This window comes from Vanellus vanellus, assembly GCF_965231255.1.
Source record: "Vanellus vanellus genome assembly, chromosome: Z".
Taxonomy (NCBI): Eukaryota; Metazoa; Chordata; class Aves; order Charadriiformes; family Charadriidae; genus Vanellus; species Vanellus vanellus.
This window is the reverse complement of record NC_138908.1, coordinates 44,209,018-44,419,661: the sequence shown is the minus strand read 5'-3', so window position 1 is coordinate 44,419,661 and position 210,644 is coordinate 44,209,018. Positions and strand designations below refer to the sequence as shown.

General features: G+C 40.4%; 7 protein-coding genes across 16 annotated transcripts; 2 read left to right on the top strand and 5 right to left on the bottom strand.

Annotated features, from left to right (window-relative positions):
• Positions 1-13,623: 13,623 nt before the first annotated feature.
• IDNK (IDNK gluconokinase) lies at positions 13,624-18,961 on the top strand. The gene is made up of 5 exons (XM_082498124.1): positions 13,624-13,794; positions 13,892-13,922; positions 14,438-14,524; positions 16,070-16,113; positions 17,951-18,961. Exons 1-5 carry the CDS (start codon positions 13,754-13,756, stop codon positions 18,309-18,311), a joined length of 564 nt encoding a protein of 187 aa, XP_082354250.1. The 5' UTR covers positions 13,624-13,753; the 3' UTR covers positions 18,312-18,961.
• On the bottom strand, positions 18,325-53,841 carry UBQLN1 (ubiquilin 1). Of its 3 annotated transcripts, none has more exons than XM_082498123.1 (11): positions 53,556-53,841; positions 39,280-39,431; positions 34,999-35,114; positions 33,686-33,948; positions 32,725-32,883; positions 31,887-32,130; positions 31,259-31,401; positions 30,151-30,234; positions 27,520-27,635; positions 27,025-27,193; positions 18,325-18,866 (listed from the first exon to the last, which is right to left on the bottom strand). In XM_082498123.1, the coding sequence occupies exons 1-11, from the start codon at positions 53,709-53,711 to the stop codon at positions 18,843-18,845; spliced, it is 1,626 nt and encodes a 541-aa protein (XP_082354249.1). In that variant the 5' UTR covers positions 53,712-53,841; the 3' UTR covers positions 18,325-18,842. The 3 variants fall into 3 exon arrangements, with proteins under 3 accessions (XP_082354249.1, XP_082354247.1, XP_082354248.1); XM_082498121.1 differs by lacking the exon at positions 18,325-18,866 and adding an exon at positions 24,081-25,259; XM_082498122.1 differs by lacking the exon at positions 18,325-18,866 and adding an exon at positions 24,081-25,256.
• A 7,255-nt stretch (positions 53,842-61,096) lies between these two features.
• GKAP1 (G kinase anchoring protein 1) lies at positions 61,097-87,369 on the bottom strand. Its single transcript, XM_082497037.1, has 12 exons — positions 87,278-87,369; positions 79,895-80,158; positions 77,667-77,810; positions 72,073-72,150; positions 70,353-70,482; positions 69,267-69,289; positions 68,425-68,577; positions 67,926-68,027; positions 65,860-65,923; positions 64,241-64,311; positions 63,255-63,332; positions 61,097-61,406 (listed from the first exon to the last, which is right to left on the bottom strand). The coding sequence occupies exons 2-12, from the start codon at positions 80,105-80,107 to the stop codon at positions 61,359-61,361; spliced, it is 1,104 nt and encodes a 367-aa protein (XP_082353163.1). The 5' UTR covers positions 80,108-80,158; positions 87,278-87,369; the 3' UTR covers positions 61,097-61,358.
• A 2,765-nt stretch (positions 87,370-90,134) lies between these two features.
• Positions 90,135-125,360, bottom strand: KIF27 (kinesin family member 27). Its single transcript, XM_082497726.1, has 19 exons — positions 125,119-125,360; positions 124,333-124,601; positions 123,207-123,601; positions 121,463-121,663; positions 120,231-121,189; positions 105,687-105,830; positions 103,112-103,318; positions 102,407-102,582; positions 101,900-102,033; positions 101,205-101,360; positions 99,936-100,141; positions 98,868-99,065; positions 98,406-98,519; positions 97,198-97,374; positions 96,356-96,571; positions 95,161-95,367; positions 94,141-94,339; positions 93,510-93,674; positions 90,135-91,850 (listed from the first exon to the last, which is right to left on the bottom strand). The coding sequence occupies exons 3-19, from the start codon at positions 123,514-123,516 to the stop codon at positions 91,387-91,389; spliced, it is 4,233 nt and encodes a 1,410-aa protein (XP_082353852.1). The 5' UTR covers positions 123,517-123,601; positions 124,333-124,601; positions 125,119-125,360; the 3' UTR covers positions 90,135-91,386.
• Positions 125,361-125,600: 240 nt separating this feature from the next.
• QNG1 (Q-nucleotide N-glycosylase 1) lies at positions 125,601-133,708 on the bottom strand. Its single transcript, XM_082497170.1, has 5 exons — positions 133,611-133,708; positions 133,142-133,492; positions 131,885-132,144; positions 127,405-127,600; positions 125,601-126,154 (listed from the first exon to the last, which is right to left on the bottom strand). Exons 2-5 carry the CDS (start codon positions 133,476-133,478, stop codon positions 125,922-125,924), a joined length of 1,026 nt encoding a protein of 341 aa, XP_082353296.1. The 5' UTR covers positions 133,479-133,492; positions 133,611-133,708; the 3' UTR covers positions 125,601-125,921.
• A 277-nt stretch (positions 133,709-133,985) lies between these two features.
• HNRNPK (heterogeneous nuclear ribonucleoprotein K) lies at positions 133,986-154,708 on the bottom strand. Of its 8 annotated transcripts, none has more exons than XM_082498078.1 (16): positions 154,624-154,708; positions 151,733-151,811; positions 151,549-151,627; positions 150,574-150,684; positions 149,122-149,178; positions 147,588-147,631; positions 146,615-146,687; positions 145,925-146,038; positions 144,784-144,912; positions 143,977-144,284; positions 143,575-143,629; positions 139,544-139,594; positions 136,752-136,773; positions 136,592-136,674; positions 135,950-136,119; positions 133,986-135,154 (listed from the first exon to the last, which is right to left on the bottom strand). In XM_082498078.1, exons 3-16 carry the CDS (start codon positions 151,594-151,596, stop codon positions 135,121-135,123), a joined length of 1,299 nt encoding a protein of 432 aa, XP_082354204.1. In that variant the 5' UTR covers positions 151,597-151,627; positions 151,733-151,811; positions 154,624-154,708; the 3' UTR covers positions 133,986-135,120. The 8 variants fall into 8 exon arrangements, with proteins under 8 accessions (XP_082354204.1, XP_082354208.1, XP_082354210.1 ...); XM_082498082.1 differs by lacking the exon at positions 154,624-154,708 and adding an exon at positions 154,324-154,448 and having other exon boundaries at positions 150,574-150,671; positions 151,548-151,627; XM_082498084.1 differs by lacking the exon at positions 154,624-154,708 and adding an exon at positions 154,324-154,448 and having other exon boundaries at positions 133,986-135,093; positions 150,574-150,671; positions 151,548-151,627.
• Positions 154,709-157,198: 2,490 nt separating this feature from the next.
• On the top strand, positions 157,199-160,212 carry RMI1 (RecQ mediated genome instability 1). The gene has a single exon (XM_082497787.1). The coding sequence runs from the start codon at positions 157,440-157,442 to the stop codon at positions 159,321-159,323; it is 1,884 nt and encodes a 627-aa protein (XP_082353913.1). The 5' UTR covers positions 157,199-157,439; the 3' UTR covers positions 159,324-160,212.
• Positions 160,213-210,644: the final 50,432 nt, after the last annotated feature.

Here is a 210,644-nt window from a genome sequence, read left to right as displayed (position 1 = left end):
CCGCCCACGGCACGGAGCGGCACGGCACGGCACGGCCCGCGGGGGCAGCTCCCCGCCCTCACCGCCCCCCCCTTCTCCGCCACACCGAGCCCAGCTGGGCTCCCTGCGGGGCTCCGCTCCGTCGGGCTGGGGGGGGGACGGGGGGGGGAAGGCGACACCCCCCCCCCCATTGCTTTTCCCCGCCGCGGGCGTGCCTTGCCTGCTTTTGAGTGCCCCTGGGCGACTGGTGCCCGCGTGGGAGTGCTGGGTGCCCCGCAAAAGGGGGTGGGGGGACGGGGACGGGGACAGGGACATCGGCATCCCCTCAGCTACCGGCTGGGAGTGAAGTCCCCACGCTTCCTGTCCCCCCATAGCGTGGATCTCTGGGGTATCCCAACACCGCCCAGCGCAGGGGAACATTCTGGGAAATAAATAAATAAATAAACATTCTGGTTTTTATATATAACAAAAATTACCAAAGAGGATGGGTTGCAGCGTCAAGAAGCAGAAGAAAACTTAATGCAACTTCATGTAAAAGTGCAAGTCTCAGAAACTTGTTTCCGCAGGGAAAAAAACAAACGGTCCACGAGGGAGGAATAGTATCATCCTGTTCATTGTGCAAGTGGGAAAAAATTTTCTGTCCGCAAACAGGACAGAAAATATAGAAAAAAGTGGCTTCACTATTATGTTCTCCACCACAGGCGGCTATACGCATTTGTGCAAAACCTTGTAGGAGGCGAGCACTAAAGTTGACCAGCCTTGAAACTGGGATCACCACTGTGTTGAAAAAGGAGTGTTTTCTTTTTCAGTGTGAGATGAAGAACAGCCAGTGCGAAATGGGGTGTGATGAAAGTCTACAAAGAGATAAAAAGTACTGGCAGCTGCACACAACGTGTATTTCAATCATTTTGCCTAGTTGTCCTTGATCACCTGTAAACATCCATATTTTGAAAATAGTTCAGTGTGAATATAGTGTTCCTTTGAAAAGCCACTGGAAAAGCCAAAGCGCCGCTACTCCTGGAAACCCCTCCTTTGGTTTTCTGCTGGACTGCTAACAGCAGGAAATACAGACAACCACAAACAAATGAGAAGTATATAATGCTCACTACCGTCAGCTAATAAATATGCAAAACCCTTTAATGTGGAACATAAAAGAAAAACTATAAGTATATGCTTCTCATAAATGATAAATGCTTCCAGTTGCATAGTGAATAGTGAAGCAAACCAGTGAGTACTTAAAACAGATTATTCACCTCAGTAGCCACAGCCAGCCCACAAACTATGGAAGAAGGTCCTTATCAGCCAAGACACCAGTTGCGGACACACGCTCATTGATAGTAGAATAACACTTTTTGTCCTGCAGTCCTGCAGCATGGGAGCTCAGCAGAGGCAGGATTTCAGCCCACATGTCGATTGACTCTCAGGAGACACAGTTTTTCCTGCCTACAGTAGAAAAGGAATCCTTTCTTTCTAAACTGGATATTTTACCTTTCCCTTCAGTCTCTGCAGCATGCCTTTCTCCATCCAAGAGAGGAACTAGAAGAAGGAGATGACCTAATGATGAAGCTTTAGGAAGCAGCTCAAAGTCTGATCAAACACTGTCAGAGGGTTTTCTGCTTCACTTTCAGGACCACATGGAGAGCGATGAGCTTCCCAGGAGTTCTCAGAGTTACAGATACAGTGATGACTGCAGCGTGAAATTCGAATCGCCAAACTATTACACAGCAAGTGTGAGCTGGTGTGTACCAACAGCAGCACACCAGCGGGAGCACAGACCTCACCAGAATTTTACTTGACTGCTTTAAAGGCAGGTCACTCATGTCTTTTTGGCACTATCTGCTTCTGTGATACCCTGTACCATGTAGACCTGAGGTGTCTGGGAACTGTGTGAGACAAGTAACAGATTTCTATGCTCCAGTTGTCACAGAAATACAGTCACTGCTACCACAGAATACAGCAGCTGCCTACCAGGAAGTCACCAAATAAATGAAATGATCAAAAACAAATACTCCACCCCAAAGGAAAAAAACAGGCAATGAAAGCAAACACTCTGTCCAGTCAGAACTGCAGGATGTAAATCCATCAGATGGGTTTTGCATCAGGTATTAGGACTGCCATCCCTTCCTTATTCAAAAACCATTATACGCCTTTTTTTTTTTCTCCTACAAATAGGAGCCTCTTAAAAGCCTCATACAATTACAAATTGTACAGAAAAAAAAACCCACAAATGTATTTCAAAAGCCATGCTTGTCTGAGTGCACCCCGTTTTGCCACATCTTGGAGGCCAAACAGTCCTTGTTCACCTAGCATTTGGAAAGACCACCTGAAAAGTCAGGTACTTCAAGAACTGGCATTAAATAGCATGGCCAATATTAGAAAACAGAAATCAGCACATAGATACATTCAATTCAGTTACCAGTAAATGCTGAGCTGAGGGAGTATAAAGAAAAATAAAATACAGTGCTTGTACACCTATCCACTTCTGACTCAGTGGAAGGTTATTGGCTACTGCTATTGCTGCCACGACCATGGCATGTTGTAGAGGTGTCTGTCCAAGCACTCGCTTGGCCTCACACTGCAGAGCTTGGGAGATCTGGTGGGAGATCTCAATAACAGGTAATTATGGCTGCAAGAAAAAATGCTGGTGGGTAGGCACATGCTTTAAATGTGTTTGAGGTTCATCAGTCTCAGGACTGTCAGCACTCAATGCAATAGCCACATCCTCGTTCTCTGTTCATCTCACTGGTCACTGAATGGATTTGCTTTGGGCTGAGTACATCTGGATGGAGTAAGGGACAACAGCCTATACTTCCTGTTTACCCAGGGGTTGCTGCCAGATACGAAGTTGCATTCAGGGGTAGCAGGGAGCACTAATGAGCTTGAGTAGTACTTTGATTTCTGGACGATTCTGCACGGAGCCAAATTACAGAATATAATAGCTAAGGGGTTTCCCTTCAGTGACTGGTCATCACAGCAACTTCAGTTCTTTAAGTTAATGTTTAGAGTTTAAACAAATATACACACACACATATATCTATTTCCAAATACTCCAAGGTTAATCTGTAAACACAAGTGCTGCAGCTGTAAACACAATGTGGGAAAGTAACAGAAGACTGGTGAGGAGGATTGTAAACACGCTCAAGTGACTCGCACCTGGGGTGCTGGACAACACATTTATCACACTAATTGATGTTCAGCCTCGTGTGCTCGCAAGTAGAACACCCACCCTTAGGTAACGTAAGCCTGGGATGGACTCGGGGACACCTTATCTAGCATACATGAGATCACCGCCTTGTTGTTGAAGAAGATCAAAGCAGAATGGAAACCTACACCTGCTTGAACCCTTGAAAAGCAGGCGAGAACAGCAAGTCAGGGCTTACACACTCCTGCTAACAAGGACTTTCTCCCGCTCTGTGGTACCTGCATGCCTTGCTCACGTCCCTCTGCTCAGGCGTTGCTGTGGCGACTCCCCAGTTCGCGAGGTATTGAGATTCTTTGTCTTTCATCTGTGGTCTTGTGGTCGTTCCTGAGTCCTGCCCGAGTCAGCTCACACATACGCCTGCCTTGGGCCAGACCTTGGGTTCCAGCACAGGCAGAACAGATACACAATTCACTGTCCCTACAGGTGTGCCCCACACAATGCACTAACAGCCTTCACCCCTGTCCACACCCACCCATCTCCCTGGGCTCGGGCTCCTCACAAGGTTCTCGCTCACAGCCAGGCCATTAGCTGTGGCTAGCACTCTGAGAGGTCATGGTGCCATAAGCAAACAACAGCAACTTCATTAAAAGGAATGAAGTCTAGGATGGTTTAGATTTGAATCAGTTCCCTTCCACAATAGGATTAGGATCTTCAACTCTAAAACGTTTCCGCTGAAGACAGATGATCTGGACATTAGGCTTCTTCAGAACATATCCTAAGGGGTGGAGGGTGGGGGTTGAGCTAGCAGTGAACCAATATTTTAGGGAGAAGTTTACTATAGTCAGGGAAGTATGAGTTTTGCTTTCAAAGTCATGAAGTCCACAGGAAAGCTAGCTTCCTAGGTGTCCTAGAGGTCCCTTTACACAGAAGGTTTGGACAACTTCCGAAGGACAAAGTTCACCAGGCAAACAACTAGTGCATACCAAGGCCCCACATTTTGGTGCACATACTTCGTTTTCTTCAATGGAATCACCTTTGAGACACACTCTCTATTTGTGTAAAATGTATCCAGAAGCCAAGCTGAAATTAGCAATGAGCTAATTGAATAGAGCTGCAGCACTCAAAATATTAAAACAAGCAGGCTCATAAAATATTATGTATATGGAGAGATCCCACCCCTAGGGGATGCTTTTGTTTCAATCTTAAGCTTCGGGAAGGGAAAAAATCAATTTCACTTTATAGGAGAAAGCAACTGTAAAGAAAATGGAGGGGGTTGCATCTTGAAATAAAAGGCCTCTCACATCTGAGCATTACACCAGTAATTTGAAAACTGTGTATAAAATATTAATGCATATTTCTATAATGCTTATTACTGTACTAATAAACCCTAAGAGTATTTAAAAATACACAAATTACAAAGAAAAAATATTTAAATAGCAAAAGTTCTGCTGATTGCAATGAGGGCGGGGTTGAGCCAGAAGCCGAAACTTTAATTCACTTAGGGTTTCTACTTTCTTTTACATTACAAAAACATCACACATTCGTTGCACAAATTAGAAGGCAACACTGTAAAATATGTATCTGTAAAATATGACATTATTTGACAGCAGTACCAAAGTACTCAGGATTTTCATGTTTGTACTTCAAAGGGAATTTCTATTGTGAGCCAAGCATGCTTCCACCCCAAATCCACTAAAAAATGCAGAGCTATCAGTGATATACATGGCCACAACTACCCCAGCAAACAAAACTAAAGTCCTATTGAAATCCACAGGGATGTTTCACAGCTTGCGTGGCACTGGTGGTCCTGCTGGCCTCCAAATTCCTTGTGAGGGCAGTCCCAACCATAGCTCACAGGGGGAGCAGGGGTGAGTCAAGTGCACATTTTCTTCCACCACTGAAGTTCAGCGATCTCTGCAAAGGTTCAGAGGTAAGTATGGGAAAAACATTACAACAGTCCCTTCCAGCAGAGAATGATGCGTTGAATTTACTGTACAAAATTCTTAGCAAACTTCCTGCAGATGTTCACCTGGAAGCTCAAACATCTGTCAGCATTTGTCCAAGTTAAACTGTATTGCACAATACCACACTTGAGCAGACTTTGCACTGATTTTAGTCCATACAAGACAACTACCATGAAGGCAAACGTCAGCTCTCAGCCTTTGGTTCAGAGCATACAAAGTCAGTGAGATGATTATCGCCATTCACTGGGTCATGGGACTTGCCAACATGTTTTTGCCAGTAGGGATTGAAAAATTTCATTGGTACGCTATTCACTATTCTCTTTTCGGGGAACAGATAGGCAGTCCTGTTTTTCTAATACCGCTGTCAGGAAAACTACAGCAGGCAGTGTACTCTCTCAGAGTTTCTCATGCTGCCTTTCCAAGGAGTCTCTCTCCCCTGAGGACTGTGTTTGTTCCCAAATACTTCTTTCACTACTGGTTCTCTCTAGTTGCTTTAACACAATCCATGCAGAAAGCTGCCAGGCCGGCTGACAGCCCCTGAGAAACCCTGCAGCTCACACCGCTGAAAGACTAACAAGTTTTGCATGTGACACAACGGGTGGTTTCGAATGCCTACAGTCAATTCAGTACCTACAGGAACCTGATTGCCTCTTGCTGAATGCAGGGTGGGCACCACATCCATGAATCCCCTGGTCTATGATGAATTAAAAAAAACATTCCGGCACCAGTGACTTAGTAATACAAATAAAGGTACTCTGCATCTCCTGGTCAAACTGAAAATCAGAGCTCTGCTCTCCTGTCTGTATTTGTGCATAGACAAACAACATAGCAATGCGCAACTGCCCATCAACAACCTTCACTTTTTTAAGTAGGTACAGGTATATTTGCAGGCAGTGTCGGCAGGTGGAGAAAAGAGGTATTGCCCACCTATCACTTGAACAGATCTTCTTTTTAACAGTATTTATCTAAATGAATATTTAGTAAGGTTCCAACTCAAAATACCGTCTAATGTTAAGACAAATAGTCACATTTTTTTCAAGTTTGTCATTGCAGGGAGGATAAAAACAAGAATAAGAGTTGATCATTACTGTAACACTAACGATAGTCCTAAAATATACCAAAATTACATTAGCATAAGTTACCAGGTGGCCAGTCCAGCAAACTCTTCGGAGCCAGGCTTTGAAGAGCTCTCAGCGTCCCATCAGCCTTGCTTACTGCCTGCACGAGAGAAATAACCCCCACCACACACCTATTTGGTCTGTTCTTTTATACTGTTCTTGTTACCGGGTAGAATTTGGACGCTGATGGGCAGAACTCGCTTGCAGTAATATCCTGTTTCCATGGCTGCTGCACATGCACATTAAAACAGCTGAAAGTGCTTAGACCAGTTTTGGCTGGTTTTATAGTTCCTTTTCTTCTTTTGGGGTTATTCTGATTTTTAATACTCCCATCACACAATTTGAAATTTACATCCTTTGTCTGCTAGTTGTTTAACTACAAACGTGTTTAAAGTGCTTTCCCAACCAGTAATGACCCTCAAAGTTGGGGTCCGTATGAGGGATCAGATTTTACACCATGTCTGATTTGTATAAATCAAGGTGAAGTCCAGCAAATAAAAATTCTGCTTTGCGCATGAGGTAAGCCAGGTTCCTAGTACATTCTGTGAACAAATTAAGTAGTACAGGAAAAACTTGTATCATATACAACAGGTATTTCAAGTTTGTTAATCTTGCCAGCATCTAATCTCTATCCAGAGCCTGTTATTAAAATAATTAGCACCATGATTTTTAAATAATAATATGCAATAATATTCCATTTCTGATACAGTTCTCTTTATAGCTTCAGATTTTTGTCATTAATTCCTTTCCAAATCACTGTAAGGACTATTGCTCTTTATTGATCTGGCTCTTTTAATTATGTAAGAGCTAATAAGGACAGGATTTAAAGTTGCAATTACCTTTGTTGCTGAACTTCCTTGCAGATGAGAGGCTCTATGGCGTAAGAGCTAACTACGCTTGTAAGGGATTGCAGAATGAAGGCTTGGCAATCCGGGGAAGAGATGTGGACTAACCAAATGCAAAAAAAAAAACTTCAGAGACACTAAGAAAGCACACTTCAAAAGCATTCATTAGTAACTGCTCAGTAATAGTAATCTTATGACTTACTTGTAGGAGCAGCATTTTAAGATACAGGTATTTTCTCCGTGCCACTTCCCACAGCCAGCAGGTGGCTACATCCTACTAACGCTTTGAGTGCTTTCAAAATTAATGGTTCCACATCAGTGTGTACGGTTGCTTTTGTAAGTAATGTTGAAATAGAGAGTACGTAGCTTTTACACCCTGGGTATTAGGAAACAAATATCAGATGAGAAGATAAAATAATAAAGCTGTTGCAGAACCCGTATTTCCAATGGAGGCCAGAATCTTTCCAAGTGACAAAGTAATCCTGGGGAAGCTGCTTTTAGTCTCACTTAGACTGGAATAAAAACAGTATAGCTCTCCAGGTGTGCTCTTCAGCTATGCCTGGTTTCTTTTTTGAAGAGGCTAAAGAAAAGAAAACCATCTTCCCGTAACTCTGTGGTCTTCTCTAGGACACCACATGTCCTGTCTGGCCCTGCAATAATACTGAAATCACTCTAGATTGCACGTGACTGTGGCCCACGAGCAGTAGCTGTACACTCACCATGAGCACTACGTACGCCGGCAAGACTTCCACACACAGGCAGAAAGATCCGTGAATTTTCCTGACCCTGCTCCAAGGATCAGACTTTCACAGTCACTTTTGAATCAGACCGCTACAGCTCTAGTCATTACTCTGGACTGAAATCACTGTAATTTTCCCATTTTTTTTTCACTCTTGATGTGGCAGATAAATAAAATATTATTTTATGACCTCAGGGTTTCAGACAGATTTTGATTTATTGAGTACTTCTCAGGAGTCTTTACGTTAATGCATTGATTTTGGTTGCATTAAGTGGAGAAATTTTTATGTGGGAAAACAGACTTCAATTTCTTATACACAAATTTGATAAGATTCTTGTGCAAGCCTCGAGTTGGCATTGAAAGATTTACTCCAGATGACACTGACAAAGTATAGCGCATAAATGAACATGTTTTTAAAACCTAAGGAACAATCCTGTAAAAATACAACTGAACTTCCGCTGCTTATCTACATTAATTTTCTTGAAAGTGAGTCAGCTAGCCATTGCATAAGCATATTATAGTATTTCCTTTGTTGTTGCTAGAAAAATAAAAATGAACTAGCAATTGCTTCTGTTTTTAGCAGTATGAGTATTTAACTTTTAGATCAGCGTTTTCTTAGGCTTCTCTATACAGAGATTAGTAAGTTAGGACACGTACAGGTTATAACACGGTATGAAGTACTGCATTTTTCTTTCATCTGCAGCTAAGTTCAGTTAATTTTGTCATTCCTTCAGCATCACAAACAAGCTTAGAAGCAACAGAGGGAAGTCATTCCCATTCCCTCTTACCTGGGCTTTTTGTACCGCAAACTGGAAAAATAAGAGAAGTTATTTACAACACCATACCCTAAAGCACTGCACTTCAGTATGAAAAAATGGGATGAGGTAGCATGTACAAATACTTAATGTGATTTTTTAAACCTACAACAGCTTTAGTTTGATTTGCTGATCCCAAAGGTCTAAAAGCTTGACAGATTCATCAAACTGACCATTTTTTCCCCAGTACTGGGAAATGCTGTTGGGTGCAAAGAGCCAGTTTGTGCTAAGTTCTCCTCACCGCCCCCCAGATATCTACTGCATGATCAAAAGGAAAGGATTTCAGTGTATTGACTGACTTTGCGTTGCGTAGAACAGGTTCTGAAAATTATTGGTACAGCTTTGATTAACACAGCTGTCCTTTGAAGCTGATTTACTTCATAATGAGAACTAACTGGGACTAACAGAACACCGCAGTATAGGCTATTTCAGCGACACTGCTCACAGTGAACACGTCTTACTAACACTCTCTAACTTGTATGTACTGTCAATACATATCCAGGGCTTAATTTGAACTCCTAAAAGTCTACATAAACTTGGGCCTTGGCTGCTTGAAAGACAGTCTTTCTTCCCTTAACACTCAGGAAGTTGAGATTACCCAATGTATCCGAGCCCACACTTTTACAAGAAAGAGGTGTCCGCAGTTCTGGATGTTGCTGGCGAGCTTTAAGAGATCTGTGCGCTTTTACAGTAGTTCACCAATACACTGTGAGAAGTTTCAATTAGGAATTGGGGTGGGAATGCTTTTTTCTACTTTGAATTTGGCAATATTCTGGATACAACAGACCTTTCCTAGTCTCTTTGGGAAAGAGGCAGGTATAGTAAAGGCAAACAGAAATAACTCCAGGAAAGTGAAATCCTTTCATTAATATTTTATTTCACCCTTCTCTAAATTTAGGCAGCTAATTTAAGTAGATGATAAAGCTTTAATGAATTCCAGAAATTCAGTATCAGACAATTGGTCAAACCAGAGAGGCTCGGAAAGACACTGAAAATACTCCAAAAAGCCACAAAATAGATTAAATATAATTTTTAAAAGTATTTAAAAATATAGTATCTGGAAAATTCTTTAGGGGCTAGAAGCAGATGATGAGCTTTCTGGCAGGTATTCTTGAGGATTTTTGCCTTTTAATTCTTGACTGTTCATCCTTCACCATTATATTTTAATGTCACCTGTTATTAAATATAACAAATAAAACATCAGAAGACGTGTACATTCCATTGTCTCCTATTTCAGCTATGTGACTGTATTCTGGAATTCATGAAACCAGGCAGATTTTTTATATAACTACATCAGAGCTTCAGAATCAAGTTGTATATTCTGACAACATTAGAAATAACAAGAAACATAAATGCTAAGTAGGGCAAATGGTCTTCAACGGATGAACAGCATCAGAAAAAAATTCCTAAGATATGCATATATCATTAAATGACAAAAGAATAATATGAAGCTCCTACATGCTATTAAAGAAATAATAAGTGGAAAAAATATTTTTGTCTGTCACTAGGAGAGACTGGAAGGGAAATCCTCATTCAACTCAAACCAAAAGGATACACATATCCTATTGGATCTACAACATAATTAAACACATCTTAAGTGGATACTGAAGTGTACACAACGCGATCCTGTTAAGTCAACCGTCTGGCTGAGTTTTACCCAGTCATCCCGCCAGTTGACTCCTAACATGAATTATATCTGCACAAATCAAAAGAACCACACCAGCAGGAAGCCCAATTATAATTGCCTTCTTCGCATTGCCTATAGGCTCCTGTGCTCGTACAATTTGATTAGTTTTCTCCCTCTCCTTCTCCCCTCCCCGCAGCATCTCCAGAGCGCGTTGCTGCCTGCACAGCTCTGTCAGTGTGTGCTCATGGTTAGTTAGCCTGGCCTTGAGTAAAAGAGAACTCCTTGGCAAGACTTGCTGCAAATACATTGATATAAAATAGCTGTTAGGTTGACATCACAGCAGCCTGGCATGGAGCTTTTTATAAAATGCAAAGTTACGCATTATGAAAAAAAGCTGTCCAATAGAGGAACAGATGTTTCTTCCGCTTTGTCGTAATCAAGCTGGATAAATTTGTGATAATCTGGTTACACAAGAGGTTGGGTGCGCACTGTAGGTGGGGTAGTCAGTTGCTCTTGACGTTAACAAAATCTCAAGGACTCTTGTGACAGAGCACTTAAGGTCTGAGAATGGAAATAGCAATTGTGATAATGCTTCCAGGGTCAAAGCGACCACAGGTATTTGGGGGTTTGTTCACTTGAATCTCCCAAGGACTCTCATACGAATTAAAACATTTTCCCCTGCCTCACAATTAATCAGCCAAGAAATTGAAAACATGCAGGCAAATTCAATTACTTTAGCAAAATCATACTGTTATTACAGCATAATTTGTATTCAGTCACTGGGCACCTTAAAGGAATCGTTGTGGTCTGTTAGTAATTTGAGGACTGGACTGTTTGGGTAGTAGTCTAATAATTTGGAAGGTTCTGGTCTTTGTTAAGAAACTCTTAAAAGGCATGCCAAATAGAGGCAGTACCAACCTTAATTAAATGGTCAGAGACAGATAACAGTAAGAAAAATCCAAGGCATCCATCATTCATAATGTTATTTGAAGCGCCCTGCAAAGGAAATAAAATTTCATGAAGACTAGCAAACTTAATGTACTTTCTGAGAATTTCTTCCGAGGCTTGATTCATATAAGGTCACATTACCCCTTTTAGCTTCAGAAACTAGGATTGACTCAATCTTTTTCATTTTGGAGAAGGACTTCTATTTGAGAAACTAGTGATATGATCTACTTAACTGATACACATTCAATAGGTTTACTCCTTCAAAGCAGGATCTAACTTAAAATACTAGCAAAGGAGAAACAAATTTAATTTATTTCATTAAGAATCATCAACACTATCAGATCTCTTGTCTAAATACAGTTTGGAGTTTGGATGTTTGTTTTTTTTTTTTTCTGTCCAGTGTAATGAACTTATTAGTCTTGCAACCACCTAGGTAGTCTTTCCTTATGGGGAAAAAAAAAAAAAAAACAAACAAAACAATAAAGAGAAAATCCAATGTAAATCATGAAAACAGGGAGATATTTTCCCACAAAAACAAATCTTCAAATTTCAATACATGTTTTTTGCTATGGCAGTGCCCCATTAAACTTCTTTTTTTTTTTTTTAATTAAAGAAAAATAAAACCACTTCTATCCCTATGCTAGCAAAGAAACCAGGAGATGAATTGTGGAAGGAAAGAGTTAAAACTAACAGGATGGATCAGTATCATTAATAATGTGTTCATTTAAGACTTCTTTTAGTATTTCAAACCACAATTTCTCACACAGAAGCATGAAACCATGGATAAATAAGCAAGGTACACCATCTCAAAATCCATATGACAGCGTATTTGAGAAGATACTATAAAAACACCATGATTTTTAAAATCCAGTTTTTTTAAAACATGGATAAATCTATCATATGATGTCAAATAATCATGACTGTACAAGATACATTACAACAATATATTTAGAATGAGCACTATTGCCTACTCCGGAACAACTCATTACCTGTAAGAACATAATTACTGTGCACTGACTACTCTGTGTTGGTAACTGCAGCCTCTAAGGCATTAGCAGCCGACTCCCACAGCTACAGTGGAACACTCAGTAGGATACAGTCATCCTTGGTGTCCAAACAGCATTGCTGTTTTTTCATGGATACTTCTTCCCTTCCCAAAGCCCTGCCACCAGGCCATCTATTCTATATCTATTCTATTCCACTCGCCCTTCCCTCTGGTAGGATTACGAGATGTCTGAGCTCAATTGACCATTACCTCTTTTTCTGCCTGCGTATTGAGTGTAAGGAGAATATATAGACCATATAGACCTTGGACTGGAATTCCCAGACATTTGGTTGTATAGTCGCAGACATTTGGTTGTATAGTCGAAGTGCCAGTTCAGACCAATCTGCCGAGGTCCATAAATCCCTGCCATCCCCACTGTGCATGGGCAAAGCAACTTTGCCACTCGCGTGTGGCACACATGGTCCGGGCAAGAGGAACAAACACAGTGTCTACAGCACATAACTCGCTGTGTACGCACAGGCTGTCAGTCAGGAGCTCGAGCTGCAGGTCTGGGACATCTCACACCCATCAGGCATGCCTATTCCCCTGCGTCTCTCCACTGCCTCTCTCTCCAGATGTATCGTTCCCTCCACCTGAGACACAGACCTACTATGCCGCTTGCAGAAAGGAAAAAAGAAAAGAAGAAAAAACCCACATTGTTCCACTTGCACATGTTTGTCTTCCATATTCTCTGTTTAGACTGCAACATTTCCCATGAAGAGGCTGTCACCGGAGTCTTTTGTATGCAGCCACCGCTGTGTGGGATCTCTAAGGAGGAGAGTGTGGCCCGGTCAGGGATGCATACATGCTAATAGCAAAGATAACTTGCTGTCTGACAGCATTTCCACAATTTAAAAATATGAGCTGATAAATCAGAAAACAAAATAAAACAAAACAAAATAAAACAAACAAACCCCAAAACACTAAAAAAACAGCCACGGCACCACTAAGGGGTTAGTTAAAGGCAGACCTTTAGGAGCAAAGGGTAAAACAGTGTCCAACAGGCATTAACGCACGCTGTAACACGCGTGGCAGAAATTACTACCTCTGTTAATTCGCGCGTGTTCCCGACAGGGCGAGCAGGGGATGCCGCGCTGGGGATGCCCGGGAAGGGAGCGCAGAAGAGCCACAGGCGAAAAAGGCTCAGGGAGACGGTCGGGTAACCTCAGCGCAAGGACCAACTGCGGGAAAAGCGAGCGGGGGGACCCGACACGCGTGTCCCGGGCTGCGGGAGAAGGGCAGCGGGACGAGCCTGCCGGGCAGCCGGGCTGGGCAGCGGCGCCGGCGCAGCGGGAGGCGCTTCCCCGGCCACGGCCGCCCCGGGACCGGTCCTCCCCGCCGCCACCCCGCGCCCGGAGCGGGCGGGCCGGCCCCGCACACGCCTCCCGCGGCCGAGGGCGGGCCGGGGCGGCCGCGGGGTGCCGTCCCGCCTCGCCGGGCAGAGCAGAGGGCCGGGCCGGGCCGGGCAGGCGGGAGAGGAGAGAAGAGGAGCGGAGCGGGGCCGCGGCGGGCAGAGCGGAGCGGTCTCGCCATGGTGCTGCTGGTGGTGATGGGCGTGAGCGGCTCGGGGAAGTAGGTAGCGGGCGGGCGGCGGCCCCGGGCAGGGGGGTCTCGGCCCCTTGCCCGAGGGCCGGGGGGGTTGTAACCGAGTCGTTGTGCTTCCCCGCAGGACCACGGTAGGGTCGCGGCTGGCGGCGAAGGTACGGCTGGGTCGCACGGCGCGGGCGCCGCCTCTCTCGGCGCTGCTCGGCGGGAACCCTCCCACCATCCCTCCCTTCTTCCCTCCCTCCCGCCCTGCCTCCCTTATTGCTTCCCTCCCGCCCTGCCTCCTTTATTCCTTTTATCCCTTCATCCCTCCCTCCATTCTTCCCTCCCTCCATTCTTCCCTCCCTCCCTGCTTCCCTTCTTCCCTGCTTCCCTCCCTCCCTTTAGTGGTCGGTGCTGGTCCCAGTGCATCCTGCCCCCCCCCCAGCTGGGTTGGGGTGGCTGTCACCAGCTTGGCCGACTTTAGCTCAGCGCCCTGACACATCAGCTGCTGGTAAGCTGACTTTGTAATTTTTTGTTTTGCTAATCATCATGACATAAGCGGTGATTCACAGCCTGGTGTAAGAGGCCTGTAACTTGTTTAGGTGTCGTCTGTGTGTAACTTCTGGGGCCCTTATTAGCTTACTTGGTTTGGCTGAACGATCCGCAGTTTTACTTCTTTTTTTCTTAGCTGGGGTGGAAATTCTATGATGCAGATGATTATCATTCGCCAGAGAATAAAAAGAAGATGGCAGAAGGGATACCGCTAAATGATGAGGTACTTTTTATAAACCCTGAAAAAACAATCATGGGCACATTTATCTTTGTTATCTCCGGCACATCCCATTAAAGCAGATTGTGCTTTATGTAGACTAGGCTGTTACCATAGGCTGAATTTATAGGTCTGCAGCTGGTAAGAGAAGGAGGCCTTTTGTGTTACAAAGGATTCTGCATAAAAAAGTAGTTTATCAAAGTGTGCTTGGTAGCTCACGAGGGGTTTCATGCTAATTTGTCAGAAATCTCTCCCGCTAGATCAATGTACAGAACTGCAGCTTTAGATTACATGCTGCTTATTTGAGTTAAATACACGAAGACAGACAAATGTCTCTACTGAGGTACATTTCATCACTTTCAGTTACTGCAGTGATTACTCCACAATATTCTGTTTGATACGCTCCTACTTAAAATGTGCTTCCTTCCCTTCAGTCTGTTCTTCAGCCTAAACAGATAAAAATGATCAAGTTTAGTTTTACAATAATTATGAATTTAGACGCTTGAGTAAATTGGAAAAGTCACAAGATGATACTTGTTGAACTTTTTCTGGGAAATCTCTAGAAACATAAAGCTGAACCAGGGAGTTCTTCAGAGCACTTTCTGTGGACTGAAAAAAATATTCTAGGTCGTTGTTAAAAATTTTAATCTTTCGCTAGTGGTTGGAAGTTCGTATAAGCCAGTATGTCATCTGAATCAGCGTTGCACAATTGAATGACTGAACCATTAGTGTATTGTGCCCAGCAAGAGGGAAGCATCTCTTCTGAAACACCAGAGATGCAAAATTGTGAGGGCGTTCTTGAATGCCAGTGGGAAGTTACTCTAATGACAACAACAAAAAAAATGTTGCATTTGTCCATGTCATCATTTGTTGTGGTCACCCAGCAGTAACAGCATTGAAGGATGAAATGGGAGCAATGGTTTAGTGCCTAATCGGCATGACAAAAGTTTGTGGGAGCTTAAAAGTTAAAATAAGATTACAATGGGAAGCTGATCAATCACTCACACTGTGTTTGCCTAACTACAGAGCAAAGGTTTTGCAAAATTATGGCTGTAATTACATTTATTTGTGATTGCTGCTGACATAAAAATTACATAAATAAGTTATTGCAGGTAACTAAATTTAGATCTGTCTGTTCCTGAAAACCTCAACTTTGATCCAAAGAATTGTGTGTGTATGCCAAGATATAAGGAAAAAGAAGTAATTCAGGGTGTACCTTTGAGTTGTATAATAGAAGCAAGAGAGAAGTTGACTGTCCTTCAAAGGTTTTCAAGGTGCATGCAACACAAATACATGTTACTTTCATCACGTACTTGTAGGTATCTGTAATATAAAGAGTACTATTCCACTAAAAATATCTTTTTGATAATATGCCTAGCACTTCCCATTAGCCTTCAGGCAGTGGTAGCAAATCTACATCAGGAACAAGGAGAATCAAAACTGAAACTTGCTGTACAGTTTAATGCTAATTTTCATCTCTAGTCAAATGCTCTAGATGTTAGAAGCAATTGTTTCATAAACAGTTTTGAACTAGCTTGTTTTTTTTTCTAGGACAGGATTCCCTGGCTTTGTGCATTGCATGATATACTAAGGAGGTAAGAGAACATCTAGCTTTAACGAATTTGGGCTAAAGACAAAAAAGTACCAAAAGTATTTTCCCCATTGCATTCCAAAGCAGAAATGTATGTAGTAGTGTGCAGGTATTAAAGACATTCTTTTTCACTATATCTAAGCTGTCATAATAATTGCTGAGGGTGAGGTAATCCCTAAAGAGTAGCGTTGGGAAAATTGTTGCCGATGATAGCTGGTTTTCTCCTGTTTCTGTAAAAATAATTCCAAGGATCCAGTTCAGTAATAACCCTGACATTAGCTACTTACAAAGGATATAACCACAAAATACAGCAACAATGACGGTAGAATAAAATGTTGTAAAATATTGTTAGTTTCAATAAGATGCGGCGTCACATTTGCTTGACACCATCTCCCACAGGATCCTTATAGAGAAGCTGGTGGAAGTATGGGCTGGATGAGCAGGCAGTGGGGTGGACTGAAAACTGGCCGAACTGCCAGGCACAGAGGGTGGCGATCAGTAGCACGAAATCTTGATGGAGGCCAGTAACTAGCGGTGTACCCTGGGGGTCAATATTGGGTCCTGTCCTGTTTAACATCTTCATTAATGACCTGGATGATGGGGCAGAGTGTACCCTCAGCAAGTCTGCAGATGACACAAAACTGGGAGGAGTGGCTGATCCAGAAGGGACCTTGACAGGCTGTAGGAATGGGTTGATAGGAACCCTCATGCAGTTCAAGAAGTACAAAGTGCCGCCCCTTAGGGGGAAACAATCGCAGGCACCAGTACGGACACTGGGGGACACCCAGCTGGAAAGGTGCTTTGCAGAAAAGGACCTGGGGGGGGCTGTGGTGGGCACCCAAGTTGAACATGAGCCAGCAATGTGCTCTTCTGCCAAAGCAGGCCAGCTGTACCCTGAGCTGCATTAGACAGCGGAAGGCCACAGCCCAGAAACTTGCAAAATCAAGTATACTTTAAAAGAGCCTAATGCCAATGTTTAATTACTGGTACTTGTTAAGTAGCTGAGGCTGGCATTGGCTTACCTGGGTGATAATAGTAGTTATTATAAGTTCTTACTTCCCTGTGAACCAAAATCTGGTGAACATAGCATGATTTTTAAACAGCTTTATTCTTAATTTTAATTTGGTTACAGAATGTATTTTCTTAGACAGGCATTTCATCCACTGATCGTAGAGACAACTAGTTCTGGATTTGCAGTTTGGTGGAACACACACCCACGGTTTTAGGCCTGCTTTATTTTAAGAAACCTTGCCAGTAAAAAAATCCAATCCCTTGTTTAACTTGAAGTGGCAATATATGCAGTGCTGCCAATGAGTATGGTTACAGGAAACATAAAATTTAACATTACAGTTAAATTTGAGACGGTGAAAACAGGTGTTGGAAGCATACCTGCATATGTATTGAAGAACAGAGCTCTGCACTATTCAGCAGCGACTTGCTCCGTAGACAGATTAGTGTAGTAATTTTATAGATAACGGACTGGAGTTTGTATGGATATTCAGTTGCTGCTGTTTTCAGCAGTTAAGGAAATTATCGTCACACTTCTGTGCGCTAGAACTGAATTTAATTTAGGAAAGAATGGTGGCTAATAAGGTCCCCAAGACTGAGATTTTGCCAGGAGGCCGGCTAGCCTGACCTCACTGTCAAATCATATCTTTACCTGCGTTGGAAATTTGGTTTCAAAATCCTGTCAAAACGACGAAAAAATGCCATTACTCCCAAGGAGTCCTCTGCAAGGATCCAGGGGTTGTCTCCCTTGTTCAGCAGAACTAACAAGACATTTTGCTATACCACATGTGAATATTTGGTTGGTTGGTTGCTTATTTTTTTCTTTTTGATAGAGAAGACTCATCTGGACAAAATGCAATTCTGGCCTGTTCTGCCCTGAAGAAGATGTATAGGCACATATTAGTTAGTGGAGCATCTGCAATTGAAAGCAACCAGCCAGAGCAACCAGGAGGAAACACAGCACTGAAGATCCTCTTTGTTCATTTGGATGGGCCCATCAGCGTCATTGCTGGCCGCCTGGAGAAGAGGAGAGGACATTTTATGCCACCTGACCTTCTCAAGTCTCAGTTTGATACTCTGGAGCCTCCTAGCGCACCAGAAAACTTTATTACTGTCAGTCTAGAAAAATCTCTCCCCGAAATAGTGCTGGAGATTGAGAGTGCCATTTTTCAGGGTGAGGCTCTTCTGGACTAGCTTTCTGAATTACGGATACAGAAATTTGTGTAAGGATATCAAGGGTATGAAACAGCATTTTAATTATTGATTATTAAATCAAACTTATTTTTCCTAATAATCAAGTGATTTGTTGTATTAAGAGCTGATTTACTCCTGTTGGGATTTTTATCATGGCTCTGTAAAAGACATATAAATTTTCAAAAACTGTCAACTTTTCAAGGCCTTCAACATACAAAGTTAAAGCTCCCATTTCAGGAAGAGCCTGCTTTCGAAAATGCTGCAAAGGGTCACACGCAATAATTTAATTTCTTCATTTTAATGTTTCCTCTGCCAAACATGGGGATGGGCACATCTGCTGTTAAGTGATGAAATGATATACAGCTTTGTTAGAAACAAAGTGTTTATTTTTTTAGAAGTGCATGATGAAGTTCTGTGGCTGACACTACCACTGTCTCACTGCCAGATTTCCAAGAAGTTGTAGCTTCTGTGTTGGAGTCCTTGCTAACCTCACCAGGGCTCTGGGGGCATCTTGAGGGATACCGTGAACTCTTACTGTATGCGTTGAACACCAAGCTGAAAAATGTGAGAAAAAAGGCAGTGGTGGTGAGGCAATATACAAAATACAATTGCGTGGAAAGCTTTAGAAATAAAGTGTAAGTGGCATCATATTGGCTCTGAACTTGCATCTTTTCGTGGCCAAAGCGCACCCGTTGGTAACGTGCAGTGGAGAGCGAGTCAACCAGTGATTCAAAATACTGAATACACGATTGATAGATGTTTCCTTCTTTTACAAAAACTAACTTACTCTTTCACAGTTGGACCACCTTCTTCGCTTCCCTTTTCTGGTGTGCTTTAGTCTTCCACCTCAGCCGATGCCCAGGCCAATAATGCTTGTAGAAAGGTGTCCATACAACTGCTTTAAAGCATAAGATCAAGCTATTTCTAATACACATTTTTCGCAACCTTTTTTTTGTGATCAGAAAATTCCAAATACCCAGTCAGTTACCTAACTCACAGAATTTAAATATCCTTTTTTATTGCCAAAGTGTTTCTTAAAAAGTTCTTTATGCCTTGTTACACAAGAGGCGCTTTTTTAGCTTAAGTCGGTGAAAACTGCAGATAGTTTCTGTAGGAAAGATTCGAGTCAAATCTGCATGGACTCATCCCCATGTGCAGTTGCACATGGATTATTTCTAGCGTGTCATGCAATTATTTTTTTTTATTTCTGAGATGATGGATGAACTCCTTCGTAAGCAAAAACTCATGTTTCGAAGCATCTTTGGTGCAATTTATACCTGGGCAACTAGTTGAAAAACATTTGTCTTCTTTCTCATTTTGTGTAAATAGTAAGGGCTTTGTGGTTTACTAAGCAAACTACTGTGCATAGATCAGTGCCAGGAACGGGCATTACCTAACTGAAAGCGGGCAGATATGGGATACAGATTTGGGATTGTAGACATTAAGACACCCACCCAAGAAGTGGTCTTTTTGTGTTTGTTTGTGAGCTGGAGGGAGAATACCCGGCAGTTACCAGTTTTAGTCTGCCGCTGTACACTACAGCAGCACTAGAAAAAAAACACTTGGTCTCAATTCAGAGCCTCTTTATTCTGAGAGCCAAGGTGCAAGTGTAAGACTTGGAGCCAAAATTAAGCGCAAGAGATGGGCACATCTGGCTGATTCACTCACATTTCAAAGACTACACACCTCTTCAGAGCAAGTGACTTGTCAGAACTGTAAAAATAACGTTAGTAGCTATGAAAATCAAATAAATGGCACCCTCTTGTGGTACCTCTGCTTTTAATGAAGTTAAATTTTCCCAATTTACACCATTTTACAAACAAAGAGCTTTTCTAATACACTGATTATTAAATACAGATTTATGCTCATTTTTTTTCCCACACAATAAAACTAGATCAGGACACTGTACCATGATGGGAAAGCAGCTGCATCCTGTCACAAACAGATATGATCAGACCTTCAAATAAATGAATACTGGGCAACATTTTCAAGTGTGAGCACCGAAAAGCCTAGACTGTAATTTTCAGATCCGCTGGTCAGCATTTATAGCATGCTCACAAAGTGGCTGGCACTAACAGAAAATTATACTCAACGCTTAAAAAATGTCCTCTCTTAGGGAAATCTACGTAAACACCTTGGGTTTTGGAAGTCTTTTCTAAACCAAGTAATACATTCTTACTTACAGGCAGCTCATGCTTCTCCAAATTAGGTCGGGGTATTTCTCACTCTTCGCTCCAATGACAGGAATATTTCTTCCCTTAACCTTTTAATACATTTGCCTTTTGCTTTTACTTAAAGCAAAACAAAGTATTTCCACAGTTCAGATGATGCTGAAAGGACAGAGTGACCCTTTAAATTAACATGCCAATTTTCTTGTGAATGACAGGTGCAGGTTTCACTACTGGAGTCCAGTACTTTAGTTTGTTACGTTCTATTTAGCTGGTGCTTGAAGGTTGTAATTTCCACTTACGTCCTTCCATTAAAAGAAGACACCTCTGTACCTTCACTATTCTAGCCTCCACATTTACTAGAAATTACCAGCACCTAAAGCTAGTCATATTTTGCAGACCTAGTGTTCATGAGAACCTCCTGTTTCCAAGAAAGCACAGATGGCAGTATGGGGATGAACGCAGTAAGATGTTAAACCAATTTTTTTTTTCAGAACGCTGATCTGTTGGCAGTGCCGAGCGTCCGCATTTTTCTCTCAGAATCCCAGAAGTGCAGGGAGTTTTCCTCCACCTTTGCCCATATCAGAGGGGGACGGATAGAGCCAAAAAAATTGCAGAAGCTGCCCCTCTGAACAAACAAGTAGAAACCAAGAAGCCATTACCTTCACTGGGACGAGCAAGGGAAATCTTCAGGAACACAACCTCCTATAGATGCTTTCCCTCTAAACTCCTCCCACTGGCTTTTTACTTAGAAAACGAAGGCTGCAAGACTCCTGGGAAGCTTTTCATTAGCTCCATCTGATGTTTATTTTCCCCAACACAGAACCAGGCTTATGCACTTAGCTGGATGGAACTGTTGTAATTTACTGTTTCTTAAACTTTTGCCACAGTGCCACATTGCTGAACTTCACAATGCTAAATCCACAGGGTCTTGCAGGTTGGCTTTTTCCCCTCTACAGGGAAAGCCTGCTTGGTTTCCGCTGGCCTGTTCACACACAGCTGCAATAATGCACAAATTGCTTATAAAGAATACTGAATTTGCATTTCACAGGGCTGCTTGTGGACCCCAGCTCCACAATTTGAGACAATTCCACATGCCGTCTTCTTGTTGCCAACCAGTTGACTGTTACCTACCTGCTATTCCGAAAGACAACAAAGCATTATTTTGTTCACTGAAGTGAACATTCTGTGCATCACAAATTAGAAGATTAAGATGTCAGTCATCCAAATGCTAACCACATACAACCACTCTCCAATTTTAATGATACTGTGCATGTAGACATTAGAAGGAAAAGATCACATAACAATCTCTGTACATAAGTTTCGTTTACCTGCCCAAACACAATCCTACAACATTTCAGTTACTTACTTTTTTAGAAAAAAAAATGAACTTAACGTTGTATTAGGGATGTTGTGTTCAGGTTAGTTGCAAGTCAGGTTAGTTGGGCAGGTTATTCATATTTGGATGGAAGTTTTATGTCCATATTTCAAAATACATTTAGCAAAGGCAGCAAAAACTAAGGACAAAACATCTGGAGTCAGAAATTGATTCTCCTACCTCTGCCATGAGCACAAGTTGTCTATGGAAGGTACATACACTATACCTCCTCAAGAATGTGTGCTAAGCAGTTTGTAACATGCTGTGTAAATACCATACCTACTACAGCATAAGCATTTTGCAATGCTATAATGAGCAAATAAAAATTAACCGTTAGATCACAATAGCAGTATCCATTCATACATTAAGCACAGAATGGGTAAAGTTGTCTTGACCTGCACAGGTTATCTTTACAGGCAAAGAACAGACCCAGCTGCCTGCCAACTCCACTCTAAATTGAGGTGGATATTTTATCATGCAGGCACCGAACCAAGAAGAGAATTAGACATCCTTTACAAAACTAGCCATCTTGATGTCACATCCCCAGTCATACTGTCACAGTATGTGGCTTGAGGGTACACATTTTAAATGGCATCTGTCAGTTCGCGCTACCATGTCTCTCAGCTTTTTTCTTTTTGCAGCAGTTTGATGATCAGGCAAGGCAGTTTTGTAGACAATCCTATTGGATCATTTGGTCCAATGTAGGGGAAAAGAAGAAAGGAGGAAAATAAAAGTCACAAGCTTCGTGCACACATGCCCTTCTTCTGATCCAAAATGCAAGCAGCTGTTTTCAAATACAAGCTACCAAAGTGCTCAGAGCTAACCATAAGGTTGCTTCTCAAAAAAGAGGTAGATGACACTTCTGAAGACAGAATTTGAAAGAAGGACAGGAAAAGGGCCGGGGGGGAGGGGCGAACAGGATCACTGTAATATGCTAGTTAACCAACAAGAGTGATCTTTCATTGTTAGTGATGCAAAAAAAAAAAAAAAGCCTACCCAACCTATAAACCTTATTCTACTTACCGTTTTCTGACAAAAATAAAATTCCTCCTATGCAAAAGATGGTTCAGTGTTTTACCACTACTTACAAGAAAGTTAGTAACTGTTGTTACTAGTTGACAACAGTTACTGCTGAATACTGGCTGTACTTCGATACAGAAACTTAGCTTGAGGGCTTATTTTAGAATTTAGGTAAAGCTTCATCTCTTGATGAACTGCAGTAAAATTTGACTTCAAATACAGCATCTGTTAGTTTGTAATGTGCAACTGAAATACTTACACAGGTGAACTGAACGTTGTCTCAAGAAACTGTTCATGCTAGTTAGATTCATTATTCTAGTGTCTTGGTAAAGCTTGGTAAAAACTGTTCCCTTCCCCACCTCACCCTCACCCTGTCTTTTTGAAAGTACACTTCTTGGATGTTACAGACTGTATTTTTAAAAGGACACACCTTCTGAACAACAAAGGGTCTTACTTTTTTTAAAGCAAGGTCCCAGTGAGGCACACTAGAAAGTCAAGTCAAATTAGTTACTTTGAAGAGCCTAATAAATAGTCATTGTGAAAATAACTGTTTAAAGGTACCAACTATGCTACAGAAACTACTTGCTACCTATCTCCTCCCTATCACAGCCTTGTACTCAGTGCAATGAAAGCCACCCACCCAACAGAAGTCACTGAAAAGGTATGATGATGGGTCTGATCTCTGGCTAGGAAATAAAAGTAAGAATAATTTTGTACCCAAACTATAGGTATTTTAAAAGGGCTTTATTATAATAAATTCATCTTACCAATAGATTCTATTTTAATTTCACATCACTTTATCATCTATTTTAACTTCAACATCATAGAATCATAGAATTGCTGAGGTTGGAAGGGACCTTGAAGATCATCAAGTCCAACCATTAACCTACCCTGACAAAAACCACTTCTAAACCATGTCCCTAAGTACCATATCTACCCTTTTTTTAAACACCTCCAGGGATGGTGAATCCACCACTTCCCTGGGCAGCCTATTCCAATGTTTAATAACCCTTTCAGTGAAAAAATGTTTCCTAATATCCAATCTAAACCTCTTCCCTCCACCTCACACTCCAGAAGTTGTTTATTAATCTTAGCCCAGAGGTGGTGAATATTGCCTGAATTTACACTCAAATGCCAACTCTTAAGCTGATCAGTCATCTTGAACGTCAGGTAATCATCAACTGCGAACACACTGAGACAAGATGCTTAAAGATTTTTTTAATTCATTTCTTACCTGTGCACAAGAGAAGTAACTACCAATAAAAGCTCAAAAGATATACAGTATTTTTTACATGGTGGTTAAAAGTAATTAGAGTATCACATGACCATGAAAGTAATGTTTCCAATTAAAAATCAGAATACATGTTAGGATCTCAATGGAACAAGCCAAAAAGCCTTAGAAGCTGTTCCAGAGCACAAGGCAGTGCCCCTTTGATTTGCACAATGACAAAGGTAATTTACAGTTAAACTTTGTGAATATTGAGACAATGTTATAATGCAAGTTTCTGTACAGTTAAATGTAAAGATATAAGCAGAACAGTAACTCCAGTACATTTTAACTGAACTTGCTTAAGCATTTCTGCTGAGAAGGTTACTGGAAGATTCTGCACCAAAACATGTCTTATGACTTCCCCCCCCCAGCTTTTTTGCATTACTTATAATCTCATTCTATTGCAATGTGTAAATCTCTAGAAATGATCTGTCTCCATTGTATATATTGTGTTTATAATTTATACAAATTAAAGCAAAAAATGGTAGATTATTCAAGTGGTATAAATCTTATAGCATTTTGCTAGCAAAAAAAATACATGCCAAAATCACAATAAGCAGTATTGGTACCCACAAATTGTAGCTTCAATTAATTTGTTTCCTTTTTAATTTGTATTCTACATAAACATTAGCCTTCAGTAGTAATTTAAGTAGTAAATAAATTGGACAGTTGTAGGTCAGACAAAACCTGTCCACTGAACTGTGAAAGCTGATATTGTTTCAAAAAAATCACAAATAATGCAGAACAAAAGAAGTGTGATGCATGCAACAGAGTGAAAATGCATTGATTCCCACTGTTTGAAGAAAACTACTGCACTCCACCTTAAAATGCATCAGACCAATTTTAGTTATAACAAGACAAATCCCAAGAGTCAGAATGAAATAAAGCAAATATTTTAAAGATTTAAGAGCTGTTATCAAAAATAAATTACATTTTTTAAAGTTAAAGAAACACTGCTATGAAGGCTGAGAGCCAAGCAGCCTTTCAATAGCTGCATTGATGTCTCCTCCTGTTGCTATTAGCGCTTGTAAGTTTGCTTCTCGGTTCAGAAAGCCCATTGCACTCAGCTGCTCCAGTTGTTGCTGAAATCGAACTTCTGGATTTTGTAACTGCTAAGAATAAAATTTCAAGCTATAAAAGCATAGCACACATTTAGCAAAGTACAGGATTTAAACATAGTTAGTTCTGCACCACTCCCTTTACTAATTTCTGACTACCTCTTTTTCAAGATGCTAAAACTATACTAGTGACATACATTCAATTCACAACTGAATTATTTTTTTAACATCTCAGAGCAGCTTCAAATTTTAAGAGTATCTACACTTACATGACATTATTGAACTACAGGAAAAGCTGCTTGTTTGATAAAAAAGGATTAAAATTAAACTGAGGAAATTTATGTCCCATGAACAGTTTCTTAAAGATATATGCGTATAGGTATTTTTTTTTTAGATAAAACAAGACTTCAACCCAGTAATGGGGAACAGCAAGCATTATGATGATGTCACTGTCAGCAATGGTGAATGTCATAGGCTTTTTTTTCTTGACATAAAAATCACCTCTTTTTTAATGTTCCAAATATTTATTAACTAAAATTACCAAAATTCTAATTATTGGAAAGCTTCAGTCTAAGGCAAACCGACAGCTATGCTCTACAGGATGATACTGCTCATGCAAACGCATGGTAAACTTCCACATGATTTCAGTGGTATGATCTTCAGTTCAGAGGCATTTTTGAATTATAACAATAATAGGAAAATAATACACTGGAGTAATACTGTGAAGTCACTTTTTGAAAGCAGTGAGTCATTTAGATATCAACACAAAACTTGTGCAGCTACTGCTAATTTTTCTTTCGTTCTACTTCAGAAGTTTCACACATTAAGAAATTACTACCAGTATTTAAAATCTGCACATGGTTCCAAACAAATACAATGTAAAGACATAACCTGAAGTTTAAGAACTGCCCTCCATCTGATTCCTCCAAGCAAAATGAAAGAGAATGTTGACTCAGTAGTGTAAGATTTGATAGTGTAAGAGAAAACATATGAGACTATGGTTTCCTGCAAGTGACACCGACCAGCACTTTCTCGTGGTTAGATGTTAGATCAGCAAGCTGAACTAACTCACCCTGTGGTAACAGAGGAGAAGTAGGACTGCCCCTTCCACTAGCAGTCTGCCATTACACTGGGTATGTACCACAGAGTAAGGGTGCTGTTTCACACAGCACTCTTGAGAGTTAACTGCATGTCTCCTTTAAAGCTAGTCTTGCTCACCACCCTACAACTACTGGCAAAGCTGCCCCCTTTGCTTGAGTTCTGGAGCTCTCTGGAAACCCTTAATCCCACACAGTATGTTAACAAAATGCACTGCAGTCTGAACCTGCAGGATGTCAACGAAGCCATACAGCAAATTCAGGCTCCAAATAACCAGACTGCAGCTATTCCAAAGTGTAGGGCAGAGGCTTAGTCACAGCTACAAAGTAACAGCCAGCAATACAGATAAAAAGCACAGAGGTAATAGTGTTCAATGTGCTTAAGCTTTTCTCTTGCCCGAGCCCACACTTCGCTTGTCAGTGAACGTTATCACCTCAACCTAATCTGCCTCAATCTTTCCAAGCATTTCATAAATTCAAGGGTATGAAGATGACCGTATAAAAATCAACTGTTCAGAGGACACTTTGACTCAAATTTGATGTTTTTCCAGCATGTACTTGCACAGCTGCAACAGCACTGTTAAGCCTCCTCTGACCAGAAGTACCCAGGAGCTCCCCTTGCAACTATCAGCCTTCTTTCTAGTGGTTTACAATGAAAAAAAAAAAAAAAAAAAAAAAAAGGAAGAATTAAAAAGAAATTAGAATATAGAGGTGTACTTCACCTGAGCATTTGCACCAGCAAGTGCCTGCAACATCTGCTGGACAAACTGCTGGTGACCAGGTTCAGCAGTTCCCGATGCGGGACTTGTATTTTCACTGGGAACAGAACTAGTTAGCGTGGATCCTGTAGGAGCTCCAGTGTTTCCCAATCCACCTAAACCAGGATTAAATCTGCGTACATGACAGAAAAAGAAACACACCACTTGAATAATAAATAAATAAATAAGAAGAGACAGGCTAGTAATCACTGAGTAAGTATCCTGTCAAAGAGAGGACGACAATTTAAGTAATGTACTAAGACAAGGACCAGAGCCATCGCTGTTCAGAAGTGCACAGGAGGCAAAAATGTAACAAATTCTAAACCAAGTTTAGTTAAACTAAAAAAGGCAGGAGCAGGAGTCTTTAATAAAAACTGTGTAAATCTCTACATATTAAAATAATGAACCACATAACACAAGAGAAAAGTTCTTGTCTAAATTTGTAAGACTGATTCTTACCCTGGTATAAGCCCTGGTGCTTCTGTTGCTAGTGTTTGCAAGCCCTGCTGAATCTGTAGCAAAGCCTGCATTGCTCTAGGGTTTGACATAGCTGATAACGTGTCAGGATTCTGCATCTGAGAAAAGGAGAGAAACTCTTAATCGTTGGCAGATGTTCAAAGTTAATCTTTATCAGTAGATATTTTATAGAGTCCAACATGATTTCAAAACTTCTTTTTCAACTTTATATTTGAATATTTACATTAAATCTTTCAAGTATTTTTTTTTTTTTGAGAAAACTTTCATAGGAGGTGATCAATAAACTCTCTACACAGGGACAAAGCCTTTCAAATGACAAGAACACAAGGAAAAGTATTTTTCATTACCTCTTCCAGCAGACTTCATCTTTCAAAGCCATAGGACTGTATTAGTCCAACATCATTCTAGAATTAGTCTGCTGTATCACACTACTGGTAAGCAACAATGCTGACCACAATGAAACTTGACCAATAGGTACCTAAGTTATTAAATCTTTATTTTTCCTAGCTAAATTCAGACCACGGCAGTTTGGGCATGACTATTTGGGCATGTTTTCATACCTGTAGGGCCCTCACAGCCTAGACAAATGCAAACAGATACACCGCAAAACATACTAGCAAGCAAATGTACAATATTCAAGGGCTCTCACTCCACTGCACCTTCAATTAAAAACTGGCTTTCACATCCACAGGTAATTTAAAAGGCAAATCCTTTCTATTTCTGAAATCAAAGTGTCCAGAAACCCGATTATTTTAGATACAAAACCAAAACTAATGGCTTATGCTCACCTCTGCTTAGAGATGCCACAGATAAGTGAAAATTAAAGTGTTTAGTCACAAGTGACAGAGTCTTGGTAGCCAGACCTACTTCAAATAGCAGACAGACTCATTAATTTTAGCAGCCTTCACTTGGCAACTAGACCATTCCTTCTGCTGCAAAAACGTTTTTGATTCACACAGATAAATGCCTAGAGTAAGGTCAAACTTCCTCTGGTGCAGAGCAGAATTGCAGCATAGGATATGAAGAACTCTGGTCTGGAATATGGAAAGACTCAAGCACAGCAAACCGTTAATATTCTCCATTGATCTCTTGGATTTTTATCTTCTGAGAGCTAATATATATAGCTGGCAAAGTTTTCAGATTTTAAAGAGGAAAACATTTCGGGTTCTCCAAAGAAAGCTGCTGCAAAAACTTCAAGAAAATATTTAAATCATGACTCACTGTCTGATATTTGGAATTGCTTTACAGAAATGGTGGCCCAACAATTCTCAGAGCACTTAGGTGACCTGGATCTTGTCTCTATTAATGTTACTAATTCCAGCTGTTAAGTAGCAGTAATTCTTGTTAAGACTTGTATAAAAGCTGCAGATGGAGAAACTGACAGATAAGTCTTCCTAGTTCTGCTGGGCCATTGCCCCTTATTCTAACAGTTGCCTTACATTATGCAGAGGAATATGACATGGTTTCTGTCCCTCAATAACATAAATGCCAGTAGATAAGCACGAAAGTATGAGCTGCAATACTGTCACAGTTCTGAGAATGCCTAGATATTTCTCCACTGTACTTTATCTGCTAATGCTGCTGATCATCTAAACTGACATAGTGAATACAACAGAGAACTAGCTGTGCAGACAAACCCACGGTGATACTGACAGAAGGAGATACCCAAAGGAAACAGAAATTATTCCTACTGCGCCTTCATTAACTACCATTTATTCACAGGTTTCAAAACATACACATGGTACCAACTTTTCAGATACTACTGAGTCATCACAAAGCAGCAGCATTATGAAACACTGCAGCCATTCATATGGTTGAAACAACTTAAAACAGTTTCTTCTGAACAATGAACTTGCTACTGTAATTAATGTATGTGTTAATTATTTCACTCAAAATTGCCTGTGTGCAGTCAGATCTTGGCAACGCAGATTTACTCTGATTTGCAAGAACTGTCCAATAATGAACCTCAGACACTGGATTAAGTTTTCAATTCCTAAAATAAAAAAAAAAATCTTACTTCCTCCTATTTAGGGAACACTATACTACTACACACTGTGGCAGCTAATACCAAGCACAATGTTGTTAAGAGGGGAAGATGGTGGTAGGGCAATCTTTACAGACAAACTTCAGAACCCACTTCTTTTGAATTAGCTGATGACTTGGGTCTTTCAAGAGATGCTCTAAGATCTCTTTACCCAAATACTTAATGCAGGTTTGAAGTGCTACAAGAACAGCATAGTGAAACTTTATTCTAGAAATGGGAAAAGTACTAATATTTTAATTCGCGAAACAAATCATGTTGCAAACAGGTGTTCTCCGGCTGGTGCACAGTAAGAACAATTATTCCTTCTAAACAAAGAAGCAAGAGCAAATCTAGGTGGCTGCACTAGCCACAGACAAAAATATCCACAAAAAGTCAGGTTTAACTTTTGAAATGGATGGATACATTAAGCAAGAATTTATCAGCAAGGGACAACATTAGCTTTAGACACCAAGTTATGACAACATATTACAGAATCTAGCTTTTAGCCAAATCAGAGAAAGACACCAATTTACTGAAAATTTTGCTCATTGACTTGCAAACATTTAGTAACAGCTAGTATCTCATCTTACTTGCTGAAGGAAAGTAGGAAGTTGTTGTCTCATTTGTTCCTGAAGTTGAGGATTTCCAGCAAATAAAGGGTTATTCAACATCATCTATGGAGAAAAAATATTTAACTTCAAAGATCAAGTAGTAAAACTCACAGTGGGTTTTAAGACAACTACTTTCACAGTAATAGTGTATGAAAATAACCTCACAGAATATTAATCATGTACTTCTCCTTTGGCCAAAACTTGTTATGAACCACCTGAATACGTTGCAGGGTTTTTGTTGGTGGTTTGTGGGTTTTTTGGTTTTGGGGGTTTTTTTGGGGGGTGTGGGGGGGGTGTGTGGGTAGTTTTTTTGTTGTTGTCATTTTGGTTTTGCTTGGTTGGGTTTTTTTAATCTTTTAAGTGAATGAATTGTGAGATACTTTACAAGACAACATCATTTATATTACAAGAAAATCCTTTCCTGCTCAGCCTCCACTACGGATCTAAGTGACAGTTTCCCAGTAAACATCACCAGAAGTCAGGGATATTTTCCAAGTGAGTGTTTAATACAGAAAAGATAACATTTTTTTAATCTCAGTTCTGGATTTGACTTTGGATATTACTGCTTTAAATAAAATTTGAAAGCACTTCTATGATACCATTCATAAAACAGCATCTGTGCTTTTACAGTGAGCACAGGTCACAAAAGAGAACGTAAAACCAAATTACTGCCTAGATATGGCACCACCTCCCCTCCCTTCAAATCTCTCCTACCAAGCTAATGGGGCTATTTATTTACTGACAGATCTAACTTAATTTACAACCAAAGCATTTGTCTAGATGGTTCTTATGCTGGGTCACAAGTTCAGGTCTGTACAAAACATACACAAACATACAAGTTATTTTAGAAGCCCAACTGGCATGACGTCCAACTACAAATTGAAGAAGATCACTGCAACAAATTGTTAAATGCAAGTAGGTAATAACTTCAGTGGGTTAGGCATTAACACTAAAAACTGGGCCATTCACTACAAACAATTGTTGGCACAAGTGAAAATTCAACTGTATCATAGCTTCAACTTTTTTTTTAATTATTTTTTTTTACTTCAGTGTGCACACAATACATTACTACACCAAATGCATTTACCTGTACCGCAAGATCAGGATTCTGGCTTAATGACTGCATCATGCTTCTCATATAGGGTGCAGACAACATATTCTGCATAAGTTGAGGGTTTTCTGTTATCTGCTGTAACAAGCTCTGCATTCCTGGTGTGTTGAACATACCAGCTTAAAAAAAGAAGTAAAAAGCCACTTTAGTAAACATCCTGACTATCATCAGGTGAATTAGACTACCTAAAATGAGGATATAACCACTTGGTTTCTAAGAGTTCTAGTTTTTGAAATAATTTGTTCTGCTTAAACAAACACATCTACCCTAGAAGTTAACATAGAGGCTGTATCCAACAAGCAGTCCCACTATGTAAGTCATTATTAGCTGTTTGCCTCCAAACAGGAAGTATATTATCATTCATCTAGAGATTCCCTACCTTTGTCATTTTAAGGCAATACACTAAGGCAATACACAAGTATTACGATCACTCTTAAGCACTTTTCGTGTTTGTTTTTCTATAGAGGACTTAGATACTAGTCAAATGTTCTATGAAAGTAAATAGCAATCAAAACTTCGAATTAAAAACTCTTTCTAATGAAAGAATCATTTCAGCAAACTCCCAAGTACGTGCAAATACATACAATTGCAATAGCAAACACACCTCCTACTCCAGGTCCTAAATTTGGTACAGTTGAGCTCTGTGCTGTACTGCCAGAGGTGCTATTTCCAGCACTACTGCTGCCACTGCTCTCACCACTGGTGCCGGTACCCGTTGTGGTAGTCTGTGAGCCAGACTGAGGAGCCCAGGGATTTGGTAGAGGATCTCTATTTTCTGTGCGAGATGGCTGACTGTCCCCTCCTGTTGAAGCATTGCTTACTAAAGAAGCAAATGGGTTACCTCCAAACTACAAAAGATGGAAAGCAAACATGTATCACCTACTAAAGCCAACCATTTTAAAGTCTGCTATAAATAGCAAGTTACCTTTCCAAAATCACACATGAAGATAAATGCTGATGGCTCTTGATCGGTTATAGTCACCATCCTACAGCAATTCATTGTAAACATTATAAAAAGATGCCAACATTGAGAGATACTAGCACCTCCAAAAAAATTAAATCACATTCCTTTTTGAAAGCAGTGTTGCCTCTGCACTGGTATTTTGATCACAGTAGGATTATAGCTTGCATACTGGTTTCCAACTTCAAAGCCTTTTTTCTTCCCATCTCAGGTTCCAAGTTTCTAAACACACCCTTAAAAAAATTTCCTGGACCTCAGAATTTTAAGGCAAATAATTAAGGGAATTAAAATTCAAGTACTACAGAAATTCATTAACTTTAAAATAGCACAGAATTTTATGATCTTTCTTCACAAGACTAAGAGGCCACACTGTGGCTTCATGAAATGTTTTGTCAAGTACACATTTGGAAATTGACATTATTTACATGCTTTCTTTAAATAAAAATATTTACTTTAAGTGGCATTTGCAATCTTTTCTCACCTGTTCCTGTGCTGCATTCAACATTGGCTCCTGAATATCTGTGTACATACGTCGCAAGGCATTGTATCCACCTGGTATACTTTCAAGGTTGCTCAAGGCTCGGTCTTGGTTTCGCATCATTTCCTGCATCATTGCAGGGTTTCTAGCAAGTTCTAGTGTCTAGGGAAGCGGAACGTTTAATCTGTATTAATAAGAAATCCATTCTAAAGTGAAAAAGTCAGCATTTGGCAATATCTCTATTACCACTGTCTAATCCAGTTTCAAACTATGATTAAAGTCAAATCAAGATGTCAGCTTGGTCGGAGTCAACTGAATTAGGTATTCAGCCAGCGTCTTACCACAACCATCAGTTGGGTCAGGAAGGACTGACTAAACAGAAGAAAAATCCTGAATGAACTATTCTTTTTGTTCTTCGTCTTTTCAACACAATATACTCCTACTATTCCTAACATCGTTTCAGCAGGCAATCTGTAATATGAACTGTAAAATAAGTATCTACATTTTCAAAAGTATCAATTTGTTTTTTCATACATTCTGCCACACAACACGTCTTACATACTACCTAATTTTAAAAGCACTCAGAAGTACCCATAGTTTGATAAAATGAAAATAATGAAAATGTGTAGTATTTTGGAGAATTACTACTTTTGTTAAACTCATTGTTGGCTAGACAACAGAAGGTTTCAAGTGCATACAGGGACATCCAACTCTAACCTCAGAAGACATGATTACACAGTTTTCAATGTCTTTCAAAACTATGTTGCAGATTTTCTGAGTTATCAGTCTATTTTGGACATTAACAACTAGAAATTGCCTACAGCAATCTTGTATGGATTTTCTAACAAGTCTAAATACTTCAAGAATGTTTAAGCCCTCAACTAAGCATATCCAATTCCTGCTCTGTTGTCCACAGTTACAGTATAATCAAAGGTCATGAACTTCGAGAGATCCTTCTACATACCTGTCTCATTATATCTGGATTATTCAGCATGTGACTGATTTCTGGATTTCTCTGTATCAGCTGCTGCATTTGAGGGTTAGCCATAATTAACTGCCTCATCAAGTCAGGATTTGAAAGCATGCTCTGAACAAATGGATTTTCCATTATCTGAACCATCATTTCTGGGTTGGACATAAGTTGCCGTTGCATCTGACTTTGCAACTCTGAGAAGTTTGATGTATTTAAGCCCAGGCTACTGAGACCTGCCAAACCTCCAAGGCCACCTTTAAGAGGATGAAAAAAATATAATAGAACTTTCAGCTTCTAAACACATCCAGGTTCTTTCTAAATACAAAATACTCAAACATATGCCACACAATAATGAAAACCCCCATCTTTGCAAGGCTGTTAAGGAGTTACCCAGTAAAAGTTTGCTTCTTTAATTAACAGGACACATAACTAGAAATACAACAAACTGCATCTGAAATACAACTTGACACAATTCTAAAAGCTTTTCTTTTTATTTTCCACATATAAAGGATGTTTTGAGTTTTGGGGCCTTTGTGCCCCCAACACTTTCCAATGCATTTGTAATAATCATTTATCTGTCTCCTCTTGGTTTCAACTATAACCAAGAGAGATATCCCAACATGACTCATATCCCCTACTCTAATTAAAAGTACAGCTTACTTTACTTTTCTTTACTCTTTACTCTTCTTACTAATGCTCCAAGAACTAATTATGCTTTGAATTCATCTCCTTTGTTGAGTCCAAACAAAAATTTTTAGAAGGTACTAGTCAGTCTGAAGAACTGTTTACGCCTAAAAAAGCAATTGCTTCCTACAGTTAGCTTTCCAACTCTACCTCTCCCCCACCACACACACAAAAAAAAAAAGAACCAAAAACTCCACTGTGATTACAGAAATAGATAGAATTTTTAATTCAATAGACTGCAGCCTCTTTATTCATGAAAGAGAAAACTGATAATGCTATCAGACTTGGAACCTGAGAAATACTGAACTGTAAGATTAAGAGCAAACTTGTTACTTCTGTTCGAGATCTTGGCTTCACATTACATCAATAACTTCATCAATACTCTCCTCACAGCAATAAAATTGCATATAAAATTAAGTAAACAACTTTCCTCTGATAACTTACTGATCAGAAACCTTCTACAACCAATACCATATGCATTTGTAATCAGTTTTTGGGGTGGTGTGTTTGTTTGTTTGTTTGTTTTTTTAAAGTTCTGTCTACATTAGAATAAAGCTTCAGGGACAATTACCTGAATCCAAGAGAAGACACCCACCATGCTACCTAACAAATATTCTTACCCAAGCCAAAAGGGTTACTATTTGTTGAAGCTGATGTTGAGGTACTACTGCTTGATGTTGATGTGGTAGCAGTACTCCCAGTGGTGTTTGCTTGTTGAGCTGGGTGGTCTTGTGATCTAAAAAATCAAGTTGAAAAGTATCATGTTTAAGATGTTAATGTAAATAATGCCATTAAATACAGGAATGGTATCATACTTGAGAATCTAAATTTACATTTTGATTCTTTCTCAAAAAATCACACTATTATCTCTAGACGGCTTCCTGTAACAAATCTTCCTCAGACATCTGTAATGTCATCAATTTTTCAGAACAGTAGTTTGAAACATTAAGAAAATGGATGGGGACCCTGCAGCCATTACCACCTTCTCACCCTATCCCCAGGATGCCTGCAAATGAATTGTTTCTTCTGTCCTTACCTCGACTTAAGGATCCTTGCCTTATTCCACTATACTCAAATACTACTGATTACATACCTGGGGCTTAAAGAAATAAAGCCTATCAAGATTTGACATCTGATTTATTTCATGACACATCTTTAATGCCTTACTGAATGTGAAATTCAGTCAACGTCTTATTTCATTAGAAGACAAATATCAGAATCTCACTCACCTTTAAGACTTCAAGAACAGGGTAAAAATGTAGTTACACAAAGTTACAGCCAGCATAATTTAGCACAGGCACTAAAGGCTGCCCAAGTCATGTACTCACCACCTTTCTACTGCAGAAGCATTAACACAGATTCTGCCATGTAGTAAAAGACATCAAGGAACTGCGCTTGTGTAAAGCTAACCTAGCCTCTATTTAAAAGAAAAGAGGCTAGTTCGATTGTTGAATGAGACTGGAGTACTGATTTGGGTTTCAAACTCATGAATGCCTGTATTTGCAGAACTACAGCATAAAATACCTTGTAGCAACTATGAAATCGGACCTCACACAAAGATTTGAGGATTTGACAGTATATTAAATTTCATACCTCAGTTCATCTCAGAGTACCGTTCAACTGTAGTAAAATTCTGTACTTGTGTCACTAAAGCAAAGACCAGAAAAAAAACCAAAACAAACCTACCAAGCAAAAAAACACCCAAACAAAACCCCACAAGCCTAAGGGATGCCTTAGATCCAGAGCCTTCCCTGAGGTTTCTGAGAGTTCTCTGACTCCAGGTGAAACATCAGCCACCAAACAAAGGAACAACACTTCGCAAGTCTTTCACCAAATCATCAACACTAGTTTATAAGTAGTCCACCGATTGGTATACCCTGCTGATTTGACCAGCATTCTTATAAATAGGTAAATAAAATGTGGCACACCAAGTCATGAGGGTATATGGTGCCATGGAACCAAATCACCTCATTCAAGTTCTCACTGATTTTCTGGGTGTGGAGGAGGAATGAATTTGAGTCCATGAGATCTCACAGTTTTACTAAAACTTAAGTCCATATTGATTCCTATGAATTCAGTTTTGTACATTTTAATTTGTATTCCTTTCATATTTATTTTCAGGTCTATCACAACACATAGAGATTCTGTTGAATAAAAACCTGTTCTAGAGGAAACCTTCCAGAGAGACGCTAACAATCCAGGAAACTGAATATGAAAACCTGGATACATTGCTCTGACATAAGCTGCACTGACGTAAGCTGCCCTGACATAAGGCATCAGGTCCAACTCTGGGCTCCTGAGAAGAACAAGCATTAATACCCTGTAACACTTACAGCAACTGTGAACTTTCAACACAAGACAACTACAGTTAGCCAGGCAGCTGTAACTTCAATGAAGATTACAGGCCATATAATTATAGATGGTGCATCTTCTGCTGAAGATATTTGGTTTCCTTTGGTCTAGAAAACACATAAATTTTCCTCTGTAAGCAAAAGGAAAATAATAAGCATAAAACCCTCTTTGGTTTTTCAACTGAGAAACTATTTTGAGAAGCAACTGTACCTCTTCACAAGAAAGGTTCTCAAAGCAGGACAGAAAAGTACACGAGACTGAAAACTTGCAGTTCATACTGCTTTTATGGAAACTGGGGGTATATACCCTTCAGATAATGGTTTGACTGTCAAGTCTGTCAGCCTCAAGTCTTTTAAGCAAGTGAAATTCCTATAAAGTGCACATCGTGTTTTATGCCCAATTCACCATTACGTTTCCTCCTGTTGCTTGTGAACAATTATAGATGTTGACTCGGAACTTTGTATTCAGAAATTCAATGCATCTGCACTGCTAATCACTCACTGCTACTCTGATGCTGTATAGGCAAGGTTACAAGATTACACTGCACGCCTGTATCGTTCTGGAAAATGTAGCACATAATAATAAAATTAGCTTTTTTCAACAAGGATCAGTTGGGATATATGAGGATTCCTATTTGAAAGTTACACATTTAATATAGTTTAGAAGGGAAAATATCATCTTCAGATCTAGTTTTGGAAAAGAACTTTTGTTTATTCAGATATAGGACTGCAACAGTTAAAAGAAAAGTAAATGGCATAGTGTAAAGTGGTTGGGAGCAATCCAATCTTGATATTCATGGCTGAAAATCAGCACTTGCCAGGCCACACCAACAGGGTCTAAGTCATGCCTTTTGGGTCAAGCATAAAATCCAGGTATTTTAGTAAGAAGAATATTGACATGGTTCACAACAATGTTATACTTTCTCAAAGGTGATTTTCATTGTCCTGGCAATTCTCTTTAGCAGGTTGTAGAAGCATACTTCTAGTTTATTTGAGCAAAGGTAGTAGGTGAAAACATTACTGCCTCTTGAAGATCGGGTACACGTATGCCAAGAGTCTGTAGTTTTTTGTTTGTACTTCCTTGTCTGCAACATGATTAAAACATTCTGAAGTTAACAGTAATACACTCTTCTAAAATTATTCAAAAAAAGTGGGAGAGAGAGGAGAAGGAGACATGGATTGCAATGCTGATAGGACTGATGCAGGGATACCAAAAATTCCCCCAAATCCCTAAGTGTGGCATTGTGAATGGGTGCTCCTTTGGCCAAAGGCAAAGTGCAAGAACATGCAAGAGACTGGCCCCTGCATTTCAGTACCTCTAGTTATTGTAGGTCCAACCTATGAATCCTCTGAAGACTGTGCAAGTCAAAAGCATCCTGCTATCACTACTTATTAAGCCTTTCTGCCACACTTAGAAATTGCAGGTGAAAAAAGCAGAGTCAATGACAGCAGCAGAATACTAGTTAGATGTATGGAGCACAAAATTGCAGTATTAGCTAATACTGTATGCAAGATTGGGATGGCTATCAGACCTAAATTTCAAGGCTAGGGAGACACAGGGCAGGGAAGGGAGACCTCTGCCAGTGCAAAGAGAAATGTTTTGACAGAGACAAGACTCCAGGACAGAGAAGATAGTCCCACCAGGATGTGAGCATGGAATTGAAGACATCAGTTGCAACAGGTGCCTAAATTTAATGCTAATGTTACTAATAGGCCTTTGTGACTTGGTGAGGCCTGGAAAGGGAAAGCATATTTCTTTTCTCTCAAGTTTCATGCTCTTTCCTTTATAATCTGACATTTTGCCACAGGAGGAGATCCTCACCACAAACAGGAAAGACTTCAGTAGAAGACGAGCAAGAACACTTTCAGTCTAGAACAACAAACACGTTATTCACTAAGCAAGCTAGATGCAATTAAGGGATACATTACCCTATTTACTGAAAGGATTTTTTTAGTTGAGCCTTTTCCTTCTGAGCACTTCACAGGAAATAATGGGCAGATGACATAGCTCAACTGATGCAACTTTCTCATGGTCATTTTAAAGTTGCCTCATCAAAACAAACAAACAAACAAAAATCTTAAAATCCAAGTCTTTATGTTCAGCCAGATAAATCAGTTGCACTAAAGCAGTTCTCTCATAAAAAATGTTCTTTCCTTGTTTTACCAAAACAGTGACTAAGGATTCACTTAAAGTTTTCATGTGTGAAAAGAAAAGCTGCACAACATATCTTTATGGATGGTAAGAGCTGATATCTAAGAACTATGGAGCAAAAGTACAGCCAGCACTCAGCACTAAACCCAAAAAAAGTTAAGTAACAAAAAAAGCAAGAGACTTGCACTTAGAAACATGAATTCAATTAAAATACAAGATAAACCAAAGAAAAGAGCACTGTAACTTCAGACTGTTATTCTACACCAACTGTGGCTAAGGAGCTGATTAAAGTGATTTACTCAAATCTAGGTTTGCCCAACAGAAAGCTGTCAAATAAAGAATTCAGAGCATTTTTACTGCTAAGAGCTAAGTAGAAGATCACTCATCAGTAAGGTTACCTGTTTTGTGTTTTGATAACCAGGTGAACAGTGAGTCCATCATGAATCCCATGCTGAGTCAAAGTATCTTGATCTTTTAAAATTTTTCCAGCAAATATCAACACAAGCTGATCAGTGTGGGACTTGAAACGCTTAGAAATTTCTTCCTTGAACTAAACAAAAAAGTTAATATTATACATTTATGTAATTGAATACTTAACTATAATTTTGAAAGTACAAGCTATTTTGTTCACATTTAATGTGTTACCCCACTTACACTGCACATTCTACTTTACACAATCTAGAAAAACTTTAATAAAGTTTTCTCAGTGTTTTTGTCCATAGGAAGATGGGAAATAGTTATTTCTTTTCTGTACAATAAAAATCAGAAGTTTCACATCTAGATCACTAGTTATATAACTAGCAATAACAAAAATCTGATTCCACTTAAAGACTACTGTGGCTTCAATCAGGCATGCATCCATGACAATACACATAGACCAGTATATATAGTACTTATATATACACGTATATACACACTGTAAAGTATGTATACAATTATATATTAGTAAGTATACACTAAATTATACACACACACACACTCTGAAGCCATCCATTGCTGAAAGCCCGCGAATGCAATGTCACAAGTGTAATAAATCTGTCTATGCTTTTGCTGGAACTAAACAGTGAAGTAGCCCCTCTTCTTAGACATATTTTTGCTATCTTCCATTTGTCAAAACTAGCACCCCTTTCCACACAGGCAAAAGTTACCTCTCAGGTAGCTCTTCTTTCTCATTCAGCACATATCATAGCTGCATGAAATGCGTTTGGCAGCCTAGGGCATGGTGAATAGCCACATTCTTCAGCTGACCAGGAAATCACACCCTCATTAAAATAACTCAACATGGAAGCCCACTGTATACCTTCTTGCCTTCCTAGCCAATAATAACCAGGCTATGCTTTGACTGAGTTCTGGTTGAGATTTATTATTCTCTAGATAAACAATCTCACAAAAAGCAAAAAATTCACAAAACTTGAAAAGGAGTATAGCCAAGAAAAACGCAAATGACTTGATTATAAGAAAGGCAGATAAATTTATTCAACGCAACTTGTCAGCAGGTTAAGTATTTTTAAAAAGATCCCAGGCAGTTAGGAAGTCCTTCAGAAGTTCACCCCATTTAACATTTTATAATTAAGTTGACCATACTACTTTAAACAACATTGCAAACATGCTAGAGATTTGTCACTCCTTATAAGAAAATAAAACACTGATCTTGCAATTAGTTATGAAGTTACATTTTATAATAGGCAGGTCTAAAAAAGTTAAATCCCACTGTATTATGCTTTGAAGGTGAGTCTCTAATTGAAAGAGTTTATAGCATAAGAAGAGGAAAAAAAAAAAAACAAACATATTAAGAAAGAAAGATTTTGAGGTAAAAAGTCTCTGTGTTTGGGTAGGAAGTTGCCCTTGGTTAGTTAAGAGTCTGCTCACACAGAGTTAGTTCCAGGGGAAACAACTTTTAAATCAGCCTTTATACTGGCAATATCTAGACTTGCAAGTATTCCAGAAGTCCATTCCTTCCCAAAGTGGGTTACTTACCCAAGTTATTCCTCACATGTTTATCTAGTCTGTTCTCTGAGGTCCCAGCGACTTTTTTCCAAGAAACCTACTCCAGTGTTTCACTATCCTTGTTCTTCGTTCTCCTGTCCACAATGGACAACACAAACAGATTGCTGCTCTCCTTAGAATAAAGGGTTGCAGTAAGGCTAATCTTTCCTTGAGGGTTGTGTTTTCTAATCCAATCATTCCCACCACTCTCTGGATTTTCAAATCCAATTACATCGTTTTGTCTGTGTCGGGCTCAAACTGGCCAAAATATTCCACACCAGTTGTTATCTATACTTAGTGGAACAACAGGATAAACTCCACATCCTGCAAGCTATATTCCCATTTATAAGAAAAAGTGAGAAATCCATGCAGGAAAATGCTCGTATAAACAGTGCTGGCGTATTTAACAGCTATAAACTCTAAACCCTTTTCTGCAAAGCAACTATTCAGGCAGTTGCTTCCTATTCTGCATTCTTCTGGTTAATTATTCTTAATACACATTCCAAAGTAACACAAAACCAGCAGAAATACTCACAATTTGGTACAAAGCTAATGCATAAGAATAAAGAACTACTATACTGTGCCAAACCAAAGAGTAATGTCATTTACCCAAACTCATTTATTATCATATTTTCCACAGTATATTCTGACAGTGAGATCCACAACAATTCTCATCAGAAGTCTGATGCTGTAGTATAAAAATATTCATAGAAACACAGAATATCTCAAGTTGGAAGGGACCCATAAGAATCATTGAGTGCAAATCCCTGCCCCTTGCAGGACTACTTAAAACTGAATCATATGACTCGGAGCATCATCTAGGTGCTCCTTGAACTCTGACAGGCTTGGTGCCGTGACTACTATCATGAGGAGCCTGTTACAGCGACTCACCACCCTCTCAGTGAAGAATCATTTCCTAAGCTCAAATCTGAACTTTCCCTGATGCAGCTTCATTCCATTTCCTTGTGTCCTATCGGTGGTCACCTGAGAGAGCAGATCAGCACCTCCCACTGCGTTGCCCCCCTTAAGGAAGCTGTCAACTGTGATGAGGTCACCCCTCAGCCTTCTCTTCTCCAAGCTGAGCAAACTAAGTGACTGTCCTGGCTTGAGGTAAAACAGAATCAATTTTGTTCAAAAACTTCGCTTCTTAGCTGGGCCTCTTCTAACTACTGAAATTAACTGCATATTGTGCGGACAGTGTTCACTCTCTCAGACTGATAAGACCGACTGTTTATAGCTGATGCCCAGGCATGGGATGCAGAGAGGCTCTTGCTTATACTTATCGCTGTAACAGCCAAGGCCAACCAACTTTGTTATTTGCCACGTTGGAGGGTCGGAAGCGGAAAAGCATAGTGGGGTCCCACCTGTGGGGAGGAGCGGACAGGACAGGTGACCCAAAACTGACCAACAGGGTATTCCATCCCGTCTGCCTCACGCTCAGTATAAAAGCTGAGGGATCAAAGGGTCATCACTCTTCCTTCAATGGCCGACGTCTGAGGAGGACTCTGTTCGTCTGCCTGTGATCCCGATCCTGAATCCAGATCCAGAATCCAGTTCCCGTCTGTCACTGAGTCCAGCCTGGGACTGCCCCAGTGCCAGCCGGTGACATGACTGTCATCTCGGGAGCTTGGTACAGTTTTATATATATTTTTTCATTATTTCTTTTCATTTTATTATTAATGTTTCATTAAAGTAGTTTAGTTCCTTCTAAACTCATAAGTCTCTTTTTCCTCCCCTCCCTCTCTCTTTGAAGAGGGGTAAAGGGGAGCATTTGTCGGTCCTGTCTGAGGTCCCTCAGGTAGTGAGTAGTGGATTTTGGCCTAAACCATGACAGTGACCTCAGCTGGTCCTTCTAAGTCTTGCCCTCAAGACATTTCAGTATCTTGGTCGCTTTCCTCTGAACACACTAATAGTTTGATGTCCTTCTTCAAATGACTTTATCTTAAAAAAAGCCCTGTCACACAACTGTAAAAGCTGCGATTTACCCCTAAGGTCAAGTAAACAAAACACCGTTTATAGAACATAACCAAACAGTATCTAATATTACTAGTATATAGGCATCAAAGACTATATAATTCCTTTTCCCTACTTACATGTAATGCTATTTAGATGATCTGCAAAAACAACACTACAGTAAGACAGGAATGTGACAACCAATGTACCAGGACCCCCAAAACAACCTCTACAGCAACATACATGCATGATCCAAATGCATAATAGATCTCTTTCCAGACACAATAATAAAACTGTCAAGAATAAAGAATACTGAGCCAATTTTGGCTGAGGCATTTTTACATAAAAAGCCTAACCAAGATGAAAAAAAAAAAAAAAAAAAAGTCTGGTGTCTTTCATCAGCTTCACTTGCTTTCAGCACAACCTTGGGACTTCTGAAATGACAAAGTATAAGGAGGACCAAGCCCTCTGTTTGACACTTGATTCACAGAAGAATACCACATAAAACGTAGGTTAGCATGTAAGATATTTAGCAAACAAATACAGGCTGGGTGGAGAATGGATTGAGAGCAGCCCTGAGGAACCAACACTTGGGGGTGTTGGTTGATAAGAAACTCAACATGAGCCGGCAATGTGCACTCGCAGACCAGAAAGCCAACCATATCCTGGGCTGCATAAAAAGTAATGCTTCACAGAATGGTTGGAGTTGTAAGGGAACTTAAAGACCATCTAGTTCCAACACCCTGCCATAGGCAAGGACACCTCCCACTAGACCAGGTTGCTCAAAGCCCCATCAAACCTGGCCTTCAACACTTCCAGGGATGGGACATCCGCAACTTCTCTGGGCAGCCTGTTCCAGTGCCTCACCACCCTCACAGTAAAGAATTTCTTCCTAATATCTAATCTAAATCTTCCCTCTTACAGTTTAAAGCCAGTCCCACTCATCCTGTCGCTACACTCCCTGATAAAGAGCCCCTCACCATCTTTCCTGTAGGCTCCTTTAGGTACTGGAAGGCTGCTGTAAGGTCTCCTTGGAGCCTTCTCTTCTCCAGGCTGAACCACCCCAACTCTCTCAGCCTGTCTTCCTACGTGAGATGCTCCTGCCCTCTGATCATCTTTGTGGCCTTCCTCCAGACTCGTTCCAGCAGGTCCATGTCCTTCTTATGTTTGGGCCTCCGAAGCTGGATGCTGTACACCAGGTGGGGTCTCACAAGAGCAGAGTAGAGGGGCAGAATCACCTCCCTTGACCTGCTGGCCACACTTCTTTTGATGCAGCTCAGGATACGGCACACTGCTGGCTCATGTTGAGCTTCTCATCAACCAAAATCCCCAGGTCCTTCTCTCAATCCATTCTCCGCCCAGCCTGTATTTGTGCATGGGATTGCCCTGGCCCATGTGCAGGCCCTTGCAGTTGTCCTTGTTGAATTTCATGAGGTTTGCACAGGCCCAATTCTCAAGCCTGTCCAGGTCCCTCTGGATGGCATCCCTTCCCTCCACCGTGTCAACCGCTCCACACAGCTTGGTGTTATCAAATTAATACATATGTAGGCAGTTGTGAGAAAATAAAGTTTGGTACTGTTTAAATCTTCAGTTTGTACAACTGAACTAAATAACACTACCAGCAAAGTACAGTTAAAGTACTTTGTCATCTGAGAAAACCAAAAGCAAGAGGAGTTCAAAGTGTCACTGGCTAGAAACGTTGGGTATTTCTGTCCAATTTTCCTACTGCATTGACTGCTCCTGTTTATTAGCATGTAACACTCCAAGCAATGGTTTCATCTGATTTGCTTTACTGTTCTAAACCACAAGTTTTACTCCACTGTAATACTAGGCATTGTGACATTACAAAGGTGTTCAGTTATATCTGCATATAGAAAAGGACCTGAAGTTGTAAAAATAGTGTTTCACCACACCTAACTTCTAGCATATTCACAAAAACTAGTTCATCATACCCCACTAGTAATCGAATGCAATAAAAATAACGTAAAATTATGTCAATTTTAGATATAATTGTTAGACAAATAAGTGGAGAGAAACACAATGGGAATCAGACTTAAACATAAGACTACTATCTAGACAGAGGCCTCGTTTCCCTAGGGAGAAACAGAGAAAGCATTCTTAACCAAAGCAAATTAATTCAAGGTCACAGCCTCCTTGACAGATGGCAACTTGTAGTTTTGAAATGAATTAGAGCAAATCTAAAGCTACAGTCTTTTTGAAGCACCTTGCCCACATTACTATTTTACCTCATTAACTTGTTTCTATCAACATTTTTTTTTTTTAAGGACAGGAACAGTGTAATTTTTCACATCGAGAACATTCACATTGCTTTAGAAGCACACCAGCATTTCTTGTTTACACTCTCAATTTCCATGCCAAATAGCCTGATATTCACACAACTTTAAAAAACTCAGCCCAATACTCCACTAACAAAACTCTGCTTTTTTGTTTCATGTTAACACAAAAAAAGGTTCCACAAAGCAAGTTATGAGTTCCATTACACCTGCTCAACTTGATTGCCTCTGAAGGTTCTTGCAAGGTACAGGTAGACACCATGGTTTTGATCCCCAGTGCTGAATAAATGCATAATGAATAAATAACTACCTGAACTAGTTAAAGTAAAGATTTTGTCACTGAACAAAGCAAATGTCTGGATGCACATGAAGCAGAACAGCTGACTAAAACAGACTGGTTTGCACTATCACTTCACAAAGTAGACCCATACTTTAAACATTAACCTATAAACACCTGACCATCTGACAAGTTGGCCTAGGAAGGGCCTGGTAAAAAGTTATTCCAGGCAAAATAAAAATCTTGACATGCAAACTGTCCTTTGATACGTTACCATCATATAATGATTCAAAAGTGTTTGCTGACTCACTCTATAACACCAAAACCAGCAACTATAACAACTATCCATTCACACGACAAAGTGCTGTGAAAAAGGAATAAAGAGAGGAAAACAAATAAAGACAAATACTTTCTCAAATCCTCTCAAGCTTGGTTTAATAAGACACATTTAAAAATTAAATTACAATAACAGTCTGAAAGAGGCCTCAGGGAATTAACACCCAATTCCCACTGAAAAGTAACAGAAAACAGGCCCCTAAAAACTGCAACTGCTTTGAAAATACTAAGCTACAACTTTATCTAGATGACAATAAAAAAGCAAAGTTGCTGACTCTTCCCACACCAAACTGTGTTCTGAACGCAGCAGTGGATGACAGGGAAGCAAAGGTTTGTATTTAGCGGGCTGAACAGTGGTTTATGTTCCCAGCAGTCCCTCAAACAGTCCTATTGCAAAGACAGACTTTCAAACCACATCACCTTGTTCAGCACTGCTGTTTCAAAACACATCCATGACCATTTAAACTTTCAACTGCCATTCCTATTAACATACTCAGTTAAGCGTACTAGCTGGACTCTAGCCTCTCTTACACCCACGCCCAGCAGCTTCAACAGAGGCTAACTTTGATGAGCTCCAGCCTTCTTTCATACAATAGAATTAATGGCTACAGGTCTTCTTGACCCAAGATGTAAGGAACCAAACACTCTCTTGGCAATACAACTGCTGATAGCTGTGGTGTCCTTTCCTGGTGAATCATACCTGGTAATCTTATGACCGTGAATTAAAGTGAGTCAGTGGAAAAAGGGTTTCATTGCACAATCCTTGGACACTATACAGGAAGAGGGACAAGAACTTGCGGTTTCAAGCAGGAAAGCACTTTTGGCCCACAGTCCATGGTTTGCAGCAGATAAAGCGTAGCTAGAAAGTGCACCCAAAATTAGGCTTCTGAATAAGCCTACTCTGTCTTTCATGACTCGAAGGAGTTACTATCTTCTTGTGTCCTTGCCAATGACCTATGCCACTCTGACAACCAAATTATTTCCTCAAAGCTGTGCAACCACACCAAACACAATAAATTCATCTCAAGAAATAAACTGAGATTCTTGATGAGCTTACAAGGCTATTTGCCCATAAAGAAAAACTGCAGCAGTGCAACCTAGTGGAAAGGGCTCAGGACTCCTGTTCTAGCCATGTCTATCCCTTCCAGGCATCCTTCAGCCAGCCACTTTACTCCTCCATGCTATGACTTAGTAGAAATGGTTAGCAGTACTTCCCTTCTCCATAAAAGCAGTTTGCAATCTACTGATGGAAAGTGTTGTACTTGTAACAGAACAAGCCTGTTCTCTAGCAAGTGACTGAGACCACATAAAGCTATAAAAGGATTACATGTAAAATGGGATTCTTGCAGTAGAGCTCCTTTTTGAGGATCTACCCTCTATTTTCTTTTTCACAAGACAGCATAAGATGTTTTATCCTTCAGCTTAACTGTGAGGAGCCTGGGCAACATCTATTTTCCTGAGGAAACACTGAGATGCGAGTTACTGCCAACGGAATTCCTTCTCATACGACGTTCCAGGTAAGCATCTTTAAATTGCTTGAGTTTAGCAAGTTTTAAATTTACAGTGATACAGAATATATAAATGAGTGGACTGCAAATATAATGGCTAACATTTGTTTCAGCGTGTCAGGGGTAGAGAACAATTAACCCCATCAACAACAAGAAGTCTAAACGAAAGCATTTTTCTTCATGTCACTATGTAATCTCCAATTCTTACAATTTTGACCTAACCTTACTCCCAGACAGTGACACTCCTTATATAGCCAAAGTTTGTAGTCACTAGACTGAGAAGTTGACAGGGCTCTAAAATACATATGTAGAATATCTTCTACCACAGCTGTTCATTCATTAGGTTTTTCTCTGCTGTTGGCAATTTTAAACCATATGCAGGACAACCTCTAAAAATTCTGTGACAACCCTGACCCATGACCGAGGGTGAGAGATGCTAGCAAAACAAACCCATGGGAAACCACAGGAGGAAGGAAGGCCCTATTTGACATGGATAACGTTTTAAAAGGATAAAAAAACCCTGAAGTATCAAAATGAACCTGTTACTCTGCAGAAAGTTCCCTGCACACAAGACACTTCACAGTATGATTTAAATAGGTATTCTTATTTTACTGTATCTGTCAGTCACTTATCAGGAAACATTTGCTAACTACCACTGTTCGATAATTGATACTTTTAAGTGACATCTAGCTAAATCAACTGTCAGGGAAGTCAACATCGCTTCTTCTAAAGGTTTTTATTCTACCAAATAGCCATCTACCACCGCTCTAAAACAATTTTATTCAGGTTGCCAAAATGAGTAAAAAAATAGCTTAAGACACATGAATAATCAGAGTGTATTGCAAGGCAGACTCCATAAAGAGTCACACAGATGTGTTTCAATGCAGACACCAGACAACAGAAAACCTAATGCTAAATTCATGTCCTCAAGTGCCTTGGGTGCCAACAGACAGATAAATTAGAATCCTGGAAAAGAACTACAAACTGGACTCCATTATACAGTTTCAGCCTCTTTTGGCTGTACCATTTAGTAATCCCTGGACTACAGAAAAACACTGACACAGAATTCAATTAAGTTAAAAGAATTGAAATGTAACTGTTCTTATGAAATAAAACATTACATGAAGTATTAAAAGCATACACAAGTCAGGAAAGATGCTCCGCTACCAAATTACCCAACGTTGTCCTTAACATTTACACCTGTGTGATCTTTATTAGCAGAGTATTACCAATTTGGGATCGTGAGAACCAGGCACAAATCTGAAATCCTGGATTTATGGATTTAAAGTTTTCAACCATAAACTGTAGTCAAGTTGTAATCAGAGAATACAACTTTATGAGATCTCCACTTGACAAAAAGCAGAATCTCAACACAATGTATACATTTACACATACAATTCAGTAGGTCAGGTTTTTTACCTATAATTTAGTGTAGTACAATATTTATTTATTCGCTTAGCTTAAAAAACATACTATAAGACATTAAATATGCTATAACTGAAAACTGTATTCCACACCGAAGAGCAACTCCACGAAAAGGCTGAAGTTAAATAAAAATGGAAAAGAAAGGCAAAAGAACCAAATCTGTTTCCTGTGGAACTAAACTTAATTTCACTAACTTTTCCAGATGGACATTACTCTGAAATTTTCCGATAATCACAGGATTGACAATATTCTCTGCAAGAACTGCAAGCTTCTGAAGTTCTTAGTGCAGATTTGCTATATGCACTCATTGTTGGCCTACCAATTAAAAATATACAGCAAAGCTTGTTACTCAGTTTCAGAGTTGCAGCAATCACAGACTGTGCAACTTGGTATAATGCAGCCTGCATACATATTGGTGGACAGTAACTCTGAACCAGTTACAATAAACTTTTGAACACTGCAGATTTCAACACTGGGCATTACCAGAAGCACACCATGAAGTCTCAGCAAGCTTTAACTCTTCTGAAATTCCCTTACTGTGTAAACAGTTTAAATGATGAAAGTAAAGCTGGTTTTGTATGTAAGTGGTTCCAACACCTCATCACTCAAACAACTGATGTAATTCACTAAGATGTTTAAGACATGAGTTGTCAACAACATGAGCTTACTTGCTCTTTGTATACAGGCTTTACCAAAACACATTGTTAAATCAAACTCTGCTAAGCAAGGAATTGCAAAGATTGTATTGCCATGAACTCAGAAAATAAATGAAAGGCGGAGGAAGACAAAAGATAAAGTGTTACTGAGCTTAAGTATCAGCACCATCAGGGGCAGCTAAAGTCAGCAGGCTCACAGATATTCATCTTTACCCACCATGTATTCATGAATTCTTTGCACAGAGCAAGATCAGTATCATACCTAGTCAATAAAGCAAATATTTGGTCCTTGTCCTAATACTGAGCCAAAATGAGCATCACACCTAGTCAAGAAAGCAAATATTTGGTCCTTGTTCTAATACTGACCCAAACTGTGTTCAGCACAACCAAACAGGTTCCACAGAAAAAAAGACAGATGGGTGGCACTTGCAATCAACTGACCTCCCAGGGTGGCTTTGCACTCGAAGGTTATTTTCCATTCCAACCTGCACACTCCCTGTTCTAGCTGCACAATGCACAATCAGGCATAACAAATCCTATGTTGCTGAAGTCTTCCAACATCGGGAAAAATCTGCCTTGACTTAGGACGATTGGAAACCTGATTTACATTAATGGAACAACATAAAATATGCTTTGTGTAGCCTTAAATTTGGCTCTGATGACCTATATTTACCTAAAAATCCAGATTTTTTTTCTGGCAGTATTCTGGAATGACTGCAAACAAATAAACAACAAGTTAACTCACTAAGTAATAATATTAGCTACAGAAGCATACAACTGAATGGGCTTTATTTTGCTGTATGAGTTTAAAGTTGTTTGGGTTTTTTTCAACCTGCAAATAAGGCAAGCAACGCTGGCCCACCTATGCCAATGGAACAAACCACTTGCAGATCCCAGATGCATTTGAACAGATGTTCAACCTTTTTTGTATTTAAGATTAACCTATTTTCAAGGTTGGCTCTAGAAACATCACATCTACCATTGATGCTTATTATTAACACCAGCTCATTTTTACTGTTTAAGAGAAACAGGCAATACTAGTGGCCTGGTTTCAGGTAAAACAGGACCAATTTTGTTCAGTAACTTCGCTTCTTAGATAGGCCTCTTCTAACTACTGAAATTAACTGCATATTGTGCGGACAGTGTTCACTCTCTCATACTAAGACCAGGCATGGTATGCAGAGAGGCTCCTGCTTATACTTATCACTGTAACAGCCAAGGGCAGATAACTTTGTTACTTGCCCCGTTGGAGGGTCAGAAGCGGAAAAGCGTAGAGGGGTCCCACCTGCAGGGAGGAGTGGACAGAACAGGTAACCCAAAACTGACCAACAGGGTATTCCATCCCATCTGCCTCATGCGCAGTATAAAAGCTGAGGGATCAAAGAGTCAGCCCTCTTTCTTCAATGGCCAGCATTCGAGGAGGACTCTGTTCATCCAGCTTTGATCCTGATCCTGAGTCTAGATCTGCAATCCAGTTTGCGTCCGCCACTGAGTCCAGTCTGGGACTTCCCCAGTGCCAGCCAGTGATGGGACTGTCATCCTGGGAGCTTGATACGGTTTTGTATATTTTTCATTAAAGTATTTTAGTTCCTTCTAAACTCATAAGTCTCTTTTCCCTCCTGTGCCTCTCTCTTTGAAGAGGCCTAGAGAGGAGCATCTGTCAGTTCCACCCAGGGTGCCCCACGTCCCCAGTAGCCAATTCGGCCTAAACCACGACAACTAGTCACACTACAGGGTCAGTACATTTTTTAGTGCTAGCTATGACATTGTCTGGGACTCCAAGAAAATGGTTGACCCACAGGGGCAATCTTACTTCAGTGCAATCAAAATATAACTGCAGATCTAATCTGTTAACAGCAGCTCCAAGACAAACAACATCAACACTTTAAAATAACTGTGGACAATAAAGACATTTTAAGCAGTGTGTTCTGTTAATTACCTAAAATTGCATGGCTGCTTTCAGTAAAAAATCATGTTCTTGCTCAGTTTTATAACTACTTCAGTTTTTTAAGATAATTGCTTATTTGAAAACCTAGCAGCCTCACTGGCATGCACATTTGAAACAATCTTGTTAAAGTCAAACAGATTGCAAAATTCACATCTGAAGTAAATCTCTTTATAATTCCTGAAGTACTCAAACTAACTGCAAACTGCTTTTCAGTACAAATGCGATCCTCAGGTTAGATCCAACACTTTCGATCTCTGTTTTAAAAACAAACCAAAACAAAACCTCCCAAACCTGCAAAGACTTTTACAAAAACTGCATTGACGCTGCTCACAAATCTATAGAGAACAGAGAAGTGAAAAGCACCCCTTTCAGACTGAGATTGCTGGGAAAGCAGTGGACAACATTAAAAAGCAAACACAGTCGTTTTATCTTTGGGAGAAACGCCTAGATTAAGCTTGCAGAGAGAGTAGCTGATAGCATACAATACTGAAGCTGCCAAAAGACCAGTGAAGACAAGAGAGTATTCTCACCCCTCTAGCAACAGGAAAGAAGACCTCAATGAAACTTAAGTCTGGAGTACTTATAAGCCAAACACTGACATAAAAAAACCCTGCTGAATCTAAAACAGACTGAATTGTAACAACTTGATAGAAGTATCAGCATTTTGTCTCTTCACAGCAACTAGGTGGAGCAAGAGTCTGATATTCTAGCCAAGGTGCTGCCACTACATTTTACACTCGGGAGCCTTTACTTCATCTTTTGTATCCTCCTCTGATAATCACACAGTGTCTTTCAGCTCATCCACAAAGAATGACTTTAAGCTCTGTCTGTAGACACCAGTGGCACTCTCACACATGTAGCCTATTTTTAGTGAAGTCTGCTGTTACTGGTCATACCAAAAAACATGAAGTCAAACTGAGCTGTCTCATTCAGAGACACTTCAGTGAGAAGTTCAGAGAAATTCTACATAAAATGAAGTAAGCTCTGAATCTCCTTCAGGAAACTTCATTTTCTGTAGTATTTTAGCATAGCAATGTCTACATCCTTCATAAGCAGGAGACTCAGGCTTTATAGAGCCTCAACCTTACACTTTGATGACACCTGTTCTCTGATTTGTAGGTTTCTAATCTATATAAATGAACTTCTAGTCAATACTTGCATGGAAAACCTCCAAGAAAAACATAAGAGTTGCAGGAAATAGCGTCAATGATTCAGTAAGTGTCACTGCATCTGTTGAGCCAAAGGCAACATGGGGCACAGACTTTCACTAGAACACAAAAACGATGCTAGTAATTCAGAGTTATCTGACGGTACCACCATGCAAAATACCATATCAATAACTAGCACATTTAAGTACAGCAGAAGGTGCATTTTATTTATACTGCAAGTTTTATAAATGCAGTCTAAGGACATCTTCATGGAAAGGCTCAGAGAATTGGGTTTGTTCAGCCTTGAGAAAAGAAGGCTTATGTGACTCCCTTCTCACAAGGAGTCACATGGAAAAGACGAGGGGTAATGGGTACAAGTTACTCCTGGGGAGATTCTGGTTGGAGAGCAGAGCAAAATTCTTTACAATGCGAACAATCAGCCACTGGAATAATCTCCCCAGGGAAGCGGTGGATTCCCCACCATCGGACACTTTTAAGATTCAGCTGGACAGGGTGCTGGGCCTTCTTGTCTAGAGTGCTTTTGCCAGGAAAGGTTGGACCAGATGATCCTTAAGGACTTGAGAGTCCCTTCCAACATAGTATTCTATAATTCTATAATTGAACAACCTACTCCCTGTTTTTAAAGACAGTTTTAGATCGAGATAACCACTGGCAATACAGCACTGCAAGGCAAACGATTTCATATGTTTTCTACAGTCACGCTAGTTAGCCAGCCAGCCTCCTACTTGCAGACTGAGTCAGCTCGACAGGAAAACGAGCTACATCCAACTGCCGGGCCGGCTCTCCCCATTGCAACAGGGAGGAGAGAAGCTGGGGAGGAGGTGGAAGAGATGAAGCGGGGGGTTTCTTCACTACCCCCACCGGCCTCAGATGGCAACAGTCCTCTCCTGGGCCGGGATCGGCCCTGGTAATCGCCCAACAGCGTCTTGAGCAGCCCGGGCGAGCAGGAGCTGCTTTGTCACCGGGAAGGGCCCTCGCCCTGCAGCGCTGGAGGCGTGAACCGCGGGCCTGGGCTCCTCTCCCGGGCTGCGCTCCAGCCGGCCCCGAACCCTAGCCCCGGCTTGGCTACACCCGCCTGGCCCCCGCTGCCCGCCCCCTCAGGCCGCCCCCGTTGCCCCTCACCTGCCGGATGCTGCTGTTTTCAGACACGGCGAACTCCTCCTTCTCTTTGGGAGTTTTCACCGTGACTTTGATGATCCGCGGCTCGGCGGCGGAACCCCGGGCGGGGGACTCCGGGGGGCTGCGACCGCCGGCGGGACCCTCCGCTCTCTCCGACATGGCAGGTGGGTGAGGGGGTGGGAAGAAGGCGAGTCCCGGCCGGCTACAGGCTCGCAGCTCCCAGCGGCTCCGCTCTGCGTGCCGCTACACCCGCTCCCGCACCGGCGGGCGGAAACAGCCCGGCTGGGCCGTGTCGTGCACTGATGACGTCCCGCATCGGGGAAGTTACTAGAACGGGGAGCTGTTTGCCCGGGCGTGGGCTCGCGCGCCGCCGCCTCGCTGCTCCAGCGCGCATGCGTCGCCCGCGCCCGCTGGCAGGCGACGCATGCGCGCTGGAGCAGCGAGGCGGCGGCGCGCGCCTTTGGTGCTGCCTGTTAGCTGCTGCGGCGGTTTTTTTCCTGTTGGAAACGGCCAAAAAAAAAAAAAAAAAAATAAAGAGCTCTCTCGGTACAGCTCTTACTGCGCTTACTGCTTTAAAAGTAGTAATGCTCGGAGGCATTCCGTAGGAGGGGCTGTCGTTTGCCTCCAGCTTGGACCAGAAAATAACTTGGGATCGTAGAGTCGTTTCGGTTGGAAGGGACCTTGGAGAGCATCGAGTCCAACCATTAACCTAACACTGCCAAAACCCGCCGCTAAACCATGTACCTCAGCACCACATCTACCGGTCTTTTAAATACCTCCAGGGATGGCACCTCAACCGCTTCCCTGGGCAGCCTGTTGCAATGTTTGACAACCCTTTCAGGGAAGAAATTTTTCCCAATATCCAATCTAAACCTGCCCTGGTGTTACTTGAGGCCATTTTCTCTTGTCCCATCACTTGTCACTTGGGAGAAGATACCAACACCACCTCACTACAACCTCCTTTCAGGTAGCTGTAAAGAGCGAGAAGGTCTCCCCTCAGCCCCCTTTTCTCCAGGCTAAACAACCCCAGGTCCCTCAGCCACTCCTCATAAGACTTGTTTTCCAGACCCCTCACCAGCTTTGTTGCTCTCCTCTGGACATGCTTCAGCATCTCTATGTCTTTCTGGTAGCGAGTGGCCCAAAACTGAACACAGTACTCGAGGTGGAGCCTCACCAGTGACGAGTACAGGGGAATGATCGCTTCCCTTACTTGTGCTGGCCACACTATTCCTGACACAAGCCAGGATGCCATTGGCCGCCTTGGTCACCTGGGCACACTACTGGCTCATATTCAGGTGGCTGTTGACCAACACCACCCAGGTCCTTCTCCACCAGGCAGCTTTCCAGCCACTTTTCCCCAGACCTGTAGTGCTGCATGGAGTTGATGTGACCAAAGTGCAGGACTTGGCACTTGACCTTGTTGAACCTCATACCATTGGCCTTGGCCCACCGATGCAGCCTGTCCAGATCCCTCTGTAGAGCCTTCCTACCCTCAAACAGATCAACACTCCCACCCAACTTGGTGGTGTCTGTAAACTTACTGAGGGTGCGCTCCATCCCCTCATCCAGGATGGTGGTAAAGATATTAAACAGAAGTGGCCTCAGTACTGAGCCCTGGGGAACACCACTTGTTAATGGAAGCCAACTTAATCACGAATTAAACATAGTATCACCAAGTTAGACATTTTCCCAGAATATGAGTGATTTTCCTGTCTCGCAGGAAATTCAAGATGCCTATTCCTGCTTTGGTATGAAATGTATGTGCGGCTTTGAATTCTAGACTCAAATGCCCTTTCTTCCTTATTCTTAAATATGAAGTGGTGTTTTCCACAGTAGCCTGACTCACCAGGTGCTGGCTTGGTCTGTTGTTAGGGTAATCTCTCAGGAACTCTATATAAAATCAGTTCAGCTGATACTAAAAACAGTGTAATACAACAGGGTAGGCTCCAACCCACTTAAAATTGTTATTAAAGGCATTTAAGACCTGCTAAACGGTTTTAAAATAGGAATACCAATCACTGGCTGAAAGTGATTCCAGGTTTTGCCTGTCCCAGAGCTTTGGTTTGTTGCAGGTAAAACTGATTTCAGGCATATTTAACCACTGAGCCTTTCCTTGGTCACACATGTTCCTTTTCCACGTTAGTCACGACCCTACAAGGGGTTGGATTCTGCTGCAGCAGAGCACTTGGACACATGCCAGTGCTACATTGTCCTGTCAACTGGCAGAGTGAGGGACACTATGAAGTAACATTTTGCACTGCAATCAAGCAGTGATTTCAATCAGATCAAAGTGCAAGGAGAGGTTCCTCATGCCAGGCTCTTCTTAGTTTATAGACGTAGCTCATGCTGACAGTATCGTTACTTGAGTAATTTGTACTCAAGTAGCACAATGGCTACCTGGTTATGATTAGCAGAGATTTACAAGTTAGAGGAATAATCATTAGTGTTATTTACTGATGTATATGTGTTAAAAGGGACAAGGATACTAAAAATTCATAGAAAATAACTTGGAAGCTATCAAAAATTCTTAATTAAGCAAAGAGGAAATTTTAGCAAAGCATGGTTGTTTCTTCATCTTAATTTTGGTAAAGATAACAGGGATATGGGAGCTTGTTTGCCAGTACTGGAAGTGTCCAGATGGAAAATACCGTAAACCAGGACAACATGCATGCGCTTTCACAGTCAGATAGTTGAGAACACAGCTTATACACAGTGCATGGAAAATGAAAATGATACAGTGAAGAATTTTGAGTTCTTAATCCTCCTTAGGCTGATGGGGTTTTTAACACTTCTTTCTTTCCTCCTGCTTTTTCTTTTCTTTCCCATTTTCTTCCACCTGTGCTTTATTTCCCTTTTCTATAACCATCTGTGCAACTTTTCTTGTTCGGTTTCTGATCTTAAATAATATAATTCAGAATGTTTATTATAGAGCAGCTTAATTTTTATGCTGCTCCATTTTCCTCACCCATGGTGACAGTATTTACTGCAGAAGTTTAGCTTAATTTCCACCTCCATCTAGACATCTTCAACTTTTTCCACAGGTAGTTGATTTAAACCAATGCAAAGTGACCTAAATTGGCTTGAAACAAACAAACAAACAAACAAAAACTGAAAATGAACTTGCAGTGACCAGAGAGTATTTTGCATCAAAATGAAAATACTGGCTCAAGTCGAGTTGAACCAAATTAAGAATACCAGTAAAAGTTTTTGAACCAGTTTGGCTAAACTCAGTTTAATGTTTTACCTGAAGTTAGTGATGCAATTTTTAATTTAGACAAGGTCTCAGGTCATCTAATGTCAGTAAAACTTACATGCAAGATCTCCAAAGTTTTGCGTTAAACTATGCCTAACATTCATCATATTCTGAATATGAACCAAAACATAACACAAACACCAGTGATTTATTCTTAACGTGTAAGGGAAAAGTATACACTTCTACTTTCACATGACCTTAAAAAGCTACCCTATATATTGTTTCCCATTCCTGATTTGCCAGAACGAAGGTTAGGACTTGTGTTTTAGACACAGTTAAAGGGGTTAAATTAAAAAAGAAGCATGCTGAAGTGTAACTGGATAGACAGCAATTACCTTCTGCTGTTTGATATGGGGCTCACTGTGTGGATACTCTGCCTTTCGTATAGCAAACCACAAGCACAACACCTTGTTAGATCTGAACCTTGCCAGCTCATCAATAATTCTAACAGATGAAATGATGTTGTCTCACTGTCAGTGGGCTTTGCTTTACTCTTTGGAAGACAATAAAGATCTTCATAAAAGTCACGTTGGACAGGAATAGAGCCCTGAGCTTCTGAACTGTGACTGCTAGTTCTTAGCTAGAATCACACGCTCAGAAATCTAGAAAAAAAAGTCATCGCTTTCACTATCCTGATCTGTCAACAGGTATTTTCCAATTATACTCTACTACCTAAGCCCTATCCCTACTTATTTTAGTTGGTTTGATTCACAAAAATCATAATTAAAGTTTTGTAGTTGTATTTAGTCATATCCATCCCAGCAATTGTTTCCTGCACTCCAGTCTGCATGTACCCTGTGCTTTGGTCTTTCCAACAGCCTCTTGCTTTTCCTAATCTTTGTTGTGTAGAGCTTTTTGTTTCTTTGGGCAAAGACACCTCAGTCCCCCTCACTTCAGAATTTTTTCCCCAAATGCATTAGCATTCCTAATTTTAGCATGGGAAACTTGTATCTGTAGTATTGCATTAACCACCTTCTTTAAAGGTAGTACAGAAGCTATGCAGTCTAAACTCTAATGTTCAGTAAATATTAGCCTTTTTCTCTCCTTTCTCTTTATTCTGGCTTTCTCACCTCACCTTTCTCTATGAGATTCTGATGATTTTTTATTTCTATTTTTTTAATTAACTTTTTTTTTTTAAAAAAAGGGTTTATTGTGTTGCTACCTACACAAATTACAGCTTATTTAAAAGCAACTAGGACAGATACAGCATACTGTTGAAGATTTGTACAGGAAATCAGAAGAATGATGAAACTGGCTCTCACCAAGTTATACACACTCACAGTCTAAAATGACTCATTGTGACAAAGTAATAGCAAGACAATTGCTAAATTTTCAGTAGAAAGCATACTGGGCGTATCACTCCTGAAACAGGCTGCAACAGCTATGAAAAAAAGCTTTGTCTTGGTGAACATTCAGTTATTACAAATGTAAAAGAAACTAGATACGAGAAAATACATTATTTTTTTTTTCCAAGACTCATACAAAAACTTATGAGTAAGAGCAGTATAATGGAAGAATTTCTGTGTAATGTATACTGGACGGGCTAATATATCAAGTGGTGAACAGGGAAAGGAGTTGTGTTGAATAGCGAGACCTGTATTCAGTGTTGCTCAAATTAGAAATGTGTGTCTATTTCTTTAGCACATAAAAGCAGAACGAGCTTTTTATGAGGACATGAATATGTGCTTAGAATACAACCTCTGATTCATTTTGATAGAATTCCTTCTGTTATTAATCAGCAAGCATTATACAAACTAATTTTCAGTTATGTCAAACTCAATAGCACAAGAAAGAGCACACGTGAGTTCTACAGTGTTTGGGGAAGGGGGGGAGCTTTTACTGAAAGTCCTGAAAGTAAAAGTCATCACATCAGCAAAACAAAACACCCCTGTATCAAATAGGGACAGATGGGCATATTAAAACGTAGAGGAAGACATATTTATACAACAGCAGGTAGCCAATCTTTTGGATTTTGGCTTCTAGACAGCTGAGGCAATAGAACTTTGAATTTTTCTCTCTAACTATAATTTAGCAATTTAATGACACCTTGAAACAGACTGCTTAGATTTTGGGAAAATATGCATGTTCTGATTTCCCAATTCAAAATTGCTGACAAGTACAAACATGTTGGAAAAGAAGTCACATCTTAAAGTTATAGGCATCACTGTTTTTTTTAGTAAAAAGTCTTAAGTCTTGTTCTGGTAAGTATTTCCTGCGGGGCAGCAGATAATGAAAAAACATCACCTCCCCAAATAAAGAGGTTTTAGTTTGAATCATACTAGTAACAAGATATTAGCAAGAGAGGTTTTACTAGCAAAGGAGGTTTAGTTTGAATCAGACTCCTAACAAGATTCCTTTGTTCCACCCAGTACTGTTTTATCTGTTAGGATAAGATGCTGCAGTTATGTGCAGTCACAGGGTTCACATTTCTGAAGAAGTCGTATTGGTCCTATCCCAAGGATGTATTTGAAATTATTTTCAAAAAGCTGCCCAGAACAAAAAAACAAAACAAACCAAAACAACAAAACTCAAAAGAAACGGTAGGACAAACAAATCAGTGAAGCTCCAATAAGACCTGCAGTATTATTATGAAATTTGAGTAATTATGGACTATTAGCTACAATGTCTAATTTCTTAGAAAAGTCTTATTCCACTGCTAGCATCATCCTGGTATTAGTTTTCAGAAGTCACTGCTAACTGTAAGAGCCACAGAGATTCATAGTACCTTTATTGATAAAGACTTTTGTCCCACTTTCCTCTCCTGCCTCCCAGTGAGTTGCTGTCTTCAAACATATTTTGCTTTGGAAATTGCTTAGTTCTACAGCTGTGCTTAAAAAAGACTCAGTTAAAAGTCGTCTACTTTTAGATCTACAGGTATTTTTGTCACCTCCTTAGTCTCTTCTCTGGTTCTTTCCTTCCAACTTCTGTGTTCTCTTCTGGTTTCCCAGGTAACTTACAGATTTTCTCAAACTTCTGTAATGTTCCACTCCAACAACTACCCCAAAACAAGTAAGATCCCAGCATTTAGTACTACATTCAGTGCTTCACAAACAATTCTGCATTTTTGTAGCCATATTGCATTCCCTGACAGTTAACATGGGACAAAAAGTGTTTGAGGTTTGTTTTTTAGCCCAAGAAGAATTGTTTATTACTAGGCAAGCTCTGAAGAATGACACAGGGCACTTTTCAATGCTAACAGGTAAAAAAGCTCTTTTTACATGGTAGTTGTACATGTCAGCTTCTACATTTTGCAGCTGAAACCCATGTACGTATGAAAAGGATACAGATGATTGAATTGTAGAATCACAGAATCATCTGGGTCACAAGGCACCTGTTAAAGATCATCTAAGCCCACCCCCCTGCCATGGGCAGGGACACCTTCCACAAGGACAGGTTGCTCAAAGCCCTGTTCACCTTGACCATGAACAATTCCAGGAATGGGGCATCCACAACTTTCCTGGGCAACCTGTTCCAATGTCTCACCACCCTCATTGTAAAAAATTTCTTCCTTGTGTCCAGTCTAGATCTTCCCTCTTTCAGGTTTAAAACCATTGCCCCTTGTCCTGTCACTATAAGCCCTGGTCAGAAGTCCCTTGTTCTTATAAGCCCCCTTTAAGTACTGAAAGGCCACAATAAGGTCTCCTCAGAACCTTCTCTTCTCCAGGCTGAACAACCCCAACTCTCTCAGTCTGTCCTCATAGGAGAGGTGCTTCAGCCCTCTGATCATTTTTGTGGCACTCCTCTGGACTCGCTCTAACAGGTCCATGTCTTTCCTGTGCTGAGGGCTCCAGAGATGGATGCAGTACTCCAGGTGGGGTCTCACCAAAGCAGAGTAGAAGGGCGGAATCCCCTCCCTCGACCTGCTGGCCATACTTCTTTTGGTGCAGCCCAGGATACAGTTGGCTTTCTGGGCTGTGAATGCACATTGCCAGTTCACATTCAGCTTTTCATCCACCAGTACCCCAAAGTCCTTGTCAGCAGGGCTGCTCCCAATCCCTTCACCCCCCCAGCCTGTATTGCCCTGACCCATGTGCAGGACCCTGCACTTGGCCTTGTTGAGCCTCATGATGTCTTGTACAGCGAGAGGAAATAATGACTGTTGACTTTTTATTTTTTAAATAGATCTGAATTCATCAACAGCAAGATGCTTTTGCACGAGCTGTCTCATTTTCAGTTTTGACTTGGTGAAACTTTGACCATTTGCATATTCATGCATTTGGATCTTGATAGTCATTAAACAAAGTCTCTTTAATTAAGAAAGTCTGCAGAAGTTAGAAATCAAACAGAAATGCAAGAGTAAACTTTATTGAATGATGAAAAACTAATGACGTTACAGTTAGTTTCAGCTCCGCTGGAATACTAGTTTTCTTGTTTTTCTGTGCAACAGAAAGTGAAACAAATCAATTATTTAGACTGTTAAACAAACTAGTAATTTTTAATTTCTCTTCAAAAACTGCATAGTTGAGCAGTTGTGCAACAAATATATAAATTTCTGGAAAACCCTGAAGAAAGATTTGATGGTTTTTTTGCTTTGAATCTGGTGGGAGAGGACATCACCTGCACTGGTCAGATTCTGAGTGCCTTTTCCCTTTTTTCCCACTCTGTAAGAAACAATTAAAATAAGTGTTTAGTTAATATGCTAGACATGACACTTTATATCTGCAGTTATTTTATACATTAAAGTAGTATAAATTAATAAGAAAAAACTCAGGAGTTAAGTTGCATACTTTTGATAAATTATACAACTATTATGGGATGCAAACTTGTCTGAACATGATAAATTGTTATAAAAATTAAAACAGTCAAGGCACTTATAGGATACATAACTGAGGAGTTAACATCTAGGGATAAAACCACACTAATTTATTGCTTTTTTTGTTGTTTTTTTTTGTTTGGTTCTTTGTTTTTAATCCACAAATTTTGGTTACTTCTTTTTTTTGAAAGGTATCCTTATGTTTCAAAGCATAAAAAAAGCGGGCCTCATGTTATCAAAGACAATGCCACAAAAATTAGTAGTATAAGAAAGGTTGTCCTGGTCAGCCTGCAAGATTCTCCTACAGGAGAGAATAATGAAAACAGAAACAACAATCCCTGCAAGGCAGATGAGACAGTTTTCCTAAAACGAAACACACAAAAAGAAAAACCCCTGTTAAAAAAAAGTAAGAACCCAAACAGCCAAACAAAAAAAAACCCAAGGCGATGAATTAAGCAAGAAATAACAGCAAGATGTGAAAAGATAAAAGCATATTAGACTGAGGGAGGAGCAGGGGAAAAACAGCAACAGAACAGGTGATTTTGCAGTAACTCCTAAGCATACCACAAAGACCATTTTTTGTCAATTTTTTACTGCTAGTCTTTTAACCCTATTTATTACAGTTAACCACAAGATAAATTTATCTTATGTGAATGACTGAATTTGGCAAGATTTACTTTAGTTTCAATTAGTGCTATGAGCACTCAGCTTGTTTGTAAGGGACTGAACAAGCATATCTATTTGTCAACTGCTGCAAGACAATTTTAAGAAGGAACTTGCTCACTTGCAGTAAAGTGTCAAGGGGAAAAGAGACAACTGAAAAAGACAAGAGACTACGTACAGAACCCATGTAATGCTTGCCAAAGAATTTGATGTAATCAGAAAAGATCTGTTGCTTCAGAAAGAGTAATTATGGCTTAATGACCCAGTTTTCACAAAATTATAGTATTTCAATACAAGCAATGTGTTGCAACTTGAAATAAGATAGTTTGCCAAAGACTACATGGCTGCCTTAGAAGTTTCCATTATAAACTACAGGCTCTCCCTGTAGTCTATGCAAAAGGTCGCAGTCAAAACAAACAAACAAAACACCCACAAAAACTAACAAGCAAAAAAAAACCCAAATGTGTCAAGTCATGCAGAAGTACAAATCCTTATTTGCAAACACTGTCACTCCTCAAAAACATAGACAGAATGTTAAACAGCATACTATTTATTAAAAAGTTAACTGACATTCACTAACATGAGTTGCATTAGCAGCTAAGATGAACAAGACAGCATATGCACAGTCAGCAAGACACTGATCTTATCACTTATATTTTGACACAACTTGTTGTCAATCTCCTACAAAGGTTTGGCTAGAGACAGAACTAAGATACAGAACCACAGAAAGAATATGGAAAAAAAAACCATGAAGTGTACAGTGTACAATTGCACACAGTTAGACTTAGTGAAACCAAGTTGTTGCTTAAAGTATGTTTATTGACTCGTATACTTTATGAAGTTTTACAGTACAAAACTTCAACTTGCCAAAACTGTGCTTTAGTTTTGCTACTTTTTTTTCCTGCAATATGAACTGCTAATTTTTTCTTAACTCGAAAAATTAGCGCTAATAGGTCAGTTCAGAGCACATTACCTCATGATGGTCTCAGCTACATCAAGAACAGGTAAACTTACAAACATAGAAAATAGCTACCTGATATTTCGTTAATTCTGCCTGCAGTAGTTTCACTTTGGATCTTTCTTGCTCTAATGCAGCATGAAGTATAGTTACCTAAAAACATACAGAATATGAATTTATAAAATACCCTAACGTCTGTGAGTTTATCAAGTCAATGTTGTTCTCCATTACTACTGTGTTGGAGAAACAGGTAATACATGCTGAGTTCAAGAGTGACTACCACTACCATTGTGTGTGAAATGAAAGTAAAAGTAAAAAATTCTTTAATAACTTTTGTTTCCCAAGAAACATTTCCTGGTTTACCTGTATAATGACATAGAAAAGCTATAAAGTTAGAAATTCTTCTGACTTTTTGACTCTGCATTAGTTTATTACATAAAACACTTAACTGATGTAGTATTATGCAACACAGATAAGCTTATTACTTCACTGTCAAAAAATATTACTGTGTGTTACATGTAAGATGTTTGGACAAGTCAAGGGTCTAGAACTAACAGTCACTGTGGACCAAAAACTAAGCATAAAAAAGTCTTGCATGCTGTCTACTGCAGTGACTTGCCAACTGAAATGTCTTAAGTAATCTGTAGCTCACTTATGTTTGTAAACTTGAGACTGGAAATAAAACAAAACAAAACACACAAAATCCAAACCCAATCAAAATCCACCCAGGAAAGAAGCTTCTTCTGAAGCACCTTTCTGAATTTCCTTGTTTGAGTTAACAGAGCATGAAATTCCTAAGGTGCTGTTCAGGACAAAATCATTTCAGGCATGCTGAGGTCTGCTGTCTTTCTAGAAAGAGTTCTATGGGACTCATACTGGACATTTACACAATATATGTCCTCTGACTCGCATAAGCACAGGACTAAGGATGAAATGTAATATTTTTTGCTTCAACCAAGTTTTTGTTTCAGCTTCCTGCCTCCCCTGCCTCTATCACTGCCTGAAATAAATAGCATCTTTGAAATACCCATGAAATTTTACATTTAGAAATCCTTGCTTACCTGTAAGGTCAATTCATTTTTGATAATTTGACATTCATCAACCTGTAGAAGTATTTCTGCTTTGTCTTTCACTACAGAGAGAAAAAGATATAGCATAAGGACCTTTCTAGATTTACAGGTCTTCATCTGCAATAGCACTGTGACATCACTTTTTTTCACTATTTTGTTACCTCTAAATAAAGCAGATTTCACTAAAAGAACAGTAGATGTTGTATATCAAAACCAACTATTAGCCACCAGTGCTATTAGCAGCAGCTTGAAAACTTCTGAGGATTAAACCCCAACCTTGTACTACTTACCCCACACTTAATCCTGTAAGCAGCATGGATTTTAGAGATACCCATTGTGAACAAAGTCCATCAGAAAACTGAATATTGGCAAGGGATCAAGATTGTGGGATCATGAGTTTCACATACCAGCTCAGTCATAGTTACTGAAACTCCTATTTACTCAAATATGGAGACATTTTAAACTATTTATCTAGTGTCTGCTAACTATCTGTGGATAAGTTAAAATTCTCCATATGAAGAAAGGAAGTTTTTTTTTCAAGGCTCAATTCTGCTGTGAACTTTCTTCTTCCCAAAATACAGAATACTCTGTCTGTGGAAAAAAAAACTTGAATTGCTCGTTTTATAGTATGTTACTATTCCACAAACAAAGAAAAAACCCTCAGAACTTCACCTCTTTCCTTTCAAGACGAAATATTTTCATCTTGGCTTGGACACTGACCTGAAGTAATAAAGTTCCAAGTTAAAATTTGCAATGATTAATCACATCATGAACACTTGAATGAGTTTAGACATATTTTTTTGTAAACATACTTTAAAGAAATATTCTAGCTCTTTTTTAGCCAAAAATTTAGCCTGGAAAAGAAACTACATTCAAGAGCTTAATTAAGAAATTGAAAAGCAAAGACAATTTTTTAACAAATTAGTATTGCTAGGATCATAGACTCAAACAACTTCATCAAGCAAGATTAGGAATATTAAAGGATAACTCTGCATACCAAATATAAAGATACTAAGATATTTACACAAATATGAATGTGTGTGTGTATATATATATAGTTTTCCCCCAAAACTTTGACAATAAACTCTGGATCATAAAAACTATGAATACTATTATAAGAAAATTGTCAAACAGTTCCATATGCAATCCTATGTTTTAGCTATCCCTATTCATTGTGTGGCAAAAGACTTGCTTAGGTGTAGAATGATGTTTACAACAGTTCAAAGCACAGCTTGCAAAGACAGAAGAACTGAACAGGTTCTTCAAGTGCGTCTAAACAGATATTATGATGACAGCTGTCAGTTCTGGACTGATCTCACTAGAAAAAAAGAAGTATAACTCAAAGAATCATTGTACCTAAAACATAACTGAACTGTTTATATTTCGAAGAACGATCTCAACATGCAACTGATTATTTCATTATATAATAAGAGAAATGCAGTACTGTGTGGTCCACCAAATTCTTCAGTTCATTGGAGTCACTGCAAGTTAATAGCTTCTTAGTTCTTTATAGCTGTCATTGAGTCAAGTTATTATTAAAAAGCTGCTTTGAAAGTTCCTTCCACATTTTAAAAAGAACGTTTAAGTTTCCTGATAAAACTCTTACTTACTTTCACCTTCATGCATCATCTTCAGAAGCTGTGCATTTCTTGCTTTTACTTCTTTATACTTTGCCTGTATTAAAGAGAATGAATTATTACATGTATACCCTAATAAAGAAAAAAGTATTCTATAAATTAAACATGACTTAAGATTTTAGAATGATGACTTCTGCAGAGAATCTAATCATAGAATCACAGAATCATTTAGGTTGGAAAAGATCTTTAAGATCATCTGTGTCTTAAACCACAGCCAAACTAAGGAATACACAACAGAAGTGGATTAATAACCAAGCATCAAGTAAAAAAGGCAAGCAGAAGGCTTAGAGCAAGTTAAAATAAGAAAATTATGTCAGTGCATTGATAGTGCGGAAACCACCATTCAGGTCTGCCTGAAGTATATAGGCCTGTTGCACCAAGGGCTGTGAGGGTTCTCCCCTGAAAAATTACATTATAATGCACTGTCTAGATACCGAGATAATATAAACAGTTTGCCATAATACTTGGCAAGCAGGACAAGACCCCACTGTTCTACAGATTATTTTATTCAGTAGTTGTTATTAATATTACAGTTTCTTACCTTTTCAACTCTTTACAGCTTACTACACAAGAAACTATTTTTGCTGGGTTTTGCAATTTATCTGATATCACCACACTTTCTTCCTAAGTCAGTCTTTTCCTTACTTGGCCACTAATGTCAGTTCTGGCCATGCATTTTATCTGTAAACTTATTTCTCCTGGCACAAATCTCTTCATAAACTTTTTTCAAGAGCCTACAAAGGCAACTGTAACTTCAGACATACTTTTTTGTTTTTGTCATAAAGAAGCTCCTGTCTCCCACTGTAGCACACCAGTTCTTGAGGACAATTAACTTAAATGTAAGTCAGAGCTTTTATAGCCACCAAAAACTGTATTAAGGTCTCTAGACAAGTTCATAAAATTATTAAGGTCTCTGGACAAGCTCATAAAATTAAACAGCTCTGTGATTGTCCATCACCTCACCAGTATCCTTATGCATCATGATTATTCTGTCCAATGTGATCAAGTGCTGACAGTGGTAAATAACAATGGTTTCATGCTTTAAAATTTCACCTTGGGATTCCAACTTTAGTACACAGTTAAAACAGCTGTTAACAAAGTTCATGTCTTTCTAAATAAAAAGTACTTATTTGAAGCATCAGAAAAATCCCAATCTGTCAACCTGCTCAATCTACTTTAAGCAATGAATAAAAATAGTAATAAAATAATTTAAAAAAATTCTAAGCTGCTTTACTATATTTTGTTACAATGCCAGCTCCTCATGGAAATTTTTCTCTTTTTGCTCTAGATACTATCCAGATGATGCTAACATGGACTGAAAACAGGGAGACAGAGACATTTTCCTTAGTTACTCCTGTATGTAGCAATACCATGTAATTATTAACAGGTGAGGTTTTTTTTCCTGGTGTGTTTTAGCATGTGGTGAATTTGATTCCTAATTTCACTTGCACATAATAGGAAAAGATACAACAAAATACAGGACTCCATTCTTGTTATACTGCAGCTTTAAAGGAACTTCTCTTAAGCATGACAAAATATTCATTGATTTCTTTAATCTTTGTATATCAGCCTGAATCTACAAAATATCCTAACAATATGTAGTGCTTAAATGCAAGAAAAGCTAAGTAGAATTTAAAAAATAAATAGGTTGGAGAAGACCTAAGAAAGTCCAAATTCCTGCTCAATCAGAGCTAACTTCCAAGGCAGATCAGATTGCTCAAAGTCTTGCTTAGTCTTAAATTACCCCTTTATTTTTTTGACCATCAAAATAGCAATACTAGAAAACGAGTAGTGAGTGATATGCCAGATATGAAGTTTATTTCTGGATGCTTTGTCTTGATTCTCGATTGTTTCTAGATGCTTAATTTACCAAGGAAGAATACTTAATGTGGTATTGAAAGAATAATTTCCTCCATAAATAGGTAATCTGCGGCTAGACTAAAGCATCTGTATGGATTGGTCACATTTTAATACTTTGTTTCAAATGTACAATAATGTTAAATTTTATCTACTGTTTGAAGGTATTATCAGCTACATACCTCCCACTGAGTTATTATACTTTTCAGTTGCTCAATTTCTGCATCTTTCTTTTCAAGCTCAAGCTTTAGTCGTTCTGTTTTTCCATCTTTCAAAACACTTTCCTATAAGCAAGAAAACATCACTTCTTAACAATTAGTCATGTGGATTCAATTCTTGGGAAAGGCAACTTACTTGTTTGTTACAGAAGAGAAATTTTGATCAAAACTGAAGAGGTATATGTGAATAGATACCAAAAGGACAAAAAAACACAGTAAAAAATATTGGCATTTTCTGTGGAGCAAAAAGTATTCCAATCACAAGTGCTAAGTGTTAAAAACTAAGTCATTTAAATACCTCTTCAGATAGATAAAAATATTACAGTGTTGTGGGTTTTTTAATTCTTTAAGATTATCATGCTTTTGATTTGTGCTTTCTTCTATTCAGTTGCTCCCTCCTGATCATTGAATAAGCTTCATTAGGCAAACTTCTTCACTTCAGAATCACTGCTGTTTTACATGCCTGGTTGTGTTCATGAGATGTGCAGTTGTCTGTTTCACTGTGATCAGTGACCTGGACTCTCCTTTTCTCTTTTTCAAGTATTCTGTGAACATCATCTTCCAGCCTGTTGAAAAATCCTCCATCACGCAACGAAGACTGGGAAGAGTTCAGTTCCTGTCAAAAATAAGTACTGTAACACATCTTCCTTTACATATAAATTAATATTGAACTAGAAATCAACATGTTCAAAAAATAGCTTAAGTCATACAAAAGCATTACATCTAGATATTGTTTGATGTTGTACATCCTGAGAATACTGTGACTTCCATCTAGGGAATACCATGCCAAGTGAAGAGCTTAGAAATTAACTAACAGTTAACATTTAGCTGATGATGAGATTACACAAAAGCATGAAGTTGGAATTTAATAATTTTGCACTATGACTACATTAATTTATGTTTTGTTTTATTTTATTGTTAAGTATTCTTCCCTCTAAGAGTTTTAATATTTGTGGACTGCAGCACAACAAAGTGGCATCACAGTACTTTATCTAATTTGCTTCTCTTTTTTGTACTACAATTTGCATTTTTTAACATGATTTTAAATGTGCAAGTTGCATCAAAGACTATCTGAAAGCTAAATAAGCAAGAGGTAGTTCTAAGAAAGCCAATACTAAGTTCCCAAGATACAGGAACTGCAGACATACATCTCTATTAAGTCTATAAAAATTTTCAAAATAGAAATCAGTCAGTTTCAGAATGTATAATTGACTGTTGCTACAGAAAGTGCCAAACTAACTACCTTCTAAACATAAGAATTTTGGATTTTTTTTTTTTTACTAAACTAGCCTGAATAAGACTTACCTCATGTTTTTTAGCAATGTTCTCTGTAAAGAATAAAGAAAAAAAAAAAATCAGTACGTTACTCAAATCTTGTACAGCTGGCTATTGAAATGACATTTTGAGAAGTGGGGGGAAAACCCCATCTATTGGAGTTCTGCAATATTAATTCTCCTCTCAAAGACACAATAAAAAGTCATTACTAATGCATTAGAAGCCAAGATTATAAACTATGTGTTACATCACTTGCTGTATTTGCATCTTCTCCCAGATCTTTCAGGCTATTTAATCAAAACCAGCATCATATATTAATTTGCTTCAGTTAATGTGGAAGGCAATGCCTTTGGTAGAGACACTAAGGAATTTGTTGGTTTGTTTCTTTTTAAGTCTATTTAGGCTTTTATACCACTTATCTCACTGTATACCTGAATGCCTTCCATGCCTTCCAGATAGCTGTGCTTTCAATCTTTTTTCTGTATTCAGATTACTTGGAAATAATGTTTTTAATAAATATTGTAGATTTAGATAAAAACATCCTTTAAAGAAAAACTTTAGAATACAAATTACTTTCTTCCTTTTCTAGGATCTAACAATTTCTTGACTAAAATTCAGAATCTCTGCTCTGTAGACACAGATGAAGGTCTTTTAAACATATAAATAATGCATATAATGAGAACATATGTAAGTTATTTCAATATTTACTTATCTTAATAAAAGCCAGTATCGTGAAGAAAGGCAAACAATGACTTGCTATTACTCAGGAAACAGAGAAACTCAGTTGCCTGAGGAGTACAAACTTAGTAAAACAAAAAGAACCACTTAGATTTTAAAGAAAAGTCACACTAAGAATGTTTGAGTCCACCTCCCACCCCAGGCACACTACACAAAGTTATGTTTTCCTTAACTTCTTTTTTTCCTGCTAATCAAACTAGCCCATTATTACATAATGAACACTTAGCTTTTAGACTCAGTAGGACACACTGACTGCAACTCATTTAGTGTTTGTTTAAACACAGTATTATTGAACAGAGATAGAAGAGCATTTTGCAGTTGGCACACACACTATGAAAATTCCAAGTAGAACAGCTCATATGGTATGATAAGGCATACCTATATTACTGTCTGACTGAAAGTCTTTCAGAGACACAGTGAGAGGTTTCTCTTTTCCTTGCTGGTTCTTTTTCTCTTTCTTATTCACAGACTTTGACTGAGGTGAAGTTTTTTCAACGTTTTCGTATTCCTAGAAGAATAAAGTCCCACTGGTATAATTTTCTTCAATACCCAAATATTTTTTCCTGACGCTTTATAAAGGAGAAAAAAAAAACATAGTGATAGTGTACTAAAGGAGATTTTAGCCTGAACAGTAATTTGCAGGCTTCAGATTGGTTTAAAGAGTGCAAGGCATATCAGCAACTAAACATCAATTCTGTTCTCTGAAGTAGAGCACTGGTCTTCACTAAGCAGCGAATCAGCCTAATATTTCCTCAATCACCTACATCAAATTTTATCCAGAAACTCATAAACTGGGAATATATGGTAGTCAAATGCAGGAAGGCAGAGTGCATTATGTATAATGCAGGTTAGTACTTTCCTTAAAAAACAGAGGTCCACTGTACCTTCTTTTTATTCTCAAAATATGCTTACTGATTCAGTAGAAGTCAGAGAGCTTTTAGTATGCAGCAATGCTCTACCAATTGACCTTACTTCTATTGAAGTCAGACAGCCTGGTACATGATAGCCATTTGAACCAGAGTCCCACCTCCCCACACATCTACATTAACATTCTTAGCAAATTATTTTTAACAAGTGGGACATTGATAGTCTTAAATACTAATCAATTAAATACTTTAATGAAGATTATTTAAGATTTAAGATTAAAAATAATCTTAAGAAAAAAACTGTTGTATAGAAAGCAAAGATGGAAATGGACTGCTTTTCTTTCCACAATATTTGTTCAGCATACTCATGTGCTGTATACTTTGAATACACAGTATATATTTTAAATTATTCAGAGGTAAATCTCAAAAAGTGCTACTATGCCTGAAGATTGTTGTCACTTTAAAACAGAATTTTTAGTATGTAAGTTAAAAATTTATCCTTGCTTTTCAAGAAATATGGTACTCTCCCTCTCAAAAACCTGAAGTATTGTACATAGATATTCGCACATAAGTGCACATGCAATTTTTATTTCTTTATGATGCATAATTATGTTTAGATTTACATATTTTCATAACATGTCATTGGGTCCTGACTTATTGCAAATAAGATGCAACCTCCCATTAGAAATAAAAACTTAATATTTTTCAGCACAGTTCTTCAGTGTCCCATAAGAACCACTCAGAAAACAACATCCTAACCAGCTAAGAAAGTGTATACAGCTTATTAAAACTAAAATATTTACACTCAAAACAGAGAAAAGATGTTAGCAAAAATGCAAATGATTCAACCATAACGAACACTTTAAGGCCTAAGGAGAAGTCAGTGCTTTGATTGTCTTACTCTTCAAGTGTGCTGAATTTTTTCTGAGGAAGGTCAGGATGTCTTGTTGTACTCTTAAAAAATTGCAGTGCGTTTACATGCCAAGAAAATTGAAAAAGCAAAACTAGTTTTCCACCTTTAAAGGCCAATTAAAAAAACCAAAACCAAACCAACATTATTATATATGGTTTCTTTCAAATCCAATATTACTGTGAACTCCTAAGCATCTGAACAGTGCAAGCAAACAATTTATATGAAGAAAACCATACTTTTAGGAGGATTTTTGCTTTCTTTTTAAAATTAAAGCCTCAAACTTGTACAGCTTTTGCAGTACAATGAATCCTGCAAATACCTTTTTGTGCTCTTCGTATTCCAGTTTGCTTAGCAGCAATGCTTTTTCAAGATCAGCTTCAAACATTTCAGATGTCAGCTGAAGAAACAACATATTTTATGTGACAAGGTTGTTAAAAAAAAAAAAAAAGGCAGAGAAAACCACTAAGACCACACTAAAATTTCAGTTTCAATACACATATCATTATAATTGCCAAAAAGGTAAGTTTCACTGATGTGACATGTGGTGTTATTGACAGCTAATTTACCTTTTTGTACCATAATATCCTGCTTCAGGAAACTTTGTGATGCATGTAAGCATACAATATGTTCTGCATATCTTTATGTAATACAGTTAACATCTCGACTTGTTTACATGAGATTTCTTTAAAACTATTTTTTAGTTTTAGTCTGAAACATGAAAACCAGAAGATGTTAAAGGATGAAAGTGATTATTGTAGACCATCAGAAGCTCAACCATTCCACAGAAAAGATTAGGTTAAGTGCACTGTATTTTTTTTCCTTATTAGGAGAGCAGAACTAAGAAAACTTGAATTATTTCAAGATATTTTCTCTTTCATTTCTAAGAAAAGGATGTATGTAAGTGTTCTTGGGAGATGCAAAGAAAACATGAGGCTTTCCAGGTACAAGCTATTTAGAAAAAGAACAGGAACGACACAACAGGAATGAAGGATGGGATATCTCTCTTTTCTTGCATTATAGGAAAATACAAAAGTGCAGGAAAGTACAGCTCCTGTTCCGCAGAATGTTTAAGGATTGAATTGAGAAAACCAGTACCAGTGACAGTTCAATGGAGCCAATGGAGTTTTTTCTAGAGGATATGGATGCTATAGTTGAGGTAGATAGTGGATAACCTAAATGTATGAACAGCTAATAAACTATGTTACTGTACAGCAAAGTTAACCAAGATTAAGTTGTTCTGAATGCAAAATTCTGTTCCATTGATCTCTACCATCTTAAGAAATCACTACAACCCCCTCTATGATGTGTTGCCAAATGGAAGCCTTATGCTTCATCATAACTCTCTCTTTTTCATGCCCTTAAGTGAAATATTAATTAGTAAAAATAATTACTTTAACCATCATTTTCTTGGTCTTTGAATTTCAAATTGAAGTCCTTATCATTCATTCCAGGATAAACTACAATAGCCATTAAAGTGAATAAACTACTTAAGTGGTCTTAACGCACTTCACTCAAACTGGGCTGTGTGACTTGCGCTTGTTTTTTTGTCTACAAGAACCATATTCTGAAAGAAACCTTGCAAGTTCTCATATGCTTTACATATGCCTAAAAGTGATTTATTATATGGTGTAAAAGCACACACATCCTTCCTAATTGCTTGTTCAACAGTCCATATGATCAGTCTTACGTAAGAAAAAAACAAAAAGAGTGGCTTCTAGTTTTTACCACAGCAAATGAACCCTTTTTGAGCAGTTATTTGAAACATAGTAAAATAGTGCTCTCAAACTGCTACAAGATTTCATGCAGCCTTTAGGGCGCTGTCATTCTTAGCTTTGCATTTGGTTTGTGTTTCAGGCTTAGCATCAACTTACTGCACTACGGCTCACTGGCAAGTTTTTTGCAGCAGGGGAGGCAGGGAAGAGCCAGGGACCCACCGCAGCAGCCAGGCTAGAGATGCCTTGGAACCCTGAAAGGCTGCAGGCACAGGTGGTGAGCAGTGGGGCAGGGACCACCTTCACCTTCAGGGACCCGTGTCTCCTGCACCACCTGCAGCAAGGGGACTGGACAACAAAGAGGGGGAAGGAGGGGTTTTGCAGTGGCCAGGGATGGTTTTTTTTTTTTCCTTAAGTGTTTGTTTTCTTTCAGTATCAGAATCAGTTATTAGAGGTTTGGTAACTGAAAATAAATTAAATTGACTGAAATTCCCCAAAAATCAATTAACTGTTTTTGCCCGTAACTGTTGAATCCAATCTGACAATTATAGTTATCTACCAAAAAATAGGCCTTGTAGTCTACCACACTCAAAATTCAACATTAACATAATGAAAAAGGAGAGAATGGGGATTAAAAAAAAAACTACTAAACAGAGAATAATTAACACACAAAAATAAGGTAAACTCACAAGAAAGGTGAACTTAGGATTTTTACCTTTATGTGTCTGAAAGTGCTAATTTAGTACACAAGCTCATAAATAATTATCAAGAATTAGTACTACCACAATGCTGTTATAACTATTAAACAGCAAAAAAAATTGCATTATGTGATCTCTGGTGCAAAAATAACCCCAGCATAATTTATTTACCTAGGGGTCATTCAATTGAACACAAGACTGAGTGTTTGAAGATGGCTATACAAAGGTCACTACTTCTAAGTAGCAGTGGATTTGAGAGCTTTAGACCTGAATATTCTCAAAGCCAGCCATCTCCCCCATAGTTTCCCAAGCACATTCAGTCCTGCATAGCCTGTCTCTGGATACATAACTATAGCCTCACTATCACTTAAATCTATCCAAAAAAATCTAGAAACCATGGGTTCCTTTGCTTAGGTACTGGGAGCGTGCAACCAATAGGCAAGCTCTGGAGTACACCTAAGTCGTAAGAACTTGAGATCCATGCACAAGTCTCTTACAATGAAGTGTCTTAAAAGCTTTGCTGAAGAAAGACCATGCTATTTACATAATAGCTTCATAGTTAAGACACATGTTGACAATGCTTTAACAGGAACTGTGCCAGGGAGTGTGATAATGTGGAGGGTAAATATGAAAAGAGGAACTCTTCATGAACTGCGACATGTTCTTCATGGAGCTGACCTCTGTGGAAGCAGGGGGACACTGCTTTTCACCTAGTGCTGAATATCACCATCCTTTGCAGTACACCATTTAAAATTTACCTCTTAATTATCAATCAACTGGACAACTGCTAAGGGAAACCATGGAAAGAAGAGGCTAGGATTTCACTCATTCTGACTCTAAAGAATTCAAACTCATGTCTCTCCTCTCAGATAAGCATGTACCAATTGCAGCTTAAACCTTTCTGCCAATCAGTTTCTCCAACTCAGAAAATATGCTTTTATTAAATCTTACGATACAATCAGCATGACTTTATGAAAAAACAACAAAGGGACAGCAGAACGGTTAAAAGCACTAATCAACATTTGATGCAACCTTGGCTAAACAAGCCATTCTGTCAAACAAACCTTTCCAAAAAGTTGTCATAGATGTGGAATAATGCCATTTTGTTTGGGAACTCTGTGTTCTTAAGTCTGCTGAGCTCTCTTTGCAGCCTGGTCCTTCTCTTGCCCTGTCTTTCCCGTAACAAAAATCGGACTTTTCATAACCTTCCAACAGTTCTCACTTTCATCTCAAAAGAATACCTTACCTCTTCTTCCTACTACAGGGACCTTCTGTAAGTTTTAACTACCATCTCTTCCTAATTTTAAGAGTCGTGCTATTGTGGACTTCAAGACAGTTTAACCAATTCTTCCTTTAACACGTATCACACCAACATAAGCATGGCTTCTCTCTCTTTTCCTTTACCTTTATTTCTCTGTATCTGCCTTTAACATAACAACTTGTTCTTAGAAAGCTATACATAGGCTCTATCAAGTTTACATCATATAAGCTGGTACATGAGCAACAGCTGATAAGTACTTTAACACCCTCCACATGAGGCATCATTCTCTTTCAGAATTCAAGATTCAATGGGCTGAGAGGAGTAGGACCTCTCTGCTAAATGGCTAAGACACTTGACTTGGGAAGCATACATACGTGTACCATGCAATGTCCCCCAATAAAAGTAAGGCAGCTTCAGTGGGATGGACTAGTGCAGAAGCAGATTGCCCTGCAGTCAGGCTTTTGGCACAGTCATAGGAAGACAAAAAGAAGAGCTTGGAGCATGAACATCCTGAATTTTATTTCAAGCCATTTAGCAATTCAACTACACAGAAGCCAGAAAAGTGCCTGCCCCACCTCCTCTTGGCTTGTTTAGAGAACACAACTGAATGCGCCATGTTTTAAACAAGCATGAGGAAAAACTACCTGCGGCCCTCAGTAATGTATCAGTTCTGATTCCCTGTGATCAGATCAACTAGACACATTACTGCTCAGCAGATTTGCCTTTTCAGACCTACTCCAAACTGCAAGTACTGAACAAAGCAAGTCTGCACCTTAAAAAGTAATTCCGAAGTTAATTAGCTCTGGAAATTTTCAAGAGGATTATTAGGTCATTACTCCACTGCTAGGACAACCAGTTAAGGACTTGGCTATACTCTGTTTAAGGAGACACCTGTAACAAAGCATTAGCAACACAAAAAATCAAGGACAGTATCCAAATGTCAGTCTTTCATCAACATGGCTATCTGTATTGTGTCTTAACTAGAAGAAGAAGCAGTTCAATACTATCTTTTTTGGTGAGACATAAGTTGAAAATTTCTCTGTAAAAGAAAATAGCATACTAATAGCTGCCAGCGTAGAAGTTCAACAGCTTCATGAAGCACTTTCCTAACTCCAGTTGCTGTCACTTATTAGCAATTTGCCTTGAAAAAGTTTGTGCAAAGTTAAATACTCTGAAGAGCATCTTCAAGCATAACAAGACAGCCCAAACTATTATCCACAGTGAATGACTGCATAGCACTTAATTATTTAAAAGGAGCCTAGAAAAAAGCGTACTAAAACATTTCTTTAAGTACCATCAAAAAAATGCACTAAAAGAAATTCTTTCTTTGTCCATCTATGCTATTTTGGCCTAAAATAGTTGAAGTACTGCAAACAATTCTTAACATTCGTACAATTTAAAACACCATACAAGAAAATCACTATATATTCTTCAGTATCAAAAAGGAGTATTTTAAATGCTGAATTCAAACCAAGAACCAAAAAGGCTAGTTTTAACTGTAAATACTCTTCCTAACTGACATTACAAGGACAGCAAACTACTGTATTTGTTCAACATGAAGATTATTTTACTGTTTTGGACTAAATGTATTTTGCTGTGTAATTTCTCTTTGCAGTAGATTTGACAAGAAGAAACAGTGAAGACATTATATTGGCCTTCATACAGGCATAGTCAGTCTTTGCTTTATCTCTATTATATTCTTCAAGTGTTAAATGAACCCTACTAACAATGTCATTACCAAAAAGATGTGCTAACATTAAAAAACAGAGGTTCTTACACTGATAGAACCACCCTGGTGTGTTAAAGAGTTCAAGTGTTCTTTGTTACCTCAAAAGGAACTAGTTATTTCATGCCTAACAGAACTTACCAAGCCCGGTTTACTATGGATCCCTACTGTATATCCATGTACTGCTCCACCAAAACATCCCCAGCTTTGCTCCCAGCACAGCATTTCACCATCCTTCCATGGCAGTACTTCTACTTGTTGTCCAAATAATATAAATTCCTCTTACCATATTACAGTATTCACAGTCCAGCTATGAGATGTGCAAATAGCAGCATGGGCTGGCTCTAAACTGTATTTGACAGAAGATGTGGCCTGAATCTCCACTGAAACCTATCCTTCTACGTGGCAGTATTTTCCTGCTTCCTCTTCAGCCATCTCTCTTTATCCATGAGACCTAACTTCATGGAGTAACATATTTCAGGAAAGCCAAACGCAGCTAAATACAGTAAGCTGTACCTGCTCATCTTTTTGTCTCCATTCCTGCCAGTTTTCTTCCTGAGAGTCCTTCTGCATTGCAGTGTGCAGTTTTTGTTCATGCTGAGACAGACAGCCTCCATGTGAGGATTTCTGAGGAATCTTTTTAAAAGCAAGTTTTCTGAGCTGAAAAACAGTTTTTAACATGAACCAAAATGTTGACAAGTATACAGAAACAGCCTTAATGGACTAACAAAGACATTCATACACATGTGCAACAGACATGCACGTGCTCTACCTTACTCTGTAGTTCGGGATGCATTTTTGTTTGATCATTTATGGTACACATCATACTGTAAAATTACAGAAAACCATGGATCACAAACACCACAGCCACATAACATAAAACAATTAAAAAGTAAATCTATTTTTCCAGCTGAAAATACTTTCAACAAATCTGAAGAAATAACTGTGTCTGACAGATTTCATGCTGGATTGGGTATTATGCTGCACTCACACCTAACCCAAAGTAAATATAATGCCAAAGAAAAGGCGTTGTACACAGATTTCGCATCTGCAAACAGAGGAACTACAGGTTCAGGTACAAAAAGAACAACGTATATAATCCTTACACATTAACAACAGTCTAAAGTTAGTAACCTTTTAAGAACCTGCAATAAGAATTATTTTTAATCACTGCACCACATAGATACAACAGTACCATCTTAAAAATACCTTACATGATTATAAAATTTGATAGTGAACAAATAACCTACAAATTTGGCAGCTCAAAGACATTCACTGTCAAGCTTAAACATTAACTGACACTCTGGTCCTCTCTTGGAGTGAAAATAAAGGCACCAACACAATCTACTATCAATTTAGAGGCAGGGATTTCCTTAACATAAAGGCTCCTGGAAGGGAGAAAGAAGCTATTATCAGATAAAGATGAAACAAAGTACAACAACAGTATTCTCCTCAACGTACGTTTATCAAGTGTCAGGACTCCTTCTTAAAATGGGAGCTCACCTTAGTTTAAAGATACTTAAAATCAGACAGTAATGCAGATACTTGAGAGCTGCTTTCTTTCCCCTCCAAACAGTCCCTTGCCATACTGCCTTTTGCTCTGCTACGGTCTCTCTTGCTGCCTGCACCACCACTACCACCCCTGCTTCCTTCTTCAGATTACAGTGCTGGTAAGAACAGTGGTGCAGACTGTTCTGATTTATAATTTCAGTGGAGTATAGCCATTGACATAGTACACACTAGGGTGAAGAAAATGAGTCAGCCCTTACTTGCCTCTCTGCAATCACAAGTATTTCCATACCAATGAATTTCTGTAGATACATGCAGTGCATTTGCGTACATAATTATTTTGATAGCATTAAAAGTTTTGATTGTGCTAAGGCAGGCATAAGAAAACACCAAGGTATGCTTATCACAAACTTAATCTTCAATATAAAAAGAACAACAACAAAGCTGAAAAAAATCACTTTACTTACCATTACTGCAAATATTAAAGTTTCAAAGATTTTAAGTTTAATAGATACTAAAAGAAAAGAGGGCAGGTTTGGGGGTTTTGTTTGTTTTACATACTAAATTTGATAAGAGATATGTATAGCTTCAGGCAGAAACTGCCTGAACAGTTCCAGAAACCGGAACGACTCTTTCAGTCTGACTTCTTAATTTCCATTTCATCTGAGGTTTAAGAATCCCAATGTCTGAAAATCACCCTGATTCACAGGGAGAAAAAGAAAAAAGGGCTCTGGACTCAATAGATTGAGGGGCTGGAGTGATGGATAAAACTAAAAATTACAACTTAGGAAACAAGATTTTAAATTTTTTCAGATAGTTAGACCTACCTACTCTATCTTCTAAAAAGAAAAAGAAACCTTAAAGCAACTTTGAACATGCTGGCTGTCCAAGCAGGCAACTAGAACTGACTACATACAGACCTCTGAAAACAAGTTGTTTTCTATCAATCACTTTTTAGAAAGGTCATGCCCTTTATCAGAAATTAATTAGTCAAGTGATACTCTCAAAAAAGTAAAACCTAGCAATTTATTATCATTTAAAATTTTCAACTTGTATAGTAGGGAGTACACTACTTTTATATAAAATAATTCTTAATAAAGCAAATTAAAAAAAGGTAGTCTCTGTGACTAAGTAGCATTTGCTTCATAAAAACACAAACCAATAACATGTTAGGGACAGCAAAAATTATTTTTCAGATAACAACCTTACACACTACTGACAATATAATCCTTTACCTCATTGGCCTCACTCTGCTGCTGTTCTTTCTTTTTTCTCCTTTTCTTTTTCTTTTTCTCATTTGTAGATGGTCTTGCCCCTGAAGCCTGAGATTTACTAGCACCTCGGCCACTTCTTCCTTTTCTAGGCTCCAAATCAGTATCACTTTCAACTTGTAGTAAAGCAAAACGAGATGCAGTGGTAGGAACTGAACTGATTACGGCAGATGCCATTGCCACATACAATATTCTACTGAGATGGCTTCTTTTTAGCTATTAGGTTTCCTAGGAAAGTAGCACAGAAATAAGAATTAAAGCAGTGTTTAACGAAACAAACAATAATTCATACCTGTTAGCTGCAGGATTAGTATTAAAAAAAAACCCTCAGTATTATTTCTTTATATTTTTACTAAGTATTGTATTCTCTAAAGTATTCAAATAATCTATAAAACAGTACTTATTTTAGGCGGATACATTTCTTCCTGAGAGATTATGTTTGATGGAAAAACAAGCAGAAAGTTCTAAAAGAAGTTGGCCTTCACGATGTGGAGGACAAAAAAAAAAACAACACAACCAAAAACCCAAACAGAAATAGTGCAGTGCCCCAAAACTATTTCAGATCCATATCTGGAGCCTGACAAACATAGTGTTTGACAAAGAAAGCAAGTCGATATTATGCATGTGTAGGATTCAGTTTTGGGTAAGCAGCCTTATTTCACAAGTAGTATCATTTTGTTCCCGAGCCACTGGAGATTCAATGAAAGTTTTTTTCTCCACAGGAAGGCGAGCCCAGCATTGTGGCTGGTACTGTTCTCAAACCTTAGGCTCATCTGTTCCTACAGCACAACACAGAGGATGTGTTGGGGGGAGGCAAAACTGGGAAATACACTTATGACTTCCGTTGCCCCCTTTAGCTGTAACCAACGAGTGAATCCCCATGTCACTATTCCAAAGTACAAATCATTTAGCTAGTGTAAAAGTTAAATTTTTGGCATAAGAATATTTGGCTAATTGCAATTTTTCCATGCAAACTTTAGTGAATTAGGAGAAGATTTAAAGTGATGTTAATTCATCAGTGATTATAATTTTCATATAAAACATCTACTATGTTGATGTACTATGATAGATAGATGTAGTGAAATAATAGGTACTTTTTGAAAATGCTGTTTGAAAGGAATCCTCACAGTCTGGCAAACGTGAACATAAGTTGAATGTCTGCTTAGATAGTCTACAAATGTGTCGCTTGTTAACTACTATTACAGTAGAACATAAGAATCTACAGAAACTTAAAGATATTGTTTATATCACTTAATTTCAGACTTCCTCAAGGACAAACCTGGACAGGTTCTAAAGATGCTCAGACATATCAACACAAAACAACGCTAAGTTACCATATTATTACCAGGTTATTGTGACCATTACCTCAAAAAATTATTAAAATTATTAAAAAGGAGTATTACATTCTATTTCTCAGAGGTGAAAGAGAATGAGCAAGTAAGCTAATACTGTCCTTATTGAAGTTTACCAAAGACAAACGTTACAGAGAACAGTATTCTTCTCATACAAAAGTTACCCTACTCTATTTCTCTTAAAAAAGCAAAACTAAGCTGATCATATGAAGCTGGTTGTATCCTAAGGATAAAATAAACTTGACATCAAATTGTGTATCCACCTGATGCTGATGTTCAGACTCTCTGATCAGACCAAAATCTAATCAGTCACATCTAAAACACCATAAGTAATTAGTACCTGTTACTATCTTTAACTGATTAAATAACAGGGTAAGTTTGGATTTTCCTGGGTTTGTGTGTGTTGTTAAATGCATTTCAGCACTCAATAGCTATAGTTACTCTGCTTAGGAGCTTAGGTAGAGCAGAGAGATGCTGTGCTCTTACTACTTAAACATGCAGTAAGTTAAAACCTGAAACTCAGAGAAAAGGTTAAAGATACATTTTCACAGAAAAACAGCACCAAAGAAAAGCGCTCAGTCACGCTTCACAATGCACTTTCAATACTGGATGGTGCTCTTGGCACTATACCAGACTACAACAGTCTTAACACTGGAAGTTTGTAAACTCTCTACTGTACTTGGCTTAAAAAATAATTAGTGCATAGGTTCTGCTTTACCTCAAACCAGGACGGTGCACTACAGGATGACTCTAGTCAGTCAAAAACTTGGCATTTCTAGTCTCTGTCCAATTACTGTGATATATTTGGGTTTTCATATAAATAGATAAGCAGCACACCACAGTCTTTTTTTAAGTTCTCAGCTGCTATTGGTGCCAAATACTTCTTTTTGCCCGTGCAATTTGAGAACATTTCATATCTTCAAGCTGCATTGATAGCAGCTAGATCCTTTGGAAACGCAATTTAAGAGAAAACTTCATCAAGATACAGTTATTAGTCACTCTACAACAGCGATAAAGAAAGATGAAAAGAGGTTGGACTCAGCCATAGAAGCTGAAGCCCTACATCACTATAAAATATGGCTGCAAACTCCTCTCTCCCTTTTCAATAAATACAACAAAAACACAACAGGTTTACTTTTGCTGTCTGACTGTAGTTGGCATGCAATTTAAGTGCCCAACTGGCAAGCATATTAAGCAAGTACTACCCATGGAAATCTGCTGTTATGATTCACTGAAACATTTCAGTAACAACATGAAATAAATTTATGGAAGTTTATTCCTGAATTACATTTGTTCCCACAGAACAGAAAAAATGGATAGTAATGAGCTTGTAGAAGAAACTGCAAATAACTGAAAAATAGTCTATAATTTCATGCAAGCCTAGCAGAGCTGTTCACATTGCTAACTCAGTAGGACATTTCAATGCAGCTATTCATATTACAGCAGGATCTAATCATCCCACCACTACAAGACTTAAAGGATGGACCCAGTGATTCACTGGGGTATACCACCATGTCATGCTTCACATTTTAATACCACACCTACAATTCTGACAGCCAAATTCTACCAAATAATATTGGGGTCAGTACTGGGACTAGCACTGTTTAACATCTCTGTTGGCAACATGGACAGCAGGATTGAGTGCACCCTCAGCAACTTTGCTGATGACACCAAGCTGTGCAGTACAGTCAACACGATGGAGCAAAGGGATACCATCCAGAAGGACCTGGACAGGCTTGAGAGGTGGGCCCATGCAAACCTCATGAAATTCAACAAGGCCAAGTGCAAGGTCCTGCACCTGGGTCAGGGCAATCCCAAGCACAAATACAGGCTGGGCAGAGAATGAATTAAGAGCAGCCCTGAGGAGAAGGACCTGGGGATGTCAGTTGATGAGAAGCTCAACATGAGCCAGCAATGTGCGATCGCAGTCCAGAAGGCCAACCATATCCTGGCCTGCATCAAAAGAAGTGTGGACAGCAGGTCAAGGGAGGTGATTCTACCCCTCTACTCCACTCTTGTGAGACCCCACCTGGAGCACTGCAACCAGCTCTGGAATCCCCAGCATAAGGACATGGACCTGCTGGAGTATGTCCAAAGGAGAGCCACGAGGATGATCCGAGGGCTGGAGCACTTCTATGAGGAGAGGCTGAAAGAGTTGGGGCTGTCCAGCCTGGAGAAGAGAAGGCTCTGGGGAGATCTTATTGCAGCCTTCCAGTACCTAAAGGGGGCCTACAGGAGAGGTGGGGAAGGACTTTTTACTAATGCATGTAGCGATAGGATGAGGGGGAATGGTTTTAAACTGGAGGGCAGGTTTAGATTAAACATTAGGAAGAAATTTTTCACTTTGAGGCTAGTAAGGCACTGGAACAGGTTGCCCAGAGAGGCTGTTGAGGCCCCATCCCTGGAGGTGTTCAAGGCCAGGCTGGACGTGGCCTTGGGCAACCTGGTCTAGTGGGAAGTGTCCCTGTCTATGGCAGGGGGGTTGGAACTCTATGATCTTCAAGGTCCTTTTCAAGTCTAAACCATTCTCTGATTCTATGATTCTGCCCCTCTACCCTGCACTGGTGATACCCCACGTGGAGTACTGTGTCCAGTTCTGGAGCCCCCAGCTTAAGATGGACATGGACCTGTTGGAACAAACCCAGAGGGCCACGAAGATGATGAGACAGCTGAACACCTCTCCTGTGAAGACAGGCTGAGATAGTTGGGGTTGTTCAGCACAGAAAAGAGAAGGCTTTGGGGGATGTTTTATCAGCCTTCCAGTACCTAAAGGGGGCCTTACAGGAAAGATGGGTAGAGACCCTTCATCAGGGAGTGTAGTGATAGGATGAGGGGGAACAGTTTTAAACTGAAAGAGAGTAGATTTAGATTAGATATTACAAAGAAATTCTTTACTTTGGGGGTGATGAGACACTAGAACAGGTTGCCCAGGGAAGCTGTGGATGCCCCATCACTGGAAGCATTCAAGGCCAGGTTGGACGGGGCTCTGAGCAAACTGGTCCAATGGAAGGTGTCCCTGCTCGTGGCAGGGGGTTGGAACTAGATGATCTTTAAGCCCCCCTCCAATTCTAGGCATTCTATTTCAGTTCTATTTCAGTTTCTAGTTCAGATCAAACTGGGTTCTGAAAAATTTCAAACTTTACAGTGGTTTCAAGAGTTTGGCAGTCTGAGAAGTGTTAGGTATTCAAAACAGTCAGTTGGCCAAAGTCTACGTAAATGCAAGACAATTCCTTTCCGTACGATATGGAGTACAGCAAAAATCTTTAAGAGTTGTAAAAGGAAGTAAAGCACGCTTGTGGCATCTACACAGCTCATTAATACCTCAAGTGAGGCCACTAGTTAAAAGAGTCCAACAACCGAACATCAGTACGTAGGAGTTGTTTCCATGTGTCACGCATTAGCACTAGTCATACACTTCTGAGAAGACTTTCTCTAATGTACCAAGAAAGTTATTAACCCTCCATTTTTAAGTTAATGAAAAGATCACTGGTAATAGATTTCAAAGTTGCAACATCACTATGGCACCAACAAATGACCCAGTTTCAAAACTTTCTGCTTTACAAGTCACTAGCAGACTGTTAGTTCAACTGTCTCTGCAATCTATTTCAAACTACAGAGTTTGTGAGAAGAGTTCCTACAATAACATATTATTCAGACTGCTGTATCAACAACATAAGGTAAGCATGATACACAATATAATTTCAAGGCAACGTGAAAAACATCTGTTATGGCTAGCAAGTAGTAATTGTTTTGGTGCTGTACTTATTGTTAGGTCATACTCTTCTATAAACCATGTCAACCTACATGAACAGATTATTTGGGAATTTGACACTAAATCAGTAGATTGTACCAAGTTGGTCCCATTTATGAAACACATAATGTATTACTCATCCAATACAATTATTTGTGAGCACAAAGTGCTTACTCTACCTTAAGTTCTTGGTAAACAAGAAAACATATTTAGAAAGTTAAATTGTGACATGACTGAAAAGAAAAGGTATCTTCTAAACTTCGGTTCCCTGAAGTGGACTAAGTATATTCAGAAACATAAGATCCATCAATGCCCTGAAGAGCTTCAGTCTTGTTTTAGACATGATGTAACAAAGATTGTAGTAATAAAAGTAACGCACTCATCTGGTGTTACCATAACTTGAAATCCCTTTTACATCCCTTACTTACATTTACCTTACTTACATTAATTGCAGGTGAAATAGTCTTTGAAATACTAAAGTTTTGAAAACTCTACTGTAAACTGCCCAATATGTATCCTAAGAAGAGTCTAGCACACATCTGCAAGATTATTTTATTTGAGCAGCAGCAGCTTCCTGGCCTGTGTTCAGCTTTGCATACGTGCATGAATTACCATTTAACTGGCAAGTGTTCAAGCACCTCTAAGAAGCGAGCAATTTAGGAACCTCTACTCTGATGCTAGTAGTACACCTTTAAGCATCTGTGAAATAACTACATAGTAAAGCCCCACATTTAAAGCTATTTCAAGGAAAACATGCTCAAGAGCCCCAAAACATAACCAATTACATATTTAACCACTTTCATCATCAAATGAACCACTAATAAAGATGCAGATTTTAGAAAACTTTGAAAATAGGGTATTGTCATGCTAAAGATTCTTCCCATATAAAATCTACAGTTCTACCACTGGAATACATATTTATGATAATCTACTGTCAATATACATTCTTAGAAAATACCTGAAGTATTGACTGATTTCAGTACTTGCTTGTAAAACTGAAATAACAGTAAAATACACATTTGTAAATGAAGGAACACGTCTGTTCCCTGTTAGCACTGATCAACCTTCGCACCTTCTGCACATTACATATTGATCTTTGCCTGTTTATACATTTACCAGAGCAAGCTCAACCTACTTGTCCTTATAGGTGCATCTACAGGAAGTTTTGCACAGGAGATCCTCCCAGGTGGTCAAGCTCTCTCCATTTAAATTGATTTTGGTTTACGCTATCTGATCGAAAGCTATAAAGTTGCATTAAACTGCTCTGGATCCTTAAAATTACTTAAAGTCATCAGTCAGTCAATGAGTTTCACAAGTAACTTTACAGCCAAAAAAAAAAAACCAAAACCAAACTAAAACTGGTTCAGAAATCTGCTTGAGTTGCTGCACTGGCATACATGGCAGCAATAAACTCAGAGCAGATGAAGGGCCTTGCATGGTTTGAAAGAGGAATACAGTGAATTTATTGCTGTGCTTTGGAAGAATTAGTATTTTTGAGAAAGAACGCTTTTTAAAACGTTTTTTTTAAAACTCAGGATTAAAATGTAAAAGCAGCCAGGCAAGTGTGCATTTAGTTTGAGCATAGGATGCTGACTGACAATGTAACCTCCCTTGCTTTTCTTCCTGTGATTTCCATCCCCCCCCACTGAAATAAAACAAAAAATTAGTCCTGCTTAAAGATACCAAGCAGGTAGACGCGGTCTTGGGGAGAGGCGCCTATACTCCCGAGGCCTCTCCCCCCCCCCCCCCCCCCATTTTGGAGCTCAGCGTGAGTTTGCCCGTGTTAGAGGCGGGGACGCGCAGCCCGACACGTTCACCGCACACGGCAGGCTGGAGAGCGCGGCAGCTCCGTGCAGACGCCTACGAGCCACGGCAGCTTTCGGGAAGCGGCGAGGAGGTGAAACCGGGACAGTTCAGCAAGCGCGGCGGTGACCTGCTCCCCCCCGCGCTTTCCTTCCCCGGCGCCCGGAGCTTCCAGGCCGGCTACACCCGCCCCACCGCAGCGGCCCCGCCGCCCGCTCCCGGCCAACCACCCTCCCCGCCCCTGCTCCGCCGGGCCCACGCGTGAGACGCCCCTAGGAGCGACGGCTCCCGGGTGGGAGCCCTCCTGCCCCGCCGCCACAGGCCCGCGGCCGCCCGCCTCCCATCACAGGAGGGACAGCAGGTGGAAGTGGGGGGGGACAGCGGCGGAGAACGGGGCGAATAGGCAGGAGGGAGGGCGGGCGCCCCCCGCGGGACACTCACTCCGATCGTGGCCACAGCAGAGAGCGAAAAGGAGAGCAGCCGCACCGCGACCGCGGGCGAGTATAGCGGCGGGCGGTTATAACGGCCGCGGGGCCGCCGGGGGCGGGGCGGGGCGTAGCGCGCGCCGCAGCCCAGCCGCCGCCGGCCGGTACGGGCTCCGGCCGGGATCAAAATAACTGCGGGGCGGCCGCGGGGCTTGGGGTGGGGGGAGAGGCGCGCGCCCGCCTCCCCTCAGCCCCCGGTGCCTGAGGGGCCGCGGAGGTGCGACCGGAGTGATAGAAAGCGGGTACGTGCCGCGATTCCCCTCTGGTGCTGGCGAACCGCGGAACACCCGTACCTGCGCTAGCCAGGTTTTCCCTCGAGGTGGCTGGGAAGTACCGCCCCTGGCGAGCCTTACCGGCCGGGCGGGCAGCTGGCCTGAGGGGAGAACGCTCCAGAAGGCCCGATCTGTCTGTTGTGTGCGTTCCCGGGAGGGCGGGAGGTCCCGGCCAGCACTTTGCATCCGTGGGGTCCAGTCAGTCCAACGAAAAAAAAAAACAAACCCCCTTGTCCTTTGTTCATTTGCGTTGTTTGTTTCAGCTGGTGAACTGTCCGCCTGCTGTGTGGTTATAGATCGTAGTGTAAACAGCCCAGGTGTCCTGGTTTGAGGTAAACCAGAATCGATTTTCTGTTCAGTAATTGTACTTTTCAGTTAAGCGTCTTCTAACAAACTGCACTCTCTGAAGTTACTGGCGTATTTTTCAGGCAGTGTCTGCTTCTAGCAGTGGTAAGGCCTGATGTTCGCAATTCATACCAAGGCACGGTATGCAGAGAGGCTCCTGCTTATACTTACTGCTATAACAGCCAAGGGCAGCCAACTTTGTTACTTGCCCCGTTGGAGGGTCAGAAGCAGAAAAGCATAGAGGGGTCCCACCTGTGGGGAGGAGCGGACAGGACAGGTGACCCAAAACTGACCCACAGGGTATTTCATCCCATCTGCATCATGCTCTGTATAAAAGCTGAAGGATCAAAGGGTCAGCCCTCTTTCTTCAATAGCTGGCGTCTGAGAAGGGCTCTGTTCGCCTGCCTTTGATCCTGATCTGTGCATTCCTGAATCCAGCTTGTGTCCACCACTGAGTCCAGTCAGGCTGGGACTTCCCCAGTGCCTGACAGTGATGTGATTGCCATCCTGGGAACTTGGTACAGTTTTGTATATATTTCATTATTTTCTTTTTATTATTTTATTAATATTTTCATTAAAGTATTTTAGTTTATTTTTAAACTCATAATTCTCTTTTCTGTCTCCTCCTTCTCTCCCTGAAGGGAGATACTCTCCCTTCTCTGAATGGGAAAGAAGTAAAAGACAGCATCTGTCATTCATTTAAGTGGCCAGCCCAGCCCAAACTATGACACCAGGTTAATGAGGCTACTGTTTGCAGTATAACAAAGTTTGCTGTATTGTGTTTAGTTTGCTGTTAAGTACAAATTATGTAACATTAGAAATGCATAAAATGTGCATTTGTTGAAGTGATGCCCTGCAAATAGTTTTTCTTACAAAATATTTTCAGATTCATTGGAAGTCCTACATAGAATTATGCCCTTCATCAGCATACCGATCCTGAAAATCAGAACTGACATACTATTTACTGGCCATGCAATAAAAGAGCATTCAAGTTGGAACCTTCAAATCAGTCGGATTGAAACCTGCTTTGCCCAGATAAAAGGTCCCTCACCACAACACATAGCTGAAGTTTCAATTCCTGTTAAATTTCGCCTTGAAGTTACTAAGAACGAAACTTTGTTTCAATATAGATGGGGTAAAACTTTCATTAAGTTGCCAGATTCATAATCTTGCCAGATTTGCTTCTCAAAGGTGGTGCAATTAGTATTTACACAAATCAGAGGACTTCTGCAAACTCCTTGCAAGGGCTTTGTTGTTAATGTGCAGTATGGAGCAAAGTCAGTGATGGAAAGGACAAGAGTCTATTCTGGAAATGCAGCCATCACAGTGTTCGGATAATCATAACAGAGAACTCAGATCATACGTAAAGTTCATTTATATTCACAGTAGCCAGACAACAGAACAGATGATACACATGGCTTTTTTGGTAGTTAGTTTTAGCAGGATGTAGCAGGAGAAACAGCTGTTAATAAGTGAAATAATGGCATGGTGAATCCCTGCAAATTAGCTGCATGCTGTTTTTAACCCCATATTGCACATCAACTAAATGTGGGTGAAGGCCATAAATGCCAGCTAATAACATCAAGGAAGTCAAACAGAGAGAGTAAGCCTATCAGATAAAGTCCTGGTTTTAATTAGCAGAAATAAGAGGAGTTACGTATTGTCTGAAAGAGGTAAAACCATTATATACATTAGCTCTATGCATAAATGACAACATAAATCACTGTTTACTTTTCTTTTCCCTATATGACTACCTTACTGCCTCTCTCATTGCTTTGCTTATGTTAGGTCTCTTTCATGATAAACAACTCTTTCACTTCTCCGAAGATCACAAGTGTATCTGATGTATTTATCTACCTTAGCATTAGGTGATGACATAGTCTTGAAGTGCGTATGTGTGGCATACAGAACCTAATGTTTGAACGACTAGTTAATCTGCAGTGTCACAGCTATAGAAACCTCCAGAGCACCAGCTGACATCTACTAGCGATTGAGCTGTAGTTTCCTACATTTTCCCTTACTTATTTTGCATCCAAAAAGAACTGGTTTTTTATTTGTGGAAAATTCAAAAGAAGTTTCATGTTTATTTATAGAGTAGTATCAGGTGTATGATAATGCACAGTATTATCTTGAGAAGAAATGCCTTCAACAATTCCTTCACTTAATACAGAGCTATAGTAAGTACACATTTGAAACTGTATTTACTTGTTTGTTTATTGCTTTTTGACTAGAAACATTAAGTGAATGATATATACACGAACATTAAACTTAACATTAGTTAAGGCTCAGTACTTCTGTGACAGTAAAAACAATCAAGCCCAATCCAAAAACAATCAAGACCCCAATCCTTACCTCACAATTCAGCTGAACAATAGGTAGTAAATAGGGATAAATGTGAAAGATACAATCATTTGACATGTTAAGTGGTTTGTCTATCTGATTAGAATGAAATATTTTGCAGTCTACTCACAAAATTTTAAAATGTGCCACAAGACAATAGGTCCACTTACTATGCTGTAATAGCATCTTCATCATGTGGACTGATTTGAACTGTGTTTGCAGGATGGAACAATGCAGTTCTTTTATACCTATAGCCACACGTACTGTACACAAGATCTTGCCTAGACAATAGCAGAAAGCAAAATTTCCTTTCCTAAGTACATCTGATAAGCTAAGACAACTTTTTCAAACATGACTGGCTGAAGTCCACCACTAAAATAAAACTAACGTTATTTTCAGTACTGCTACTTTTTATGCAGGAGAGAGTTACAGTTAGAAATGTTAATCTCATTTACATGCCGACATTCTGGTATCTGCCTTCAAGTTTGTGCAGCTGTTAAGAATATGCCTTCTCAGTGACCACCGTCCTCTTACAGAAAATATTTGCTTTTCATCCAGAATGCACTACCAACAACAGTGTAGCAGTAAAAGGAAGGATATATTTAGTCCTTGCTCTGAAGCAGATATGGAATCCAGAAGAATAATTTGTCTGTGAAAGAACATGACTAATTAGTACAAATAAAATAATATATTGGTCCATCTGGCTTACCTAGAGGATGCTGAATTTGGTCCTCTGTTTGTTTTTTTTTCCATTTTAGTAGTATAGAAATAAATATCACACTTTGAGTTGCCAAGTGCAATTCTTGAAATGCCCAACAAACAAAAACAGAAAGTGAAATAAGCAATTCTCTTAATTTCATAAATAGGCTGTAAAGAAGAAAAAAGAAAACTAAGTACTTTTATGTTCCTTTTCAGGAATAAATTTATCTTTAGGTACCAATTTTGGTCTCAAACATGGCTCGTATAAAATGTTTATAGATAAAAAGCATACAGTGAAGAACACTTACTCATTTATCCGTGGTTGATACTTAACAAAATTGTGAACAAAGAAATCTAATATTAGATTAGTTACAGCAGTAACAGCTATTAAAAATGCAGTGAAGAGTAACTATGTCTTAGTGACACTAGACTTTTTGTCCATTTCGATGGAATCTGGAACAATAAAACTGACACCACCTCCAAGGCTTGAGCGTCTCAAAGATAATTCAGAGGGAGGAATATGACGCAGCTCTCGGCGAGATAGTTTTACTGGAGTTACTCCTTGAAACTGCGTTACAGTTTCTTTTCTCTGGGTGACAGAAGGTAGCTGAGGATAAGATTTTGAAGACTGAGTTTCATCTGTTCCTGTTTTGTCGTCACTAGTGCTCGGCAAACATTCTTTGTTGCACCCAAATTCTGAAACAACTTCTCCAAGCTTGTATGAATTTTGCTGTGCTTTTAAAATATTTGTTCTGTCTGTTTCTTTTATTTTCCCTGGTTGACTATTGGTTTCAAGGTTAAGCGTTGGCCTGAATTCTTCAGAAGCAACTTCTGCTCCATCTTGACTGGATACCTTGTCACCAGCACTGTTATCTAAAATGAAATTTATCAGGACATAAACAGCTAAAAGTTACAACTCTTTTGAGTGCATGCCATCAAGAAATATTAATTAGTCAATATGATTTTACAGCATCAGTAACTTGTAGTATGAGCATGGTGAAAAATTATCAGCACCTCACAATTTGTCCTTTCTGTTAAAAAGTTTGTTAGCTACAAACCCATCAAAGGTATTAGCTGTCAATTTCTTGTGACAAGGTGCTTGTAATACAAGCCTCACCACTCTAACTTGCAATGTACCCAGATAGGCAGTCTCAAAATAACTGAATCACGACAGTCAAATATGAAATTATTCATATATTCAAAACCAGTCAGTAATTACACTAGGACAACACGTGAAACACATTCTGCAAGTTTGACTGCAATGTATTCAGAGGGCTTTTATTATTTTTAAAGCTCAACAAATTATGAAGTGTTTTTATTACAATGCATTACAGCATGCCTCAAAATGTATTAAAAAAATAACTAAATACAGAGTATGTCTCATAAAACTTTGGAATATACGTATTTGAAAAAGTTGGAAATTCACACAGATCTTCTCCCTTCTTTCTACAATTTGGCTAGGATGGGTGTTTCCCATCATGGATACATGCCCTGAACTACATGCTTCTTCATATACTAGACACAGAATAGTCTTTCCTACACTCATTTATAATCCAGCCTCTAGAATATTCATGCTCACAGCTGGACAGTGTACTTTACAGTAAAGAATGTGTTGGCTCATTATCCTACCTAGAGGGCAAGGGCTGACCCTTAATTAACTCTGGGAGCAGCAGGTATGTGATCGGCATCTATGTGTTAGGAAGGCATGGCACTGCTTGAGTTGAAAGAAACAGAAGCACCCGTTGGGAGGAAGAACCAGTCATGCTGAGCCTTAAGAAGAAACACAGGGCCAAGAAGGCTCTAGTGTGCATGTGAGGTATTGGTGGTGGCATTGAGAGGTGTGACACAACCAAAATAGTGACGCTAATTGAACCTGCTTTTCTCCTTGATCTGAATAGCTCTATTGTAGGTTTGGATTCTGGCAAGTAGGACATGGAATAGTTAAAAACTTAAAGTAGCAGTTCATTGTTGGTTTAGGGGGGGGGGGGGGGTGTTGTTTGTTTTTTGAGCCAAAGCACAGAATCACGTTAGAAAGCTCTTCCCCCCCCCCCCCCCCCCCAAGTGTATAAAACCTCTCTTTTAGCCTTAGTAAGTAACTAAAGTAAGTTAGTAACTGAAAGTATGGAATTCTTCACTGACAGTCTCCCAATAACTTATGAAATCAAGTGCTGGGAGCAGTCTATCTAAAAGCCTGGCACATGACAATGCTATTAGTTACAACATCACTCAGACCCTTTCAGACAGTAAAATTCCTTTTTCTTAACCACAACAGTTTGAGGTTGTAGATGCTGAAATTATGCTAGAATCCAGAGAAAACAGAACAAGAATTTAAACCACTGGTATGCCACTGCTATAGCTACAAACCAATGTTGTCTCTCCTTTGAAACTGGGGGAGAGGTGTAATATATTCCTAGAGAACAGCTAATTCAGTAAAAAAACAATTTTATGTCTATCTGATATACTTTTGTGTGTTCACTGCTCTTCAAATGGTCTATTGAAGAGTGCATAAATATTTTAAGATAATATACTTACATTTAGTGGATGACAATAATTGATGGGATGACTCTCCAAAGAGGCCCTTCAATTTCTTCTTCATCTCTCTGCTGGTTTTCTTATAGAAAAATAAGTCTTTTTCCAGTTGCTGGACTTTTACTTCATACCCTTTCAAAGTTTCTGCAATACCTTCACTATCTTGTTCTAGGACAAGTAAAACCATGTTTAAGAACCAGGTATCTCTGTGCCAAAAATCAAGATGCCCAGCTAAACAGAGTATGTGTCGGGTCTTGCTGACACTTTGCTTGTAGTGTGTACATTTTAACTAGTATGACACAAGATCAAAAAGGCCATGCCAATCCCACTTGTCAGTTTTAATAGGAATATTTCAAAGATCAAGATCAGCAGGACCAGTATCTTTCAGCTTTCCAATATCAGCAAATCCAATATGAAAATACAAAAATTCTTCTACTGCTTTAAAAACCTCACTTTTCCATCCAAACAGACACCATGTGTCTGTTCCTCAGCATCCTACACAACATCAGAATTAGTGACAGCCAAAATACATCTCTGAACCTTACTGTTTTTTTTTTTCAGTTGGAATATAGTATTTCCCAGTACTGACTGAAGGCAATACTTGCTGTACAATCCCCCCCCACGAAGCAGATACCTTTGAAATGATGCAGTATTAACTGTAGTTTTTTCTCATGTTCTTTGTGTTGTAGGGTCAGCCGCCTGTCACACTGCAACTTGACGTGTTCAAGTGCAGATTCTAATTCACGTATTAAGTTTCCCTGATCTATGACCTTCATTTCCTGTTCTTCAATCTGCAGTTGTAATTTACGTTCAGACTCCCGTAGTCCAACAATCTAAGAAAGAAATACCCTTCTTGTGGTTTATCAAACCATTTTAATAAAAGCTTTTACCCTTCTGATCAATAGATCAAAGCACACAAAAGCAGTGGTCTCTACAGACCATAAGCTTATACTGGAAGCAGATTTGCCTGCTGCTGCAAGTTCACACTTTAGAACTGAGCTCTGTACATTTTGATCACATGATATAGTGGATTTTTTTTTAATACCCTGTGCAGAATTTAAACTGAAATAAGTGTTTTCCTGATTCTGGAAAACTTCCAACTTGCATCCCACAGACAACAAAGTCATCCAAGGTTCACTCAAGGTCATGAAGACACACGGTGTCCTAATGCATTTCATTTTTGTGTTTCCAGATGTCAGTATGATTTTTCAGAATTTGGCTGTACACACTGCAGGCAGTGTATGCAAAAAGAGTTTCTACTGGATTTAGAAAAAAAATAGGAATACTAGTTTAAGCTTTATGAAGCCTGCAGTTGGGAAGAATTTCAATGCAACACCACTACTTAAATATGTTGCTGCTTCAAAAGTTAGCAACACAGAGCACTGGAAAGGATGAAGGAAATTTCCAGATTTGCAGCAAGCACCTTTTAAGCTAATGACCCCAAACCAAGATATACAAAGCTAACACACAAGTATTCTATTTAGGTTAATGTAAAAATTAAAAATATCTGAATTAATAGCAGATCTATGTAACCTGAAGATATTTTTACCAAAAGCTTGTTAAATTTATTTTTATTTCTTGACACCATTTCATTTCATTATCTAGAATAGTAACAGAAAATGGGATAATATATTATTCATTAGCCAAAACAAACCTTGTTGAAATATTTGAAGAGGATCGCTCTGAGCTCTGCAGCAGACAGGGAAACTAGTTTTCCTATTACATTATTCTCGCTCTGTGAAAGAATCTGAGAAGATGACCTAAGCAAGTGCTGGCGATTCTGAATACTTTCATTCTTGTAATCAATAGCAGCCTCCAGGGCTTCAATTCCTTCTTCCAGCTGGAAAAGGACATGTTCTTCCTACAGAGAAACACAAGTGAGATCTTTAAAAAAAAGTGTAGAGTTAATCTTTCTATACATAAGACATCTTTACCTTCATTCTCAAGAGTGAAACTAAATTTAAGAGCAAGACAAACTAGTATTAGTACAGAAAACAGAATGGGAAAAATAAGAGGTAAGAGTACAGATCTAGAACACTTGTCTTTTTCTGCAATAGTACCCATTCCATGATACAGAGCTTGATCAAATAGTTCATCACAAAAACAGAAGTCCTGTTTCCCTTTTTATCCTTCCCTCATCCTCCCCACAGTTTGACTTCTGCTATTATTTTTTTGGTTGTGCTAGTTTTCTGTAGATTAATGAACGGATCAGGTCAGTAAGGACTTTGGTGACCATAACTTGTATAGGGAAGTGGCAGAAATGCATGGCCTGAGGCATCGCAGAAGATTTTAAGTGAGGCAAGTAGGGTTCTTTCTCGGACATTATCACCTCAGCCACATGCCCATACTGCTTCTACCTGTCCATTTTATACAAATTTACTATATCTTCAACGTAATTATACTGATCAACTCAAGTGTGGACCATCCAGGTAATATGACTTATCTTTGCTGCAAAAATATGGAGGTCTTCAGGTGAAGTTTGCTTTTTCAAAAAAATCCTATGAAAAAAATCAAGGCTCACCACTATGCGAGTACATTGCCTTGTTCTGTCCTGAAATGAAAATATACTGATGAACTTCTAGTTTCCTTATTTCTGATAGGATCCTTAGGCCAGTGGAGTTTTTCAAGGCCCTAACTGAATTAAGTCCCTCTGAACATAAACTTTGTTCACTGGTACGTAACTAGTGCTATCACAGCAGTATTTTAACATCACTACATGCAGAAGACACCAATGTCAGTTCTTTGATTCTAGCTTATCTAATACTTGGAGACATTTTACATTCTGTTTGGAATGCTTAATTATACAACACTACCTAAAACCTGTATTTATCTCAGAGGTGCTTACTTACTTCGGCTGACAACACTTTACCATCTTTCAGTTTCTCATCCACACTATTTCTTCTTCTGAGCAGCTGATCCCTTTCCATCTGGAGAACCTGAATTTTTTCCAAAATGTCTGTCTTATCTTCAGTGGTGCTGCCCTGAAGCTGCATACCTTTATCACACAGTTCCTGATCCAGCATACTTAAGCGAGTAGACAATTTCATACTATCTTTGTTTAAAGCCTAAAAAAACCACAGCAACCACAGATATAAAACTGAGATACTCCTTCCAGTAAGAAAAATGTAGGTGAGACTGTCATATTCTGCAGTGAAAGACTTGCCTGCTTCTTGCAATGGGACCCCATTTATTTTGAGTAGACAGCTACCATAAAATTTACTATTTACTCAAAAGATGAAAGAAAACAAAAACACTCAATGTGCAGTTTTCTACCTACTAAAAACTAAAGGGGCTAGTCATTATAAGTGACAATGATACTTCAATTGCTATTCACTTTTGCTACTGAAAAATAAATAATGCAAAATGTTTCCCTGTCGTGTTTTCTAGTTTGCAAAAGGACTGAGTCATTTTTAGATATCATATTATTTAATGCTCTGCAATAACAGAACTCCACAGTTCAGGGTTTTTTGTTTTGTTTTGTTGTGGGAATTTTAGGGGGAAAAAGTGAAAAAATTATTATTCTGTGTTATTTACATTTTAAATGTTGATTAGCTCAAGTCACACAATAACTTAATGGCAGTGGTAGAGACGCAAGTCACATAGCTTGAGCCTCTTCTGCTGTCTATCTGCCTTCCCCCCTGCCCAGTCTTTCAGTCAGCTGTGGTAAATTTCATGTTTTTTCTTAAATCACCTGGCTAGATCTCAGTTTCTTGATTTCCAGGTGGCTTTTCTCTTGCAATAATGCTTCTTTTTTGGCTACAATGGCTTCTCTTTTCTTTAAATCTTCTTCTAGTTCTGCTAACTGCTCATGCTGTTGGAGAATTCTTTCCATTTCTTCATCCAGCCATTTCTTTTGCTCTTCCAATTTCTAAAGTTTAAATAGAGATCCAGAGAGCATTAACCAGGAGTTTCTGGATTAAAATTTTATGATTATGTTTTTCCTTTTGTAGAATAACTGACAAAACTGTAGAAGAAATTGACATTTCTAATGCTAACATTAATTCTGCGTCAGAATCTTGACAATACAGAAATTGGACTGACTTAAAAAGAGGCTCAGCAATGTTACATTGCTACATCTTGTATAAATAAATTTGTATCAGATGCCTTTAATGAGATTCATTATTTTTCTAAGGACAGTTTTATAAGTAGATGTCTTCTATATAATCAAAGCAACCAGGTTTGGAAGGTACCACAAGAATTCAGCTAGCCCACCCTCATTACATTATAGTTGTCCAAGACCAGCTATTTGTAGAAAAGTAAGTGATAAGAAATTATGATGTTGGAAGAAAGACAGTCAGTCAATGAGAGCTCTGATCCTGCTAGCACAGTCCATTGTGCTGAAGCCACAGTTTATCAGTGGATATATTCCTGGTAAAAATAAAAAATTGCCTTTATTTAACTTTTAAAATTCCTTTTCACCTTTAAAGACTTTGGGTAACCCATGAAACTCTCATTTTCCAATGTCCTCATCTATAAGAATGTAGGTGGCACTGCTGCATAAGACACCTACTTTTCTAACCCTGTTAGGAACAACCAAAACCATAGACCTCTGTCATTTATGTCAGAGGACAAAACAAACAACCAAACCAACCATGGGACATTTATAATAGAGCTTATCAGTATCACCCTCAAACCTATCAGACAACCAGACCTGTTGAATTCTCAGGCCTCTGAATCAGTGTCTTTGATAAATCATAGAAAGAAAAGACATTAGAGCCTCTCCTTTCCTTCATTCAAAAAGAGTACAAAAGCTGATAGACTATACTCCCAATTTTTGCTACAGCTACAAAGATGACAAAACTATGATGGAATACTCCTAACACTTTACAAAGATGACTGGGGATGAAGAAAGAAATTCTTTTTTTCAGGGCCCACACAGATTAGAAATAGATTAGCTACCTGTAGCTTCTGTGAAGTTCCCACTGAGTTATTTTTCCTCTTTTTAAATGCAGCAATCTCTTTATCCTTAAGTTTAAGGATCTTCTGTTGTTGCTCCATCTTTAGTTGAAGTTCCTATAAACAAACAAAAAGCCCCATTCTTCCTGCCTCAGTCTGTTTTTAAAATGCATTTAATGTCAGAGTCCACACAGGTATATAATCTGAAATACTGACCCTAAGTTTACATGTGAAATTGCAATTCAGAGCTAGACATCATGTAATAATAATAAAAAAAGCTGAAGAGCAAGGCAAACTGAAGATTTCTGTGAAAATGTTTATAGACAATTTCTTCAGCGCATCTGTCAAGAAAGTTATTACTTAAAACTATGGAAAGCCTGGCAGTATAGTTTATTGTCTTTGGGGAAGCAGAGGCAAAACTGGCTCATCTCATTCTTTGTTAGAAAGAAATAGGAAGAATCGTACTTTAATTTGTTGCTGGTCCCGCTGAATCTCTGCTTCTAGTTGCTTCTTTTTTTCGCTCTCCTCACACAGTCTCCTCTGTAGCTGAGTTTGCTGATGCTTCATCTGAGCCACATTCTGCTCAAGTTCTGTTGCTTGTCTCTCACTTTGGTTAGATAATGAAGCCAGACTGTTAGTGTCTTGCTGCTTCTTCTGTAAGGCCTGAATGTTCATGGAAAATTTCAGTTTAATAGCAGGAAAACTGAAAACTAAAATATGACTTAACTTCATTCTTTATTTCACTGAATTCTTAGAATCAACAAGACTTACTAACTTCTGCCCAAACAATTCCTCTTTATTTCTGTAGTTTCTGACCTATCTGGTAAAGTCAGCACAGGCAGAATTAATCTCAAGTAACATGAAAAGGTAGAGATACAGTTCACGCCTGGCAATACAATGAAAGTAGTAAAATCTAACAGATATCACAGCTCTGGAAAATATGCAAACACATAATGGTGCCAGAATGCTGGTCCTGAGCTCAAGTCAATAAGCCACCTACCTCTTTATGTATGGTACTTGTCTGACCCACCATTCTAGAACTGAGAGGTACAGAGCACCTAAGCTGGCCTTACACAGTTTAAACTTAGGTATAAGAGAACTTAAGAGTAGAAGGTCAGTGCCAAACAAATATGACTGTATTGGGCCTGGTCTTGCAGACCATCACAGTGATTTGCTTAGAGCTGGAATTTATTCCATATTTCCATAAAACATCCATTTTATTTATGGCAGGTAATAAACTTGTAATAGTCTGTGTAGGCTCTTGTATGATATTACATACAGTGGTGTATCAGCACCTCATATTACCTACTTCTTTCTTGGTTTCTTACCTACCAAGAAAATACTCTATGTATCTAACCACATACATGTTAAATAGCATTCTGAGTATAATAGTATTAAGTTTCTCATTAGCTACCTCAATCCAACCAGCTTTCAATGTATGAAACTGGTGAGAGTTTTACAATCAGACTGCTAAGGTTCAAAGGTGATAGTCAGACAGAGATTTGCAAATCTTAATGGTCAGATGAGAAATACCTGCACTTTCAACTTAGCTGCATCCATCTTCTTACGGAACTCTTTTTGTAACTTGGCTTTCTCAGGAACATCTCTCAGCTCCTTACTCTCCAGCTCCTGAAGTCGCTTTTGTGTTTCAGCAAGTTCCATTTTGGCCTGCTCAAATTCTTGCTGCAGTTCAGTTATCTTCAAAGAATACTGCCTGCTTACAGACTGAGCATCCTTACCTTAAAGACACCATATTCAAATAGTTTAAAAACAGTAGGATAATCAGTTGAAATGTAATACTTAATTCTGTAGTTGAATCATTACTTACTTTGTTCTGGCTAACCCAATAATTTCTGAGACGTTTTCCAACCCTAAAGGAATATACAGTTCCTCTCCCTAACTTTGAAATAGAGATAAAGGAAGGACTCTTAAATCTGAATTCTTCAGGGTACTTGATGTCACCAAGTAAAGTGCTATCTGAGTGCCAAATAAAGTGAAATCCTTCTGCCTAGTGTAGTTTTTGCTAAAATGGCTCTCCTGTATTTCATAAATTTTGCTTTTTCCAGAAGAATATGCAATTCATTTCTTGTTCAACTTTCAGCTTAATAACCAGTAAACAACTTTGGATTGTGTTTCTAGTCTCTGTCTTGCCCTGTTTGCATGATCTTTCCCAAAGTACTGTTTTTGGGGGCACAGAATCTCTCTCAGTGCCAAAAGACAACCTCAAGAGATGGTATGTAACGGAGAAGAGTGTGATTGAAGGGGCTGAGCAAAGTGATCCTTACTGTCATCATAAGGCTAGTTTCTGGCAGGCATACGTATAGCAGGACAGATGTGTAAGGGACGTAAGCTAACAGGGACACTGACCTTTTCCCTCATCCACTTCTGACTCCTGCTTCTCTACTGCAGTGCTGGGAATGCTTACATTCCCAGCACAGTGATGTATCTTCTCTCCTATCCCAGACACCATGTGAGAAATACATGTCCACGAAGAGATCAGTAGCACTGAGCATACATGAAAAGTTACACTATTGGTGGATAAAAGCAATAATCAGCAAAGCACAAAAAATATTTAACAAGTACATCTGCATATCATAGCAGAGTAGGCTGTAATCAAAATTTGCAGCCTTCAGTGCAACCATAGCAAGTAATTAATGAAAGTTATGAATCTTTAAGGTATTAAAAGTATTCTTGCATAAGATAATTACATAAAAAGTAAGACATGCAGGACTTCAGAAGTTTTGTGCCTTTTCTTTTGTCTCTGAACTTCTTCATTCAATTTTCCCTGCAGTAGCCAGTTACCTGTTCTTACTAATTCCTTAATAAGTTCCTCTTTCATTTTGATATTAAGTGCAAGTTCTCTCATTTTTTGCTTGGCCTCAGTGAGTCTCAACTCCGAATTCTTTAGCTTCTGCATGTTAAAAACATGACTTTTCTGGAGGCTGTCAATCTCTTCACCTTGAAAGAAAACAAAGCGATATGGAGATAAAAAATCTGGAATACATTCTGTATCCACAAGACAGTGCTCTGGAACGTTGGATGTGTGGAGTTCTTCCACATGAAGTAAAAGAATCACAAGGAGAGAGTGGCACAAAGACCCTTTTTCCTGCCCTGTGTCTCAACAGGAAAAGAAAAGATAGTATGCACTACTAGCATTTCAAGACCCTCAGTGGGAGGAAAAATATGCCTGAAACTCATCTCTGATAAAATTATAGCATCTATTTTCTTTCACTGAAGCAGCACTAAAGGTTTATATCTTAACAGCTTTTTGATGTGTGAAATGCTTTCTAGCTAATAAGCATTAGCTAAACATTAAGGTCACTGACATCAGTTTCAGAAAGGGGAAGAAGAATCTCGAAAGCCTACGTTGAACTAGAACAAAAAAATATCTGTACCAAATACAAATATATTGCTGGAAAAAATAATTATGTGTGATAAAGACATTCTTGTATATTCTGATCCTGTAATAAGATTTGCTTTCATGACTTCCATTTTACCTGTGGCTGTGTCAGTCTGTAACGCAGATTTGTTGAATAAACCAGACTTCTCTACTTGACACTTCACGTCACTTAGCTCAGGAAGAAAACACAGAGAAGCCTGTTTTCGTGTCCATGTTCGGTTTATGGAATGCCTAAGGAAGAATGAAAGACATGGCATTCCAAACACACAGGGATTTTTTTTTCTTTAAGCTTCATGCAAAGTACATTATCTTAACAAAGAAGAATCCCAAACTCACAGAAGCATTTGTACCTTCTTTCGCATCTACTCCCCTCCCTTCCACCCCCTGATCTTCATGGTAGATTCTGGCCCCAAAACAAGGATTACGCAACTTTTATTAAATCAAAAAACTATGTTTATTAAACTTATTTTGTAATATGCCCAGCTGGTCCCATAAGTTTACCATAAGTAACATCACAAATGGTCTCATGGCAGGATTAGGCAGTAATACTACCTTTGCTATATATTTGTCTGTATAAAAAGATTGATGAATAACAAAAAATTACTTAAATGAGGTTTTCTTTTTGCTGCCTGTATTTTCTTCCTCTTCATCACTGTGATCAGAGAGGTGGCAGCGAAGGACTTCATCCTTATCTTCTATGTTGCTCAGTATCATCTGGCTGCGAGCACGGAATTCAGCCATTACCCGAGCCAGGGAGAAGGCAGGGGGGCTGGTATACACCTGTCAAAAAGCACACACAAAAGTAATGAGGAAAACCACTTGCAACAGTTTAGCAATTCTTTACTGATATTTAAAAAATACTTCAATTTAAAAGTCTGTCATCACGTGAGCTTGTAAGTAAAATTACAGAGGTTTTCTGTAACAACTCTGAATACCTTTGTAGTAAAAGGCTTTGCAAGAGCTTAGAACACTTGTTCCAAATGTGAAAGAAGGCACTGTTAGCAACTCATTATCCAATGTATTCAATATATCAGTAAGAATAATCATATTTGAACCCTCAAAAACCCCAGGTAAACACCACAAGAAACTACAGCTTTACCACTAGTAAGTGATAATTTTAAGCCTGAACATTTTGGACGATTGTGGCATAGTATGTCGCAAGACATTAAAGAGCAATTTTGCAGAGTCTTCAATGGGAAGCTCAACAGCATCTGAGAAAGCCACCACAATCTGTCATGTCAAGTCCAATAACTGAACTATAACCATTACAAAGAAAAGGAAGAAAATGTGACATTTGGGTAGACCGTACCTTTCGAGTCTCTGTCCCTGAAGGTGGGTGAAGGGAGCGTAGCAGACTCTTTGTGAGTGGGACACTGTATGGCCTCCTTGCAGATGCCACAACAGCTGGCCTATCTCCACAAGCACTTGAGAAATCCAAAGTTTTCACATCTGTAAACTTCTCTAATTTTTCTTTTAGCTGATCAATAAGCATTTGCTGTTCCACCATTTTCTCATTCTCATGGGGAAAAAAAACAAAGCAAAACTTTTGCTGATCACGTGGTCTTTATCACATTCACCATTTCTAAATTCCTTGCAAAGGTAATGAATCTTGTAAATCACTCACTGACCCAAAATTCTTCTGCAAGTTCACAGGCAAATTCTGCAACAAACTGAAAGTTCTATGACATATCATCAGTCTAACACACACTCCCCAACTCCAATAAATTTTAGACACATTTTTGTCCAGAAAGACCTATCCCAGGTAAGTTACGTTAGCTTATCTAGGCATCTAATGAGAAGTAGATGACATATTTATCAGCCTGTGCTTGCTTTATATGTGTGTTTGTGGAGAAATAAAATGAGACTTCAACAAAAATATTCAAATGAAACTCACGGTCTGAGTCTAATTAATTAAACATGTATACAGGCTTCCTCTTCCTCTTTGAGCAATTTCACTTTAAAGATTATTTGTATTAATAAACCTAAACATGTACATGATGCCAGGATCCCTTGTAGGGGCTACTTCTTTTTCTGCTACCCAGCCACAACTTTGCTGGTAATGGTAGTTTGCAGAACTTACTTATATGCTTCTCCTACAACAGTCTCTGTACATTGTTCAAAACTACTTATCTTACCTAAACTGATTCATCCATAAGGCCAAGATAATGTACATTTTCAACTCCCTCTATTCCTTTTAATTCTTTTCAAAGTACCTTTAACATCTGGCCTAGTAACAACAGGAAAGTTGAACAACAGCTAGTGATAATCAAACAAAAGTATTTAATGAAAGATATTTTGCATCATCCTACTTTGAATAATACATTTTTATTAATTCCTTATCTCTTGTTTTCTTAGACTGCATGTTCCTTCCAAACACACATAGACAATGCCTTGCAAATTGACATTTTGTTGGAATACAATACATAATATTCCTGTATCATGGAAAATAGAATATACATATATGAATACCATATTTGTTATGATTTTGGAAATAGTAAAGGCCAACTGATTCCCCTTGAAGCTATTATTTAACCCTTTTAACTCTTTGTCCCTGACACCCTTGTGCATAATACCACCACAGTGCAACACCTGTTACATAAATACATATGTGTATAAACATTTAATATCTATCTAGTACCTCCTACTTTTAAAGTTCTTATTCTATCATGTATCACTTAATTACATATTCCTGCGACTACAACTTAAAATATTTGACACAAGCATTTGCTTATCATTATTCTACCTACTTGATATGTTTTTAAATAAAAGGAGCAGTTTAGTGCATTAAGTACCAAAATGGTGCCTGAGAGCTCTCAAGCTTCTCTCCTGTCTTTGACACTGAAACAATCACGATTACCTACACTGTGACTGCTTCTATTCATTACCTTTATGTTGTATCCTCCAGAATTTATGTATTATCTCAGTAGTAAGATGACACTGTGTTGTACAGGTTAAAAAATAAAAACAGTCAATCTGGCCAGAGGTGACAGAAAAGAAAGAAAGTGACAGAGGGAAGAAAAAGATGATGACTAGTATACCTACCTTTCATCCATTGTCTCTCCCCAAGCCATTAGCAAAGAAGAGGAAAAAGGAGAAAAAGTAGAATAAGGAGAAGAGTACTAGCTAGCCATGCTTATGCTTTTCTCTTTTAAAAAGTCAGATAATAATGTATCTATCATCCACATGACAGGCAACACCATGAGAATATTAACTATTTTATTTATGGTCTTCTGGATCTGGAAATGTTTTACACTCACTACCGATCATAATTTCATTAGCAAGCAATCTAGAGAAGGAAGGAGGCAAGCAGTGTTTCCTCAGTCTTCTCTAATAGGAAATCCTCAGAAAATTAGGAAGAAATTCTGTCTTATAAAGTCAAAAGGGAACAATACTCTAATTCTTAATAAAGCTGTAACAAAATATGTTTCTATAGAACCTTTCAATTAAAGTATTCTATAGGATCTTTATAGTCTTTTTTAGATGCTAAAGAATGTTTAAATGCCTTTCAAATTCTAATTCATTAATTGTCCTGAAACTGCTTGGCAATAATACACATCTGGGGAGAGTGGTGTGTGTTATGCTTTAGGACACATGGAGAGGGCGAATGATTCACCTCATGTTATACAGGAAGGCTGTGGCACAGGTACATTCCTATACAGACTTCAGGAATCACGTTATTGTGCTTCATCCACTAGATGAACTCCACTCATTAAGTGATACGGCTCTAATTTAAACAAAATGCCCACAAGATTGACAGGCAATTATGTGAAAAAAAAAAAAAAAAAAAAAATCCTGAGAAACCTGTCTTGAAATAATGAATGCATTCATACAGTGGAAGGATGGTTCAACACAGATATATGTAACATGTACCAGAGGAAAAATACCTGTAGTCTAAGTGTTTCTTGAGCCTCCTTTAAAGATTGCAGTTGTTCTTCATTTTCCTGTAGTAATGTCTTTATCTGATTCTGCAGTATCTGCAGTTCATTATCCTTCTGGCTAAATACTTCTTCATCCATAACTAGAGCCTGCTAGATAATAAAAGAAAAGTTCAGCTGGGAAAAAAAGGAGACATTATTATTCTTACAGTTGGAAAATGAAAACAAACAAACAAACAAACAAAACCTCATTTGTTGTTAAAAGATGTGATCAAAACTGCAAAGTTTTGAGGTATGTATGGCAAACTAAGTGGTTATCTGTGCTTTCTACCAGTTATTTCTTCACTTCTGTTTCATCCATTGATTTTCTTCTGACAAGTTTCTTTCTTCCAAAGGGAATAATGTACCCATAACCAAAGCTACTTTATTGAAGTAGATATCTAAATTCAATTATTCTCTTTAGGGTGCTATAAGATGTAGCAACAAGATCTCAGCATCAACCATAAGATTAATACACTTCTCAAACAAAAGAATAAGGACAGAAATATGTATGTACACACAAGAATAGGTCCACTATTAGCTATTAAATCTGTCTATATGCAAGCTCTGTTCTAGAAACTGTACTGTCTTGTTTATTTTAGCCTCTCCCTAACCATCTCCTCCTGGCTGCGAATGGCATACTTACTTGAGGAAATTTAAATTTAAACTCAGCTCTTATACTGTTTTGAACCTGGGAAACAGAGGTTTAAAATAAGCTACAGAAGAAAATCAAGAAGTAAGAAAAATGCTGTGTTTTCGATTGACTGAGAACAAAGAAAATACAGAATTTGTATATGCAATTGCCTGATAACAATCTACAGGCTTCTCACAGTTTGGTGTGCAAAGTCAAAAAGAATTCTTTCTCTGGTCATGTGTCAGTGCTGTGAGAGAACTTCATGCTTGAGAAAGTTGAGAGCTCCCCATAGGTCACTGTCTAGCACTAGTATCTGCTGTCTGACAAACAGCTAATCAGAGCTACCAGCACAACAGGATCCTCGTGGGATATCTGCATGCCAAGAATCCCTTATCTTGTTTTGAAATTCTCACTTCAGCTAGAAAACTGGACAGAAGTATGATGCCACCAAAAAGCAGAAAGTTGATATATAACACAAAAGCAAGTGTTAGAAAAGTGATGAGACAGAGAAATCTGTAAATAGTTTAAAAACTCAGTTAGCTAAATGCGTCATAATGAAAAGGAAATGCAGGAGTTCTTGGTGAGAACGTTGCTGAAGAAATACAAGTTAGGAAATTACTTAATGATAATATATGAGATACTTGCAATTTCACGGTATTAGATAGACTACTATACTATATACGCAGTATTAGATAATATTAGATATAAGTTGCAATATTTAGTCCGTGGGTTATTTGTAAGTACAACAGTATCTGTGAAAATAACTGCATTGTAGTTATATCTGTATGCTTCTGACAGACTAATTTATTTGCAGGATTCAAAACAATTTCTGAGTTTACAGGATAACTGAAAGTAGTTGCTGTGGATTAACCCCAGTAGGCAGCTAGGCACACACAGCTGCTTGCTCACATTTCCCTGCTCCAACCCCAGTGGGACAGAAGAGCAAAGGAAGAGTAAAAGCAAGAAAACTTGTGAGTTGAGATAGAAATCGTTCAGTAGGTAAAGGTGAAGTGGAAGAAGAGAGAAAGAAAACAAGACAAGCCATGCAAAAGCAATTGATACTGTCGTGGTTTGGCCTCAGCCAGCAACAGAGAACCACGCAGCCGCTCGCACGACTCCCACAGCCGTGGGAAAAATCAGCAGAAAAGGGCAAAACTCGTGGGTTGAAATATTATAATTTAGCAGAACAGACAAAGGGAAAAAGAAAGAAAGAAAAACAATAACACCGGTAAAGGAATACAAGAACGCGATTACAGTACCGCCGCGAAGCGCACCGACCGGACCCGCACCGCCGCGACCCGCCCCCGAGTGGCGACTGACTCCCCCGCCCCGGCTAGCTCCTTTCATAGCGGGGCATGGGTCACGTGGTATGGAATACGTGCCTCCCCTGCCGGCTCCTTGGAAATTAACTCCATCCTTGCCGGAACCAGGACATTATCCACCCCTTATTCCATACCATCTATGTCATGCCCAGATCTTTCAGTTCCCATAGTCTATGAGCCATCCCTTAAAAATGTCCATTAAGCTCACGTAGTCCATGACGGTAGGCTCCAGCAGTGAGAACAGTCTCTCAGGGCACATAAGATGATGTGTAGTGCTGAACTGGTGGGTGCTGTATTTGAAGCTCGTGACTGGGGAATGCAATACAGTCCATGCCCACGGTCCACAGGTTGAAGATGTCGATCTCAAGGAAAATTGCTAGGCGCCAGATACTGAGATCAGTTTTTATTACATCATAAAATTATTCACTGGCTATTCTCACCCAAAATCAAATCCCCATAAGGTACACATCGGACCTCCCCATCCTCTCGCATCACCCACCAAGTGCACCCGGGTCCTTGTGCAAAAGCAATCCCACGGATGGGTTTGCCTTTGCCTGAGGCAGGGCTAACCCAGACTGTCTTTCCTAACATATTCTTCATATGCACTACAGGGACTTTATCCCCTTCTACTGTACGTGGAAGTTTTGATTGGGCAGGGCCAGCTCGATTGGCAGATCCTCTGGTGTTAACTAACCAGGTGGCTTTTGCTAAATGAGTATCCCAATGTTTGAAGGTCCCACCCCCCATGGCTCTCAGGGTAGTCTTTAGCAGTCCATTATATCGTTCTATCTTACCCAAGGCTGGTGCGTGATAAGGAATGTGATATACCCACTCAATGCCATGCTCTTTGGCCCAGGTGTCTATGAGGCTGTTTCGGAAGTGAGTCCCGTTGTCCGACTCAATTCTTTCTGGGGTGCCATGTCGCCATAGGATTTGCTTTTCAAGGCCCAGGATAGTGTTACGGGCGGTGGCATGGGGCACAGGGTATGTTTCCAGCCATCCAGTGGTTGCTTCCACCATTGTGAGCACGTGGCGCTTGCCTTGGCGAGTTTGTGGGAGTGTGATATAATCAATCTGCCAGGCCTCCCCATATTTATATTTTAGCCATCGTCCTCCGTACCAAAGAGGCTTTAACCGCTTGGCTTGCTTAATGGCAGCACACGTTTCACATTCGTGGATAACCTGTGCAATAGTGTCCATGGTCAAGTCCACCCCTCGGTCACGAGCCCATCTATATGTTGCATCTCTTCCTTGATGGCCTGAGGCATCGTGGGCCCACCGAGCTATGAATAGTTCACCCTTACGTTGCCAGTCCAGATCCACCTCAGCCACTTCAATTTTAGCAGCCTGATCTACCTGCTGGTTGTTTTGATGTTCCTCAGTGGCCCGATTCTTGGGGATGTGGGCATCTACATGACGTACTTTCACAACCAGATTCTCAATCCGGGCAGCTATATCTTGCCACAGTTCAGCAGCCCAGATGGGCTTACCTCTGCGCTGCCAGTTGTTCTGCTTCCACTGCTGTAACCACCCCCACAGAGCATTTGCCACCATCCATGAATCAGTATAGAGGTAAAGTACCGGCCATTTCTCTCGCTCAGCAATGTCCAAAGCCAGCTGGATGGCTTTTACCTCTGCAAACTGACTCGACTCACCTTGTCCTTCGGTGGCTTCTGCAACTCGTCGTGTCGGACTCCACACAGCAGCCTTCCACTTTCGATGCTTTCCCACAATTCGGCAGGACCCATCAGTGAACAGGGCATGTTTCTTCTCATTTTCTGGCAGTTCATTATACGGTGGGGCCTCTTCTGCACGCATCACCTCTTCCTCTAGTGATATTCCGAAATCTTTGCCTTCTGGCCAGTCCATGATCACTTCCAGTATGCCTGGACGACTGGGGTTTCCCATTTGAGTTCGCTGGGTGATCAGTGCAATCCACTTACTCCACGTAGCATCAGTTGCATGATGTGTGGCAGGGACCCTTTCTTTGAACATCCAGCCCAGCACTGGCAGTCGAGGTGCTAAGAGGAGCTGTGCTTCAGTGCCAACCACCTCCGAAGCAGCTCGAACCCCCTCGTATGCTGCCAATATCTCCTTTTCTGTTGGGGTATAGTGGGCTTCGGATCCTCTGTATCCCCGACTCCAGAACCCCAGGGGTCGACCTCGAGTCTCCCCTGGTGCTTTTTGCCAGAGGCTCCAGGTAGGGCCATTCTCCCCGGCTGCAGTGTAGAGCACATTTTTAACGTCTTGTCCTGCCCTGACTGGCCCCAGCGCTACTGCATGAACTATTTCCTGCTTAATTTGTTCGAAAGCTTGTCGTTGCTCAGGACCCCACTTAAAATCATTCTTTTTCCGTGTCACTTGATATAGAGGGCTCATAATCAGACTGTAATTTGGAATATGCATCCTCCAAAAACCCACAACACCTAAGAAAGCTTGTGTTTCCTTTTTACTAGTCGGTGGGGACATAGCTGCTATTTTGTTGATCACATCCATTGGGATCTGACGGCGTCCATCTTGCCACTTTATTCCTAAAAATTGGATCTCCTGTGCAGGTCCCTTAACCTTACTCCGTTTTATGGCAAAGCCAGCTTTCAGAAGGATTTGAACTATTTTATTCCCTTTCTCAAAAACTTCTTCTGCTGTGTCGCCCCATACAATGATGTCATCAATGTACTGCAAATGTTCTGGAGCTTCACCCTGTTCCAGTGTGGTCTGGATTAGTCCATGACAAATGGTGGGGCTGTGTTTCCACCCCTGGGGCAGTCGATTCCAGGTGTACTGGATGCCCTTCCAAGTGAAAGCAAACTGTGGCCTGCACTCTGCTGCCAAAGGGATTGAGAAGAATGCATTGGCGATATCAATCGTTGCATACCACTTGGCTGCCTTCGATTCCAGTTCGTATTGAAGCTCTAGCATGTCTGGCACAGCAGCGCTCAGCGGTGGTGTGACTTCATTCAGGCCACGATAATCCACTGTTAGCCTCCATTCTCCATTAGATTTTCGCACTGGCCATATGGGACTATTAAAGGGTGAGCGAGTCTTGCTAATCACTCCTTGAGTCTCTAGTTGACGAATCAACTTATGGATGGGAATCACAGAGTCTCGGTTAGTACGATATTGCCGTCGATGCACCGTTGTGGTAGCAATCGGCACCTGTTGTTCTTTGACCCTCAACAACCCTACCACAGAGGGGTCCTCTGAGAGACCAGGCAAGGTGGATAACTGTTCAATTTCTTCCGTCTCCAAGGCAGCTATGCCAAAAGCCCACCGGTATCCTTTTGGGTCCTTAAAGTATCCTCTCCTGAGATAGTCTATGCCAAGGATGCATGGAGCCTCTGGGCCAGTCACAATGGGATGCTTTTGCCACTCATTTCCAGTTAGGCTTACTTCAGCTTCCAGTACAGTCAACTCTTGTGATCCCCCTGTTACTCCAGAAATACAAATGGGTTCTGCTCCTCTGTAATTTGATGGTATTAAGGTGCATTGTGCACCAGTGTCCACCAGAGCCTTATACTCCTGTGGCTCAGATGTGCCAGGCCATCGAATCCACACAGTCCAATAAACCCGGTTGTCCCTTTCCCCCACCTGGCTGGAGGCAGGGCCCCTCTAATCCTGATCATAGTATACGTTACTTACCTGTTGCAAAAATGATTTGGAAGTCCCTTCAAGAGGATCGGAGGTTAGATCAGGCCTTCCATTCTGTCTGGGGAACTGTCTGCTGGAAACAGGAGCTGCACTTTTTCTGGAGGGATCCCCTTTTGTGTTTGTTCTTCCTTGCAGCTCACGTACCCGTGTCCGTAGTGCTGAGGTAGGTTGTCCATCCCACCTCCTCATGTCCTCTCCGTGGTCACGCAGGTAAAACCACAGGGTGCCTCGTTGTGTGTACCCCCTGTACTCTTCCTCTTGAGTAGGGAAACGCCTGCTCCTAATAGCTGAGATGCTGGCCTGTACAGGTGGGGAGTAGGACATACTCTCTTCAAGTTGCTGGACCTTCTGGGACAGTTTCTCCACAGCTGAAACGAGGGGGGAAGATAGGCTTTCTTCATATTGACGGAGTCGTCCAGCCACCTCATCCACCGTTGGTCCCTCTTCACCTCTCCATTCCATCACTGCCAAGGAGTTGGCATATGATGATGGTGCGCTCTGTACAAACTTCCGCCATATGGGCCTTGTGCACTGGACTTCATCAGGATCTGTGGGTAACTGCGCATTATCTGGGTCAAAGTAAATCATCTCTCGTACGGCTAATTCCCTTAGGTACTGGATACCTTTTTCCATGGTGGTCCACTTGCTTGGACGACATACAACATCTTCACTGAAAGGATACCTTTCCCTTACACCTGCCAGGAGTCGTCTCCAGAGGCTGAGGGCTTGTGTCTTTTTCCCAATTGCCTTGTCAATGCCTGCCTCCCTAGACAAGGATCCCAGCTGCTTAGCTTCCCTGCCCTCTAATTCCAAGCTACTGGCCCCGTTATCCCAGCATCGGAGCAGCCAGGTGACAATGTGCTCACCAGGAAGTCGACTGAAATCTTTTCGCATATCTCGCAGCTCACTCAGGGATAGGGATCGGGTTATTACCTCTGGTTCTGTCTCTTCCTCCTGTTCCTTTGATGGCCCTGGTTCATCATCATCCTTTACTATGCGAACTGATTTCTTGGTGTATTTCTTCTTCTGTATAGGAGCAACTGATACTGGCACAGGTTGGTTGTCCGGTTCAGCTGCAGTGCCTGCCACTGGGGTTTGAGTGGCTGCATTGCCTGTCACCAGGGTTTGAGTAGCCACAGTGCCTGCCACTGGAGTTAGAGTAGCCTCATTGTCTGCCACCGGAGTTGGAGTAGGCATAGTGCCTGCCACTGGAGTTGGAGTAGCCTCCTTGTCTGCTGGTCTGGCTTTCCCCTGAGGGTCCTGCATAGTACTGAGCAGTGTTTGGTAGATACTGGCCAGGGCCCAACACAGTGCCATAAGTTGTGCCTCTCTGGAATAGCCACAGCATTTTCCTTTGAAATATTCTATTACTTTATCAGGGTCCTGTAGTTGTTCAAGGGTGAAGTCCCAAACCATTGGAGGTGAGAAGTTCTCTAGATATCTGCCCGTGTTCTCCCACATCCCATGCCACCCCTGACTATCTGGCCTTGGGACAGATTTCTGAGTGGTAGTCTTAAACAGCTTTTTTACCCTAAAAAAGACTTGAAAAACATTCAGGAGACATAGCAATAGGAACACGCTGGTTTGAGCATCCCAAGGATATTCAAAATTCTCAAGAGGTGTTACGCCTGGCCCAAAGGAGAAAAAGGAGGCAAAAGAGCTGGGGAAAGTATCTCCCCCTGTTTCTCCCATAGATTGGGTGTGATTATTGATAACTTCTGAGAGACGGGAACCAAGGTATGGACAGGACAGCAATACTACATAGAAACCCCAACAAAGCCACTTGAATAGTGATGTTGCCATATCATAAGCTGATATTGCACAGGACAGCAAAATTATAGTCCTGATCCCTCTCCCTGAGATAACAAACAGCATCACAGGGAGTACATACAGCATATAAGAATTTACATAACACAGCCATGTAAACAAACGAAGCAACATTGTAACCGGCTACTATTTAACTAATAGGAGAAATACATATAAGAAATCCGTTTTAACAAGCTCTGGTCAGATCTGTTGTTATTACAACCCTTCGAGCCCCACGTTGGGCGCCAAAAAGGACTGTCGTGGTTTGGCCTCAGCCAGCAACAGAGAACCACGCAGCCGCTCGCTCGACTCCCACAGCCGTGGGAAAAATCAGCAGAAAAGGGCAAAACTCGTGGGTTGAAATATTATAATTTAGAAGAACAGACAAAGGGAAAAAGAAAGAAAGAAAAACAATAACACCGGTAAAGGAATACAAGAACGCGATTACAGTACCGCCGCGAAGCGCACCGACCGGACCCACACCGCCGCGACCCGCCCCCGAGTGGCGACTGACTCCCCCGCCCCGGCTAGCTCCTTTTATAGCGGGGCATGGGTCACGTGGTATGGAATACGTGCCTCCCCTGCCGGCTCCTTGGAAATTAACCCCATCCTTGCCGGAACCAGGACAGATACAAAACCAGTCACTCACCACTTCCCACAGGTAGACTGATACCCAGCCAGCTCCTGAGCAAATGATGGCTAATGTACCTAAGTCCCCCTCCTCTCCCTTTTTATTGCTGAGCACGTCATATGGTGTGAAATACCTCTTTGGTTGTTTTGGGTCATCTGCCTGGTTGTGTCCTCCCCAATGCCAGGTGCACCCCCCAATCTATTCACTGGGGTAGCAGAGGGAGAAACAGCCTTGACAATGTGCAAACACCGCTCAGCAAGACCTAAAACTCTGGTGTGTTATCAGTGTTGTATGGCTCACAAATCTAAAACACAGCACCCTACGAGGCTGCTATGAAGAAAATTAACCCCATCCCAGCCAGACTCAGTGCAACCTCCACTCCATATTCCATACCATTTATGTCATGCTCAAGTCCCACACTATCCAATACAACCTCATTAACCACACCTCCCTTCTCGTCCTTTGATTTATACATAGATATCATTCCTTTAATCTATGGGCCATTCCTGTAAAATATCTGGAAAATGTTCCTAAAATGTCCACTGAGTTCATTTAGTCAATGACTTGGGTTCTATCTGTTATGGTCATCACTCAGGACAGGAGAGACATGTTGGGTTGAGTTACTGGACATCAAAACCAGCTCAGGGTCACTGCTGCACTTCCCTGGCTTTTTGCAAGGCTTGTTCTCTGTTGATTTAGGTGATTCCTGCTGTAGTACTTCTACATACAACACAAATCATGGGTTATTTTCCCCTAAGGTTAAATCTCTTGAGGTACACATCAGATTTCACCATCGTCTCACATTACCCACCAAGTATACCTGGGTTCTTGAGCAAAAGCAGCCCCACAAACAGGTGTGCCTTTTCCCGAGCGAGGAACAACCCACGTTGTCTTTCCCAGCCAGTTCTCTACACACACTACAGTGACCCCATCTCCTACAATACATAAGGTTTTTGTTTGGGCGGGTCCAGGTCAGTTAGCTAATCCTCTGGTATTAATTAACCAAGTGGTTTCTAAATTTGCATCCCACTGCTGACATGTCCCAGTACCCATAACTTTCAGTGTAGGCTTTAACTGTCCATTGTACCGTTCAATCTTTCTGGAGGCTGGTGCGTGATAGGGAATGCAATATACCAAATCAATGCCATATTTCTTGGTCAGGTGCTTATGAGATTATCTCAGAAATGAGTCCCATTGACTGACTCAATGATTCCTGGGCTGCCATGTCACCACAGAACTTGCTTTTCAAGGCCCAGGACAGTGTTTTGGGTAGTGGTATGGGTACCGTACAGTGTTTCAGGTGGTGGTGTGGGTACCACACTGTCCACTTTTCTTGTTCCACAATATCATGGGACAGCTGGATGGCTTTCACTTCTGCATATTGACTCAATTCACCTTACCCTTCAACAGTTTCTGCAGCTTGTCACATGGGATTCCACAGAGCAGTTTTCCACCTCCAGTGGTTCCCCACAATATGACAGGACCCATCAGTAAACAGAGTAAATTGTTTCTTATTTTCTGGTAATATATTATACAGTGGAGCCTCTTCAGCATATGTCACTTCCTCAGGCAGTGCTCCAAAGTCTCTGCTTTCTGGCCAGTCCATGATCTCTTCCAAGATTCGAGGGTGGTTGGGGTTCCCGATTCAGGCCCATGGTGTGATTAGCGTTGCCCACTTACTCAACATAGCACTGGTTGTGTGATGGATAGACAGGTAGATAGACCATCCAATGCAGTACAGACAACTAAGGTACCAAGGGAAGCTGAGCTTCAGTATGAACTACTTCTGAAGCATCTTGAACCCCTTCATATGCTGCTAATATCTGCTTTTCAGTTAGGGTGTAGTAGGCCTTGGATCCTCTATACCCAGAACTCCAAAACTCTAGGGGTCCCAGGTGCTTTCTACCAGAGGCTCCAGCTGAGGCCACGCTCCCCGGAAGCAGTATAAAGCACATTTCTCACATTTGGTCCTGTATGGACTGGCCCAAGGGTTAACGCACAAACAACTTCCTGACTGACCTGTCCAAATGCTTGTTGCTGCTTGGGGATCCAGCTGAAATAGTACTTCTTTCAGGTCACTCAATAGAGAGGACTTACAAGTTGACTATAACCTGGAATATGCATTCTGCAGAATCCCACAATGCCTAGGAACGCCTGGGTTTCCCTTTTGTTAACTACTGGGGATATGGGTGTTATCATATTGATCACATCTGCTAGGATGTGATGATGCCCATCTTGCCATTTTGGCAAAGCCGAAATTTCTCGTAAAGGCCCTCTGACCATTTACCTTCTTTTGTTTTATGGCAAAAAAAGCTTTCAGAAGAATCTGGATTTTCTTTTCCCTTTCGCAAACATGTCCTCAGCTGTGCTGCCCCACAAAGTTATGTCATCAATGCATTGCAAGCTTTCTGGGGCTTTGCCCTGTTCCAGTGCAGTCTGGATCAGTCCACAGCAAATGGTAGGGCTGTGCTTTCACCCCTCCATGGCAGTTGATTCCAGATTGGACACCATTCCACACCAAACACCCTTCCACATCAAAGCTAACTGTGGCCTGCACTGCTGAAAAGGGGATTGAGACACATGCATTGGCAATATCAGTTATGGCATATCACTTGGCTGCCTTTACCTCCAGTTCATACTGGAGTTCTAGCATGTCCGGTATGGCAGCACTTAATGGTGGCATGACTTCATTCAGGTGTAGATAGTCCACTGTAAACTTTCACCCTCTATCAGACTTTCACAATGGCAGTATGGGACTATTAAAGGGCAAGTGAGTCTTGTTAATCACTCGTTGGCTCTTCAGTTGACAAACCAGCTCCTGGATGGGAACGAGGGAGTCTCAGCTGGGATGATATTGATGCCAGTGCACCATCATGGTAGCAATTGGCACTTGCTGTTCTTTAACACACAGCAGCCCCACAACAGAAGGATTGTTCAAGAGGCCAGGCAAGGTAGACAGCTGTTTAATCTTCTCTGAACCTGCAGTGGCTACATCAAAGGCCCAGTGGTACCTCTTTGGATCCCTGAAGCATCCTCTTTTGAGAGAGTCAACCGCAGGGATATTTGGGGCCTCCAGACTGGTGACAAGAGGATGCTTCTGCCACGTATTTCCTGTTAGGCTCACCTCAGCTCCTAACACAGACAACAACTGGGATCCCCCCGTCACTCCAGAAATCCTGATGTGTTCTGCTCCCTTGCAACCTGATGGCATTAGGGTACACTGCACCAGTGTCCACCGAAACCAAAGTAAATCCAATTGTCCCTTTCTTCTGCTTGGCCGCAGGGAGGTCCCCCCCTATTCCCAATCAGAAGATTCAATACCTGACTCCTTTAATTGAAAAAGTCTTTACACCATGAAAGGAGCCCATGTCTCTCTCTGTAGCCCAGGCTATGCTACAAGGACTATTCACAGGTGTGATCCAACTACAGACCAGCATGGTCCTTCCATGGTAGAAGTTGTAGGGTTCAAACCCACATGGACATAAGTCCATTGGGTCAGTATCAGAAAGAGGAGGGGGATCCTCAGCTCATCTGCTGCATCGTGGGCATTGCAGCAACTGGAGCAGTAATCTTCCTGGAAGGACCCTTTTTAACCACTGCTTTTTCCCCACAATTCATGTACACAAACTTCCAGGACAAAGGCAGGTGCACTATCTCACTTCCTTATATCCTCCCCACAGTCATGGAGATAGAACCACAGGGTGGCACGTGGCATGCGCCCATGATTCCCTTTCATTTCAGCACAGAAAGGCTGGCTTGTGGTAGCTGAGATGCTGGTCTGCAGGGGCAAGGAGAGGGAGAGACTATCCACATTCTCTTCAAGTTGCCAGACCTTGTGGAATAGTCTTTCCACAGCTGAGATGCAGACCCATAGTGGGGAGGGGAAATATTCTCTTCAAATTGCTGGAGCTGCCAGATCAGTCTATACAAAGTTGGTGCCTCAACGTCAGCCCAGTCCATCATTGCTAGGTTGCCAGCCCATGATGTCAGTGCGCTCTGTACAGACTTCTGCCACACAGACCACGTGCACTGTACATTATTCCAATCTTTAGGGGCCTGATTATTGTCCATGTCACTGTATACCACCTTTGCGATGGCTAATTCCTTCAGACACTGGATACCTTTCTCTGTGGTAGTCCACTTGCCTCACTGGGTTACAATATTTTACTTAATACTTTGTCTTGTAGTACTTCTATTACTTGTACCTTGTCTTCCTGCTCAGTAAGAGCCACCTTTGTAGGCTGTGAGTGGCTGCCCCTCTTCCGATCCCTTTGTCAATCCCACAGTCCCTAGCAATGGATCCCAGCTGCTGTGCTTCCCTACTGTCTAGTTCCAGACTGTTATGCCCACTATCCCAGCACTGAAGCAACCAGGTAGCAATTTGCTCATCTTGCTGACGAACAAAATCTTTCCACCTATCTTGCAGCTCGGTCACGGATAGTGACCGGGTAGTTTCTGTCTCTTATGATTCCTATCTCTTTCCTCCCCTGTCCTGCTGCAGCATAGGCTGCCTCTCCTTATCTTTTGTCTCTCCCCCACTCAGGAGGAGCTGCTTCTTTTACTAACCCAGTTGACCTCTGCTTCCACTGTTTTGTCTTGACTACAGGAGCAACTATTAGAGTTGAGGGTTTGGTGTCTGGTTTAGTGTCTGTTTGTGTGCCCTTAGAACAACAGACCTCAGTGCCCGTTTACGGGCTCTTAGATCAGGACACCCTCCTGCATCTCTGTGGGCACTGGACAGTGGCTTGATAGGCATGAGCCAGATCCCAACACAGCTTTAGAAGTCACTGTGTTTCACCTCCCCTCCTTCAAATGGTGTATTAGTTTGATGGGTTTGCAAGCCTGTTCAGGTGTGAAATCCCAAGCTATCGGAGGCAGTAACAGCCCTACGCACCTGCCCACCTCCTCCTATATACCCTGCCACCCCCAGGGATCAACCAAGTTAGAGCATGCTCCCGTGTGGTACCCCTAATTAGTTGTTTAACCTTATGAATAATACTCAAAATCAGGATCACAACACACACCAGTATGAACAGTCTGACTACATAAGGATATTGAAGAAACTGAGAAGCCATTACACAAAGACTATAAAAACCTACCCTGGAGGAAAGGACGTGATAGGTGCTATTCTTTCCTCTCTCCATGAAATGTCTCTCAAAAGGACAAAAGGGGAAAGGTATAGTTGCTGGTTTTGTCCATGAGACGGTTCTTGGAAGTACTGGGACACCAGCAATGTAAGACCCAAACACCAGATTAGGTTAAAGACCAGTGGATTTATCATATCTCTCCCAAGCAAAGGAAAACAAAGTGATAAACAACACACTAAAGAGCAAAATCTGAAAACAGTCATTAACAATTCTTGGAGTCTGTTATACAGCTAGAAAGAAATCAAGCATGTGAATGTTCAAGGAAACATGTAAGTCAGCAACCAAAGTAAATATGCCAGCATCATGATCTGCAACAGCCACGCAGATAACAACTTAACTAAACAGGTATAACAGCTAAAAGTTTAATCTAGCACACTCTAATCAAATCTGTTATTATCTCAAAGACAATGAACCCCATGTTGGGCACCAAAAAGGACTGTTGTGGGTAAACCCCAGTGTGCAGCTAAGCACACACAGCCACTCGCTCACTCACTTCCCCCCTGCAACCCCAGTGGGACAGAGGAGCAAAAGAAGAGTAAAAGCAAGAAAGCTTGTGGGTTGAGACAGATTTTTTTTTTGGTAAACAAAGGTGAAATGGAAGAAGAGAAAAAGAAAGCTAAACAAAACAAATGATAAAAAGGCAATCACTTGCCACCCCCTAAGGCTTAGTTCACAGGCAGTTCCCAGGCAAAATATGGCTAACCTCCTGAAACTTCCTCCTCTCCCTTTTAATTGTTGAGCATGTTATATGGCATGAAAAATCTTTTTTGTTAGTTTGGATCATCTGCTTGGTTGTGTGTGTCCCCCCAACCTTTTGTGCACCCCCCAATCTATTCACTGGGGGGTAGAGGCAGAAAGAAAGAAGGCCTAACGCTTTGCAAACACTACCAGTGAGACCTAAAATGTTAGTGTGTTATCAGCATTGTTTTGGTCACAAATCTAAAACACAGCACCCTAGGAGCCACTATGAAGAAAATTAACTCCATCCCAGCCAGACCTAGTACACTAGCATGGCTAAAACCAAAAATCTATCAGACAAAACAGGTCAGCCTCATAGAATCATCTTGAAACTGACTAGCCAAAATATAACCTTACTTTACCTATCTCTATCACGATTAAGATCACTGCCTATTCAAACATCCATTAAAATAAAGTTCTGTCACAGGGATTAGACAAACAAACTTATACAGCATTGTGAATTAAATTTAAATTGTCAATTTAAGTACAGGGAAGTGTAACAGTTTTACATCTTCCAAAATTGAACTCAAGTTTTAGCAGACTGCTCTTTCACATAGTTATTTAAATAATCAATTTATAATTAAATACCTGGCATTTCTTTAGTTCCCTCTTTAGCTGAAGAATTGTGATGTGATGTGGCTCTTGGCTGGTCCCAGTCCCTGTGTCAGTTTCCTGCATGGTGAGAGCTTCCTTCCTTACTTCCTGTACCATAGTGATCCAGCTCTGCAACCTGTCCCGCTGACTTCTTTTTAAGCTAACATCATCGTTCAAATCAACCAGAAATGGGAAGGCCTCATCTACACAATTTCTATAACTGAAACATTGAACCCGAAGCCGGCTGAGCTGCTCCTCAAGTGAACTGATACGAGTTCTTTCTTGATTTAAGTCGTGTGAACACTGATTACTGACTTGCTGGTTCTGCAAAGCTTCTCGAAGCAATCTGATTTCAAGTTCCATTTCATCAATCCGGTCTTGATCGGGGTTGTAATTTACAACTGGTTTATTTCTAATGTTTTTGGCTCTGTTGGCATATTTGAGGGAATTTAAAGATTCATCAAAGTCTGATGAGGATGGACTTATACACGTTATCATGACAGTCTTGGCATTTCCTCCAAGGGAGTCTTTCAGAATACGAGTGATTTTAGCATCCCTGTATGGAATATGTACACTTTTTCTTTTTGGGTCTCCAAGGGCACTGATGACATTTCCCAAGGCCAACAGACCACTATTGATCTGAATTGATTCTTTGAAGCGTTCACCAGTATTTCCAGTCTTTGTCACTCTCTCTGATCCTGCCAAATCCACAAAATGAAACTTCGAAGCAATCATCTGGACTGATTTCCATGATGAATCCTGTGCAGCATCAGTATTTTTTTGAGACTCTGCAGACTGTTTCTGACAAATACTGATGGTAAAAATGGCATGAGATCGACTAGAGTGCTCATTCATTTGTGTTGTGCCTGTGTGACGAGCTGCATTGCCACTTTCCAACAGGCTTATCACTTCATCTGCACATTCTACTTGGAATTCCTTAGCACCAACAATCACTTCAAACACCAACCAGAGAAAGTAAGAATAACTCAATTAATTCTAAAATCTTCAGCAAAGTTTACAGCAATTAGGAAGAGTCAAACTGTAAACACAAACTAGAGAAACATGCAAGCCTGTATTATTATGTCATAACATATACATAGAGAAAAAGAAGACATCGATATGTCATTTTAGTATTAGTAATGAATAAGCTCTTTCAAGAGAAGGCAAGAATAATTTGGGCACACAACTGAAACCAAACACACCAAATTTTAGAGCTGAAATCTTACCTGTATTTCCCTTTTCATCTTCTCGGATATGTAGTTCTTTCACAGAGGTCTCCAATTCCAATAAATCTCGGAGTTCTTCCTTGTAAACCTCTATATAAGATACTTTCACATGGAAGTCAATGTTACGGTTTGCAGAAATATGGCGAAATAATTCCTGAATAGCCCGTGGGATTATGCCCTTTTCATTCTCCGCAACTGATGCTAAAATATAAGCAAAGATGTCACAGAAGATGCAGCCAGTCTGCTGCACAATTACAAAGACTGAAGATTGAAAAAAGTCTGTGAGATTTGCTACTCAATATACTAAGGAATCTGAAGAGCTCAGTGTTCCCAAGGATTTTTGTAAATATTTGTTTTTCTGGGGTTCAGAATATTTGTTTGGATGCATTAATAGGATTCAAAGTTAAGTTCTAAATTGCATAATATTATAGTCACAAAAGTTATGAAAAATATGGAGTCTACTTTAAATACTATTCACTATGGTTGGCAACAACATTGCAAGGATTTGAGAAACTATAAATTCCATTAAAATACAGAAAAGACCATTAGTGACTTGGTGAAACAACATTTATGACCAACATTTTCAGCAATTTCCTATTTTTTCAAAGTAGATATGGAACACTAATGCCAAACTCTATTTTATTTTCTTTAATATTCAGCATAGGACAATGCTTCCATAAAAAAAATTAGTTCTTTATTCAAGAGTATGGAAACTGTTTATCTATGACAGAATACCATGAATTTTTTTACCAAAAAAAAATAAAGGGTTGCTCACATCTAGCTATGAATTTAGTAAACATACATATAAAAGTAAAATTGCTGAGCTATGATCAGCCTTTGATTGTGGCAGCCACTACCTAAAGAGTTCACCTACCAATGGTACTTACAAGAACAGTAAATAACTAGAGGAAAGACAAGTGAAATTATAACAGTAAGCAGAAGTACGAGGTACGAGGTTCAACAAGGCCAAGTGCTGGGTCCTGCACTTGGGTCACAACAACCCCACACAGCACTACAGGCTTGGGGAAGAGTTGCTGGAAAGCTTTCCCGGTGGAAAAGGACCTGGGGGCGTTGGTCAACAGCCACCTGAATATAAGCCAGCAGCGTGCCCAGGTGGCCAAGCAGGCCAATGGCATCCCTGGAGGTATTTAAAAGATGGTTAGACGTGGTGCTTTGGGACATGGTTTAGTGGTGGATTTGGTAGTGTTAGATTAATGGTTGGACTGGATGGTCTTAAGGGTCTTTACCAACCTAAATGATTCTATGATTCTAAATAAAAGGAAGATTTTAATACCTACCAAGAGATTTAGAATAATTTATATCCATTTGGAAGACTTAAATAATAAATTTCTGTGATGTCATAGAAATGTTTCTCAAAAAAAAAAAAAGCAAAGAGTGAGCAAGCAAAAAATCGTCTAAAGCAGACAATTTCAAGGTAAGAAAAATATGACAAGACTCTCCAAAACACTGCATTTCACGAAGAAATTCTAGTTTAAGTTGCATGTTAAAATGGGGAATCAGAAAGAGCACTTTACAAATTATTTTTCTCTCAGATATTTTTGAAGAATTTGTTTTTCAGAACAGTTTCATTATCACAAACTCTGGAAGCATTTTTTTTACTGTACCATTTTTCATTAGCCCTTAAAAATTCTGCATCATCATCTGCTGTGTATTAAATATTTAACTCGCGCAAATACACTACTCAGCAGTTTAAAAAAAAAACAACAAACTTTCTACAACCTACCAATGTGGCCACCTCCGATGGTGTAAGTCTTCCCAGAACCTGTCTGTCCATATGCAAACACTGTAGCATTGTATCCCTCAGTCAAAGACACTAGGAGAGGCTGAATGCAAACACTATAAACTTCTTCTTGGGTTGATTTTTTGCCAAACACAAAGTCAAAAGTGAAGACACGGTCTTTCCCAATGATAATCTGTTGTGTATTTGGGACTAATCTCACACACACTTGATGGTTATGAAGTACTTCTTTGGAAAGCAGAGGTCTGATTCGAACTGCAACTTTAACTGGGATCTCCTCCATGCCAGATTCCATCCCTGTGCTCCCCACTCAGTATTCACACAGTCAACAAGAAATCTGTTACCACTCCTGTGTTCGCCTCATTCACAGTTGTCTGCAACTAAGAAAAAAAGTTTTCCACATTATAAATAAGAAATAATTTCCTGCTAAAGTAGGAAGTTGACATTTCCTAAACAATACATAAGCACCATTACACTCTTGAAAAGTTCCTGATATAAAAGCAGCTATATTAATGGCTGTTAAATCAATTCATAAATTATTTTTGCCTCTATTCATTTCCAATTTAGTAGACTTAACCGTAAGTCTGAAAGTTGCCTGATTTTCTATTTGAACATAACGCAGCCATATGGAACAACAATATTGTAAGAGCTTGTTAATAAACACTGTTGATAAAGCATATGCTTACAATGAATCCTCTCATTTTCCTATTCCTGCATTCATACTACATAGGCAACAAAAATCAAACAAAACCTTTTTCTCCAAAAGTTACATGTATATACACTGATGGGCTTTAAAACGCTCTTCCACTTAAGAAGTGCCAAACACTTGTAACTCGCCAAGCACAGAAAAAGCAGTTGTGCTGCCTACTAAGGTGTGATTTTAAGTGTATCCAATTACTAAACATAAGGCATTCCTCTGATTTTAATCTGCATCTTTAAGCACATATGTAACCATTTTTTATTAGTTACCTATTTTAGCAACCACGGTTCCTTATACTGCTCCCTGCATGTTCATTCTTACAACATAAGCACTGTGCAGTAGCACAACTGTAAATATCAAGGAATAGCCTTTCTTTACAGCTGTATTTCATGAACATTCAAAAATCCTCACAGGTACTGCTGGATCCCAAAGACATCTTTTTTTTTTTTTTTTTTTTCTTCTGATTCTAAAAGTCTTCGCAGCGCAAGTGAAGCTGAACTTCCTGCTTGGTGAACTCCCACACATTGGCAAAACTCATCAGCTAAGCCCCCCAAATTCAAGTTTGTTGCAAACAAACAGCTTTAAACAGTTGCGGTCTTGTGTTGCAAAGAGAAGAGCTTTTGCATTTCATTTTATTCCATTTAGTTTGAGAACCTGGCCATCCAGAGCTGAGAAATTATCTGAAGTTAAAAAAAGAAAAGCCCCATTTTATTAACTGAGTAGAAGCAAAACAAATACACAAAGCACGAGACTGAAATCAGAGTCACATCATAAAGGACGTGGCAATCAGAGACGGCTATATAAACTTACTAACTACAGATTCAAAACACATTTTGATCAATTTCTGTTTTTATTTATCCACGTGCATTATTCTTATCGCCTAGCAAGCACTGCGCTTACAAGTGCTGGCATTCCCCCCTCCCTTTTAGAATTATATTTTAAAAAATATATACAATTAAACCAAGTCACTGGGGGGGGGGAAGAAAAGACAGGGAAATCCTATTCACTATTTCATAAAGCATGTGGGAATAGTAAACAAGCGTACGCCACAGGCACAGACACACTCTGCCGCCCGTACACCGCCCGCTCTCGGCTGCCAGAACGCGGCAGCAAATATACTGGAAGGCTCTTCGCTGCCGGGGCTATTTCGGCAGCGGGCCAGCACATTTTCCACGTTCACCGTGTCTCGAAGCGCACCTTTTACTCCAAACCTGCGAGGAACCGGCAACGGGATCACGCCTGTTCCTCGGGAGCCGCCCGGAGCCGCGGAATCCAGGCTGAGGGGGGCCGCGGAAGCCCCGCTACGGCTCCCGGCCGGCCCCCGCCTCCCTTCCTCCGGGCTGCCGCACTGCACCGCCCCGCGCCGGTGGCAGCCGCCGGGCGCGGGCGGGAGGGCGGCAGGCCGCAGCGGAGCCAGCCGGGGCGGCGGCTGCCGGTCTCTCCCCGTTGTTTGCGGCGCCTCGCTAGGCAACGGCGGCAACGTTTGCTGCCGGCTTCCGTGGCAGAGCGGCGGCCCCTCGCGCCCCGCCGCCCGCAGCGCTCCCCTGGCGGCGGGAGGACCGCGGGACCGGCGGTTACCTTCCTCAGCCCCCTCTTCCCCCCCGTCTCTGTGTGCGTGCGTGCGTGCGTGCGTGCGTCCCACACTTCGCGCGGCCCAATGAAGAGGCAGACGTGCGAGGTACGTCACTGCAGTGTTTATTGAAGGGAGGCGACCGTCAGCGGCGCGCGTACGTACCCCAACACAAAGAGAGCGGTCACGGCAGGAGCGGCGACCCTCGTCCGCACACGGGCCCTCCGGCGCGGCTTCCACCGCCCGTCAAACATCCAGAGGGGGGGAAAAAGAAGGAGAAAAAAAAAAAAAAAAAGAAAAACCGGCACGCTGCTAATACATCGCAGCATTTCACTCTGCCAATTCCAAATTAGATTATGACGAAGCACCGCATGCCAAGAGAAACCGCAAAATTCGAAAAGATAACGGGCGGATACGACAGCGGTCGGACTCAGTAATATATACACCGCACTCGATGAAACGGCGTATCTTTCATCTCCTCCCTGTGGTCCCTGGCGTAGTCCCAGAGGTAGTAATCGAGCAAAACCGCATTGATCTTCTCACGCATGTCCTGACCCTTCTTCTCGTAGAGCTGCAGCAGGTGCTTGCAGATCAGCGCACAGCACCAAATGGAGCAGCCGCGGATCTCCACCTCCTCCTTATCCCCAGACTGGAAAATTGTTCCTGCGGGATGCAAGAGACAGCGATCCAGTTACGTTCAGCGGACACAAGCGCCAGGATGGCCTGATTTAGCCTTATTTTTTTCCTCCACATTTATTCTATTCTAGGGCTGCAGTTCTCGTGACATACACTACAACTGCTGACGATGCTGCTGTGCGCTTATAAATTTACCTCCCATTCAATTAAAACATCCTGTATTCTAAGAGAGCGGTTTAAGAAAAGAACAGGTGTTTGGGTTATACTGCACATTGTATGACTATTTCATTGCTTGTGGAGACAGAAAGGATAATGAAACATAAGCAGTCTATTTTCTGCCAGGACTGCTCTAAAATTTAAAAAAAAAAAAAAAATTACAAACCCAAACTAATAACAACCAAAACCTATATATATATATATATAATAAAATATAAAGGGACCCGTTTGTTTGAATGACTTGGATAAGAACGTCCTTACTAGGATTCATGAAAAATATAAATTGCCTACATGATCTATTTAATATATAGAGATATATATAGGCATGCATAATATATATATATATGGCCATTCTGTTAAGATCCATGGACGACTGCATTCATCTGTTTATCTTACTGTGTAATTTTAAAATTGGATAAAAGCAGTCCTAGCTCTAAATACAATCATTTTATGGTGGAAAAGTGATTAGTTTATGTTTTTATTCACTGAAGTTCATAATTAGTAAGTACTGGAAGATGGAACCATGATTAAAAACAAGACTGTAGTCTCATGCTATTAATTTCATTTAAAGCAATCTTTTTTTTTTTTAATGGATGCTTTTAATATTACCTTGCTTGTCACTAGCAGTTAAATGCAGATAAAGAGGAATTCCTGTACTTCTACATCATCTTTGAACTAATGAAGAAATCGTTGCTTTTTTTCCCTAAACCTCAAAAATCACGACCACACTCATGCTGAAAAGTGTTTCTGGCAACAGCAGCCCTTCAGAAACTCAAGAGATCAACTGGCTTAGTCTCTTTAATCCTTGCCTTGTCAATGTTTAATCCAAGGAACAGTTATATCTTTATAAAAATGTAACCTTAAGATCTCATTCAAGATCATTGTTAGAGACTCAGTCCCTTCCTGTTACCTCATCACCACATAAGAAGCCCTTATTCCCTGGAGAAAAAAAAACCCAAACATATAACCCTTATATGGACAAAACACTACATTTTAAAAGTAGCTTTAGTCTTCACTGTCACGAGGTAAGATTACTTGCTACCAGTAAGGGAGGAACAAACCTTCACGTAGTTTCTTCATTAGTTCTTCAGAATACTTCATTGCTTTTAAGTGAACAAGAACTTGAGGAATTCTGTAGTCAGCAAATATAGTTAGACTAGAAATGTCATAAAAAAAGCCATCTCCTTTGCCTTCTAATACACTCCATGTATCAGCCACAAGTATTTGTGCCCGTTTGTAGAAAGACACCTTCTTTTTCTGATGAAAGAAATTTACAAATTGTTTAATAATCAATAATCATCAATAAATAAAGCAAGCAACATATACAGAGATAGATGGGTAAGAGTTACATTAAACTATCATTTGGTTAAGCAAACATACTAATTAACTAAAACACAATAGAAGTGCAACACTCTTTAAACACCTTAAAATCTAAACAATACCAAACAAGTATCATGTGGAATGCTCGTAAATAAATTGAAATAAAAGAAAAACATAGTAGAAGTCACTGCAGTGGAATAAAAATTGTTTAGATTCCACTTGGATGTCAGAACACGTTAATGTTGGTTTACTTCGACTTGGCAAACACTGTAGTTGGAGTCCAGCAAACATTAATTCTTTTGGAAACCCTATAGTTCATCAAACCCTTTATTTCAAGACATGTAAAAGGCATGTATTGGATTAGACAATTAAAACTTTTCGTTAATCTATTTATCCATAATGTTAAGGAAATAAAATTGTAGTGAAAACTTTAATGAATGCTCCTCTGTGTTATGTAGTGTAAATTGCTAGTTAAAGAGGAGAGAGGAGAAATAATTCCAGTGGAAGGTGTATTCACAAATATGTGATTTTCTTAGATACTATGCATGCTTCTATTTTTGTCATAAACTTTTTTCTGGTGCCAATCCTGCTTTTGTGACCACTCACATGGGGAAAAACTAAAGATATGCTCCAATCTGTATACTATTGAGGTTCTCAATCTATGATGAACACAATGTGAATGTAAATCCACATCTTTAAGTAACAAAGGTGTTAATGGGTTATAGTTTTTTCTTCCCTTTAAAGCTAGAAGAGATTTGCGACTTTTGACAATATATGCTAAACAACAATATGTAACTCAAACGGCTAATGTGAAATACAAGTAGGAAGGAATTCAACTTATTTCCAGTTTTATTTTGCCACTCTTCACATCACCACAACTTACAAATGGTATTTTTTAAGCTAATTTAATTTTACTTTATTGCCAAGATGCTACAACTATTCCTGAGAGGAAAGCATATTTTTTGTCATTAAATACTATTCTCAAAAAAACCACTGAGAACAAGACATCCAACTGCATTTCACAGAAAAACTTCTGCAAACACCCTGAAAACTCCTCTTTTCCCTGTGTTTCATTCTATACTTGACACAGATGCACAAACTCATTTCTAGAAAACAGGCACAATTTTGCATGTTAAATAATAAAACACCACTTGAAACACCACAACAGGAAGCAAATAATTAATATATCAAATCCCCTTATAGCTCCTCCTATCCCAAAGCTAATGGAAACAAAGGACACTGCTGTTTTATAGCATTACGATTTTTCCAATATAGTAAAGAGCAGATTGTCTCCAGCACCACACCATTTTGCAAGAGCAAAGGAAGGGAGAATTGAAATGCAACTTTTCATCTCATGCTGCAATGTAATTTGGAAGAAAAAGTCTGGGACTTGTGATCAAGCAGATGAATTTATAATTTCATTGTTTCAACTACTGTTAATTTTTATGCTGCACAGAGCTTCTGAAGTTTATGTAAAATTCTCAATATGAAAAAGTCTATTAAGCACTTTTTGTAAGCTTTCCCACCACTCTTTTCAACAGAAAGCAAGGAAAGCATTAGGTAGATGATACTATGTCTCAAAGATAGCATCGTTTGTCCAAAATTGGAATGTCTTACCAGATGGCAATACAACTACACTTTTTTTTTTGTCCTGCAACACCCTCACTTTCCAGGAAAAGCTACCACATATAAGGACACTTGTGTCTCCTCTCCACTACAATGAGCCAGTATCAAGAGACATAACTAATTATGACCGACTGATATTAAAAGAAAGGAGTATTGTGTTGGCAAAGAGCAAAATGTGATAGCAGCTAGTAAAAAAAGCAAAGAATAGGAGGATAACGAGACTTTTACAACCCCAGTCCCAGGTGATGGAAAATAAAAGATAAATACAACCAACGTCCATAACTGGAAGCTCAGAAAGGACCGTGCCGTGCGTGTGTCAGAACGTGAAAACGCCGATCTGCAAGTATAACACGGTCTAATACTTGAACTTCTGTCAGGATTCAAATTCAGCACAGCATCTAAAAATGAACTATCCACCCGAGGACAAAAAGGTTTGGGGGGATTTTGGTTCTGGTTTGCAATTCACTGTTCAGAAGCAAGAGAACATTGGCAATTTTATAATTGCATTCAGTAATATGTAATTATGAAATATATTTAGTGTATGTATTTGGAAAAAAACATATAGCCAAATAATTATGTTAATTTTAGAAGATCCCCTAGGAGGTCAGAGCATAGGAGAGTTGTACTAGTCTGTGATAGTATGATTATACTGTAGAATTTATTTTATAATCATATATATTTCTACTATGGAGAGTTACTGAAAAACACTGGTTTGCTATTGGCTATCTCACTATCTTTTCAGTTCCCTCCTAACCCTTTATTGAAGGCAAAGTCTTACTTGTGAGAGCTCAACTTGCTGCCAGATAAATTATATTGATAATGTGATCCATGTCACCTCACATTAGGTGCTAACACTGATTTTTATTTTTTTTTTTAAACAAGTAGGGTGTAAACTTGGTCTACATGACTTCACCCACCTTCAAAATACACATCTTGCTTAGTGAAAGCAGAAAAACAGCTTCTATATTCATGCAACAGGCTTTACTACTATGTCAGTGCTTACGGTCTGGGATCATTTTTGGAACATCTTTTCATTCTGTAGTCTGCTGCTGCTTTTAGGGAGGCTTGCTTTATAAAGCACTCAGCATCATCTCATGAAAGACATTACGTCAATGAATACAGTCACTATAAAGATAAGAAAATACTCTATTTATCACTTTAGTTGGAAAATATTTCCTTTTTGATCATAAAAATGGTCAAAAAATTACTTTATATGTAAAAAATCTCAATAAATTAAACCAGTAGCTTCAAAGATTAGTTAGAAGGAACCTCTGATTTTTCATGTAAACATACCTTACTTTATATCAGGAGACAAAGAAAAATAAAATCATGCCACCTACTGAAGGGCAGATTTAAGTGATAAATGCAATAGGTTTAAAGCTCCAGTGGTAGGTGTTCCAGGGAGTTACCCTGAAAAGACTGTATAGACTATTAGCATAGGCTGCACTGTCACTAGAATAAATTCTTTTGGACATAACGATATAACAGCTGAATACTACTGCAGGTGGAACCCAGCACAGGAACAGCTGCATATGTCACTGATGCTAAATAAAGATCACGCCTGTATAGGCAAAACCAGAGATACAGAAAATAGATAGTCTCTGTTTACTTCCCGTCACTTTTTTTCAGGAAAATGGCTCAAAAAGTCTTCAGTATACTGCCAACCCTGACAAATGTATGGGTTACTTCTGGCTCATAGTCATTTGTGCAACACCTGTTGAATCAACAACAGTTATAGTGTGGATTCCCAGTAGCTGTAACATTTTCACAATTCTACTGGAATTTCATTTCTTTCATTAGCTGCAGTGATTCACAAGGTAAAAGAAAGAGAGATGGGTGGGGGAGGCGAGTTGGTAGCAGTTCAAGAAGATAGGAAAAAAGATTCTGATTTTTTCAGGCAGAAATTACGTCTAATATTGTGCATTTGTAAGGAGTGCAAAGGAGTCGTGACCTAATTGTGAACCTGGAGTACATCAAAATAAATTACAGCAAAGTGATGAAGACAGAGACAGCATATGAAAAAATGGCTCTCCTCTGGGGGAAAAAAGTGACTCTTGTCATTAGAAATACATTCCTGATTGGTTAAGGACTTAAGACAATCAAGATTCTTTTACTGTTAATAAAGTCTGTGATTTTGTTTTCAAAGCTTCAGACTGATAGAGAAATGAAATCTGAGTAAATTTACTCCAGCTTAACAAAACAGTATACTGTGGTCCAAGAGTATTATTTAAAAACCTTCTTCCCTATCTGTATGACTCATAGAAATCTACATAATTAAGATCAGCTGCTTCAAAGTCTGATTATCCTTTCATTATATAGACCAATATCTTTACTAATTTGAGGCAAAAATCTTAATTTTCCTTCTTATTTCCCTTGAATTTTACTTTTGAAGACACGGACTTCCACAGAAACATTTCTGTTCACCCTCCATTTACTGGATTAAAAAACCCAACAATTCACAAACATTAGATTAATCCTGAACTGACTGCCCTCTCAGAAAAGTTTACATAGACAACCTAAGAGCTAACTTTTAAACTCACAATCAGTAAGGATTAAATTCTTACCACAAGAAATTCAGAGTTAGAACTTTCTTACCTCAAATACAGCTTCATCTCTGTAAGAAGGAAAGTTTTCCAGTACCAGGCGTAGCAGTTTCTGAGCACTTTTCTCACTCTTTTTAACACAGGTGAGGAAAGAGCCTCCAAACCTCTCTAACAGAACTGTTCCACTTTCATTCAGCACCCGATGTCTTTCTTCAATCAAAGGTATGGGCACTTCTGTGTCAGAGCGAAATACATGCCTAACTTGGTCAAGCGTCATGGTGGCAAAATACGATGCACTGGTAATAGGTGTTCCTTCAGAAAAGTAAAAATAAGAAGTTTAGGCTATCATACCATATCGAAAGACCTGATGCGGTGGTCTGCTATGGATGAGAGCATTAATACAGTAAGACCTAAAGAGTCCGTCAGCCCTTAAAATCAACTGAGTGTTCAGCAATAACCGCATTCACACAGCTGCGTAAAACCAAATTGGTGTTTGCACACAGTGCTTCCTTCTACAGATAAGAATTTCCCGCATGCAACTGTGGAACCTTTCTTACTTTTTATGCCTAGTTTTTCCCAACTGCTTCTAGTCTTCATCTTTGACTGTGGTGTTTACACAGCACACCAGCCAATTTATTTAGCATATACTTAGTATAGTCAGTATAAGCCTGTTTTCCCTTAGCTCCTAATCACATAGTGTGCTTACAAAAAGTATTTTAACCTAAACCTTCCCTTAATTTACAAACAAATAGGTAGGAAATCAATTAAAACTTCCATCTACACCTAAAAAGAATATCTTTTTTTTTTTTTTCTGATGACAGCAACACGACCGAGCGCTGAAATACTGTCTTTGGAGGCGTACGGGTTGTCAGACTTACGCTTCGGTACTAGATTAGTCCAGAGGATTCTCAGTTTAAGCCTCATTTTCTCATTTGTCATGGAAACATGCAACCTATCTCAAGAAGACGAGAGAAGTGAGGAACAGCTGACTACGGGCATAGCTTGAAGCTTTTTGTTTGTTTGGTTTGGTGTGTTTTTTTTTTTTTTTTTTTAACACGGGAAAAGCGACGACCCAGAGCCAGCCCAGGAGCCATCAGTCCCGCCGTTTCGCTCGGGGGTGTCGCCAGGGGACACCCCCCCCGCCCCCACAACGCCAAACAACCGCCTCTACTTCGCGCCCACCGCTCAGTTCCTACGCTCCCAACTTCCCCTCTTTCCCTCTCCCCTCTCCCCCCTCCGCCCCCCCCCGGCTCCTCAGCGCGGCCCCCCCCGGCCCAGCGGCCTCCCCGCTCCCCCGGCGCTCGCTAACCGTCGTCGAGGGCCCTGTTGACGGCGGCGCAGAGGGACCAGTAGCCGCTGTAGGTTTTCCCCTTGTACTTCACCAGGTACTTCTGCTCCTCCTGCTCGGACCAGAAGGAGAAGTTGAGGGTGTCCACCAGGAACACCCAGCCCACCGCCTCCTCGCCGGTGGCCCGCGGGTTCAGCTCGTGGAGGCTCTTCCAGCCCGCCAGCCCGAACTCCTCCGAGGAGGCTTTGTCGAACAAACTCTCCGCCACCCGCCGCGCCCCTTCCTCGTCCACGGAGACATCCTTGCTGTTGGCGGCGATAAACTCGGCGGACTCCAGGGGGGACGGGAACGCCTCCATGCTCGGCCGCCTCTCTGGGGGTAGGAAGCAAGCACGCTTTCAGCGCCAGCCCCTCCGTCCCGCCCCGGCCGCGGCACCCACGGCAAGCGGCTGGGCAACAGGTCTACCCCGGCGCCGAGCACCCCAGCGCACCTCACCACTTCCTGGCTCCGGCGCACCCTTAGTCCCCCCCCACCCCCCCCGCAGTCGGCCCTCAGCCGCGGCCGGAGCGCTCCCTCTTACCGCCGCCGGGGACGGCGCCGCCCCTCACGCCCCGCCCGGCGCTGCCGCCGCGGGGGGGCGGGGCTTGGGGCGTGCGGAGGGGCGGGACCTCTTGCAGCAGCGCACGCCATTAAAAAGGCAATACATTTTCAACTATCCAAGGGAAAACAAAAAAACCCACGACAGTAACGGAATCCATGCTCAGCCGGGACCCATCACACACTTCTGCATTTTTAAATCTGTTTTTATTCAGGAAGTGAAATTAAAACTTGTAAACTATAAATACAAATGCCAACGTATTACATGAGATATCCAGAGGCTTTATATTTTTTTTTTTTTTTAATTTCTCACAAATTCAACAATGGAATTCAACATACAACAAGGAAACCAAACAAGTTAAAATTTTGCATACAATGAAAAGTTACAGAGTTAAGATACCGTCAATTTGCCAATTTATAAGAAATTCTATCTCATACAAATAAAAGCTCAGAAAACAACTATAATTCGTTCAGTAATGGTACAGCAACTGTCATGTCTAACAGTGTTATCTGCATTAAGCAAGCTGTCTATAACCAGGTGTACTTTACCACTGTTTACTCAGTGACATCACAAAGGTTTTAAATATTTTATTTATATACTGTCACCAATATATATATGTACTGCAAAGAGGGCCAAACATTTGCAAAAATGTCAAGTTTTACACAGCATTTGCATGAATATTTTTGCAGTTTTTCCCCAAACAGCAGAGTCCTTGTTTTCACACAGTTTCTTTTAATTTGTCAAAAAAACCCACATAACTGCATCTATATCAAAGAAGTAGAAGAGCAAGCTTAAGAGCAACTTTCATTTATGTGGGGGAAAAAAGAACAAAAGAGAAAACGTATCCATTTTTAGATACTACCACCTTATCTGTATCTGAAGAAAAATGACCACCAAGAACAGGTTCACTAAATTTATTTAAAATCATAAACTGTTTCTTACAAAAGAGCATTACATTCTGCACACTGCTCTCAAAGGATGGCAGGGACATGTGGACTACCAGTATTCTCTCCCCTTTAAAAAAAAGATAAAATACAGTGTACATAAAAGCAGGGTGTTCACAACAATTACAGAAAAACATTACAATTTACCACCAACAATGAACAAAAATAAATTTCACTCTCTCTGCTGCTGCTTTAAAACTTCAATGTTAGTCTCGTGCGCCCTTTCCCTCCCCCCACGTATTTGTAAGGAACTAAAAACATTACATCTGGTGGACAGCAAAGATTCCACTACACCTCAAATGCAGAACACCTATGAAGCAGAGGAATGTTGGCTTTTTAAACAGAAGCAGATAAAAAAAAAAAAAAAGGGGTGCAGGACTCCTTCAGTTCTTCACTAGTCTTAGAAAAACTTTCCAGAATACTGCTTCACACTATAAAAAAGAAAAAATAATCTTGCATTAGAATCCTTCAACATCTGCATACTGCTTCACACTATAAAAGAAAAAGAAAAAAGCATGTATTAGAATGATGGACCATACATCTTGCATCAACATACACAATGACATTCTTAGAGCAGATTAAATTACAAATTCCTAATACATTTAAAACTAAATAATTTTAAAATATTAATGGCTAGTAATTATAGGCATATTAATATATTTTAGACACATGTAAATATTAGTAATCTAAAGCCAAACATTCAAGTTAAAACATTAAAATCTGCTACTAGAGCCAACGTGTTAATAAAGCAAAACTAAGCAAATTAAATCTAAAGCTGTTAATATTTGCTAGAGAAGACCAAGTAATGCCAGCAAGGTGTGAAATGCTGCATAACAGCACCAAATCGATTTCAACTTGTCCTGTAGAGGCATGGTCTGTGCCATATGGCAGACTGTGATTTGTTGTCAATTTAGTTATCTAAAAACAACAAAATCACTAGTCTTCCACACAGAACTAGACCAACATCCACTGAAATCTTCTATATTTTCTACAGGCTCTATGTAATTTATTACAGGTAGGTTTTTTTTGCAGCAGTTTTCACCAGAGAAAATGAGAGGACTGCTTGGTTAAGGCGTCTTCCAGCAAGATTAGTTTTGAGGGTGTCTTCATTTTAATTAGAATGGAGAACAGAAGAGAATCAAGGCAGAACTACCACTGGAGAAGTTAGGTTTGAATAGTTACTTAAATCCTGCCTTCTAAACACCGTATCACAGAGAAGAGCAGCTTTAGAATGTACGTCAGTCAGTTTAGAATTGACAGCAAGGACAACATTAAACTTTAACTTGCCTGTTCTGCAGTAAATACTGTGCATTTTGTATCTGGTCCTGTGTTCCCGTAATAGTTATTATCCGATCTTCTGAGCCTTCTAATGGTTCATCAATTTTGATCGAAGCTCCTGACTCATGACGTATTTGTTTGATTCTCTGGCCTCCCTTTCCAATAATAGATCCTGCCAACTAGGGGAGAAAGCAAAGCATTCATTTCCTGATACAACTTTCTCTCTAAAAATAGTTACGAAAATCACAGCAGAGTTTCAGTAGCTTCCTTAAGTTTAGTTTTAAGAGTTGCAATGGAAACTTACTTCTTTACAGCCTCAAAACATCCCCTGCAGTACTAATTGGTATAAACACAGGTGGGATAAAACTGGGAGAACCAGTTGCTCATTTGCAAAAAATAAGTTACACAGATCATCTCTATTACTGAATACTAAAAATCAGTAAAACTGTTTAGTGTGTCTCTGCAGTGAAGACACAAAGCAAACACTCAGAATAGAATTTTGGTGATTTAGAAACACTTGTTTTATGTTATACGTACTTATCAAGCACCCTAAATACTTCTGATTTATCTATATCATCTAAAAAAAGGCTGCTATTTATTTATTTATTTTTAAGAGAAAACATAAGTTAAAAGCAAGTCAACTTCACTTACATCTTTGGGAATCGTTACTTGTGTTGTGATGATGGGTCCACCAAGATCTCCATATGAACCACGCCCCCCTGCATAAGAATAGTCTGATTTAAACGTATGCATCAAGCCCTTTAATAACTACATAACGAAGTATACATAAAGGTTCTATATAAACACTTACCATATCCAGATCCACCCTCAAACTATAAAGAGAAAGAAAAAAACATCTTAAATAGTGAACAGCCATGCTTCATTAACTTATTTTCATCTTAAGTATCATATTGTTAACTTTGAGCTTATTTTATGCAAAAATCTCAACTACCAACCTTACTATAAATACAACGGTGTTGTGCCATCAAAGGCATACAGAGGCAAAAAGTGTAGACCAGAAACAAAAGGGGGGGGGGGGGGGGGGGGGCAGGATTTCACTAACCTCTTATCCTGCCCTGTCAAAACCTCTAGGATTAAGGCATAAAATGACATAACCAATCCAGCGATAGCAGTTTACCAAGCAGTCTCACAAATTCAGCTGCTGGTAGATAGCTCTTGATGCTGACCTACCCCTCCGTGGACTAAATGAACATTTAAATGAAAAGATCTGAGTACAGCCTTACTAATGCTACCAATACAGCTCAGGAGAGACTGAAGTCTCTAGTTTTGGGACAAAAAGCTTACCCAGAGACTGTCAATCCTACTTTAACTATGTCTTCAGGGAAAAAAAGCAAATCTCTTAATAGTAGCTCTTTAATGTCTCTTGATTCAGACTATGCTACAACACTTTGTATCTTAGAACAGATAATCATGACGTCAGTTACTTCTGTTCTGCTAAAACCACCATACACCAATTCCAAATCACTGCAACGAGCACTCCTGGCCTCCTTTTATTTTTAGGATTTGTAGACCAGTATTTGACGACCAGTGCTTCATTTAATCTAATGCCTTCTAGGTGCACAAGACCCCATTTTTATACTTTCCTACAGAAGCAGAAAATAAATATGCACAGTTCTCCAAAATTCAACTTCTCGGAGACTGCTGGAGTGGCCTCTGTGAGAACAGGCCAGGGGCCGCCCCTGTGCCAGACAAAGCCAGCCAGTTCTAGCCAACACCAAAATGGACCTACTGCTGTCTAAAGCTGAGAACACTGGCAAAGCTTTGCGATACCTCTGTGATAACACCCCTGTGGTAACATTTAAGAAAGGGTTAAAAAACCCCAGTGTGCACCAGTTGTGAGAGATGAGTGAAGGTGGGAAAAAGTGAGAGCAATAACCCTGCAGACACCACAGTGAAGGAGGGGGAAGAGGTGCTGCAGGCACTGCAATGGACATTCTCCAGCAGCCCATGGAGAGATCCACAGTGGGAGCAGGTAGACAGGCCCTGAAGGAAGCTGCAGCCTGTGGCAAAGACTATGAAGGTGGCAGGTGTGCCTGGCAGGACCTGTGGCCTGTGGGGGACCCACACTGCAGCAGTTTGTTCCTGAAGGACTGTACCACATGAAGAGGACCCGCACTGGAGCAGTTCTTGAAGAACTGTAGTCCCTTGGAAACACATTAGCGCCGTTCATGAATGACTGCATCCCATGGGAGGGATCCCACACTGGAGTAGGGGAACAGCGTGAAGATAGAAACAAAATCTGATAATTGGCTGCAACCTACCATTCCCCATCCCCCCTGCAGCACTCATGGCAGAGGAAGCATAACAGTACATAATGAAGGAATTAAGTTGAGCCTGAGAAGAAGTGAAGGGTGGGGGGAAGGTCATTTTAGTTTTCCTCTTTGTTTCTCACCATGCTACTCTATTTTTAAGTGGCAATAAATTAACGGTCCCCAAGTCAACTTTGTTTGGCCCATGACGGTAATTAATAAGGAATCTCCCTGTCCTTATCTTGAGCCACAACTTTTTCCATCTTTCCCCCCTCATCCTGCTGAGGAGGGGGAGTGAGAGAATGGCTGGGTGAGCGCCTGGCAGCCAGCCAAGTTCAACCAACCACAACTACTTGTCTGTAGAAGTTGTAATGCAACAACTTTTTCCAAAATACTAGTTACCTGCTACCTTTTTAGAAGATCAAAATGGAAGCTGCTCAGACCAAAGAGTTGAGTTTATCCTCTGTCTCTAAGCAACCCATATTGTGCAGTCACATTACTTAGCAATACAGATTGCAATACAACATAATAGAGCTTGTAGTGGAGTCCAAAATACAAGAGAATGAACGACTCTGCCCAGGACTCAATTCAGAGGCTGATCAGACCAGCACACTGCATACACACAGACATATTTCTGATGGTATTTGCCACAGGATCCCTTTTTGGGCTAGTTTTTTTTAAGGAACAATCCCTTCCTTGATCATTTCTGTCTTCCAAGACTACAGGACAACAAATGAACTTGACAGCAAAGGAGTTAAGCAATTATATTTGCTGTGTTTATGTAAGCTAAGAACTGATGTTTACTATTTGGTAGCATGTTGCCATCTTCTACAGAGCATGAAAACCTGACAAACTCCATAACTTCACTTCCCAAAACCTATCTGATCAAATGATATATTTTGAAATACATTGATAAGTAAAGCATAATAGTTTATCCACAAATTTAAGTAAGAAGCTGCTTTCTATATTTGCTGTTTGGAATATAAGGAAACACAACATTATGAGGTTAATACAAAATATATATTCTAAATGCATACACCTACAATGCAGTTATGGAGAAAGTCACTATTTACAACACGAAAATGGCGTGTAAAAGAGGCAAAAAGCAGTAGAGAAAAGCACCTTTCATACTTTCACATTTTTATTAACATTAGCTGCCTGCACAGGACACACTGTAAAGACAAACTGACAATAAATTCTCAGTCAGAAGGACAGATTTATGATTTTCAATAGGTGCAAGTTGCCACTGACTACACAGAAAAATCCAGAAATTCCTGCTATCACTGAACCCGTTCAATGAAGCAGTTTTCAAAAAAAGGTTGAGTACACTCACCAGCTCTGGTGGCTGCATATCGTCACAGGCATCCACATGACACTGCATCATCTTCCAGACACAACATAATAGGAGGAAAAGAGGAAAGAAATTTAAATTAAGTACATGTCATGCAGACTTATGGGTAACTTGGCAAGCAAATACAACACTTACTAGTACAGAAAAACACTTATATTACAAAAAAGACTTAAAAGTATGTGATTTAGACCACTTCTGGGACTCGGTCCTTTTTAGTTTCACTTTGAGGGAACTAAAAGTGGTCACACTTTTTCCCCTTTCTGTTTTTTTCCTCTAACAAAGGCCACATGGCTAACGGCAGAGCAAAGCTTGAGCAAACTTTTTTCTTGTCCCTTTTAGAACATCTTCTAGTGCTATTATATATAAAAATCTTTTATTTCTGCCGTGCTTTAGAAAAATCTTTTATTTCTGCCATGCTTTAAAAAATGAAGGTTTAACGAGATTGAAAGAAGTAACTGTCAGTGATTATGCCAACAGCAGGCAAGCAGGAAGGACACTACTTATGTTCTACCAATTCATTTCTGTATACCTTATACAGCAAGGAACTAGACTAACAGTCTACTGCCTAACTATATTAGAAATTTAATCACATTTTTAAAACGTGATATATAGCATTTCTTTCTTTCGGAATTCCACAATTTCAGCAATTGATGTTCATTTGTGCACTCTAAACCCAGCTTCTCAAATAGGATTTTAATGTATGTAACAGAATATTCAACTCTACAGACTCATTTGTGCTAGGGACTACTGGTACTAGAATAGAAACCAGATGACACACTGGCTGGATAAGGCAAAGAGCTTAACTTTTAGATCTAATGAAAACGCATGCAGTTCTAACCGATGTCAAATTATTTTATTATAATTTTCTCTGTTTTTTAACAGGGTGACCTAGGAGAGTGAAATTTTGTTACCTTCTTCCAGCATCTGCATGGATAAATAGAAGAGTTGTCACATGTTCTGCCTTTACTGATTTTTTACATGCTTGTTAACCTTACATTTCTCAAACATGAAGAACACTTGGTATTTTTTTAAGTGTATGTGCCTTTATTCAAGTGTTTATATGTCAAGACATGTGTATGTACATATACATATATAAGTTAAGAAAGATACCAAGAACTAGGAAGCATTTGAAGAAGCAAAAGCACATTACAAGTCCAAAGACACAGAAGTCTGTGAAGACACAGTCCACTTAAAAGGAGACATTCTAAGTCTCTATTAATTCATATTTTAAAGTTTTCAGTACTTTGACAATTTTAGTATTCAGTTAATTAAAAAAGAGGTGAAGGGATAAAGTGACTTTATATGCTTGTCCACTTTATTTTCCACCTCTCCCACTGGTATCTGTGCATTTATGTATCTGAAAGACCCCTGAGGATGAAAGTATTAAAGAAATACTGTAATACAGCCCTTATGGTCCTCAGGCATTTGATTTGGAGTAGTTACACACTGAAATATATAGCTCTGTTAACAGAGAAAAAAATACAAGTCTGTCCTTCAGCAAAAAGCTTCAGAATGAAGATTATAGAATTGTTTAGGTTGGAAGGGACCTTCAAGATCATGAAGTCCAACCACCAACCAACCACTGCCAAAATCACCACCAAACCATGTCCCTATGCACGACGTCTACCTGTCTTTTAAGCACCTCCAGAGATGGCAATTCCACCACTTCCCTTGCCAGCCTGTCCCAATGCTTGACAACCCTCTCAGGGAAGAGATTTTTTCTAATATCCAGCCTAAACCTCCCCTGGTTTAGGGCCATTGGAGGCCATTTCCTCTCGTCCTATTGCTTGTTACTTGGTAGAAGAGACTGACTCCGACCTCGCTACAAGCTCCTTTTAGGTAGTTGTAGAGAACCATAAGGTCTCCCCTCAGCCTCCGTTTCTCCAGGCTAAACAACCCCAGTTCCCCCGGCTGGTCCTCATAAGACTTGTGCTACAGACCCCTCACCAGCTTCGTTGCCCTTCTCTGGACATGCTCTAGCACCTCAATGTCTTTCTTGTAGTGAGCAGCCCAAAACTGAACACAGTACTCAGGATGGGGCCTCACCAGTGCCAAGTACAAGGGAATAATCACTTCCCTAGCCCTGCTCACCATACTATTATAAACCAAATGAACTCTTTCAACAGCAGTACATAACTAAACTACAGCTGTAAGCCAGGCTAAGAGACAAGCATCTTCTTAAGTGGGTGACTGTCCTGGTTTGAGTGACACGCAACTATTTTCTCTTCTAATACTTGGGAAGACTGAACTTTTAGACGACTCTAGTGTCTGAATTTGTGAAAATATTTACTTTATAGCCAGCTATAGTGTGTGGGTTTCAAGGTCTCAAGTGTTTACGAGCTTTCCGGGTCCAGGGATGAGGATGAGCGAGACCTGAGCACTTGACCCAAGCTGGCCAACAGGATTATTTTGCATTCAGCCTCACAATCCATGTGAAGACTTCCTATGTGCTTACACTATTTAGGATACTAGGATCATGGTTAACTAAAACTAAAAACTAAATACAGTCTTTGCTGGGAAGCAGTCCTAACTGTAAGCAGGCTATGACACGTGGTCATGAAGGAGCCAAAGCCATGACCAGCTGCACTGTGAAGAGGAAATAAAATTGCTTTTTAGAACAAAAAAAAAAAAAAATGAAGAGACATGACTCCACTTACTTGTAGAAACTCATGTCAAGAAAGTCAGGCTAAACAGAAGTCAAAATGGATTTTCTATTCTAGCTGGAATGTAATAAAAATAGAACACACTACTGTCCAAGAGTTCAAGCTAAGCAAGACTGTGCTCAACCAGATACCCAAAGAAGGGCAGGCTGCTCAATTTATATGCTCTAGCACTAGCTTTATTAGCTGCAAATATAAGAACACAAAACCTGAGGTTTGAAAACATATAAATACAAAGGAATCCTGGAAATGTACTTCTCAATTCTTCATGTTTATTAACACAGAGTGGGACAGGTAACTTTTTTTCTTGTAACTGTGTGAAAACCTTTCCTTATAATATTTCTAGTAAGCATGTGACATTCTTGCAATATGTACTTCCAGTAACTTTTACTCTCAAAAAGGAGGAATTTTTTAAAGCCCATTTAGGTAGCCCATTTCATAGCTCTCCTCCACTCATTTAAAAGGAAAAAAAATAAAAATCTTGTCTCACCTATCATCTTAAAGAAGGTGCCAACCAAAGCCAGAGGAGAAGAGAAGATTGTTACTATAGAGACTTACTTCCCAGACACACATGATTTCTCCTCCCAGGAAAGAGGAATCTAGTACAAGAGCAGATAACTGCTGGGAAGTCACATTTCAGAATACAACATGGAAGAGTAACTTTAAGCCTTTTTTTGAGCTTCTGTAAGAGATTTTCTCCCTCAGCATTAGTATTAATTATTAGCATTAATATGGTTGAATGTACATAATTTGATTTAAGATTCAACTTAGCAGTGGCCCCAGCTCCAAAACATTTGGAATTACAGTGGATTTTCTGCAGGCACAGAAACCAGCAAACGGACAAGAACTGACTAAAGAGAGCAATCATTTTCCAGATCAACTTAGAGCTCTTTGTAGACAGTATTCTATAATCTGTATTATTCTATCTGCACTCATGTTTTCCAACATTAGTGTCAAGAATGCTTGTATGAACCAAAGAATTTCAGAGAACATTGTTCTGATGCATTTTCTTTGTCTGAAAAGCCTATCAATTCCTATTTGTGTTATCCTGATTAAAAAAAAAATCTGAAAGACAGTCAGTCTAAGAAAACCTGCAGGATAGACCACAAACTTCCTGTATCATTTTTTATGGCAGGGAGGGAAGAAAATAAAACATCATGTCTAAGATACCAGTTACACCCCAAACATTCCTCTACAGGAGAGAGCATTTGTATGGACAAAACATTTTGGTTGTATCATCAGAACCATGCATGTCCCACACTTAAGTGCATGTGTTCAGCAGCAGTATCTTCAGAGAGTCAGCACACTATCTGTGCTTCACAAAACAGAACATGGTAAATTTTAGGCTCATACCATGCCATCGTAACGGTCTCCCGGTCTGCCCCTTCGGTCATAGGACATAAGATCTCTAAAATGAAAAAAGCAGCAGCATGTGAATTGCATTATAAACTAGTTCATCTATTCTAACTTAAATATTCACATTCACATGGTTCACACACAACTTAATTTCAAACTACTCTAGCTAAGTACTCAATAACAAAGTTTCAGAACTACTGACTATAGTCCTGGTAGATTACTACAGTGCAGCAATTAATTAAATTCCAGTACTTTGAAAATACTCTGGTCTAATACACACTCACTAATACATCACTACCAACATGGAACTGTGGAAAACACACTGGAAAGATGAATGTAATTCAGAAGATATAACACAACTTGAGTCTTGTATTTATTGTCATTTATGCAACAACTCACCCGCCACGAGGAGGTGGTGGAGGAGGAAGAGGAAGATTACGAGCTCTGCTGCCACCTCTACCACCACGACCTGGTGGAGGTGGTGGAGGTCCTCTGCGAGGGCTCATATCATCATAATCTCTTCTTGATGGAGGCATAGGTCGTCCACCACGACCAGGGGGCATTCGATCAAAACCCCCTCTTCCACGCATTGGAAAGCCTACCGGACGTCCCCTTCTATCATCAAACATCATTGTGAAGCCACCATAGTCATATGTTTCATCATAGAAATTGGGATCGTAAGGCTGAGCCCGTCCTTTAATTGGAGACTAAAACAAAAAAAACACAAACAAAAAACAACCCCCCCAACCCAATTAGGACTATTGCAATTAGCATATTTAATTAATATATTAAATGTATAAATATGAATTTATGCATTTGGAACATGTTCTTGATTTCACAATGCTGGTAAGAAAGGAGGAGATGGTGATGTGTTTCTTGTGAACTTAACTATGACAGAGAAACTGCTGTTACTTATCAGTGGCAAATGAATTTTGCCTCCCTTCCTCTTTGATTTTTGCATCTTAATGACATGCAAAGCATGAATAAATGGCCCAACAGTACCAAAAGTTGCTTCCCTCCCCCATAACGTGCACCCTAATTCTAGAAAACGGAAGAAACAGTTTTAAAAGGTGGTAACAATCTCTTTGTTACTGGGAAAGTAGAAGGTACTGAATTCAAAATAGAAACTGAAAGATGCCATTTTAAAATGATCCCTAACATTCATGAATGCCAAAGAAATAATAAAATAAGTTCAATAAACATTACCTCAGAGATAAGATCCAAGATAATCTTGATACATTCAACGACTCTATCAGGTTTTCCACCAATAAGGACCACTCTGTCAGTAGAATGAGGACAGCACTCTTGGAAGAGCTTGATGGTGGTCTGAGTGTTCTGTTGAAGAAAAAGAAAATCCAAGATTGTCTAATATAAGTATTGTTAACAACTTTATAAACTCATTAAACATTTTTAAAGAAACAATCCAAAAGACAATTAACTTCCTAGCCATTTTAAGTGCATGCTTCCTTCTGAATTCTCACAAGAAATTTCATTTTAGGGTTACTTTTTTTTTTTAAATTAAGATCTGTGCTGACATAGTTTTGTATGAGGAGGAAAAAAGTTCCATTTTCTCCTTTCAATTATGGCTCATTTACACCATAATTTAATTAAATACTAGCAAAAGGACCACACACACATTCCAACATTACAGGTTGTATTAACCTTCACATGTCAAGACAACATGCTTTGGATGCAAGACAGCGATGTTGCGAGGATTATGTCTAGTTATCCTGCCTTTCTCAACCTGTGCAAACAGGTATCAGCTTATACCTGAGCTGACCCAAAATTGCCTCTGACACAATGCCAAGGAAGGACAGAATAGAGGTGTTTTAAGTTCATAGAGACCATTAGCTTTTAAATACCCCATTCCTTCACTGAAACTAAACAATAGTCTTCTAGGAGGCAGAATTAAAAAAATTATAAAAATTTTTACTGTAAAATTCAGGACATCTATTGAATTATCATCATAAGAGTTTGCGGAGATGTGTTGACCCTAAACCATTTTGCATATCCAATGACAAGAATAAACCTAGACTATATACAGCAGTTCATCCTAGGAGTTATAAATGCCATTTTTATTAAAAAAAAAAAATTCCTTTCTGACTCTCCCACAAATAAGGTTTAGAAGCTCAACAAGAAATCCTAGGGTCTGTCACCAATGACGACTTTGCTGCTGAGGTTGCAAGAAAGTTACAACTCACAGATCCATCTCAGAATGGATCACATATGCAGTAGATTCCGAAGGAATTACTGCACAGAAGATAGTGTTTTGTGTTCATAAGGGGCAAACGTAAGTAAGTTCTTTATTGAACAAAACCCAAATCTTAGAAGAACAACAAACAAGTACCTCTCTGAGTTCTTTAATTTTAGCACCCTTGACACCAATAATTCCTCCTGCCAAACTTTGGTGAATGAGAAGCCTTAATTCACAGTCAAAGTCGCTGCCTTTGTAGTGTTGATACTGAAAGAAAGATGCATACAAGGAACAGAATAAAATATTAGTTGCATAAAAATTCAAAAATATTCAGGGTTTTCTTAAGTTTTTTCTCCAAACACAATGGTATGACTTGATTTATTGCTGAACTGTAATCCCGTATTTCCTTTGATAGGATCACAACTATTTAAGCACCTCACCTCAACATAAACTGATGTCAAATCAGTTTTCTTTATTACATTACATTGCACAACTTTCCACAAAGATGTAAGAAGATATCATACAGTGCAACATTCTTACTTACAAAGTCAATGCAGGATACAAGTTACAACTACTTCAAAACGGGAATGAAACAAGTCAGGAGGGAAGTATTTTTGAAAGGGGGGAGGCTCTTTGAAATGTTCATTTAATAAATAGTGGCTGACTCTGTCCTCTACCAAAAAAATGCTAACATGTATTTTGACAGCCATAACCCTTCTTTAAAAGGCTTTTGTTTTTTACTTTCTAATTTACTGTATTAAAAAGCAGCAAATCATGCAGAACTATCTTGTTTCAAAAGCCAATCTTTTACCTCTAAAAAGAAACAAATGTTAAGAGACATACCTCTTCTAAAGTAGGGATAATCTTCTTCAAGATTTCTCCAATTGTCTCTATATCCGCACTTATACTCAAGATGCTGTTGGAGGCCATAATGCCAGACAATATGGAGAAGGTGGAAAAGAAGAAGTAGAAGTAAATTTTTTTCATCATCATAGACAAAATTCTAGCAAGATTTACTACAGAGAAGAACTTACAGTCAATATTCCCCATTTAAAGTAAACCTGTTTGCTCAATTTAAAACACATGCATCTTTGTTTATGCCCAATATATATGCATGATAAATTTAAGATTAGGTAGGTCTTGCAGAGAGAGAGAAAGACAGAATGGGCTTTTGGAAGGGCTCAGATTAAGTGGGCAAGAAATTGACGCAGAACTGAAAGCAGAAGTGAATATTCATGTTCCCCGCCACCACTAATTTAGGATACCCTCGCTATTACATTGGTAAAACCGGCACACCTTCTCATAGAAAAAGTGGGGATATGCAAGTGGTGAACACTGTATCTGCAGTAAGGTTATGAGACCAGTTAGAAATCAGGTTACTAATGGGCCCTCCAAGAAAACAAATACAAATGCAAAACAAAAAAAAGACAAAACAAATGAGAAGTGAAGGAAAGTGAACCAGAGTTAGCATTTCATCAGAAATAATTATGAACAGGCAATGTTGAGGGGAGCAAGGTGGGCCACAAAGACAGAGCGAGAGACTACTTTGAAACAATTTGATTTACAATGCAGCAAATATGCAACACTTGAAGCTGTGCTCCTTCCATTGAAATAAAATTAGTGGATCGTTTGGGTGGGCAACTCACGTAAAAGTTCAGTGACAAAAAGACTTAATGGGGAAAATAAGACAGAAAACTTGAAAAAAAAACAATACACCGTCTATAAGGGGATACTATTTAATTATATCAAAGGCAGGTAATAAAATACATTTCTCTCTTTCTAATCAGGCAGTGAGGCATAAACTGTTGGGACATACCGCTCGGGGCCACTGCTGTCTGGGACTGAAACACTGGCATTGTACTGCATTGGTCATTGGCGTTCGTGGATGTTGGCATTGGGCATGGGTATTCAATCAGAAGTTGTCAAGTATGGTACCCGTTTGGCAACGAGCACATTTTTGGGCATAGCCAACCAGGGTTTTCACATGGGCGTTCAGGGGCGGATGGGCCAACGTCATGGTGGGCAACGCAGGGGCAAGTCGATCCAGTACATGGGCAACGGAGATATATGGCCAAAAAAACAAGGAGAGGGAAAAGGGGGAAAAGCAATAAATTTTAATTTAATACAAACTATACTCATTACTCTCAATTAATGAAACAAGCTTAAGTTGTTCTGAAGACTAATACAATAACGGATTGCTACATCGACTGTGGCTTAACAGTATGGACCTTAAAAAGAGTCACTTGATCTGACTAAGCTACTTTTTACTTTTAACATATGATGTTTCAGTAGCAGGCTGGCTCATGAGGGTAGACACAGAACCTGTCGAGATCGGTATTACTAGAACCTTGGGCAAATCGGGAAAGTTAGTTTTCCAGACCAATCTAAATTATCTGGACTTAGGTGACGTATTGATTTACTTAAAAAAAAAAAAAAAAAAATCACCAAAAAAACCCTAAAAAAAATACAACTAGCTGCCAAAGTTAGTGAGCATATGTATGATTCCTGACCGTTTTGACTTAAGCCTCAATTCTAGTTGCGGTAGTTTATGAACTTAGTTGGAACTGATTTGTAATGATACATTGCCAAATCTTGTGTTGAACAGAGTCTTGATCAGAAAAAAACGTTGAAATTGTAGCTGATGTTAAGTACAGGAGTGTAAACAAATGGAATTTAAGAAGCGTTGCCAAGTTTTATAAATTCACAACATTAACGCTGAGCATGTGTCTAATCACAAGAGTCAACCCACTGTAAAATGCGAATAGGCGAGTAAGCCATGACCATTAAAAAATGCTTCCAAGTAACAGAATAGAATGTTCCTTTACTGTCCTATACCCCTATTTAAACCAAGCAACCTTAGTATTAATGCTTTTGGGCTTCATGTGCAAGCTGTTAAAGAACAGATGGACCACTTTGTTTGTTTGCTTTTTTAAAGGAAGTTAAAGAATTCCTCTGTCACTGGGTTAAGCCAGCCACCTGCAATGGTTTCAGTTGTACTATAATTGATTCACACATATGGGAAATGGTACAATTAGGGGTTTTAAGCTTTGTCAATATTTCCAATTAGGATGTTAACTCACTTGAAGTGTGTAATTTAGTGGAATCTTATTCAAAAGTGAAGAGATTTAATATAAACCTCTCCTCCCACATGCGTCAAGCTGGGTTTTAATTAAAAAAGAAACTGAAGAACTAAGTTATCTACTCTAACAATCATTACAAATGGCTTGTAACTAGACTATTGATGTCTAGAGTTGAATTGCTCCCATTTCTAGAAACGCAGGTAAACAAGCTTTGGAGGTAGTGCTCTGAAAGAATTGGTGTTAAATTAGTTCAAACTCATATATACTCACGTCTGTACGAAGTGCCTTAATATTTTTGCCACCTTTTCCAATCACTGCTCCAGCATTCTGGAAAATAGTTTTCAGAAGTTATGTTATGCCAACACAACACTGACTATTTTTGAATTCAAGACTAAGAATGGTAAATTTATTTTTGCATTACTCTGTTGGCCTGGTGGGTGGGGGCAGGAGGGCACTGCTTTTGAAAGGTTCAAATCAAATTGAAACAAACTGATACAGTTTGTCCATGGAAAAGAATGACCAACAGCTCTTACCACTGAACTTAAGAAAGGAAAGGATATTCAGTTTTGCAGCTAGTATTTCAATTCCAAAGGGAAGCCTCTAGGCAAGTGTGCCTGTGTTAAAGCAATCTCATCAACTATAGCACTCAAAACTATATACTATATGAATGTAACGTAGGTCAACGATTTCCCTAACTTATTTGATCAACTTTTTTTTTTTCTTAATTTGTTTTTAAAGGATTATGTTTGCAAATTCTACTTAACATTTCTTGATAACTTCAAGTGCTAATTTTGGTTTATACCTCTGTAACTTAACTGATTTCTCAGACCAGTATATTCTGAAAAAGGTTAAAGCCAATGTTAACGGCCACTAACTTCAAGTCTCTAACATCAACAGCAATAAACTGGCAGACAGTCAAGAAAAGTAATTGCAAAACTGTATTTTTACCAGATTATTTCAAGGATTACATGCAAAAGTATTGCTTTTGTTACACAGATCATATATGATGCGAACAGCATGCCACACATTTCACAGCACATTTCATGTAACTAGACTATTGGTCAGAAATGCCATGCAGAGTTAAAGTGACATTCCCCCATGCCAAGACAAAAGACTGAGATACTTCAAAATGTACAAATCATCTGTAACAAATGGAAACACCATAGGAAGCAGTACATAGTAACTTTACTGTAACTATTTAAACTTGTTGACAAAGCCCCAGCAATCCCTGAAGCATTACTCCCACATTTCTTCCTGTTGTTACAATTAAACAAGTTTAATAGATATGTTTCAGAAAGTTACTAAAATCCTAAGGAAGTTCTCCTTTAGCTGTCATATTTAATTTACAATCACTAGCTGATCATTCTCTAAACTGCTTCCTTTTCAAAGACTAATACACGGTCATTCCCCTCAAAATAACAACCGTCCACTCAAATGTAAGAACACCTTATGATTTCTATTGCTTTATTTTTTCAGCAGGTATGTCTTTCAAAAGTAATTGTATTGATCCTTAGGGAATTACCCTGTAAAAGAATCACTGAAGATAATTCCATTGCAATACACTTTTACTACCATTCACACACACTTAAAATTGTTCCTAATAAGTCACCTGGTATTAAATAAAGTACATATTCTTTCTAAACATATAATCCAAACATACACTTTGTCACCACTGTCTTGAGCCATGCTATAAGCAAAACCAGTAAAAACGAGAAAGCATACTTTGCTCTGAAGCAGGATGCGTAATTCAACCATCTCATCTGTGTTCCGAGATCTTTTGAAGGCCTGCTCTTCCTCCATATCTTCTGCAGGACGTTTGCCTGTAGAGAGGTCCATAGGGGGGAAACACAAACATTTATTTAACTTTCTAAGTTATAATAAAATTGAACGCACTCCAAATTCATGCTCCGTATTCTCAATGCATTCTTTCCTATTAGCCCAACACTAATTATTGATGCCTACTCTGAGCATCCAAAGCACAGAAACAAGTCTTTACTTCATCAGCTTACGCATCAATTAACTACTGAAAATCCATTTAAAAATCTATGAACTATGCTTTAAGTGAGAACGATGCACACAGCCAGTGAGAAATTCATGACATGCTGTTTAAAGTGTTGCACTTAGTATTTATTTATAATATACAGGTGGGAAAAACCTTTCAGGCAAAAAGCTCACATGTAGTTTAGTTTGTCCAATACTGGTGGAATAATAGTAAAGTAGCACTTCAAATACTGTTTGGAAAAAACGCATGAATCGACGACACTAATGCCCTAACTTTGTCACTAATTATGCCAAAGAAGTTTTTCATTAAGCTTTCTAGAGACGTTTCACATATTTATACTGCTGCATGTAAAAACTGCAATAAACAAAATGCGATTAACGCACATGCCTGATAGTATTCTTAGGTATTCACACTCTGCACACAAGCACTGAATATTCACCTATTAAATATTTCCGAGTCCTTAGTCATAACTTTCAGCTACTTATTCCATGTCTAAAGCATGCCAGATTATGCATTTATGCTTCAAAAGCAATTGTAATGATACAGTCTAATTAAAAATTAAATGATTTAATGCAGAATGCAAAACTCCTGCTGATACAAATATCTGATACAGTTAAAGCATTACAAAATATTCAGAAACATTGACATTTAAAGAGGTTCTTTCTAAAAAGAAATAGTCCTTTAAAAAACTTACCATTTGTCTCTGTGTTGGTAAAGGTCTCTTCCTGTTGTTCAGTCTCCATTATCTTTGTTTCTTAGGTGGGCAGGCAAAACCTGTTGAAGAATAAAAAAAGCTGGTACATCTCTTTTGTGAAAAGGCAAAACGTACATTGTGCTAAAGGGAAAAAGCAAAAATAAATGCCTGCTTCTAGAACTTACCGCTATTATATATCCTTGCAGAGAAAAACTCAAGTATTCTGGGCGGGATCAAAATCCAACAGCCTATTGCTTCAAGAGCCTATGAAAACAGCATAGGTCAGTTGTGAGTCTGCTCACTTACAGCTCTGATTTTCACTACAGCCAAAGACCAACGGTTTGATCTGAGTTTTTTCTGCAAAGCTTCTCTGTATAAAAGAGAAAGCATACAGAGGCCACACACCACTAAGAAAAAAGACAAGTCTAAACTTACAGATAAACAGTTACTGTCTGAAGTATAGCTTTTGGGCACACACTAGTTTTAAGTAACCACATTTACTAAAAATTATTTTTAGACATTTCAAGTGAACATGCATCCAGCTCCAATTTTCAAAATGTTACATGATACATGCCTGCTTTTTAAAGGACACTACATAACAATCTGCTCCTGCTGTTTAGTTATAAACAATTTAAACTAAAAAGTCCCATCATGGTAATTGTCAGCATTAGTTGTATGAATTCTCTACCAACATACTAGGAGGCATTTTAGCATGCCTTTCACTCAAGTATAATAGCTGATCAAAAGACAAATTACAACTTCTAGCCATATTGGGAAAAAAAAATCTTCTAAAAATACCACCCTCTGTAGTTACATATAATCCTCTACGCACACACATAACCAAAACCGTCAAAAGCTTCTGAACTTCACTATGATCTTCTGAAACAGGTATCTTATTTGTGACCTGTTTTTGTTAAGTCAATCTCAGAATACTAGTAAGTCACATTAGAGAGAAGTCTAGACAAAAGAAATATTTTGCAATTTTTTCTCTTTTAAAATGTGTTTCTACAGATAACACAGCCAAACAATCATATATTTCCCCCTTGTATTTTATTAATTTCCACTGCCTCAGAAAATGGTAGCCAGTCATTAGGATACCCACGAAGGGAAGAAAAAAAAAATAAAAAAAAAAGGTGCATCTAACTTTTTAAACATACTCTCAGCCAGCTGCTAATTTGTAACTGTTGCCCTGCTTGTAAAGGCTAACGGCAGGCACTGCCTTCCCAGCACACGCTGGTCTTTCCGGGCACTTAAAGTGAGCTAACGGACACGCACAGATTTAATGACAGCGAAGTCTCAGCCAGACGTTGCCAAAATGCTGTTTTGTGGGGGAGTGTAGTGAGGGGCCGGGCAGATTTTTTACACGGTTTAAATATCCTTTCTCGGACCTCGGTTATTCTATTTCCGACCACCCCAAAGAATTTTAGGGCTGCGGGAAACGAACTGTAATACACTGTTCAGGGCTTAGTCTCCCTGAGTGGCGTGTGTTCACCCGCCTGGCCAAACCTCCCCCAGCCGCGCGAACCGACGGCGCTCAGTTACCGCGCTCTGCTGGGTAAACCGGGTTCGCGGGACTGACTAATGCCATGTTTTTATAAACACCCCAAGGATCAAGCTGCCACGGAAGCCGGGAGGCGGCACCAGCCACCACAGACATAAGAGCCGGGAAACGCCGGTGTGCCTCAGCCCCGCTCCCTCCGGGGCGTAGCGGCTCTTCCCGCCCGTCTCTCCTCTCTCCCTCTCTCTTCCCCCTCGCTCCCTGCGGCCCGCCGCACCTCCAGCCACCGGCACGGCCTCCGTCCGCTGCCCGCCCGCCGCGGCGGCGAGCCCGGCTGGCTCCGGAGCGGGAGAGCGGCGGCGGCGCCGCTGCATAACCCCTGCCGCCCCCAGCCTCACCTCCCCGGTGGCGGGGACCAGCAGAAATGGCGGCCGCTGTAATGGCGCCTGCCCGCTGCTAGGCGGAGCCGGCAGCGGAAAAGCCACCGCCACCACCACCACGCGGTCGCAGGGAGATTTAACCCCCTGCGCCCGGGGAGACACAAAGGAGGCGCCCGGCGGCCCCAGACCCAGCGCAGCCCGCGGCGCGGGACTGTCCCCCCGCTAAGGGGACTCCGCCGCCGCCCCCGAAAGCGGGGCCGCGACGCGGGTCGCTCCCCGCTCTGCCTCCCGCGCCCGCCTCCGCACAGGCCGCTGCCGAGAGCGCCCTCCCCTCCGCCCGCCATAATTCCCGACAACTCGCCCCAGGCACAGAGTTACCAAGGGCGGGCGCAGGAAGGCGGCGGCGGCCGCTCCCCCACCCTCAGAGAGTACCCGCTAGCGCTGCCGGCCTCCACCGGAGCCACGCTGGCTGGGCCCAGGGCCGCCCGCAGCGGCAGTGGCCACCCTTTTCGCCTCCCCCTCAGGGCGCGACGGGCCCCTGGGGCCCGCAGGTTTCCCTCCGCCGCCCGAGGGGCTACCCTCAGCGGCAGCTGAGGCGGCGACACCCCGCTCTCCTCCTCCACGCAGCGCTCACCCCATCCGCCGCCATCCCTGAGGGAGCCCGCGGGAGTCCCGGGGCGCGGCGGCGGCGGCTACTGGGGGTTGAGGCCCCGCCAGAGGGGAGGCGCGGGCCTCCCACATCGCTGTGTCACGCAAGGGCGCCGAGAGGGGCACGACGGCAGCCCCGCCAGCCCTAAGAAGGCCCGGCCCGGCCTGTGCCGCCGTGTCCCCCCACAACGCGTGGGCAGCGCCCCCTCCTCGCCAACCCCAGCTACGTCCCGCCGCGGGCTGCGCGTACCTGCGCCGGCCGCCGGCCCCGCTGCGTACGGGAGAGAAAGGGGAGCAGCCCCCACCGCCAACGCGCACATCCACCAGCGCCACTGGGCGATTGGCTCCGCCGCCTCCCCCCTGCGCGAGACCGCCGCCGCCCTATTGGGTAAGGCCGCTGCCCGTCAAGGCGGACTCGGGGGGAGGGGGGAAGGCCCCCCGCTCCGCCCCGCCCTCCGTGAGGCCCAGGGTGAGACAGGCCCGGCCGCTGGGAGGAGGGGCAGCGCCGTCCGCCCCGCACCGACGCGCCGCGGCCGGTTGGTCTTTTTACCTGCCCGGTGGGAGCCGCGACGGAAGCGGCGTAGGCAGCGGGAGGCGGCAAAGGAGAGTGAGAGCGACCTCGGTCGTGAGAAGAGAAAATGGCGTCCGCGAAAACCCCGCCTTGTGCTCGCTGCCCGGCACCGGAGGGGGGGTACGGGGGGGGTGGCGGGTGGAGGCTGGGGCTCTCGCGATGCTTAAAAGCGCGCGTGGCGCGCGCCTCCTATTGGCTGCTGGGGCGCGCGGGGTTTTTGGGGGGCTACGCGCGGAGATCAGTCGCGCCCTCTCCTGTCCCCGCCCCCCTCAACCGGCGGCGGTGGTGGTGAGAGCCGGGGCCGCCCCGCCGGTACCGCCTGCTCTTCCCGGTAAGTGCGGGCGTCTCAGCTGCGGGCGGAGAGGGGCCGGGCCGGGGAAAGGGCCTCGGCCCCTCCGAGGGGCCGCGGGGTGCTACAAACCCCCCCCTTGGCTCGGCTCACCTCAGCTCACCTCACCTCACTCCCTCAGCGCCCCGCAGGGCCCTGGCCCGCGGGCGCTTCACTGCTCCAGTGTCTTGGGGAGAGCTTGGAGGCAGGGTGGGCTTTAACAGAAACAAACTAAAACCAAAACCCAAGCCTGGTGTTTCTTAACTATTCTTGTGGTAATTTTTGTTTTCGTTGCTGTTTGTAGGGAGGTATAGCTCTTTGGTCATCCTTTCTAAGGGGTTAAATGTAATCCAGAGGCAATTAGCCAGCCTAATAAGTCTTCTATACTTGTATCAACGATCTGGATGCAGTAGTTGAATACACCATTAGCAAATTTGCTGGTAATACTGAACTGGATGTACTTGTGACTCTTGAGGGATGAGGGGCCTTGCAGTGGGATCTAGATAGATTTGAGCATTGGGCAACAATTAATGGCATGAAATTTAACAAGTCCAAATGCTTGATCCTGCACCAGGGATGGAGTAATGCTGGTTACAAGTGCAGACTGGGAGACAAATGGCTGGAGATCAGCCCTGCAAAAATGGACCGGGGGTGCTGGTTGACAGGAGGCTCAATGTGAGTCAGCAGTGTGCACTGGCAGCCAAGAGGGCAAACTGCATCCTGGGGTGCATCACACACAGTATCAACAGCTGGTCAAAAGAGGGGATTGTTTCACTGTATTTAGCTCACTTTGAGTACTGTGTGCAGTTCTGGGCCCCACAATTTAAGGATGTTAAGGTACTCAAATGCTTCCAGCAAAACTGGTGGAAGGGCTGGGAGGCATGTCCTTTGAGGAGCAGCTAAGGTCTTCATGCTTAGAGAAAAGGAGGCTGAGGGTGTGACCTCATTGCTCTCTACCGCTTCCGAAGAGGGTAAAGTGGAGAGGGAAGTGCTGATCTCCCTGGGATCCAGTGATAGAACACGTGGGAATGGTTCAACACCACGCCAGGGGAGATTTAGACTGAACATCAGGGAACATTTCTATATCTAGAGTGTGGTCGTGCACTAGAACAGGCTTTTTAGAGAGGTGGTTGATGCCCCAAGCTTGTCAGTGTTTAAGAGGCGTTTGGACAATGGACTTAATAACATGCTTTAATTTGGTCCACCCTGAATTGGTCAGGCAGTTGGGCTAGATGATTATTGTAGGTCACTTCCAACTGAACTACTCTTCTCTCCTCTACTCTTCTCTTCTCTCCTCTTCTCTTCTCTCCTCTACTCTTCTCTCCTCTACTCTTCTCTCCTCTACTCTTCTCTCCTCTACTCTTCTCTCCTCTACTCTTCTCTCCTCTTCTCTTCTCTCCTCTTCTCTTCTCTCCTCTTCTCTTCTCTCCTCTTCTCTTCTCTCCTCTACTCTTCTCTCCTCTACTCTTCTCTCCTCTACTCTTCTCTCCTCTACTCTTCTCTCCTCTACTCTTCTCTCCTCTACTCTTCTCTCCTCTACTCTTCTCTCCTCTACTCTTCTCTCCTCTACTCTTCTCTCCTCTACTCTTCTCTCCTCTACTCTTCTCTCCTCTACTCTTCTCTCCTCTACTCTTCTCTCCTCTACTCTTCTCTCCTCTACTCTTCTCTCCTCTACTCTTCTCTCCTCTACTCTTGCATAGCTACTTCCTAAACTAATAAGAAGCTAGAGCTTATTAGTCACTGATGTTCCTGAGATGGTGCCTGCCAAGAGTTGGTGCTCTTGCAGCCAAACTCTGGACTGAGTCTCTAGCTAATAATGTTTCAAGCTAGCTAGCTGTCTGTTGTCAAGTACAGAGGTTTCATCCGGTTAGAGTGTAAAAGTCATGCCTGTGATACAGGTGCTGACAGATCTCTGTTGTAGGTTTGGTCTCTTACTTCTGTTCATAAGAGTGCCAATGAAATGGGAGAATAACTTCTCAGGTCAATTTCTAAAGTAAACTGTGTGTTAACAGCAGCACCCACAGAAATAAACCCCCCAAAATAGAGGACATTATATATAGCAACCTACTTTGGGGGGGAGGGTGGGTGTTGGTTTGCTTTTCATCCATAACAGAAGGATTTCAGTTATGTGTTTCTAATGAAATCAACAGAAAAGAGGAATTCACCAAGCAGGTTGCTTGTAGAAGTCTCCATACTTTTGTGATACTCTATGATGAGTAAACTGCACGTACTTTTTACGCTGAATGAAACTTTAAATATTGGAAATGCATGATTATTATTTGTAGAAGTGTTTTTCATTTAAATTGACTCTATCTTGTCATGCTTAGAATAGCAGAACTTTGAATTGAGAGGAAATTTCTGTACAATATGAGCAAGAGACTTGTCAGAACTTTAGCTGTTGTCAGAAGAGTAAATATGTCTTTTTGGGTTTTGTTCTAGGGAATTCACTCTCTTAACTTGAAAGAAAATGTCTACATCTAACATTGCAGCAAGAGTGGAAACTTGGCTTTCATCCACATGGCATATTAAAGTTCCTTTGACATGGCTGGAAGCATGTATTAGTTGGATCCAGGAAGAAAATAGTCGTAGTAACCTAAGTCAAGCTCAGATTAACAAGCAGGTGTTTGAGCAATGGCTTCTTACCGATCTAAGAGATTTGGAATATCCCATTTTGCCTGACTGCATCTTAGATGCTCCCAAAGGAGAGTTGTCAGGCTTCTACTCCATACAGATAGATTCACTCCTTGATGTTAGCCAGCCAGCATATTCCCAGTTGCAGAAGCTAAGAGGGAAAAGTACAGTAAATGAAGAAGTAACAGCCAGTACTCAGCCTTTCCAGAAGCCCTGGGAAGCAAAGCCTACTCGAATGCTGATGCTGCAACTAACTGATGGGATACATCAAATTCAGGGCATGGAATATCAACCAGTGCCTGTCCTCCACAGTAATCTTCCTCCTGGAACAAAAATCACTGTACAGGGTAATATTGCATATCGTCTTGGAGTCCTTCTGCTTAAACCAGAAAATGTGAAACTGTTAGGGGGTGAAGTGGATGCTCTTCTGGAAGAGTATTCTCAGGAAAGGGTCCTTGCTAGACTAATTGGAGAAACTGAAAATCATAATTCTGTTGGACAAGCTGGTCATGACCAAATTGCTTCAAGGCCTGTGGATGAATTAGAACAAACTCCAGGCCCTTCTGATGAAGAGCTTTTAGCCAGTCTTGATGAAAATAACGAATTTGCTTTAAACAATGAAACGTCTTTAGAAAGTGGATATTGCAGTAGAAGCAACAATTTTAGTACAGCCTCAGGTTCACTGACTGCATACAATGGAAATGTTTTGCCACGGGATTCTGGAAGTCCTTTGCCTCATTCAGATGAACGAGTTTCAGCTCCCATAGAATATGTTGATGGCTTTTTGAATGACTTTCCTTTAGAAGATGACTTTCTTCTGGAAGAAGAGATGCAAAGAGAACTGGAAGATGTGCCAGCAGTGGTCATGAACAGAAACATAGGTTTAATTACTGAGAGACTTCAACATACATCTAGAAGCTCCTACAATTCATCTTTAAATGGCACTTGTGAAAAAGATGATGTGAATGAAAGAGATAAGCCTGTAGAAGCTACCAGCAAGCAAAAGACTTTTGGAAGAACAGTGTTTGATGGAGATGGAAATAGTGTGAGTAGCTTTTCACAGCACAAGAACGTACATCAGACCTGCAGTTCTGCAGATTTTTCTTTGGAAAATCCTCCTGAAGAAAGGCAGAATGATACAAACCTAGATGAGAGCAGATGTGAATCCCAGCACACTTCTGACAGCAGGCTGCTAAATGATGATCCTGTGTTTTTCTCAAAAACAGACCCAGAAGCAGATCAGCAGAAGCATGATTCACAGACCTTTCCTTGCAGAGCAGTAGAGGCACATCTAGATTTAGATTCTCCACCTTTCACATATATTTCCCTTCTCCTTGCAAAAAAAACAGAAACTGTTACGATTCTGAAAGTTAAATGTTTTATTGTTACTCTCACTGGGAACCTCACAAGCAGCAATGGATCCTGGGGTATAAAGGCAAAAATTTCTGATGGCTCAGCTTACCTTGAGGTAGATTTTGGTGATGATATTCTAACAAGTTTGATTGGCTTTTCTGTGCCTGAAATGAATAGGCTGAAAAAGGATCCAGCTTTACATCTGAAGCTTAAGGATGGTTTAGAGAAATGTCAAAAACAACTGATAGATCTCTGTTGTTTGATGACTATAGAGTTTAATCCAGTTCAGTCTAAAGCCACTGTATTAATTCTCCAGGATGTTGATGCAAGGCATCTAGAACAGTTGAAGAAACGTTTGAATAAATAACATGTGCAAACTTGTAGACTGTATATAGGAAACATTTAAGTCAGATTTCCCCTGAAGGACTGTTGAAAGCTAAATTTTAAAGTTAAATGGTATGTCTTTTTTCTTATCAGGACAAATAATGGAAAAAGGAGAGGAGGAAATGACTTGTTAGAGCGAAACTTAGCATTTTGTTTCTTGTGGTAATAGTATTGAAATAAGCTTTCAAATATTTCTGTCTTGATTTGAAATTCTCTTGTATCATTTTCATTCTGCAAAATTTTCGGTGTCCTCAGCTGATGATCTGGAGTAGCAGAATTTGTCAGAAAATGGATAACAGTGAAAAACCATCTTGTTGTTATACTTTTTCAAGGATGATTACCTACCTGGTTTTAAAAGGAGACTGTCAGTCTTTTCTTAGAGGAAAGCAGTTGAGTAAATTTAAACAAAGAATTATTGTTTAAACGCAGTCACTTCTGACTATGCCAACTTGAAAACTCAAATACATATTCAGTTTGCAAGGACCAGAAGTGTAGAGAAATGAAAGATTTTCTTCTAAATGTTCGGGGGCAGGGGGGGGAGGGGTGGAAATACCACCCTATACATAAATGAAATAAAAAGGCTGTATATTTTTTTAAAAGCGCCATATATTTTTTAATCTATTATTAACAGAAAAGAAGGATTATAACATATGGGGCATCTATTTTTTGTCATGTTAATGTTAATCATTGCTAACAGTTTTGAGCAGGCCACCTTATTCATTCTTATGATTACTTGTCTAACTTTTTCACAGCGTAGTCAAATACTTGTGCTACAAATCCGTTGTATATGTATATTTAATGTTGGTCTTAATTTTGATTGGGGTTTTTTTAATTCTGTTTTTAGAATGTATAAAAATAAATGTATTCAAGCTTTCATGTAAACTTTGGTGGAAGCTGTTTAGTTACTTTAAAAGAAAAATATTCACCTTGTTGAGTGTATAGAGTATCAGAAGTGGTTTGATTTTTGGTTTTGTTCTTCCCTTTTCTTTTTCCCATCCTTTTCCTTTCTCTTTTTTTTTTTTTTTTTTTTTTGTTGTTGTTTGTCTTTGAAATTAGAAGAATTAAAATTCTTTGGGGGTGGAGGACCAACAACAGGAGAAGTCTTCGGTGTTGGTAATGTTTGCAAAGAATGTAAAGTTCGTAGCCAGGAGAGGGATTTTTCAATTGGACTGTCAGTATCTTTTTTCAGAACCTTTTCTTTCTCTGAACAATGTGTGTTAGACTGTTGGGAATTGCTGTGAGAGACTGTCAGTGTTGCCCTACTGCCCCGTCCCCAATTGAGAAGCATCCTTTGAGACTCCAAGAGACCTAAGGAAACTAGTGGTAATTTGCTAAGTAAGGTAAAAATGGAGGAAGGTGGAGGAGGGGAACCTTGAGCTTTTTCAGGCTGAAGGCATGAGCTGTTTTAGGTTTTATTTTATACAGTTTAGAAATGCATAAATTCCTGTGTCCCTTTCCTTCCTCTCCTACCCTTTCCCTGCCCACTCTGAAGAGAACCTGAGCAAACCATAGCCCTCTGAGTCATCTTTGAGTTTGTTTTCTGAGGCTGTTGGGAACTGTGTATCATTTAGAACTATAACAGCAAAAGCTTTTGTCTGTCTGGAATCTACATTGCTGCATCTTTAGTTACAGTTAAAAAAAAAATTGCTTGTTAGTAGGAAACTGACCAAGCTTCATCTCCTGTAATCCTTGTAAAAGGTAATACAGCTGACTGTAAACCTTTAGTGCAGTTTTATGGAAACATTTTTTTTGTGATAAGTTATGGAAACCTCCTTTGAAGTTTTGGCCTTACCATGTAAAAGGATAGGAGTCCTTAAAGTTCAAGCTAAATGAATAATCCACAGATTTTATTTTCCTTGTGCAAAGCAAGAGGAATGTCACTAAAAGCAAGCAATAAAATTAAGTGTTGTCTTTGTTTCAGCCTGTGAAGTCACAGCTGCCCTTCTTTTTCTGCATTTGTGTTAAGGTTTAGTCATCTCTGCTAAAAAGTTCATGTCTTTTGTCCTCTTCCTTCCCCCTCCCTGCTCCCGCCTTAAAGGCACTGTCATTTGCCTGACTTTTCCTTTTCCCCTTCTCCCCATTGTCCTTGTCTTCATTTTGAGGATGTTCTTCCTGGAAGGCTACTCCTGTGCCTGTTCTCCAGTGCAAGCAAGAACGTCAATCTCAGTACTGCGAGCTGTTTAGAGTATGACTGCTCTGTAGATACTTCAGTGCAATTTGCTGGCATGTCATGATTCCAGATCTGTGTTTAAGCCTTCAGAATTAATGAAAAGTATTGCATAGTTTTTCAGACAAGAAAAGGAATGAAATAAAATGATTTTGAGAAGGCACGCTTAGTTAAGAGCGGTACCTCAAACAGAAAATGGCATATGTGGCCGTGTGTACCAGTCATTGGTTTGTGCCCGTTCACTTTATTTGCTTTCAGAACCAACTTCTCTGTTACTAGTCTTAATGCTTTTGTGCTGTGTGTATGTATTGTGTGTGTATGTTGCCTCAGTGTGCCAAGCAGTGGTGCCTGTTGCAGTCCTTCAGGTAATCAGAGTTCTTACAGGCTGAATTCAGACAACAGGTTGCGACCCCAACTGACCCTGGTAGTGATCTGGGGCAGAGGTACGGCCACGCTCCTGCTGGCCGCGCAGTAGAATTCCTGTACGAGCGTCTGAAGGCAATTGTCATGACAGCTGCTCTCACGATTTTCACGTGGCCTTGTTGCAGAAAGCAGTTCCTGCTCTTTCTGTCCTCTCTTCTCCATGCTGTTTTACAAACTCACTTTTTCTTGCTAACGTTCTTTCAGCTTCTAAACAGATTTCTGCAGCTGCAGCGTATCAGACTATGCAGTTTCAGAAGCTGTATTCTTCAGGAGTATTTTCATATTAATGGGAAAAATAAACTACGTTTTTTTCATTGCTGGTCACAATGGAAACCTCCAACTAATTCAGTTTTAAAGTATGAAACCTGCAATGATTTGGGTGTTGTTATATAAGGTTGCTCTTCCTGCCTTTCTTAAGAAAACAAAAACAATAAATCGGCTATGTCAGTGCCAGGTACCTGCATGAGAATATCACATTTAAAAGCTCTGTCACTGAGGCAAGGCAGTAGAAAAAAGGAAGTTCTCAGAAATTATGCTGCACAAAAATACCTTCCTTTAAAGGTATTTACTCTCAAACTGTAGAACAAGGCAGTGGCTGGACTGAAGAATGTGGCAAGTTTTCAAATAAACAAGGCTGGCAAGAACAGCTTGAGGACTAGCCTAATTCTACTGGTACTAGTTTCACCACAACGGTGCATGTCATTATAACCCAGCAACTTCCTTCTTGTTGAATGAAGGCAGCGACTTAAGGAAGCAACAGCTAGTTGAGATAATGTTTTAAAGTTTCAGGAGCGTTAAGGGATTTCTTAAAGGTTGTGCTGGACTGCTCTAGTACTGTGGCTTCACACTAAAATAATTATGTGTTTCAGGTCATATCAGTACAAGAAATTTTCAGAGTAGCTGAGTATGGGACATGATTAGATAGAACAGTACACATAACATTTGGTTCTAAATATAAAGCTCTATTTCTTAATGTCTTGCTATAATAATGTCAAGCATTTCTGTTTAAAATAAAACAGAAATAACTTTAAGCTTTTTGTTGTAGGGAAGGAAGAGTGATTTATAGTACAGTGCTTCCGAGTTATATGGTGGCAAGCAAACTTAAATGTATTTACCTGGGAGGAAAGGGCAAAAAGGGACTTTAGAATGTAAATAGTACCTCTCATTTCAGATCCAATTTTCTGCATTATGGTCCTAGAAGGAACAGAATGCCAACAGTAATGACAGCAAATGAGATGTTAAGGGCAGCCTGACATTGCAACTCTTTCTAATTCAACAGAAGAGGTAGAAGTTCCCTACAAATCAGCTTCTCATCTAAACGTATGTGTAGCATACTTTGGTATCTTTTGTATCAGTGTGTTGCTTTTTAATCTTTTTTTTTTTTTCCTTAATGTTCTGGTTTGAGGTAAAACAGAACCAATTTCCTTTTCAGTAATTTCACTTTTCAGTTAAGTGTCTTCTAACAAACTGCACTCTCTGAAGTTACTGGCGTATTTTTCAGGCAGTGTCTGCTTCTAGCAGTGGTAAGGCCTGATGTTCGCAATTCATACCAAGGCACGGTATGCAGAGAGGCTCCTGCTTATACTTACTGCTATAACAGCCAAGGGCAGCCAACTTTGTTACTTGCTCTGTTGGAGGGTCAGAAGCGCAAAAGTGTAGAGGGGTTCCACCTGCGGGAAGGAGCGGACAGGACAGGTGACCCAAAACTGACCCACAGGGTATTCCATCCCATCTGCATCATGCTCTGTATAAAAGCTGAAGGATCAAAGGGTCAGCCCTCTTTCTTCAATGGCGGGCCTCCAAGGAGGATTCTGTCTGTGCACCTGCCTTTGATCCCAATCCATGTGTTCCTGAGTCCAGATCCAGAATCCAGTTCCTGTCTGTTGCTGAATCCAGTCTGGGACTTTCCCTGTACCTGTCGGTGATGCAATTGTCATCCTGGGAGCTCAATACTTCAGTGGCCAGTCCAGCCCAAACCACGAAAATATTGTATATATTTCATTATTTTCTCATTAATATTATTAATTTTATTATTAGTATTTCATTAAAGTAGTTTAGTTTCTTTTCAACCCATAAGTCTCTCTCCCTTATTCTGTCTCCTCTTCATTTGTTTAGTGGCCAGCCCTGCCTAAGCCACAACACTCAAGGAATTTTTTCCCTATTTACACTGGGTTTTCTAACAGGGCAAAATTGCAGTGTGTTGCTGTAAGAATTTGTCCTGCTTCTGATTCTTAGCCTTTCCACAAGGTCGAACAAACCCGGTTCTCTCATCCTCTGCAGGGAGTGGCGTGTGCTCCAGCTCCCTGACCACCTTGGCAGCCATCTGCTGGTCACCTGCTTCACTGTCTCAGTGGTTGTCCTGTACTAGGGAGCTCTAAATAGGACACGGTACTCCACAGGCAGTCTCACAAGTACTGAAAGCAGAAGGCGGCTTGCTTTCTTGGACCTGTTTGCTGCTCTGATAGAGCCTGGTATGTAGTTGGTCGTCACCACTGCAAGGTCACACTGCTGACTTAGGTTTAACCTGTTCACCAGGGCACACCAGCCTTACCCCGTAGAGCTTTCTGACTAGCTGGCCCCCAACCCATACCAATACATGGGTTTATTTCTGCTAAGATGAAGGACTTTGCATTGGCCTTTGTTGAACTTAAGGAGGTTTCTATCAGTCCATGTGTCCAGCCCTTACAGCACTGGTTCTTTAGCACTGCTTTCTTTTCTCGTCTTCCCTCTGACCCTCACTGCTGTGTCTGCTACATTCTTCCCCTGTCTTCTTGCTCACTGTCCCCGCCTCCACCTTGGCCCTTATCTATGCAATTAGAAATCTCTTCCAAGAGGGAATCAGGTTGGTCACCATCTCCTTCCTGTGCTTAGTTAGGTATGGATTCATGGAGGACCTGCTCTAACCTCTGGGACTGAGATCTGACCTCCTAGTCCAGTCCATAGTTTCCTGGATCCTCCTTGCTGAAGGCAGGTGTGACACTTGCCTTTTTCCAGTCATCAGGAACCTCTTGACTGCTGTGACCTTTGCTGTATCACAGAGAGTGACCTTGTGGTGACATGAGCCCACGCTCTCAGCAGCACCCTGTCTGGTCACATGTATGTGTCTGCAGGGTGAAGTACTCTTGTTTTCACCAGGAGGTGCTGGTACATATGATCTCAGTAGGAAAGATGCTTGGACTCTGTAAAGTACTATTTAAAATGCCAGTTATAAGAGCTAATGTTTTTGGATAAAGGCAAGGCCATGCAGGTGGCTTTTGTGAGACCCTGCCTGGAATATTATGTCCAGCTCTGGAGCCCTCAACACAAGAAGGACATGGACCTGTTGGAGCGGGTCCAGAGGAGAGCCATGAAGATGATCAGAGGGCTGGAGCACCTCTCCTATGAAGACAGGCTGAGAGAGTTGGGGTTGTCCAGCCTGGAGAAGAGAAGGCTCCGTGGAGACCTTATAGCAACTTCCCAGTATCTGAAGGGGGCCTATAGGAAGGCTGGGAAGGGACTTTTTACAAGGGCATGTAGTGATAGGATGAGGGGTAATGGCTTCAAACTGGAAGAGGGGAGATTTAGAGTAGATATTAGGAATAAATTTTTCCCTATGAGGTGGTGAGGCACTGAAACAGGTACCCAGAGAAGTTATGGATGCCCCATCCCTGGAGGTGTTCGAGGCCAGGCTGGATGGGTCTTTGAGCAACCTGGTCTAGTGGGAGGTGTCCCTGACCATGGCAGGGGGGTTGGAACTAAGTGAGCTTTGAAGTCCCTTCCAAACTAAACCACTCTATGATTGACTGTATCATAGGTTTCATATTGTAATACAGGTCACAGTTAATGCTGGCTTTAAAATAGTTTAGTACCTTTTACTATATTGGTCGTGTGGATGGTGGAAGAACATAACTTGTTTGACTAGACAATACGACGTAAAAAACAATGACAATATACAGCCTATTGTTTTGTGGCAGGTGAACACCAAAAAAATCTAACTTTTACATTATTTTCAAGGATAAAACTGTCATTGATTTCAACAAAGTTCCGTTAATATGAAAAAGGGCAAAGTGCAGGCTTCCCAAATACCACTTGTATCGGTAATAAAGCATGAGCCAGAGGTGAACTGAGTTGCATGAACTGAGAGAAACATTCATAGAAGGACTTCCAGATAGAGGCTTTTCAGGACAAGGGTATTTCCCTATTTCCTGAGGGAGCTCTCACAAGGTCATTGCAGCAAAGAAAACAAAATTTGCCTCAATTCTGTGGCTACTCACAGAGCAGTAGAAATTTCAATCCAAGTGGCTGAAAGCATCTAATTTTCAGCTCTGTTAAGCATGTTATCTGTAGGTGGAGGTGGGAGCTGGGAGACGTTCAGTACTTAGTGCTTTTTACTAGCTAAATGAGCATCTCGCTGCCCAGCGATTTAGCCTTTTTAGAAGCACTTAACTCCTTGCACAGACTGCACGGAGACCCTGTACGGTTAACTTGGCTCGTATAGACCACCCTGACATGTTAAGCAGCTTCTTTGTGTTTGCATCTTTGGTAATTTTGAATTTTGTCCTTGGATGAGAACAGCCTTTGCTATAGGGGAGAGAAAAAAAAAAAGCAGATAATTATTTCTACATAAAGGGTCAAGGGCTTTCTTTAATGATGTTGATAATTACAGGACAAGTATGAAGTGATGGTAGCATTAACTGCAGCATATGATCTGACTTTTAAAGTACTGGCAGAATCACAATGTTCACAAGGCATTCTTTTGGATTAAAAAAAATCTTAAAATGCTAAGGTGAAAATATGCACATGTCCAAAGAATCTGTGATGGAGAAGAGTGTGATTCACGATGATTAGGAGGAAATGTTCTATTCCACTAACAGCATTTAGGAAATAAATGTAATTACAAGCTAAATATTCACAACTGACTTTTCTGCATTTATGACAATTTCTTTTAATATTTACAATTACAATACAATCATCTTTTAACAGATGTGTACTATATATAAAGATGGGCAAGCATTATTGCTATTAAACCACAAGTCTGGCATTTATTGTAAAGAAAAACAGATTTAGCAGCCCCAGCACTGCTGGCTACCTAAGCACATGCTTAGTTAATTTACCCCCTGGTACCAGCTATTAGTGTAATTGCCCTCATACAGTTTCTCCAAACAAGAAAATGCCATTAAATAGAAAGTGTAAATAAGGATCTACTTGTAATTTAAAACATTCAAATAATTATTCAATAGATACATTTTTGTGAAAACACATGTGTATTGCCTGAAACCTTTTACTTACAGATCGGTTACTCAAATGCAAATATTGATGAAATATACCCTTGAGCTGCCAAGACTACGCAGCCAAGCATATGTGCAACAAGGACCTATATAAAATAAATGTTATACCACTTTAAAATATATGTTAAAGTATGCAAGAACACTGAAATAAGTTTTACTTTTTGGTTTACAAGTGGTCAAACACAAAGCTGACAGGCATCAGCTGTTAAATACTATAAATGATCATATTTGATAGCACAGGCAAAGCCAAAACAAGAGAAAAGCAGATGTCTTACCTACAGGGTCTGTTGCTATTCATAAAAGGACATGAGGTTGATGCCACATGATGTTTTTAATAATTCCGTTAGCTTTTATTTATGACCTTCTTATTTTCTCAAACTAGCGTTGTAGAACATAGTTTATAATCTTATTTAATGTAAAATAAGAGAGACCGGTGTGAAATTATCCTCCATCTCCAGCAAAATACTATACCTACTGTCTCTAGTATTGGTGATGGTAGGTGAGTAATCATTAGACAAAAAAAAAAAAAGGAGTCTGATTTTCTTCTGTCGGGTGATACCAGTTAGGTGACTAACTATTCTTTTCCCAATTGCATTTAAAACTCCTGATTCTGTGATTACTCTCCCATGCCTGCAATTCCAAAAACAGAACTGAGAATTAGTTTGATCTAATGATATCTTTGTAGGGGCCTTTAAAATAACCAGTGAATTAGGCCCTGGGTACATGTGTAAAAATTAAAAAGTGAGAAAATTGTGAATACTCACTGCTATGTGCTATCTATCCATAGGTAAGTAGAGTTAATCAGTCTGCCTAGAGAGAAGCAAATGTACAAAATGCAGTCATTGGACATTGTGTTATCAGTATAAAGATGCTTAAACTGCCATAACCTGTGCCAATTTGCAGAAGCTGTGTAAGAACCCCAGTTAATAAAATAGTGTCCATATTGCACCTTAAGATCTACATGGAGTTTGGCTGACTGAAAAAAATTAAGGACCTGATCATTTCATATGGTAGTTCTGCATTTGCTTTAGATTGAACCAGCTTGGCGATTAAAAGAAGCTATTATACATTTCCTGCCCATGTTTTCATGCCTGCACACCATCTTATTTGTGTTGGGTTAAAAAATATCAAAACCATCACTGTAATGGTGCTGGGTTAGAAACTCTCTCTACCTGCTAGGATGGATTTTAGCCTGAATCAGTTCCCTGAGGTACAAAGGAGGAAATGGTGCAGGGGTGGAAAGAAGCAGGGGGAGGGTCGTGGAGAGCTGCATGTACTGGTTTACTGTGTGTGAAACCACAGCCAGGGCCGCAGTTCTGCTGATGGATAGCAACAGGCATCTTTTGGATTCAGCAGGAGGAAAATAGGATGAAAATATAGGAAGCGGCCAAACAAAGAATAAAAGGGAAGGAAGCTAAGAAGCTGAGCTCTGAGTATCACAATGAGAAAAATCTTACTGTATCCTCTGTTTTCTTCCGTGAATCAAACAATGGCTTTATTAGGAGCAGTAAGGAATAATAAACAAAGGTGGAGGGGAAAAAAGGAAATTCAAAGCTGTCCAGGACATTGAAAAAGAGTAAGTGATTGCAAAAAGCCCAATTCAACTGCAGGAGAAGTTAAAGTGAAGAACATACATATTTATACTGATTAAAGATACCAGTGAAGATATGCAAAATAATTGGAAGAAATTACTCAATTTGAGATGCTTTAGTATGTATACTGTGTTTCCTGTTGGAATTTTCCTAGTCAAAAGAGAAAGGAAGTGAATCATTATTTTCTGATAAGTATTCCATTGAACTTTAATTTCTTATGTCTGGAAGTGTTAAAATATAAACTGTACTTCTGCGAATGAGTGCACAAATAATGTCTGCATAATAATGTCTTTATCTCTCTGGGAGGTAGTAACCATACTTTAAACAGTTTTGAATTATGATGGTAACTTCGTTTTTCATGGGACAATTTGGGAGGGTGTTCAATGCAGGTATTACTCAAGCAAAGGGAATTGTAGGTTTAGGGTGTCTTTTTTTTCCAAAGGACATAAAAAGTAGTGTGTCTCAGCATATTTCGAACCCAATTCTACCCCATCCTGTTGAGTCACTGCACCAAATTCAACACAGTGAGTACAGGGCCAACTGTAGCCGTTTGCTCATCTCTCCGTTGGTTAGGAGCATAACTTTTCTTCTAGGTGCTAATATCCCAATTCTTGTAAGATGCATAAGTAAAGAACCAACTGGTTCTATTTGGTCAGCTCCTTAAGTCATTAGAAGACAGACAACCATGCCGAATTTTGTATCATTATTTACAACTGTAAAGAGTGGGGGGAAGGATGCTCAATGCTGACTTTTCCCCTGGTGCTTTTTAAATGATGCATTTATCTGTTCTTTATTTTTCTAAGTATCTTCTCCAGCTGTGCAGTTATAATTCAGCAGTATCATGTACTGTCACTTCTGCATTAGTAAATACCTAGGACCTGCTGAGTAATTATAAAATAACCTCATAATGAAATGCAGCAAAGGGTTCTAATTAAATTTTAAAGTTGCTTAACAACTATTCTACTTTAAATGAGAATTTTCCACCCATGTGTTCTAATGAGTTCTCAGAATACATTACTAAAAATATATAAATGATATGGTAAGCACAAAATGTGATTTTTCCACGCCTCCAGTGTGTAGAAAAACATTTGTAAACAAAATAAAACTCATATGCAAGAATTCAAATATTAACTTCTGTTGGAGTACTAGAACAGCCACATGAAATTTTTAATAAATCTTTTTTCAATGAGCAAAAATACAGGAAGCCTGTAGGGACTGACATCAACAACCCACGTTGTATTCAGTATTTTGTCCCTGAAAATGTCTAGTGCTGGGTGCTGAGGGTAGCATGGCAAGCATATAGCGCTACCTCCCTAATTCTTTCAGCAGTCTCAGACCTGTGGACCCCCTCACTAGGGATTGTACCTCAACACTTAATAGTCCCTGGTGGAAATTAAGAAAATGCAATAATTGGACTACACCTACACCAGAAGGTTTGGTAAATATAAAATGTTGGCTAAAATTAGGATTCTTGTATACCTTCTCTGATTCAGGGACTGCAAAACTTATATTCCAAAAAACGAATATTTTGTCAGTATAAGATGCATTCCTAGTTTGCTGGCATTGCTACCCCTTTCTGTTACAACACAGGTCTTATTCAGGATAATCTGTTTTAAAAAATCTGATATGCTTATATTCACTAATAGAAGTACAGTTAATACCATAATCCCCATATCAGTAGTATTTCTTAAACCTTAAAAACAACCCCCCAAAAAACAACCACCAAAAACCTCCACACAAGTTAATCAGTCTAAGCATGAAAACCAACTACTTTAAAACACTAATGGAACATTTATAAGTAGCATTACATTAATCGTCATAATATGAATTAATAATTGTTTGGAACTCATAGCAATGCTACATGAAATGGTAATAATAGCATTCATTTGGAAGATCTTTTTGACAACTGTTAACTTCAGTGAGGGTAGATAGAGTCATTCTAAGGAAAACCTTCATTAGGTTAGAGAAATAAATACACATAAATGACTGTATTGCTAAGAACAAGTATCTCAATCACACAGAAGCTTTACCAATAATTTAATCCTGTCTTCCATTTTCTCACTTTCCTGTTGTGTGTACTGCTCATACTTTTTTTTCTCCTATTCTTTATGTTTTGTTTCCTTGAACTATAAGTTCATTAGGATTTGTATTATTTTTTTTAATTACATATTTATTAACTAAAGTGCCTAATATTGTTTGTCCTGCTCTCATTTGGACCTTCTAAGTATATCATAGTACAAAACATAAACCAATGTTTTACTAAGAATAATAGAATCACTTAGGTTGGAACAGGCCCTCAAGATCATCAAGTCCAACTGTTAACCTATCACTGCCAAAACCATGACTAAACCGTGTCCCAAAGCACCATGTCTACCCATCTTTTAAATACCTCCAGGGATGGTGACTCAACCGCTACCCTGGGCAGCCTGTTCCAATGCTTGACAACTCTTTCGGGGAAGAAATTTTTCCGAATATCCAATCTAACCCCCTCCTGGTGTAACCTGAAACCCATTCCTCTTGTTCTATCACTTGTAACTTGGGAGAAGAGACAGACCCCCACCTCACTACAACCTCCTTTCAGGTAGTTATAGAGAGTAATAAGGTCTCCCCTCAGCCACCTTTTCTCCAGACTAAACAACCCCTGTTCCCTCAAAAGCTCCTCCAGACCCCTCACAGGTTTCGTTGCCCTTCTCTGGACACGCTCCAGCACCTCAATGTCTTTCTTGTAGTGAGGGGCCCAAAACTGAACAGTATTTGATGGGCGGCCTCACCAGTGCCAAGTACAGGGAGACAATCACTTCCCTAGTCACAGTATCACAGTATCACAGTATGCTAGGGATTGGAAGGGACCTCAAAAGATCATCTAGTCCAATCCCCCTGTCGGAGCAGGAACACCTAGATGAGGTTGCACAGGAAGGCGTCCAGGCGAGTTTTGAATGTCTCCAGAGAAGGAGACTCCACAACCTCCCTGGGCAGCCTGTTCCAGTGCTCTGTCACCCTCACTGAGAAGAAGTTTCTTCTCAAATTTAAGTGGAACCTCTTGTGTTCCAGCTTGAATCCATTACCCCTTGTCCTATCATTGGTTGCTACTGAGAAGAGCCTGGCTCCATCCTCATGACATTCCCCCTTTATATATTTATAAACGCTAATAAGATCACCCCTCAGTCTCCTCTTCTCCAAACTAAAGAGACCCAGCTCCCTCAGTCTTTCCTCATAAGGGAGATGCTCCACTCCCTTAATCATCTTAGTTGCCCTACGCTGGATTCTCTCCAGCAGCTCTCTGTCCTTCTTGAACTGAGGGGCCCAGAACTGGACACAATATTCCAGATGCGGTCTCACCAGGGCAGAGTAGAGGGGAAGGAGGACCTCTCTCGATCTGCTAACCACCCCCCTTCTAATACAGCCCAGGATGCCATTGGCCTTCTTGGCCACAAGGGCACAGTGCTGGCTCATGGTCATCCTGCTGTCCACCAGGACCCCCAGGTCCCTTTCCTCTACACTGCTCTCTAACAGGTAGCTCCCCATCCTATACTGGAACCTGGGGTTGTTTCTGCCCAGATGTAGGACCCTACACTTTCCCTTGTTGTATTTCATTAAGTTATTCCCTGCCCAAATCTCCAGCCTGTCCAAGTCTCTCTGGATGGCAGCACAGCCCTCTGGCGTGTCAGCCACTCCTCCTAGCTTAGTGTCATCAGCAAACTTGCTGATAGTACACTCAATTCCCTCATCTAAATCATTAATGAATATATTGAATAATATGGGCCCCAGTACCGACCCTTGAGGCACTCCGCTGGTTACCGGCCTCCAACTGGACTCTGCCCCATTGACTACGACTCTCTGGCTTCTCTCCTTCAGCCAGTTCACAGTCCACCTAACTATCCGGTCATCCAGTCCACACTTCCTCAGTTTAGCCATGAGGATGCTGTGGGAGACCGTGTCAAATGCTTTACTGAAGTCAAGGTAGACCACATCTACCGCTCTGCCATCATCCATCCACCTCGTTATTTCCTCATAAAAGGCTATGAGGTTGGTCAAGCATGACTTCCCCTTGGAAAAGCCATGCTGACTGCCCCTAATAACCCTCTTATCCTTGATATGCCTTGAGAGGGCACCAAGGATAAGCTGTTCCATCAGTTTCCCAGGGATGGAGGTGAGGCTGACCGGTCTATAGTTACCCGGGTCCTCCTTCTTGCCCTTTTTGAAGACTGGAGTGACATTTGCTTTCCTCCAGTCCTCAGGCACCTCGCCCGTTTCCCAAGACTTGGTAAAGATGGTGGAGAGTGGTCCAGCAATGACTTCAGACAGCTCCTTCAGCACCCGCGGGTGCATCCCATCTGGACACATTGATTTATGGATGTCCAGGTTGCTTAACTGGTCTCTGACCCAGTCCTCATCAACTAAGGCAAACAGTCCTGGTGGCCACGCTGTTTCTGAGACAAGCCAGGATGCTATTGGCCTGCTTGGCCACCCGGGCACACTGCTGGCTCATATTCAGGTGGCTGTTGACCAACGCCCCCACGTCCTTTTCTACCGGCCAGCTTTCCAGTCACTCTTCCCCAAGCCTGTAGCATCCATGGGGTTGTTGTGACCCAAGTGCAGGATCCAGCACTTGGCCTTGTTGAACCTCATAACATTGGCCTTGGACCATCAATCCAGCCTGTCAAAATCCCTCTGCAGATCTGCACTCCCGCCCAACTTGGTGTTGTCTGCAAACTTACTGAGAGTGCACTTGGTCCCCTCATTCAGTTCATTGATAAAGACATCCACTGAGTCATCTTATCATAGAAGGAGATCAGGCTAGTCAAGCAGGACTGGGCCTGATCGCCTGGTTGTCCTGTATGTGCTGTGTGATGGCACACAAGATGGTCTGCTCCGTGACCTTCCCCAGCACCAAGGTCAGACTGGCAGGCCTGTAGTTCTCTGAATCCTCCTTCTGGCCCTTCTTGTAAATGGGCGTCACATTCGTTAACCTCCAGTCAACTGTGACCTCCCTGGTTAGCCAGGACTGATCATAAATGATGGAAAGTGGCTTGTGAGCACTTCTGCCAGCTCCTTCACTACCCTTGACTGGATCCCATCCAGCTCCATAGACTTGTGTATGTCTAAGTGGAGTAGCAGGTCCCTCACCATTTCCTTTTGCATTATGGGGGCTTCATTCTGCTCCCCGTCCCTGTCTACAAGCTCAGCAGGCTGGGTACCACAGGCAACTTATTGTTGCCTCCAAAGTCTGCCCATTCAGTTACAGGAAACGAAGTAGAATAAATTCTGTGATCAGAAAAAGCTGATTTTCTGCCTTTTGGTTTACAATAGTGAAGACAATTGAGGTGGCTAATTTCACACAATGGAGATTATCAGAATGTGGCACTTTTCCATCATGTTGCCTCCTTGTTCCAGGCTTTTGAATGATGAATAAGAAGACAATGGGAAGTCAATAGTAGGAGTAGAGTAGGGATTTCTGCTCCAAGAAGCATGAGACTGGCATAACTATTTTTTTTTATTTTACATCTCAAAAATATTAAGACTTTTTTGTTTACTTCCTGATATTCAAACCCAAGGATGCATACACTCAAACTTTCCTCCACACTCCCTTTCCTCCAAAATCAAGGGTTTTGGTTTTTATATGATTTCAGGTAACCACATAAGAGTTGGAATAGAGGCAGCACTCTCGTCTCACTCTAATATACCTCCTATATTTGTAGATACTCTATTAATAAAGTCGGGTCTCTAATGGTAACCACTTTACACATGTAACCCCCCCCTTAGAGATTTGCTGTTTTAACTGTACTGCACGTTGTGTGCTACATCTCAAAACTAAAATGACTGATGAGGACCTTCCCTATAATTGCAGTCACTGGCTGCCAGTGGCACTCTGGCACTTAGCACACCAGCTAAAAGGACATGAGTTTTCCCTGCCCTGCAGAAGTCAACGTCTGTGAGAGAGAAAGGGGAAATGCAGCGGAGAGGACAGGGTTTTCAGAAGACGGAAAATAAGGAAAAGGCAGAGGCTAGAGGAAGGGAAATCATGAAAGATGCAGGAAATATTATTTTTGTAAAGGGTTGTCCAAAGGCAGAGGACAGTCCTGAGTTTCTGAGTACTTTGACAGAACAGGAAGCAAAAACTGGAGGTACATGTAAGAGGGAAGCAAGGGTCAGGTAGATAGAGAAAAAGGAAATTTGGGTATGTGGAGGTGTGCAGAGGCAAAAGGGCAGGACAGCTAAAGTAATAAACTTGAATAGGTGCAGGAAAAGGTCTGAGCATGAACTGCAAGATGATCATAGAAGGGAAGAAGCTGAAAGTTAAGATGCTGGAAACTTGCAAAAAAGAAGTTTGACGATGTGGCAGAAAGGGACAGTCAGCCAGGTTGGGATTATAGTGCCTATAAGCATAGAGATAGGACAGATGGGATCATACACATTAGTATAGATGGGATCATACACATTAATATTTCTAAAACATCCTTCAAGTCACTGCCAAAATCATGTATTTTTTTCTGTCATCCTCCTCTCAGAAATTACTTAACCATTTCTGCTAAAACTTCTCTGAATTTAGCCTGGGGCAGGAACCTAGGATGATGCTTGAATGTTTTAAGTATGATTCAAAATGACCTTGGCAAATTGGATACATAGTTTAAAAACAACCAACAATGAAATTCAGTCAGAACAAGTACAAGCCATTACACTTTAGGAAAAGCAACAAACTGCTCAAACTAAGTGTGGACAGCAGCTGGTTAGACAGCAGCTCTTCAGGAAGTTGGTTATGGGGTGTAGCCTCAGCCTCTTGTGACTGTAAAAATAACAGAAGTTGCTGGCAGGTAAATATGAAAAGAGTTAAAACCTGAAAGGTGCATGTGGTGGGCTAACCCCAATAGGCAGCCGAGCCCCACACAGCCGCTCACTCCCTCCCCATGAGTGGGATGGAGGGGAGAATTGAAGGGTGAAAGAGAACCCCCCTTGTTGAGATAACAGCCTAGACAGTAAAGCAAAAGCCACGTATGCAAGCAGAGCAAAACAAGGAATTCATTCGCTACTACCTATCAGCAGGCAGGTGTTCAGCTGTCTCCAGGACAGTGGGGCTCCATCACGTGTAATGGTTACTTGGAAAAATGGATGTCATAATGTCAAATGTCCCCCCTTCCTCCTTCTTTCCCCCAAATTTTATTGCTGAGCTCTACGCTGTGTGGCATGGGATAGCCCCCTGGTCAGCTGGGGCCAGCTCTCCTGGCTATATCCCCTCCCAACCTCTTGTGCACCCCCAGCCTGCACCCTGGTGGGGCAGTATGAGAAACAGAGAAGACCCTGACACTGCTCAGCAACTGCTCAACAGTAACTAAACCATCCCTGTGTTATCTGCACTGGTTTGGTCACAAATCCAAAACATAGCACCACATGAGGGGCTATGAAGAAAGTGAACTGCATCCCAGCCCAAACCAGTACAAAGCACAAAGTAATTCTCTGGTCAGCACTGCTAAGTCTGTGTAGGCTTACCCTATGCAGATTGAGGAACTATGCTTCAGAGATGATGGGAACCAAACAGGAAAAATCCAGAAAAAGAGCAAGAATAACCATCAGTAGAGAAAATATGTGTGGTGAGGATGGGTTGAAAGAAATCAAGTTGTTTACCTGAAATAAGATTGGAGGGAGGAATGGGGAAACACGATAGTCTTCATATACGCATAACATTTTTACATAAGATTATTACACATCAAAATAAATTAATCTGTTCTCTATGTGTGCAGTAGGACAAGAAGTAACAGGCTTAAATTAGTGCAGAAAAGATTCAGATTAGACAGGAGAAAAGTATTGTTCAAGGTAGTATCTGCAGAGACCTCAAATAAATCTCTTATGAATCTGGGGAGGTGGTGGGCTTCATGACTGGGAGGTCTTGAGGAACAGGTTAGATCAGATCAGTTGGGACATATGGCTATGTGGTTTGGAGTTACAGAACAGAGGTGCATCCCTTCAGATGTGTTTTCCTATGACTGTAAAATTATAAGCAGCTGTAAAGTTTCTTGAGATTAAAATACAGAGTTCTTTCCTGTTGAAGAGTGCCAACACTTGAGATATTCCTAAAGCTGTCCCAGTGGTGGATGCAGTTATACCTAGAAAAAGTGGGCTTACCTAAAAGACTTGCTTTTATCCTAACAAAAGTGGACTGTGATCTGCAAGTGTGCCGTTTTTGCTTCTCCACAGCTGTATAGTCCTTTCTGCATCTGCCACTTACAATTGTCAGTGCAGTTTTGCCAGTGGAGTCCTATTTATGCTAGGGACTTCTGCTGGCACAGCCTCTGTCACTCAGCAATCATACCACTTCACATGTGTCAGGCATCGCTGACATAAACTGAGCTTATTTATGTAGTTTTAACTTTAGGATTGCAACCTGTGCAATACATTAGCAAGAAATGGTCTCTTCAGCAGAAAGGGACACTTTTGCGATATCCAGAACTGAATCCACAAAGAAGCTAGCTGCTGATGACTACCTCCAGTACTAGAAAACTGGAAATTTTCCAGGTTTTGGAATCACAATCTGATTTTAAAGCACTATATATTTTATTTTGCAAAAGTTGCTTATTTAGTAAATTGCTTTAAAAAATCAGTAGGCAAAATGCTTGTATTATCTGCACTGCGCAAGTCTGTAACCTTGCTTATCGGAATTCCTTTTGCACCTTAAAACCAAAGTTTGTTCTTGCTTCAGATGTTTACATTAATGCTAAGTAAATATACTTGCCTGCTTCCCTTCTCAGTTTTACTGATATAAATCAGTTTTAAATCTAACAAAGGCAGCAAAATTATGCTGCTATAGCAGAGTTTGAAAAAAATAAATCAGCAAATATTTTAGGACACAACTTTCCCTACTGAGTGTCAAAGATTTACTAGGAAGGGTCTTAGGAAAGACCAAAAGAGAAGTGCCTTTAGAAGGAATTCATAGGCAGAAGATTACAACCATCTTGTCCAGATCCCATTTCACTATTAGATGGTGGAGCTGAACCTGCAGCTGTGCTTCCAGGTAACTTGTAGATGTTGGCTGTAACAGCCTGTGTTAATTCAGTTCTTGCTGTTCAAACAGGACATCATAGCCCATTTTTCACTTGTTCTCTAGCTTCCCTGGAATAGGTCATGAACTGTGTGCAGTTTGAAGAAGTCATATTCTTTTAAAGATTGAGTTACTTAGCTCATTTTATCTAAATCTTCGGTAAATCCCATGTCTATAGCAAGATTACCAGTGCACGCAGCAGGCAGACCATGACTACTGACCCTTTTTCAAGATGTTAATTATTTTAAAAGCATTATGCCCTGTCTTTATCAGTATGTGCAATATGTTCATTAAAATGTGCCTTTGTAAAAATACATCTATATGAACTCCTTTCTTTTTCTCAGGCATCCCAACCAGGCCACTTTGAGGCCTGTTTTAAAACCCCAGGTACTGCTGGAAACCCGTAAATACTACAACACGAATGTATCCATGCTAGTCTTGCTGTTATGGTATCTAAGTAATACATTCAAATTGGTATTTAGACAAGTAGCAGATATTTAACATTTGTTTTGAATTACTGCAGTTAATGTTTTTAATACAGATTTCTGGAAGTGGCAGGTTTCTCCAATTAAGTTTTAAAGCAGAGCATTAAGCAACGAGAATGTTATTAGCTCTATTAACACGTTACAAGTTGCGCTGCTGTCATTAAAAAAAAATAAGCTGGCATTTCCAGTTCTTCTGTTTTCTCTGTACAGATCTTCCGTACTGTGTAGCAAAAGCTGCAACAGTTTTTCAGATCTGGGGAACCTCCGTGTGTGTAATGCAGAATTAGAGCAGTTATTCCTGAATCATTCCTTTAATTTAGTCTTGCTATCACATAGAAAATATTTTGTAGTAACAGTGTCACAACGCCTCACACTTATTTAATACATTTCATAGGAAGATCAGAAAACACTGTATAAAAGTATTTCAGTCTATTAGGAAACTCTCTATAACCTGATATGGCCAGTGATGTTTTTGCTTTTATTCTGAAATAATGAATAATACATTCTTCAAACATGTTTGCATTTCTTTCTAGGTATTTATGAAAATAACTTTTAAAACATGTTCTTATTTCAATAAAGAAACTTAGAAGCATAGCACAGAATCAACATCTGCTCCCAGGGCTGTTTTTACTTATGTTATTCTTTTCAATGCAGTTCCAGCAATTAATAGAAATGGTCCTCAGAGGAGACACCTGGAACATAAAGCTAATTATTTTGTGTACTCTGACTTGCTATAATGGGTGGATCTAAGGATATGCCTTTTTTCTCTCCAACAACAATATATTACTTACTTTCATGTGAACAATACTAAAAAAAAAATGCTATCTTAATTTAAATAGCAGTCTGTCCATTTCCTGTTAAAAAAAAAAAAAACCAAACAATTCTTAAAATAAATTTTGCAGTAGCTGGGACAATCGTAGAGTAAGTAGTCAGAAGAGAATAGTCACTAGATTCTTGTGCCAGAGGAAATAGAGGAAATGTTCTTTTCTACTCCTGAAGATAGGAATTTATTAGACCTTTTAGCAAATAATTTGGTTTTACAACACATTACCAGGAATTAGTGAGATTGGTTATGTCCCTAATTATGTTTTTTTTTTAAATGTCCTTAGTCTACTTTGAAAAATTTTGAAGTGGACCTTTATTATGGTTACAAAATTATATAAAAGAGCATTGCACTCTTAAAATGAGGGTCACAGGTGGAATGTAGCAAGGCTAATATGAAAGGTAATGGAAAAATCCACTACTTGTGTTCACTACTTAAATGACATGATTGGGTAAATGGATTTCTCTACTTCCTAGGAGTGTGCTTCTACATTAGTCTAGCAGCAATTAGAGAGAAGAGGTTGCTCTGCAAATTGGCTCCGTGAACCATGTAGTTCATCTTTTTATTGCGTAAAACATAAAAAATTGCTCCTAATCAATCCACTTCAACTTTTAGTCTAAAAATTATTTATCATCCCTTTCAGCCTAGAGCACTTCTAAAATGTTTTCCTGATATTAACTAAAAGGAGGTGGTATTTGTATCAGTAAGCAGATTATGGTTATGTGAGGTAAATCTTACTATGGTAGCAACAAAGAGACTACATTATTACTGAAGAGTTCTTAACAAATTCATTAATGCTTTTAGAATAATTAGTCCACATTTCAGATGTAATAGTGGTGTCTTATTTAATAAATAAATGATGCGTCGCTTGATGACAATAACACTGAAAGAGCTCATTTTTTGAAAAAGAAAATAAATTATTTTGAACTTCCTTTGTTGACAGATAGCAAGTCACTTACTAAACACAGGTTCCTTTTAGCTTTTCTCTCCTCTGAGACCTACAATGTGACTTCTGCTTTTGTGGACAGTAATATTTTGGTTTGGTTTAATGGTAGTCATTAGGTCCCACAACTTGACGGGATCATTGTGTTCAGGTAAAAGGACTAGGAGTCAGGAGATATGATTTCCACGGCAGGCTATCAGTTTGACAGGGGCAAATTATTTAATCTCTGTGTTGTATTTTCTGCAGTATGTAGTCATGAAGTTCATGGCGGGAGTATTGCAAGGCTTAATTAATTATACTTGAGATCCTCTGATGAAAGACGCTCTAAAACGTACTGTTGTCTGAATTAACATTTTGAGTCCAGTTTTGCAATACCCTGGAAAATAATAAAATTATTAGAGTTGGTGAAAGATGAGAATTCAATTTCATTATAGCAATCAAACTTTTTAAGTTAGTTTCTGTTCTGCACTGGAGTAAACCTAAAACTTTTAAAGCATTTTCACAAGTAAAATTACATTGAAATGTCAATTTCTGCATAAAATATTCAGATTTTCTATTTCATCCTTCCTCCTCTGAAATAACTGTCTGACCTGGGATGTTGTAAGACCTCCCCAACAAAAAATCTGTAGGGCTATGTTAAATGTCTTTCCTACACTTCAGCTTGAACGATCAGGGTATTTTCACAAGAATGTGTTTTGAAAATGTTGCAACTAGATTCACTGATTTAAATATTTTCTGATCAGTTATATCTGTACCTGCACACATTCACAAAGAGGTTATGATCTAAGGTTATTCAACTGTGGCTTCTGTATCGGTTTTTAATTTTGCTGAAAACAGTGGCACCTCCAATAAATCATATTCAGAATGTCATTGGTACGAAACAATAATATTTGAAAGTTGAAAGTCCATTAAGATAGGTAGATGTCTTCTGTAATTGTTTAAGAAGTAAATTAATGCAATCATTCTGTACAGCATGTGCGAAAATTGCTTGTGTGGACTTTAATGCCTGAAGTAGATTATTGCTCCCAGCACTGGAGAACTGAGCAGTGAGCAAGTGAACAGGTTCCATTCTGACTCATAGATGGATACAGGCAACCAAAATTCACATTCAGTTGAAGGGTTTGCTTGACCAACAGCATGCAAGTAAAGGAAAAAAAAAAAAATCCAAATTCATAACTTCCAGGTTGAATTTTTAAGGCTAAGAGATATAGACTGGAAGTTTCTTGGACCCAATCAAAAAAAATTTTGTGCTGAAACTTTTATAGGGCAAATTTCTGATTAGAATAGGACTTTATGTTGAGTTAGTCTTTTCAGGTGAAGGTGTCCCAGAACAACAGTAGGGATTTCTATAGGCTTCCAAATTTATATTCCCAGCCAGCTGGCTTGGGAAAAAAGCAGATTCTAATCTGTGGAGACCTCATATCTAATACTGATAAAAGATGCCGTTGTTGCTCTACAGGATTCCCAAAGATTGGCTGTGGTCAAAGAATGTGTCTGTCTGGTTCTCCAGAATGCCAGGAGAAGGGATGTGGGCTGAGCAGCCAATTGTGCTACAAAAAAATTCTCATGGTGCTCTCTTGTTGTATCACACAGCCTCCAAATTTGTGTCTCAAATATCAGATGAGAAATACTGTTTGTTGTCCTTTAAGGAGTGCACCTGGAGCTCCAGACAGGATAGTATACTGCTTATGAGTGTGGGAAGGGATTTTTCAGAAATATTTGGAAAAGGTTGGTGTTTATGAGTGCAGATAAGGGTTGGCTGCAGCTGAAACAGAATTTAGGATATAAAGAATAGGGTGATAATAGCATACTTGCACCAGGGTGGAAGACTACAGGTCTACATTATATTGGACCTGCTTATTATAAGCTAGCTCAAGAAAAACAAGTAGGCAAGTAAAAGGAAATAAGACTTAATACCAGTATTATGGGAGCTTTGAAGAATATTACTACATCTTTCGAAACTCGTGTTAAATATTGATGTAGACTTAGCTTAGCTTCCACCACATTTACTAGCATGAAAGCATGGATTTCTGTACATAAAAATATGAAGGTATATAGGTGTGTACACCTTTATATAAATACAGATGTGTACATTTTTCCATTTGTTCCAGAAAAAGAGGAGAGTTATGGAACTGAATTATTTACCTGTCTGTTGATATGAGACTATCAACCTCTGGGAAGGCTGACATGTTTTGTTTCTTAGAGACCTCAGCTAATATCACCTGGTAAAGAAATTCAACAGCTTTTTTCCATGCACTTCAATATACTGTGCCTGAAACCAAGCTATGTCCCAGTCACTCAGAAGTGACTGCAGAAGTGGTTCTGTGTCTGTGTCTCTTTATCTGCCTCCCAAACCTCAAAACTAATTAGGGCTTGGCTGAAGATTCAAGCTTATGGGGGCTGGCAGTTGAACAGCAGCCATGCTCTTCCAGGCCTCCGCACTGGTCTCACAGGCAGAAGTGTAGGAGTGGTTGTCAGATCTACATCTTCCTAGGAGTCCCTGAAAAAGTGGGAATCAGAAAGGATTGCATTTTCCAGTCTCTGTCTCTCATGCAAAGGAGAAGAGGAGGAGCACATTGGTGAATCTACCTTTAGGAAATTAATTCTCCCAATAATCCGGTCGAGACTATCTAACAAAAGCTCTGGAATTTCCTGTGACCTACTCTTATACCCAAGAGAAGATAAATAATTCAGCTGCTTGTTAGGCAACAGAAGTTTCTGGTAGGTCTGTGACAAAGAATTCAGATTCTGATTAAATATATTAGTTCTTCAAGGTCTTGCTATGCTTTTCATTGACAATAATGGCCCAGTAGAAATTCATTAACTAATCACAGCTGCTGTTGCCTTGTAGAACAGATGTAACCCCAGGATGGACAACATGGCACCAGGTGTTGGGTTTGGGCTGGGTGCTGAGGCCACTAGTAAACACTGGAATCATAGAATCACAGAATACCAGGTTGGAAGGGACCACAAGGATCATCTAGTCCACCCTTTCTTGGGAAAAGCAGCATCTAGACGAGGTGGCCCATCACTCTGTCCAGCTGAATCTTAAAAGTGTCTATTGTTGGGGAATCTACCACTTCCCCAGGGACATTATTCCAATGACTGGTTGTTAGCCACTAGACGTTTTACTAACAGGAGTGGAAAAGTATGGTGGTCCGAATGTGACTGCATGATTGTACGTGCAAATTGTTAGAATAAATAAAGTCTATTTCATGGTTTCAGCTGGGATGAGGTTGACTCTCTTGCTAGCAGCTGGTGTAGTGCTATGTTTTGGATTTGGGATGACAACTATGTTGGTAACGCACTAAGGCTTTCGGTTGTTGCTGAGCAGTCAAGGCCTTTTCTGGTCCTCACACCACCCTGCCAGCAAATAGGCTGGGGGTGCACAAAAGGTTGGTAGGGGACACAGCCGGGACAGCTGACTCCAGCTGACCAAAGGGATAGTCCATGCCATGTGACCTCATGCACAGTATATAAAGCTGGGGAAGAAGGGGAGGACATTCAGAGTTATGACATTTGTCTTCCCAAGTAACCGTTATGCATGATGACATCAAGGTCTTCCTCTATGGTGTGATCCTCAATGTGGGGCTAGGTAGGTAGGCTGTAGGTGCAGGACATGTTTACCAGAGGTAACAGCAGCCTGAACAGTTGGCCGCATGATGCCTTACAGGAAAAGGATATTCTGCTCAAGCCACCCGGTGGCAGATAGTATCAGAAATATTGGATACTGCATTAATGGGAAAGTCTGTAATACCATTACTAGGAAGATGAGATGCAAACAGCCTTTACCTTCAACACCTTTCACTCACAGATAAGCAGCTGAATTTTTGTGAAATATTTTGGGATTTGGAACTGACTGTCCCCTGCTTTGATGTTCTGATAGTTTAGTTGAGCTATAGAGGGTAAAACATGCCAGAGGCCTGGACTCAGGCAGAGCTCTGGAGGGAGGAGGCAGGGCCCTGTGCCCAGGGCTGCAGGCAGTCCCAGGGCTGCGGCGGTCAGAGGCGTTGTGCTCACAAGATCTTCACAGAGACTCTGCAGAGAGCAGAGCCTGAATGGCCAACTGCCCACAAGGAGAGACAGGCAGAGACTGGGGCTGACTGCAGGGCATGTAGAGACTCCAGTGAGGGGGAATGCTGGAAGCTTATGACTTCTGCCAGCAGGTGGTCAGCTGCTGCTCCACCTGCAGATCTGCAGCTGCATAGTAGGTGCAGGGCCCTGATAGTAGCTGAGGGGCAGAAAACCTTGTCTGGAGAAGCATCAGAGCCCAGATCATGTAGAATCACTGGAAGGAATCAGCAAGTAGTAGTGGGTGACTCCAGAGGCCCACATCTGCTAACCTGACTTGCTGTCTAGGGAGGTTTGCTACATGTGCAGAGGTCAGGTTTTGGAATCTGTGGCTTACACAGCCCTTGGGCTATTTCTCCTTGCTGCTCAGCCCTGTGGGCTCCAGTTATATGGCCAAGGCATATAAAGAGTGATGGCATGGCTCTGGAGGTGAGGGTCAAGGGCATGATAACAGAGGTTCATCTGCCCTGCTGGTTCAGGGGAAAGACTTGAAGGGGAGCTTTTGGATTTTGCGGATCAACACCAATCAACTCACCATTGCATAGCAAGTGTCATGGACAGGAAATTGGCTTTTATCACCACGGGACTGACTTTGTGGATTGAGGACTGCTAGGAAGACATGCGATCCACCTGGTAAAACAGGGCAAAAGCATCTTTGTCAAAAGGCTGGCCAAACTGTTGAGGAGAGTTTTAAACTAGGAAAGGTGGAAAAAGGAGGTGTTGGCTCACAGTTAAATGAGGAGATGTTGGATCAAGAACAAGAGAAAACTCAGAAATGGTAAAATGGAGTTAAGGAACAGGCATCTCGAGTGTGTAAGCACATAACGCACACAGCCTGAGAGACAAATATGAGAGACTAGTGCACCATGTGCAGTCACACAGCTGGGCTATTGCTGGGATTACTCAGAGGAAGTGGGACATCTCACACAACTGGAATGCTGTGGTGGACAGACACAAGCCCTTCAGGAGGCACACACAGGGAAAAGATGGGGGGGATGCTCCCTGTGCACAGGAGCAGTCAGATATGTGGGACAGACAGAGGGTGGGGGAGAGGGCCAGGGTCAGAGGAAAGACCACTAAAGCTGACAATATAGTGGGAGTGAGTAACAGACCAGCCAGTCCGGGTGAGGAAGTGGGCGAAGCCTTCTTTAAACAAGTCAAGGAGGTGTCTGCGTCACAGATCTGGGCTCTTCTGGGAGGCTTTAACGTCCCTGACCTCTTCCAGCAGGACAGTTTGTCAGGACACAGCCAATCAAAATTTCTGGAGAGTATCAGGGCTAACTTCACAACACAGGTACTGGACGGGCTGAGCAGTGGCAATATGCAGCTGGATATGCTGTTCATTAAGAAGGAGGCTCTGGTTGGACATGTGGTAATCAATGACAGCCCCCGGCTACAGTGACCATCAAATAGTGGTTTTCAAGATCCTGAGAGGAGTGAAGAAGGAGAGCAGCAGAGCACAGATTCAGGAGACTTCAGGAGAACAGATTTTGGCTTATTCAAAAAGACAAAAGCAGACCATCCCAAAACTCAGGTTATCAATTAAATGTATTGGGACATCAACTCGGATAAGTTTGGAGCCATGGCATAGTGGAGAACTCATGGCATAGCTTATTTCAAAGGCAGCATACAGGAGAGGGGAGGAGGGCAAGTCTTAACAGGAAAAATTTAAGCGCTGCCTGTGCAGGAGGGTTGCTATCAGAAAAGCCAAAGCTCAGCTAGAGTTGAGACTTAGAAGGGATGCCAAGAGCACCAGGAAGAGCTTCTGCCACAACATTGGCAATAAAAGACTGAAACAAGGAAAATGTGAGACTGCTGCGGACAGATGTGATGGGGGTGATTTAGTACACAGGTAAGGCTGAAGTACTTGTGGCCTTTGTCTCATCAACAATGTCTCCCAGACCTCTGTGCTTAGTGAAAGAGCTCAAGGAGGAGAAAGGCTACCAGCTGGGGATGAAGATTGAGTCAGGAATTGCTTGCGAGACATCAACCCACACAAGTCCCTGGGACCCAATGGACTGCACCCAAGGATGCTGAAGGAGACATCCAAATTCCTTTAAAGGCTGCTCTCCGTCACCTTCAAAAGGTCACGGAGATTGGGAAAGGTTTCTGACAAACAAAGAAATATAAATACTGCAAAATATGCACCCATATTAAAAATAAGCCGAAAGTCAATGCAGGGAACTACAAGATGATTAGCCTCAGTTTGGTCCCTGGAAAAGTCACAGATTCTTCTTACAGCCCATTTCTGAGCAGATGAAGGTGAAGAACGAGGCTGTGAACTGTCGGCATGGATTTTCCAAGGATATATTGCGCCTGATCCACCTGACTGCCTTTGATAATAAAATGATTGGATTTGTGGATGGGGAAGACCAGTGGGTGTCACTTACCTTTAACAAGGCTCTTAACACTGTCTCCCACAATATTCCTGTATCCAAGTTAGAACATTACAGTGGACAATCAGATGGATAACAAATGGTTGAATAATTGGTAGTAGTTAATGAATCTCACTCTGCCCAGAGGCTGGTAACAAGTGGTGTACAGCAGGGGTCTGTCCTGGGACCTGTCCTGTTTCACATCTTTATTAATAACATGGAGGAGGGGAGGATGGACACTTTTGTCCATCATTACTTTTGTCGATCGTAACTTTTGTCCATTTGGTGTATGACAACAAGCTGGGGGGAACTAGTTGATACACTCCAGGAAAGAGCTGCCATCCAGAGGGATCTAGGTAGGCTGTAGGAACCCATCAACAGGACATTGATGAAATTCAACAGGGACAAGTGCTGAGTCCTGGGAAGGCTGAGACCCTGGAAATGACACAGAACCTGGCAATGGCACAGGCTGGGAATGGACCAGCTGGGGAGAAACACTCTGTAGGTGGCCTGGAGGCACCTCATGGGCAATGAGCTTATCAAATGCCAGAGGTGTGCCTGGGCAGCAGCAAGGGCCAGCAGCCTTCTGGGCTGTGTGAGCATGGGCAAGGCTAGGAGTTTGAAGAGCGTCATTATCGTTCACTACTCAGCATTTGTTAGGCCATGTCTAGATGCTGCACTGAGTTTGGGTCCCTCTATACAGAAACGATGTTGATAAACTGGAGGCAGTTGAGCAGAGGGCCATCAAGAGAGTTGGACACTGTAGCACAGGCCCTGTGATGAGAGGCTGCAGAACTAGTGTTAGTTCAGCCTAAAAGAAGAATGACTTGCAGAACACCTAACAGCAGCTCTCCAGTACCTATGGCAAGGTGACTGAGAAAATGGAGCCACGTTCTTCACAACAGTGCATGGCAGGAAGTTGAGGGACAAACTTTACCAGCATAAACTGAAAAAAGAGAGGTTTGGACTGGATGCCAGGAGAAATATTTTCCACATGAGGAGAGCCAAGTAGTGGAGCAGAGGCCTGAAGAGCTTGTACCATCTCTAGCCTTGAAGGTTTTCCCGGATAAAGCCCTGAGCAGTCTTGTATGATGTCAAAGCTGACCATGCTTTGGGCAGGAGGTTGGACTAGAGATGTTGGTCCCTTCCAACCTAGATTATCCTATGATCTTGAAAAAACAAAAACTTGCCAACCCACATTCCCAAAGAACCAATGACATCACTCTCTACAAAGTCCATTCTCCTTTTCCCTTTACATTTATTTGCAGTTCTGAAAAGACATTGCTTTTATATGCAGGAAAATGCCAAACTGTTTGTGAGCTTTGTCTCTTCTAATGCATTTCTTTCTGTTTTGGGGATTGCTTAGATGCCTGAAAGTAATTCCATTTGCAGAGAGATGCTAGACTGGAATTCTGGCATATGTGTCGCAGACTTTTGTTGTGAAGTGTTTGGCTTGCACAAGGATACTACAAAACAGTTATGAAAAGTGAAATATATTAACATTTATAATTTGGTTACTGTGCACTTTTTGAGGAGCAAATCTTTTGAATGTCATTGTAAGGAAACAGACTTTTAAATTAATGATAAAGAATTTGAAAACAAGACAACGGATATACTTCTGTTGAAAAGGGGGACTGTAGCTACAATAGATGAAATTTTAGTGCACGTAACAGTGAAGTATCTCCTTCTATAGGAGCATGCTGTTTACATAATCAAGAAAAGATGTACTTTTCAACAATTTACTTGTTAGTTGAAAGGCAAGAATTGCTATGGCAACACTGAAACAAACAAGAAGGAATTGCAAACAGATGAATCACAACATTACATGCAAGACAAAGAGTCAAATCTTTTCCAAGTTGAGCTAGCTTTAAATTATAGCAAACATCTTAATGAGGCATTTCTTAATTGTTTCATACTGTATGATAGGCAAGGGAAGCAAGTAGTGCTTCCTATACAGTGTTTCACCAAAATGCATTTTAAGGATAACCACATCAAATTACCCCATTCCAACACACCCCCACCCACTCTTCTTACTAGAATGAAAAGTCTGTGTTACTTTCCAGAACAGTTGGTCTATGTAGTCTAATCTCTTCCCCTATTAGTAGTTGAAATTTCTTACCATGACTAAAATATTTCTTAATTATGAAGAGGTACTAGGGGGACTCATGACAATGGTTTGTAAATCTCAGGGCTTTTCCAAATTGTATATATGGATTTTCCACTGCTAAAGGTGTCACATATCAAAACATACCAAGTCACTATCTTAGTGGTAAAAGCACCACTTCATCTTTAAGTTGTAAGTAGCATTTTGGAATATTTATCAGTCAAAGTAGAGATGGATAAGCTCCATTCATCTCTGTTTTTTGCCAGCTAATGTAGGCAAGCCAGGGATGCTACTATAGACCACAAACACTTTTTATTTCACAGTCTTGTAGGCTGAGTAAGTGTGTAAGTGTTGAGATTGGTAACAGAAATACCTCTGTTCTGTTCCCAGTTTTGTCACTAATTTGATGATACTCTATTTTTCAGTTTCCTTCTCTAAGCTTTGAACCTTTTCTCTAACAGAGTTATAAAATTTTATTCTTCTGCCTATGTTAGTATCAGATTAAAAAGAAATCACTGAAAATCACACATGCCTTATTTGTGGCACTGTAACAGTTGTACAACTAAACTCATACTTTGCTATAAATGCCCTGGACTCTGACAGAAAGATGTGCTACCATGTAGTTATAGTAGTTTTATGAATCTAGTTTGACTGCTACAGTACAGATTAATACAGTCTTATGGATCACATATGATTTAGAGTTCTAAGTATCTTCTTAAATGCATCCTTAACTTGCTTCAGTGGAAGTAAGCAATGCTTACTCCATAGCAGGCCTGACAGTAAACAGAGTGACAATCTTTCAAGCCTCATTAAAAGGAGAATTGGGAAAAAAAGAATGGAATAAGAAGTACATTTGTGTAAAATGTTGGGAGTATAAGATTTCTCTTAGAATAGGATACACCCAGAAGGACACACATCAGATGGAAAAAAAAATCAAGACAGGGTTGGCAACAAACCATAAAGAAGTTCTTAATCCCAGATGAAAAGGTGAAAAGCATTGAGACTCAGAAGAAAGGAAAAATCTCACAATATAATATTGTGGACCAAAAGAAAATGAGAGTGAAAGAGCCTAGCAAAACAATGCTAGTAATGCTAATCGTCAATGAAAAAGTAAAGATCTCTCAGGCAGGAATTCTGTAAATGGGAACACCTGCTTTGAAAAGCCACTTGTAAAATAAGTGTGCTGTAAAGTGGAAGAGTCATCTATAGGTGATTAGCGGCATGGCAGAAGAGCTGGTCTCCACTTCTGTAGGTAGAGAAACCCATTCTTTTTTTTTTTTTTCTGCTGGGTATATCTTGTTCTTACGCAGCTTCACCGGCAGCACCTTCAAAATCTACTTTTGTGATTAATGCTTTGGTTTCACAGTATTTGCATGACATTGTGAAATCACCATAGTTGGTGGCCTAATTGCTCTAGCTGCAGATGGAGAACTTCAGCACCATGTGGCCCCAGTTACTCTGTTGGCTCTTCCTCTCCTTAAAAGAATAGCCACACAAACTGTAAACATTATTGCTAAGAGCTATCTTTTCCTAGGACCCCTTAAAGTCACCACTGCCTGGATTGTAATCAGTAGAACCAGTAAGAATGGAACTCCTACTTGCCTAGCCTGAATCTCCCACATAAAAACATCCAGTAAATTTGAGAAGTTTATTTTGCTGAAGTCAAGTCATATATGATTGATATGTACCTACTGGTACAAGTCTGGCTCAGACCTTTTTCATCACCTTTTACTAAAAACCAGTGCTGGGTAGCCTGCTGTTCCCTTCCTATTGGTGGATTCAGCCCCGGTTTAGTCCTTTTCATCCTGCTTAAGCAATCTGTATACCCCAGTAAACTCCCATCTCACTCTACATGCACCTGCACTGATTTAAATGCTGATGTTTAGCCTCCAACACTGATGGCTTTTCACTAAGTCAAAAAGAAGAGAAGCTACTACATTTTTCTCTCAGTCCCTACCCCTTGAGGTTCCCTACATTCAGCACTAATAGGGAAGGAGACAACTTCTCTTGAATTAATGCCAAATATAATTAACCAGAGAACATCTAAAGCCTTATTAGCCCTACAATTATTTTTTTAAGTTATGGAATGTGATGTTATCTTAACACAGAACTCCTATCCAATTAGATGACACTAGAAGATTAGAAACTCTTTGTAAAACATTAATGTGGTGTTTAGCAAGCAAGGATTGCATATACATATTAATGAAGTCAAGATAAGGCTAACAAGTTTTAAATAGTGACTAGTGTGGCAAAGTGAATTCTGTAACTGCTTTAAAAAGATGGAGTACTATTTTGCTTATTGCCCCAAACCAGAAAACTTATTTTGGAATGTACTTCAATGTACTATGTTACTGTAAACCTTTACAGCACTTCTAGGGAGATATTTTCAAAGATTCTGTAAAGCCCTGCATTCACATTTAGGAAATGTTCAGTCTTATGGTATAGGGTGGGTTGTTTTTTTTTTTTTGTTATTTCAAGTCAAAGCTGAAAAGGCACAATCTTTCAAAGTTCATTTTAAAGTGGAATGTACTTCAGCAAATAGGTGCACTATCTTTCTGCTTGTAGCTTCCCATCTTGTTTTTGTATGGTCCTAGCAGGTGCATACCCAGTCTTGACCTAACTGCCCAGACACTAAGGTAATACACATGACAGATGACCACAAACAGAGTTTAAAGAGCAGTGAAAAGGCAGCATTATTTAACTATGCAGAGGCTGGAAAAGAAGTGTTTCTGTTTGCCTCCTGGCAATTGTAGGCTCATCAGAACTGACAGTAAATAGGTGTCTATTCATTTGCACAGGATTGTCACTCAGGAGGACGTTCAGGACAATCACAACCGTTTATCCAAGTGCAGAATTTGGTACACTTAGCCATATCTAAAGCATTATGCTTACTAATTGACCAATCCAAAGCAAATGTCTTCATGTGCCTTTCCTCAGATGAATTTGAGGCTGAGTACTCAGCAAGTGTGTTTAGGGTTAGGAGAACAGTGCCTGCAACCTTGTGTTTCAGCCTATAGCAAATTTATTACTAGATTAAGTTTTTAATTGTATGGATACTTGTCATGGTTGGGCAGATGTTTGTTTTTAATGTCTGTATCCTGAAGAGGTATTTCACAGAACTAATATTCACTAGTCTTGTTTTGCCTCCTTGGGCCACAAGAACAAGAACAGCCTCTATCTTTCTTCATTATGCGTCCTGTAATTTTTTTCAACTCTAGAGATATGTTTTCGCTGTAAAAGTGGCTGCTCTAATGCTGCTTTGAGATGCAGCAATGTACTTCTTCCCATTGACACAAGAATTTGCAAAGAAAAGCTGGGACAGTACTTGCCAAAGAACTAATTGCAGTCAGGGAGTATCAGTCTATAAACCTTTTGGTACCATTTAAGTACTGAAGTGTTACCAAACATATGTTAGCTCCAGCTGATCTGTAGAACAGTTATTAATAAAAAGAGTTCATTGAAAACTTATTGTCTCATGAACTTGCGTTGACACTGAAGCCATAAAGATGAAAATGCAAAATGCATTTGAGGTGTCAGTGAGAGATGTGACTTTCACGGCTAAAAGAACTTCACATATTTATATTAGTTATTTTATCCTAGCATTAAAACAGCAGACAAAATCATCTATTTGTGTCAAATACTGTGTCTGAAGACAGCAGTTATTGCTACTTGTTCTTTAAAAGACAGCAGCAAGTTTTTCAAAGCCTCATCCAAAAAAATGTTTTACCTGATGAAAAAAGGAAGACCTGCTTATGTTGAGTTGTGGATTCCTGCAGTCTGGACAGCCAGAGGCACTGACATTGATTCTTGTCCTCCTGCCCTTTCTTACAGCATTGTTGTGTCTGGCTTCCATGCTCTGTGCATCCTATAGATCTTATAGACCGGCTAAAGTGGGAGGCAGGAACAGGAAAGGAAAACAAAACCATGTTTTCTCCTATGAGATGTGGTATAAATGCAGTGCTGTGTCTTGCAGCTTTAGTGAGTACATTTTACGAGCTGGAATAACATGAATTCCTCTGTCACCCTGTCCCACTTCTAATGACCAGCGCCCTTTAACCACAAACTCAGAGCAACAATCTCAGCAGCCCACTGAAGTCAGCTGAAATGTCCTCACGTGTGGAAAAGTCTTCAGGTTGCACTGAAAGACTCCAGCCTATCTTCTCACATTGTCATTTTAAAAGATGCTTGTTACACAAAACATTTCTTGCCTTAGTATTTTGTTGTTGACTATTTCTTGTTTACTAACGCGTCAGACGGTTTGGACTTTATGTGGACTGGCACCATAAATGAGTCAGTCTTTTTTAGTATTTATAACAGCTTATTTAATATGTCTTCTTTTTTTCTTCCTTGTAAGTCTTTAACAAGCCTTTCTTTTTTCTTCCTTCTCTGCCCATTCCCTCTGAAAAAGCATTCTGGGTTACTTGTATAACATGTATATTGACCAAAAGATCAACGCTCTTGATACATATACTACTTGGTACCTGAAGGTCTTGTTGCTTTTAGTATAAATCATCAAGAAATTAATTCAGGTCTGAGAAAAACACACCCCTGCACACATTAAAGAAAAATAATCCACACCTTTGTGCATAAATTGTCTTTCATTCCATGAATAGTCAAAGTCAAAATTAATGTTTTCACCTGTGCCATTTGTTTTACTTGCAGTCTTAGCTGTGAATTTGTGGAGGTTCCAAAGTCTGTTTTAAACAAACATTCTATTCCCCTTAATTTCATTCAACATTTTTTTTTTATAAGATCCTGTTGATTGACAAGCCTGATGTATCCATATGTTTCTTTGAAGTTTGTAGTTTACACATTAAAAGGGAAAATGTAAAATCTGGAGACCAAAGACACAAACCCAATCAATAGCCAACAGAGGTCAAACAAATATTACCAAGCTTTGGTACCTGTGATTTATGGAAGAGATTTTTTTTTAATTATATTCGTAAATCACCTTGATTCAGCTCTACTGGATATTATCAGCCAGACAAAACAATATGTTCTTTGTCTGGCTATACGCAACTGCGGTGTTACACCTCCTTGACCTATCTCCTTGTTATTTTGTAGACTTGAAATAGACTGACCTTTTATAATCCTTGTTAGTTTTATTTCAACTCCATAAGGAAGCCTCATATAAATGATACTTTAAGAAAAGGCATGTAATCCATAACCTTTAAAGTTAACATTTAAATCTATATCTCTTACTACTAGGTAAAATTTATTTTTGTTTTACATGTGTATGTCCTCTAAAAGGGTGAAATTGTGTGGTCTCTGGGGCCTGTTGGAAATCAACATTAATACTGATGGGAAGAAAACAGCCATCTCACCTTCCCCATGCCAGGTGTTCACTAATTGTAAAACTGAATAATGGATAATAACACATCCTAGTGTATTTATCAATCCACATATCTTTTTACAGTGCAAAAGAGGTCATTTGAGACTCTTTGTAGATTTTTTTCAGCTCTTACTATTCATTAACAAGGAGCTGCCTGTAAAGGCTGCTGAGCGAAAAGGAAACCACATTACCTGGAAACAATAATGGAGTGCGACACCATATGAAATAGTAATTAGGTTTGACCAAGGCCAGGATACAGTTGCTATAATCAGTATCACTCAGAATTAATTTCACACTTATGAAAGGATATGAGGTGAGATTGATTTAATGATGACCACGCTACCCTTTTTCCCACGAACTCCAAGTCTTTGAAAGAAGAGGTGGAAAAAACCCAGAGAGATGATCATCGTATTATTAGCAACAGAATTAGCAGCCTTGTCCCCTTAGAAAAGAAATACATTGCCATTTTAATGTGCTCTAAGGGAACACTAATAGGATAATTATCTTCTGAACACACAGACCACTGTTTTGGCCACAAGGTTTTTCAGGCTAAAAACAAAGTTAAAACACTCAAAATATTTTTTTTTAATCTGTTCAGAAACTTCACAGAGAAAACAAGAATAATGTCTGTGAAAAATGGCATCCTAATTCTTAAAGAACTACAGTGCGGTGGTACACTAAACAAAGAGGGGAGGGAGTTTAGTATAAAAGCACTGGATGGGCAGTTACACTACCCATTTTTGCCATTGCAAACCAGCTTTCCATCACTTTTTGATGGCTTTGCATTACTTCTGATCCTTGGTTTTCCACTGGTGTAATAATAAAGTTCCTGTTTTTCAGCAGTGGAAAACCATATGTCTGGCAATATCCTAGAGCAAGTGTTGTGCAGATTTTTAAAAATTCCTAATCAGAAACAGTGGATTTTTAAAATTTCTGGTGGAAGGCTAAGGGAAATTTGAGTGAGAGAGACAGGAAAATGAAATGCAGTTTTAAGCTGTGGAACTATTATATCAAGTGCTGTGTTACAGCTGGCATCTGTTTGTCTCTTTTCTTTCTCTTTTCCAGTCTCCCTGCCAAGTGACTGCTAATAAATAGATTTAACCTGTGCCATCTGTTGTTATACTATAGACCCAGCCACAGCAGCCTCCTGCTTACTATAGCATTACATTTAATCAATCTTCTTTTGCCAATGACATTTAAAAAATACACATGTCCAGGTGAACCAGACAACTTCAAATCACTGTTAAGATGCGAAGAGCACCTCCTCATGCATATGTTATACTACATTCTCTTTCATTAACTAGATCCAGTTAGTCTTGGAGTACATCTTAGCTGTATTTGTTTAAGGGAGCCTGTTATTGATGTACCTTACTGTAAAGGGAAGGGAAAGCCCTATGTGGTTATAATGTATAGTAGATTAAGTAATTGAAGATTTTATCATTATGTGTTGCCTCTTTGGTTCTTTTCCATTATTAGATTTCTTCCTTGCTTTGCAGCCAGGGGCAAAATACTGCTGTCACTACAGTTCATGACAAAATAATACTGACTTTACAAAGAGAGGAACTGGTAGCACTAAAGTTTATTTTGCTGAGCAGAATAGTACATTGTAACTCTGTCATCATCTTTCTGTCCTCGTCGTAGGAGCAGGAACCCTGTAGATAGCAGTTTATTAAAGGTGACAGGCAAGCACTGAAAACAGATCTATCCTGCTCTCATATACACAGGGATTAGTCACAAATGAGCAAATACACATTTTTTTTCTTTTCCAAAGGTTTTTAGAGCTATAACTACCTATGTGAAGAAACATGTGCCTGCCTGGAAATAAGATTAAATACTACAAAGAAATCATTTGGACTAGGTATTGCCATTATGAAATGAAAGGTTTGATCATTCTAGCAATAAGTGCTGCAAGTTTCTAAACTGGTGGTTTTTCAATCCTGCTATTAAAATAATCTACTTAGTGTGGAAAAAGACTTCAAAACTGGGTGTTTGGAGTGTGCTTAAGTTCCCTCCCCCCGCCCCCCCTTCTTTTTTTAAGAAACTAAGTAAAGATGACCTGGGTTTAAGAAATCCCAAGTATGCACAGGTATCATATCAGTGAACTGAAAGGGAGATGCAAGTACTAAGCACTATTAAGCAGAGAAAAACATGACATGGGGCTGCAGACACTCTTTTCCCCACCTTTGTAAGGAAAACCCTTTGAAGAAGTGATGCTTCCTAACTCTTGCTCGTTTCAGGGATGAAAACTTACCATAACGAGATTTGGCAAAGGATCCTGAAAGCAGGTGGTTAGAATGAGTAATAACCTTATGCAACAGCAGATTTTGCCACGGTATTTCTGAGCTCATGGAAGTGCAGAGGTTAGTGAGGTCTAATGTTATTTAACTGCTAAATAATGAGCTTTTTTATGTAAAATGTAGGCTCCTCTTAAAGAGGTTGTTGTTCTTCAGATAATCAGAGAATGACACTTCCAAATGCAATAACATCAATTCAATGTGACAGCTTGTACTTAAGGCCTGCATATTAAAATACAAATTGATACTTAAAGTCATATAAAAAAATGGAGTTACATCACTAAATATTGATTTAAATTGAAATGTCTGCATATTTTTTCCCCTTGATTCTGATTTTTCAATGTCACAGTGTCCTGGCTAGCATTTAAAGTCAACTATATTAAGAGTGACATAAGACTTGACCTACCTTTCCATTTCTTGTCCTTTTATTTGATACTGCATCATGAAGGAAACGTTGTTTATTTATTTATTTATGCATGTATTTTACTGGTAAATTGTGACTTTCCAAAGATCAAAATATTGCACAAACTTAAAAAGTTTAATCTCCCAACCTTTACATTTTAAAAAGTATAAAAATATTAAGCTAAGAACTATCAAGACTGCAGCATGTAAAAAAAAAAATAAGAAAAACATACAGACTAGACCACCAAAATTACCAAAACATTATTATAATTTAATGTTTGAATTTTAGTAGCATTTAGAGTCATGAAGTTACTTACTTAGGCACTTTTTAAACAAAGAGAGAGACAGATCCTCTTTGTAAGCATCTAATGGTCTCAGGACCAAGTATCTATGAGCAAGGACTGCTCCTAGATACTTGAGGTACCAAGTAGGATTCCTTACCAGCACAAATCTAGGGGCTAGATGATACAAAGATTTGGAGAAAGGAGAGCTACATTAATAGATTCCCAGTGTACAAAGGCAGTAACAGATGAAGGAGGTTCTCAGTGTCTTTAGTACTTCTGAAAATCTTACTTGATTCTTAAATAACTCAGTCCACAGACAAGTCACCTTCCTTCCACTGTCTGAGGGTGACATTCACCTTTCTTATCATCCTGTGTAAACAATTTTATGCAAAAAATACCCTAGTCACTCTTTTCCTCTGCTGAAAAGTTGTTCTACTAATGCTTTTAGAAAAATGAAGGATACTCTTCATGTAACATATTTTCTAACTACAATCTGAAACCATTATTATTTTAATAAAGATATTAATAGTAATTGTGCTAGTTTTCAAATACGATGACCGTTTTCTCTTGTTTTCTTTATTTAAGAAAAAGTATTCTAAGGTCTATACTGAAGACTAACAGTCTGTGAGGTATAACTAAAACTGAAGATGCTTGATTTCCAAGGATCACCTCTTCCAAGCTCAAGAACATGCAGAAATTAAAGCAAAGGTGGCAGGATGACTACACAGATAACAGAGAGCCAGTAATAAAACACAGACACATAAAGGAAGCAGGCAAGAAGTGAAAGCAGCATCTGGTAGCTCAGGATGAACACAGAGAGACACTGCCCAAATGTGCAGGAATGGGGTTAGGAAAGTCAAAACCCACCTGGAGTTGAATCTGGAGTGGGACATAAAGAGCAAAAAGAAGGATTTGTATGGGTACATCACCAACACAAGGAAGGCTAGGGAAAATGTGGGGCAGCTGCTGCCTCGGTCTTTACTGGTATGACCTGTCTTCAGGAGACCCAGGCCCCTGAGACATGTGAGAAAGTCTGGAGCAAGAGAGAGTTTACCCTTGGTGAAGGAGGATCAGGTTAGGGAGTCTTTAAATAGACCAGACACAAGCAAGTCCATGAGGCCTGATGGGTTGCACCCATGAGTGCTGCAGGAACTGGCAGACATCATTGTGAGGCCATCCTTGATTATCTTTGAAAAGTTGTGGCAACCAAGAGAGGTTCCTGAGGACTGGAAGAGAGCAAATGTCACTCCAAGGGCAAGAAGGAGAAGCCGGGGTACTTGGAAATTCTTGAAGTTTGTAGGAGATAACTTGTCATAAGTACTCAGTGGGCCAACTAAGAAAGATGCCCTCCTAGACTTGCTGTTTGTGCATAGAGAAGGACTCATGAAGAATGTGATGGTAGGTGGCTGTCTTGGTGACACTGATCATGAAATGGTTGAATTTAAAATTTTCAGTGTAATAAGAAAAAAGGACATCAGAATTGCTACCCTGGACTTCAGGAGAGCAAACTTTAAGCTACTCAGGGAGTTATTTAGCAGAGTACCCTGTGAATCCGCTTTTGAGGGCTTAGGAGCCCATGAGTCCTGGCCAGTCTTTAAGAATCACCTTTTAAAAGTACAGGAATAGGCAATTCCACAATGTTGTAAATCAGGAAAGTGGGGCAAGAAGACCAGCTTGGCTGAATAAGGAGGTTAAGAGGAAAAAGAAATTGTGTGAACTGTGGAAGCAAGGTTAGGCGTTGAAAGAAGATGATAGAGCTGTGGTTCATATACACAGGGAGAAGACACAAAAGGCCAAAGCTCAATTAGAGTTGAAACTGGCCACTGTTGTGTCAGATAACAAGAAGGGCTTTTTCATGTATGTTAATAGCAAGAGGAGGTCTAAAAACAACATTGGACCGATACTTGTTGAATATGGTTGTCTGACTAATAGGGATGAAAAAAAACCAGAGGCACTCAAAGCTTTTTTTTGCCTCAGTCTTTAATAATACTGATAGGGGACTGGACAGCCCAAGGTCTGAGTTGGAGGACCATGAGTGTGGGAACAGTGACCTTCTATTTGTGAACACTGAAATTGTAAGGGACCAGCTGTATCAGCTGAATGTTCACAAGTCCATGGGGCCTGATGGGATTCATCCCAGACTACGGAAGGAGCTAGCAGGTGTTATGGCAGGACCCCTCTCGATCATCAACCAAAGGTCTTGGGAGTCTGGGGAGGTCCCCACTGACTGGGAAGTAGCCAGTGTTAATCCAATTTACAAAAAGGGCATGAGGGAAGTGTTGCACAGAAGGTGTAATCGTGGTGCCAAACAGGAGCTGCCTGTAGGCTCCTCCGGCACCATTTGTAGGCTGAGACCCTGCCACAGCTGAGGGAGGTGTGCGGTACATGGTACGGCACAGGACAGCCTTAGGGTCAGGTTGGGCGGGCAGCACCTGCCCGGGTTAGATGTGCTGTGGGTCACTGCCTCCAGTGCAATGGGCTCCTGATCAGGACCAATGCAAGAGCCAAAAGAGTTGGCAGCACAAGCATAAACTCTCCCCCGCAAATATGTACTAGCTTCATGATGTGCATGATACCTGCATGTTACATCATGCATGTAACATGTTGTGCCTTTTCTGCCTCATTTGTGATCCTGAAATCTGGCAATCTGACGTGTTTCAAGAGCACTACATCTACTATAAATAAAGTAGTTTATTCTGTGAAAACTCTTCTGATAATCATACAGAAAAACTGGGCATTTTTTGTTTCCCTGGGCAAATCTCCCTAGGAACACAGAGCTTTAAACAAAACTAAAAATAGCTACTTAAAATTGGGGGTGAAGGGGGATTTAGATGATTTGCCTTCAATTCTACTTGTTTTTTAAAGATGATCTTTAATGCACACTGATTTTAGTAGGCAATTCATCTGTATAATTTATCTGGAAACAGATTTAGATAATTGCCAGAGTTAGTTGTTCCTGTATTTCAGTATTATAACTTCAAAGTTCTGTGAATAATAATAAAATTACTTAGCTACATTTTGCATTCTGTCTTTCCTGCTGTTATCAAGCCTGCCCTGGTGTGTAAATGATTATTGATATGACAGGACCATTCTTAATTTTTTCTTCAAAGCTACACCACAACACTGTTAGACACTCTGAAACACAAAGACATGTTCTGAAGCAGAAAAAAAAGGGTTCTGATGCTGTTGCAATTAACAAAGATGAAGCTGGTAAACATTGTCAGCAATAAACATGAGGCTTTTTTATTTCAGAGAAAACTCTAATTAATTTCTAATTATGGCTCATGCTGGAAGACCACTGTGTTGACTTTCAAATTTCAGTCTCTCTTAGAGGTAACATACATTTTTGTTAACTAAAAGAAATGAAAACCAAGCTGGCTGGGTAACTTGTGCTTGAATTTGTAGGCATAAAATGGAATTTTTATTATGTTCCAGGAACAATTTACATAGTAGGTAAAAGACATAGAAGACTTTTTATTTCTGGCAGACACACTAGCCATAATAAAGTGAGGATGTTGTAATTAAATTTCAAATCCTGTGTTTAAAGGCCTTACTTAAGGAAAGAAGGGGTTGTATTATTCACCTTCCAAAGAAATCTGTTATATAAAAAAATAAGCAGGAATAGTCAATGTCAAAATTGTCTGTTACAATACAGTGCTGCAGCTTTGGGGTTCTGAAGGATTGGTTTTTTTTTTTTCTTTTTTTAGAGGATGACCTGTATCCGTGCTTGGTTGTACAGCTAGGCCCAACAGTCCCTATGCATAGGGTGATTTGCAGGGACATTTGCTTGGGTTCATCAAGGGGAAAACATGCTTGACCAATCTGATAGCCTTCTATGACAGCATGACTGTCTGGGTGGCTGAGGGGAGAGAGCGGCCATTGTCTACCTCAACTTCAGCAAGGCTTTTGAGACTGTCTCCCATAACATCCTCATAGGTAAGCTTAGGAAGTGTGGATTAGGTGAGTGGACAGTGAGGTGGATTAAGAACTGGCTGAATGGCAAAGCTCAGAGGGTTGTGATCAGCAGTGCAGAGTCCATTTGGAGTCCTGTAACTGGCAGTGTTCCCTGGGAGTCAGTACTGGGTCTGGTCTTGTTCAACATATTCATCAACAACCTGAATGAGGGGGCAGAGCATACCCTCAGCAATTTTGCTGATGACACAAAAATGGGAGGAGTGGCTGACACACCAGAAGGCTGTGCTGCCATACAGCAAGACCTGGACAGGCTGGAGACTTGGGTATAGAAGAACCTAATGAAGTTCAACAAGGGCAAGTGTAGGGTCCTGCACCCAGGGAGGAATAACCCCATGCACGGGTACAGGTTAGGGGTTGACCTGCCGGAAAGCAGCTCTGCAGAGAGGGACCTGGGAGTGCTGATGGACAACAAGTTGACCTTGAACCAGCAATGTCCTTTTGTGGCCAAGAGGGCCAATGGTCTCCTGGAGCACATTAAAAAGAGCATGGCCAGCAGGTCGAGGGACATTGTCCTCCCCCTCTACTTGGCCCTGGTGAGGCCACATCTGGAGTCCTGTGTCCAGTTCTGGGCTCCCCAGTTCAAGAAAGACAGGGAACTGCTGGAGAGAGTCCAGCAGAGGGCTACAAGCATGATCAAGGGAATGGAGCATCTCTGTTATGAGGAAAGGCTGAGAAACCTGGGTCTGTTTAGCCTGGAGAAGACTGAGAGGGGATCTCATTGATGCTTATAAATATCTAAAGGACACATGTCAAGAGGATGGGGCCAGACTTTTTTCAGTGGTGCCCAGTGACAGGACAAGGGGCAACAAGGCATAAAATGGAACACAGGAAATTCCATTTCAACATGAGGAAAAACTTCTTTGATTTGAGGGTGATAGAGCATTGGAATAAGCTGCCCAGAGATGTTGTGGGTTCTCCTTCTCTGGAGATATTCAAAACCTGCCTGGATGCATTCCTGTGTAACCTGCTTTAGATGAACCTGCTTTGACAGGGGACTTGGACTAGATGATCTACAAAGTTCCCTTCCTACCATTCTGTGATTCTGTGACATTGTAGGCATGTCCTGTGAGTGAAGGTAAGGATGGAGAAGGCTGGCTGCTTTCTACAGTGAAAGAGGCTCAAGGATCCTTGTGGAGGGCAGGGAGGAGAGTAAAAATGTGCGTTACACAGAATTGGTCTAGCAAAGTACTGTATGGCCTCATTTTTCTGCAACTTCACAGGAGCATACACATTAAAGCGGCATTGTGCTACTCACTGCTACTCACTTACTCGGTCACTCATGCCATAGAGGAGTGGATTTGGGTAGTACGCTGGGGTAATGCTGGAATTCCTGCCAAACTTTTGGCAAGAAATATGAGGTCTGTGGCAGAACTGCTGTATCTAAGATTTTTCTTGATTACACCTGTTAATCCTTAGGAGTCACATTCTGTGAAGAATCTGTTTCTTTCTTACACAAATAAAATTGTAAGTTTTATAATAGCTAAAAGAAATGTAATGAGAACCCCTTCTTTCTCCCTTCCTACACTCCTGTGAGCATATCCCTATCCCTGGAACTTGTGGGCCCTCAGCCTCAACAAGCCTCCCAATCCCCAGTTAGTCCCTGTGCCTGAGCTGGTTTCATCCTCAGTCCTACCCTCAGCTGCTCCTTCCCCCGTGACAGGTTGCAGCTAGGAGACAAGCTCTTGCTCTTTGGTATCCACCACTGTGTCCTGTTCTCCTGCTACCAAAGACTCCTGAAGACGATGACCCTGCTGGCCATGGATGTGGGTGATCTCTGTCCTTCTGTGCCTCACACCAACAGAAATAGTCCGGTATGTTCAGATGTTAGTCATTGAGGACAGCTAATGCTACAGCTTTCTCTCCAGGTAATGCTTTCTGTGGTGGCTGTTAAGTCATCCCAGATCATTTTCATATCAGAATCACATGGATGGCATCTCTTGATGTCTATTAATTATCTTAAAAGGATAGTTCCCTGGCATCTTTAAGGTCACTCTGCTATCCTCATGTTTAATTGAAAGAGTCACAAGGAGATATCAGAGTCTTCTTGATTGCCTGCCAAAAGCCTTCATAGGGTCTTTGGAAAGGAAAAGGGTTGAGCTGTCAAACACTGTTGAGCTACAGTGGATGGGGAGCAGAGTGAAGCCCCTGTAGTCCAAAGGGAAATGGTGAGGGACCTGCTTCAGCACCTGGAGGTGCACAAATCTATGGGGCCGGATGGGATCCATCCAAGGGTGCTGAGAGAGCTGGCGGAAGTGCTCACCGGCCCACTGTGCATCATTTATGAACAGTCCTGGATAACTGGGGAGGTCCCAGCTGACTGGAGGTTGGCAAATGTGACGCCCATCCATAAGAAGGGCCGGAAGGAGGATCCAGGGAACTACAGGCCAGTCAGTCTGACATCGGTGCCTGGGAAGGTCATGGAGCAGATCATCCTCAGTGCCATCACACGGCACATGCAAGAGAACAGGGTGATCAGGCCCAGTCAGCATGGCTTTGTGAAAGGCAGGTCGTGCCTGTCAAACCTGATCTCCTTCTATGACAAGGTGACCCACTTGCTGGACAAGGGAAAAGCTGTGGATGTTGTCTACCTGGATTTTTGCAAGGCTTTTGACACCGTTTCCCATAGCATTCTCCTGGAGAAACTGGCTGCTCATGGCCTGGACAGGTATACTCTTCGTTGGGTAAAAAACTGGCTGGATGGCCGTGTCCAGAGAGTGGTGGTAAATGGAGTTAAATCCAGTTGGTGTCCAGTGACGAGTGGTGTCCCCCAGGGATCGGTGCTGGGGCCCGTTCTCTTTAATATCTTTATCAACGATCTGGATGAGGGGATCGAGTGCTCCCTCAGTAAGTTCGCAGACGACACTAAACTGGGGGGGCGTGTTGATCTGCTTGAGGGTAGATTGGCTCTGCAGAGGGATCTGGACAGGCTGGACAGATGGGCTGAGGCCAATGGTATGAGGTTCAACAAGGCCAAGTGTCGGGTCCTGCACTTGGGTCACAACAACCCCATGCAGCGCTACAGACTGGGGGCGGAGTGGCTCGAAAGCTGCCTGGCAGAAAAGGACCTGGGGGTGTTGGTGGACAACCGGCTGAGCATGAGCCAGCAGTGTGCCCAGGCAGCCAGGAAGGCCAACACCATCCTGGCCTGCATCAGGAATAGTGTGGTGAGCCGGACGAGGGAAGTAATCATCCCCCTGTACTCGGCACTGGTGAGGCCTCACCTCGAGTACTGTGTTCAGTTTTGGGCCCCTCACTACAAGAAGGACATTGAGGTGTTGGAGCGTGTCCAGAGAAGGGCTACAAAGCTGGTGAAGGGTCTGGAGGACAAACCTTATGAGGAACGACTGAGGGATCTGGGGTTGTTTAGCCTGGAGAAGAGGAGGCTGAGGGGAGACCTTATCACCCTCTACAACTACCTGAAAGGAGGTTTTAGAGAGATGGGAGCTGACCTCTTCTCCCTGGCGACAAGTGATAGGACAAGAGGAAATGGGTTCAAGTTATGTCAGGGCAGGTTTAGATTAGATGTTAGGAAGCATTTTTTCACTGAAAGGGTTATTAAACATTGGAATAAGCTGCCCAGAGAGGTGGTGGATTCACCATCCCTGGAGGTGTTTAAGAAAAGGGTAGATGAGGTGCTTAGGGACATGGTTTAGGAGTGGTGGTGTTTTTATCAGGGTAGGTTAATGGTTGGACTTGATGATCTTAAAGGTCCCTTCCAACCTCACTGATTCTATGATTCTATGATTCTACACCATATACCCTTGTTTGTAAAAAATTGGCATAGAGGTCACAGCAGGGAAAGACATGGGGAAATGTATATTCTAGAAACTCTTGTAAGAGCCAGTGGCAACGCTTGCTGTGTTGTGCTTCAAAATACTTGGTTGCCACTGTATTATTACCCTCTTTTTGCGTCAGTGTAATAAGATGTGCTGCATACCCTAAACAAAATTACTTTGCTAGAATTAATTTCCCACATTTTTCTCATGCTACAGTCCTGCTACAGATTGCAGAGAGGAAGTATACAACTATCATAATATAACAATAGTTGAAAAAAAAATGTTTAGAGATATTAAACTTTAAAAGTCTTTCAATTCTTTAAAAATGCTCTTTGCTAGAATTCTGAAAGCTTTCTTAAGTATTAAGTGACCTATTGTCATGGCTTAGGCTGGGCTGGCTGCTAAATGAGTGACAGATGCTCTTTTTTAAACTCAGTCCCTCCTCAGAAGAGAAGTGGGAGAGACTTATGGGTTTAAAAGAAAACTAAACTACTTGAATGAAATATTAATAGTAAAAATAAAATATAATAACATTAATAAGAAAATAATGAAATGTATAAAGTATATACGAAACCATATAGGGCTCCCAGGATGATGATTATGTCACCGGCAGGCACTGGGGAAGTCCCAGACTGGACTCACCAACGGATGGGAACTGGATTCCAGATTTGAATTCAGGAATGTACAAATCAGGATCAAAGGCAGATAAACAGACAGAGTGACCCTCACACACTGGCCATTGAAGAAAAAGGCTGACCCCTTTGATCCCGCAGCTTTTATGATGAGCATATGAAAAGCTTATGAATGCTTACACCTTCAGATGAACTTACCACATGTACCTGCCTTTATTTGAGTGTGCAATATAAAACTTAAATTCATTCACATTTGGATGAATATATTGTATATAGGTAACTACTTAAGGATTTATATAAAAATCATTGATTTCCTTCATCAGATTTCTCCACTTGATGGTGATTGACAGGCAATAACCTGAGAGCACGGGAACTCTCTTGTCTTTTGGCAGTGTAGACCTCACTCCTTTCCCACAGCCTGGCTTCAAACACCAAACGTGTAAGTAAATACAGACAAACCCATGCTGCTACACCACTGTCCCTAGGAACAACTCCTTCGGGTCAGAATGGATTTCCAAAGCACTGGTTCACCCTCCGCAAGCCCTGCCATTGGTATACACTAATGCCCAGTGATCAAACACCTAACAGATCTTCTACATCTGCAACAACCTGGTTCTTTGTATTTTTCTTTTTTCAGTGGTCATGATAGAACCTTGATTTCATATAAATTAATTTCCTTTATGAGCAGACCCACCACCTTCAACCTTAAAAAACCCCTCATCAGATTACAAAAGTCCTCCCACCAGCAGCTTTGTTTAATTTCATCAGGCCTGGATCTCATGTGTCTGGTGGCAGGTTTGATTTCCTCAGACTTGCTTACAGTTGGCTGGACACAGAGCAAGGTTTAATATTATTCAGTTACTAGCTTTGCATTAAGATGAAGTCGCAAGACACAATTTTTAAATGAAGATAATGTTCAGAAAATTAACACAAGCTTTTTGTTTGTAGTCTAAATGCAAACTAATCCATTACTGAGGATAAGGAGGATTTGGCTGAAGCAAGGCAAGAAGATAGATTGTAAAAGAGCGTGTTATAGTCCCTGAGATAGATATTTGGAGATGCACTTCAGAGAGAGAAATGGTAGAGAACTCACATTTACAGACATGTTTTTCTTTCTTCTCTCTTCTCTAAAAAGCAAAGGAAACAAATTGGTACAATTTATGTTTGGGAGATTCACCTTATTTCACCCAGTCAAATTTCTTTTTTGGATTTTAGAACCAAAAAGAAAGGAAAGCTAATTTCATCTGATAAAGTTTAACAAGTTCTGAAGCATGGATCAGCTCAAACGCTAAAGTAGCTAATGGTCAAAGAAAGACACAGCCCGACTGCTATAGGGTGCCAACCTCACTGTTTCGGGCACCTCACTCTTTTTCTCTTTTGGTAAATAAGGAATTGATGGGGTATCACTAATATTAATCATAGAATTGTAGAATTTTCCAGGTTGGAAGGGACCTTTACAATCATCTAGTCCAACCATCAAACTAACACTGCCAACACCACCACACAACCCTGTCTCTAAGTGCCATGTCTACCTGTCTTTTAAATATCACCAGGGATGGCGATTCTCTTTCAAACAAAAACTTTTTTTTGGAAATTATACTACCTTTACTTTCAGGAAACTTGGTAGCTGGTGGAATATGCACTTCATATGCCAAAGACGTGAAAGTTGAACTCTCTATTGTATCAACTGCTTTTATTTCATGGCAAGTATTTTTAATACAGCAGCATTTATAATGTGCCTTTGACTTGCTCGTTTGCGATCTATTCCCGTCAATACCTGCCACCTGTATAGATTGCACAATTAGTATTTTAGAAAGAAAATTTACCTAGGAGTTTAATCCCTGGGTAGTAAATATTAATTAGGCACTTAAATTATTGTTTTAAAACATCTTTGGTGATATAGAGGGCATGTTTTTCTGTCAGCTGCTCAATATTTATTTTAAGCATATTAAACCACCTTAGGAATATTCAGTGCACGAAAACCTTTTTATGTTTGAGTGGGTTAAATTTACAAGTCCGAATTAATGCTATAAATTACATTTACATAATTCATTCTCCACAAAGGGGAATTTGTTTTGCATGTGTAGCTGTTAATATATGCAATTGAAGACGAAAACACAACACAGTGTTGTTGCCCACATTGCTAATTTGGACTAAGCAGAGTTTATAGATCATTTCAGGCCCTTACTTGTTTGTTTGCTGGATCTTTCAGTAGCTGCATTTCACAATTAATCAGCATGTATTTGTGTTCCCAAATAAAAAGGGTCTTGCTAAGTAAACTCAAGCAGGCATTGCTTTGGTTCTTAGGAACATAATAATGCCTAAAAAGCTATTATTAGTATTTTGCTTATTAGCATAAATAGGAAAAGGCAACTGGGAAGAAACAAAGCAATTGAACATAAGGTTAGGCACTAACGTCTTTCCTTGCTGATTTGAAACATCTGCAAGAAAAACTAATCTGAGATCAAATATGAGTTAGTATTACACTTTGATTTAACAAGACAAAAAGTTTTACAAAGTTAACCAAGGCACCTAGCCATTCGTCTGTCTGTGAAATTAATGCAAGTTATGTGGCTAAATCCCTCTGCCATTTTGAAGCCCCAAATCCCATTGTAATTTCCAACACCTGGAGCCACTCGCACATTTGGCATGGTTAACAATAGCTATTTGATTTACAAAATTGAACACCTTATTACCCTAATACTTGCTTTTAGAAAACATGCCTTGTATCATACTAACAACCAATGATGTTTGTAAGTGCCATGGGTATAAAGTATATGGGCACTTTATATGGCATTTGATGGCCTGATCTTAAGTGATTTGCGTTCATTTAGATGTACTCAAGAAATCAGACTCCCCCTCTTTTCCCCTCTCATCCACTGTTAGCTTTTTTAATCAACAGAAACATTGAATTTACCCTCTGTCTTTTGCCTTTAACCTTTTCATTCATTAATTAAGAAAACAAATCTGAAAGTGCCTACAAGCAACTACTTGGCAGTCAGATAAAATCATTGAAGCCCAGGAGTTATTTGAATGATTCTGAAAGCAATATTTAAGCTGGGCCGTACTTTTATTCCTTTGTTGGCCTCTGTCTCTTTCAACACAACATATGTACACAACTACAATACTACGGGTAGAAAATTATGCCACCCTCTTACAGATTTATGTTCTGTTAATTCATGCAGACACATAAATCAAGCTATTGCTTAAGATGTAAATAGTCAAAAGCTTTTGAACTGTAATTATTATTACTATTGTTATTTGTTACCCCAGCACCTGTTTCTAGAGCTTGAATTCTCCTGCATTGCATTGCTTCAGTGACTGGACAGGTTTTTTATTATAGTGCCATCTCATTATCTGTAATTTTAAATTTCTTTCCAAAAAGTCACCGAATTTTCCCTCTGCCACTAAAATGAACATAATTTTCTATAAAAAATACAATAAAAGAAAACAGAATTAGAAAAAATCACTAGTAGCATTGCTATATTCACTCTCAAAAGAGAAAGTGAACTGAACTGACCCATCAGGGTATAAGCTAAATGAATATCCCCTGGGATCACCAGTCTGACCAGCGAGAAGTACAGTGGAGATACAGGTTAGTGCCTTGACACAAGACTTTCCATCCTCGAATGCCTTTCCACAACAATTCAAGAGTTTGCGTCACCATGGCCCTTCGTTGGTACCGTACTTATCCACTGGTCCCCATGAGAAAGCGTTACCACATTTCAGCATGTGCTTCCACACACGGCTGTGCAGGGCTTCCCATCAGCAACCGTGTTTTTCTCTGTTTTTTGTCTTACTTGGAAAACAGCTGTGGAAATGACATTGGTAAAGTGTGCTGACATTGGCAGCTTGGGGTCATCTCAAAAGAGACGCTAGGTTAAACAGAAAGTAGATGTATTTACAGCCTAGAGTTTATTTAGAAACTGCATCACAAAGCCTTCCTTAAGTCAGAGTCTATCTAAGGAAAGACATGGTGCTTTCTGAATCTGGATGAACCATTATCCGCAGAAAACTTATTTCAATTTAATTTTTTTCAGATGAGCAGGACCGGCTGAAGATTCATTTGGTGCACTCCTACCCCTCACCCTCTGTGAGCAAGCATGGTATGGATTTTACTGTGCAAAGGCTCGGTCTTGTGGCTACTGAAGTAGGACTTGTGCCATGACTTGTCGAGAGACCAAAGTACCCCTTAGTCATGGAAAGGGCGATGGCATTTGCCTGTCAAATACGGATCGAGGCTCCAGCTATGGAAACCCATTCAAGGAGTTGGAGATTATGGACATGCTGGAGATTATGGACAAACCCAACAGTAACGAGTCTGGCTGGGATGGAGTTCACTTTTGCATAGCAGCTTGCACGGTGCTGTGGTTTACATTTGTGGCCAAAACAATGCTGATAACACACCGATGCTGTAGCTATTACTGAACAGTGTTTGCTCTCCCTCTGCCACCCCAGTGAGGATGCGGGGGGTGGGCAAGGGGATACAGCCAGGCAAATGAGCCGAACTAAACAAAGAGGTGTTCCACATCATGTAATGTCACGCTCAGCAACAAAACAGAGAGGAGGGGGTTTAGGGAAGTTAGCTATGTTTTGCTCGGGAACTGGATGGGCATCAGGCAGCTTTGGAAGGTGGTGAGTGATTGCTTTTGTATTGCTTATTTTGTTTAGTTTTCTTTCCTTCTTCTTCCACTTTTCCTTCACTTACCGAACAATATTTATGTGGACCCATGAGGTTTTTTGCTTTTACTCTTCCTTTTCTCCTCCCCCATCCTACTGGGGGCGAGGAGGGGAACTGAGCATGCAGCTGTGTGGTACTTTGCTGCCTACTGGGGCTAACCCACATGATAATAATTCAGTGAAACACATTAATATATGATATTAAAGGGCTGAAATTTTTCTGTTGTTACTGAGTGAAGCGCACTACTAACAGCATGAGTTATGGGAAATATAAACTTTAAAATGTCTGATATTATTCACCTTAAGCGATGCTATTTAAATCCTGCTTTTTTCTGCTAATTATACAGAAATTGTCAAGTTTTGCTCATAAATACTTGCAACATGAGTGTATGAGAGTGGCATGTTGTTTTCAAAGACTTTAATGAAGTTGATTACAGTAATTTTCAAGTAACGACTGGAGGGGAATTGAGTTACTCGACTCCTACTGCAATGGAAAGGACTGAGGGCTCACTACTGTTACAGGGAGCTGTGAGGAGGGTCCTAACCTGACCGCAGACTTGGGAACTCTAGACTTTAATGCCAAGTGGAGTGTCGTCACTGCAGAGTCAAGCTAGATTTTTTTATACTTCATTTTGACCATACAGGTGG

Excerpts from the sequence above, each read along its gene's own strand:
- UBQLN1 (XM_082498121.1), bottom strand. The coding sequence starts at position 53,711 with ATGTCGGAGAGAGCGGAGGGTCCCGCCGGCGGTCGCAGCCCCCCGGAG. Across the intron at positions 32,884-33,685 it reads ATCCAGATATAATGAGACAG|ACACTAGAACTTGCTAGAAA; the intron begins GTATGTAGAAGG and ends CCGCTTCCCTAG. Across the intron at positions 25,260-27,024 it reads TTGCTGGTGCAAATGCTCAG|CAGTTACAAAATCCAGAAGT; the intron begins GTGAAGTACACC and ends TTTTATTCTTAG.
- QNG1 (XM_082497170.1), bottom strand. The coding sequence starts at position 133,478 with ATGGAGGCGTTCCCGTCCCCCCTGGAGTCCGCCGAGTTTATCGCCGCC. Across the intron at positions 132,145-133,141 it reads CAACAGGGCCCTCGACGACG|GAACACCTATTACCAGTGCA; the intron begins GTTAGCGAGCGC and ends ACTTTTCTGAAG. Across the intron at positions 126,155-127,404 it reads AATGAAGAAACTACGTGAAG|GAACAATTTTCCAGTCTGGG; the intron begins GTTTGTTCCTCC and ends TGCATCCCGCAG.
- KIF27 (XM_082497726.1), bottom strand. The coding sequence starts at position 123,516 with ATGGAATCTGGCATGGAGGAGATCCCAGTTAAAGTTGCAGTTCGAATC. Across the intron at positions 97,375-98,405 it reads GAACTTCACAGAAGCTACAG|AAATTGGAAGAGCAAAAGAA; the intron begins GTAGCTAATCTA and ends TTTAAACTTTAG. Across the intron at positions 93,675-94,140 it reads AATACTGCATCATTTCAAAG|AACAAGATAGTGAAGGTATT; the intron begins GTATCTGCTTCG and ends TACTTGTCCTAG.
- RMI1 (XM_082497787.1), top strand. The coding sequence starts at position 157,440 with ATGTCTACATCTAACATTGCAGCAAGAGTGGAAACTTGGCTTTCATCC.
- GKAP1 (XM_082497037.1), bottom strand. The coding sequence starts at position 80,107 with ATGGCATCTGCCGTAATCAGTTCAGTTCCTACCACTGCATCTCGTTTT. Across the intron at positions 77,811-79,894 it reads AGCAGAGTGAGGCCAATGAG|CTCAGAAAACTTGCTTTTAA; the intron begins GTAAAGGATTAT and ends ACTGTTTTTCAG. Across the intron at positions 65,924-67,925 it reads GTATAATAACTCAGTGGGAG|GCAAAGTATAAAGAAGTAAA; the intron begins GTATGTAGCTGA and ends TCTTTAATACAG.
- IDNK (XM_082498124.1), top strand. The coding sequence starts at position 13,754 with ATGGTGCTGCTGGTGGTGATGGGCGTGAGCGGCTCGGGGAA. Across the intron at positions 14,525-16,069 it reads GGATACCGCTAAATGATGAG|GACAGGATTCCCTGGCTTTG; the intron begins GTACTTTTTATA and ends TTTTTTTTCTAG. Across the intron at positions 16,114-17,950 it reads TTGCATGATATACTAAGGAG|AGAAGACTCATCTGGACAAA; the intron begins GTAAGAGAACAT and ends TCTTTTTGATAG.
- HNRNPK (XM_082498078.1), bottom strand. The coding sequence starts at position 151,596 with ATGGAGACTGAACAACAGGAAGAGACCTTTACCAACACAGAGACAAAT. Across the intron at positions 144,913-145,924 it reads AAATTAAAGAACTCAGAGAG|AACACTCAGACCACCATCAA; the intron begins GTACTTGTTTGT and ends TTTCTTCAACAG. Across the intron at positions 136,675-136,751 it reads TGAGGGTGGATCTGGATATG|ACTATTCTTATGCAGGGGGG; the intron begins GTAAGTGTTTAT and ends CGTTTAAATCAG.